Source organism: Narcine bancroftii, chromosome 11 (assembly GCF_036971445.1).
Source record: "Narcine bancroftii isolate sNarBan1 chromosome 11, sNarBan1.hap1, whole genome shotgun sequence".
Lineage (NCBI taxonomy): Eukaryota > Metazoa > Chordata > Chondrichthyes > Torpediniformes > Narcinidae > Narcine > Narcine bancroftii.
Window position 1 is genome coordinate 17,394,052 of NC_091479.1, and position 251,735 is coordinate 17,645,786.

At 44.0% G+C, this 251,735-nt stretch overlaps 2 protein-coding genes and 1 non-coding gene across 4 annotated transcripts in view; 2 read left to right on the plus strand and 1 right to left on the minus strand.

Annotated features, from left to right (window-relative positions):
* Nucleotides 1–77,729, minus strand: part of alpk3a (alpha-kinase 3a) — a 115,546-nt gene extending 37,817 nt beyond the window's left edge. The window contains exons 1-5 of the mRNA XM_069902250.1: nucleotides 77,561–77,729; nucleotides 51,528–51,608; nucleotides 33,845–34,044; nucleotides 16,999–17,120; nucleotides 221–338 (exon numbers count right to left, since the gene is read on the minus strand). Coding sequence (XP_069758351.1) covers nucleotides 221–338; nucleotides 16,999–17,120; nucleotides 33,845–33,984 — 380 coding nt within the window. The 5' untranslated portion in view covers nucleotides 33,985–34,044; nucleotides 51,528–51,608; nucleotides 77,561–77,729. The remainder of the gene's footprint in view (nucleotides 1–220; nucleotides 339–16,998; nucleotides 17,121–33,844; nucleotides 34,045–51,527; nucleotides 51,609–77,560) is intronic.
* A 10,540-nt stretch (nucleotides 77,730–88,269) lies between these two features.
* malt3 (MALT paracaspase 3) lies at nucleotides 88,270–223,722 on the plus strand. Of its 2 annotated transcripts, XM_069902737.1 has the most exons (17): nucleotides 88,270–88,462; nucleotides 102,559–102,646; nucleotides 105,131–105,277; nucleotides 113,138–113,259; nucleotides 142,412–142,547; nucleotides 150,389–150,567; nucleotides 153,079–153,178; nucleotides 157,460–157,507; nucleotides 160,181–160,207; nucleotides 168,443–168,646; nucleotides 173,995–174,172; nucleotides 175,952–176,026; nucleotides 180,189–180,316; nucleotides 203,973–204,122; nucleotides 205,699–205,853; nucleotides 207,277–207,402; nucleotides 218,635–223,722. In XM_069902737.1, the coding sequence occupies exons 3-17, from the start codon at nucleotides 105,220–105,222 to the stop codon at nucleotides 218,968–218,970; spliced, it is 2,022 nt and encodes a 673-aa protein (XP_069758838.1). In that variant the 5' UTR covers nucleotides 88,270–88,462; nucleotides 102,559–102,646; nucleotides 105,131–105,219; the 3' UTR covers nucleotides 218,971–223,722. The 2 variants fall into 2 exon arrangements, with proteins under 2 accessions (XP_069758838.1, XP_069758839.1); XM_069902738.1 differs by lacking the exons at nucleotides 142,412–142,547; nucleotides 150,389–150,567.
* trnav-gac (transfer RNA valine (anticodon GAC)) lies at nucleotides 178,176–178,249 on the plus strand. Its single transcript has one exon. It is a non-coding gene; the product is annotated as a tRNA-Val (tRNA).
* Nucleotides 223,723–251,735: the final 28,013 nt, after the last annotated feature.

Below are 251,735 nucleotides of genomic sequence, written 5' to 3' on the forward strand. Positions count from 1 at the left end.
TCTGCATGTGCCACCAGCACTTGCTGTTGTTTTCATTGCTGCTGGGTGGGGAGGTGACCCCACGAGTGACACCCACCCTAGTGATGCCAGTGGAGGGAGGATAGAACAGAAGGATGGGTTAGAGTGGAAGGAAGTGGTAGAGAATAGCTCTGCCAACAATGGCCTTCTACAATACTATTCCTTTCCCACTTGAAGGAATGCGGTGCCCTCTCCGACTTACTTGTACAGCTGAAGCGCGTGCTTCTTCCCGTACTGGAATATTTGATATTTGGGGAGACCGCAGTATCGGTCCATTTCCTTGTCATCCTTGTACCATGTGATTTCTGGTGCCGGGTGGCCTAGGAATAGAATACATTCAGGTCAGCTAGAGTAACATTGACATTCAAAGGCATGATTTGCCCCAGTGGAAGGCAGTTTGGAATCAGACATTTTGGCGAAGAGAGACGACTTTTGTTGCCCTTTGGACATTTTTGGGCACCCACCGTTTGGCGCTGGCCATTCTGGCCTGGTGCACTGCTCCACTCACTGCCTGCTGGCCGAGGGTCCCGCCTTACTGCCTGAACCCCTGGCATTTCAGAAACTTTCCCCCCTCCCCAGGAAATCGCTCCCCTGGCAAACAGGGGCTTTTCGCAACTTAGAGCAATGTATTTAAATTATTAAAAACAGTCAGGAAACAAGGGCCTTTGGTCAGTCTGCATCTGTAGGGGAGGAAAACAATATTTTGGGATACAATATCTTGTATTATTATACAATTAATCACTTATGTTTTTAAATGTTTTAATATCTTAAATTCAATTAATTACACATTTCATTATATGTAAATAAATATATCGTTATAATTTACCAAAAGCCCTTGTTTTTGATTGACTGTTTTTAAATATTTTAAAACTGGGGCACCAGTTTCCTGGGAGGAGGGAGTTTCTGCGACACCAAGGGTTCAGGCAGTGCTACGGGATGGGGTCAGCCATCAGACGATGAGTGGGGCGAGCGGGCCGAAATGTCTAGTGCCAAACTGTGGCCGCAAAAAGCATCTGGTGCCAAATCGTGGGCGCCAAAAATGTCCTAGGCCCAATGTGATTAGTCAAAAAGCACAAACGCATCAGAAGTGAATGCACCCATCGTCGTTGTTAACGGGAAGGGTCCACGTTAGGGCGAAGCAGAAGTATTTACCGTGGGGCAATTCACCTCCCGACTCGCACGTCTTCAGAATGGGGGAGGAGAGAAACCAGAACACCCTGAGGAAACCCAGTCAAAGGGGGAGAACACGCAAACTCCACACAGACAAGGCCAGGGATCAGGATTGAACCATGGCCACTGGGGATGCAAGTCAGCGACTTCACCAGCTGCAACGCTGAGCTAACGTTTCCATTATAGGCATGAAACGCAGAAGTCTACAGAACTGTGATCACAGTCAAAAACACACAGTGAATGCTGGAGGACCTCAGTCGGTCTCTCAGAGTCCACAGGAGGTAAAGATGTTTCGGGCCTGAGCCCTTCTACAAGGTATAGGTCGAGTACCCCTTATCCAAAGATCCAAAAACCATCAATATGGTGGGTAAAAGGGGAAAGAAATTCAACACCTGACTTGCCCGTGTGGGGCTCTAACGTTCTATTTGGCGCCGGTTTGATAATAAGTTTAAAAAAAAAAAAAATCTTTGCTTCTGGCCGGGAAGGTGCCAAACGGAGCTGAGTCCACGTCTTCAGCATCGGCTGCAGCCGGAGCCAGTGAGGGTGAGTCCATTCTCAACGTCGGGTACGGTGCTCTCCGCATCGAAGAAGTCGCCTCGGGCTCCCGGGGCAGGAGCAGAGACCGTAGTTAGGGACTGGCGGAGACGGTTGGGAGATATTGGGGACGTGTGGCGGGGATCAAGGTTTTTTTTTGGGTACTTATTAAACATTGCTTCATGTCATTGCTTGTTGCCTCTACAAGTGTTCTGTTGATGCTACACAGCTGTTTTGGGGTTTCTTCAGTTTTGTTCCAAAAACCCAAAAACTAAACAACGTCTGGTCCCAAGCATTTCGCATACGGGGAACTGTACCTGTACAAAGCAGGGGTTAAAGACTGGGGGGAGAGAGAGAGAGAGAGAGAGAGGAGGCAAGAATGGGGGTGGTGGGGGGAGTCCAGACCAACAAACAAAAGGTGTTAATCGGATATGATAAGAGAAAAGGTGAGAATTGATTTTGGCTCCATGAAAGGGGAGAGAGAGAACCAGAGGAAAGGAGATGGGGGATAAAGAAGGGGGAGGGGTTTAAACAGATACTGGAGAAGACAATGTTAATGCCATCCAGTTGGAGGGTGCCCAGATAGAAGATGGGGTGCTGTTCCTCCAATTTCTGGGCAGTCTCAGTCTGGCAGTGACATATGTCAGCAGGGTAAAGGGACGAGGAATTGAAGTGGGTGGCCACTGGGAGATCCACGCTTTATTTGTGGCCTGAGCCCTTCATAGGAGAAGTTGTCTAACAAGATGGTAGACCTCAAAAGTCCTCAGAAGGGCTCTGCGGCTGAAGGTAGCGAGCGGGCTCTTGGCAACTGATGGCAACGCAAAGGACTCACACAAGGCTGGAGACTGGCAGAAGGGGTACCAGGTATCAGAGCCAGGATGTGAGAGGGTGCCCAGGGAGGGAGGGAGGGAGGAGTTCCCAGGAGGGTGTTGGGCGCTGAAGGCTTCCTGATCGCGTCAGAGGTTTGGATCTGGAGTTCGATGGATCGAACAGGAGTCTGTGGGGCTGCAGAGCCTGTGGGAGCGCTGGGAGAATCCACGGACACTCAGTGACTTTGAGAAGTCTCTTTTTTGCTTCTCTCTCTCTCTCTGATTGCAAGGGGCACCAGGCAGTTTCTGCTGGTGGCGAATCTGTGTCTGCCTTACGGCAGATTAAATTCAATTTTAATATTACATCCATTTTATACCTGCCAATAATCTTGAACACGGAAGCATTCGGACAAAAGAGTAGATTTTCTTTTTTTAAAACATCGCACGTCAAGGAACTTGGAACCTCTAAAGTTCTGAACGCTTCCAGCAAGTTCAGAGGAGGTGCTCCACTCACCACCATTCAAGACCCCAAACACTTGTGAGTCTGTGGGAGTCTACTACTGCAGCCGGTGCTCCTGTTGCGGCCTTCCCTACATCGGAGACTTGGACGCAGACTGGGAGACTGCTTTGTTCAGCATCGTCCTTCTGTCCACGTCAGCGGCAGGGACCTCCCAGCGGCCAACCATTTCAATTCTGCGCCCCACTCCTGCGCTGGCATGTCTGCCCGTGGCCTCGTATGCTTTCAAACCAAGGCCATCTGTAAATTGGAGGAGCAACGCCCTCATTTCCCATCTGGGCCCTCTCCGACCGGACAACATCAACATCGATTTCTCCGGTATCCGCTCGTCCGCACCCCCCCTCCCCATCCCTCCATCTTCTTTCCTCCAGCTCTCCACCCCCTTCCCTCTCCCATTCACAGAGCCCCTCCCCCTGTTTGCTGGGGTGCCCTCCCTCCCTCTTGCTTCTGGAACTGTGCCCCCCCAAACCATTATTCAGATGCCTGCCTAACATTTTGCTCACATCTTAACGAAGGGCTCAAAAAGTTGGGGTTTTCTCGGGGGGGGGCCTCCAGTTTCCTCCCACCCTTCAAACTGTATGGGGGGGGGGGGGGGTTGTAGGGCAATTGGGTGTAATTGGGCAGCAGGAACTCATACATTTAAAATTTAAATTTCAAAAACTTGGCAGCACGGTAACAGGTGCACAAACCGGGCAACCCAAATACGCCAATTAACCCCAGCACATTTTTGAAGGGCGCCCAGAGGAAACCGACGCAGTCATGGGGAGACTGTACAAACTCAGCACCGGATTCAAACACTAACCGTGTCGCCCACCCCCACCCCCGCTGACCGTGCCTCTCAAACCCTAATGTCTTCCACGCGTAGATCCGGCTCGCCCTGATCTGGGCTCCTGGGGGGACAATAAAGTTTAGCAACAACCAGAATCAAAGCACTTCAGCGCACAAAATGTTCATGGAATCATCTCTCACGTGCCTCCACGTGTTCCTTCCTTCTGCAAGTCATGAGCTGGTGACAAAAATAACATTGAATCGATGTGTAACATCATTTGTTATTACTGTGCAAAGTGTAAACTGAGTCTGGAGAATGAGTCCCACAGCTGCTGTGCAGGCAGGGCTGTCCATTTGATCGGCACCCATTTCCTTTACATTTTCGTTATTGTTCTCTAACTTTTAGGGAGAGAGTCAGTACCCCCTGACGTCCCTGACGTCTAATTGCCCCCCACCCCCATTCCACGTTTAAAGCATCGCCATCTGTGGAATTATGTCTCTGCTTCGAACGCAATTACTGCAGACACAAATTGCACTGCAGATTATACTATCTAAAACTGTACAACTATTTTGTTTGTGAGCTCATACAGGATTTGGGCATTGAGAGTCTTCTGCAAAAATCTGCTAGCAATGAGACTGCAGTTACTCTCATGCTCCGTCTAACCTGACAGCATTAACATTATTGACTTCTCCGGTTTCCGTTTGCTTCCCCCTGCACCCCCGATCAATTCTCACCTCTCCTACCCACATCCACCCACGGCCGCTTGCCCGTCGGCCCGGGCTCCTCCCCCGGCCTTTTGATTCAGGCGCCTGCCTACTTTCTGCTCGTCCCTCAAAAACAGGCCGGGCTCGAAATGTTGGCGATACATCTTGGCCTCCGGTGGACATCGAGTGACCTGCCCAAGTTCCCCCCAGCTTTTTTGTGCATTGCCTACAACCACAGCGACTGCAGACTTTCTTGTTCCGCTTAGTTTTGTCAGCCCTGCCTCCATTTGTGCCCTAAGACATATCTGCATAGGGTGAAATGCACTTACAGACCACAGAAAAACACCCATGGGCTGTAACGCCCGTTCCAAACATCCCCAGCCACTAACATCAGCACAGAAGTCGGGAATCAATGGAGGTTAGATGGGCCCAAATCCGATCTCCACCTCACCAGAAATCTGGGGCACTCCCCAAATTCTCAGGAGTCTTCCTCCTGAAACACTGACTCAGTTTTTCTCTCTCCACAGACGCTGCCCGTCCAGCTGAGAATTTTTCTGATATAATCTTTTTTTAAATTTAGGCACACAGCACAGTAGCAGGCCCTTAACGGCCCATGACCGCCCAATTGGCCTTAAACCTCCGTGTATTTTGAACGGTGTAAGGAAACTAGAGCGCCCAGAGAAAAAACACGGGGGAAAACATACAAACGCCTTACAGACAGCGCTGGATTTGAACCACCATCACTGGTGCTGTAACAGCATTGCCCCAACCCCTGCCACCCTTCATTTCAAGCATCTACACTGTTTTGATTTTTACACAGTGGTCTTATCTGATGAGGACATATTGGTCACTGACCTTCAACGGCAAGTATTTTAGCATTTTTTTCCCAATGTATATTTTTTAATTAATTAACAGAGGCTCTTACAAGACGCCCTGGTCTGGTAAACCAGGGGTTCCTTGTTGGGGCCTCATTTCTGTGAGGTCCGCTGGACTAAGTGGCCACTCTGTCTTCCTTACGGTAGAGAATTTCACGCCTGCTACATTCTAAATGTAGTATTACGTTACAATCATGGAACCTTTTTTTTCATGACATAGAAGTTCTTACGGCAAACCCAGGCTGGGAGATCGCTTCACGGAATGCCTTTGCTCTGCCTGCATCACCCAGTGAACAACCATTTCGATTCCGCGCCAAACTCCCGCGCTGGCCTGTCTGTCCAAGGCCTCATGTACTCTCAAAACAAGGCCTCCTGTAAATCGGAGGAGCAACATTCAATTTTCTGTCTGGGCACTGACCAATCTGATGGTATTAATGTCAACTTCTGCTAGCCCAGTCCCTGTTCTTCCCTCCCTTCCCCTCTGTCTTCTTTCCTTCAGCCCTCTGCCCCCTTCCCACTCCCTTCACAGGACCATTTCCCCACCTCCCCCACTGCCTGATGATGTGCCCCCCTTCCCTTATCCACCCATTACCTCCTGCCTGTGGGACTGTGCTCTCTCCCCCTGTCCCCCACCATTTTGTTCAGGTGCCTGCCTACATTTTGCTCATACCTTTATGAAGGGCTCAAGGTTGAAACTGGTTATTTATCTTTATATTTACTATTTAAAATACACAGGTTTGACCTGCTGAGTCTCTCCAGCGTTATCTTTTTATTTAATTTCATTCCTCCATTTATTTCCCTGTAACCTCTTTCTATGATCTACCCATCACTGTTCCCTCCGATTCCCCCCTATGAATCACCGAGACCCTGGGGCAGATTTACAGCAAGCTGACAACCGATGTGGGAGGAAACCAGAGCCCCCTGGAGAAACCAGTCCAGCCATGGGAAGGACGCACAAGGCCCACGGGAGCCTGCGCGTTTGAATCCCCAGTTGCAGGGTCGCCGCACCCTGAATCGCCATTCTTCCCAGCACAGGCTGGGACCAGGGACCGGAGGATCCAGCCCATGGAGATGCGTGGCCGGAAAAAAAGGTGTTTCACTGTCAGTCCAGCCTGCAACCGAAGTGTATCAGCTGTCAGCCAGTGACAGACCTTCTCTGTCTAAGATAGAAGGTTTCCATGACAGTAGCATTGGTCAACGTCCTTCCCACTCATTACACCATTGGGTGTGAAGGGCTTTGGGACATGCTAAGACTGAAAAAGGAATATGCCATTTCCCAAACATTGTTCAATGTCTTTATTCAAAGCAATATTACTACAACAGGTCGTCTACATACCTTCAGCCCCAGCACCTGCAGACTTCCCTGTTTAACTCCTTGTCACCTGTGTATATGGGAGTTTGCAATGTTCACCAACTGGCTGCAATAGTGTGCATTGACCTGGCTATCCGTGTGAAAGCACATTATTGAATTGTTTATTGTCACATGCACCAAGATACATTTTAAAAAATCTGATCCATGAAGTCATCCCATCTTTTTTTCAATATTTTATTGATCATTTTTCCAAACTCAAGACAGTTCCAATAATTCACACAGAATTACTTTGATCACTTTGATCAAGTATATTTACATTTTTTCTGCTGAGTCTGGTTTTATCTCTCCCCCCCCCTGACCCCCACCCCCAACAGAAAACAAATGACCATTTAAACTTACATGAAAAGGCAAAAACACTTATTTAACATAGAAAAAGACGCCATTAACTGAAGACAAGTAACAAATTAAAAAGGAAGAAGAAAACAAACACATGAACCACAGGATCTGTCGGAGCTCAACGCCCCATCCTCCAGGTCTCATTCCTTCATCTCAACTTAGCCTGATTGGAGTGGACCCCCCCCCCCTCACCCCTATCTCAGGAGAAGAAGGACAGGGGGCCACACTATATCTTTGCACCTATGTAACAGAGGTAGGGTTGCCAGATTTTAAGTTTCACATTTTTTCCTTCATTTGTAGGTAACTTTCCCCACACGGCTCTGCATTTCCAAATTCCAGCGCGCATCGCCCAGATGAGAGTCCGACTTCCAGGTAACTCCTCTGCACTTCCTGGCCACCCACCAGAGCAATCAGCGCACAATGGATTTGAAATTTGGACAGCTTCGTCATCAGCCCAACAGGAGTAACTCTGGTTCCTGTGGGAACTCTTTACCTGTGATTTTCTCTAGGGCTTGGTCTAGCTCTACCCAGAAAAGGTCTCACCTGGGCTGTTGGTTCATGGGAATCAGGATTTGAGGGCAAGAAGGGCGCTGAAGGACATGGTCCTAATGTGAGTAATGTGTAGATGGGCATGGATATGGTGGGACAACAGCTCTGTGCTGCCACAACCCCTGGGGCCATTGCTGTTCATTGCCTATAATCAGTGAGGAAGTTAATGTAGGAAATTGCATGTGTTGAGTGCACAAGGGTTCCCGTCTCTATGCCGCACCTGAAACATTGATCCAAAGTTTCTGCAGCGAGAGGTATAGCGGGTGAAAAAAGTTATACTGCACCAGTCTATGTCGTGAGTGAATTATTGTGGTCAAGTAATATAAAGGAGTCATCCTATCCTCGAGTACAAACTCCGCAGGGTCCTACTGCCTGGTCCTGATGCCGACGGCTTCATACAGGCTTTAAATAGCCTGTTAAGCCTTTGGACTCCATGTTCCGGTTTTCAAGGATTACCAACAAGTGCATCTACTCTGTGTCCCCGTTTTCCGGGACTGATTTTATACCCAACCACCAGCTGGCTCACACTGGTTTTCGTATTGTAGTTTACCCATGGACCCAGTCCATAATATGTATTGTTAAAAATGGCCGGAGTCCAAAAGGCTTAAAGGAGCCGATGGTGTGTTTTTTTTAAATCCTGCAACTTCTGAGGTCTGTACCCAAGATGGTGGCGACTGTGCTGGGCAGCGAACCACAAGGGTTGCAGTCTACGGTGGGGGGGGGGGGGTGGGCAGCAGACCGGCTTGGGGCACCAGAAATGGTAAGAAGATCTGTTGAGAGGAAGAAGTAGAGGAAATCACCCTACAGGACTCTGACCATGGCAGGCCAACAGCAAGGGAATCAACGGGCTGAGGGACCCACACAGGCCGCGAGAAACCTGCAGTCGAAGGACTTACATAGGCTGTGGGCTGTTGGTTCATGGGAATCAGGATTTGAGGGCAAGAAGGGTGCTGAAGGACATGGTCCTAATATGAGTATTCAGTGCAGATGGGCATGGATATGGTGGGACAACAGCTCTGTGCTGCCACAACCCCTGGGACCATTGCTGTTCGTTGCCTATAATCAATGAGGAAGTTAATGTAGGAAATTGCATCAGCAAGTTTGCCGATGGCAGGAAGATAAGCGGTACTGTGGACAGCGAGGAAGGCTTGCAAAGGGATCTGGACCAACTGTAAAAATGGGCCAGAATATAGCAGATGGAATTTAATGCAGACAAGAGTGAGGTGATGCACTTTGGAAGGACTAACCAAGGTAGGACACACACAGTAAATGGTTGGGCATTGAGGAACAAAGGGATCTGGGAATACAGGTACATAATTCCCTGAAAGTGGCGTCACGGGTAGACAGGGTTGTAAAGAGAGCTTTTGGCATCTTAGCCTTCAAATTATTGAGTTCAGGGATGTTATGGTGAGGTTGAACGTTTGAACTATGAATGTTTCTGCAAAAACACTAATGTTCATGACATATTCATGACAAGAAATTCTGATTCTGAAGTTGTTTCAGACATTGGTGAGGCCAAATTTGGAGAATCGTGCGCAGTTCTGGTCGCCAAGCTACAGGAAGGATATCAGTAAGATTGAAAGGGGGCCGAGAAGATTTACTAGGATGTTGCCGGGTCTTCAGGAGTTGAGTTACAGGGAAAGATTTAACAGGTTCAGACTTTATTCCTTGGAGCGGAGAAGAATGAGGGGAAATTTGATAGATGTTTACAAAATTATGAGGGGAATAGGCGAAGTAAATGTGAGTTGGGTCTTTCCACTTAGATTACGAGAGATAAATACGAGAGGGCATGGCTTTAGGGTGAAAGAGGAAAAGTTCAGGGGGAACATTTTCTCTCAGAGGGTGGTGGGAGTTTGGAACAAGCTGCCATCTGATGTGGTAAATGCAGGCTCACTCAAGTTTTAAGAATAAATTGAATAGATACATGGATGGGAGAGGTCTGGAGGGTTATGGAATGGGTGCAGGTGAGTGGGACTAGTGGAATGATGTTTTCAGCACAGACTAGAAGGGCCAAAAGGCTTGTTTTCTATGGTTCTATGCACTGTGTTGGAGGCAGTGAGAACTGTTTCCTTCAGTCTGGGCCTTGAGGCCATCTAGGACCATAGGCAGCCACTCGGGCCAACTCTCAGCAGGGATACCCGGGCCAACCATCAGCGGGGTCACCAGAGTGTGGTGAGAGGTCTATAATCACAGAAGTGCATCCCAACATGCCACCATAACGTGGATCACCCAGTGGCCATCCCTGCCCCACTCCCTTGCTGACACGTCTATGATCTCGTGCACTCCCAGACTGAGACCCCCCACAAATTGGAGGAAAAACACCTCGTCTTCTCCTGCGCACCCTCAACCTTTCAATGCTTTGACACAAATCCACACTTGGGGAAAACTGAGGTGACTGGGCACCCTCCAACTTCTCCAGCTCCCATTCTTCGTTCCCCCTGTCTCTTCTCCACCTCTGCACCTTGCTCTCCCCCCTTTTCCCTCGGTCTCCTTTCACAGAGCCAATACCAATTCTCACCTTTCCTCTTGTCATATCCAATTAACTCCTTTGGCCTTTGGTCTTTCTCATTCTTCCCCCTTTCTCCCTCCAGTCTTTATTCAGACCCCTTCCGCCTTTTTTTTTTTGCTTATACCTTGAAGGTGGGCTCAGACCCCAAATATCAGTAATATATCTTTACATCCTATGGACGTTGCGAGACCGGCTGAGTTCCTCCAGCAGCTGCATCCGTTTTTAATCCCCCCTCTCCCCCTTCCCTCATCTCGATGCAGCCCTTGCACAGTGGTTGCCTCGGAGATCACTTGTTACGTGCCATCTCACTTCCCAGCGGTCGAGGTATAGCATGGTAACAGGCCCTTCCAGACCGCCTAATGATGCATTAATGCAATCTCAACAAGCAGGAGCCAACATTGCCTCATGATTGAGGGCTAAGCTGCCCTCAACTCTTAGTTTACTGATTTTGTCGCACCAATTTATTTTATTAGTATCACTGAAAGCACTAGGCCAAAGCCCTGACTCACTTCCCCACTGAGGCATGTATTCCTGTGCAATTCAATGGCTCGACGACAAACTCTGAGGTTACTTTGCAGTACAGGGAGTCGCCGGGTTACGAGCATCCGACTTACGGACAACTCGTATCTCCGAACAAATTGTGCGTATGAACATAATGTCACCTCACGAATGCCTCCTACCAGTATGCAAGGCATCGATGGAGCCGAGAGTTTTAAGAACCGTTTCCTTAATTTTTTTTTAAAGCAGTACTAAGACGAACAGTTGACTGACACTAAATAAAGTATGTACTTTTTCCAACTTACCTGCAGATTCACTTAAGGGGAGACATAGGAACAGATTTCATACAGTTAAATCAGAAATTAACCAGAAAAATTTAATCAAAATTCAGAATGGGTTGGGCCTTTCTCCTGCATAGAAACAACCTGAAATCATCTCACACATAAGCGAGAAATAGGGGCAGGCTCCCCACCTTTTTTTTGAGGTATTTGTGTGTCTGAATCTTTCTTGAAGTTCCATTTTAACCTGAGCACCCACTCCAGGCCTAAACTGATGCATTATTTACATTTTAAATTTAGGCATACAGCACGGTCCATCCGGCCAACCAATTGCCCTACAACCACACCCCCCCCGATACATTTTAAAGGGTAGGGGGAGAACCGGAACACCCGGAGACACAGGGAGAATGTACAAACTCCTTTCAGGCAGCGCCGGACTCACACCCCGGTTGCTGGCACCGTAACAGCGTGCCGCTAAACAGTAAAACACTGGTGATTCTCCTGCCCCTCCCAATTTGCATCTGTTGACAATTCACCACCGATGCCAAGTGGCAGATTAACAATTAGGCTGAGTAGGCAAGCCTTGGGGCCCGGAAAGGGGGAGTGGGGGACCCCCGAGAGCAAAACAAAAATGGTTTCATTGAGTGTACACGCGAGTATTTTGGATGCTATCTCAGCATTTTTGCATTTTATTTTCCATACCTGGAATATTACAAATACTATTCTATTTTCTAAATTAGCCTCCAAACATATAAACATTTAGAAGTAATGCTTTAAGAACTTTGTACTGCAGCCACGAGATTGTGTTTACCGTGACAATGTTATTACATCACGAGTTGGCTTAACACGCATGTGCCCTGGTTAAAGACAGGGAGCGAAGCCAGTTGGAACACAAACACCAGTATTGTGAAATCTATAAACAGAAACGTTACTTTAGTGAGTCCATGTTTTGCCCCTCCCTTACAAATGGCGAGAAAATCAGAAGTTGGCTGTGCTATTCTCCAAGCACGAGTAAGGGATTCTGTTTTAACCGCAAACCATTTTCAAGTGAAGACTAGACTTCATTACTCGACAATACCAGTCAGAACATGACCACGTGAAGGCACTTCTGGAAAGGGTTGTTGCTACAATTAAATCTCTTGCTTATACATGTAGAACATTCTACATAGTCCAACGATACAAGTTATTTATTTTATTTAGTGGGGCAAGGTCAGGGGAGCCTTACTAAAGTGCAGCCAAGGGGGCGGGTGGTAGTTAATCTGCCACTGAATGTCAGGTTTAGGTGCATATAGGAGGAGTTGGGACGACAGGAAACTCCGTGTGGGCCAGTTTGACCCTATCCCCACTGACCTACCCTCACCGCTTCCCTTCGACCGAACTGCCCCCACAAGCCATCAACCTATAACCAGACCCAGGACAACTGCCCAGTGGGGTAGTTACTCAATATCTCTTACATGCTGCACTTCGCATCGTGGACCGCCCAGCACACTGGATGGTTGGAATGGCTTTAATGTTAACAACATAAATATGTATCATGTGACAGAAAGCAGTAAATCTGGACACTAACAGGTCTCAGAGGAGAAATAATAAATCCAGAAGTTTATTGCAATAACCCTGCATAAATTACTCAATAAACATTGACGTTTGGTTTCCCTTTTCTTCTCAAAAAGATGGCCAATTTCAGTTCCAAAACATCAGAGCCTCGACTTCCTTAGAACTTTGCGGAGGTTTGGTATGACATCAGTAACCCTAGCAATTTTCAACAGAGGTGTGGTGGACATTGTGCTGATCGGCCACATCACAGACTGTTCTGGGGACACCAATACCCCTGAACGTAAACCCCTCCAAAAGGTAGTAGATGCATCCCAGTACATCACAGGTAAAGCCCCCCCCCACCCCCACCACCGAGAACATCGACTGCCGTCGGAGGGCAGCAGTAATCCTCGAGGGCCCTCACCACCCAGCGCACGCTCTTTTCTTGCTGCTCCCGTCAGGAAAGAGGTGTCAGCGCCACAAGACTCGCCCCGCCAGGTTCAGGAACAGCTGCTCCCCCCCTCCACCGCCAGACTCCTCGACCACAAACTCAATCAGGGACTTGTTGAAGGACTCTTAGTTGTGCACTTTAATCTTTTTTTCTCTCTGCGTGGCACAATCAGTTTGTTTACATTTCTTTACATGTGTATGTTAAGTCCGTTTTTTTTTTGCACAACAAATAAGTGGTCATTCTGCCTCACCTGCAGGAAAACGAATCTCAGGATTGTATGTGATGTCATGTATACACTCTGCCAATAAATCTGAAGTCTTTTACAATAATGCAACTAATTCAGTAATCTGAAATCTGACTCCAGACTTCAGCAACAAGCAATAAGAGTGGGCTGAAGGGTGGCAGATGGAGTTTAATGTAGATAAATGTAGACTGGGTCTTTATCCATTGGAGCGTAGAAGGTTGAAGGGGGATTTGATGGAGCTATCTAAAATTGAGGGGGATAGACAGAGTAGATGTGAATAGGCACTTCCCCCTGAGGGTAGGGTAGATTGGAACAAGGGGTCATAAGTTAAGGGTTAGGAGGCAAAACTTTAGAAGTAACATGAGAGGAAGCTTCTTCACTCAAGAGAGAGTTGGCCGAGTGGAATGACCTTCCGGAAGAAGTGGTGGCAGCCGGGTCAGTTTTGTCACTTAAGAGGAGGTTGGATGAGTGCATGGATGGGAGGGGGTTGGAGGGTTATGGACAGGGAGCAGGTAGGTGGGACTAGCGGAGTTCATTTAAATCAGTGCGGAGTAGAAGGGCCAAGATGGCTTATTTCCGTACTATAATTGTTTTATAATTATACTGAAGAGGAATTACAATACGAAGAGCTTGATTTCCCACAGTTCAACAGTCCATTTCCAGTACTAAAAACACCTCTCCAAGGTAGTCCAGAGAGACGATTGGTCGGGGATCTGTGTCAGAGCATAGGGCTGGGTGGACATGGCCTCAACATGGAAGCCAGGTCACAGGTATGGAAAAAGAAGTTCTCTTGCCAGATGATGAGTTGAGGTTTCAAGTTTTTAAAATGTCAAGGTTATGGTTATGTCTACCTGGGGACAGTGAGGAAGGTTCATTTTGTGAGCTGTCCAGCAAATCAAATTTAACATGGACACAGCAGTGAATCAGAATCAAACCTTACTCTCTTGTGTTTTATAGCAGCAGCTCTCAATGAAAACATTTCTCTAAACCACAGTACAAAATTAATAAAAATAGCGCAAGAAAAAGTTGAAATAAGGGCTATGGTTCGTTGATCGTTCAGGAATCGGATGGCGGAGGGGAAGAAGCCGTCCTTCTGCGGCTGCGTGCTCGTCTTCAGGCTCCTGGACCTGTTCCCCATGGTAGCGAAGTGAAGAGGGTCTGGCCTGGGTGGAGGGGGCCCTTGAGGATAGAGGCTGCTTTCTTATGACACCGCCTCTTGTAGACGTCCCCGATGGAGTGGAGTCTGGTGCCCGTGATGTCGCAGGCCGAGTTCACAACCCTCTGGAGTTTATTCTTGACCCGAGCTTTGGCATCTCAGTACTAGTCAGTGATGCAACCAATCAGAATGCTGTCCATGGTACCCCCCACCCCCAGAAGTCTTCAAGAGTCTTCAAGTGACGTACCGAATCTCCTCAAACTCCTTCAGAAAGCAGCTTCTATCCTCAAGGACCCCCATCACCCAGGCCATGTGTTAGCTGGGAGTAGTAGGGTAACCAGAGATGGCAGAATCCGACAGTCATAAACTCGCTCAGCGGAGGGGGGGTGGTGTGCTGGCGGTGGCCTGCCTGCCAAACAGATGCAAACCTCCTCTGTCCCTCTAACGTAGCAGCCAAAAGCGGTGTTTTTATTGCGTGGTGAGATGCTAGGGTGCTAGATGCTAGCAAAGAAGGCGGGGTCGTGTCTGACAGCGAGCAATGGCAGCGAGGATATGGGGAAACAGCACCTTGCAAGGGGAAGGGGCCATGCCTGCAAATGCCCCTCCTTGGTGCCGACCCTTCCACAGTACTTTGGAAATACCTGCAACAATAGAGCCCATGGGATGTCTTTTGAACTAGCTCATTTTGTGTTTGTAAGAACGAAAACAGAAGCTGAGAATACTCCTCCAAAAAAAATCCTAAACTAGCTGTAAATTGCAATTCAGTATCAATGAAATGTATGGAAAGAAAGCAGAGTATTGATTTTCAGTCGGAACGCTGATCGACCAAAGGAACTGCTCACACTGACCACCCAAGACTCTCATATTCACGAAACAATATTTATTTCTTTTTTTTTCCCCAGATGATATACTTGTCCTCCATGTGTATTATTTGTCTGTGTGTTTTGTCTGGTTGTGTGTCGGCATGTTTTGCACCAAGGACCGGAGAACGCTGTTTCATTGGGTTGTACTTGTGCCATCAGATGTCAATAAAGTTGACTTGAGAAGTTCTGTGAAGTTCCTGTCTGCTCGTTGAAACCAAATTATTTATTGGTCTACCTCTGAAGATGCAGTCAATCGGGATCTGAGCGTTACTGACTTTTCAGGCCTGAACCCTTCTTCAAGGGATAAGGAAAGAACAGGTGTTGTCAGAATAAAGACTGACCAGGGAGGTGTCCAGACCAACCAAAAGGTGATGAATGGGTATGATAAGAGGCGAGGTGAGAATTATTTTGTCTCTGTGAAAGGAGAGAGAGAGAGAAAGAGAGAAAAGAGAGAGAGTGAGAGAGAGAGAGAGAGAGAGAGAGAGAGAGAGAGAGAGAGAGAGAGAGAGAGAGAGAGCATGTGCTGAGAAAAAGGAGGAGGGTTTAAAATAAAACTGGAGAAGTCGATGTTAGTGCCATCTAGTTGGAAGGTGCCCAGATGGTTGTTCCTCCAGTTTGCGAGTGGTCTCAGTCTGGCAGCGCATGAGGCCATGGACAGACTACTCCTATTATCACAATCGCTCCACAGCAGATGCATTATTGCTGGCTTTCCACACAGCTCTGGATCACCTTGAAAATTCATACAGCTGCTCTTCGACTACAGCTCGGCCTTCAACACATTTATTCCCTCAGAAGCTACAAACTCTAGGCCTCTGTACCCACCTCTGCAACTGGATCCTTGACCTTCTCATTGGAAGACCACAGTCAGTACAATTTGGAAACAATGTCTCCTTATCACTGATCACCAACACAGGCGCACCCCAAGGATGCGTGCTTACCCCACTGCTTTACTCATTATACTCCCATGACTGTGGGGCCAGACACAACTCCAACACCATCTACAAGTTTGTCAATGACACCACAGTTGTCGGCAGAATCACAAACGGAAATGAGGAAGCATACAGGAGGGAGAAAGATCAGCCCGTTGAATGGTGTAAGGACAACAACCTTGCGCTCAATGTCAGCAAAACCAAGGAGATGATTGTGGACTTCAGGAGGAAGTCAGGGGAACACGACCCAGTCCTCATCGAGGGCTCAGTAGTGGAGAGGGTCAAGAACTTCAAATTCCTGGGTGTCACATCTCTGAGAATCTGTCCTGGAAACTCCACATTGATGCAATCACGAAGAAGGCTCGCCAGCAGCCATTCTTTGTGAGGTACCTGAGGAGGCCATCTTGGCCCCTCTACTCCGTACTGATTTAAATGAACTCCGCTAGTCCCACCTACCTGCTCCCTGTCCATAACCCTCCAACCCCCTCCCATCCACGCACTCATCCAACTCACCGGAGACTCTCGGAAACATCTACAGGTGGACATTCTGGCTGGTTCCATCACTGCCTGGCACCAACTCTAAGGACAAGAATAAACTCCACAGGTTTGCTAACTCAGCCTGCGACATCACAGGCACCAGACTTCACTCCATCGAGGAGTCCAAACTAGTCTCTTTCTCCTATTGTTAGAGGCACCAGGCAACGCTAATGGCAACTCTTTGCCTAACGTGTACAAACGTTAAAGTGCATCACGTATATTACATTTTTATATTTTATTACATGACAATAAACCTTAAAACTAGAAACTTATTGCAGCTTCAACATCTTCGAGCAAAAAAAAAAACAGCGAATTCGTCCATAAAATAAATCATTGTCCTGTCGTACCTGTCACGATGCAGGTAAACTTGACATCGGAATTTTCAGACACTGAATGGGATTTCAGCGTGGCCTCGAAACCTGGCTGCGTCTCCTCGGTTATCTGTGCGATAATGGTACAAAACGTTTGTCTAAAAGAGAAAAGAATTGCAGTACTCAAGTTATTTGCGACAAATAGCAGGGGACAGATACCAGAGCCCCGTTCCGCACAGCACATTCACTTTGGCACTGCCGATGCAACCGAGCTTGACCTCCCCCCCACCAAGCGCATCAGAATTCATTTTGCCCTCGCTCATTTCAAATTGTTCTGCAAAAGGCCCACGGTGCTGCAAGATCTAGCCATAAAAAAAGTTGACGTTTGCAAAGATGGACTTCCCTTTGTGGATGGATTCTAGAGCACATGACCTGAGAGTAAAGAATGGCAATTCAGTCAAACCCCTGGTGTCTGGTACATATGGGCATTGGTAGATGCTGGATAAGTGTATTTTCCAGTTGTTTAATACACCTGCATCAAGAATGCTAGTTTAAAAGATGTACTTACGTGAATATATAAAGCATCTTACTTTATTTTCAGCCACGTTGATTGAAAACGTTTAACCGTCACTGCATCTGCAGGTTCCTCCCCCTCCATGGATCCACCCGAAAGATGAACAATAATTAACCCCCCCCCCCCTAGTCCACAGATAAAGCCTCTGACTGGGGTAACTCTTACTAAGCAGGGATAAGGAGACACTTTAAGAGAGTCGCCTCAGCATCTACCAGCTCTTCATCCGAGGTGACGCTATAGCTGTTTCACACAACTTTATTGCTACAACCAAGACCCTCCACTGGCTAAATATTTGCTCCCATCTCACCAGAAGTTTGTGTTACTTCAGAGAATATTTACTTTTACAATTTTAAACTTATGTTTTTTTAAACCTGTTTTTTTTAAATTCTTGTTTATTTTAATATTTTTTATGTCTTTCCTCGATTTTTTTTTTGCCAGTTGCTCAAATTCCAGACGCCAGGGGTTTTACTAGCGTTTACAAGAAGTTAGACAACTGCCAACAGCTCCTGGCTTTAGCCCTGTGCCTTCAACCCGAGAGCTTAGCGATTAAACGTGCTAAATTCAATAAAAATTAATTTAACGTTTTTCCAACATCCTACGTGATGCAGCAAATCTGAAATCATCTTTGTGTTCAGCTTGAAGCTGTCTTTCATAATCCCCATTTTTTTTCCTTTTAAACAAAAATTGTTATCAGGTGTTATCTGTGTTTTTTTTTAAGTGATGAATAATGATTTCAGAATTACTGGACAGCAGTAAAACCCTATTGGACCCAGTAAGGGAGGAAATCTGCCATCATCTCCCAGACTGGCCTGTACACGACTCCAGGCCTACCAACGGACTCTTAAATAACCTAGCAGTCCGTTCGGTTCCACGCCAACTCCTCCTTGAACAAAAAAACTGCAGAAGACACCTCAGCACTGGCTCTGAAGGACATTGCTATCTCATCGAGTCTTCAACAGGTGGTAAATGAACCAGCTCAAGGATAAACCCAGTAAATTTATCCCAGATGCATCTGCCACAGTCGGATTACTCTTACCAACCCAAATGAGCTAGACCCACCTGTTGATCCAGTGATCCCCTGCAATGGCAAAATCCCATCCCCATGAGATCAAGTCAAGTTTGTTGTCATCTGATTGCACAAGTACAACCTGACCAACAGCGTTCTCCACAAACATAATGCAGATATAACACACATGCAGGACAGGTATTCAAATATACAGATATTGTTTCATGAATCTGAGAGTCTCGGATGGTCAGTGTGAGCAGTTCCCTGGGTCGTTCAACATTCTCACTGCCCCGTGGGAAGAAGCCTGGCAGTGCTGGCACTGATATCCCTGCATCTCTTTCCTGACGGAAGCGGCTGTAAAATGCTGTGTGTGGGGTGGAAAGGGTCCCCCTTCAGACAACTTTGATGGGGGGGTGGGGGTGGGAATTTACCAGGACGCTGCCTGCATTGAAAAAAATGTCTTAAGAGGCAAGGTTAGCAGAACTGGGGCTTTTCTCTTTGGAACCAAGGAGGATAAGAGTAGAATTAACAGAGGTCTACAAGATTATGAAAGACATAGCCAGCATCTTTACCCCAGGGCGGGAGTAGCAAACACCTGAGGAAGTCTGGACAAAGTGAAGGGAGGAAATTTTGGGGAGACATTAGGGTAACTTGTGTTTTTTTAAATATATAACGAGTTGTGGGTGCCTGGAATACCTCACCAGGGTTGGTGGAAGCTGGGACAATCTAAGAGACACAAAGACATGCACGTGTAAAGGTCGGGGTCATGAGGCAAGGAAGGTTTAGTTTTTTTTAAAAGATATATAAGGGTCAACGCATCATCGTAGGCCAAAGGGCCTGTATGTGCTGCAGTGGTTTATGTTCTGTTAGGTCTGCTTTGTTCATGAATGAGTGAGACAAACACCAGGCTGAGTCGAAATCAGGGTTCTTTGTTCTTTATTACCGGATTGTAACACTTGCGACTAACCATGTTAGTCGGAGAATGCATTCTGCCGTTATCAGCAAAATGGTGATTTTTTATACCCTTGGAATACCCTTAGAACATCATCATATCATTACTTGTCCAATGACTAAAACTGTTGCTATCCTTTCCCTGCTAGCTTCCTGCCTCTCAATCCATCAATGTCTCTCTTATCTTGTAAGTACAAGGATGCATTCACATCTTGTTACAGCCCTGCACATTCCCATCTCATGATGTTTTACCTAACAGGAGTACAAGGACACCTCCCCTTCTTGTTACAGCCCTGTACAGGGTAACTCCTTACACATTCCCATCTCATGATGTTTTACCTTACAGTTCTAATACTTATAACCATGTCACATGGGACAGGACAGGACTGGCAACTTTGAGCCAGTCCTCCACGAAGCTCTGTGGACCAGCCACAGCGGAGTATCAACCCCCACAATCTGCAAGCCGCCAGTTCCCTCACTCAACCATTCATCTCCGACTCGATGTGGGAAAACAGCGGAACACGGGCCAGACCCAAAAAGACCCAAGGTGGGATTGTTACCCATGACAGCAGCATTTCACTCTGCTTAACTCCTCAGGAAGTAAAGCAGACCATGCCTCTACCCGCAGCAGGTCCCACAAAACCCTCAGACCATCTCCAACAAGATCATCGAACCCTCCATGCAAAGCATTACCATTGCAAGCGCCCCCCCCCCCCCCCCCATCAACAACCGGACGGCTACTCCCAACCAGAAACTCTATCAGACCAGCCACACAAACCCTGGGGCTACGTACCTGGCAGGGAGCAACTCATCTGCTGACACTCAAAAGCCTATCCACCATTCAAGTCTGACTCCAGAGTCAATGGCATCGTGAAGAAAGCACGTCAGCGCCTCGACTTCCTTAGGAGTTTGCGGAGGTTTGGTATGACTCCAGAAACCCTGACAAATTTCTACAGAGGTGTGGTGGAATCATGGTCTGGTACGGGAACACCAATACACCTGAGCGTAAAGTTCTCCAAAAGGTAGTGGACACAGCCCAGGGCATCACAGGCAAAACCCTCCCCACTATTGAGTACCTCTATGGGGAATGCTGCCATCGGAGAGCACCAGCAATCATCAAATACCCACACCACCCAGCGCACGCTCTGTTCTCGCTGCTGCCATCAGGAAAGAGGTGTCGGTGCCACAAGACTCGTGCCACCAGGTTCAGGAACAGCTGCTCCCCTCCACCATCAGACTCCTCGACAGCAAACTCAATCAATAGCCCCTTCTCCACTGGCATCCCAGTTAATTGGCTGTGCAGTGTCCCGGGTTAGGAAGCCCTTTGTGCCATTTCCACTGGGCCACCTTAACTGGGACACTAATTGTTTTGACACTGAACCCCGCTCATCCCCAGGAATCGGCGTGTTCTACCTTCCACTGGTTTTTATTAGCATCCCAGCATCAGCTGGGGATTTGAGAAGGGATAGAAGGAGTTAACCCCTGCTTGAAATGATGTCATTTACACCAGCATTTGGACAGTGTTCCTTTTCCACTGGCATCCTGTCCCAGTAAATTCCCAGTTAATTCCTGGGACAGGGTGCCAGTGGAAAAGGGGCTAGAGACTCATTTAAGAACTCTTACTTGGCAACTTTATTGAATTTCTTTTTGTTCTCTCTGTATTGCACAGGTCACATTCATTATCTGATTACAGTTCTTTGTTTACATGTTTTCGCCGTGTACAGTTTATTTTTTTTCCACTACCAATTAGTGGTAATTCTGTCGCACCCACAGGAATCTGAGGGTTTTATGTGATGCCGTACATGTATTCTGACAATAAATCTGAAAGAATTGATTCATGGGTTTTCTTTCCAAGATACAGGGCCCTCCACAATGTTTGGGACAAAGACATTTTTGTCCTTTATTTGCTCCACAGCTTTTCATTTATAAACATACAATTCACATGTGATTCAAGGTTATTTGTGTACATTTTGGTTCGACTATTTAGAAATTACAGCACTTTTTATACATAGCTCTCCCATTTCAGGGCACCATAATGTGTGGGACATTTGGCTTCACAGGTCTTTGTGCATACTCAGGTACATTTAATTGCTTCCTTGGTGCAGGTATAAGGGAGCTGGGCTTGCTTCGAAGATTTTGATCACCTTTGGAGTCTGTAGTTGCCATTTTTCAACACGAGGACCAGAGTTGTGACTGAAATTTAAAGAAGCCATTACAAGGTTGAAAAACAAGAATAAAGCTGTAGAAGACGTCACCCAAACCTTAGGATTTCTAAAATCAACTCTTTGGAAGATCATTAAGAAGAAAGAGCGAACTGGTGAGCTTCGGAATTGCATATGGACTGGTCGGCTCATGACAGAATTCTCAAACTAATGACGAAAAATCCCCAAATGCCTGTCCGACAGATCAGAAACACTCTTCAGGAGGCAGGTGTGGATGTGTCAGTGACGACTGTCTGCAGAAGACTTCATGAACAGAAATACAGAGGCTACACTGCAAGATGCAAACCACTCGTTCGCCACAGAAACAGGACGGCCAGGTTACAGTTTGCCAAGAGGCATTTCAAAGAGCCTGCAGTATTCTGCAAAAGGTCTTGTGGACAGATGAGACCAAAATTAACCTGCATCAGAGTGATGGCAAGAGCAAAGTGTGGAGGCATAAAGGAACTGTCCAAGATCCAAAGCAAACCACTTCATCTGTGAAACATGGCAGAGGAGGTGATATGACCTGGGTACGTGTGGCTGCCACAGGAACTGGTCCACTTATCTTCATTGATGATGTAACTGCAGATGATGGGAATGAATTCTGAAGTGTAGAGAAACATCTGCTCAAGGTCAAGCAAACGCCTCCAAAGTTATTGGACGGTGCTTCATCCTACAGCAAGACAATGATCCCAAACAGATCGCTAAAGCAGCAAAGGGGTTTCTCAAAGCTAAAAGAGTGGAAAATCCTTGTATGGCCAAGTCAATCGCCCGATCGAAATCCAATTGAGCATGCCTTCCACATGATGAAGAGAAACCTTTAGGGGACAAACCCCCAAAACAAGATGGCTGCAGTCGAGGCCGGGCAGAGCATCACCAGAGAAGATACTCAGCACCTGATGATGTCTGTGAATCACAGACTTCAAGTCGTCATGGCAGGCAAGGGATAGGCAACAAAGTACTGAATGTGACTGCTTTAATCTACAGACCATTGCTATGTCCAAAATATTATGGTGCCCTGAAATGAGGGGACTATGTACAAAAAGTGCTGTATTTATACACGGTCAAAACAAAATGAACACAAATAACCTTGAATAAAATCTGGAATGTGCACTCTAATCGCGTGTGAATTGTTTGATTACAAATTTAAAACTGTGGAGCACAGGGGCAAATAAAGGACAAAAGTGTCTTTGTCCCAAACATTGTGGAACGCCCCATGTTCTCATGAGGGAGTCCTGGGCAGCTGCTACATTTTTCGGACCGAGCTAAATTCAGCCTTTATAGCTGTACCTTCGAGCAAGGATTAGTTGCTTCACACTCTGCAGTTATACACGGACACCCCTGCCATTTCCTGGCCAGGACAAGGAGCCAATTGCCACTGATACTGAGACGAGTCCATTCATCAACTTTCCTAATCAACTTGATTAGCCAGTCAGTAATTGTACACAACTTCTCAATGAACTAAATCTGCCAAATAGTCTCTCACCAAAATTACATCCCTGGGGGCACCAGATCGAATAAATCATGTCTTTAATCTTCATGCACACATCTTCCCTCTGGCACTGAAATAATGGGGATCTCCCAGGGCCAACTCATTTCAATTCTCCGCCCCATTCCCTCGCTGGCATGCCTGTCCATGCACTGCCAGACAGAGACCAGCTGCAAATTGGAGGCACAACGCCTCATCTTCCATCTGGAGGGGAACAACATAGACTTCGCCAGTTTCCATTAACCCTTGTCCCTGTGACCTATCCCCCGGCACTCTCTCTCGCTCTTCCCTTTTCACCGAGCCAAAATCAATTCTCACCTCTCCTCTTATCGGATCCAATTAACGCCTTATGGATTTTCATCTGGAACCTCCCTCCCCCACCCCCACCTTTCTCTCTTCTGACACTTTCCAGCCTTTTGCTTACATCTTAAAAGGCTCAGTACCAAAACGTTGGTAATATATCTTTACCTCCTACTGTCACTGCAAGACCGGATAAGTTCCTCCAGCATTTCTGTGTGTTTTCACTCCAATATTGTCTACTCCTGCTTGACCAGTGTTTCGTTACTACAGGTACACAATCCTTTATCCAGAACCCTTGGGGGAGTGTGTTCCGAATTTCGGATTTTTCCGGATTTCAGAACAAAAGCCAACTCCCAGATTTAAGCCCACCCAAATTGTGCTGCCGTATCCATCCCCTTCCAGTCGCGCTGGTGCCTCTCGACCACCCCGCCCAAGTCACGTTTCCATCTCTCTCTCTCCCCTCCCCCCGCCCGAGTCGTGCTGCCATTTCCCCCACTCCCACCCCCCCCCCCACCCTGAGTTGCATTTCTGTCTCTCTCCCTCTGCTGTACCAGCACCAGGAAAAAAATTCCGGTTTTTGGAGCTTTCCGGATTTTAGATGTCCGGATAAAGGATAAAGGTACTGGGCACCCCTCGACATTGAGCTGCTTTCCATTCCAATAAATCTCCATTTCCCATTCTGCTCTAGTTTACTTACTGCTTCCCATGTCCTGCAAGCTTGTACCTCATGGTCTGATCCAAGCCCATCACCCTTACTGGGCCTTCAGTCAGTACCTTTGGCAACAGTCGCAGTCATTTCAAGTGTCATTCCAGTATGAACACTACAAGATTTTGCGGTTGGAGGAGTTGTGGATGGAGCTTACAAGAGGATATCGGCAGGATGCAGAGATGGGCGGGAAAGTGGCCGATGGATTTCAATCTGGAAAAGTGTGAGATGATGCATTTTGAAAGGACAAACTAGAAGGCTGAGTACAGGGTTAATGGTCAGTTACTTAATAGGGGGCTAGGGGTTCAAATCCATACATATATAGTCACCGCATGGGTTGATAGGATGGTTAAGAAGGCCCATGGATTGCTGGGCTTCATTAATCGGGGGATTGAGTTCAGGAGTAGAGAGATCATGTTGCAACCCTCTGCTGAGGCCACATTTGAAATATTGTGTTCAATTCTGGTCACCTCATGACAGGAAGGATGTGGAAGCCATGGAGAGGGTTCAGAGGAGATTTACCAGGGCGTTCCCTGGATTGGAAAACAAGTTTTATGAGGGCAAGGAGAGCAGAGATGAGACTTTATCGTGGTCTTCAAAGGACAGAAGTAGGCCATTCGGCCCAATGAGTCCGCTCCGCCACTCCACCAGGAGCTAAACCATTCTCACATCTAGTTCCAATTTCCGGTGTTTTCCACATATCCATTGATACCTAGCAATCTCCTCTTTAAACCCCCCCCCCCCCCCACACACACACACACAATGATCGGGCCTCCACAGCTGAACGTGGCAACAAATTCCTCAAATCTATGACCCTCTGGCTGAGGAAATTTCTCATTTTTGTTCTAAGTGGGTCCCCTCCAATTCTGAGATTGCGTCCTTAACCAGGGGTCGCGCGTTCGTTCCTCGTTGGGGCCTCATTTCTGTGAGGGGCGCTGGACAAAGTTGCGTCTCTCTTGTGTTCCTTATGATAGACAAATATGGTTTTTAGACTGCAATGTCGGGAAAAATTGCAGAAAAAAAATTAATATAATTACTGCCCATGTGGTCATTCACACTGGGCACCTTTTAAACTGCAAGTATCCGAGTGCAACAGTCCCGGGGTTTGGACATGCCATCGAATGGATGACTGTCAACGAATTTCTCTGGTATGATTTACACTCCGGGCTTCCTCCAAAAAGTAGTAGGGGTCCTGCAGGATAAATCACGGTGCAGGAATGGACTCAAAATTCCTGCACATCCCTCTTTAGATGGCCCGGGTACCGGCAAAATTCCTTGATTGTGTCGTTACATGCCTGCGGTCTAGAAACCCTAAAAGTTCAAGAATTTAATGCATGTTACATTCTAAATGTAGAATTAGATGACAATAATGGAACCTTTACTTTTACCTTGTCCTGGGCTCACCCACCAAGGGAAACCTCTTTTATTCACATCTACTCTGTCCAATCCTTTCAGCATTCGAAACGTTTCGATGAGATCCCCTCTCGTTCTTCTCTACTCCAATGAACAAGTCCAAGAGCCGATAAACACTCCTCATATGTTAGCCCTTGGATTCCAGGTATCATCCTCGTAAATCTTCTCTGAACTCTCTCCAACATTGTGTACATCCCTTCTAAGGGGCCAAAACTGCACACAGTTCTCCAAATGAGGACTCACCAGTGCCCCAACACCTCCTTACTCTCGTACACTATTTGTTTTGAAATGAATGCTAACCCAGCATTTGCTTTCTTTACTGACAATCCAACCTGGATACCTTTAGGGTACATAAGGACACCCCCCCCCCAAGTCCCTTTGCACTTCTGAATTCTGAACGTTCTTCCCCATCCAAGTAATAATCTGCCTGTTTATTTCCTCTTCCAAAAAGGGCATCTCATCTGCAATTTTGTTACCCTCTCTCCTAAACTGTCCAAGTCTCTCTGCAACCTTTCAGTTTCTTCCACACTCTCTGCTCCTCCACCTATCTTGGTCACAAAACCATTTAATCCATCATCTAAATCATCGGTGTACACTGTAAACAGAAGAGGCCCCAATACCAACCGCTGTGGAACATTGGACGGATCAAATAAGACTTAATGGAGGTCGACAAGATTATAAGGAGGCATAGATAGGGTGGACGGCCAGCACCCGTTTCCCAATGTAGGATCAAGAAACACCAGAGGACATCTGCACAAGGTTAAGGGGAGACATCATAGGCAAGTTTTCTTTTGTAGGTGCCTGGAATGCCTTGCCTGGGAATGGTGGTGGAGACCAAAACATTAGGGGCATTTAAAAGACTCTTGACAGGCACATGGATGAATGGAAAATTGAAGGTTATGGGGTAGGGAAGGTTTAGTACTAGGGATATATGGGTCGGCACAACATCGAGGGTTGAAGGCCTTGTAGTGTGCTGTAGTTCTATATCACCAAATCCAAGGAGCTGATTGTTGACTTCAGGAAGGGAAAACCAGAGGTTTACGATCCAGTGATCGTTGGGGGAATCAGAGGTGGAGCAAATACAAGTTCTTGGGAGTCACCATCTTGAAGGATCTTTCTTGGACCCCAACACACTAATGGCATCAGTGTCTTGATTTCCTCAGGAGTTTGCAGATGTTGGGTATGACATCAGAATCTGTGGTAAATTTCTACAGAGGTGTCATGGAAGGTGTGTCGACTGGCTGCATGGGGACACCAATACCCCTGAGCGTAAAACCCTGCATAAGGCAGTGGATGCAGCCCAGCACACGCTCTGTTCTCGCTGCTGCCATCAGGAAAGAGGTGTCGGTGCCACAAGACTCGCTCCACCAGCTCTCCAGAACCTGTAAGTGCATCATGCAATCTCTTTGATTGGCAGCAGTAGGTTTTCTTTGCAGGCAGTCCACGGGTTACGAATGAGATCCGCTCCAAAGTCTGTCTTTAAGTCGAATTTGGAGGCAAGTTGGAACTTGCAGTTCATGCAGCTTTTAAACACTGAAATCGAGCCTTTCTTGCACTAAGGTACAGGCTAACGGGCACATTACACATTGATTTTGATCGTACATTGCAATGCTAGCGTGATCTGACTTAAAATGGCAGACAGAGTTCTCCTTCCTCAAGCCGACGAACCATTGAAGCCGTGCATAGTCCGTTCGTAGGTATGAACTGTCCGTAAATCAGACGTTCACAACCTGGGGACTGCCTGAATATATTAACGTAGAAACTAGAACTTTACAGCACAGTACAGATCCTACCAACTCAGTGGGCACTCCCTCTAGAGCATCCTCCCTTTCTGCACCCCGACGAGTAATGCAGCCCCTTCCCCACTCTTACCCCCTCCCCACCCCCCATCCTATCCCTTTTAGATCATCTAAATCCTGGTACGTGCATCAGCCTATCCTGCCCTTCCTCCAGCCAAGTCTCTTCAACCGCCCCAACATCATCTCCTTTATTCCCAACGCTCCTTGCATTGAAATAGACGCACTTCAAACCCTTCAACTGACGACATTTCTGCTCCCTCCCCACAAACCCACAACTCCTTTCTACCACCTGCCCTATTCTCTGCCCTCACATTCGGATCCCCATCTCCCTGCCAAACTCTCCCCAACCGTTCCAGCAAACCTGCCAGGATATTGATCCCCCTCCAGTTTTGTTTTCCCCAGATGCAGCCCGTCCTTTTTTCTTACAGGTCAGACCTTCCCCAGAACAGATCCCAATGATCTATAAATCTGAATCCTTGCTCCTACACCAGCTTTTATCTGCCCCAACTTCCTATTCCTACCCTCAATGGCAGGTGGCGCAGACAGCAATCTCGCTTTGAGGTCCTGCTTTTCAGCTTCCTTCCTAACTCCTGATATTCCCTCTTCTGGACTGCCTGCAACCCTACTCCTATCTATGCCACCAATTCCGTGTGGGTTAACCGGCTAAATTGCCGGGTTTATTCCCAGTAATCGTGCGGCATGAAACATCCCAACCCGGCAGGGCGAGTTCGATTCAACTGGGCTCTGATACCTGATGGCGGCTTCAGTGTTTCATCAGCTCAAGGAAGGAGAACACTGTCCGCCATTTTAAGTCGGATCACATGTACAATCAAAATCACCATAATAGACCTGTTAGCCTGTACTTTAGTGCAAGGAAAGTTCCATTTCAGTGATCTAAAAGCTGCACTTGGTGGGGGCGAGTGTCAGAGCCTGGCCGAGTTAACTCACCAATAGCCTCCGACGGTGTGAAAGCACAACCTGCTCTCGCATTGTCACCCCTTTTAAAATGCCAGGTTGCCGATTAACTAGGTGCAGAGGGAAAGGCTCACGGTTGCAGCATGCCTAGTAAAGTTTACTCGCTTCTTGGCAGTGTGAAAGGGGAACCGGCTGTAAATGTAAAACTCACTCCCCCACCCCAAGGCTGGAGTTACTACCACTCGTGCCAAAAGCTTCCCTGACCTGCAGTTAAAGAACTTCCACTTTCCCACCAACTTGGAAAGTTCGCCCAGTTAATATTACTATTCAAAATTACTCTCCAGCTTTACTCTTTTGAGGGAGCAGGGCACATGAAACAGCTACACATCAGTACAGAGTTGCTCACCACATATTGTATCACATGGAAGACATGAACCAAACAGCTTGGGCCCACTTGCAGGGGTACTCCATGGGGAGAGAGCACTAAGTCAGGTCACTGGAGGTCAAAACAAAAGGGTGATGGGATCGCGTGCAAATCAATTTCGTATTACACATTATCAAGGCTGTAGAATGTCTATTTGTCGGGAAATTATCGAAGGGAGAATCAGAAAACCAAGACCGATAGTCCCAACAATTTTTGAAAACCTCCGGATCCATTTAAAGCTTGTAAAGATCCAAAATTTTAATTGGTATTCTGGAACAAATACATTTGCAAAAAAAAAAACATGCAAATAGATTTTTAGAAAGATTTACTAAAATGCAATTTAAGAAATATCGTAAAAGTGTAAAGAATCAGAAAATATAAAAATCTTTGAGTAAAGATTCCATTCCTGTCACGTAAAGCTACATTTGGAATGTAACATGTGTGAAATTCTTTAACTTTGTCTACCGCACGGTAGACCAAGAGTCACCACTTTGTCCTGCGCCCACACAGATACGAGGCCCCAGCAAGGAACAAACTTGCAACCCCTGGTTTACAAGGCCAGTGCTTTAACCACTGAGCTATCGGAGTCTCTATCGTGTAACGAGCGGCAAACGATTCAAAATTAACTTTGAAAGATTTCCACACACGCACAATGTTATTAGAAACATAAATGTTTTCAGAAGGATCATTACAGTGCAGAACATAGGCCCTTCAGCCCTTCTACTCTTATTCTGCCTTGTCCCACTGACCTGCAGCCAGCCCATAGCCCTCCATATCTCTCCCATGTTAAAATTGAGCCTGCATTCACCACTTCAGCTGGCAGCTCGTCCCACCACCCTCTGTGTGAAGAAGTTTCGCCTCAACCTTTCCCCCTTAACCTCCAGTCCGTACCTCAACGTAACCTCAGCGGGAAAAGTCCATCTTCTCTATCCACGCCCCTCAGAATTTTGTCGTTCACGATTTTTTTTTAAATTGACTGTGCCTAAGAACGATGCAGCCCACTGATGCGGAAACAAAACGTTGAGTGGCCTGCTTCAGCATATTATTATCCAGGAATTTGTTGTAAGTTAAAAAGGAACATAGAAGGATATAAATGGATGTGGATTACAGACAGGAAAAGAAAATCAGCGCAAGGCACATCTAAAGAGGTAGCTCCGATAAAAGGGCACTGACGGTCATCCTATATTGATACTACAAAGGTACTGTTTCCTTTTAAAGGTCCCACTGTCTCCTTATAGCTAATTAAACTCATTTCTGTGTTTACTATTAATGTATGCAGATTTTTTGGAATATTTTAATAGATTTTTAAAATTAAAACAAACCATACAATTTTTTTGTAAACATTTATGTCACACGGAGCCTGTATTTATCCCTCCTCCCACCTTCGTGCCACTGAAAGTACAGCCAATTAAATAACATCGCGACAATTAAATTAAAAGTTTAAGAAAACTCCAAACCCGTCGCCTGCCTCGAGTCCCCCTTCTTTGATCACATTCATTCCCCTGCCAGGGACAGGTTGCTGCAGCACCTCCCGTTTCGAAGAGGGGGAGGGGAACTAATCAATCTGTGTGCCAACATACCTCAGGTTAAGGTTGCCACACTCTTAACAAATGTCCGGCGCTTCTTCCTTAGGCCGTACATGAATTTCTCCAGGGCAACGCAACTCTGCGTTTCCGCATTCCGTCGCGTGGCATTTAGTCGGGAGTCGGACTTCCATGAAACCGCGATACACTTCCTGACTACCCCCAAGGCGACCTTCACAAACTGAATTTGGTATTTAGACAGTCATGTCCCCAATGTCTGACAGAAGGTACACTTTTAGGTCCTGTGGAAAATCCACCTTCGTAATTTTATTTATTTTTTTATTTTTTAAAAGTGTCCCCCAGGTCTTCCCAAAAAGATCTCACCTTTGTACACGGCCACGTGGAGTGGACAAAAGTTCCCATCCTCCGCACCACACCTAAAGCACATTTCCAAAATTTCTGGCTTTGATTTGCACAATTTTTGTGGTGTGAGGTACAACTTGTGCAAGAAATTGTATTGCACCATCCTGTACGTGTCATTGATGACTCCAGTCACACTGTCCAGATACAGGTCCTGCCCATTGATTGGTGTGCCCAAGTCTAACTCCCATCTCCCCCTCGGGCTGTGTAAACCCAGCAGATTATAGTAGGGTATGTCCATTTCAGATAACCATATAGAATCTGTACTATCACAAGGTGTCAGATGATTCTATCACCAATGTGTATATGTACAGATGGTCGTGTAGGATGCCTGTGATTGGCTGAGAGTGTAGCACCACCTACTGGCAGGTCTTAAAGGATGGCTCCTCGCCAGACCAGGTCATTCTGGACTGGTCGACCTACTTGTGATATGCTCCAGTCTTCTAGTTAATAAAAGCCTTGGTTTGGATCAACAAGTCTTTGGTTCTTTCGACGCCCATTACACACCTTACATCAATATTAGTCGTACAATGTTTGAGCATGTGAAACAGTTTGCCAATTTTATAATAAAATTGAAAAACTATGAGATTCCTGAATTCAGTGAAATAAATACACAGGTTTGCCAAGAATAATATAGTTCGCTGCTAACATTGAGATTAAGACACAAAGAAAGGGGAGAGGTATTCTATCGCAATCCCTCCCCACAACGAAGTGGAGATAACAGGAAGAAGTGAAAGTGTAAAGAAAACAGAAGTTCAAATGCTATGAAGTTGCATCTCAATTTGATACAAAATAGTTCAGCTTATTTTGCCTGCAGTAAAAGTAATTGCCCTGGCCTCTGTGGACCTCCTTTTCGAACATAAAACAAAGAACACCAGAGCACAATACAGGCCCTTCGGCCCTCAATGTTGTGCTGACCCGTATATTCCTTTAAAAAAATCCTCCCTGCCCCATAACCCTCTATTTTTTTTCTTTCATCCATGTGCCTGTCCAAGAGACTCTTAAATGCCCCTAATGTTCCAGCCTTCACCACCATTCCTGGCAAGGCATTCCAGGCCCCCACCTCTCTCTGTGTTAAACAAAACCTAGCCTCCCTTCACTTTGTCCAAAAGTTCTCTGGTGTTTGCTGTTCTTACTCTGGGAGAAAAAGGTGCTGGCTGTCTACCTTATTTATGCCACTCAGAATTTTGTAGACCTCTATTAACTCTCTTGTCAACCTTACCTGCCTTGGGAAACTTCTATCAAGTCTCCTCTCATCCTTTGGCACTCCAAAGAGCTCCGCTAACCTTGCTTCATGATCCAGGCAACCTCTTTGCAAATCTCCTCTGCCCCCTCTCCATAGCTTCCACATCCTTCCTATAATGAAGTGACCAGAACTGAACACAATACTCCGTGTGGTTTCACCTGACAAACAACCTTGTGGGATGTAAGGATTTGAACCCCAAGGTTCAACCACCCTCTTAAGGTATTGGAACGTAGACAGCTGAGAGGGGACGATAGAGATATTTAAAATTATGAAAGGAATAGATAGACTAGACATAAATAGATTCTTTCCCCTGAGGGCAGGGGAGGTTGGAACAAGTGAGGATGAGTTAAGGGTAAGGGAACAAAACTTTAGGAGAAATATTAGAGGATGCTTTTTCTCTCAGCGAGTGGTGGCAGAATGGAATGACCTTCCAAACGAGATGGTTGTGGCAGGGCCCCTTCTGTCATTTAAGAGAAGGTTGGATGTGTACATGGAGGTGAGGGGGTTGGAGGGTCATGGGTGGAGAGCGGGAGGGGGGAGCTAGTGGAGTTGTTCAAGTGAACTGGTGCGGATTCGAAGGGCCGACGTGGCCTGTTTCTGCGCTGTAAACGATTACATGGTTATAACCCCCTACTCAGCCTTTTGCTTTGTGCTTTTGAAATGCATCACCTCACACTTATCTGCATTAAGTCAGGGTGGAAACAGGCTCTTTGGCCCAACTTGCCCACATCGACCCAAGTGTCCTACCTGTATTAGTTCCTCCTGCCTGTGTTTGGTCCACATCCTGCTAAACCCATCCTATCCGATTTCCCCCCACCTTACACATTGCAATAGTATCTGCCTCAACCACCTCCCCCGGCAGGCTGTTCCGTGGGGAAAAAAAGTTACGCCTCTCACCCCCTCACCTTAAACTCATGTACCCTGGTTACTGATCCCTCTACTTGGAGCAAAAGACTCTCTGCTTTCTCAAATGTTGCAATGATACCTGCCTCAACCACCTCTGGCAGCCCATTCCGTACAACCACCTCCCTCTGGGTAAAGTTGCCCCTCGGGCTCCTTTAAACCTCACCTTAAGCCCATGACTACCATTTTCCCTTTCCCCTACTCTGGGCAAAGACTCTGTGCGTTCACCCAATCTAACCCTCTCATGATTTTTGCGCACTTCTCTGAGATCACCCCGCATCCCCCTGCACTTCCAAGGAATAAAGCCCCAGCCTGCTCAACCTCCCCATGCAGGACTGTGCAACCCCTCCCCCCCACCCTATTGTCCTGGTAACACCCTCCTAAATCTTCTCTGCACCCTCTCCTGCTGCTTGCCATCATCTCTGTAGCAGGGTGACCAAAGCTGAATACCAATGGGACCTCACCAAGTTCTTCAGCAACTGCATCATGCACTGGCATCACTGGATGCAGACCACGCCGGGTGACACCAAATGACTGCGCACAAAAACAAGCAAGCACTGTTGTTTTTGTTGCTACCGGTGTTTATATAGTCAAACTTTTCTGGTGTTTTAGCTACAATATCGTGGTCATTAGTATTTAAACATCCAATTAGGCTGTGGGTGTCATTTTGATTCTACTAGTTGTTTATCGCACTACTCCATTCAGGAATTACGATTTAAAAGTAAGATTAGCTCACAGAACATCACTAAGGATTCTGCTTGGGAGGAGGTCCATGGAGGATCTGAGTTACTGCCCTAGGTGACGCACTGGCCACAGGACCTCCCAAGTTCTGTAACCCATCCAAAAATAAAAGTTTGACACAGCAAGTATGCCAAACAAAGACCCTGTGTTATTCAGCAAAAAAAAAAAACCCCAAATATTAATGATTTCCCCTGTGTGGATGAGGGCTGGAATAACCCTACACCTGTTCCCCCCCCCACCCCCGCCGGATGCCAGCGCTCCCGTCTCTCACCTGTTTTCAGGACGCACGTTAAGGAAATAATTGCGGCTGGATTCTCCCCGGACCGGGGGATCGTCGTCCCACGAAGCGGTGTCGAGGGATGGGTAACGACCGTTCGCTGAATACGACCGGATAATCCGCTTGGAACTCATCCTGTCTTTCCTCCCCCCCTTTACAATATCGTGGATTGGAGACTCCTGCAAGTTTAAACCCTGCAATGTGAACATTTGTAACAGTTTCAAAGTTAATGCCAGCAAAAACTTTCCTAACAAAAACTTATTTCATGCCACACTTTAAAAAATAGCATTTATTACATTGTAATTGCAACAAATGAAAAGTAGCATTATTGACATTGTAATGGCAACAAATAATTGCATCAAATGAAAATTAGCATTATTGACATTGTAATGGCAACAAATAATTGCATCAAATAAAAATTAGCATTATTGACATTGTAATGGCAACAAATAATTGCATCAAATGAAAATTAGCATTATTGACATTGTAATGGCAACAAGTAATGGCATCAAATGAAAATTAGCATTATTGACATTGTAATGGCAACAAATAATGGCATCAAATGAAAATTAGCATTATTGACATTGTAATGGCAACAAATAATGGCATCAAATGAAAATGAGCATTATTGACATTGTAATGGCAACAAATAATGGCATCAAATGAAAATTAGCATTATTGACATTGTAATGGCAACAAATAATGGCATCAAATGAAAATTAGCATTATTGACATTGTAATGGCAACAAATAATGGCATCAAATGAAAATTAGCATTATTGACATTGTAATGGCAACAAATAATGGCATCAAATGAAAATTAGCATTATTGACATTGTAATGGCAACAAATAAATGCAATGAAAATTAGTATTATTGACATTGTAATGACAACAAATAATTGCAATGAAAATTAGCATTATTGACATTGTAATGACAACAAATAATTGCAATGAAAATTAGTATTATCGACATTGTAATGACAACAAATAATTGCAATGAAAATTAGTATTATCGACATTGTAATGACAACAAATAATTGCAATGAAAATTAGTATTATTGACATTGTAATGACAACAAATAATTGCAATGAAAAGTAGCATTATTGACATTGTAATGACAACAAATAATTGCATCAAATGAAAATTAGCATTATTGACATTGTAAAGTCAACAAATAATTGCATCAAATGATAATTAGCATTATTGACATTGTAATGGCAACATATAATTGCAATGAAAATTAGCATTACTGACATTGTAATGGCAACAAATAATTGCATCAAATGAAAATTAGCATTATTGACATTGTAATGGCAACAAATAATTGCAATGAAAATTAGCATTATTGACATTGTAATGACAACAAATAATTGTATCAAATGAAAATTAGCATTATTGACATTGTAATGGCAACAAATAATTGCATCAAATGAAAATTAGCATTATTGACATTGTAATAGCAACAAATAATTGCATCAAATGATAATTAGCGTTATTGACATTGTAATGGCAACAAATAATTGCATCAAATGAAAATTAGCATTATTGACATTGTAATGGCAACAAATAATTGCATCAAATGAAAATTAGCATTATTGACATCGTAATGGCAACAAATAATTGCAATGAAAATTAGCAGTATTGACATTGTAATGGCAACAAATAATTGCATCAAATGAAAATGAGCATTATTGACATTGTAATGGCAAGAAATAATTGCAATTGTAAGTGATACTGGATAAGGGATACTAGAAGGTGAGGAGTCAAGCAAGTGCTAATTAAGGATGAAGTATTATGTGTTAAATCAGGGTGAAGGAATGCTGGAATGGGAGGAAGGGTTAGGAAGGGTTATAAAAGTATAATAAACTAAGGATCTTCAAAACAGGATAGCAAGTAAATAGCTTTAGCAAGTCTTGGGGATTGATTAATGAGAAAAGAACAAAGACATGATATTTCCTGGCTAACAAGTTTGCAGGAAGGCACATAAACTGAAAAGAAGTTAGAATCCACGTGGGCAGAATTACCTAATGCTAAACCAATCCAGGAGGCAGAAGAATGTTAGGGGGAAGGTATCTCTGTACTGAAATGAAATGTATAAAAGTTGGGTCTGCCTCAGTATCTGTGTGTATTCCCAGGGTAAGGGGCATCCCCCAACTTTGCATTATTGTCATAGTATAATAAAGGTTCTTTGTTCTCAATTTTTGTCTCGAGCAAATTCTGTGAAGGTACGTCTGTTTCTCACAATTGGGGGCTCGTCCGGGATCCCACTCCCTCCACTGACAGAGCACCTGACTACAGGGGTAGGTGCACCCCGGCTGATTCAGCTGGACTCCTGGAAGACGGGTAGCTGGTCAGTGGACGAAGCGAGTGATATCCGAGAAGAGGCATTGAGAACAAACGACGGGAGGACATTGAGGAAGCGCGCTGGGAATAGCTACTGGACTCTGGTAAGAGGAATTTTATTTTCTTGCCAATATGGGAGGAGGAAGTAGCAAGGGAAAAAGTCCTGAAGTAAGAAAGGGGGATAAGATACCGAAACATAGTCCGTTAGGATTAATGTTGTCCAATTGGGGTGCGGGGATAACCCGTGAGAAGGATAAGCAGACCATGGTCAGGAATTGCTCTCAGGAATGGGTTAAGAATCCGATAAAGGGGAGTTCGGTATATTGGCCAAAGTTCGGATCCGACGAGGACTGGATGTGTCAGGCATTGAACATCTGGCTCTACCAAAATCAAGGGGATAATACCGAGAGTAGAGAATATGCCGCCTGTTGGCTTAGTGGATCGTCTGATCAGATGATTTTGAAAGAGAAGGAATTTAAAAATAAGAAGGATAAGGAATCTTCAGCTCCCGAAATAAAAGGATGGGATGTGTTACATTCCCTTCCTCCACCTTATGTTTCCCCTGTGCCGGCTCCCATCCCTTCCCCCTCTCCTACACTTTACCCTTCTTTACCTTCCCCTTCTCCTCCCCAGTTAAAGAAAGAAGGAGAAAGCAGGAGTGGTATGAGGACTCGCTCACAGAGTGCAAGATTACCGCCTCAGTTGACACGAGAGGGAGGAGACTTTGATTGTGAGGGTCATTCAGAACAGTGTGGGGCCCTTCGGGAGGAAGGGGCAGGACTCTTTGATTTGTCTCCCAGAGGGCAGGAACCTAAACATCATAGAGGAGGAGATAAGACAGTAACTAACTGGATGAGACCTTTACGGGAGGTTCCCTTGGGAGGGGATGCAGGGGGTCTAGGATTTGTGAATGTGCCTTTGACTAGTACTGAGGTACACAATTTTAAAAAGGAAAAGACCCTCAGGGATGTGCAGAACAATTAGATCAATTTCTGGGGCCTAATATATATACCTGGGATGAATTAATGTCGATCTTTAAGACCCTATTTACTTTGGATGAGCGCGGAATGATCCGTCGGGCAGGGATCAGAGTCTGGGATAGGGAACACCAAGGGGGGACCAGGGGCGATACCTGGAGAAACTAAATTTCCCCTAGTAAACCCAAATTGGGATAAAACTACTAATGATGGTCGCATGCGAATGGATGAGTTCAGGGCTAATCTAATAAGAGGAATAAAGGAGTCTGTTCCAAAAGGGCAGAACTTTAAGAAGGCATTTGAGGTTCCCCAAGGTCCCGAGGAGACCCCCCTCGGCATTTCTGACTAGATTACGTGCGGCCATACAGCAATATGCGGGGCTGGATATAGAATCCCCAGCAGGTGAACAGTTGGTATTGACAGGTTTTGTTACCAATTCAGCCCCAGATATCAGGAAGAAATTACAAAAGATAGAGGATTGGCATGAACAGGGAATATCACAGCTTTTGCAAATTGCACAAAAGGCATACGTCCAGAGGTCGGAGGAAAAACAGAAAGGAAAGGCTAAGATTTTGATGCAGGCAGTAAAGGAAGTTGTGGATGGAAAGCAAGAAAATGTTAGGAGCCGTGTGTCAGCTCCTGGATGTTGGGAGGAGCGCCGGGAGTGGGGAAATAGAGACCAGGGCAGAGGTAGAGGTAGAAGAGAATTCCGGGGACGGCGACCGATCCCGGGACCCCATGGACACCCTGGCAGGAATTGGGAGACAGGAGCATTAGTTTGCTACTATTGTAAAAAGGAGGGACACTTTAAGAGGGAATGCCCGATGCGGGCCAGGGAGACGCGATCTTATGTATTGATGGAGGCAGATCATGAATAGGGAGGTCATGGTTCTCAGTCAATACACACTGTGGGGCTGCACAGAGAACCATTGGTAAATTTAAGCGTAGGACCCCACGGTGACAATATGACTTTCCTAGTAGACTCCGGGGCAGCCCGGTCTAGTTTTTTACGACTGCCCGAGGGTGTTACTACAAAAGGGACGGTGATGATTTCGGGGGTGGGGGAAGAGATTTTGCGGTCCCTAAATTAAAGAATGTAAAGATACAAATGGGAAGAAAAATTGTAACCGAGGATATTTTATTAATTCCCCAAGCTGGGGTTTGTTTGATGGGACGGGATTTACAGGACCAATTGGCTATCGGTACCAGACCACAGGGATCAGGTATCGGGGTACAATTTTATGTGCTGACGGAGAAGGATCAGAAAATAATAAATCCTAGAGTATGGGCGAAAAAAGGAAATAGAGGAGGGTTAGATGTTCCTCCCCTGCAAGTTACTCTAAAGGACCCCGACCAGGTAGTTCGACGAAAACAGTAACCGATTCCTATGGCTGGCCGAAAGGGGCTGCAGCCAGTAATTGACCAACTAGTGAAAGAAGGTATACTCGAACCCTGTATGTCACCTTTTAATACTCCAATTTTGCCTGTCCAAAAACCAGATGGCACATACCGATTAGTACAAGATTTGAGAGAGTTAAACAAAATTATTCTTACCCGTTACCCGGTTGTACCTGACCCTTATACGTTGATGGGTAAGATTGATCCCCATAGTAAGTGGTTCAGTGTAATTGATCTCAAAGATGCCTTCTGGACCTGCCCTTTGGCAATTGATAGTAGGGACATGTTTGCATTTGAGTGGGAAAATCCTTTTACAGGACAAAAAAATCAATACCGGTGGACAGTTCTTCCCCAGGGTTTTACTGAATCACTAAATTTGTTTGGCCAAGTTTTGGAACAAGTATTAGATGAGGCCCCTTGGAGAGAAGGTTGTCAATTTCTACAATATGTTGATGATTTATTAATCACGGGGGAAATGTATGATTCAGTTAAACAATACACGGTTGATTTGTTGAATTTTCTAGGGAAGAAAGGTCTTAGAGTGAGTGAATCGAAGTTGCAATTTGTTCAATCCTTAGATGCTCTTATGTTACCTGAGGAGATAGCTGTAGTTCATGTACGAGGCCATCAAATTATTGACAGTCCTGAAGCCCAGGGGAACACACGGGCAGATGAAGTTGCTAAACAGGCTGCACTCGCAGAAATAATAAACATGCAACTGTTACTCCCTACCCCACATGAGATTCAAAAGACTCCCATCTTTTCACAGGAAGAGGAGGTTTATATGAAAGAACAGGGAATGCGTCAAACTGCAGATGGGTTATGGTGGACGGCAGAGGGACGCCAAGTCCTGAATAAGGCCTTGGCTCGTCAAATTATTGATCAGCTCCACCAGCAGACACACTGGGGAACGCAGGCACTGGTTGATGCCTTTGTACGGTCCTTTAATTGTTCTGGGATATACACCATAGTCAAACAAAGTACTCGGGGATGTCCAATTTGTCAGCGAGTAAATAAGAAAGTAATGCGCCAGGCAATGCCTGGGGGTCGCGATATAGCCGTACGCCCGTTTCAACGAATACAGATAGACTTCACAGAATTACCTAAGATAGGGGTTTATAAATATCTCCTGGTGATGGTGGATCATTTTACTCGATGGGTTGAGGCTTTCCCGACACCTAATGATCATGCTAGCACCGTTATTCGGATATTACTAGAGGTTATTATTCCACGTTACGGCATTGTTCAAACCATTGACTCAGATCGAGGTACACATTTTACCTCTCAGGTACTCCAGAGGGTGTGTAAAATCTTGGGAATAGATTGGCAGTTACACACCCCATGGCACCCCCAGAGTTCAGGTCGTGTCGAGCGGATGAATCAGACCCTGAAAAATCAACTCACTCGACTTTATGAGGAAACTGGCCTCTCCTGGATTAAATGCTTACCTTTAGCTTTAATCAGGATTCGCACAGCTCCTCGTAAGGATCTTGCTGTCTCACCATACGAGATGATGTTCGGTCTTCCCTACATGGGCTTCCACACCGATTCCCCTACCCCTGAGGCTAACGACCAATATATATCTAAATATTTACAGGGGCTTTCCACTTCTGAATGACTTAAAACAGAAGGGATTATTAGCTCAAACCCCACCCTTAGACTATCCCATTCATTCCATTAAAGCTGGTGATTGGGTATATATACAAGCGTGGCATGACCATAAACTGGAACCTATATGGAACGGCCCTTATTGTGTACTTTTGATTACAGACACTGCAGTACGAACAAAAGAAAAGGGATGGACTCACGTGCGACGTGTTAAGCGCGCTAATCCACAGATTAAAGACGTTGACAATATCACCTCTACCTGGCATGCAGTCTCACATCCTTCTGGTCTGAAAGTCACGCTCCGCCGAAAAAAGTTGTTATAATGTTATTTTTAATATTTGCGGAATTGTTTTCCTGCTGGTCCCCAATTTTTGGGAAACTACCTAACTGTACACTATGTATTAAGCCCTCCTGGAATAGGGGCAGCAGAGGTGATAGTTACTTTGAAGAATGGACAAGTTTACCTTTAGAATGCAGACAGGGCATAGGTAGGAAGTGCATTCACAGTGGGGTACCTTATTTAGTATGGTTTAATCTAGGATCCCAACATGGACCAGGGAAGCAAAACTGTCCTAGGGGAGTGGCTTGGGTCTGTATCCCGGCCTCTACAGGTATTAGAAAGACAAGTGCTAAAAATATGGTACAGAGAAGATGGTGGGAGAATTACAAGCAAGACATTAGTCAGGGCTATAAATGGAGTAGGAATAAAGGGGATATATATGCTAATGCTTGCAGACAGGCTGCTACTCACCGGTTAGGTGACAATAAGTGGGTAGATTTGAGTCAACAAACAGCTGACTTGCTGGAGTTGAAGAATTGTTGGATTTGTGGAGGCCCAACTAGAGATGGTACCTGGCCCTGGCAAGGTGAGCCTTTGGATATATGGCAACTTCTACGCTTTAATGGTACAACGAATAAAATTGAACGCCCCTCCCAAGCTTGGCATCTTGCAAATCACCCTTTGGGTGACGAATGTATCCGGAAGGATGAAGGCCGTCACTATAAGTGGGATTCAAGTTGTAAACGACTTAAGCTGCTCAAGAATACTACAACTGTTTGGCATCCCGCAACCCCTACCTGGTATTTCTCTATGAAAAGAGATTCGGATTGTGTGCTTTATGAGAGTATTAATGACACCACTGACATATGGAACTGTTCAGGTAACAATCCTTACCGGGGCATACCCTCACTTCGGCAGATTTGGAACCAGACTATCCCACATGGATATGCACCAGAGGGTTTATATTGGATTTGTGGGAATATGGCTTATACTTTTTTAGAACCTGATTGGAGCGGCACTTGTTGTATTGGAATCATTCAACCTCAATTTGTCTTACTGCCTTTGCAGGCCGACCACCACCTTTCCACCAAGCTATATATGCGCCTAATCCCACAATCTCCTCAGGATACTCGTCCAAAGAAAGAACTTAAAATTGGAAATTGGGGTGAAGACTGACCCCCTGAATGTATTATTTCATAATACGGCCCTGCTACTTGAGCTCAGGATGGATCATGGGGATATCGAACCCCCATTTATATACTAAATCGTTTGATCAGACTCCAGGCAGTTTTGGAAATGATCACAGCGACGGCCTTAGATTTATTGGCTGATGAGCAGCAACAGATACGTGCTACAGTTTATCAAAATCGACTGGCCCTCGATTATTTGTTGGCTGCTGAAGGCGGTGTCTGTGGAAAATTGAACCTTACCAATTTTGTTTGAAAATTGATGACAATGGCCAGGCAGTAAAAAATATTTCTACAGGAATTCGAAAACTTTCCCATCTCCTGGTCCAGACTTGGCATCCTTCGTCTGGTATGTGGTGGACTAAACTTTTTACCGGCGACTGGAGTTGGATACACACAGCCCTTATAGCAGCTGGGTTTTTTGTTTTAGCCCTCATAATAATTCCCTGCCCTAATGCCTTGTGTGCAGTGTTTAATTCAACGGGCCCTTCGGCAGGTCACCACAACCCAAATGATGTATACTTCCCAAACTCCGTCTGATGATGCTGAGGCCGCAGTTCATTTACTCACTCGCTGGGAAAAGGATCAAGCTTAACAGAACACTACCGAATGGGGATTTACTAAGCATAGCTAAAGAAAAAGGGTGGATTGTAAGGGATACTGGATAAAGGATACTGGAAAGTGAGGAGTCAAGCAAGTGGTAATTAAGGATGAAGTATTATGGGTTAACTTAAGGTGAAGGGATGCTGGAATGTTAGGAGTCAAGCAAGTGCTCATTAGAAATGAAGTATTATGGGTTAAATCAGGGTGAAGGGATGCTGGAATGGGAGGAAGGGTTAGGAAGGGTTATAAAAGTATAATAAAATAAGGATCTTCAAAACAGGATAGCAAGTAAATAGCTTTAGCAAGTCTTGGAGATTGATTAATGAGAAAAGAACAAAGACATGATATTTCCTGGCTAACAAGTTTGCAGGAAGGCACATAAACTGAAAAGAAGTTAGAATCCACGTGGGCGGAATTACCTAATGCTAAACCAATCCAGGAGGCAGAAGAATGTTAGGGGGAAGGTATCTCTGTACTGAAATGAAATGTATAAAAGTTGGGTCAGCCTCAGTATCTGTGTGTATTCCCAGGGTAAGGGGAAGCAACTTTGGTATTGTTGTCATAGTATAATAAAGTTCTTTGTTCTCAATTTTTGTCTGGAGCAAATTCTGTGAAGGTATGTCTGTTTCTCACACAATGAAAATGAGCATTATTGACATTGTAATGGCAACAAATAATTGCAATGAGAATGAGCATTATTGACATTGTAATGGCAACAAATAATTGCAATGAGAATGAGCATTATTGACATTGTAATGGCAACAAATAATTGCAATGAGAATGAGCATTATTGACATTGTAATGGCAACAAATAATTGCAATGAGAATGAGCATTATTGACATTGTAATGGCAACAAATAATTGCAATGAAAATGAGCATTATTGACATTGTAATGGCAACAAATAATTGCAATGAGAATGAGCATTATTGACATTGTAATGGCAACAAATAATTGCAATGAGAATGAGCATTATTGACATTGTAATGGCAACAAATAATTGCAATGAGAATGAGCATTATTGACATTGTAATGGCAACAAATAATTGCAATGAGAATGAGCATTATTGACATTGTAATGGCAACAAATAATTGCAATGAGAATGAGCATTATTGACATTGTAATGGCAACAAATAATTGCAATGAGAATGAGCATTATTGACATTGTAATGGCAACAAATAATTGCAATGAGAATGAGCATTATTGACATTGTAATGGCAACAAATAATTGCAATGAGAATGAGCATTATTGACATTGTAATGGCAACAAATAATTGCAATGAGAATGAGCATTATTGACATTGTAATGGCAACAAATAATTGCAATGAGAATGAGCATTATTGACATTGTAATGGCAACAAATAATTGCAATGAAAATGAGCATTATTGACATTGTAATGGCAACAAATAATTGCAATGAGAATGAGCATTATTGACATTGTAATGGCAACAAATAATTGCAATGAGAATGAGCATTATTGACATTGTAATGGCAACAAATAATTGCAATGAGAATGAGCATTATTGACATTGTAATGGCAACAAATAATTGCAATGAAAATGAGCATTATTGACATTGTAATGGCAACAAATAATTGCAATGAGAATGAGCATTATTGACATTGTAATGGCAACAAATAATTGCAATGAAAATGAGCATTATTGACATTGTAATGGCAACAAATAATTGCAATGAGAATGAGCATTATTGACATTGTAATGGCAACAAATAATTGCAATGAGAATGAGCATTATTGACATTGTAATGGCAACAAATAATTGCAATGAAAATGAGCATTATTGACATTGTAATGGCAACAAATAATTGCAATGAGAATGAGCATTATTGACATTGTAATGGCAACAAATAATTGCAATGAGAATGAGCATTATTGACATTGTAATGGCAACAAATAATTGCAATGAGAATGAGCATTATTGACATTGTAATGGCAACAAATAATTGCAATGAGAATGAGCATTATTGACATTGTAATGGCAACAAATAATTGCAATGAGAATGAGCATTATTGACATTGTAATGGCAACAAATAATTGCAATGAGAATGAGCATTATTGACATTGTAATGGCAACAAATAATTGCAATGAAAATGAGCATTATTGACATTGTAATGGCAACAAATAATTGCAATGAGAATGAGCATTATTGACATTGTAATGGCAACAAATAATTGCAATGAAAATGAGCATTATTGACATTGTAATGGCAACAAATAATTGCAATGAGAATGAGCATTATTGACATTGTAATGGCAACAAATAATTGCAATGAAAATGAGCATTATTGACATTGTAATGGCAACAAATAATTGCAATGAGAATGAGCATTATTGACATTGTAATGGCAACAAATAATTGCAATGAAAATGAGCATTATTGACATTGTAATGGCAACAAATAATTGCAATGAGAATGAGCATTATTGACATTGTAATGGCAACAAATAATTGCAATGAGAATGAGCATTATTGACATTGTAATGGCAACAAATAATTGCAATGAGAATGAGCATTATTGACATTGTAATGGCAACAAATAATTGCAATGAAAATGAGCATTATTGACATTGTAATGGCAACAAATAATTGCAATGAGAATGAGCATTATTGACATTGTAATGGCAACAAATAATTGCAATGAGAATGAGCATTATTGACATTGTAATGGCAACAAATAATTGCAATGAGAATGAGCATTATTGACATTGTAATGGCAACAAATAATTGCAATGAAAATGAGCATTATTGACATTGTAATGGCAACAAATAATTGCAATGAGAATGAGCATTATTGACATTGTAATGGCAACAAATAATTGCAATGAGAATGAGCATTATTGACATTGTAATGGCAACAAATAATTGCAATGAGAATGAGCATTATTGACATTGTAATGGCAACAAATAATTGCAATGAGAATGAGCATTATTGACATTGTAATGGCAACAAATAATTGCAATGAGAATGAGCATTATTGACATTGTAATGGCAACAAATAATTGCAATGAGAATGAGCATTATTGACATTGTAATGGCAACAAATAATTGCAATGAGAATGAGCATTATTGACATTGTAATGGCAACAAATAATTGCAATGAGAATGAGCATTATTGACATTGTAATGGCAACAAATAATTGCAATGAGAATGAGCATTATTGACATTGTAATGGCAACAAATAATTGCAATGAAAATGAGCATTATTGACATTGTAATGGCAACAAATAATTGCAATGAGAATGAGCATTATTGACATTGTAATGGCAACAAATAATTGCAATGAGAATGAGCATTATTGACATTGTAATGGCAACAAATAATTGCAATGAGAATGAGCATTATTGACATTGTAATGGCAACAAATAATTGCAATGAGAATGAGCATTATTGACATTGTAATGGCAACAAATAATTGCAATGAGAATGAGCATTATTGACATTGTAATGGCAACAAATAAAGTCAATCCTTTCAATGAGAATTAAACTTTAACCCTAGAACGGTGCTCATGTTGGAGTTTAAAAATAGACCAGAACCCTTTAAGGGGGATTGCATTGCAACAAATTAATTCTGCAGACACACGACTTACCGGCAGCCAAACGGTCTTTTAACGTGGACCCGACGCCAAAGTGCGAGAAGCAACGAGTGCGATACAATGGAAGCTACTTTGCGGTCACTCTTTCGCCCTCCCGGGAGATTCGTGTCCGAGTCCCTTCTCCCAGTGGCGGCGCCTGTCAATCAACCCCCCCCCCCCCCCCTCCCTCAACCCCTTCCCTTATCTATTTCAGGAACTGTGCAGTGTGCAAATGCAAGCGGCACTTTCCAGAAGATTTTATTCTGGTGTCAAAACAAATTGCACACGTGTAATCAGATGGAGGGGGGGGGAGGGTCCTGAAAAAGGATTTGGGGGTCCGGTTTGGGATGTGCAACTTTGCTTTGCCCTTGTGGGGTCTGTCCCACAAGATCCAGCCGGTCGAGTCTGGCCAGGGTCTGTCCGCATGAACTTCAGCCTGGAGCCGTCAATTAGCAGGGACGGGGCTGGAAGCGAACAATGCCAGTTCCCCTCAACGGGAACCCCCACCCCTGCAACTCGCTGGGGGAAAGGATTTCAGATTTATGATCAGAATACAGACAAGACATTGCAAACAGCCCTGAGAATCTTTTCTCCTGGGGGCCAGGCAGAATTACCACTTATTGGTGGTCTTTGAAAAATCTGTACTCAATGGACACATGAAAACATTTAATCAAACTGACTGCAACACAGAGAGGGGTCTGATGGTGGAGGGGGAGCAGCTGAACCTGGTGGTGCCACCTACACATCCTTTCCGGGTGGCAGCAGTGGGCACAAAGTCCGGCCGGGGGGCTGTGGATCCTGTGTTCCCCGCGGGTGTCCTCAGTGGTGGGGAGGGTCTTTGCCTGCGATGTCCTGGCCTTTTTGGAGGGATTGAGGCCCGGGGGTAGTTGGTGTCCCCGTACCAGGCCGTGATGCAGCCGGTCAGCGCACTTTCCGCCACACCTTCTGTGGAAACTTGCCGGGTTTTTCCGATGTCGCACCAAACCTCCTGAGGACGTCGGGGTGCTGACGTGCCTTCTTCACGATGCCATTGACTCTGGGGTCAGAGTTGGATGGTAGAGTGAGCAAGCTGCTGGCTTACAGATCGTGGCGGTCGACACAACACACTTTGTAATGTATCGTCTCCTCTTGTAGTTGAGGGGTATTGGTTTCTTCTGTACTTCTCTCCCACCAACCACATAAAACAAAATTATGATTTCAGTCCCTTTAAATGTCCTGTGCGCCCCCCCCCCCCACCGATGAGAATGGCTGCGCTGGAGGTATTAGCATCAACCTCTCCAGTTTCTGCTAGCCCACTCCCCATTCTCCCTCTCTTCCCCATCCTTCTATGTTCTTCCCTCCAGCTCTCCTCCCCCTCCCCTTTCCATTCACAGGGCCATCCCTCCTCTCCCCCCCCCCATTTGCTGCTGTCCCCTCCCTCACTCATCCACCTATTGCCTCCTGCCTGCGGGACTGTGCTCCTCCCCCCCCCGACACCATTTCATTCGGGCACCTGCTGACATTTTTCCCATATCTTGATGAAGAGCTTGAAGCCCAAAATGTTGGTAATCTCTCTTGATCTTGCTATATCAAGTACACTGAGTTTCTCCAGCGTCATGTGTTTTTACTTCCTTCATGGTATCTGCAGACTTTCGTGTCTTCCTCTTCTCTAGAGGAACATCGAGTAGCACCATTGGGAGAAAAAGAACGACCAACATTTCAGGTCAGAACCCTTCATCACGACAGCTCCGCTTCCTGTAAATCCACTCCTTCCCCTACATCCACAGTGCATTACAGAATTCAGATAAACTGAGCATAATACTCAATGGTTAAACAGGAGGATCTACAGACGCTGTGATTGTCGCGCAATGCACAAAAGTGCCAGAGACCCTCAGCAGATCGCTGTATAATACTCAACAGGTCGGGCAGCAGCTCAGGAGGGAGAACCCGAGGAAAGATTTCTTTGGAATTAGGGAAGCTGAAGCCCCCTTTCACGTTTGCCAGTGATCCCAGGAATCGAACGCCAATTGGCCTTTAAAGTGGTAAGTGCGAAAGCAAAATCTGCTCAATGTCGGATGACGTCATCTCTCGCCGGGGTTCGTCAGGATCAACACCTAGTACAATCACAGGTGTCTGCAAACGCCAGCGTTGAGATCAGGCAGCAACATCACAGGCCCTTCCTATTAAAGGTAGAACAGAGCAAATGCCCGGGGATCGACCCTTGCAAGTATGAAAGCGTTCAGTTTTAGGAGTGGTCTAGTGTGAAAGGCCAAACCTTCCATTCCTATCCCAGGGACACTGAACGGCCGATTTACTGGGATGCAAGGGTGAAAGGGGCTTAGTCTAGTTCAGAAAATTTTTGGAAAAGGAAAGGTATTCAATCTGTATTTAATAATCTATATAATCTTCATATTGTATTAGACCCTGATATATTTTTATTAGGGAATATGCAACCGTTGATTGATTTAGAATTAGATAATTACCAGATCTCTTATTTACTTAGCGCTGGCAGTGGCCAAGAAATGTATAGCAATTACTTGGAAGAATAGAAATGTATTGTCTTTAGATAGGTGGTATTCAGAAATGAAGTTTTGTTTGGTTATGGAAAGAATATCTTTTTCTATACAAGATAAGATGTCTTTTTACAAGTTAAAGTGGACCCCATTTATTGATAATATACAATTTAAATAAGTTTGAATTCATCATTTTTTTTCTTTTTAAAAAAACTTTTTTTATTATATATTTTTTCTATATGGTTTCTTGTTTTTCTTTCTTTTTTTCATTTTTTTTATTAGTTGTTTTTTTTTGTTTAAGTTCTTTTTGTTTTTGTTTTTTCATATATATTCTTATATAATAAAAATTTTTTGGATTAATAATTAATACTTAATATTTTTTTTGTTTTTTTATATATATCGATCTTTTTTTTAAGATATATTTTTTTTTATTATACTAATAGTATTAATTCTTCACTCTTTATCGTGGGGGTGGGGAGGGGGGGTTTAGGGGTTAAAAATAGTTTTTTTTTAGTCTTAGTTTTTAGTTGTTAGGGGGAGATGCCGAGATTGGTACTGTATTAACTATGTTACTTTGTACTTGTATTACTTTATTTTGTTTTTTTTTCTGTACGTGAATTACTTACTTTCTTCATATGTTAAAATTAATAAATAAAGTTTCGAAAAAAAAAAGAAAATTTTTGGAAAAATTATTTTCAAATTTTCTCAGTCATTTTTAGAGTTAAACTGGAACCGTGCCCTTTTTATTGCTCTCTTTGGTTTTTCTTCAGAAGAAGAAACATCATTGTCTTCATCTCAGAAGCCAATTTTAGCTTTTACCTCATTGATGGCCAGACAGACAACCTTGATGAAATGGAAAGGCAGCGCTCCACCTACTCATACCCAATAATTACAGAAGGACACGTCTTTCCTAAGTTTAGAAAAAAATCAGACATAATGTTAACGAAGTGAAGGTGAATTTGTAAAAGATGTGGGGGCCCATTCATGGGCTAGTACCGTAATTTAACGAATTACTGGGTTTGATTGCTTCTGACATTCTGCTTTCCGAATGTCGTCCTTCTTTTCCTATGTATATTAGATATGAACGTTAACCTTGTTTAGAAGGAGGAGTTTAAATAATAGGAGGGGGTCCATTTTGTGTTTTTTTTAAATATTGATAGAAGAAGTTTGATTGGGAAGGGTGCACACAATTGGTTCCCCCCCCCCCCCCATTGACGTTATCTCCCAGGATCGTTGTCTGAAGAAGGCATGCAAAATCACTGAGGACCCCCCTTCCACACCCTGCACGCAGCATTTTTCAGCTGCTCCCATCAGGGAAGAGATAGAGGGGTATCAGAGCCAGCGCCAGCAGGCTGAGGAACAGCTTCTTCCCACGGATGCTGAACGACCGAAGGAACTGCTCACACTAACCATCGGAGACTCTCATCTTCATGAAGCAAAATCTATTTATTTCTTTATTTTCAGATCTGTATACTTGTCCTACAGGCGTATTGTTTCTCTGTATGCTTGTAATGTCTGGTTGTGCGTCTGCATGTCTCGCACCGAGGACCAGAGGACGCTGTTTCGTTGGGTTGTACTTGTACAGATAATAAACGTGAACTTAAACAGACAGCAGATCAAGTTACTGTCCAGTGTAGACACTGACTGCTACTTCAGAGAGGTGTGAAGGATTGAATTTAAGAGCAGGGAGGTTATGCTACAACTGTACAAGTTGCTGGTGAGCCCGGATCTGGAGGCCTGAGTGCGGTTCTGGTTTCCTGACTTGAGGAAGGCTGGAGGCAGTGCAGAGGAGTTTCATCAGGTTAATTCCCGACATGAGGGGGTTTAGAGATTGTGTCTTCTGGCACTCTACTCGCTGGAACTTAGAAGAATGACAGGGGATCTTATAGAAACATATATAATTAAGAAAGGCAGGGATAAGATAGAGGGAGGTAAGTTGTTCCCATGAGAGAGACCAGAACTCGGGGACACAGCCTCAAGGTTCAGGATAGTAGATTCAGGACAGAGATGAGGAGGAACCGCTTTTTCCAGAGGGAAGTGAATCTATGGAATTCACTGCCCATGGAAGCAGTGGAGGCGAACTCAGTAAATAAATTGAAGACAAGGTTGGATAGATTTTTACATAGTAGAGGAATTAAGGGACATGGGCAGGTAGGTGGAGACGAGCCGATCGTCAGATTGAATGGCGGAGCAGGCTCGATGGGCCAGACAGCCGACTCCCGCTCCTCTTTCTTACACATGCTCTTATGTGAATACACGGCAAGAAGCTGTGACCACTTCTGAAGGGCAGTAGAGGCGCACACTGACATGTGGGCTGTGAAGTGAACATACTGATTTCAAGGTGGAGCAGTAACTTCCCCAGCCACTTATGCATACAGGCACACACACCAACTCCTTTTGCTGAGTTGCATCAATCCCTCAATCAGGAAGGATAGAGGCTCTCCAGTCAGTCACCCAGTCTGTGGACAATATCTCGATCTCCTGCTCACTCCCACTGTCAATTCTGTCGATGGATGAGCAACAGCACCCAGTGTGAATTGGCCTGGGGCCAGGGAATAGCAAGGCCGCTGTCCGACTGATCCCACGCCCTCCTCACCTTAAGGGGAATCTGGATTGGAGAAACTGGAGCATCCAACCAGAACTGGGCAGGGAAGGTGAAACTGAAAATGGGAGCATGGGTGCACCGATTCCTTGCTATCACAGGTGCAAAAAAAAATACTCGTGGTATTAATATGTAGGAGCAGAATTCAACTATTCGGCCCATGGTGATGCACTGTAGACACAAAACTCGAGAAAGGCTATACAACAGGCTTTATTCAGTTAAAAGTCTCTGTTACAGTGGTAGCCGTACTGGTGGCTCCTGAGTGACTGGCTCGGGAGGGACCGGCTCAGGATTATATCCTGGCCGGTTGATTGACAGCTGGCCGGGTGGAGTTAGGTCTATTCAGGTCGACTGATTGACAGCCGGCCAGGTGTGGTCTGTCCTCCGGTGCTCTTCCTGCAGGTACTCAGTTGGCAAACTTCCCACAGATTCATCGGCCACTGCTTGTACGTGATGTAGTGTGGCCCCATTCCCAACTCTGTGCTAATACACGGAGGCATCTTTCATTTCAACTAGTCTTCCAAAATGGATTGTATCTGCAGAGATGTGATGTGCAGGGGAAAAGGGGGAAAATATATCTGATACTTACCCTAATGGCCACCTCTGTTTTAAACTATATGTAGATACTGGGTATGTAAACACCATTGGACTGTGTCCATGTCACCATTCCCTGTGTGCAGAAAAACAGATTTGACTGGAAGTTCATCAAAGAGTCGTTCCCTGAGCAGGTTATCAAAGAATGCAACTTCTCTGGAACTATCAAACAAGACCTCATCTGGTTGACGGTCCTTCATGAAAAGTCAAAGCCTCTTTCCCATGGCACACTGTCCTGGAAGTGGCTGTGGTGCGGGCGAGAGGGCCACCTGCCTCCATCTGGACTGTGTTTTGGTCGAGAAAGTCTGAGAAGGGATGGTCAAGTTCAACCAAAGCAACTACATGACCCCCTGCTCCGCAAGACATTCCCTGGACCCATGTGGAGGCACATTGGTGTCGGAAGTTCACTTTCTGTATATATTGCATGCAATAATCAAATTTTAGGGTACAATTTAGGGGTTGACCATTACATCATACTACCTTTGACCACAATAAGTACCTGCATCAATCGGGGCATTAGGCAGCTGGCTGGGCCATGAGCGGCAAGACCGAGTTTGGGGCATTGGGAGCTTGGATGGGCGTGCAGCCAGGTAAGGCAAGAGTCCGCGGTGGGCGCATCAGGAGCTCGGATGGGTATGCGGTGGGGGCCTAGGTGAGAGTCAGCGATCGGGGTGTCGGGAGCTCGGATGGGTGGCTGACTTTTACACGGTATCGACTATTACACGGATATGTCTGGTACTCTGTGAGAGACACGCTTTGGTCTGCCCCAGACCTGCTGGAAACATATCCTTAGGGCTCCAACCCAAGAAGCCAACAATTCCATTTCCCCCACAGCTGCTGCCCAACTTACTGATTCCCGGCAGCAGCCAGGTTTATTTGTCTGTTCGTAAGTGAGTGCCGCCGACTGGCACATTCCAGACTGCTGGAGTACCTACTGAGATGTGATGATACGCTGTGGTACATCACTCGGCCAACATGTGGCCTAGAGACACGGCACCCGGCCTAATGACATCCAACCACCAGGTGGGCCCAGAGGGCCCAAGGTATAAAGCCGAGGTCCCAACATGTGCTCTCTCTCTCTCTCCCGGGACCACTGTGAGCACAGCTAGCAGCCAACCAGATCTTTATGTGAGTGGAATAAAGCTGTGTTGCCCCAAACAGTATTGTGTTTGTGTTTTCCTTTGGTGCAGCCTGCCACATGAGGGACACTCAGTTCAGCTGGTTCAATCCTGACACCCGGTGCTGTCAAGGGTCCTGCCACTACTGGGCACTAAGTGGCTGGGCCCTGTGAAAGATTCACTCAAATTTGTCCCCATTGGAGTATATGAGAATAAGAAATCGATATTCTGTTGACATGCAGTAAAAGTCCAAAAATCCAGATGCCAGAAATCCAGATCACTCGAGAATCCGGACTTCTCGAAAACTCGGCTTTTGAATGCGTGTGTTTAAGCACCACGGATGACCACATGGAAATGTAAGAAACATATTGATTTGGTACTTTGTATTTTGTATGAAAAAATGTTTCGTGAGTAAACTATTAAAATGTACCTGTTTATTTGCCTTAAAAGTACTGTCCGAGAATCTGGAAAATCCAAAAATCCCTGAGCAGTCTGGATTTTAGGACTTTTCCTGTTTTGCAAAGAGTGTAAGGAAACTGTATGGTCAATGAAGCCCATGGAGAGGAATTGCCAGGAGTGGTGGGAAAGGCTGGTACAATAGGGGCTCTTCAATAAGCTCATGGATGTAAGGAAAATAGAGGGTTATGGATGTGAGGGAGGGAAGGGCTGGATTGTTGTGGAGTCAGTTTCCATAGGTTGTGAGTTGAAGTCAAGTTTATCGTCATCTGATGGCACAAGTACAACCCGGCTAAACAGCGTTCTCCGGTCCTCGGTGCAAAACACGTCGACACACACCCAGATATAACGCACATACAGACAAACAATAAATAAATAGAAATAAATAAACAAGCATTGTTTCATGAATATGAGGGTCTCAGAGGGTCAGTGTGAGCAGTTGCTTTGGTTGTTCAGGGTCCTCACTGCCCATGGAGAGAAGCTGTTCCTCAGCCTGGTGGTTCTGGCTCCGATACTCCCGTATCAGATTGGAGTAGCTGGAAGATGCTGTGGGCGGGGTGGTAAGGGTCCCTTAATGCTTTTGCACCCCCTCTTCAGACAGTGATCCTGGTAGATCACGTCGGTGGGGGAGAAGGGAGACCCCAGTGATCGTCTCTGCTACTCTTATGGTCCTGTGGATTGGCCTCCGATCATTGTGTTGCAGCCGGCCAGGACGCTCTTGATTGAATTGCTGTAGAAGGTTGACATGATGGTGGTCGGTGGCCTTGCCCACTTCAGTCTTCTCTGGAAGTGCAGTCGCTGTTGCGCCCTCCTGTCAAGTGAGGAGATGGTGAGGGTCCACGTTAGGCCAGTGATATTCTGTGTTCTACATTTTGGGGAGAGACTATATGACGGAGATGGAGGAATTTCAAGAAAGGAATGGAATACTGACAGGGGGCAGGGTCTGAAGTTAGCTGTGGAAAATGGCAGATTGTAGAAGCATCTGAGGAAGGTTTATCTCCCAAGATGGAGACAGAGAGCTTGAGAAAGGAGAGGGTTGCTAGAGATGGACCAAGCGAAATTTAGGGTCAGGGTGGAAGTTGACAGCAAAGTGGATCAGGTTGACAAACTCAATCATGGGGATTTATATATATGTGACGGAGATGAAGCGATTATGAGGAAGGAATGCTATCCTTACAGAAATACTCAGATGGCGATTGCCACAAGAGGGAGGCACAGGGGCATGGCTGGTCGAACTGGTGCCTCACAGGTTCAGTGACACTGGTTCAATCCTGACACCCGGTGCTGCCTGTGTGGAGTTTGTGCTTCTCCTGGATGCTTGGTTTTCTCCCAATCCCGAAAAATAATTGGTAAGTGGCGGGGTGGGTGCAACGCTGTTACGGCTCCGGTGGTCGGGGTTCAAAGTCGGCGCTCTCTGTAAGGAGTGCGTACATTCCTCCGGGTGTTCCAGTTTCCTCCCACCCTTCAAAATGCACTGGGGGTGTTGTAGTTCAATTGGGTGTAACTGGGTGGTACGAGCTTGTGGGCCAGAAGGACCTGTTGTGCTGTATGTCTAAATATAAACTAAATTGCTCCTGGGATGTGAGAGAGTTGTAAAACCTTGGAGTTAACGGGAATGTGGGGAAATGAAATGGAATGGCGTAAATGGGTGGGAGGCTGCTTCCGTGCTGCAGACTCCATGTCTCAATTACCCCTTTTACCCATTTAATTGGCATGTGAACAACCCGTGTTTAAAGCCAGGTTGGATCAGGTCATAAACCAAGAAAAACCAGGCCAGTGCGACCTTTTACACAGGGACCCGGCATCCCAGTGCCGCATTACAGCATCGGCGTCCCAGGGAGATGGGTATGCCTTTTACACAGGGGCCTATGCGAAACACATCAGTTCTGATACTACCTACCTTGGAGGGTAAGTACCGGGATGAAAATGACCCCCCACCCCCCCCATCCCAGTGTCATCGTGATCACACAGGTAAGTGAAGCAGTTAAAAGGCGGATCATTACTGACTTTCAAGGGCAGTATAAAAGGGCCTTGCCTGCAGCTCCAATCCAATGAAGCTGTTATAGATACTGTACAATGGGTACAATGCTGGGACCCTCAGCCCAGAAACTCCCTGGTCTGAAGCTGTGCTGAGGAGATATTGATGTCACATCAGGGAAGGTGTCTCTTCCTAAGAGCCTCTGAACCAAGGTTGTCTCTGCCTGCTCAGGTGGATATTGGATACATCTTCGCACTACCTAAAGATGGACATAAATGTCCTGGCCAGAAATACTCACTCAGCCCACAACAGATCACACTGGACCACAAAGATTTTGTTTCCTGAACACTTTTGAGTGTACTTTATGGATTTTGGGCAGCTGATCACGAAAATCACCTGAAAATTTTCCTATCATGTACTGCTTTTTAGATCTAACCTATTCCTGTCAGATTTTAAGTCTACTTCAAGCATACAAAACCACAAAGTTCAACGTGTCATTGAAAATTCATTTTCTGCATTCGCACTTGGACTCCTTCCCTGCTGACCTTGGAACTCTTCAATTCTGTGCCCCACTCCAAGCTGTCAAGTCTGTCCATGGCCTTGTGCACTATTCCACCAAGACCACCCTTAAATTGGAGGAGCAACCCCCCACTCCCCACCCGGACGACTTCTCCCGTTTCCACCAGCCTACTCCCTGTTCCCCCTCCCTTCCTCATCCTTTCCTCCAACTCTCCACCCCCTTCCCTCTCCACTCCCAGAGCCATTCCCCCCTCCCCCCTGCTTGCTGGTGTGCCCTCCCTCCCTTATCCCTGCCTTTGGGGCCATGCGGCTCCTGCTTCCCCTCCCACCTGCTTGAAGGGCTCAAGCCCAAAACGTTGGTTATGACTCTTTTTCTTTGCTACGTTTGACCTGCTGAGTATCTCCAGAATTGTGTTTTTACTTCAACCATGGTGTCTACAGACTTTTGTGTTTTACTTCAGTCAGCGACGAACATGGTGAAAGACATGGTGACCATGGAAAAGTGGTATCAGGGCAGCTGGAATCCATTGTTGGACACTGACATGAGGGGCATCAGATGCTGAGTTCAAATGAAAATCAGCAGTCAGTTGAACAAACGCAATGTGCCAGCGTCATTGTGCGATTAAACATGTTAAATTCAATAAAAGTTAATCTAATGTTTCTCCAAATTCCTACATGATACAGCAAATCTGAAATTATCTATGTTTTCAGCTTGAGTTGTCTATCATAATCCCCAAATTTTTTCAGGAAGCCAACCTTTTGGATCGAAACTGGCTAGTGTACACTTGACAATTAATGTCTTTGGCAACAAACCATCCTGAGGATCCGATAAAGTGACAGAAAATACAATACAGTTCTGTCTTTTGGAATGAGCCACTGATCGCCATGGGCAGTCTGCAGAAGAGTGTTTAATCAGAATAGTTTAGCCCTGTCACTGGGAGTACAAAGCAATGATTTACAGAGCTCTCCTGAACTCTGCATTCAATCTGTGCCATCGGTGCTCTGTGATTAGTAAGGGATTATTAAGGTGGGATGTGGGTGGGAAGGGAAGGTTAAGAATCACTGCTCCAGACCCAATTGTTACTGAAATATTTTGCTTGAGAAAAATTGTAATTGGTCCATTTACTTTGGAGCGATGAAACCATTCACATAATGAGTCAATGAGGGATGATTAAAACAGTGGTTTACAAACTTTTTCTTTCCACCCTTCCACCCTTACTAATCACAGAACACCAATGGCTTAGGGATTACTTAAAGTGGGATGTGAGTGGGATGAAAATGGTTGAGAACAACTGCCTTAGGTCATGATGCCCTCTGAGTGTGGGAGGGATGGGCTCATTTTTCACTATGTCTGAATAATCGTTTGGCAGAGTGAAAGATCCATCTGTTACGAAAGCTGCCCAAATATTAACCAGGTGCAGTCAATAAAATCATGACTTTACAGTGAGTGAATTGTTTGTGTGAGCACATTCCAGCCCCTCTGATTTCTCCCGGAAACAGAGACCTCACACAGCACGGAAAGCCGTGAATGAAGCCATCAGCCATCCTGCTCTGGATCACAAGATTAGCAAGAGCCAGTAAGGCGCTGCATTAGGAAGTGCAGCTGTTCAATCCTGGCTTCTTTGGTTGCCTGGGTGGGGTTTGAACCCTTTTCCTTCCATCTCCTGTAAAATGGTTTAGGTGGGGGCCAGGAGTGAGAGAATTAAGGGCGTAGTCATCGGCAAGCGAAGAGACAAGGTTCATGGTTATGAGCAGAGGTAAGGCACAATGCAGGATTGCCCTGAAACTGATGGGCCAAATGGCCTCCTGCTAGATAAGGAATGGTTAGTGTAGCAGAACACTATTACAGCACCAGCGACCCTGCTTCGAATGTAGTGCTATCTGTAAGCACTTTGTACGTTCTCCCTGCACATGGAATTTCCCAGGGTGCTCCAGTTTCCTCCCACCGTCCAAACCTACAGGGTTTGTAGGTTAATTGGGTATAATTGAACGATTTATTGTCAGAGTACACACATGACATCACATACAACCCTGAGATTAGTTTTCTTGCGGGCGAGGCAGAACTGCCACTTATTGGTTGTGCAAAATAAAACTGTACTCGATGTACACATGTAAACAAATAAAGAAATGTAAACAATCTGACTGTGCGATATACAGAGGAAAAAAATCAGTGAAATGCACAAGTAAACGTCCTAATGAGTCCCTGATTGAGTTTGTCGTGGAGGAGTCTGATGGTGGAGGAGGAGCAGCTGTTCTTGAACCTGCTGGTGCGAGTCTTGTGGCCCCTACATCTCTTTCCTGATGGCAGCAGCAGGAACAGAGCATGTGCTGGGTGGTGTGGATCCTTCACACACTGCGCACATATTAATACAACATTCCCATCTTTGAATGGAGCTAGGACAAAAATATCGGACTTTTTTATATTAGAAGACTAAACTTGGCAGCAATGCTCCCTGTGTGGAAAAATCTTAGGCTGTGAAGGGCTCAGAGGGGGGCTCAGTGAGTGAAGCGGGTTGTTGGCGACCTGCAGTCGGAGGACTCGCGCCAGGCTGCTGGGAACCAGGTATTGGAACGGGGATTCGACAGGGTGCTGAGGGCAAGAAGGGCTCTCGAAGGGCCACGGGCCTTGAAGGCTTCCTGATCGTGTCGGAGGTTCGGATCTGGAGCTCAGGGGACCAATGTTTCGAACAGGAATCTGTGCGGCTGGAGAGGCTGCGGGAGACGAATCCACGGAGGTTCAGTGACTCTGAAGGGACTCTCTTTTGCATCTCTTTCTCTTAGGGGCAGCAGGCAATGTGCATGGCGAATGGCAAACAAACGTTGAACTGCATCCTGTATATTACCAAATAGTCTCTGCACTGTACAAAATATGAAATAGAAATGTATGTTTTCTCATGACTTCATGGGCACCTGAGGGGGATTTCAAAATCTTTTGATTGTTGATATCCCAGTTAATCTGATAGAACCTTTCACAGATTGACTTTGGACATGACCTGGAACATACTGTACTGTGCAGCCATGTAACTAAGAAACATTATGCTATTTATAACTATAGAGTTCTTAGTAATTAGGAAATTTGGCATTGATACATCTTCAAAAAATATCAATAGATTGTGTTTAAAACTTGAATTGAATGCCTTAAATTAGTTATTAAAATGAATACCTACTTCATCTGAGTCAGAGCCGGCACCAACAGGTTGAGGAACAGTTTCTTCCCACGGGCAGTGAGAATGCTGAACGATCAAAGGAACTGCTCACACTGACCCTCCGAGACTCTCATACTCATGAAACAAAATCTATTTCTTTATTTATTTGTATGCATGAATACTTGTCCTGCACGTGTATGGTTTGCCCGTGTGTTACGTCTGGTAGTGAGTCTGCGTGTTTTTGCACCGAGGACCGGAGAACGCTGTTGTAACTGCAATCAGATGGCAATAAACTTGATCGAAAGCAACGCAGCTGGGTTGGGCGCGCCAATTTTTAACTTTTGTATTTTTTTCTACTTATTTACTTTCCACGGTTGCTTGAATTCCAGTTAATGAGGAATTTTCCGAATTTTGGTACTTAGGTAAATGGCAAAAATCTCTCCATTATATTTTCCCGATTTTCTCTGTTTTCCATGTGTTTGTTCTATTGAAAACAATTTCTTCATTAGGGCTTCTGAGATGCTTTCATTGTGGCTTCCACCACGTGCTCTCAAGCAAACCTGTTCTACTTCACCCACTACCACTCTCATCTCATTCCTCCCCATTCAGAGCAAGGATTGTGCCCCCTTGTCTTCACCCTCCATCCCACCAGCGACCCACATTCTAATTCCTCCTTCACCAAACTGCTACCATCTTCCTTTCTTTTGGTATTCCATAGGAACCCCACACTGAGGTTCAATATTTCACCTCCACCTAAACCAGTGGTTCTCAACCTTTCCCTTTCCTTTCACATCCCACTTTGAGTAATCCCTCTGTCATCGGTACTCTGTGATTAGTAAGGGATTGCTTAAGGTGGAAAGAAATAAGCTTGAAAACCATTGTTTTAATCATCCCTCATTGACTCGTTATGTGCACGGTTTCAGAACTCCAAAGGAGTTGCCAATGGCAATTTTTCTCAAGCAAAATATTTCAGTAACAATTGGGTCTAGAGCAGTGGTTCTCAACCTTCCCTTCCCACCAACATCCCACCTTAAACAATCCCTTACTAATCACATAGCACCGATGGTATCTTTGGCTTGGCTTCGTGGACGAAGATTTATGGAGGGGGTAAAAAGGTATAGGGATTAGTTAAAGTGGGATGTGAGTGGAAAGAAAAAGATTGACAACCACTGACCTAAACCCATTCCCTCACTAAAAACAGTAGAAGTAACGTCTTCCTTTTTACTTCGTCCCTTCCCACCATCCACGACCCACACTGTCCTTCTATTGCTTGGTCTTTTCCCTTTTATTGTAAATTTAGACATACAGCATGGTAGCAGTCCCTTTTGGTCCATGAGCCCCCCCATTTCCTCTTTCAGTCCACGAGCCCCCCATTTCCTAATTACATCCAATTGACCGACAACCCCAGTACTTTTTTGAACATTTTATTTTTTAACATATTTACACTTTCTTTTCGTATAATTCACTTCTCAGATACAAACACTATGTCTGCCTAATTCCCCAAAACTTTGAAAATTAAACAACTAAAGCAATTAAAGTGATAGAAAATGGTAAAGAGAAAAAGAAAAACCCCAGTTTTGAAATTCCTTTATTATTCCATATATTTTTTAAGTGATCTTTTGAAAAAATTAATAAAGGATGAATTAATGGCATTTTTAATGAAAGAGGAGTTCTATCAACTTCTAACTTAACTTTATTCCAAATATTAAGCAAATGTTTTGATATCGGAGCATCTCTATCTATTGTTATAGATATTGGCTCCCATTTATAAATAAACCCCTCTGGTATAATTTCTCCTATCTTATTTAATTCAATGTCCACCCAAGATGGTTTAATTTTAACAAGCATGGAGACAAGAAATCTTAATTGTGCTGGCTTATAATAATTTTTAAAGTTAGGAAGTTGGAGTCCCCCTTGTTCATATTTCCATGTTAACCTTTCAAAAGACTTCCTTACCATTTTCCCTTTCCAGAGAAATTTCCTAACTTGTTTATTTTCTACTGTTTGTCATTAAGATCCTATATATGTTGATTAAATAAAATATCCAAAAAAAAAGAAAAATCCCACCTCTCCTTCCACTCCTTGAGGTGTTTCGCTGCTGTTGTCTTTATGTATGTTGTTAGCTTTTTAGAACTGTGGGTTGTTAGAGCTGTACACTAAAGTGCTTTAGACAAGGTTTGGCAAAAGTATCATACTTATTTCTTAAATTATATGTTATTTTCTCCATGGGCCTGCAGTTGTGTATCTCAATGGCCCATCAAGTGATGAGCAGGGGGGAGTCGGACAGTACTAATCTACTGACAGGGCAGTATCTACAAACTTAATTTGGAATTTTGTTCATATTCTGCCCATGCCCTCGAGGTTTCCCAATAAATACAGCTCTGGATCCAGCAGGAAGTCTGTTCCCATAAGCCGAGTTAATATATTAGATAATTCCAACCAAAAGGATCTCGTCTTCGCACAGGTCCACGTGGCGTGTATAAAGGTGCCCATTTCTAACCTAAATGAAGCATATTTTTGATATCTCTGATTTTCCTTGATGTAATTTTTTTGTGAGGTGGGTTATAATTCATGTAAGAAATTATATTGTACCAATCTTGTTGAATGGTGGGAGGAAACCAGAGCCCTCAAGGAAAACCCACACCAACACAAACTCCTTACGGACAGTGCTGGATTCGAAACCCGGTTGCTGGAACCGGTGGTAACAGTGTTGCGCTAACCATCGCACTAACCCTTATGCAGCTTCAGGGATGACTGGTCTTCCCCAAGCTGTCGAAGAAAAGATCTGGGTTATTGAAAGGAGCTATTTTCGTGCAATTAGTTTGCATTCATGTGAAGCCATCCCAATGCTCGAACTCAGAACAGATGAAGCAATTCCTTCAGGAAAAAAGTATTTCTCTGATGCTACTCCGATCCGCAATTTGAGACAGGGCAGAGATCTATTGCTGTCTGGAATGATCCACGTTCAATGAATATCTCAGCAGCTGACTGCATTAAAATAGCTCCAATCAATCACTGAGATGTTTTTGACAGAAAGGGTTTTTGCTCTATCAACGTACCAAGAGAAAGCTTCTTCCTGGACAAGGACCGACGTCCAGGAGGCATTGAAGACTCCTTCACCCTTAGCGAGACTGCCCAGCGGCCAAATGCTTCAGAAAGCACTCTCTGTCACTAATGGTACAGCCTGTGGCCTTTGGAAGAAGTAATCTGAATGCATTGTTGACATTCATTTCCTGAGGAATAGCATACAAGAGCAGGGATGTGACGTTGAGACTCTATAAAGTACTGGAGGGACCTCTCTTGAAGGACTCTGTACAGTTTTGGGCACCTTATTTGAGAAAAGATGTGCTGGCATTGGAGAGAGTTCAGAGATTTACTTGAGTGATGCCAGGAATTGGTTGAGGAACGTTTGTCAGCTCTAGGACTGCACTCGTTGAAGTACAGAAGGATGAGGGGGTACCTCACAGAGACATTGTGAATGCTGAAAGGCCTGGACAGAGTAGATGTGGCCAGGATGTTTCCCATGGTTGGGGAGTCTAGGACAAGAGGGCACAACCGCAGGATAAAACAGAGTTGCAGAAAAACATCTTTAGTTAGAGGGCTGTGAATCTGTGGAACTTGTTGCCACGGGCGGCTGTGGAAGCGAGGTCGTTGGGGGTATTTAAGGCAGAGGTTGACAGTGCAGTGTGGATTGTGGAGGGCCGTGTTGCCCCTCCATCTGGAACCTAGTCTGATGTCGCATCTCCTGCCAGTCAACATTGGACTCTGCCCACCCATTAGTGCACAACTCACGGGTGGCCCCTTGAATCACCGAGTGATTACCTGAGCCAGACTCCCCAGCACTTTAAAAGCTCACCACGTGCAGCAGCTCATTTTCCCTGCTCCTTGGTCCTGACTACGAGCGCTGCTCTACGCCAGGTCGCGAACTGTGGATATTGTTGGAAGAGTCGTGGGTAAGGTGTTCACTACACTGAGAGGTGGGACCAGAGTATTGTGTGGGAATACTTAGCAATGAGCCATACCCTGATGGAACAGAGAACTGGGAGTACGTGTTGAAGCCCCTGTCTAGTTAGATTTTGCTAGTTACTGAATGTTACTGCACGAGTATAATAGAGAGAGAGAATAGGCAGCCACTGGTATTGGAGATCGTTGTATCCGATGTGAATGTTTACATAGTTTTATTTCCGAGGATGTTTTTGTATTTTTCCCTTTATGATTTCCCTGTGTGCGCAGTAAAGATCATCCTTTCTCTGTTCAGCCTGCATCTGGATTCATTTCTCTTTGAACCCATCCAACCTGACTTGATCACATGTAACAATTAGTCAGGGTGTCAAGGTTTACGGGGAGAAAGCCGGGGAGTGCGGCTGAGTGGGAGGATGGATCAGCTCATGATTAGAATGGTGGAGCAGACCCGATGGGCCAATGGGCCTACTCATGTATCTTGCAATGCCAGAGGAGGCCAGTCGTCTCTGCAGCTGCTTGAAGAAGATTCACAGTTTCTCAGCCGCGAGTCCCGCTCAACAGGCAGAAAAAGCAAGAGCTCTTGGTTTCACTGACGCTATTCCACGACACCCACTGCAAGGAGCTGCAATTCTTGGCAGCACAAGAAGCCTCCGACATTTAGTAGCATCAGGCACCCACATTGAGTCAATTACTCAGAAGACTGTTGCAGAGAAACCAATAGGCTTTTATTCGCTTAAGGACACAAGCACATCCATACTGTTCAGCTGTGCTACACTGAGTTGCTGGAGACTGTGGAACAGTCACCTTTACACAGGAGCCTGTGAGGAGGGGCCACAGGTATAACCAGCCCAATATGTGCTTGACCAGACAATTATATAAAACAATGATTTACCACACTCATGATGCAGATTGTCGTCGTTGAGGCTCTCCCTCAAGGTTGAGGACGATGGTCTTTGTTCCTACAGACTCTCCAGTGGCTTATGCTTCCAATCTTCAAAAGTGGCTCAACGAGCAAAGTCGCCTGGGCGCATGTTTGTTTAATGTGTGCTTGATGTGGCGCTCCAAGGAGCACACGGTACATCACCAACTAGTTCCAGAGGCGGGGAGACCACAAAGATGGGAGCTGAGGGATCTGTCGCAGCCTTCACAGCCGTTGAGTTCAGGGTCACTTCGTCCACCTGTTCCACTGCTGAGTTCTTGGTTGGATTGTTCTTTATCAGGGATCTCGACCATACCACCAAGGGCGGCCCTACCAGGAGCAGAGCTCTCAGGATCTCAGGACCGCACAAGCTTCTCCATCTCGACAAGGTGACCATCTACGGAGAAGATTGTAAGCAAAAAAATATCTGACCTAGATATGCAATTGTCACTTTTTAACCTGGAAATGTTCCCCAGCACAATAAGAAATTATACCTGGTGCATTATTTGGGCATGAATTCTACTGCAAAGGATATTTTACAATCAGAATGAATTTTTTTTATTTTGAATTGGTCAGTAAGAAGTGTGAAAAATGGTGTAAAAAATATAATTTTTCTTAGGTAGAGTGAGTTGCTATATCACCATATAACAGTTCATGCCATGGAAACTAGCTATCTCGGCCCTTCAAGTCCAAGCCGGTTCACTCAAATAACTCCGCTAGATTCCCCCTGCCTATTCTCCGCCCATAAGCCTCCAACCCCTCTTATCCATGTATATATCCGGCCTCCTCTTAAATGAAAGAATTGACTCTGCCTCAACTATTTCCACCAGAAGATTATTCCATTCACCCTCAACTTGTGTCCTCTTGTTTCAACATCCCCTGCTCCCCTGGGGAAGAGTCTACTTGCATTTAGTCTATCTATTCCCTTTATAATTTTAAACACCTCTATCAAATCCCCTCTCAACCGTCTACATTCCAAAGAATAAAGTCCTAACCTCTTCAATCTTTCTCTGTACTCTAGGTATTTTAAGCCAGGCAACATCCTTGTAAATCTTCTCCACCTTATCTATGTCCTTCCTATAATTTGGAGATCAGAACTGAACACAATACTCCAAACTTGGTCTCACCAATGCCTTAAACAGTCGCAACATCACTTCCCAGCTCCTACACTCTATGCTATGATTTATGAAGGCTAACGTACCAAATGCCTTCTTAACCACCCTGTCAACATGCGAATCCCCCTTCAAGGAACGCTGCACCATAATTCCAAGATCTCTTTGTACTTGTGCATTCCCAATGTCATCCCCCTTACTACATATGTCCTATTTCGATTATTTTTACCGAAATGAAGCTCCTCACACTTCTCTACTTTAAATTCCATCTGCCATCTTTCAGCCCAACTCTCCAGACAAACCAAATCCCTCTGTAATCCCTGAAAACCTTCCTCGCTATCCACCACTCCCTCTATTTTCATATCGTCTGCGTATTTACTTACCCAGTTAACCACCCCCTCATCCAAATCATTAATATAAATGATGAACAACAGGGGACCTACCACCGATCCTTGAGACACGCCGCTCGTCACAGGCTTCCATCCTGATGCACAGTTGTCCACCATGACCCTCTGCTGTCTCTCCTCCAGCCACCTCTGAACCCATCTTACTATTTCTCTATTAATCCCTAGTGACTGAATCTTCCTTTCATGTGGAACCTTATCAAAAGCTTTGCTAAAATCCAGTTAGACTGTTTTGATATAACTGTCTGCACCCTTGCTGTCTAAATCCATTTTACCCCGTATTCTTCCTGTAACCTCTTTTCCATTTGGCATTCTTCTTCACCCTGGATTTAAGACATAGAAGCAGGCCATTCAGCCCTTGAGTCTCTCTGACCATTCAATCATGAGCTGATCCATTCTCCCACTCAGCCCCACTGCCCGCCCTTCTCGCCATAACCTTTGATGGGCCGGATAGTCAAGAACCAAATAGCCTCTGTCTTGAATGCACCCAATAACCTGTCTGTGGCCAACAAATTCCATCGCTTTACCACCCTCTGACTTCTCATGAGTTTCCAAATTACCAATATTCAAGTAAACAGGGCTGTTTGACTGCAGCGAGCACTACACCCACGCTATTAATTTTATTCATTCTCGTCTAGGATACTGAATGATAGCTTCATGGGCTGGAGAAGGAGGCTATTCAGCCAATTACATCTATGCTAGCTCTCACATTACCCCACATTTCCCATGGAACCTACTCTCTCTCTCTTTCAACCACCTACCCTGGGGTAATTTACAGTGGCCAATTAATTTTCCCGTCAGTAGGTTTTCAAGTTGTACGAGGAAACTCGAGCACCCAGGGGAAATCCCTGCAGTTCCAGAGAGAAGGTGGAAATTCCTCGCAGGCAGTGGAGGAGGTCAGGATTGAAGCCCGGCCCCTTCAAGCTGTGAGATGTTCAGTGTTGAAATATCTGCCTCATTTCCCTCTCTCGACGGCTGCCTTCCCCAGCCTGTATTGTTCCACTCAGACCTTGAAGAAGGGCTCAGGCCCGAAACGTCAGTAACATATCTTCACCTCTTTTGGACACTGTGAGACTGAGGCACTGAGGCATCTCTGTACTTGAATCAGAGCTGTTGATAAAAGTGTTTCCTGAGCCCTCGCTCACCCCCTCTCTCTCTCTCTCTCTCTCTCTCTCTCTCTCTCTCTTTCTCTCTCGGTGCTTGTGACTCTCTCTCTCTCTCTCTCTCTCTCTCTCTCTCTCTCTCTCTCTCTCTCTCTCTCTCTCGGTGCTTGTGACTCTCTCTCTCTCTCTCTCTCTCTCTCTTTCTCTCTCGGTGCTTGTGACTCTCTCTCTCTCTCTCTCTCTCTCTTTCTCTCTCGGTGCTTGTGACTCTCTCTCTCTCTCTCTCTCTTTCTCTCTCGGTGCTTGTGACTCTCTCTCTCTCTCTCTTTCTCTCTCTTTCTCTCTCGGTGCTTGTGATAAAGTAGACAGGACAGAGTTTACATTTTCTTGGGGCCACAGTAAGGGACTCTATTTTTCTTCCTTTCTCCTATTGTCAGGGATGCTGGCCAATGCTCATGGCGACTGTCTATTCACCTTACAGCGGGAAAATGTTGAAGTACATCGTGTATTTGATGTATTGTTTTGTGACAATAAGAAGAACTTTCAACAATTGCCAATACCAGAGGGCCTCGGTTTAAGGTGAGGGGAGGAACGTTTAGGGGAGATGACAGGGGTAAGAAGGATGGGTCCCTTGAATGCATTGCCGGGGCTGGTGGTGGTGGCTGGTACAATGGCGACATTTAACAGCCTCTTAGACAGGCAAGAAAAATCCAGGGCTGTGGATATGAGGTAGGGAAGGGTTAGATTGTTGAGTAGGTTTATCGAGGTTGGGACAACATTGTGGGCTGAAGGGCCTGTACTGTGTCTACGTTTTCTCCTTGATGGCTACCTTATTGTGAAGTTCCTCTTTGTCACTAAATTTCCCAAGTTGCAAAGATCTGACACAGACAGCGTGCTATAAATAACGTCGGGCATTTTTAGTGCGGTTTCATCATTTGACCTCTCCCCCCAATTTCACAAGCCTAGTTTAATGACATTTTTGAATGAGCTGTGGTTTGATGGGCGACACTTTTTCATGGAGTCAGCAGGATGTTGTTCAAGTTCCTTTATTTTCCATCATTCAGTTTAAAGTCCAGTGTCAAGGCTGAGATGATGAATTAAGGCTGTGTGTCCCTTTCGGTCAATCATTATGTCAACTTTTCAATGCGAGTGTCCCAGCCATCCAACACCTGCTTCTACCTCCTACCCACGATCCACGTCCAAGCAGACCAATTGTTTCAACCTGCTCTTGCTCAATTGAGCCAATTTCTTCCTATCTTGTCTCAGTCCTGTCTTCCCGGATCCAGTCCCTTGCCTGTAACAATTCTAATGCTCTTCACCACCCTGACAATTCTCCGATCCTACTGGCTCGTCTCAGGCGGGTTCCATCCCTTTACACCTCCAATCAGCTGAAGGACGTGTTGCATCCTCGATCGGAGGCCCAACTAGTTCCTCCTCCACAACATGTTCATTCAATCGGCAGAACTTTGTCCTTCAGCTCAGGAGTTTTCTCCTTCAATGCCACATCCTCCAGATTAAAGTTGTAGCCATGAGAACTTCCATGGGTTGTAACTACACCTGTTATTTTGTTGGATCAGTTCCAATAACTTATAATGATCACTGGATTTCCTTCCCACAGATGCTGCCTGACTGGTTGAGTTTTCCAGTAATTTTTTGGGAGTATCGTGTTCAGTTCCGGTCGCCTCAATACAGGAAGGATGTGGAAGCGGGAAGCGGTGGAGAGGAGATTTACCAGGATGTTGCCTGGATTGGAGAACGTGCCTTATGAAGCAAGAGCTGGGGCTTCGGAACAAAGAAGGAGGTGACTTAATGAATGTCTCCAATGTTCTGAGAGGCCTAGAGAGGATGGACAGCCAACACCTTTTTCCTGGCATGAGAGTGGCCAACACCAGAGGACAGCTGTACAAGGTGAATGGGGGGGGGGGGGAGGATTTAGGGGAGACATCAGGGGTAAGGTTTTTACACACAGAGTGGTGGGTGCCTGCAATGCATTGCCAAGGATGGTGATGAAGGCTGGTACAGCAGGGACATTCAAAATACATGGATGTTAAAAAAAAATGGAGGGATATGGGTGTGATGTAGGGAAGAGTTTACTGTGGAGTAGGTTTTCAGCACAACGTTGGGGGCCGAAGGGCCTATAATGTTCTGTTTTTACTTTATCTCTGGTGGACTGGCTAGAAACTGGTATTGGAACCGAGATGCGAGAGGGTGGCGAGGCTTCCTGATCGTGTCGGAGGTTCGGATCTGGCGCTCGTGCTGCTGATGGTTTGAGCGGGGCTCTGCGGGGGCTGCGGCAGCGCTGGGAGCGAATCCGCGGACACTCGGGGGGCTCTCCTTTGCTTCTCTTTCTCTGACTGTAGGAGGCGCTTCAGGCAATTTCTGCCAATGGCGAATCTGTCCGCCTTATTGTAGGCAAAAGCCATGTCATGTAATATTGCACTGTCTTTATTACATGACAATAAAGGAATCTTGAATACTTCTTAACCACTAGTAGATTGGTCAAGGGGTCCTTTCTCACCATTTAAAACAGCATAAAACTCTTGACAACCAGATTCTGGAGCATCATAGACAATTTTCATTGCACATGACGGTACAGGCCTTTCAAATGCAGAGGCATGGGTATGGCCCACACCAAGGGTGGAAGCAGTGGGGTGTAGAGAGAACGAGGGCTGGGTTGTGAGAACTTGGCCTGGGTTGGGGCGGTGAGTCCCGGACTTCCTGGCCCGGTTGCAGGGAACTGATTAGGAGTGGATGCCGGTGCTGCCCTGTTTGCACTGGTCAGGTTGAACCCTGCACCTCGTGCGGCTGTGTGGCCCGGCAAGATTTTCTTTTATTTACCCACCATAAATTAGCGTAACGAAGGGGTTTGCTTCAGGACCAACTGGAACAACCAGGCTTCCTTCTGCAGAGGATATCAGCAATTCCCATGGGCATTTATGGACATCCGACTGCTTCTGGCAGTTTTACTGATTTTTGATTTTGTTTAGACATGCTGGATAGTACAGGAACAGGCCCTTTTGGCCCACAAGTCCGTGCTGCCCCATTACACCCAGTTGACCTACAACGCCCAGTACGTTTTGAATGTTGGGAGGAAACCCACGCAGTCACAGGAGAACATACAAATTCATTACAGTGTCAGATTCGAACCTGGAGCTTTTGAACCAACTGAATTTAAATTCCCGAGCACAGCACTGAGGTTTCTACTCTGTTTCTCAGTATGACTAATTCTGTACCTTAAATATCATTCAAATTAGGCTACCAAAATAGGTTAATTATTAACAAGATTAACATTCAAACTTTTATTGACGCCTACTGAGAGCTGATGGTGTAACATCGTCTACTTTTAGAATTCTGACTGACAAAGTGATTTCAGTTTTGATACCCATGCTACTCAAAGGCCTATTGTTTGGTTATTAAACAGCTGCGTCCTAACAGAGTCTCGTCTGGATTACTCAGTTGGCTGGAATGTTTAGGTGACGGTCTGGGACCCATTGACACAGTCTGAACAAATCACACAGGTGCCCTTCTCCAAGACCCTTGCATAATCACACAAGTGTCTCCAGTGAAGTGTGAGACCAATGTTGGTCTTAATCCTGTCAGTTTTCCGGCATAGTGGATTCGGTTCTAAAACATAATAGCATGGTACAGGCCCTATATATATACTTACCCAAAAGAAGTACTAAACCCTTCCTATCTCATAACCCTCTCTTTTTCAATCATCCATGCGCCTGTTTAAAAGTCTCTTAAATGCCCCATTGTCCCAGACGCCACCACCATCCCCTGTTAAGTCATTCCAGGCTCCTACAACTCTGTGTTAAAAAAAAATACCCCTGATGTCTCCCCTAAACTTTCCTCCTTTAATTTTGTAGAGATGTTCCCTGGTGTTTGATAGTCCTGCCCTGGGAAAAAGGCGCTGACCGTCCACCCTATCTATTCCTCTCAGAATCTTGTGGACCTCTAATAAGTCTCCTCTCATCATTCTACTCCAAAGAGAAAAGTCCCAGCTCTGCTAACCTTGCCTTGTTTCCCAATCAAGGCGGCATCCTAGTCAATCTCCTCTGCCCCCTCTCCATAGCTTCCACTTCCTTCCTGTAATGAGGTGACCTGAGCTGAACACAATACCCTAAGTGTAGTCTCAACTGAGATTTGTAGAGTTGCAACGACCTCTCTCCTCTTGAACTCAATCCCTCTATTAATGAAGCCCAACATTCCATAGGCCTTCTTAACTATCCTATCAACCTGTGTGGCAATCTTGAGGGATGCATGGTTTTGACCCCAAGGTCCATCTGTTCTTCCACCACTCTTTAAGAATCAGAACATTAACCCTGTACTCAGCTTTTTGCTTTGTCCTTCCAAAATGCATCACCTCACACTTACCTGGATTGAACTCCATCTGCCATTTTTCCACCCAACTCTGCATGCTATCTATACCTATGACAAACTTCAGCACCATCCACAACTCCTCCAATCTTTGTATCATCCGCAAACTTACTGACCAATCCTTTCGCTTCTTCATCGAGAACATTTACAAATATCACAACGAGCAGGGGTCCCAGAACAGATCCCTGTGGAACTCCACTAGTCACCGACCTCCGGACAGAAGACTTTCCATCCACTACTACTCTCTGCTTTCTACATACAAGCCAATTTTTAATCCATACACCATGACTTTCTGAACAAGTCTCTCATGAGGGAACTTTTCAAATGGCCTTACTAAAATCCATGTAGACCACATCTACCACCCTACCCTCATCAATTTGTTTTGTTACCTCCACAAAAAACTCAATGTGACCTTCCCTACACAAATCCATGTTGACTATCCTTGAGTAAACTGGACTTCTCCAAATGCTCACAGATCCTATCCTTAGGAATCCTCTCAAATAGTTTACACACCACTGGCGTAAGACTCACTGGTCTATAATTCTCAGGATTATCCTTTTTTTTAAACTAGGAAACCACATTTACCATTCATCAATCCTCCGCACCTCCCCTGTCGCCAAGGAGGACTCAAAGATTATAGCCACTGCCCCAGCTACCTCTTCCTTCCCTTCCCATCGTGTCCAGCCCAGGGATTTATCAATCTTAACGTCATGAACAAGTCACGAAATTCAGTGTTTCGTTGCAGCATTGTAGTGCAAACATTCCTATTATAACCATCTTACAATAAATATTAAAATAACAGTGCTTGAAAAGTGAGGCAGTGTCTTTAGTTCATTGATCATTCAGGAGTCTGATCGCAGCGGGGAAGAAGTCGTCCTTGTACCACCTGTTCTATTCCGACCTCACCATGATCAAGATCTTTTTCTCTTGTGAATACTGACGCAAAGTATTCACTTAGGACCTTCCCAACCTCCTCCGCCTCCAGGTACATGTTGCTTCCTTCACCCTTAAGTGATCCTTCTGTTCTTCACAATTGCATAGAGTGCCTTGAGGTTCTCCTTAATTCTTTTTGCCAAGGCCTTTGGAGCTTTCCTCAAGCTCCTTCCTGACTACCACATACTTCTCATGAGCCCTTCCTGTTTCCCACTTTCTAAATCTATGCTTCCTTCTTCCTCTTCACAAGCAGCCTCATCTGTTTTGTTCCCTTTTCCTTGTCCCAGTGGGACAAACCTATCCTGATCCCAGCACATGGTCCCAAAACTTCCTCCACATTAGTTCCGTGCTTTCACCTTTGAACATCTGTTTCCAATTCACTCTCGTTAGTTCCCACCTCATCCCATCATAAATTAGCCCTTCCCCAATAGAACACTTTTCCATTTTGTCTGCTTTTGTCCTTATCCATGGCTATACTACAGCTCAGAGAGTTGTGGTCACTCTCACCGAAATGCTCCCCCACCGAGAGGTCCACCACCTGACCAGGTTCAATACCCAGAATTAGATCCAGTGTGCCCTCTCCTCTCGTCGGCTGTGTCGGGAATCCTACTTTTTTTAAAATTTATTTTTCACACTATGAACCATATTAACCAAAATACACACAAACATTTCCCTCTTGAATATACACAGTGTCATTTTCTCCCCTTTTCCCCCCTCCCTTCCCTCCCTCCTTCCCACCCCACCTCCAAACCCTCTCAACATATATGATACATTAAACCCATTAAACAATGTCATCACACAATGAAAAACAACAGGAAAATTATGTCATCTACTTTTACACACTGGGTCAGTTCATTTCGTCTTCTTCTCCTTCTGTCATTTTAGGTGGTGGAAGTCCACGGTAGGACTTCTCTGTTGTGTTCCATGTACGGTTCCAAAATTTGTTCAAATACTGTGATGTTATTTCTTAAATTATATGTTATTTTACCGAACTTTAAGAATTATTATAGAGCAGCACATTTAAGATACCTATCAGATTTTTATCAAACAAGGGAAAAACCAGATTGGACCAGGATAGAGCTAGATAAAATAGGAGAGAAGGTACCAGCACATATACTCTATAAGTGGGATGAAAAAGTGGTGCAATATAGAAGTTCACCAGTACTGGATCATCTGCTCAACATTTGGAAGAAGATTCACATGGAAAGGAATAAAACAAATGATCAACTACCAAAATTATTATTGACGCAAAATCAACTAATCCCTTTCACAATAGATAACCTTTCCTTTAGAGAATGGGAGAGAAAAGGAATGAAAAGAATAGAAAATTGTTTTTTGGGAAATAATTTATTATCATTTGAACAAATGAAGGACAAATATGGAATAACTCACGGTACAATGTTTGCATATCACCAACTGAAAACCTAGTTGAAGGACAAATTGGGAAGTAGACTGAGGTTACCAGAGGAAGCAGCTTTGAATATGTGATTACAGACACAATGATAATTAAAAGATTTATAACAAACATGTACATCAAACTACAAGAGAAAGAGAACAAGGAAACAAGCTGTAAACCCAAACAAACATGGGAACAAGATCTAAACATAAAGATAAAGAATGAAACATGGGAGAAGCTATGCTCCGGAACTATGAGAAATACAATAAACACGAGGTTACGCATGATACAATATAACTGGATACACAGGCTACACATCACACCTCAAAAGTTAAATAAATGGGACCCAACAGTGTCAGACAGATGTTTTCGCTGTAAGAAGGAAACGGGAACAACAGGACATGCAATTTGGGCATGTGAGAAAGTGGAAAAGTTTTGGGAAGATCTAAATCAGGTATTAAATAAAATCACAAAAAGCAACTTACCAAAAAATCCAGAGATCTTTCTTCTAAGTAATATAAGAAGTAAGGAATTAGGCCTCAAACTGGATGAAGCGCAAAAAAGATTTATTATGATAGCCTTAGCTAAAATGGTTTTCATGAATTAGATTTGTGTTTTAGATGTGGTAACACCGCTGGAACTTTTTTTCACACGGTTTGGTCATGTCTTTTTGGAAGAAAGTACAATTGTTTCTGGAATTCCTGTATAAGATTAAGATACTTTTACATCCGACAGTATTTTTATTGGGTAGTTTGCAACCTTTGAAAGGTCTGGGATTAGATAAATTTCAACTTGCTTTTGTATATTTAGCATTATCTGTAGTAAAAAAAATGTATTGTTAGTACGTGGAAAGATACGAATATGATTGATGTTAATAGATGGCATAATGAGATGAAATATTGTTTAATAATGGAAAAATCACATATGTTTCACGTGATAATTATAGTTTTCTTATTAATAAGTGGTTGTTATATTCAGAATATTTACATTTCGATTTACATTGATTAGATCTTAATATGTATATTTATTTTTTCTTTTTTTTTCTTTCTTTATGGCTCTCCTTAGGAGAGTTGGCTGAAAAGGGGGGGGTGTCCTTTTTTTTCTTCTCTTTTTTATTTTATATAAATAAAATATATCGTTCATGTTTAGTTTATTGTTATATATGTTACTTATCTGTATTTTGAATGAATAAATAAAGTTTTTTTAAAAAAATGATAGCCTTAGCTGTAGCAAAAAAATGTATAATGTCAACTTGGAAATCAGAAGAGAGCCTGAGAGTACAGCAATGGTACTTGGAAATGAATAAATGTATTCCGTCGGGAATCCTTCTTGAGTACACCTGACAAATTCAGCCCCATCTATCCTTCTTGCAGTCAGGAAGTGCCCGTCAGTATTAGGGAAGTTGAAGTCTCCCATAATAACAACCCTGTAACTTCTGCACCATTCCAAAACCTGCACACCTGTTTCTCTGTGTCCCAAGGGTGATTTGGGGGCCCTATAGACTACTCCCAGCACAGTGGTAGCTCCCTTCCTATTTCTGACTTCTGTCCACACCAACTCAATGGACACTTCCTTGTTATGTATTTTATATTTTTAAAAACACAATTACAATTAGACTCGTGAGGCACGACCTTCCCTTCACAAAGCCATGAGTAGACTGAACTTCTCCAAATGCTCACAGATCTTATCCTTAGGAATCCTCTCCAATAGTTTGCACACCTCCAGTAAACACTTCCTCTTAATAAAAATTTGGACAGGTACGTGAATGGGATAGGGACTGCAGCAACCTCCTTTGAAGAAGACCGCAGAGCCCACCTCACTGACAAAAGGCAAAGGAGGAAAAACCCAACACCTAACCCCGACCCACCAATGTTCCCTTGCAACCACTGCAACCGTGTCTGCCTGTCCCGCATCGGACTTGTCAGCCAGAAACGAGCCTGCAGCTGACGTGGACTTTTACCCCCTCCATAAATCTTCGTCCGCGAAGCCAAGCCAAAGAAAAGAAGTAGTTCAGCACAGACTAGAAGGGGGCAAAGGGCCTGCTTCTTTGCAGTCGTGTTCTATGGTTCTTTTGTTGACCCACCTTTTGCTCTTCGTGGACCTTCAAGAATGATGCAAGGTTCCTCAGATTCGCGCCTTCCACGGTTTATGCGGTAGTCGGCAAGAATTGAGATGACACTCGTGGCATTTGAAGGCCATCAGAATGTGGCATTAGATACAAGAACTTGACAGAAACAAACCAATTTGACCAGTAGGTTCACGGCAATGCCTGAAATCCTCACAATCTCCTTTTTAAATTTCCATTACATTTAATAATGGTTGCTTCAAAAATTGGAAGGCAAAAAGCATTTGTTTGGGTGAAGAAGAGCGTGTTTACATTTGATGATGGGAAATCACTGCACTATTAGGATGGTCACATCAGCTGAGACAATAGACATGAAATTAGCACGGTAACAGGCTCTTTTGGCCTTCCAGTCTGTGCCGCCCAATGACACCTAATTGACCGACAACCCCCGGTATGTTCTGATCGGTCTGACCAGAGCACCTGGAGGAAACCCACACAGACCGGAGAGGACAGACAAACTCTTTACAGACAGTGCCAGATTTGAACACAGGTCGCTGGCGCCGTAATAGCGTTACACTAACCGTAGGTTAACAATGGCTGAATAACAGCAACGGTGTGAAGATGGAGGAGGAAGGAGATTTCTGCCGTTGGAGGAAGAAATAGAATTTAAGATGAGAGAATTTTAAAATTTGGGTGTCGACAAAACTAGAGACAGATGAGTTAGAAATAAAAACACGAAGTGTGGTAAACATTCAGGAGGCCAGGCAGTGTGCGTGGAAAGAGAAACAGAGTTCATCTTTCACGTTGAGACTCTTAGTACAGGGAATGGAGTTCACGTCACTAGTGACCTATCGTGGACACACAACATCTCCTCACTTGTCAGGAAGGCACAACAGCGACTGCACTCCCTGAGAAGACTGAAGCAGGCAAGGCTACGCCAACCTTCTTCAGGCTACATCACAGTGCAATTTGGTTGCTGCAGGGAAATGGATCGGAGGTCAATCCGCAGGACCGTAAGAGCGGCAGAGGTCGTGATCTACCGGGATCGTTGTCTGAAGAGGCCGTGCAATATTATTCAGGACCCCCTTCCACCCCGCATACACCATCTTGCGGCTGCTCTCATCGGGGAAGAGAGCCAGGAGGATCAGAGCCAGCACCACCAGGCTGAGGAACAGCTTCTTCCCACGGGCAGCGAGGACGCTGAATGACCAAAGGAACAGCTCACACTAACCATCTGAGACTCCCATATTCATGAACGAATATTTATTTGTATATATGAATACTATGTATAATTTGTCTGTATGCATATTATGTCTGCGTGTTTTGCACCAAGGACTGGAGAACGCAGTTTCGTCGGGTTGTACAATCAGATGACAATAAACTTGATTATGACTTTGACCTTTTAATGTTGTGAAACGTCTTGAGTCACTTCCAGTCCAAATTCTGAAGCAGAACTAAATATGAGCTTCAGGGCATCTTAAAGAATGGAAGTCGAAAGATTTGGGAAATAAAATCCAGATGCTGACCCTGGTGTTCACACTACTTGGGACACATAAACCTGGACTTATTGTGTACGTGGAGTTGACAAGTACCTATACCACTTGCTGCGGCCTCCCCTCCAACCCCCACATCATGTACAACCACATGATGCACTCCTAGTTAAAGTTGTAAGAATAGAGAAACTGCGAAGGATTTAGGAAAGGCTTCACAAACCCACACTTGTCAATAAAATCATTTCAATAAAAATGAAATCCTATGCTTTATCATTGGTTTTGGAATTCCAAAGCAAGTATTCCATGACGAACCAATGCAGTTGTACTCCAGATGCTGTCTGACCAATGCTCGACAGAACCGAGGGGAGGAAACAGAAAGCAATAGTGGAGGGGCTCAAGGAACAGAGATGGTTTGAAGAACGAGCTCAAGAAAGATTAACCAGTAAAATGGAAGCAATTGATATTTTGGATAGGAGAGGCCATTTCCACTGGCAGAAGGGTCGGCCATGTTAGTGTATGGACACATTAATCCTTTGGACCTCATGTCCGTTTTCAGGAACTAGCAATAAGCAATAATATATACTACATGTCCCCGATTTCCTGGACTGGTTCGTGCCCAACCACTAGCTAGTTCATACTGGTGTTCATACTGTATTTTACCCAGCAGTATCAGAGCCAGCGCCACCTGGCTGAGAACAGCTTCTTCCCACGGGCAGTGAGAACGCTGAACGACCAAAGGAACGGCTCGCACTGACCATCCGAGACTCTCAAATCGATGAAACAATATTTATTTGTATATTAATGTTGTCAGCACCTAATAACCAGTCTACACCTGGCTATTAGCCAGTCTGATCTTAGAAACTAAGCAGGCTCAGTACTTGGGAGGGGAGACCGCCTCGGAACACCAGGTGCTACTGTAGGTTTCTGAGAGGGGCGCTGGACAAAGTGGCGACTCTGTCTGCCTTTCAGTGGACAAAAAGTTAGAGAATTCCATGTATGTTACATTCTAAATCTAGTATTAGGTGACAATAAGGAACCTTTACCTTATGTGTTACATCTGGTTGTGTTTCTCCCAAGAACGCTACTTCGTCGGGTTGTACTCATGCAATAAACTTGAACTTGACTTTATTAGGACAAACCCTCAGACTGGATTATATGTTCAAACCTGTTGGGACTTGAGGCCACAATCTGTGATTCACAACAAGTGAACCACAGCTGACAGACTAATTTAACATTAAGAAATTCAACATAATACATCCTGGTGTAAAGTATAAAAGTCAAAGCTGTGGTTACGTGAGTCATGAAACACGAGGATGCGTATTTCCCAATACACTGCTATGACGGTTATGTTACACTATGTTATGTTCTGCCAATAGTCAAATACAAAAATGTAAGTAATCACAGCTCACGGTAATGGGCAGAATGGAGTCGAACTTTGGCTTGCCAACATTCCTGGAGGTTGTACTGAATTGCCTCAGTCTTCAGTAATGCAAACAGAATAAAACCTTTTTCTCTCATTGCTAATATTTTCCACAGAAACGAGTGCAGAAAAAAATCCATGTACTGTATACTTGTATAATTAGCAAATTTTTTGGACCACATTTTCAGGCCTAAAAAAAAAGGGTGTGTCAACTACTATACTACATTGAAAATTTCACAAGTATACACAATATTATGATATTGTCTTTTCCAGAAATTCCTCACAAAAGCATCTTGGAATTTAATCTTGGTTACTCAAGATTCAAGATTATTTTATTGTCATGCAATAAAACAGAACATGCAATATTACACAAAATTTCCTTTCGTCTACCATAAGGCAAACAAAGATTCGCCATCAGCAGAAATTGCCCAGCGCCCCTTACAGCCAGAGAATGAGAAGCCTGCCCCGCACCCCCCCCCCCCCCACAGAGTCACTGAGTGTCTGTGGCTTCCCCTCCAGCACTCCCACAGTCTCTGCATCCACGCAGCCTTCAGTCCAAACCATCGGCGGCCCCCCTCTAGCCGGTCCACAGCCTGGTGCGAGTCCCTCAACCACAGTCGCCTGCAGCCCGCGTGGGATCTTCAGCCCCCGAGGCCCTCGCTGTTCCACCGCCAAGGTCACAGATCTGTGGGTCGACCCCTACCCCAGGCCAATCCTGCAATAAAGTAGTAGGTGGGGAATTCTTCTAGCAGCCACAATTTGGAAAACGATCCCTGAAACGGTAAACATTTGCTGGAAGTATTTGAGTCAGCAATTAAAACAAAGCAATACAAATAAGCCTTTTGGAAACAGGTCCAGGAAGTGACATTGAAACTATTACTGGACCTCAAGGATGATTACATTTCCACATTTCTTCACTTGTTTGGGTTTTTTTTAACCCTTAATCCCTATTTTTGACTTTCTTTTCCATCAATGAATTAGAGAAAGTTTATTGTCATCTGATTGCACAATAAACTCAAATTGTTAGCTGGGCAACAGCGAGGCCTGGAGGCCTGTCAAGCACCCCGTCTCCCCAAAGCTGTGCATCAGACAGCTGGCCAGGAGACCCGGACCGCTGGCCACCCGTAAGTCGCCCCTGCCCCTGCCCGTCCCCGCCAGCCCAGTGATATCCTCACCATCGCCAGCCTGGCAAACCCGAACTAGATCAACACCGGGGAGTCGGCAGCATCCTGCAGCTGCACCGGGGGGGTTCTGGAAGACTTGGATCCCACCCGCTGCCTTGTGGGAAAAGCCTCTTTAGGAAAAGGCTAAGAGACGGTAAACTCTGAATTCAAACCACCTGCTGCCTTGCAGGTTTTGCCTCTTCAGGCAAAGGTTAGGAGAAGGCAATTGTGACTTCAAATCCCCGGGCTCGGCTCGCCCAGCCGTCAGTACCTGGAAAGGGCCTCAGCTATGGGCAAATAGCATCTGTCAGTCTGGCAGCGGGGGCTGGCAGCTGTGACAGAGCACGGGAAAGTTTCCCTAGCGGCCTGCAGCAGCAAACTCGGTGGGCGTAGGATCCACAAGGACAAAGGCCAACGAGCACTGTTTGGAACAGACCGCTGCGGGGCAATCCTGCGTCACTCTGGCTGTCTGCCTCACACACCGCCAGGCCCAGTGGTGTGGGACCCAGAGGGAGGCGTATGTCCTGGGCAAGCACTCGCCTCCAAGTCCTTGCCCTGGCACACGGTGCCTAAAGCTGAAAAGCTACAAGGCACCGTGTTCATCTTCACTTGCGAAAGGATGGACCATGGATGGATGGATGGGATGAATCGCATAAGTACAACCCAACAAAACAGCATTCTCTGGTCCTCAGTGCAAAGCACGCAGACACACAACCAGACAAAACACGCAGGTGATACATATTTTTAGTTGATTTTCTTTAGGCACGGTAACAGGCCCTTTCAGCCCATGTGTCCACACCGTCCAATTGACTGACAACCCCCGATATGTTTTGAAGGATTGGAGGAAACCGGAGCACCCAGGGGAAATCCACAGGGAGAACATACAAACTCCTTACAAACAACACAAAATTTGAACCCCGGTCCCGATCGCCGGTGCTGTAACATTGTTGCATTTACCGCTACGCCATCCGTGCTGCCCTATGCAGGGCAAATGTTCGCATATACATATAAATAAATAATGTTTCGTGAATATGAGAGTCTCGGAGAGTCAGTGTGAGCTGTTCCTTTGGTCGTTCAGCGCTCTCACTGCCCAAGGGAAGAAGCTGTTCCTCAGCTTGGTGGTGCAGGTACTGATACTCCTGAATCTCTTTCCCGACGGGAGCAGCTGAAAGATCCTATGCACAATGTGTCCTCAATAGATTTTTGAGCCCTCTTCAGACAACGATCCTGGTAGATCACTTCAATGGAGCTGAGAGGGAGATTCCAGTGATCCTCTCTGCCACTCTTATGGTCCTGTAGATTGACCTCAATCCATTTCTCTGCAGCAACCGTAACCAATTGTGATGCAGCCGGCCAGGACATGGTCAACAGAGCTCCAGTAGAAGGTTGACATAATGTTGACCAGTAGCCTGGCCCGCTTCAGTCTTCTCAGGAAGTCTCAGCAGTCGCTGTTGCGCCTTCCTGACAAGTGAGGAGATGATGGGTGTCCACGATAGGTCAGTAATTAAGTGAAGTCCAAGAACTTGGTGCTCTCCACTCTCTCTACTGCCGAATTGTTGATGTGCAGTGGAGGGTGGTCGTTCCTAGTCCTCCTGAAGTCCACTAACTTCTCCTTCATCTTGTCCACGTTGAGACTCAGGTTGTTCCTCTCGCACCATGTCACGAGTTTTTTCACCTCTTCTCATCGTTGTCAGTGATGAGGCCGATGACTGTTGGGTCACCTGCAAACTTGATGGCTCTGCTTGAGTCAGATCTGGCGATGGAGTCGTGGGCCAGTGAAGTAAGCTCTGAAGAAGATGTAAACAGGTGACACAGGTGTATGGGTAGCTGAATACATGGGTAAAATATCTGGCAAATAGAGTTTAACATACATAAATATGGAATTGGTGGGAAAAATAAAAAGAAGCATACATGTTTAAATGGTGAGGGATTGTAGAGGCAGAAATGCAATGGTGTCTGTCCTGGGCAGGATTCACAAAAGTTTAGAATGCAAGTACTTTTTATTAATTGTGAAGAGGAAGGAATCAAAACGTGAGAGACTGGTGAAACCATGCCAGTGTATTCATGTAGTACATATATAAGTATCCTTATCTTAAGATTTTTAAAACATTTTATAAATTAAAGCATACAGCACAGTAACGGGCCCTTTCAGCCCATGAGACCGTGCTGCCCGATTACACCCAGATCACCTACAACCACCACCCTCCGCCCCCCCCCCCCCAACAGGAGGAAACTGAAACACTCAGAGGAAACCCACACAAACACTGAGAGAACGTACAAACTCCTTATAGACAGCCCGAGGTTGGAAAGCCTGCCTGATCGCTGGCGCTGTAACAGTGTTGCGCTAACCGAAAGGATAATCATAAATATGGACCAATTGAGGGAAGGGGGGGGAGGAGGGAGGTGATACTAGACTGATGGAAACACAGAGAAATTCTGGAGGGACTCAGCAGGTCTTGCAGCGTCCATAAGAGGTCAAGATATATAACCAATATTTCAGACCTGAGCCCTTCTACAAGGTATCAGTAATAAGCAGGGATTCTGCTTCAAAGGCTGGGGAGAAGGTTTAATCTAATTCACTGCAAGGTCTCACTCAACGTGGTAAATATATATGAAAGTCTCATCACAAGACGCGACAGTCCTAAACAATCCAGGTGGTCAATGTACCAATCCCCAGCAGTGAAATGTATCTTATGCTGTTTGTAAACCTCTCGATCGCTGTAGCTTCACCTTCAACCGCAGGATTGTCCGTTAAATTGATTTTATTGTCTTGGGCACTGAGCTTTTGTGAAAGGATATGCTATTCAGGCTCCACATTGAACAGCAGATAATGCAAGAATAAAAAGAAAGTGTGACGATATGACAGGGTATCGTTTTCAAGAGAAAAGAACAGAGAAATGTGCAAGGTATGGGATGGCCAAACTAAGCAACAGTTTGCAGTTTGGAGTATATACAATGTGACAGAGTGTTTAGAGGTGGTTTGGGAGGAACTGTTGGAGCAGCTTGCACACATACATTTTAAAACACAGAATATTTGCAAGACTTTTACAGAGTGCATTTTGCAGAGTAGCAACGTACAGCTTGCCTGGGAGAGCATGTGATCTTTGCAGGCAGGGACAGAACAGTTTTGCTCTCAGAGAGGGAGGGAGTGAGAGAGAAGGAGTCACAGAGGAGTCCAGAGGAACAAGCTGGCAAACTTTGGAAGGCTGCCTGGTCAAGGAGAAGACTGGTGGTCTGAAAGGTGACCTGAAAGAAAGAGGATTATCTGGAGAACCTTGAAGGGAGCAAGTTTTGTCAGCAAGACTGATTGAGAAGGAATCAGTTGCGGATGTCCTGGAAAAGGAATCTCTCTCTGAAAACCAGCAAGAACCCTCCTGAGTGGTTACCATTTGCCTGTTAAGCACCAAAGACTGGTGAACTTTGTTAATGCACAGAACAAGAATTGCCTGCAACCCGTGAGATTGGACTGTGATCCAAAGAACTTATCTTATATACACATTGCGCACACCTGCGGTTAGTATTAGAGGAGGGGATTAAGTAGTTAGGTAGGTTAAGTAATAAGTTAAAGTTTAATTCTTGTTCAAAGTTTGTTTTCTTGTTCAAATATAATTAAAAACTACTTTTGTTTAAGCAATCCTGTGTTGTGGTGCATATCTATTACTGCTGGTTTTTGGGGTCCTCTGGGCTCTGTAACACTTGGACAATGTAAATTGATCTGGCATGGAGGTGAGGTGGTAGAATCTGGAAGGAGTTGATCTGAATTGTGGAGAGAAATTAGTACAAATGGATGCCGTGGTCACTGCGGACAAGAGCTGAAGCCACTGTTTCCACCCACGTAACTCTCAAGCACACGTTGGAAGGGAGAGTCTTGAAGCATCAGAATGCAAGACACAATTGAAAGATATAATGATACAAAGCGATTGACCGAAAACGCTGACACATTTGGGCTGCTCATTGAAAGAATGTGGGGCAGCAACAAGAAGATAGAAATGTGGCTTTCTTGCAAAGGGTGAATGGTGTAGATCACTGGAAACAAAATCAGAGATTAGAATATTCATGAAAGATGAATGAACTGAAAGTTACAGATTAGAGACATGAAGGCTTGGATAATCCACAATGAAAACTGAAAAGGACACAGGAAGACGTTCCTTAGCATAGAAAGAACTGCAACAAAAATCTTTGCAGCTTTAAGTTTAAACTTTTAATCTTGGGGGAAGAAATGCTGACAGTAGCCCATTTCTGTCAACTATTCTGAACATTTTCAAGAACTTCCTGATAATCCACTCAAACACACACTGACAAGTATTTATTTTGAATATGCAGGCGGTCCCCTACTTACAATGGCCCGACTTATGATTTTTCAAAGTTACGAGGGTTCCAATCCGTACTTTCGAATTCCGACCTGTTCCCGCGCTTTGCGGTTTGCTAGTCTCTCGCAATGCTGGGCAATGTTCGCAGCATCATGCGAGACTTATCGTACAGCATACGCCCTCACGATGTTGACTCAACCACACTCGCAGTCTCAATGTTTCAAACGTTCTTCATGCCCAGCGTGCTTTCAGCTGTGTAATAAAGGTATTCAAAATTTAATTATGAAAAATGGTAGATGCGGTATTTTTTTTCAACATGATTTTTTCGACTTACGAACCCCATTGTAGTAATAAGGATATAAGGTTAATAAAATTAATGCTCTGTAATATTCTACACTATTTTGGTTTCACAATGCTTTATAAAATGGTCCTGGTATTATCTAGGAGAAACATAAAACATAGAACACTATACAAGCCCTTCAGCCCACGATATTGTGCCAACCTATGTAACCCTACAATCAAATCCTTCCCTCCATCCCAGCCATCCATACTGTGACAGAGTATATAGATATGCTTTTGAGAGATAAATTGGGAATGGTTTGTTAGAGTAGGTCATACAAACACTTTAAAACAGATCTTATTTGAAATACTGGAGCTCTGCTAATGCTAGACATATCAGGGCCTCACACCTTTTGCAAGAGCTTTGAAGAGTGCTCAAGGGACTTCACTAATGGATTGTTGTTACCAAAGGCAACAGATGAAAGAGAAGAGGATCATGTGGTTTTGTAAGCAGAGAGAGTCAAACAGGCTTTCTTTTTGAGAGAGAGAGAGAGAGAGAGAGACACACACACACACACACACACACACACACACACACACACAGATCACTTCTACACTGTTACAGCCAGCAGACAGCAGCTGGGACTGGAATAGAACAAGCTGACAAGAAGCCCCAGTTTAGAAGACGGCCTAGTCAAAGCCCTTGTGGTTCATGCAAGAGGAGAGGACTGGCTGTCTAATGTTTCACTTGGAATAAGAGAAACAAAAAGGAACTCGAAGGGGCAAGTTTTGTCAGCAAGACACTGGAGTAGCTGGTGGATGTACATCAGTTGTGGATGTCCTAGAATAACAAATCTCTCTCTGAAAACTGACAAGAACCTCCCTGAGTGGTAACCTTTTGAGCACCAAAGCCTGATGAACTTTATAAATGTTAAATTCTGTGCACAGTATAAGAATAGCCTGAGAGTGAGATTGGACTGTGAACCAAAGAACTTTTCTGAACTTGCGCTTAGAATTAGAAGGGGGGTTAAATTAGGTTAAATAAGTTGATGATAAGTTAAAGTTTGATTTTATTTCCATGTTGAAAGATAATTAAAAGCAACTTTTGTTTAAGTAACCATTTGTCTTGATGAATATCTATTGCTGCTGGGTTTTGGGGTCCTCTGGGCTTGTAACAATACCCCTCCATTTTTCTTACATCCATGCTTTTTAAATGTCCCCATTGCACCAGCCTCCACCACCGCCCCAGAAATGCATTCCAGGCACCACCACTCTCTGTTTATCCCTGACATCTCCCCTAAGCTTTTCTCTGGTCACATTAAATCGAAGTGTTTGGTGTTGTCACTGGAGGAATAAGGTGCTGCCTGTCCACCCTGTCTAACATAAGAGCTGCATACCATAAACTTCAGATGTTTGACACCCATAGCAATGATGCGATCACAAGCCACACCCACTAACACTATCGTTAACAGCCCCTTTCAGGTTGCCAGAATACCTGAATGTAAAGACGCCCAAACTACCCGAATGCAGTTGTCGGGAGGTCATCTGAAAGTGGAGAACTCGTCCCCGAGGTGTACTTACTCAACCCACCTCATGGAGGTATATTCTCCGCTTCCGAGCGCTCACCCTAGGCACCTGAAAGTAGCAGCCTGAAGTGCCTAGCAGGGGCAAGCTGTTGAGAGTCAGCTGGAGACCCACTGACAGCCACCCTCCCCGCTGCCGACACCTTCTCTCCCCCGCTGCCAACACCTACCCTCCCCACTGCAGACACCTACCTTCCCCATTGGCGACAGCTATCCTTCCCACTAGCCGCACATTACATGTCGAAGAGCCGCAAGTGGCACGCAAGCCGCGGTTTGGCCACCCCTGTAACATATACCTCTGTTAACTCATCCTGCATCACTCGAAAGGGAAAGCCCCCTGCTCCGTCAAATTTGCTTCATTCGACGTGTTCTCCAATCCAGGCAACATCCAGGCAAGTGTCCTCAGCACCTGGACTCCTTCCTGTGAAGAAGCAACCAGAACTGATCAACCTGTGAATTTTGCCAGCCTTTTCTGTTCTATATTTTACCTTTCCAATGACTTCAGCTCTTTTGAATTCAGCATCTCTGATCTGGAATACCATTGATTCAAACAATACAGTTCTGGGAGCTGACAGCAAAGTGGAAGGCACTGAGACCAATGGAGGGAGTGTTGCCCTGACACTTTCTCTGAGACACCAAGCTGAACCCTCATCTGCCCTCCCGTCTCGCACAACTGCAAGGTTTCATTATACTGGAAGATCTCCCAAGTGTCCCGGATAATGGTCACACTCACACTCCAACATAGAAATGAACCAGCTGGCCCTTTGCCCAATGTTATTTCTGTGAAGAAGATGATCCCTGAGAATCGGAGGACCTTGACTCAACCCAGCACACCAAAGGCATCATGAAGTAAGCACGTCAGCGCTTGTACTTCCTCAAGAGTTTGCAGAAGTTTAGTGCGACATCAGAAACCCTGGCAAATTTCTACAGATGTGTGGTGGAAAATGTGCTGACTGGCTTTATCACGGCCTAGTATGGGGACATCAATACCCCTGAGTGGAAAGCCCTGCAGAAGGTAGTGGACACAGCCCAGAACTTTACAGGCAAAACCCTCTCCACTATTGAGTACATCTACAGGGAATGTAGCTATCGGAGAGCAGCAGCCATCATCAAAGAAACCCAGCACATGCTCTGATCTTGCTGTTGCCTTCAGGAAAAAGGTATCGGTGCCACAAGACTCGCACCACCAGGTTCAGGAACAGCTGCTGCCCCTCCACTATCAGACTCCTCAACACCAAACTCATTTAAAGACTCTTACTTGGCACATTATTTATAATTGAATATTTTTTTTGTATTTGCACTGTTTGTTTTCATTGCTCTCTTTTGAATGCACTCCTTTTTTCTGGAGTAGAGTAGAAATTCTGCCTGGTCCGCAAAAGACAAACGTCAGGGCTACATGACTTATTGTCAGAGTACAGAATGACATCACATACAACCCTGAGATCCTTTCTCCTGCGGGTGCGGCAGAACTACCACTAATTGGTAGTGCAAATAAAACTGACTCAAGGTACACAGATAAACAGATGAAGGGACAAACTGAGCAATACAGAAAGAAAGAAAAAAAAATCAATATATTGCAAAAGAGGCCTTAAATGTGCAGTAAAACTCAAAAGTCTGCAGACACTGGATTTTTAAAAAATTTTATTTATCATTTACATCAATACAGACATTATCTCAACATATATAACAACATAGTGCAAAATTATACAAAAAAATTATATATTTTCTCCCTTACCCCCCTCCCTTCTTCCCCCAAGAAAGAAAAACCCCTAAATCTATATTTTACTTTTGTCACCATAGTTATTTTATTTTTGAAATATTAATTGTTAATTGAGAGGAGTGGGAGATGTGGAGGACGCGGATGGACCGAAATCCATCCACAGTTCCCAAATCTTATAGAAATTCCCCATCTGATTCCTTAAACTGTAAGTAATCTTTTCTAATGGTATAACACAGGATTCTGTCGACACCAGTGGTTAAGTGGGAAAAAACACACACATAAATGCCGGAGAAACTCAGCAGGACAAACAGTGCCTTTATGTAGCAAAGGGGAAGAGACAGAACCAACATTTCGGGCTTGAGCCCTTCCTCAAGGTGTGGGGGAACACGAGAGATGTCCGAGCAGAAGGTATACGTGGTGATAGGTTTCCTCCACTGTATGATCTGGAGCTGGCCCGCCCACTGATGACTTATACCCCATGACTCCTCCGCCGTGGTCCTGGGCCATAAAGGCCAAGCCACCTCTCCTATACCTAGATCTGGGCCAGCAAGGTTCTTAAAGCCTATGGCTCCCTCAGTCTAGTATTGGTGGTTACTGGCAGTGCCCGACAGTATACAATTTTGCATTTCAGTATTCCATCTGTCTTTTGTTACAAAACTCTCTGTTTTCCACGCTATTTATTCCATTTTTGCAGACACAGTGGTTGAAGTAAAAAAAAAACACAACACAGGTCAAACAGTGAACTTCACAGGAGTGCATCGATCTCCCGATCAATGTTCTGGACTGGGGCCCTCCGTCCAGCCGCTCTCAGGCGCTCGGACGCAGGTCACGCGCCAGCAGGCGCGGCCGGGGAGGGGGGGTGGAGGGCAGCTGGGAGGTTCGGGTGGCCGCGGGGAAGACGCCTTTCGGTCACCCGAACGTGCCGGCTGAAGGAGCGCCGGCTGCCGCCCCACTACTGCCCGACGGCGGGCGGGGGGGTTCTCCGAGCCGGAGAATATACCTACAGGAGGAGGTGATCCTGGGGGCCAGGCTCCCCGCTTTCAGGGGGCCACCCGAGAGCCGCATCAGGGCAGAACAGGCGGCTTTCCAGAGGGGGTATTCTGGCCACCTGAACTTGTCCAAAATCAATGGCAGTGGAAGGCTGGGAAAGCCTATCCATCAGAGCTCTGCTTTCATTGGTTTGACTGAACCCACAGAGATGTATCTTTTCAAAACCCCCATATGAATGGAGCTCGATCAGCGCTGCGGGGCGGAGGCGTTAGGACCCGGAGAAGTTCGTGAAACTTTCCATTAAGTTTTCTTCTTTCTAAAACCACCCTGTGACTTGCCTTCCGGGGATTTTCCTGCGGTCTGAAGTCAGTTAGAACCCGCTGGTGCTGAGGGCAGGGAGCGCTCAGTGACGGGGCCGCTGTCCCTCCCCAAGCCCCGACCCCATGCCGGCTGTGGACACGGGGACCCGCGGCGGCTCAGGTGAGTGCCCTCCCTCCCCTTTGCTTGCGCGCAACGGAGAGGGGCTGACACGCTCGGGGGTCCCGGCTCTGACCGCGGAGAGAGGCTGGATGAATCTGCCGGGAAGGAGGATGCAATGAACCATTCGGCCCTTCTAGCCTGTCCATGCATGGACCTGTCCAACTTCTGATCCCACCTCACCACTGATTCCATGCTCCCTCCACTCCCACCCCCCCCTCATCCCCCCCATCCCCCCCCCCTCCTCCCAAACCCTTCACCCCAATTCATCAAATATTTCTTGGCTTCAAGCAAGACAGTTGCAGGAACATTTTTCAATCGGGTCAGTCATATGTGTCAAGATTCATGAAAGGTCCAGCCCAGCTTTTTTCTTTTCACTCACATCCCACCTTAAGCAATCCCTTCCTAATCACAGATCGGGGTTGCTTAAGGTGGGACGGGGGGGGGGGGGGGGGGGGTGGGGGGGGGGGGCGGTTGAGAATCGCTGCTCCAGATCCAATTGTTACTGAAATATTCGGCTGGGGACAAATGGTCATTGCCCCGTTTCCTTTGGAGTTCTGAGCCCCTGCACATAACGAGTCAACGAGGGCCGATTTTCAAACTTTTTCTTTCATGTACACCTAATCAGAGATTACCGAAGGTGGCAGGTGAGTGGAGAGAAAACTGCTGCTCTATGCGGGCATGGTGTTAAGGGGGGGGGGGGGGGGGGTTTAGGGAGAACTCCTTCACCCAGAGAGTGGTGGCAGCTTCCACCTGGATGTGGGCTCACTTTTCTTAAGAAAACAAAAATTTCACAGGTGCGTGAATGGGAGGGGTACGGACTGGGTGCGGGTCAGTGGGACGAGGCAAAATAATAGTTTGGGACAGGCTAGAAGGGCTGAAGGGCCTGCTTTCTGTGCTGCAGTGTATTGAATTTTATATTCAGTTTTTTTATTTCAAAAGTTGTAAAGCTGAAATAAAAATAAATTAGGATTTTTTTTTTTAAAAATGAGGCATTCAGCACAACGTCCAGCCCACCAGGCTGTGCTGCCCAACCCCTGTACGCTTTTAAATAGAATGGGAGCACCTGGAGGCAGACACGGGGAGAACGTACGAACTCCTTAGACAGCTGCAGGATTCGATCTTAGGTCATTGGCGCTGTGCTAACTATGCCGTCCTAAGGTGCATTTTTTTCTTGGTACCTTGATGAAGGGGCTCAAGCCCGAACTGTTGGTTCTGTATCTTTGCTTTATAAATTACGCTATTTCACTGTTGAGTTTCTCCACCACATTTTTTAAAAATCTCAATTACAAAGAAGTGCTTGTGATTGCAGGTAATTAAAGTGGGGCGGGGGAATGAGATTTGTATGAAAGATGGACTGAATAATTTAATGAGGAAAGCCTGGGCTGTAAAAGGGATTGAGGCACCAGTGAACCAAACCCTGGAAGAAAGTCATAACACGACAGTCTTGTTGTAGGGTTTCAGCCTGAAACGTTGACCATTCTGGGTTTTTTTTTCACCTCTGCCGCTACTTGGAGCCCCTCAAGCCAGTTGTTTTCTTTCCCTCCTCCTGAGACCCTCCAGCATCCGCAGTCTTGTGAGAACGTCCTGTGTTATCGTGTAGCAGGCTGTGACGAAACAGGAACTTCTGGGATAGTGGCCTCTAACAGAGTGGTGAACAATTTCCAGTTCATTTTCATCTGACTGGGCTTATACAACCAGACGAGCCAGCATTCCTCTGGACTACAGTACACGCACGCACGCACGCACGCACGCACGCACGCACGCACGCACGCACGCACACACGCATGCACGCACACGCACACATGCACACACGCACGATAACCACATACATTCAAAATTTAATCTATTATAATAGTAATAAAACAGTTGTCATCACAAGAAATTTTTTTTTGATGCTCCCTCCTCCCAGTCATCGAGTGTCCATAGATTTGCTTCCACGGGCCCCACAGACACTCAGAGTCCAGTCCAAATCATTTGCAACCCGAGCTCCAGATCCCATCCTCTGGCACGGCCAGGAACCCTGCGGCACCCTTGCATCCCGGTTCCGATACCTGGTACCCCCTCCAGCCAGTTCGAGCAAATCTCCAACAGCCCCCAGCTTCCGCGGGTTCCTCGCCTCAAGGAATACACTGCTCTCTCACTGGCCCGCCGCCATGGTCCTCTCCTGCGCTTCTCCTTCTCAGGTGGGGGGGTGGGGTCTTCCCGTCCTCTGGTGCCCTGGTCCAGTCCCTCTCCTTTTCCTGGAGCCTGCAGACCCTCGTTATTGCTGCTGACTTAACAGGCGCCGCCATCTTGGACGCGGACCCCCGCGGTCGGGTGGGGGGGATTAAACTGAAACCACCAATGGATTCGAACACCGCGCGGAGTCGACGGCAGTCGGCTGGGTGGCTGCACCCCACGGAAGCACTGCAGCCTCACTCCCGCAGCGCTGCCATCTTTTGTAGTTTAAAATAAATAGATATAAATGTTTTGGGATGATTTACTCGGCTACAGGAAGCTGTTCATCAATCCCACAGCCTGCGGGAAGAGGCTATTCCCCCGCCTGCTAGTCCTGATTCGTTCCTGATGGTAGTTTGCCAAAGATCCTGTGCGCTGGTTGGAAAAGGCCCTCAATCATTTTTTTCAACCAAGATTGGTGAGCCCCAGGCACGTGACCACACGAGGGGCAATTGTGCAAGATTTTCGGTGTCAGTGCTGCTTAGTCGCTCAGCAAAAGGGGGTGTGAGGTGCTCTTTCCGTCCGATAGCCAACAGGTCACTCTTGGGCAAGGTGTAGCACCTGTTTAGCCCTCCCCCCCCCCCAATCAGTGAAGCCATTGGATGGTTTTCAAAAGGCAGCTTTTACAAATTGGAATTTATGATTGTAAAACGAAAAAACGCTGGGCAGATCAACTGCAACTGAAGAAGGGAACGGGAAACCACTTCAGGATCGTGAACCCAACATCGACGGCGGTCTCAGCTCAAAGACGGAGCCTTTGCCGAAGGAGAACAGGGGAGGCAACAACTACAATTCGGAGGGTCAGAGACCGTGAGGGAAGGAGTGACGCGATGGCCCAGGCCGAACGGCAGGGCAACTGAATGATGATGTATAAGATCATTCTTCTAGCTGTTCAACATTCAGAGAAGATTGGGAAAGAATGGTTGGCAATATTATTTAAATATGTTTTTACAGGATTACAAAGGTGGAGAATAGCTTAGAGTCACAGACAACTTGTTTGGAGCTTTTTAACTGTTCAGAATCTTAGTGGGTTTTGAGAGAGTAAGTAAGGAGAAACTGTAGTCACTGATTAACTGAGGTGAAATTATTGGATAGAATTGCAGCAAATTATTAATGACATGAATACAACTTCAAAAGGAAATGAGTAAATATTTAGTTAAATAAAGGGTTGTGGAGAAACAAAGGCTTTCAAAGAAACAGCATGAAAGCAAAGGGTTAAATGTTTATTGACTCAATGAATTACTAGGACACAAGTTGAAGCCAGAGCAGGAAAGGTGTTATCCTCGGGTATGTCCAGTACGGAGGGAAGGCGAGACTTTGCTTAGGCCCGAAATCTTTGCCTCCGATAGACACTGGGAAAAAAAAGATTGGCTGAGTTCCTGCAGCATTTTGATTACTTTATTGCAATCTCAGTTTCACTCTGAGATTCCTGGTATTCTAGAATCAGTTGTATGGAGTACTTGGTACTGGTCCATGAAATCCTTCCCAAAATTTAACCGAATACTTCTGAGCTGATTAAAGTGAGTGGACAAATGTTTAGGACATTGGTTTAAATAGAGTGGAGGACAGTTTAGGGGAGGTAGGTTTTTAAATCTGAGAGTGGTGGATGCCTGGAATGCATTGCCAGGGGTGGTGGTAGAGGCTGGTACAATAGGAACATTCAAAAGGTTCTTCAATGGAGAGTCGTGGATGTGACATAGGGAAGGATTAAATTGTTGTAGAGTCAATTTATATCAGAGCGCAACAGTGTGGGTCAAAGGGCCTGTGATGTTCTATGTTCAGTCCACTGTCTGCACTCTCCACCCATAGTTTCATCTAGGCCAGGCCAGGCCCTGCCTCTCCTCTTCCTCTCGCCTCACTCCCCTCTCCACTCTCAGCCCTGATGCAAGCTCTCGACCTAGTGCGCGACATCTTTCGGCTGCTCCCATCGGGAAAGGGGTACAGGAGTATCAGAGCCGGCACCACCAGGCTGAGAAATAGCTTCTTCCTACAGGCGGCGAGAAAACTGAATGATTGAAGGAACAGGTCACACTGACCTGCCAAGACTCCCGTAATTGTTTGAATGAACCAGTGGTTTACAAACTTCTTTCTACTCACGCCACCTATACCATTGGTGCTCTGTGATTGCTTAAGGTGGGATGTGAGTGGAAAGAAGAAGTTTGAAAACCACTATTTTAATCGTCCCTCATTGACTCGTTATGTGCACGGTTCCAGAACTCTAAAGGAAATGGGCCATCAACAATTTTTCTCAAGCAAAATATTTCAGTAACAATCGGGTCTAGAGCAGTGATTCTCAACCTTCCCTTCCCACTCACATCCCACCTTAATAATCCCTATGCCATTGCTTCTCTTTGATTAGTAAGGGATTACTTTGTGGTGGTATGTGTGTGGAAAGAAAAAGTTTGAAGACCCCTGGATATTTGTCCTCCATATGTACTGTTGGTCTGTATGTGTGCGTTGTCTGGTTTTGTGTTTCCATGCTTTGGGCAGTTTCATCTGGTTGTACCTGACAATGTGTCCACTCTCTCTCTCTGCCTCCAGGAATACTGCTTGATCTTTAGCAGTATGTGTTTGGTGGTTGATTATACTCTCTTTAATCTCCCTGGCCTTTCTGGTAACCTGGACGATATTTACCTCTCAGCCAGGTTTGCAGTGGTATTATTTTTAACAATCATTGGTTTGCAAGTTATCTGCCATGTCTCCGAAATTGAAACAGTGGTTAATTTGGCCATAAATTGCTCTGGGACTTCTAGTTCAGGCATTGTGTGTTATTTTGTTTACATGTGTTTGTCTTGAACACCTTTTCACAATGTTGAAGACTTGTAGAAATAAAGATCGTGTTGAGGGCAAATGCTTGTTGGCTGTATTTCAGAAGGGATCAAATTCTAAGTTGCCTGTTGGATAGAACTTGTGTGGTGATTCAAATATCAAAGGATTTGCACTGACTCCCTGTAAAAGAGGATGATTAATGAAAGCTGTTATATCAGAATCTGAATTAGAATTTATTGTCCTGAACCTGTCACGAAATTTGTTGTTTTGCGGCAGCGTCAAAGTGGAAACGCCTTGCAAAATAAATTAAAATAGAGCAAGAAAAAGACAAAGTGAGGCAGTGTCTGGTGTTCATTGTTCATTCAGGAATCTGATGGCGGAGGGGAAGGAACTGTCCTTGTGCCGCTGGGTGCTCGTCTTCAGGCTCCTGTACCTCCTTCCCGATGGTAGCAGTGAAGAGGGCGCGGCCTGGGTGGTGGGGGCCCTTGAGGATAGGGGCTGCATATAAGGGACAGTGCAGCTCATGTAGTGGTTAGCGCTGCGCCTGTACAGCGTCAGCTATCGGGACCGGATCAGGATTCTAATCCCACGCTCTCTGTAAGGAGTTTGCACGTTCTCCCTGCGTCTCCATGGTTTTCTCCAGGGGCTCTGGTTTTCTCCCACCCTTCAAAACGTACCGGGGGGATTTGGGGTGTAAATTGGGCAGAATAGACTCGTGGGGTGAAATGGCCCTGTTACAGAGCTGTCTAGATTTTTTTAAATTAAATGTAAAAAGTTTTAAATTTGAAACAAATCTGCTCTACATAACTGTGGATTTAAATCTGGTGGGTTTGCTTGTGTGTAGGACCACAGCACAGCAAATGGCCATTTGGCCCTTCTAGTCTGTGCCAACCCTGGTCCCACTGGCCCTCCAGGGCCTCTCGCATCCACATACCTATCCAATTTACACAATCGAGCCCGCATTCACCACATCAGATGGCAGCTCATTCCGCACTCCATGAGTGAAGAACTTCCCCCTAATGTTCCCCCTCAACCTTTCGTAAAAACATCTGGATAACAAGTCATTTACGCGGTGCCTGTGAAAATTATATATCTTTATAATGGACACTGCCTTCTGATTTAAGCATGGTTTTTCCTTCAAATGTAAATTGGCATCTTAATTGGTTGGGATGATTCCGTAGCTGGTTACTGTGGTAGAGACTGCAGGTAAGGGCATTTTGGGAAGTGTGTAGTTTGGGTAATGTGGAATTTGCGCACTTGCTGAGTGGTTCATCTGCAAGGGTGAAATAATGTATGTGCAATGCTCTACATTTCATGACATTTAAACAGTAAGATCACACAGGGAAAATAACTCCTACCAATGGAACTCTGCCAGTCCTTTGAAAGGATTTCATAATGAATCCCTCTCCACCTCTCCTGTGCTCTTTGATGGGTAGCAAGGCTGGTTTTTCTTCCCCCTAATATAAACAGGATGTACGTTTATCTGTGGCCGGGACTTCTTTGTGAGGCATTAATTTGCTGACATTTAAGTAAAAATATTTAAATGGGAAGAACCACAAGGAGCAGACGGTTTAACCCAGTGGTTCTCAACCTTTTTCTGTCCACTCCTAGCCCGCTTTAAGTAATCCCTATGCCATTGGTGCCCTGTGTTGCTTAAGGTTTGTAAATCACTGTTTTAATCATCCCTCATGGACTCGTTATGTGCAGGGTTTCATAGCTCCAAAGGAAATGGGCCAATGACAATTTTTCTCAAGCCAAATGTTTCAGTAACAATTGGGTCTGGAGCAGCGATTCTCAACCTTCCCTTCCCAATCCCATCCCACCTTAAGCCATCCCTTCCTAATCACAGAGCATCAATGGCATAGGGATTACTTAAAGTGGGGTGTGAGTGGACAGAAAAAGGTTGAGAACCACTGTTTTAACCCTCTGGACTCTGCCCATTTTTTAACCTTTCATCATATATACTCCAGCCTGGGTCCATGAGTATGAACCAGTCCGGGAAATCGGGGACATGTAGAATATATGCTTATTGCTAGTTCCTGAAAACTGACATGGAGTCCAAAGAATTAATGTGTCCATACACTAATGTGGCCAACCCTTCTGCCAGTGAAAATGGCCTCTCCTATCCAACTCCTCCAAAATATCGATTGCTTCCATTTTACTGGTTAATCTTTCTCGAGCTCGTTCTGCAAACCATCTCTGTTCCTTGAGCCCCTCCACTATTGCTTTCTGTTTCCTCCCCTCGGTTCTGTTGAGCATTGGTCAGACAACATCTGGAGTACAACTGTATTGGTTCGTCGTGGAATACTTGCTTTTGAATTCCAAAACCAATGATTAAAGCATAGGATTAAATTTTTTAATTAAATGGTTTTATTGACATCCAAGTGTGGGTTTGTGAAGCCTTTACTAAATCCTTAGCAGTTTCTCTATTCTTACAACTTTGTCACAACTTTAATTAGGAGTGCGTCATGTGGTTGTACATGATGTGGGGGTTAGAGGGGAGGCCGCAGCAAATGGTATAGGTACTTGTCAACTCCACATACGTGGTATTTTTGATGGTATCCCCAGACAATCTCTCCGTTGGACAGTACTGGACAGGCCTGAGCTGGCTTAGCTTCCAAAATCAACCTGCTGAAGAGGACTGATTTGCCAATCCATCTCTCCATATTCTTCCCTCCTCCGCACCCCCTCGCCCCATCTCTCCATCCTCTTAGACTCGATGCTGCAACCACAATAAATGCACTATATGTTCTGACACATACGTACACCCACCTCCAGCCAGGCCTGTACTCAGTGGCTTCACTATGTGCAGTAACACCCTCCTCCCCCATATATAGTTGTAAAAAATATAGAATTATATGTGATAAATATAGTTGTAAATTCCTTAAATGTAATATTTCTTAGATTACAGGAATACTAGCAACAGAATTGTTTTGTAAAATCTTTCTACGTTGAATTACATTATTAGTAACTGAGCAGAAACCTTTTTTTGATTTTTTTAAATTTCTCAAAAAAGTTATTGATATCGGTTCACAAATACCACGATATTGTAGCCAAAATACCAGAAAATTTGAGAAAATCAGTGACTATAAAAACACTGGCAGCAACGAAAACAACAGCGTCGGCTGATGGCGTGCGCAGACGAAACCACGTGATCTGAATGATCGTTGTCATTGGGGAATAACGAGAGCTCTGACCGGACCGTGTTAGAAGGTTCAAAAAGTAAATGAGCATCAAGTTTCAGCCTTGTAGGGCTATTGATACATGTAAGCTGGGTTGACTAAAAATGTTTTTGATGTTAGAAACTAACGACAGGGATATTTTAATTTTTAAAAAATAGTAAACTTCTGCTGAAACATTGCACAAAAATGTTATAGACAGTCATTTTGGCTCACCCAGTGAGGTCCGCACCATTTAGTGACACCAGTGCCTGTACTTGCTGGAGTCTGGAATGATGAGGTGGGATCTCATTGAAACCTACCTAATATTGACAGGGATAGTGTTACGAGCCCAGAGGACCCTAAAACCCACCAGCAATAGAAATTCACCAAGACAAATGGTTACTTAAACAAAAGTTGCTTTAAGTTATCTTTAAACATGAAAACAGAATCAAATTTTAACTTATTGCTATTAACTTAACCCCTTCTAATTCTAAGCGCACGTGTATGTAATGTGTGTGTGTAAGTTCAGAAAATTTCTTTGATTCACAGTCCAATCTCACTTCTCACTCCTCCAAGTTCATCAGTATCAGGTCATTCTTGTACTGTGCACAGAATTTAACATTTATGTATTTCACCAGGCTTTGGTGCTTGAAAGGTAAATGGTTACCGCTCATGAAGATTCTTATCAGTTTTCAGAGAGAGAGATTTGTTGATCGTTGGACACAAACTGATTCTTTCTGATCAGCCTCTTCAGTGTCTTGCGGAAGAAACTTTCCCCATCAGGGTTCTCCATATGATAACCTCTTTCTTTCAGCTCACCACAGAGTTCTTTTTTGTTTCTCTTATTTCAAGCGAAGCATTATACAGCCAGTCATCTCCTCTTGTATGGACCACAAGGGCTTTGACCAGCTGAACTAAGAACTCACAACCCATCTTCAAAATGAGGGTTTTCCGCAAGCTTGCCAGCTTGTCCTATTCCAGTCCCAGCTGCTGCTACTGAACTGTAGAACTGAATTCTCTCTTCTCTCTCTCTCTCTCTCTCTCTCTCTCTCTCTCTCTCTCTCTCTCTCTTTCTCTCTCTTCTGAGTCCATTCATCTGTTGCTTTCCAAAACAATAACCCATTACTCCACACCATGTCCAATTAACACCTACTTGTGAAGTCCTTCATCAAAGCAGTTTCCATTGTCTTTGCAAAGACCCTGGGAGTCTGGACTGTCTGGCTGGAGCAGAGCTCTGCCATTTTAAATGAGATCTGTGTAGTGTTTGTTTGTGACCTACACTTTTAAAAAAAAACACAATTTATCTCCTTTAAAACATATCTATATACAATATAAAATATAACATAATCTGTCTCAATAGATAGTAGTAGAGAGTCTAGGGCCAGAGGGCACAGTCTCAGAATAAAGATGCCCCTTTAGAACAGAGATGAGGTGCAATTTCTTTAGCCAGGGATAATGTATCCAATACAACAGATGGCTGAGGAAGCCCAGAGCTTTCGAACATACATTAACTGTTTCTGGCGCCCACTCTTAACCCTTTTGTTCCTGGGATCATTCTCACAGCCCTCTCCAGTACAGGAACATCCTTCCCTTGATATTGGGCCCAAAACTACTCATACAGAGATTTACCAGGATGTTGCCTGGATTGGAAAACCAATCCTTATGAGACAAGATTAGCAGAGCTGAGACCTTTCTCTTCCGAGCATAGCAGGATGCGAGGAGATTTGATAGAGGTCTACGCAATTGAGGGGCATAGACAGGGTGGACCGCCAGCACCTGTTTTCCAGTGCAGGATCAGCCAACACGAGGGGACGTGCGAACAAAATGAAGGGAGGGTGGTTTATGGGAGACATTGGGGTAAGGTTTTTGTATGCAGAGTTGTGGGTGCCTGGAATTCCTTGGTGGGGGTGGTGGTTGGAGGCTGAAACCTTTAAGAGACTCTTAGGCACAAAATAGAGGGTTAGGGAGCATTTTGTACTTTTTTTAAGGAACGGATATATGGGTCGGCACAACATTGAGGGCCATAGGGCCTGTATTCTGATGTAGTGTTCCATGTTCCATGCCTTATAAAGCCTCACCATTACATCTTTGCCTTTACATTCTGTTCCTCTCAAAATTAATGCTAACATTGCATTTGCCTTCCTTATTATTGACTTAACCTGCAAGGTAACCTGTAGGGAATCCTGCACTGGGACTCCCAAGACACTTTGGATCTGCTCTCTGAATTCTTTCCCCATTTAGAAGATGGTCTGTCTTTATTCCTTCCACGGCACACTTCCCAGTGCTGTATTTCATCTGCCACTTTTGACGTGCCTCAACCTATCCAAGTCCTTCTGCAAACTCCTTTCTTCCTCAACACCACTAGCTATCTTTGTATCATCCAGAAACTTGGCCACAAAGCCTTTAAATCTTCATCAGAAACCAAGAACATTGTGTTCCCCTTCATAAATCAATGTTTATTTTGACTAATCCCATTTATATTTACTAAAGGCACTGATTTACGCCTTTACTTTAACAAAGGACTCCAGTGTTTTCCCTTCCACTATCGACTTCCGCTAACTGGTTGTAGTTCATGATTTTACCAACGACCTTTATTTAAATGCAGTATATGCCTGTATATAAGGATGATCTACAAAACAAAATTTCACCTTAAAGTCAGGTTTGTCCTGTGTGCCGGGTTGAAAATTCGAACCTTGACGGGGAAGTCTCAACATCTTCCTACCGGCTCCGACGCAATCTCACGCCACGCCCCGGTTGTTATCAGCAAGGTCTCAGCAGTCCCCCCCCCCACCACCATGAGGATCCGTCCACCCGGTTCGACTGCCGTCGGCCCTGTACAGGCTTTAAACGTCCTGTTGCAGGAGCCGACAGTGGTTCATCTTAAAATATGCAAATAAAATTAAGACTTTTACGTTGGTAAATTGTTATTCAAATATTGTGATTTGCTTCTAACAACAACCACTGGTCAGTGGTAAATGCCGTATTTTTTTTATTAGGGGGGTGTTGCCCAAAACCTGTATTTTAGTTGGAAATTTTGGGGTCGTCCTATACAGCACTGGGTTTCACGCCATCTTCCAATCTGCCCAATTGTCTGCTCGCTCACCTATAGAATTTCATGAAGTGGCAAGCAGTGCTCCTCCAGTTAAATGCCTGCCCCTTTCATTGCTGTGGAATGCAGTTGTTAGGTTCTGGAGATTTATGATGCCTTTAATTCATTTCCCCCTCCATAAATCTTCGTCCGCGAAGCCAAGCCAAAGAAGAAAAGAAGAATTCATTTCCTACTTTTTCTTTCAAGCAGTGCCGATCCCCTTTTACTTTAGACAGGTGGTTCCTCACCTTTTCTGTTAAGTTATCTTCCGAGAAGATGAACCAAAGGATTTGCTTAATTAAATTGCGGGACTTTGGCTACAAGGGGCCTACTAACTTTCTTTCCTCTACTCGTGGAGGCTTTTGCAGCTGTTTTATGCTACACACGTTTACTCTCGCTTTTTTTTTGTCTTCAGTCATTCTTTTGATTTTCTTTGCAAAATTTCAAACTGATGATTATCTGATTATATTTTCTGCAACTTTGCATGATTTTTTTGAATATTTTAATTTTTCCAAGTGTCCTACAGAATATTATTACATACATCATATACATGGTATTTTAAAAATTACAAATCCCCTCACCTCCAACCAACTGCTAACATTAAAAAAGAAGGGGTGTTTGCCATATTTCATATTTCTTTCTCAGATTATGTGATCTTTTCCGGGGGGCACAACTTTGCGTTTCCATATTCCAGCGAGTCGGACTTCCATGTAACCGTGATACATCTCCTGGCTACCACGAGTTCAGTCCTCACGAACTGGATTTGATACTTGGATAGTTTAATCCTGATAACCATTTATCACTCAATAAATACCGTTCTGGTTCCAATGGAAAATCCACTTCTATAATTTTTGTCAACATTTCTGCCAAGTCATACCGAAAGGATCTTATTTTTACGCAGAGCCCGGTTGAATGTATAAAAGGAATATCAAATTATTGTCTGGAAAGACCAAGAACCCCATTCTAAAACACATAATTTGGATATGGTAACAAATTAATAAATGTATCGGTCTAAAAGTGGGGGTTATCTTCAAAAACCCCCTTGTATCAAAATGAGTTAATACCAATGACATTAGGAAATAAAATCCTTGGTACTTGGCACCGTAAAGGGATCAAGTGTATCGAGGATTGTTATGAACAAGGACAATTTATAATTTTTCAACAGCTAAAAAATAGCTATGATTTGCCAAATAGAATTTTCTTCTGCTATATTCAATTAAGAACTTACTATAATTTTGCTTTGGATCCAATATATTAACTTTTGTAACTTTTGAGGCATAATGTACCAGTAGAGATGTACTGCATGAAGGTGAGATGTTTTAATACTCCCCTGGAATCCTTTCCCATTCATTATGTACAAGAAAATTATTGTACAGAGTGGGATGTATGTGCACACTGCAAACCGGGGAAGGGGGCTGAGGACGGAGCAGAAAATGGGGATTGGTGGTTCTTAGGCTGGGTGTCGGCATTGTGGAAAGGGTTTTTGGAGTCATCCCTTGTGCAGGAAGTCCTGGCCAGTGAGCCAGTCAGAAAGCAGGGAATACAAGGGTGTCTTTTTTTCTGGTTGGCAATCAGTGGTGAGTGGGGTGCCACAACTGTTGCGGTGGCCCGCAACTGTTCAAAATACTTGTAAACGATCTGGAAGAGGGGACAGACTGGAGTGTATCACTGAGTCACCTACTATCACACAGTTGTGAGGCCCAACAGTGAATGGAAATTCAGACAGACTGACCTTCAAAATTGCTGGATAACGAAAAGCAAACTTATAGCCCTTTCGCCATAAGACATCTTTAGCGGAATTAAATTCCCTTCATCTTCTAATCGGCATTAAAAAAACACACTATTGTTTTGAATCATCAGCGGAGATTGACTCTGCCGCGCTTTCTGTACCGCCATTCGTAAAATCATTTCTCCATCTTGATACTTCAAACAACGAATCAAGACCGCCCTTGGTGTTTGTCCAGGAAGTGGTTTTTTCCTCAACGCTCTATGGGCCCGATCAAGTTCCAAACCTTCAGGAGAAAACTCTTTACCCAATACCTCTGAGATAAAAATTTTTATTGGGTCAGAACCTTCAACGTCCCCTGAAAGACCAACGATTTTCACATTATTTCTCCGGCTTTGATTTTCCAAAGAATCAATCTTCTTCAATAAATCCCTTCTTTGAATCCCCTAATCTACAAAAGAACCTTCCACTTTTTCCATTTTTTTCTTTATTGCGCTCCACTTGATTTTGACATTCAGAAAAAGCTGTTTCAATTTTAAAAAAATTATCTTGTACAATATCAACAGATTTTATACATCTGTTAATATCACTTTTAACTACAGTCATTTCTTGTTTCATAGTTGATATTCATTTTTGTTTTCACCTCCATAAAACCTTGGGTCATTTGAGTTGACATTTGTTTTGACATATTATCCATTTGAAAAGCAATCCCTTCCAAAACAGTGAACACTGAGTCCAATCCAGATTCCATAACCACTTATTGAGGTCTACCATCTATAAGTACAGGCTTCTCCTCCTGGGCAAATTCCAATAAGGTAAGTTCCTCTTCACCTTCAGTCACCATAGGTCCTCTGACTGTGCGGCTGCGGGTCTGGACACCCGATGCCAGCACCCTGGCCTCGTCGGGCGCCGATGCTCGGGCTCCCCCACTTTTTCCAAAAAGTCCTGGACCCGGGATGCTCCGCACATGCCCGGCAGAACCACCGGATGCGCAGGGGCGTCCTCCGATGCTACACTGTGCATCCCCGGGCCACCCAGCAATGTCGCGGGCTCACAAGCCCGTTTGTCGGTTGGGCTGCCCACGTGCATGGCTTCACGAACTCACCGAAATGCCGGCGCTATCTTGTCACTGCAGGATCGGCACCGAAGTCAAACTTGAACGGGCAGGAATCCTCTGGGGTTTGGAGACTCCCAACAATGACTCCATGGATTCGGCTGTGCAGGTAGGCCTCAGTTCGTCTATTCTTTTATATGATAATTTCTTCTGAAGTTGAGTTTTAGATTTCTTCACATTAGTAGCCATAATGAATCACTGTTATTCAAAGAACTATAAATACTATTTTTAACCACTTTTATACTTTTTAAAAGTTGGGTATTTAATAATCCAGCTGGGGAAAGGTGGAACACACGTCTTTCTTCTATGCCATCTTGCCACGCCCCCCTCAAAATGGACGATTGAGTGACTTTATTTCTCCTCTCTTATGAAATTGCCCTTTTACACCTGTGATCCTGATATTGCAAATATTGTCACGTTACCCACAATGCCTGAGCTGACTGTGATTTTTTTTTAATTGAACTCCTCCCATCTCCTCTTCACTACCTCCATCCCGCCATCCCCTGCAGCTCTCTGAAGGCTTCCTCAATGCTGCTATGGGTATCTGCTTCCACCACCTCTCCTGGGAGCCTGTTCCAGGCACTGATCAACCTCTAGGTTTGTATATGGGAAAACTTGCATCACAATTCTCCTTTAAACTCTCCCCCCCCCCCCCCCCCCCCACCTCCAGAGTTGGCATTTGTCTCTTTAACAATAGTTCTTAGGCTTTTTATAAACATTGAAATGAATGTTGAGCTTTCCAGGGGGTTTGATGACCAAGTTCTCACATGCTGAATAATTTCCTCCAATGGATTGCCCTGGTACACTTTTCTGGTTACCTTCTCTGCACAAGTCCATCGGCCGACCCATGCAACCAAGTGGGCTGTTGCAATGAAAATGAGGATGAAATCAAGTCCATCTATTCAAACTCCCATTAACCCATTGGCAAGTTCTGTTTGTGATACAAATTGAAATCTTATTGAACACTAGGAGAAAATTCCGGGTACAGGAAAGCCCCCCCCCCCCCCCACCCTGCCCCAGTATCCGGCACCTACGGAGATTGTTGATGCCGGCTATGCAAATTTTCTGGTTGCCTGAGACCCACTCTTGCAATCCCTAATTAGTACACCTGCAGTAAGAATAGTGAATGGGTCTTCACTTTACACCACTTTGGCTTTTGAAATGGGGGACCAGGGGTGGGGGAGGGGGGACCGGGGGGGGGTGGAGGAGGGAGAAAGGGCCAGGGCGAGGAGGGAGGAAGGGCCAGGGAGGGAGGAAGGAAGGGCCAAGGGGGGCCAGGGGGGAGGAAGTGCCAGGAGGGAGGAAAGAAGGGCCGGGGGGCCAGGAGGGAGGGACCGGGGAGGAGGAGGGAGGAAGGGCCGGGGGGAGGGAGGAAGGGCCAGGAGGGACCAGGGGGGTAGTGTCAGGAGGGAGGGAGGAGGGACTGTGGGGGAGGAGGAGGGAGGGAGAAAGGGACCGGGGAGGAGGAAGGAGGAAAGGCCAGGAGGGACTGGGGGGAGGAGGAGGAGGAGGAGGAAGGGACCCCTGGGGGGGAGGAGGGAGGAAGGGCCAAGGTTTTCCCAGATCACACAAAGTGTGAGGGTTGTTCTTCATGGGGCAGGGGGTGGGGGGAAATTATTGAGGAATGGGATTGCTCATTGAGCATGTGAATGCAAATTATCTGGCCAGCTCTTTGAACTTGAGGATGTTTTTTTTTTAAACTTGGACATAGTCCTTTCAGCCCACAAGCCTGTTCCACCCAATTGACCTACTCCTGTGGGAGGAAACTGGAGCACCCGGAGGAATCCCGTGCAGACCCGGGGAGAAAGTACAAACTTCTTACAGACAGCGCCAAAATCGAACCAAAATCGCTCGCGCTGGAACAGCATCGCGCTAACCGTGCCATCCGGGTAGTCTGTCAACGTGAGGAACGCACGCTGCCAGTCCCCAGTCACAACCACCAACCACAAGAGCATTTATTAATTTACTAAAATGACAGAATAAATATCAGTTAAATAAATATTCACAGTTGGTGCCAGGAAAAAGTGTTGTTTCGGTAAATGCAGACTGATCTTTTGGTGGTCGTGTATTTATAGGCCAGTATTGTGGACAGGATGGGCCGAAGGGCCTGTTTTCTATCACTTGACTGAAGAGGACCCTGTGTGCCTGATGTGGCAATGACCCTTTTTAGCACTGATTTCATTGAGCTCTTCTTCTTCAGCGTGCATTCTGAGTGGTGCTTGTATCTTGGGTGTAAATGACCCCAAGGAAAGGATGCTGATCGACCCTCCCAAGAGCGTTTCAGGTGGGAGAAAGAAGTCATCCATTTCACGACGTCAGACCGTCTCCGTGCAGTACCTGTTTGAAGAGTAGTGACTTGTCACGGAAAACACGACAGAAAATGCACTGGAAGTCTGGGGACTTTTCCAAGTTTTGGGGCCTGACCCGACGCGTTGATCCAAAATAGCAAGTGCGGTTATGTTTATGGGCTTTTACTTCCTCCTGTCCTGCTGGATCCGGAGGCAGCCTGAGCTGTTTGTATGATTAATCTGCATCATGTCTTCAAGCCCCACAGGATGACAGAGTGTTTCTTTTTTTTGTTGTTGTGTGGCAGTGACTCCTTGGTCAGTGACTGAACAAAAAAGATGTGCGGGCATCCGTTTCCATGAAAAGCGGCAGCGAGAGGGCGTGGGCATAAGGAGGATGAACTGGGAGGAACAGTTTAAAGCAGCCTTAAACCTACAACCGAGAGAAAAGCCAGGTAAGGGAGCATTCAATTGAAACATAAGCATCAAATATTAAACAAAGATGAATGCATTTATTTTGCCAGAATGTTTCTTGGTCTCAGTGGTTTCAGCCAAACTAGTACAGTTACTGTTGCCAAGATGAATCAAAACGTTAAATTTAATTGAAAAGTTATGAAGGAAAAAATGAATCACTGACCAGAAATCTTACTGAAGCTACAAGTCCAACTGTTTTAAACAGGATAGATACTTGGCTTTTTTCTTTAAAAATTTCAAGATTCAATTTGTTCTCACAGAAATAAAACAGTGAAATTGTGTTTTGCCTGATGCAAGATTTGCTGGCAGGAATTCTCTAAGCGCCACTTACAGTCAGAGAGAGAAGCCAAAGCGAGTTCCACCCAGAGTCACCTCCAGCTCTTCCACAGCCACACAGAGTCCAGTCCCGACTGCCGGCAACCTGAACCTCTGCTGAGGTCAGGAGCCCTGCAGTGAGCTCGGCCTCCTCCTCGTGTACACAGTTTAGATACCTGGTGCCCCCTCCTGCCAGTTCGGGCCAGCCTCCAGTAGTCCGCAAATCTCCGCAGGTTCTTCGCCTCAAGTCGCCAGCAGCCTGCCACTGGCAGTGGAAGAGTTGAGGGGGGGGGCGTGGAGAGAGTGGGGGTGGGGGTGGGTATGGAGCCGAGGGCAAGGGAATGCTCCTCTTGTAGGATGTCGATTGTTAGGGAAGTTGGTAGCTTCAAATGAGAGAAGGTCATCCAGCTGATTCTCCCGACAAGCCGAGTTGAGGCTTTAGAGCAGGAGTTGGATAAACTCTGAGCATTCGGGAGTCACAGGGACACTATTAGACCTAGGAAATAGGAAGAGGATAGATGGGTTACAGCTAAGAGCGGGAGAGGGAACAGACTGGTAGAGCAGGGTCCCTGGTGGGCGTCCGCCAGAAAAACGAGTATACCGTTTAGAATACTGTTGAGGGGGATGACCTACCAGGTACAAGCCATTGCAATCAGGTCTCTGGCATGGTGACTGGTCCTATGGCTAAGAAGGGAAGGGGAAAATGAGGCAAGCTCTAGTGATAGGGGATTCCATAGTTAGGAAGACAGATAAGAGGTTCTGTGGAGGATCGTGAATGGCGGATGGTATATTGCCTCCCTGGTGCCAGGGTCCGAGATATCTTAGATTGAGTTCACGACATCCTTAGGTGAGAGGGTGATCAGCCAGATGTTGTAGTCCATGTAGGGACCAATGACTTAGGTAGGAAGGATGAGGAGGTCCTGCAAGGAGAGTTCAGGGAGTTGGGCGCTAGGTTGAAGAAGAGGACCTTCAGGGTTGAGATCACGGAATTGCTTCCTGTGCCATGTGCTGGAGAGGTTAGAAATAGGAGGATAAGGCAGCTTAACATGTGGCTGAGGACTGGTGTAGGAGGGAGGGCTTCAGATTTCTAGATCACTGGGCTCTGTTCCAGGGAAGGTGGGATCTGTAAAGACAGGTTGGATTGCATCTGAACTGGAAGAGAATTACAGGTAAGTTGTTAGTCTTGTTGCAGAGAGTTTAATCGAGATTTACAGGGGGAGGGGAATCAGAATGTTAGTGCAGTTAGTGAGGGGGGGGGGGTGAAGGATAAAGGTCGTGTGAGGACTGCATGTATAGACAGAAATTAAAAGTTTTTAAATGATAGAATTTTTTTCAGGTGTATTTATTTTAATCCAAGGAGTATTGTAAGAAAGGCTGACGAGCGCAGGGCATGGATTACAACACTATTGCTATTAGTGAGACTTGGTTGCAGGAGGGGCAGGACTGGCAGCTCAATGATCCAGGGTTCCGTTGCTTCGGGCATGATATAGAGGGGGAGGGATGAAAGAGGGAGGAGTAGCATTGCTAGTCAGGGAAAATGTCTCTTCTGTGTGAAGCCGGACAGCCAAGAGGACTCATCTATAGAGGCCATGTGGGTGGAGTTGAGGAACAGGAAAGGCGTGACCACACTGATAAAGTTGTATTATTGACCGCCCAATAGTTAGAGAGAATTGGAGGAGCAAATCTGTAGAGAGAGAGCGAGAGATAGCAAACTGATGTAAGAAGCAGAAACTTGTGATAGAAGGAGATTTTAACTTTCCAAATGTTGACTGGGACTCCTATACTGTGAAAGGGCTGGATGGCTTGGAGTTTGTGAAATGTGTTCAGGAAAGTTTTCTAAATCAATGTCTAGAGGTACCAACAAGAGAGGTGGCAGTACTTAATCTCCTATCAGGGAACCAGACAGGTCAGGTGACAGATGTATGTGCAGGTGAACATTTTGGGTCCAGTGACCATAATTTCATTAGCTTCAAGTTAATGATGGAAAAGGGTAAGTCTGGTCTTCATGTTGGGATTCTAAATTGGAGGAAGGTAAAATTTGTGGAAATGAGAAAAGATCTAGGAAGAGTAGATTGGGATATGTTGTTTTCTGGCAAGGGTGTTGTCGAGCTCGTCGAAAGAACCAAAGACTTGTTGATCCAAACCAAGGCTTTTATTAGCAAAAGACAGGAGCTCTTCATAGGTGGCCGACCAGTCCAGAATGATCCGACCTGGCTAGGGACACAACCCTTTAAGGCCCAGACAGTAGGCGTGGCTAAGCTCTCAGCCAATCGCTGTAAGCACAGTCATTACATACTCTAGATACTGTGACTATATACATTGGTGATAGGCCTGTACTATCACAGGTGTGTTGTGAGTAGAAGGCCTTCAAAGGTGACATTTTGAGAGTGCAGAGTTTGAATGTTCCTGTTAGGATTAAAGGCAAAGTTACCAGGTCTAGGAAACCTGGGTTTTCAAGGGATATTGGCAATCTGGTTAAGAAGAAGAGGGTAATGAGCTGCTTGAAGGGTACAGAAAATGCAAGAAAATACTCAAGGAAAAGGCAAAAAGAAGACACGAGGTTGCTCTGGCAAATAATGTGAAGGGTTTCTACAAGTATATTAACAGTAAAAGGATAGTAAGGGACAAAATTAGTGGAGCATCCTATAATGGGGGAGATCTTGAATAGTTTTTTTGCATCAGTATTTACTCAGGAAACTGGCAGAGTGCACAAGGAAGGAAGAGAAAGAAACGTAAGAGTCATGAAACAGATGGAGATTGAGGAGGAGGAGGTGGTTGTGGCCTGAGAGCAAATAAAGGTAGATAAATCCCCTGGGCTGGATATGATATTCCTTCAGACCTTGAGGGAGAATAGTGTAGAAATTGCAGGGGCCCTGGCAGAAATGGGTGAAGTGTCAGAGGATTGGAGGGTAGTTCATATTGTCCCATTGTTTAAAAAAGGCTCCAAAAATAAACCAGGTAATTATAGGCCAGTGAGCCTGACATCCTGTAGAGCTCGTCGAAAGAATCAAAGACTTGTTGATCCAAACCAAGGCTTTTATTAGCAAAAGACAGGAGCTCTTCACAGGTGGCCGACCAGTCCGGAATGATCCGACCTGGCTAGGGACACAACCCTTTAAGGCCCAGACAATAGCCGTGGCTTAGCTCTCAGCCAATCGCTGTAAGCACAGTCTAGATACCATAACTATATACACTATGTACATTGGTGATAGATCTGTACTATCACACATCCGCAGCAGATAAATTATTTGAAGGAGTTCTGAGAGTAAAGATATATAGGTGTTTGGACTTCCATGGGCTGATTAAGAATTGTCAGCATGGCTTTGTGTATGGTAGATCATGTTTAACAAATCTTGTAAAGTTTTTTTGAAAAGGTTACCAAGAAGGTAGATGAAGGAAAGGCTGTGGATGTTGTCTATATGGACTTTAATAAAGCCTTTGACGAGGCCCCACATGGGAGGTTAGTTCAGAAATTTCAGACACTGGGTATTCAAGGAGAGGTTGTAAACTGGATTAGAAATTGGCTGTGTAGGAGAAGACGGAGGGTGGTAGTGGATGGTTACTTCTCAGACTGGAGGCCCGTGATTAGTGGTGTGTCTCAGGGATCTGTGTTTGGACCATTGTTGTTTGTTGTCTATAATAATGATCTGGATGATAATGTGGTAAATTGGATCAGCAAGTTTGTTGATGACACAAAGATAAGGCAGCGTTGTGGGCAGCGAGGAAAGTTTTCAAAGGTTGCAGAGGGATCTGGACCAACTGGGAGAATGGGCTAAAAAATGACAGAGTTTAATGTGGACAAGTGTGAGGTTATGCATTTTGGAAGGGCAAACCAAAGTAGGACATACACAGTAAAATGGTAGGGCATTGAGGTGTGTGGAGGAGCAGAGAGATCTGGGAATACAGATACATTATTCCCAGAAGGTGACATCACATGTGGACAGGGTTGTAAAGAAAGCTTTTGGTATCTTAGCCTTTAGAAATCAAAGTATTGAGTATAGGAGTTGGAATGTTATGTTGAAGTTGTTTAAGACATTGGTGAGGCCAAATCTGGAATATCATGTGCAGTTCTGGTCACTGAACTACAGGAATATCAATAAGATTGAAAGAGTGCGGAGAAGATTTACTAAGATGTTGCTGGAGTTGAGTTACAGGGAAAGATTAAACAGGTTGGAACTTTATTCCTTGGACCAAAGAAGAATGAGGGGAGATTTGAAAGAAGTTTACAAGATTAAGAGGTACAGATAGAGTGGATGTGAGTAGGCTTTTACCACTTAGATTGGCGGAGATAAATACAAGAGGTCATAATTTTAAGCTGAAGGGGGAAAGGTTTAGGGGGAACATTAGGGGGAAGGTCTTTACTCAAAGTGGTGGGAGTGTGGAATGAGCTGCCATCTGATGTGAATGCGGGCTCGATCGTGTGTTTTAGGAATAAGTTGGTTAGATACGTGGATGGGAGAGGACTGGAGGTTTATGGAATGGGAGCAGGTTAGTGGGACGAGGGAGTTGATGGTCAGCCCAGACTAGAGGGGCCGAATGGCCTGTTTTCTGTGCTGTAGCACACTGTCTATGGTGATTGCAGGCTCTATTTAAACATTTAAGGGTTATGGACTGGGTACAGGTCAGTTGGACGAGACAGAAAACTAGTCTGGCAAAGACCAGAAGGACCAAAGGGCCATAATGTTTTATAGTGCTATGAGCTGATCCATTTTCCCACTCAGCCCCACTGCCTGGCTTTCTCCCCGCCTTAAATACACCCAATGACCCGGCCTCCACAACCGCCTGTGGCAACAGATTCCACAGATTCACCACCCGCTGGCTGAAGAAATTTCTATGCATTTCTGTCCAAGTGGACGCCCTTCAATGCCTCTTGCCCTCGACTCTCCCACCGTGGGAAACTATCTTTCTACATCTACTCCGTCCCTGCCTTTCTGGTGAGTAAAATAGCTGCAAAGTATAATTTCCTGATTCGCCCATGAATGTCTTTAATAAAAAGGGACTGGAATTGGAAATGTGATTTCAAACGAATTGTTTTAAATAAGTTGGATGAAGACCTATTGGCTTGTTTCATTTCCCAATTCAAAAAAATTCTCGAGACAAACCTATCTTTTATAAATTTAGACCTGCAACACGGTAACAGTCCCTTTTGGCCTGTGAGTCCGAGCCACCAAATTAACCTACAACCCCCAGTACATTTTGAACGGTGGGAGCAAACAGGTGCACCCGGAGAAAATGCACGCAGGCACAGGGAGAACGTACAAACTCCTTATAGACATGCATGGGATTCAAACCCAGATCGTCGGTACTGCAACAGCATTGTGCTAACCGTGCCGCCATTGATCTAATGGCAAATGACTTGGCCGCCAGGAAACTGGGTGCTTATGGCACTCTTTAATGGAATAGGATGGAGATTCCTCCTGCTTACCCACCCCCACCCATAATAGATGTAGACACACCCCGACAAAATAAACGGATGACATGTTTTTTTTTTAATCTGTGATAAAAGCAGTCCTGTTCACACTGGAGCTGATTTGAAATGGATCGGCAATGATACCACCTCCCTTGACGGTTAATTCCCATACTGATTTACTGGCAGGTGAACTGTTAATTACTGGGTTCGTGCCAGTGTGAAAAGGGCTTAAGATTTAGTTCCTGTTGCAATGTACACCTGGGTTTGAGCTTAAATTTTTTTTTCAATTTTTAATTTAGACATACAGGAGCGTAACAGGCCAATTCAGTCCTACAAGTCTGTGCCACCCAATTTACACCCCAATAACCTACACCCTGGTACGATTTTGAAGGGTGGGAGGAATCCCACACAGACACGGGGAGAACATACAAACTCCTTACAGACTTGAACCCAGGTCTGGTCCCAATTGCTGGCGCTGTAAAGGGGTTGTGCTAACAGATAACGCCAACTCCTTTTGTTAAATGTGAAAGGTTCTGAGACTGTAAGGATGGGATAAATAGGAAGTGGGCTCTATTATTGGAGGTATTAATCCTTTAGGAGTTCCCTGGAGACTGGACCGCTCCCTCCATGACTCCCTTGCCCACTCCTCCCACCCCATTAATTGTCCCCTTGGTACCTACCCCTGTGACCACAGGAGATGCTCCACTTGCACCCACACACACCTCACTTCACCATAATTCGGGCGGCCCAAACAATCCTTCCAAGTGAAGCAACATTTCATTTGTAAATCTGCAGGGATCATCCAGTGCTCCCGCTGTGGCCTCCTCTACATTTGTTGACCCCCTCGGCTCTGTCCACCACAATGATGTAGATCTCCCAGTGGTCGCCCATTTCAATTCTCCATCCCATTCCCTTGCTGGAGTTTCTGTCCATGGTCCCATGCACTGCCAGACTGGGGAAACAGCACTCCAACTTCCGTCTGGGCACCCCTCCAACCAGATGGCATTAACATTGACTTCTCCGGATCCTGTTAAAACCCACCCCCTCACCCCAATCTTCTTCCCTGTGTCTGTTTTCCCCCAGTTCTCTCTCTCTCTCTCTTTCTTTCTCTCTTCCCTTTTCCCACTGTCTCCTTTCACAGAGTTAAAATCAATATTCACCTCTCCACTTAGCATATCCAATGAATGCAGCCAGAACAAATGTTAGAGAGGAGCATTAGCGTGTTAGAAGGTGGCACAGTACAAAGCTCAAAAACTTGCTCAGTGGGGGTGTGGGATTGCTGTTACCAGCATCTGCCTCCAGTGATGCTTAGCATACACTAGTGACGCGGCCTAGGGCGTGGGGAGAGTCACTAGCATGCATCAAGCTAGATACTAGTGGCGGGAGCAGGTCTGACGGCAAGCGATATCTGCGACCGTATGTTGAGGGGGAACAGCACCTCACTTTGAGGGGGGGAGTAATGCTCGCGGATGCCCCTCTTGGCATCGACCCTGAACTAACATCTTTTATTAGTCTGGACTTTATTCTGACGTCTTGAGGAAGGGCTCGGACCCAAAATGTCGGTCATATATATCTTTATCTCCTATGGACGCTGAGAGACTGGCTGAGATCCTCCGGTATTTACTGTGTGTTTTTACCAAGAATGGATGTGTTTGGCAAGGATAAAGTGTCGGAGTATTTTTTTTTCTTCGAAGGTTTGTTTTACAGCATTTGAATCCATGTTTTTTTTATTGGAAGTTAGGGTAAAGAACGAAAATCCAACAGGTCTGGGAGGCCATTTGTGAAATTTCAAAGGTGTTTGTACCTGCAGCCCTCAATTCCAGTGGCTCTTCCAGCCTCCTCTTTATTACCTCTTCATTTCTACCGTTTTCTGTCTTCTAGCCCATCCTTGCCAGTTATTTACTCCAATTCCGCATCCTCTAATATTTGCTCAATGGCCTCCTGTGTGGCACCTTGTAGGAGATCTTCTGAAATCTTCAAAGCTTACAATGTCCAGTCTTTCGCTCCTTCCTACGTCTCTCATCAGGCTTGTTTTCTCCATCGGGTTTGAAGCTTGTTCATCTGATGTTGTTGCAAAATGACCGATTTTTTTTTTTTTAAATGCCTCGCTCCGCAGGAATTGTCATCACAAGACAGCCCGAGTGCGCCTCTGTCCCAGTTGGCTACCAAATCACTCTTTATTGTTCTGCCATTGGACCCACACCATTACAGTACCAGTGGTTCGAAGGCAAGAAGGAGGTAAGCAATGTTATTACACCGTGAGTGCTTTCAAATCCATGAGCCTGTTACCGTAATTAGCTCAATTATTTATTGAGGGATCAGAATCAGAAATTATTGCCGTGAACAGGTCACGAAATTCGTTGTTTTGCGGCAGTGTCACAGTGCAAACGTTCTTATAAACCACCTTATAAAAAAAAGTCAGTGTCTTTGGGTCATTGTTCATTCAGGAATCTGATGGCGGAGGGGAAGAAGCCGTCCTTGTGCCGCTGGGTACTCGTCTTTAGGCTCCTGTACCTTTTTCCAGATGGTAACAGAGTGAAGAGGGCTTGCCGAGGGTGTCCTTGAGGATAGAGGCTGCTTTCTGAAGCCATTGCCTCTTGCAGATGTTTGAGTGAATGAAATCACCTCTTCCATTGCTTTAACCTTGAAATGAGCTCCCAGCAATTTGTGTTCAAGTTTTTTATCATCCAGTTGTACTTTACAACTGGATGAAACAATGTTCTTTGGTCCTCAGTGTAAAAAAAATCCCAGAGATCGGGACTGGAATTCGAATGCTGTCTGTAAGGAATTGGTACTTTCTCCTCGTATCTGCATTGGGTTTTCCCCAGGGACTCTGGTTTCCTCTCACCGACCAAAATCTGCTGGGGTGGGGGGTGGGGTGGTTGTAGGTCAATTGGGCAGCATGGCCTCATGGGCCAAAAGGGCTGTAGGTCTAAATTTAGGGAAAAAAAGAGAGTAGACGAGTTCTTCTTCATCTCAAAATTACAAAACGATCATCCAACCCTCCAGTTTAAATTTGAAATGCAGGTGTTTACAAGCGATTTACGGTATATGCAGTACATTTATTAAAAAAAATATTGTTAAATAATAGTAGAATCTCAGAAGGTGAGTGTGAGCAGATCAGTGTCCTCCCTGCCTGGGAAAAAGCTGTTCCTCAGCCTGGCAGGGCTGGCTCTGATACTCCCGCATCTCTTTCCAGCTGCAACATGATGTGTGGTAGAGGTGTTTACCGATTTTGCGAGCCCTCCTCGGACAACAATTCAAAAGGTTGCAGGACGTTATCCTTGTGCTGACATGTTGAAGAGGCAGTTTCTTTACATAGTGGTCATTCCATCGTAAATCCTAAATTTGATCCAATCTGGATGTCTTTGAAGATCCTCGTAATACTTCAGAGTTTCATACTCAATTTTTGTGCCTTGTAATCAAGAATGCTTCAAGATTTTTTAAATTATTGAAGGAGTTTCAAGGAGTGATATGGACAGTACGGTTGGCGTGGCGGTTAGTGCAACGCTGTTACAGTGTCAGTGACTGGAACCGGGGCTTGAATCCCACACTGTCTGTAAGGAGTTTGTATGATCTCCCCTTGCCTGCTTGGGTTTCCTCCCACATTGAACCGTGTAGGTGTACTTGTGCAGCACGGGCTAGTGGGCCTAAAGGGCCTGTTGCATGTCTTTAAAAATTGTGAGCTTACATCAGCACTCTTTGCTCCACCCAAACTCTCCATTCAGATGTCTAAAGGGCTAAAATTGAATGAGCTCATGGATATGGGAGGAGTCCCTTTCCTCCTTCCCCTTCCCATCACAGTACAAATCTTGGCAAGACCCAGCACTGCCTGAATCGTCTAGTTAAGGGAGTGGTCTGAAAAATCAGTACAGTTGGGATTTGGGTTCTGAAATGCCAGCACTTGCGAGTAGGATCTTGGCCATACTGTTACCAAATCTATAAGCAGAACCTGTGACACAAAGTTAGTTTTACAGGAAGGCGAGTCTTGTCAAAAGTAACCACCCTTCTTTACATTTGAGAATAGATGGAACTCACAACAGCCACATAAAAACCACAAGCTGCACCTGTGCAAGGCACAAAAATTTAGACATGAGCCCTAATTTAGATAGCATAGTATCAGGCCATTTCAGCCCATGAGCCCAATTTCCAACGAATTAACCTACAACCCCTGGTAGAGTGGGTGGAAACCAGAGCCCACGGGGAGAACGTACAAACTCCTTACAAACAGCTCTGGATTCGAACCCCAATCCTGATCACAATGCAAAGGCATTGTGCCATGGGTGAATAAAATCCTGATTATGTGATTATGGGAGGACAAAGGGGTAAAGAATTGAGACAGAACCTAGGCAGGTTCAGGCAAAACCACTAGGGGCCTTGAGATGTGTCATGTTGGAATTGGATAAGTGCACAGTTCGGGTAGGGATCTATTCGCTTATCCAAATTTTTAGAGGGACAAAAATAGGCAGGCATTTACTAAGGTTACTAGACGAAGATGGTGGATGGAATTATGACTTGAATAAGCCATAACCTCCTTTATTGATGTGTCAAACCCAAAAGGCTAGATAGGTGTAAATGCACAACACTGGAGAAGCTTAGCAGGTGAAACCGTGCACTTTATGTAGCAAAGATAAAGATACATCACCAACGTTTTGATCCTGAGACCTTCATCAAGGTGATGGGTGTACAGCAACTGGCCCTGTTACCAAACCACTTGATTTTTACTGCCAGAGTTCCCTGCATGGGTATCTCCAGGTTGGCCACTGTTTATTACCGGAGGTACCGGACAGGAGATGATAGGCACGGGAAGAATGTAATTTTATTACTGGTTGAGTTAGTCTTGAGGGTTTCTAAGCAAAGTGGAGATGCAACATAGGATAATAATGATGTGAATATATTCTTATTGGCAGAGTTGGTGTAGTGGTTAGTGCAACACCTTTCCAGAACCAGCGAATGGGACTGGGGTTCGAATCCCGCGCGGTCTGTAAGGAGTTTGTACGTTCTCCCCATGTTTGCATGGATTTTCCCCTGGGGCTCCCACCATTCCAAACATACCGGGGATTGATTGCGCAGACTTGGGGGCTGAATTTTTACTGTCTAAAGTAAAAATTAATACATCAAAACATGTGTTATTTGATCAATCAGGAGCAAACAAATTTGGCAATAAGAGTGTATTCCATTTAGTGAGGCATTGGACAGTTGAGATGGGGTGGGTGAGGCCTTGGTTTCTATAATCAGTAGGAGTGATGTAATAGATTCTGGCTCCTGGCGTTCTACTGATACAGAGGAGGGTTTTACGGATTGAGAGACCCAGAAGGGTAAATAGTTGTGCACCACCTTGAGATCATCACTTTTCCCTTCTCCAAATTCCCACTCCTCAACAAGGCAAGATTCTGTTTCATCTCCAAATGCTTCAAGATCTCCAGTCATCAGGCAGGGGTGCCACTTTTAATATGGTCGCTCGGTCGGCAGGTTGAAATCCATGACAATTTGGAGTTAATTTAACCAAGCTACTGAGAACTGCACATTATATTTAAATACATTTTAAATTTAAACTTGCAGGCCCTTCTGGCCCCATGAGCCTGTACTGCCCAAATGCCCTAATCAACTTCCAACCCCCGTACGTATTGAATGGTGGGAGGAAACTGGAGGGCCTGGAGGAAATCCACGCAGACACTGGGAGAACGTACAAACGTACAAACTCTTTATCGACTGTGCTGGATTCAAACCCAGATTACTGGTGCTGCAAAAGCATCACGCTAACCTCTACGCCAGTAGTGCCACTCGTGTACCACTTTAAGTATTCCCTCTGCCACTGGTGCTCTGTAAGGGATTGCTTAAGGTGGAAAGAAAAAAGTTTGAAACTACTGTTTTAATCGTACCTCATTGACTCGTTATGTGCACGGTTTCAGATCTCCAAAGGAAATGGGGCCAACGATAATTTTTCTCAAGTAAAATATTTCAGTAATAATTGGGTCTAGAGCAGTGATTCTCAGCCTTCCCTACCCACCCACATCCCACCTTAAGCAATCCCTTACTAATCACAGAGCACCAATGGCCTAGGGAATACTTAGTGGGATGTGAGTGGAAAGAAAAAGATCGAGAACCTCTGCTCTACGCTAACCGTATCGCCCTTCATTATTCCTCCCAATATCTCAACTTGCTGATGCTCTTATCACTGGTGTGGGTTAGCAAGTGTCGTGGTATGAAGATGTCAATCTAACCAACTTGGATGAGCTTTCTGCTGCCAGAAGATATTAGATTCAACTTTACTGCCAAGTAAAATACAAAACCAATGAAATACAATTAGTTACAAAAATCGTGCTGTATACAAATAACTATGTGCAAATAAAAACGAGCGCATTCGGCAAGCAAACAATTATAAAAGTACTGACAGTACAACAAATGCAGCACCACTCAGTGCTGGGATTTAAGGTTCAGCAAGGTCACATCCTGGAGGGGGGGGGGGAACTCTTCATGAGCCTGATGGTTTGAGAGCGAAGGCTCCTGCAGTGCCTACTGGATGGAAGAGGAGTAAAAAGTCCATAGTTAAGGGTGTGATACATCCTTGATGATGCTCTTCGCCCAGCCCAGACAGCGTTCCTGATAGATGTTCTCAATGGTGGGCAGTTGAATGCCGAATGTCCGCTGGGCAGTTTTCACCACCGCACTGAGATGCCATTGATAAGTATTCTCTCAACAGTACAGCGGTTAAAAACCCACCAATTTCCTGGGCCAGAGGTGAACTTTCTCCATACTCCACAGGACATAAAGGTGCTATTGCACCTTTTTGGTCAGAATGGAGGAGTTCAGAGACCAGGCGAAATCATCGGAAATATATTCACCAAGGAATTTGAAGCTTCGTAAACGTTCCACCACAACTCCATTGATGTAAATAGGGATATGAGTGTGGTTTCCAGCATGCCTGAAGTCCACAAAGATCTCCTTGGTCTTCTGTGTTAAGGGCAAAGTTGTCAGCACACCACGCAACCAGGTGCTGGACCTCGTCCCTGTAGGCCGTCTCGTCATCCCCTCTGATCAGGCCAACTACTGTGGTGTCATCTGCAAACTTGATAATGGAATTAGAACCATTTACAGGAATTCAGTCAAAGGTGAAAAGGAAATTCAGGAGGGCTCAGTAGACAGCGCTGGAACATGCTGGTGTTCAAGGTAAAAATGGAAGAAAAGAGATTGGGATCAGATAAAAGTGGTCATTGGGTCCATTTCCTTGGGCGTTCTGAAACCGTGCGCACAACAGGTAAAAATTCGAACTTTTTCTTTCCACTCACATCCCACCTGAAGTAATCCCTCATTAATCACAGTGCACTTATGGCATAGGGAATACTTAATTGAGCATTGGATCAGAGGTCCATCCACAGGACCATAAGCGTGGCAGAAAGGATAACTGGAGTCTCCCTCCCTCCATTGACGTGATCCATGGGGATTGTCATCTGAAGAGGGCATACAAATTATTGAGGACACGGCATCTTCCAGCTTCTCCCGTCGCGGGAGAGATCCAGGAGTATCAGAGGCGGCACCACCAGGCTGAGGAACAGTCTCTTCCCATGAGCAGATGACTGATGAACTACTTATACAGTCCCTCAGAATCTACTGTAATTTAACAATATTCATTTATTTTTATATATGTACTGCATATAAATCACTTGTAGATAGGTGTGCTGAGTTTGCACGTTTTTACACTGAAGAATGCCATTTTGTCCAGTTTTACTTTGTACGATAACAATAAACGAGCTTTTCTCACGACAGTCCTGTCGCTGAGGGACTCTTTATTGCACTTCCTCTACCTTGGCAAAGGAGATGAATGCTGCAAATTAAAACCTTGGATGTAGCCTTGCCAAAGGCCTGTACAATTGCTGCAAACTTCCAAAGCCTCTTGCAGTGAAGGCCAGGTTACCACTTGCTGACTGCGCCTGTCTGTTTGTGTGGGGTACCCACAATCCTTTGTACGTCAACATTCCCACTTTCGATATTTCCTATGCGAGCCGTCAAGTTTATTGCCATCCAATTGCACAAGTGCAACCCGGCGAAACAACGTTCTCCAGTCCTCTGTGCAAAGCACAGCCAGACGTAACACACATATGGACAAACAATACATACACAGGACAAGCATTCATGTACAGAAATAAATATTGTCTCATGAATATGGAAGTCTCTGATGGTCAGTGTGAGCGGTTCTTTTGGTCGGTCTCACTGCCCGTGGGAAGAAGCTGCTCCTCAGCCTGGTGGTACAGGCTCTGATACTGGATACACAGGAGTATCAAAAGTAGATGCATTAACATTTATCCATTGTTGCACTGGATCGGGTATTTTTTTTCCCCCCAGTCAGTCAACTTGTCACATTGAGGCAACCTCCTCAACTCCCCTCGCCCCACATCTTACCGAATGGTGAGGCAGGCTCAAGGCCGCATTGCCTGCTCTTGTGTGGTGCTAACACCTTGATTTGTTTTGCAATGTTGCATTAAGTTTAAAGAGTTCCTTAGTCATGACTATACCTGCTGACACCTACAGAAAGTGGGTCCAGGACTGACTGCAGAGGAAGTCCAGGCTGAAGTCATCCTGGCTGCACCATATTTGGCCACCGTGAGGAGGCCAGATGCCAGGTTCCTCGTGCTTCATCTCCCTTTTGGTTAGAAATAATTTACTGAGCAGATTTTATTTTGTCACACCACCAAACAATGACTGTACTTGTGATTACAAATGTTGATTCCAGATCAACTAATCGGAGAAAATGTCACGAAATACTTGTTCCAACATTCCTAAAATAGTTTTGCCAAGATTGCATGATAACTGGTCTTGGCTTTTTTTTAAACTGTTACTCACCACACCAGAAGTTTTATTAGAAAATGTATAAGAGGAACTGGCTTCCTTATTGAAGGAGCATTTTAAATCTTCAGTCTCTCCCGAGCTTGCCTCAAAGGTCCCCTTCCTTAATGAGTTAACAGTCATTCTGGGAGCATGGGTGTGCGTGCATTGTTACTACCGGGATCTTTCGAGTGGAAAGTTCAATTTGAAGCTCTCTTCAGTTCATCAGATGTGCCACGTGTAGCAACTTCCTTCCTGTTCCTTATATAGTCATTTGGAGGCTAAGTTGGGGGTTTGTCCGCGAAACCTTTTCAATCATTTCCAGTGCAAGTTCAGTTGTATTTAATTCCTTTATTGTTAGCACGCAAAACTTGTCATCTTCTTTTCTGATATTCTATGTCGTAGATTTTTTTGAATATTTTATTTCTAGTTTTTTCACGCAAACCAACAATAATCAATATCAACAGTTTCGTTATCAATGATCTCCACGTTAATTTTGTATTTGTTAATTTCTTACATTCCTCTCATGGAGTTTGAGTGTTTTTTTTTTAATTTCTTCCCCCCCCGTAATACCAAACTAATTATACTTACACACAATGACCAAGATGCCCACAACAAAGGTATTTGGGGATTTAGAGGGTTTGCCATGTCATGGCGGTCAGCACATGGGCTGCCTTCCTTTGTCCGTAGATTTCCCTGGCTGGAACAGGAAGGATGGAGTCACTCACCAATGGAGGGGCGAATTAGGAGAGCAAGGCACAGCAGTTCACACTACAACTGTACCCCTATGTAGTTCAAGTAGGGTTGCCAGACCTTCAAGAAAGCACCATATTGGTTCCTTAGGTTGTAGGTCTTTTTCTGCACACGGTCCTGGATTTCTGTGTTCCAAAGTTCAACACTCAAGTATTGAGCAGTTCTTGGCCACTGCCAACGTGATCATGAGAAATTGGATTTGAAATTTGAACAGCTTCGATGTGAGTCTTGCATCCATTGTGTTTCCCAACAGGAGCAGCTCTGAGTCCTGTGGGAATTCTTTGCCTATAAATTTTTTTCCCCCAGGGCTTGGCCCAATTCCCCCCCCAAAAGGGTCTCACCTTGGCAACGTGTCCAAGTTGCGTGCACAGAAGTCCCTCTCACAGTGCCACATTTAAAACATTGGTCTGATAGTTCGGGTTAAGATCTGTTCCATTTTTGTGGCATCGGGTACAGCTGGTGTAGAAAATTGATGACTGTAGTCATGCTGATGTGACACAAATCGGACCAGCACCGTTCATCAATCGTTATTCCAAACTCCTACTCCCATGTCTGGCCCTGGTTTAGGGCCTTCCGTTTGGAGCAAGAAATAAATTGCCAAAATGAACTTCTGTGTGTTTCCCAAAGGGTCTCAATGTCACTGCATGCTGGTAGGACCATAGTTGGACCTGATTTGTTCTGTAGGGAAGATAATTATCTGAAGGTAGCAGTGAAATGTCTTCTTTGATAAATTATACTTATTCCTAAATTGCTCAAACTATAGGTGCTTTCAGGTGGCCAGAATACCTGAATGTAAAATAACCGAATGCAGCTGTCGGGAGGCCACCTGAAAGTGGAGAGCCCAGCCCCGAGGAGCACTTACCTAACCCTCCTCGGGGAGGTATATTCTCCAGCTTGGAGCGCTCCCCCGAGGCACCTGAAAGTAACAAGGGGCTAGCAGCTTTCAGGTGGCTAGCAGCGGGCAGGCAGTTGACAGTCAGCTGGCGACCTGCTGACAACCACCGTCCCCCCAGGTGACAGCCACCCTCCCCGCTGCCTGACAGTCCCCCGACGCGGGACTATGGGTCTGGGGCGGCCGGTGCGGGACTTTGGGCTTGATGTCCCGCGTTGGCAACTCCAGCTCTGTAGTCCTGCGCCAGCCACAATTTGGTGTCAGTTTATAGAGAATGAGGAAGGCTTGTTACTTGCAGTTAATCTTCAATATTGAGTTTTGCATTCTGGAGAGAGTTCTACATGAGCATCTCTCAACCTTTGCGTCCTTAAACCTGATAAACCAAAACCCGCAGAAATTCTGTCATAAATTATCAGTGATCAAGAGGAAAGGTTACATCAATAGAGAGCAACGTGCAGAGATATTGTCCTAGTGAAAACAAACCATGGTTTTGTAGTCGACAATTAAAGTTTATTTCTTTTCCATTGTTTTCATGTAGTGCTGCTACAAGATAGTCCTTAAACAAGCCGTGACTACGGCCGCAGTCCACAGGAGCCGGCATTTGCTCGGACGCAGCTCTCCTTCAGCCGGCATGTTCAGGTGACAGAAAGGCGTCTTCTCCATGGCCACCTGAACGTCCCAGCTGAACTCACCCGGCCGCGTCTGCCAGCGCATTATCTGCGTCCAAGCACCTGAAAGCGGCTTATGTTAGCCGCCCCTGCTTGTTACAGTCCTCTATGTCATTACAATGCCAGGTGTCAATAATATTGATCTATTTGGAGACAGGGGTGTTTTTGAAGACAGCCCCACTTTGGTTCCTAGATATTGGTTAATATTATTCCAAATGAGAATTATTTCTTTTAATATTGGGCTGTTTTTCTTACCTGATACCAATTTAGCCTCCCATTTATAAATAAAGTCCTCTGCTACCTGCTCGCCTACTACATGAAGGTCAATTTGTGCCCAGGTTGGTACACCTCCCCCCTCAAAGAGGGAGGCGATGTATCCCGACTGGGCTGCCAAACAGTAAGTCTGGTATTCGCAATCTGCCCAGACTATAATCCCAGGTCAATTTTTCCATAGAGACCCTGGCTATCAAACAGTAAGTCTGGTATTCGCAATCTGCCCAGACTATAATCCCAGGTCAATTTTTCCATAGAGACCCTGGCTATCTTTCCATTCCTTACTCCTGAAAGTAAGTTCTTGAAGAATCCCCAGGTCAGCAGCACAAGCATTGTCTGGAAGAGTTACTGGAGTCTTGGCAACACATCCATCTTAATACAGTTAACCCTGCCCACTAATGTTATGAGCAGGGATATCCATCTATTTGTGGGGGTGGGGGGAGGGAATTTAGTTTGTATAAATTACTCAAGTTGTTATCTATTCTAACTCCTAGATATTTGATCCGATTTTGCGCCCACTTCAGTTGAATCCCCCTTCGTAAGTTACATGATTTCACATTTATCCCAATGGATCCTGTACCCAGAGATCCCTCCATAGTCCTCCAGAGTGGAGTGCAGCCTGGGCAATGAGTTTGCTGGGTCTGTCAGATATTATCAGTACATCATTGGGAAACAAATTAATTTTATGCTCTTCCTGGCCTGTTCTGAAGCCTGTAATATCTGGATTCTGGCGGATGGCCTCGGCTAATGGCTCAAAGGCTAGTACAAACAGAGCTGGAGGTAGTGGGTACTCCTGTTTACTTGATCTTGTCAGTGGGGAGGCTGGGGAAATTTGTCCATTGGTCACAACTTTAGCCTTGGGTGCATGGTGAAGTGCCCTTATCCAATTTATAGAAGTTGGCCCAAGACCCAATTTTCCTAGCACTTTAAATAAAAAGTCCCACTCTAACCTGTCAAATGCCTTCTCTGCATCCAAGGCTACGGTTAAGCCCCTCTCATCTCTATTTTGCACCAGATGTATGACACTCAACAGTCTACCAATGTTGTCCGCCACCTATCTCTTTTGCATGAAGCCCGCTTGGTCCTTATTTCTTAGCTTTGGCAAAAAGAAGATTGTATCAGCGGATCCTAGTTCTTTAAATATCGTAATAATGATTGCTGTTGAGAAAGAGTCTGGAAGGGTTTGGGTCTCCATTGCCTGGTTCAGCACCTCCATGCAAAGAGGCATCAGTAAATCTTTGAACTCTTTATAGAACTCTGTCCTCCCCTGGAGATTTGTTAGTTTGCAGTAAACTCCGTGCTTTACCTATCTCTTTTTCTGTAAAGGGAAGGTCTAACCCTTCTTTTTCCTCTGGGTCTAAACTTGGCAGTTCTAATTTAGACAGGAACTTGAAAGTTTTGTCAGATCCTCCCACAAGTTCTGATTTATATAAACTTTCGTCAAGTTCCTTGAAGGTCTCATTATTCTCTTCTCGTTTGTATGAGAGCCTGCCACTCCCACTGTGTATTGCATTAAATATGTAATGGATTCTTCACAACCAGAGTTGGCGCCAGAATGAATGTAAAGGGGTGGGGGTTCATTGGAATGTTAGAGATGGGCATATTCCAGGCAGAGAGTGTGGTTGACTAAAAATGTGCTGGCGAGGGGGCACGGAAGGGGGAGCTATGTGGGACCTATCTGTGCCGACAGATGCGGCCAAGGTGGTGATTCGCTTGTATGCATCTATCTAGATGCTAGTGATGGGGCAGGCTGACAGTGCGATGGCCGCGATGGTGGGGGGGAATAGCATCTCATTAGGGGGAGTCCATACCTGCGAATGCACCCTCCCCGTCACCAATCCTGTTCACAGCAAAACATTCCTATAAAAATTAACGAGGCCTAAACGATGTCCAAATGATACTTTAATGATTCTGAAAGCAATGGTGAGATGGTCAACAGAAATCGTCGCCCCCTAACTTATGCTCCTTCTGGTTCCCAACTGCTGGCACGGGCTGTAGGACCTCCTTTTAAGCGTGCGCATGCTCCTTGGCGCAGTGTCCTGGCTCCAACTGCTGCGCTGCCGAGCACACGTGCGTCACCCTGGTGCATACATACTGGCCAACACGCCAGCCCCCAGCTGACGCCGCCAGCGCTAGGCCAACTGCTCACGCGCCGCCACGCTCTAGCTCAGTAAATGGCGCCGGCCCTAGCGCATGCACCATATGGCAAGAGGCCTGCGGACCCCAGTGGATTCTGCCGACACCCGACGGGTAAGAACCGAAGCTCCAGGTTAATCGGGTGTAATTGGGCAGCACAGATTGATGGGCCAGAAGGGTTTGTTACCGTGCAGCATGTCTAAATTTAAATATTTCCTGAACTATGTCTCTCGTGACTGGGGTTTTGACAAGTTCTTCCGTGCCATTTGATGCCAGCCTACCAGTGACCTACAGGTTGGCCTTGAAGACCAATGCAAACATTAGTTTCAGCCCTGCCATTTCTTTGTTTCCTCAGTCTTGTTCACTGGATGCCCCACACTTAGCCTCTCTCTCTTCATGTATGTATAGAAACCATTACTGTTCACTTGGTTATTATATACAAATTTACTCTCAAAATTAATCATTTTCTTTTAACACCTTTTTAGTTGCTAAAAAAGCTCCAGTGCTCTGGTCTACTGTGTGACCCCTCACTACTTTGTATGCACGACTTAGGCTGTTCAACATGATCCTTTCTCTTCCTTTATTTGAAAACAGATTGTGCCACTTTCTCTTTGTGTTCCAGTTGGGAAAAGCTTCTGCTGAGTGTTAGGAACTGTACTGTGTAAAGTCGAAACAAAAGTTGTTGAAAAATGTACTGGGGGTTGGGGGGCAATAGAAAGGGTGTTCAATCCAGAAAACCAGGTACCATTTAAATGCCTGAGTATACTGGATGATCAGGGTTGTGCTGTATGTACTGCCTGTCAAAATCCAAAATAGCCAGTTCCTGGATTAGTTCTGTAGTGTGCTGCTCTGAGAAGCAATCCTCAAGTCAAGTTTATCGTCATGCGATTGCATAAGTACAACCCGACGAAACTGCGTTCTCTGGTCCTTGGTGCAAAAAACGCAGACGCACAACCAGATATAATGCACTTACAGACAAACAATGTAACAATGTATTCATATAGATATATAGATATATATATATATTGTTTCATGGATATGAGAGTCTCAGATGGTCAGTGTGAGCAGTTCCTTTAGTCGTTCAGCGTTCTCACTGCCCGTGGGAAGAAGCTGTTCCTCAGCCTGGTGGTACTGGCGAATTTCATGACTTTTTTGTGACAATAAATTCTGATTCTGGTCAGTGGATGGGATTTGAGCCATGGAGGGCTGGATGATCTTTTTGTAATTCTGATATTGTCCAAGGGGGACTCACATTTTAATTTTTTTTAAATTTCAACATCCAGCACGATAACTGTCCCTTTCAGTCTAATTTGCGTCCAATTGACCAACAAACTCTGGGGCTTTATAAATGGTGGAAGGAAACTGGAGCCCCCGGGGAAAACCACGCAGAGATGGGGGGAACGTACAAACCCCTTACAGACGGCACAGGATTCGAACCCCGGGCCTGAATGCTGGGCTCTGTAACTGCGTTGCACTAACTATTACCCCAACCGTGTCTCCTTCAAAGTAGTCGTCTGGGAGATTTAATTTATGTCTAACAGAAGATTAGATTGAGGCTTTGTGTCCAGCACCCAGATTTTTTTTAAATCGGGTATTTGAAGTGCCTTTTGGACTTCAGTGCTTTTCAGGTACAGCTGGGCCTGGGCAGGTGGGGGCAAAATAAACAATTCAGACATAAAACAGCATGCTGTTGTTTTTCTTTCTGCATGTACATAACAATTTGAGGAACTTGCTCAAGTATAAATTTTGAATGTCTCTAACTGTGCAGATCGACAGTTGCTGTATTTATCTGAAGTACATGAACCAATTATTTGTGGTGGTGAAAACTCTGTGAATCGTCGGGAAGGGAACGTGATAAATTAAACCAGCAATGCTCATATTTTTATTATTTACCCTTTGTCATTCGCATCTCAGTAGAAATGCAGCTGTTTGTCATGTTATGTGCGCCTTATAGATCCATCCCAGTCAGAAAGATAACGTCAGAATTTATTGTCACGAACAAGTCATGAAATTCGGTGTTTCGTGGCAGCGACTCAGTGCAAATGTTTCTTATTAAAACCATTAAAAAAGTAAAAATTATGTACATGAGAAGTAAGGCCGTGTCTTTGGTTCATTAGTCAGGAAGCTGATGGCAGTGGGGAAGATGCTGTCCTTGTGCCGTTAAGTGCTCGTCTTTAGGCTCCTGTACCTTTTCCATGACGGTAGCAGAGTGAAGACGGGCCAGGCTGGGTGGTGGGGGTCTTTGAGGATAGAGGTTGCTCTTTTAAGACACTGTCTCGTGTATATTTCCTCGATGGAGTGAAGTCTGGTGCCTGTGATGTCACAGGCCAAGTTAACAACCCTCTGGAGTTTATTCTTGTCCTGAAAGTTGACGCCTCCGTACCAGGCAGTGACGCACCCAGCCCAGAACGTAGGTTACAAGAGTCTTCAGTGACATATCGAATCACCTCAGACACCTCACAAACTCAAGCCGCTGGTGAGCCTTTGTGATTGCATCAACGTGGAGGCTCCAGGACGGATCCTCGGAGATGTTGATACCCAGGAATTTGAAGTTCTTGACCCTCTCCACTACTGAGCCCTCGATGAGGACTGAGTCGTGTTCCCCTGACTTCCTCCTGAAGTCCTCAATCATCTCGGTTTTGCTGACGTTGAGCGTCAGTTTGTTGTCGTTACATCATTCATCGAGCTGATCTATCTCCCTCCCGTTCACTTCCTCTTGGCCGTTTGTGATTCTCCCGACAACTGTGATGTCGTCAACAAACTCGAAGATGGCATTGGAATTGTGCCTGGCCACACAGTCATGGGTGTCTAACGAGTAGAGCAGTGGGCTCAGCACGCATCCTTGGGGTGCGCCTGTGTCGATGATCAGTGAAGAGGAGACGTTGTTTCCAAATTGTACTGACTGTGGTTGATGAGAAAGTCAAGGATCCAGTTGCAGAGGGAGGTACAGACGCCTAGAGTGTGTAGTCAGTAAGAGAGCATCAACAGTTGGATGTTTTTTTTTCCTCTGACCACAAGAGATTTATAAGTGAACTCCGTGGTATGAAAATAAAAGGAAGTAATCCTTATCTCAACCCTTCAAAATTCATAATCGTTTGATACAGATGTGAGAAACCCATTTCCCTTCCTTCTCCTTAGCCCTCTGCTCCCTCCCTCCCTTGATCTACTCTTCCATCTGCATCCTCTTGCCCAGGTTTCCCAAACTTTTACTTTCCACTCACATCCCACTTTAAGTATTCCCTAGGCCATCGGTCGGTGCTCTGTGATTCATAAGGGATTGCTTAAGGTGGGATGTGGGCAGAAAGAAAAAGTTTGGGAAACCCTGCTCTTACCTGTTGGCATGTGCTCTTACCTGTTGGCATGTGCTCTTACCTGTTGGCATGTGCTCTTACCTGTTGGCATGTGCTCTTACCTGTTGGCATGTGCTCTTACCTGTTGGCATGTGCTCTTACCTGTTGGCATGTGCTCTTACCTGTTGGCATGTGCTCTTACCTGTTGGCATGTGCTCTTACCTGTTGGCATGTGCTCTTACCTGTTGGCATGTGCTCTTACCTGTTGGCATGTGCTCTTACCTGTTGGCATGTGCTCTTACCTGTTGGCATGTGCTCTTACCTGTTGGCATGTGCTCTTACCTGTTGGCATGTGCTCTTACCTGTTGGCATGTGCTCTTACCTGTTGGCATGTGCTCTTACCTGTTGGCATGTGCTCTTACCTGATGGCATGTGCTCTTACCTGTTGGCATGTGCTCTTACCTGTTGGCATGTGCTCTTACCTGTTGGCATGTGCTCTTACCTGTTGGCATGTGCTCTTACCTGTTGGCATGTGCTCTTACCTGTTGGCATGTGCTCTTACCTGTTGGCATGTGCTCTTACCTGTTGGCATGTGCTCTTACCTGTTGGCATGTGCTCCCCCCTCCTCCCATCTCTTTGTATTTGGACTCTGAGGAAGGGCTCCTGTCTGAAACATTTGCTTCCTATAGATGCTATGTGGCTTGCTGAATTTCTCCAGCGGGTTTGTGCACTGCACTTTCTTGTTTACCCCTGTAACAATATTAATATTTGGGGAGAATTTATAAGATTTCGAGTAGGTCACATACATACACAGATTTTAAAACAGATCTTATTTGCAAGACTGAAGAATTCACATTGCAGGGTCTCTGGAGAATGGAAGCACCTTTCACCAGTAGATGTTAATTGAACTGACCTCATAAAATGCTTGACCATTGTCTTGTTGGAGTCATGCTGTCTATCAGTACCCTTTCTACAAAGTGCTCACAGAAAGGTCAATTCTGGATTGTTTACCTAAGATAACAACAGATAGGAGCAGAAGAACTCCTGTTGTTTTGCTCAGGAAGGTGGGGGTTTTGCAAGACTTGAGTCACATGCTCTCTTTGGAGTTTCAGTTGGAAAAGAGAGTTGAGTTAAAAGCTCAGTCAGTCAGTATGTGGGACACTGATAAGTAACTGAAAAGCAAGTTCCAGAGCAGTAGATGGCTGTCCGATGTTTCTCTTGAAATAGGGGAAGGAATGGAACTCTGTAGTAGCTTGAAGAAGGAGGTTATCATCTAGAAGACCCTGATGGGGCAAGTTTCATCAGCGAGACCTTGAGGTGACAAGTGGTGGTACCTCAGTTGTGGAAATCCTGGAGCAACAAATATCTCTCTCTGCAACCCCTACAAGAACCTTCCTGAGTGGTAAACATTTACCTTTCAAGCACCAAGCCTGATGAACTTTATACATGTTAAATTCTGTGCAAAGTATGGTGATTGCCTACAACCAGAGAACTTGGAAGAAGGAGAAGTGAGATTGAACTGTGAGCCAAAGAACTTTTCTTGAATTTATTCACACATTACATACACGTGGGCTTAGAATTAGAAGGGGGTTATTTGGTTAGTTAAGTATAGAGTTAAGTTAAAGTTTGATTCTATTTTCATGTTTGAAGTTGATTAAAAATAACTTTTGTTTTAAAAACCACTTGTCTTTGGGTTTGCTGCTGGGTTTTGGAGTCCTTTGGGCTCATAATACCCCTTTGTAACTTAATTTGAGCTTTTTATTATTGTACGGAACAGAGTGAAGAGGAGGGTAAAAAATCGGGGAGCCTGAGATTTCATGCTGAGATAGGGCTTCCCACCACGTTTTGGTGACAACCTGCTATTAAGGCCTGTCAGCTAGACCTGACTTTCCAGGATTAGGTCAACCCCATTACCAGCTCTGCTCAACCTCGTTTTTCATTGCGAGCCTCCGACAGATATTACACCCTCCCCTTCTTTACACAGGCAAGTGCATTGCAGTAATGTAATGGTGGCAACTTCTGGCATGTATTACATTGGTTCTGCCTGAATCCTGTCTTAAATCTACTTCCCTGAATCTTTAATTTTTATACCCTTGTGTCAGTGAAAACAATCTCCCTGTTTTGATCTGGTCTGTTCCCTTCATAATGTTGTACGTTACTATAAAGTCTCCTCTCAATCTTCTGAATACCACCAAGTATAATTCCAATTGACTCGATCTCTCCTCATAGGCCAACCCCCTCATCTCTGGAATCAACCTGGTGAACCTCCTCTGCCCCGCCTCCAAAGCCAGCATATTCTTCCTCAAGTCAAGAGACCAGAAATGCACGTAGCGCTCCAGATGTGGCCTCACCAGGACCTTGTACAGTTGCAGCTCGTTTCTCATCGATTCTTCCTCCTCAATAATGTTTCAGTTTTTAAAAAACAGCTAGATGCCTCATTTCATGACGACACTTCCAAACAAAGGACCATAAGATAAGCCATCTGGCCCATTGAGTCCGCTCCATTCTAATCGTGAGCCGATCCGTTCCCCCACTCAGCCTCGTTCCCCTACCTTTTCCCCATAATCTTTGATACCCTGACTATTGAGATTCCTATCAATATCTGCCTGAAATACACCCAACAACCCGGTCTCAACAGCCGCCCATGGCAGCAAATTCCACTCCCTAGCTAAAGAAATTATTCCACATTTCAGTTTTAAATGACGCCCTTCAATCCTGAAGTTGTGCCCCCTTGTCCTAGTCTCCACTTTCATAACATAACATAACAATTACAGCACGGAAACAGGCCATTAGGCCCTTCTAGTCCGCACCGAACCAAACACCCCTCTCTAGTCCCACCTCCCTGCACAATGCCCGTAACCTTCCATCTTCTTCTCATCCATATACCTGTCCAACCTTTTCTTAAATAATACAATTGACTCCGCCGCCACTATTTCTCCCAGAAGCTCATTCCACACGGCTACCACTCTCTGAGTAAAGAAGTTCCCCCTCTTGTTACCTCTAAACCTCTGCCCCTTAATTCTTAACTCATGTCCTCTTGTTTTAATCTTTCCTCCTCTTAACGGAAATAGTCTATCCACATCCACTCTGTCTATCCCTTTCATAATCTTAAATACTTCTATCAAATCCCCTCTCAACCTTCTACGCTCCAAAGAATAAAGACCTAATCTGTCCAATCTCTCCCTATACTCTAGATGCTTAAACCCAGGCAACATTCTGGTAAACCTTCTCTGCACTCTCTCCACTCTGTTTATATCCTTCCTATAATTAGGTGACCAGAACTGCACACAGAACTCCAAATTAGGCCGCACCAACGTCTTATACAGTCTCAACATCACCTCCCAACTCCTATATTCCATGCAATGATTGATAAAGGCCAGCATACTAAAAGCCTTCTTCACCACCCTATTCACGTGAGTTTCTACCTTCAGGGAACGATGTACCATCACTCCTAAATCTTTCTGCTCTTCTGTATTCATCAATGCTCTCCCATTTACCACGTATGTCCTGTTCTGATTCTTCTTACCAAAATGAAGCACCTCACACTTATCAGCATTAAATTCCATCTGCCATTTTTCAGCCCACTTTTCTAAGCAGCCCAAATCCCTCTGCAATCCATGGGAAACAACTTCATCTACTCCGTCCAGACCTTTCAACATTCAAAATACTTTCTATGAAGTCCCCCCCCCCCTCACTCTTTTGAACTCCAAGGAGTACAGTCCAAGAGATGCTCCGCGTATGCTAACCCTGTCATTCTTGTAAATCTTCTCTGAACCTTCTCCTCCGCCAGCACATCCTCTCTTCAACAAATAACCCAGAACTGGATCTCGGACTCCAAGCAAGGCCTCAATTTCACAATTCTACTATTATTTTCACCCAATCGACCACTATCTGTATATGTGTGACCCATAACTGGGTCCAGTCATATCTGGAAATGTATCTACTGACCTCTTTACCACACAGATTTGGATAGAACAACAGATTCATTATTCATTTAAATATCAATCCAACTATGATTCATCAGTGGAAATGATTCTCACATTTAAATAAACAGAAACCTACTGTCATTTATTCAAATGTGATAAAACATTGGCTCAGATCCTGATTTTTAAGATGCCTATAAGACTGGGTATGCAGCGACCCACTTGCAGCTCTTTGACATATAATGTGCCACTCACTGCATACCTCAGCCTCTGCTCCCAGCAGCCACGCCTCTCCCTATTCTCCCCTCTGTTGTTGGAGGGGCTCAGCCCCTCAATGCCCGGTAACGGGAGGACTCTGGACCGCGGTCCATCCCCACGGTGCCCTCGCATTGGCTGAGCCAAGCCTCAGCACGTACTCCTGCAGCCTGGAATGTGTCAGTCGGCAGCACTCCCTCACCCATATCTCGGTGTGCTGGAGGACCAACAGGTTTCAGGCAGACCACAGACCTTCTTTCACCAAGTTGATGATCTTCCACCACCTCTGGACGCCTGTCTCTGCATCCATCCCCAGGAACCACGACAAGGAGTCTTGCGTTCTTCTCCACTCACTCTTAGGAAATCTGCAATCAGTAAAGAGGTGGGCAGCTCTCCCCACTTCCAGCACTGTTGTCACTGGAACAACCTACAGGAAGTGCACAGGTGATAAATGATTTTGAGAGGGAACTTGTGAGTTAGGCCCTTGGCAGCTAAAGACATTCCAGTAGTGAAGTAAAGAAAATCACATTTAAATAAGGCATATTTTAAATTATGTTTTCTTCCAAATGATAACAACAAAGGAGCTGTTAAAAGTTCTTCTTTACTAGAAGAACATCTCATTAAAAATAAACCTATGACCTATTACGAACCTGTACCAAGAAGATTCTGACACATTCATTTTCACATGGGTCAGAAACAATCTAATACTTTAAACTCACTTTAGCAAACGAGATTTCCAAAAATAGGATCCCTACGAAAAAAAAGCTGCCAATTTTATCATATCATTTTTAAAATTTAAATTTCAACATACAGCACGGTAACAGGCCATGTCGGCCCACGAGCCCGTGCCACCCAATTGATCTACACCCCCGGTACGTTTTGAACGGTGGGAGGAGGCCAGAGGCCCCGGGGGAAAACCCACGCAGACACGGGGAGAAGGTACAAACTCCTTACAGACAGCGTGGGATTCGAACCCCGGTGCTGATCGCTGGCGCTGTAACAGCATTGCACTAACCGCTACGCCAACCGTGTCACCCCTGTATAGTAAGGAAGCAGATCAAAAGGTTAGAAAGTGCAACCTTTTCACTTAATGATCACACTCATGGCCAAGCAGACAAATTGTTTCATTGGTAACTTTTACATTTCTTTAATAGAATGTACAAACTCCTTACAGACAACGCTGGATACGAATTGGGTCATTGACGCTGTAATAGCTTTGAACTAACTGGTGTGAAAATTTACTAGGGAGTGAAACATGAAAGTTTACTGACACTGTGATTGTAGTAATAACACACAGAAATGCTGGGGAAGGCCAGGCTTTATTCCAGAGACCTGACAGCCATGGCTTGTCCCTGACAGTTTGTCCTCCAACATCACAAACATTTCTACGACTGATTCCACCTGCATTGAATTCGCCCGTCGTTATTGAATGAAGATCTACCGGGACCAATGCCTGAAGAGGGCGCACAAAATCAGTGAACCGGTGCGGGCTCGAAAGGCCAACATGGCCTGTTTCCGCTCCGTAAATGGTTATATGGTTATATGGGTCAACTTTCAAACAGGCACTTGTTGGTTGGACAATTCTCTGTTCCTGTGGACACAATTCTTCATATATTCCTGGGGTAAATTTGGCTTCACGCAAGCATTTGCAGGAACATTTTTCAGTACCGTCAATCATATGTGAGCCAAGATTCATGAAAGGTCCAGCCCAGTGGTTCTCAACCTTTTTCCTTCCACTCACATCCCACTTGAAGTAATCCCTATGCCATCAGTGCTCTGTGATTAGTAAGGGATTGCTTCAGGTGGGATGTGGATGGAAAGAAGAAGGTTGAAAACCACTGTTTTAATTGTACATAATTGACTCATTATGTGCTCAGTTTCAGAACCCCCAAAGGAAATGGACCAATGACAGATTTTCTCAAGCAAAATATTTCAGTGACATTTGGGTCTGGAGCGGTGATTCTCAACCTTCCCTTCCCACTCACATCACACCTTAAGCAACCCATTACTAATCACAGAGCACTGACAGCATCGGGATGAATCAAAGTGGGATGTGAGTGGAAAGGAAAAGGTTGAGAACCACTGGTCAGATAAATCAAAACTAAAATCTATTTTAGTGGGGGTGTGGGGGAGATATTGCTTTATGAGAAATTGACGTGTGTGTGGGTGGGTGTGTCTGTCTGTGAGTGTGACAGGGAGGGAACGTCAGGGATGTTTGAGCCTGAAAATGTGTCAGGGAAGAGGTCACCAAGCTTGGACTTTCCGAGTTTAGAGATGGAGGTGAAAACTTGAAAAGCCATGGAAGAGTTTAAATAATGGAGTGGGTGAAACTTTAGCAGATTCAGTACAGATGTTTCGAGTCTACTTTCTAACATTACAGATGTTCTTTCAAAACTTCCGTCCTTTAGAGTGGATTGCAAGAGCTATACCCCGATTTTTTTTTTTAATGCATTTATTGAGCAACAAAAACAACTTTGTACAGATTACACAGGGGTACGTTGAGCTCCTCTTTTTTTTAATCAGAAAAGCCAACACACGTGCATACAAACATTCGCACACACCCTCAGACACTTACCCAGACTTCCCACCTCTTGGCCACCTTGGCATATTAGGTATCATCGGTATATTTACCGGCTCACAGTTTCTCACTTGCAATTCAGAGAAGTGATGCATAAAGGGTCGCCATTTGTGGAAGCTGTTTCCTGTGAATCCTCTTTTTTTTTTAAATTTTTTATTTTTCACACCATAAATCACATTAGCCATGATATACACTATTTCTTTTTCACACATATACAGTGACTTTTTCTTCCCCCCCCCCCTTTCCTCCCAAACCACCCCCCCACCACCCCCTCTCATCCATTTTAGGTATACAATCTAGGTTGCATTAAGCCAGTCAGACAATGTTGTCATTCAACAAAAATACACCAGAAATTCTACTGAGTCCATTCTTTTCTTTCCTTCTCCTTCCATCAACTTAGGTAATGTTTGTCCCCGGTAGGTTTTCGCTATTGTATTTAATGTAAGGCTCCCATACTTGTTCGAATATTTCAATATTATTTCTTAACCTATATGTTATTTTTTTCTAATGGAATCCATTTATTCATTTAAATTTAGTAGTTTCTTCCTTTTAATTTGGTTATGTATTCCATTAATATTTAAAGTCATATAGTTCAGCGTAGCCCTTTTATATTTTGTTTATCTTCTCTTTCCGTTTTTCCATCATTACCTTTCCTCCTTTTCCATTTCTGTTTTCTTATTTTCAACTCTTTATAAGACAACATTCCTACAACATCCAACATTTTCCTTACTCTCCTATTTCTATCTTATTTATCCCCAATCTCCCCTTCACCTCCTGAGTTGTCCTTTATCCCTTGTCGGACAACCACATCTCCCCTCTCCATTTGGATTTGCGAATCCACTCGCAAGCGTCAACTGATTTTGCAGTGACCGCTATTTCCCCCCACCCCGCCCCCCCCAGAAAATATTTCACTTTTCATATGTCACAAAGGTCACTCTTTTAATTCCCTCCTTATTCTCTCTATTCCATTACCTTCCCTTATTAATTCTTGTCTATACTATCTATATTTTCCTCTAAGTACAGATACTTTCACGTATGCTCATTGTCTCTATTCACTCTTATACCTCTTTACCCGCATACATATCAATCGTGATCATTTTTACTCTCATTACCTGTCTTCATCCCTCAGTCTATTTTTGTCTTTACCCACATACATATCAATCGTGATCATTTTTACTCTCATTACCCGTCTTCCTCCCTCAGTCTATTTTTGTAATTGTTCTGCAAATTTTCGTGCTTCTTCTGGATCCGAGAATAGTCTGTTTTGTTGTCCTGGAATAAATATTTTCAATACCGCTGGATGCTTTAGTATAAATTTATACCCCTTCTTCCATAAAATCGCCTTTGCTGTATTGAACTCTTTTCTCTTCTTTAGGAGTTCAAAACTTATATCTGGATAAATGAAGATTTTTTGCCCTTTATACTCCAGTGGTTTGTTGCCCTCTCTTACTTTTTCCATTGTCTTCTCCAGTACCTTTTCTCTTGTAGTATATCTTAGGAATTTTACTACAATAGATCTTGGTTTTTGTTGTGGTTGTGGTTTAGAGGCCGATACTCTATGTGCCCTTTCTATTTCCATTTCTTGCTGTAGTTCTGGACATCCTAGGGTCTTAGGTATCCACTCTTTTATAAACTCCCTCATATTCTTGCCTTCTTCATCTTCCTTAAGGCCCACTATCTTTATGTTATTCCTTCTGTTATGGTTTTCCATTGTATCTATTTTTTGAGCTAGTAGTTCTTGTGTCTCTTTAGTTTTTTTATTAGATTCCTCCAATTTCTTTTTTAAGTCTTCTACCTCCATTTCTGCTGCTACTGCCCGCTCTTCCATCTTGTCCATTTTCTTTCCCATTTCTGTTAAGGTCATCTCTATTTTATTCATTTTCTCTTCTGTGTTGTTTATTCTTTTTTCTTAAATCCTTAAATTCCTGTGTTTGCCATTCTTTAAATGACTCCATGTATCCTTTAATAAGAGAAAGTATATCCTTTACCTTGCCTTTCTTTTCTTCTTCTATATCACTGTACTCTTCCTCTTCTTCTTCCTCTGGGTTGGCCATCTGTTGTTTCTTTGGTGCCCTTTCCTCCTCTTCTTTCTTGTTTCCATTGTCTTCTGTGGTCTCTTCTTGCTGCAGGTGTTCTGCAGCTGTCGTTGCCGGCTGTGGAGATCGACTCCCCAGCTGGTCCCCCCTCCCGTCGGTGTGTTTTTTTTCATTCGCATCGCGCATGCGCGATTCCTCGCGCATGCGCGGTTGCGCACTTTTACTCGGCTCAGCGAGCCATTTTTGTAGTCCATTATTTACCGACCTGAGGGAGCGGGTTTCTCTCTCCGCAGCGGGCCTCTTCGGACAGGTAAGGCCTTCACCTTTTTCCTCCTTTGTCTTCTCTTCCTCTCTTCTTACCGTTGCTTTCGATTTTTCTTTTTTTGTCGCCATCTTCTTTCCACCTTTATACTCACTTTTCTGTAACTTTTATTTCTGTGCCTTTGTGTTTTCCTTTGTTTTTCCCAACTTTTCTGGAGAGGGCTGGAGTTCACCGTCCGGCCACTACTCCATCACGTGACTCCTCCTGTGAATCCTCTTAACGTGTACTTGAACCCTGATTTTAATTGTCTCAGCTTATGAGGCATGTTTTAGAATTTATTTAATTCATAAAATTCATTCACTTTTTAAATTTATTCAACACGATTACAGGCCCGTCCATCCCACAAAGCCATATCCCCCCCCCCCCCAAAACACCAATCAAACTATAATCATTAAGTCAAATTTATTGTCACCGGATGAAACAGCGTCTCCAGTCCTCGGTGCAAAGCACAGACATAACAATAGATATGTAGAACAAGCATTCATATATCCATATTGTTTCATAAGTATGAGCGTCTCGGAGGGTAAGTGAGAGCAGATCTTTTGGCCGATCAGCATTCTCACTGCCCATGGGGAGAAGCTGTTCCTCAGCCTGGTGGTGCTGGCTCTGATCCTCCTGGATCTCTTCCCCGACGGGAGCAGGTGAAAGGTGCTGCATGCAGGGTGGAAGGGAGTCCTCACTGATTTTGCGCACCCCCTTCAAAAATGATCCCAGTAGATCACGTCAAGGGCAAGGGGAGGGAGACTCTCGTGATCCTCTCTGCAGCTTCCACTCGAAGGTTGGGAGAAAACCAGAGCCCCCAGAGGAAACCCATGCAGACACGGGGAGAACATACAAACTCCTTGCAGACAGCGTGGGATCCTAACCCGGGTCACTGGCGCTGTAATAACATTGTCACTCAAACAATGGTCCGACAATTGCACCATTTACTCAGGCGTGCATTACACAGCTTGGCTCGGACAAGCAAAGCAAGGGCCTAATGTTCTAAAGCTACACATTTTTCAAAATGCATCCAGCCAGATTCTTTCTTTAATTTTTGGATGCAAGCTTTTCCATTGAGAAAAAAAATTCTTAAACTGATGGAGTTCTTCTCATGAAGACATTCCCAAACCGAAATTGGGGAGGGTGTACCAAGATTCACCAGGATCTCTCTGGGAACGCTGCTGCCACTTGTCTCTGTAGATCCCTCCACTATTGCAGCGTCCACAGCGAGAAGCGACCCGAGTGCATGGCTGCCTCCTGCTGCTGGGAGAGGAGGCTGAGGTTTGCAGCAAGCTGCATATTATATATCAGAGTCGCATGTGGTTCTTGAGCCGAGGTTTGGCTAGGGCATCTTAAAATTCAGGGTCTGAGCCAATTTTTTTATCACTCACCTTAAAATAAATAAAAAGTGACTTCAAAGTGACAGTAGGTTTCTGTTTATTTAAATGTGAGAATCATTTCCCTAATGAATCATTCTGCATTTCAACAGGATTGATACTTAAATGAATAATGAATCTACTGTACTATCCAAATCTGTGTGGTAAAGAGGCCAATAGATATATTTCTGGATATGACTTGCAAAGTAAACACCTAATTATAGGTCATACATATACAGACTAGATTGTGGTAGATTGGGTGAAAATAAAAGTAGTGTGACAAATTATGTTGTGTTTGTATTGTCTATAGATATGTTTTTGGGAGATAAATTGAGGAATTTCTTTAGTGTAGGTCACATAAAAACACTTAAAAACAGATTTCCTGGGAGCCTTTTCAAAAGCTTTGGAGAGTGCCCAAGAGACTTCACTAATGGATTGTTGTTTTGAAAAGCAACAGTTGAAAGAGTTCAGAGGAGTAGTTTGGAGCTGCAGGCTATCTGGGAGGGTCATGTGGTTTTTGCAAGCAGTCTTTTCTCTGTGAGAGAGAGAGAGAGAGAGATCAGTTCTGCAATTTTACAGTCAGCAGCAGAAGCTGGGACTGGAACAAGACAAGCTGGCAAGCTTGTGGAAAAACCCCATTTGGAAGGCGGGTTGTGAGTGCTTAGTTCAGTCTGGTCAAAGCCCTTGTGGTTCATGCAAGGTGAGAGGACTGGCTGCCTAATGTTGCACTTGGAATAAGAGAAACAAATAGGAACTCTGTGGTGACCTGAAAGAAAAAGGTTATCATCTGGAGAACCCTGACGGGGCAAGTTTCTTCAGCAAGACACTGACATGGCTGATTAAAAGGGATCATTTTGTGTCCAGGAACAACAAATCTCTCTCTCTGAAAACTGACAAGAATCTTCCTGAGCGGTAACCATTTACCTTTCAAGCACCAAAGCCTGGTGATCTTTATAAATGTTAAATTCTGTGCACAGTATAAGAATTGCTTGTAACCGGTGAACTTGGAGGTATGAGAAGTGACATTGAACTGTGAATCAAAGAACTTTTCTGAACTTACACGCACATTATATTCACGTGCGCTTAGAATTAGAAGGGGGTTGTTAGGTTAGTTAAGTTAATAGTGATAAGTTAAAGTGTGATCCTGTTTTCATGTTTAAAGATAATTAAAAGCAACTTTTGTTTAAGTAACCATTTGTCTTGGTGAATATCTATTGCAGCTGGGTTTTGGGATCCTCTGGGCTCATAATAGTAGAATGTGATGTTGGGGCCTTGCTTGGAGTAAGAGGTACAGTTCTGGGTTCCTTGTTGAAGAAAGGATGTGCTGGCAGTGGAGAGGATTCAGAGAAGATTTACAAGAATGATTCCTGGAATGACAGGGTTAGCATACGCGGAACATCTCTTGGACAGAAGAGTGAGGGGGAACTTCATAGAAAGCATTTTGAATGTTGAAACGTCTGGACGGAGTAGATGTAGTTGTTTCCCATGGTAGGGGAGACTAGGACAAGTAGGCACAACTTCAGGATTGAAATGCGGAGGAATTTCTTTAGCTAGGGAGTGGTGAATGTCTGGAATTTACTGCCACAGGCGGCTGTGGAGGCCAGGTTGTTGGGTGTATTTAAGGCAGAGATTGATAGGTATCTCAATAGTCAGGGTACCAAAGGTTATGGGGAGAAGGTGTTGAGTTATAGGTAAAGATTAAACAGGTTAGGACTTTATTCCTTGGAGTGAAGAAGAATGAGGGGAGATTTGATAGAGGTTTACAAGGTTTTGAGAGGTATAGACAGGATTGATGTGAATAGGCTTTTCCCATTTAGATTGTGGGAGATAAATATGAGAGGTTATAGTTTTAAAATGAAAGGGGAAAAGTTTAGGGGGAAGTTCTTCACTCAGAGTGGTGGGAATGGGGAATGAGCTGCCATCTGATGAGGTGAATGGAGGCTCGTTCATTGGTTCATGGATAGGAGAGGTCTGGACGGTTATGGAACAGGAGCAGGTCAGTGGGACTAGGGAGATGATGGTTGGCACAGACTAGAGGGGCCAAATAGCTTGCTTTTCTGTGCTGTAGCATGCTATGGTACGAAGGCAGGGGAGTACGGCGGAGTGGGAGAATGGATCAGCTCATGATGGAATGGCGGAGCAGACTCAATGGGCCAAATGGCCTACTTCTGCACCTATATCTTATGGTCTTGTGTTTGGAAGTGTTGCTGCAGTGAACTTGATAATGTGCGCAACTAGAGAGAGTAGGCAACCATGTGCAGAGATGGAAATGTATGGATACGACGCTAAGGGCGCAAAGACTTGGAATGGTTTTCTTTTCATAAGTAATTTTTGTAAATAAAAGTCTATTTTTTGGGAATAGAAAAATAACCTGATCACTTCTTTCCACTCTCCATCCAGTCCCTTTCAAACTGAACTATTTAGTCAAGCTTTGGTTGGCTGCCCCAATATGTTCAACTCTAGTATTGTATTGCCTTTTGTAAGATAAACTCTGCCTAGAAGGCTAGTCACTTGAATGTATGTGTTTGACCGTGATATAGAACACAGGAACCATTGCACCCAACCTGTGAAACATGAAAATCCAGAAATCCAAAGGCCTGTCCAGAGGTCAGAACTGTATTGTGACTCAAAACATTTGGTGGGGACAGTTTTGCCTTGAGTAAATAATGATGGAATTTATTATGGATTGTGGACAATGCTGAAAAACACCAGCACTTATTGTTCAACCCCAATTGTCGCTTGATCGGTCCCTAGTTGACCCTGATCCGTGTGCTTTGCTCTGGCATTACCAAGGGTACAAAGTCACACGACCACCAGAATAAGCAAGGGTCGGCATTCCTCCTTTCTGAGGACGGGGAACTGTGTAAAGAACAGAAAGGATTGGGATTCACTAACTTGATCACAGCCGCTGAACTACTTATTACCAGCTAATAATGCTAGCTTTGCTTGCACCATCCACAATAATGGTCACAACTTATGTGTTCAATGGCTGCAGAGGAACTAACTGTTAACGAACTTTATTACAAGCATAATGGTCGCAAATGGCTGCAGAGGAATTGACTGCGCCGTCCTCATTACTACCCGCTAAGCTGATCAAGACTGATGCAGGACCCGACTGCAGCACGAGGTAGCCGTGAACCCCTAATCAATGGTGTCTGGCCGAAATATACAAGCGTACCTGGCAACTGACACACAAGAAGCAACCTCGGACCTTGCTTAGAACATTGCAGCGCAGTACAGGCCCTTCAATCTTGTGCTGACCTAAATTAATCTAAACCCTCCCTACCCATTACCCTCTGTTTACATCCATTTGCCTGTTTAAGTCTTTTAACACTCCCTATAGTACCAGCAACCCTGGCAATGCGTTCCAAGGACCGAGGCAAGCCATTTCTGGTGGGTCACTTACTTACAGATATTTAAGCTAAGCTTTATGAGTGAGACCCTGTATATGAATTGAGCAATGCAAGCCTGTGAATAAAGGGCATACGTAAGTTGGTCAGGTCTGAACCAAGAAGAGGACGGAGCTCCACAAGGATAGTAATGCAGTAGGTGGATTTTTACAATTATCCAGTTGTTTCACAGTCAGTAGCTCCGAACTGTCTTACTACTGCAGAATTTGAATTGCTTGAATTTAAATCGCCCAGGTGTCTTGTTACAAACTCAAAGTTAATAAAACTTAACACAATGCTACTCTATCCCGAGTTTAATGGACCTGTACACATTTTTTTTTAAAATCCTTTTAAGAGGAGTGACTTTTGTGGGAGACAAACGTGGCAGATTTTGGTCCAGAGAATGCACTCAAGAATGTGATTGAGATTGCTGGTGGTATCACTTTGCAAATGCATGTGTTGCAGTTCTTTTCCAAATGTAAAAGCCATCAGTTGACATGGACTCCTTGAACCTTTCCAGATGCGATCCATTTGTTTAACCTGTTGAAATCCCCATGTTATTTGGCTAAACTTTGGGTTGACTTGCCTGGATAGCAGGCAAGTGTTTCACTGTATCTCGGTGGCAATAAACAATTCGGTTCAGGCGTTGGTCTGTGAAGACCCTTCTCTGAGGTCCTCTCTCTGTTGGTTGCAGATCGCTGGAGCCACTCAGTCGGTGCTTCTCATTGACTTTGCGAAGAGCGGGATGTACGTGTGCCGAGTGAATGATCAACAGAACCGATGTGTATTCAGCAACTGGGCAAAGGTCAAAGTTCATTTTATCAAATCTGGTAAAAGCTCATTTTATAATTGGTTCACCTGGTGTGGTTTGTAATTGGGGAGTAGTTTGCCAAAGACCCAATTTACATAATGCTTACTTCTCCATTACAGTATCTAGGATGCTCTGAGCTCGGGCTAGGCTCAGGACATCTCGGGGAGCTTGTCATTTCAGCCCAGATTGTCTCTCCTCCTGGTATTTCCTTGCCTGTCTTTGTAAGCTGGTTAATTCTCACCTTGACATCCAATTCTCTCTTTATCTCTTGTTTGACGTGGTCTCAACTGCCAACAATTCAGATTTCAGATTTATTGACAGAGTACCGACATGATATCACATACCACCCTGAGATTCTTTTTCCTGCTGGCGAGGCAGAATTACCGTTTATTGGTAGAGCAAAAAAAAAATCTGTACACAACATTTACATATAAACAAATGTGCAATACAGAGAGGTTAAAATAAACCAGTAAACTGAAAAATACGAGTCCTTCAGTGAGTCCCTGATAGAGTGTCGTTGAGGAGTCTGATGGTGGAGGGGGAGCAGCTGTTCCTGAACCTGGTGGTGGGAGTCTTGTGGCACCGACACCTCTTTCCTGATGGTAGCAGCGAGAACAGAGCGTGTGGTTGGTGGTGTGGATCCTTAATGATCGCTGCTGCTCTCCGACGACAGTGTTCCCTGTAGATGTTCTCGATGATGTCCTGGGTTGTGTCCACTATTTTTTGCAGGTCTTTATGCTCAGGGATATTGGTCTGTGCATACCAGGCCTTGACATGCTTACTTCACGATGCCATTAGCGTGTTGGCTCCAGGAAAGATCCTTCAAGAGTGGTAGATCTGAGGGATCTGGGAATACAGGTATATAATTCCCTGAAAGTGGCGTCACAGGTAGATAGGGTTGTGGTGAGCGTTTGGCATATTGGCCTTCATAAATCAAAGTATTGAGTACAGGAGTTGGAATGTTATCATAAAGACATTGGTGAGGCCAAATTTGGAGTACTGTGTGCTGTTTTGGTCACCTGACTACAAGAAAGCTATCAATAAGATAGAAAGAGTGTAGAGAAGATTCATTAGGATGTTGCCCGAACTTGAGGAACTGAGTTACAAGGAAAGGTTAAACAGGTTAGGACTTTATTCTCTGGAGCGTAGAAGAATGAGGGGAGATTTAATAGAACTATTTAAAATTGGAGGTAGGCTTATTCCACTGAGGGTAGGTGAGATACAAACCAGAGGTCATGGGTTAAGGGTGAAAGGGGAAAAGTTTAGGGGAACTTCACAAGAGAGTGGTGGGAGTGTGGAACGAGCAGACAGCTGGGGTGATGAACTTTAGCATTTAAGAAGAATTTGGACAGGTCCGTGGATGGGAGAGGAATGGATGGCTCTGGACTGGGTGCAGGCCAGTGGGCCATTGGGACTAGGCAGCACATCCCGACTACGATCCCTGCTTCTGCCCGGGAGCCCGAGGTCCCCACTCATGCCGCTCTCCTTGATGACTTCTGACCGCTTGCGGCTGGGAGACAGCAGGACACAGTTTGTAAACCAAGTACAGAGGAGGGTAAAGAAGAAAAGGTAGGGAGTTACCTGAAACAAGGACAATCAGTGATCTAATTTCTCCCCATGAGCTGCCTGACTCGCCAATTTCCTCCAGTCGCTCACTGATAGCTCAAGATTCCAGCCTGCTTCTCTGGGCCGACATCCAGCCTTTCAGCGTCTGTCTTCCCTGCTGGTTCTTGTTTACCAAACTGGCACCAACAGAGCATCAGAGCCCCACATGGGCAAGTCAGGTGGTAATTTTTTTTTAAGCTTGTGACATCACGTCAGCGACGCCAATAAAGTTTGGTTATTGAAGTATTTCGGTTAACATAATTTTGGATAACGGGAAACGTACCTTCTCAGCCTTTTGATTCTGTCTCTTAAAGCCTAAAACTTGGTCTTCAGTTTGCAATTTTTCATGTCTTACAGGTAACTATTGTTGAATTGTGCATGTGCCCCCTTAAATAAATTTCCTGCTCTTCCTATGTCATCTTTTTATTATCCAAGCAGTCTATGATCTGTTTCCAACCAAAGTGCAGAACACTGCACTTCCAAGCTCATTACGCAACTTCATTGTTCTTTGTCAACTACTTTGATGTAGCTTTTCTCTCTAAGTGATGCCCAAAAAGTTGTGCGACCAGAGAATGATATTTTTATTTTGAAAATCGTGGAACTACAGAGTAAATGCATGGATATATGCCCTCAGTTTTTAACGAGCAAATATTCAATGTGCAATAATTCAAATAGAGAGAAAAGGAAATTCACCATCCTGAATTGTTAACTGTTCCTCTCTTTTTTTTTCATTCTTTCACGTTCTTTCTCATTTCCATGAACTCCACCTTCCCCCACTCAAATCCGGTCCAAGCTACTGAATATTTACTAGTATTTTACAGGTGGGATACAGATTTGGGTGGCACAGTTAGGGCGGTGGTTAGCACAAGGCTTATCCAGCGCCAGCCACTTGGGTTCAAATCCGGTGCTGACTGTAAAGAGTTTGTACATCCTCCCTTTGTCCATGTGGGTCTCCTCCCACCTTTCAAAACGTACAGGGTTATAGGCTAATTGGACGTCAGGGGTTCATGGGCCGGAAGGTACTGTTACCGTGCTGCATGTCTTGTTACAGAGGCCTCCAAAACCCAGCAGCAATAGATATGCACCATGACAAAGGTTGCTTTTAATTATCTTTGAATATGAAAATAGAATCAAACTTAGCTCTATTGACTCTCTTAGCCAACCCCTTCTAATGCTAAGCGTACGTGTGTGTAATGTGTGTGTAAGTTCAGCAAAGTTCTTTGGTTCACAGTCCAATCTCACTGGTTGCAGGCAATTCCTGTTCTGTGCACAGAAGTTAGCCTTAATAAAGTTCACGAGGCTTTGGTGCTTAGCAGTTAAATGGTTACCGCTCAGAAAGGTTCTTGTTGGTTTTCAGAGAGAGAAATTTTCTTGTTCCAGGACATCCACATCTAATTCCTTTTCAATCAGCCACTCTGGTGTCTTGCTGACGAAACTTGCCCCCTTCAGGGTTCTCTTTCTTTCAGGTCATCACAGGGTTCCTTTCTGTTTCTCCTATTCCAAGGGAAACATCAGACAGCCAGTCCTCTCCTTTGACAAGGCCGTCTTCCAAAACTTGCCAGTCTGTCCCTCTGGAACTGATGGCTCTCTCTCTCTCTCTCTCTCTCTCTCTCTCTCTTTCACTCCCTCCAACTCTGAGAGCAAAGCCTCTTTTTTCTGCTCTTTGCCTGCAAAGAGCACATGACCTTGCAGACAGTAAATGCTCTTTTCTAAACAAAACTGCCACTGCCTGTTGTTACATTTGTTGACTTTTTCAAATGAGTCTGAACCCTCTTGCAAAACCTCCTGCAAAGATTCTGTGTTTTAAAGTGTTTGTGTGTGACCTGCTCTAACAAACCTTTCCCAATGTATCTCCCAAACATCTCTCTATACTCTGTCACAAGACTAAATTTAAATTTAAATTCTTACAATGCTTCCTTTTTCTGTAGAGAGCGGGAAATTAGAGCATAAATGTTAGTGTTCCTACAGCGTAATATGCACATCAATTTCGAATCAAAGAAGTGAAACCAGGAAGAAGGCCTGCTGTTCATTTATGTTTGGGTCGCCAGCTCATCTGCCAGACAGCATCTATAGTTCTGCTTTGGCCATTGTCCATTCACGCTTCTTCTTAATTCAGTTATTTGCTCAAAAAAATTATACTATATATTAAACATCGTAAGGAAATAAAAAAATACTATTTTTAAAACCCATTTCGATTTCAGATTTATTGTCAACGTCATACATGACATCACATACAACCCTGAGGTTTTTTTTTCCTGTGGGCGAGACAGAATTACCATGTAGTGCAAAAAAAAACTGTACTCAAGTTCACATGTAAACAAATAAATAAACGTCAACAAAATGTGCAATACAGAGAGAAAACAAAATGTAAAAGTGCATTAATAAAAGTCCTTCAATGAGACCCTGATTGAGTTTGTCGTTTGATGGTAGCAGCTGTTCCTGCGAGCCTTGTGCCCCTTTACCTCTTTCCTGATGGCAGCAGCGAGAACAGAGCGTGCGCTGGGTGATGCGGGTCCCTGATGATCACTGTTGCTGCTTGCCTGCAGATGTTCTCAGTGGTGGGGAGGGTTTTGTCGGTGATGTTCTGGGCTGAGCCCACTACTTTTAGCAGAGCTTTTTCACTCCGGGATATTGGTGACTGAATATCAGGTCGTGATGCAGCCGGTCAGCACACTTTCCACCACACACAAGCTACTCTGTTCTAAAATTTAGTGAGTTGCAAACATGGGGTTATTTTTCAGATTCAGAATTTATTGTCATAAACATGTCATGAAATTCATCGCTTTGTGGTAGCGTTACAATGCGAATATTGCTATAAATTACATTTCAAAATAAATAAATAGTGCAAGAAAATAGGATAAAGTGAGGTAGTTCGTTGTCCATTCAAAATGTCTGATTTCACATCAAGTCAAGTTTATCGTCATCCAATTGCACAAGCACAACTCGACGAAACAGCGTTCTCCGGTCCTCGGTGCAAAACATGCAGACACACATCCAGACAAACAATGCACATGCAGGACAAGTACTTTATCGATACAAATAAATGAATAAATGTTGCTTTCTACAAATGAGAGTCTCCGATGGTTAGTGTGAGCAGATCCTTTGGTCGTTCACAATTCTCACTGCCTATGGGGAAACACTGTTCAGCCTGGTGGTGCATCTCTTCCCCAATTATATTTCAATCCCAATTTTTACTTTGGTTAATCAGATATAGAAGTTCTGTAAATATGTGGTTTATTTGCCATTTAATTCCTTCCAGCTTGCAAACAGGTGGAAGGCATGCGTTTCTCCATATTTCTCTCATTTAAATCCTGAGCCCAGTAGCAGTTTCACAACCACAAAATACCACACACATTCAGCTAAATTCTTATTGGTTAGCACTATTCAGTATTATCAACATGATTTGTGGAAAAGAAAGACATGTCTCGGTTGTTATCTGGGAGAATGTGGCTGTCCGGTCGTATATAATGATCTCACTCCGCAGGTCGGTTTAAAATGCTCGGGATTCTTGCGCACCCTCAGTTCTCCATGCTACCATCAGGAAACAAGTATACGTAAAGGTTCCATTATTGTCACATAATACTACATCTAGAATATAACATATATGAAATTCTTTAACTTTTGTCTACCGTAAGCCTGACAGAGTCATCATTTTTTTCATTGCCCCTCACAGAAACCTACAGCATTGACGGTCTCCCCTCCCAAGTACTGAACCAGCCTGAGCCTGCTTAGTTTCTAAGATAAGAGAATCCCAGGCAATTAGATGCCACAAGACTCCCACCACCAGGTTCAGGAACAGCTGCTCCCCCTCCACCATCAGACTCCCCAACAACAAACTCAATTAGGGACTCACTTAAGGACTCTTGCTTTTGCACTTTATAAGAATTTTTTCTCTCTGTATTGCACAGTTTGTTTACATTTCCTTATTTGTTTACATGTGTACGTTGAGTACAGTTTTTTTTTAATGCACTACCAATAATTGATAATTCTGTCTTGCCCGCAGGAAAAAGAATCTCAGGGTTGCATACGATGTCATGTATGTACTCAGACTTTTCACTAAATAGTGCTAAATTTGTGCAAACGACTGTCTGGGTCAACAATGAACTACTGCTTGCTGGTGTGCCCTCCCTCCTTTAACCACTTATCGTAGGAACCTTTCTCCATGCAGTTTGGCAATGTGAAAAAGTGGTAAAATTTTGGGAAGATATAAGTATTCCACTGGGATGCGTTATGAAGGTGCAAGTTTTGAAAGATCCCAAAATATTTTTATTAGGAGGTATTTTTGATTTGAAGTTGGATACTCATCAGAGAAGTTTTTAAGTGTAGCGATTGCAAAGAAATATGGAAATCAGACAATAATGTGGGGTTGAATAAATGGCAAACTGAACGACTACATTGCATACCATTAGAGAAAATAACGTATAATTTACAGAATCAACTGGAAAAATTTGATAAGGTTTGGAAACCTTGTATAGATTTTATTGCTATGGCTTCATCCACTGCATCTGCCACCCCTGCTCCAGCTCACCTTCAAGATTCAAGATCACTATATAAATTTAAATTTAATTAAGAGGCTATATGATTATCAGCCAGGCTTTCCTACTTTTTTGGGGAGGAGAAAATATGAAATTATGTTTCTTTTTGCATCATTTTTTAATGAAAGGATAAATACTGTACTTGTATTGATGCAAGTGAAAAATAAAATTTACAAAACAAACCCACTTATCTACCTTGATGAAGGATTCAAGCCCAAAACGTTGGTTACTTATCTTTATCTTTTCTTTGTTTGACCAGCTGAGTTTCACCAACGTTTTAAACAAATAGGTTATCACAGGAAGTTCTCAGAGCATTAAATATCTGCATGTTCCTCTGCCCAGTGAACAGTCTAGGATGGGCAATGTATTAACACCTACACAACGTGGTCATGTGCAAGCACATTGAACCCTACTGCTGAAAATAAAGGAGTTTGAGGGTCAACCCTGATTAATGAATCCCGAGAGAATTCAAAGTAACATGTTATGGAGAAGCCTGTTCAAATGTTCTGGAAAAACTGGAAAAGTATCTGCATAAATACGCAACCTATGAGCCTCGAGGCAGACTCCCTTGGGGTGAGACTAGCCACTTGCGGCAGTGCTTCACACTGTAACAGACTTCTCCTGCTTTGCAAAGCGATTAAAATATAATAGAAGAAATACTTTGAGCTTTTCGCTCTGTCCACATCAGAGACAGGAGTCTCCCAATGGCCAACTACTTCAATTCCGCGCCCAGTCCCATGACCTCCAACTCTTCCCTCAACATTCACAGAGCCAGGGCGAGGCAGAATTGGTAGTGCATTAAAAAAAACTGTACTCAATGTATACATGTAAACAAATAAAGAAATGTAAACAAACTGACTGTATGATACATCATTCAGGTGCCCTGCCGTTCGGCCTGGGCGATCATATGTCTCGCCATCTCTCACAATCTCTGACCCTCCGAATTGTAGTTGTTGCCTCTCCTGGCCTCCTTTGGCGAAGGCTCCATCTTTGAGCTGAGACTGCAGTTGATGTTGAGTTCATGATTATACAAGAGAAAAATACTGAAGTAGTTTCCTGTTGCCTTCTTCTGTTGCAGTGTCCGTAACCCTGGCCACTGATCAGCAGATTCAACCATAAATTCCAATTTGTAGAATCTACCTGTAAAAACCATCCGCCATCTGCAATCCATGGCTTCACATGACCCTGATTGGTTGGCTAAGCAGTTACTACACCTTGTCCAAGGGTGTCCTGTAGACTATCGGACGGAAGGAGCAGCTTACACTTCCTTTTACTGAGCAACTGTGCAGCACCGACTCCGACCTATGGAGAGGGGAAAAAAATCAATAAAGTGCACAAGTAATTCCTTAAACGAGTCCCTGATTGAGTGTGTTGTTGAAGAGTCTGATGGTGGAGGGGGAGCAGCTGTTCTCAAACCGGGTGCCACAAGTCTTGTGGCACCTACACCTCTTTCCTGATGGCAGCAGCGAGAACAAGGTGATGTAGGTCCTTGATGACTGCTGCTCTCTGACGGCAGCGCTCCCCGTAGATGGTGGGCAGGGTTTTGCTTGTGATGTCCCAGGTTGCGTCCGCTGCCTTTTGTAGGGCTTTACGCTCAGGGGTATTAATGTCACCATGGTAAGGTGATATTTTATAGTCTTGCTTCCCTGCAACTGCAATATTTTACTTCCCATTGTAACAACTTGGTTGTGCTTTGATATATCCTGTTGTACGTTTATAGCAGGGTTACCTCAAAAATGGCAGGGAGAGCTGGTGATTGGCCTGCAGCCTGAACACATGAGGGTAAAACCTGGCCAGTCTGCATCCTTGAAGTGTGTTGCATTTGGAATTCCTGCTCCCAAATACCAGTGGTACAAAAATGGCATGTTGTTACCTCATCAAACCAAAGAAGAATTGAGAGTAAGTTGCCGTTAAATTAATTTGTGTCTTCCGATGGCTGTCCAGGGTGCAAAAATAAATGTTTAATCTGAAGGAGTCTGAGAGCAGTAGTTTGCAACCATTGATTTGTTAGTCAGGGGCTGCTTCACTGATGGTCAGGTGTAAATATGATCGGCTGGCTCGTGCAGTGTAGAAAGTTATGCAGCTATCAGCAGTTGATACAATCTCCCATGGCAATCAGGTATCTTTTAGACATACCGCACGTTACAGGCCCTTTTGGCCCACAACCCCATTCCGCCCAATTAACCCATCTACCCATCTCTCCACCCCCCGGTACATTTTTTTTTGGAACAAGAGGAGGAATCCAGAGCCCCCCAGAGGAAGCCCACGCAGACACAGGGAGAATGTACGGAAGTGCTGGATTTGAACCTTAATCCCTGGTGCCTTTACAGCGTTGCGCTAACCCCGACGCTAGCCTGTTCCGCCCTCGCTGGGCTTCATTTTCTCACAGGCCACTGAAGTATGATGTGAAGGACGTGCCTGTAAGTGGCTCAGTGCTGCACAGCTGAAAGGCGAGTGGCTATTGGGCCACCTCGTGTTGGCTGTTGGCTGGTGGTTCTGAAGGACATCTGGATCTCTGACATGTGTGGCCATCCGAGCTGAGCTGCAGGATGAATGCTGGCATGATCCACTTTTCATTTGGGCCCTCAACTTTGCAACGTCCATGGTTGCCTTTAGTATGACCCCATTGATTAGGGTCAAGTTCACCTCCTTGAGCAAGTGAGTGGTTTTTTTTTGCTTTGTATTAATATTTTAGTTCATTGTTAGGATTTCAATGCAACCCTGATGAAAGGCTTAGGCCTGATTTTGTTTTAATTTACATTTTGTTTAAATGTAGACCTACTGCACAATAGCAGGCCCTTCTGGCCCACAAGCCCATGCCACCCAAATACCCCAATTAGCTTACAACCCCCATACCGTTTGAAGGGTGGGAGGATGGGAGGAAAACGGAGCATCCTGAGGAAACCCACACTGACTTGTGGAGAACGTACAAACTCCTTATAGACAGCGCCGGATTTGAACCCATTATGCAAGCGCCTTACGCTAACAGTGCCGCCCCCAACATTGACTACTTCTTGCTTTGCGTGAATGCTGCATGACTTAGTGAACTTTTGTGTACTCATTCTCCAGCACTTAATCGAGATCTACAAAATTCTGATAGGCATAGATAAGGTAGACAACCAGTGCTTTTTTCCCCACGGCAAGAGTTGCAAACACCAGAGGACGTCTGTTCAAAGTGAAGGGAGGAAGGTTTAGGGGAGATTTCTTTACACAGAGTTGTGGGTGCCTGGAATGGATTACCAAGGATGGTAGTGAGGGAACATGAGGGGCATTTAAGAGACTCTTGGACAGGCATATGAATGAAAGAAAAATAGAGGGTTACAAGGTCGGAAGGATTTAGTATTTTTTGGTTGGAATATATAGTGCCGTAATATTCTATGTTTCAAGACTGGAGATTTTTGTACTGAGGGTTAAGATTTGCACTAGACTGATTAAGCTGTAAGATCAACCAAGAATGGGTTTGAAGGGCCAAATGGCTGATTTGTTTTCCTATGTCTCTATGTTTATTATACCAGGTAATCCCTGAGTTGCAACCTATCCAACTTACGTCCATCTACACAAACGACCAAAATTATATTAAAAATATAAAGTTTACACAGTTTATGTAGTATTTGACAAACTATAACAGGGATACAGGGCATGTAGGAGCGTACTTACCTTGTTAGTCGATGTCCTAGGGTCCATGGGCTGAGTGTGTCCACATAGATTCCTGTGTGCATGCGGAGGGCTTCGCTTAGCGGAAGCACTGTGGGTTCGTGTATTGGAGTTCAGTTGGCGCATACGTGAGAGTTAGGGCACAAATTCATATCATTAGGATGGTTATCTCTCGCGCTTGCACCAACCAAACTCCAATGCACGAACTTACTGCGCGCGTGCCAACCGAAGACTCGTGCCTGCTCACAGGAATCAAGATGGCCGTGGCCTGCCCCAGGATGCCAACTAACAAGGTAACCATGTTCCAGAATGTGGAAAGATTCACTAAGCTTGATTGACAAATTCAGGAAGCTTTAGGTTGTTATCGTCAAATCTTCGAAGAAAAAAAGATTTGATTGAAAAGTTTGCTTTAAGACTTTGCTACTCCACACACGCGGGCAAAATTCTGACTTGCGTCCATTTTGAGATGCAACCAATCCTTCAGTCCCAGGTACGGTCGTAAGTCGGGGAGTACCTATATTCTGTACCAATTAATTCTTCTTTTAATAATTGCCATCTGGTTATTAGAAATGCAAAGATGTAACATTTCACCCAACACCCCCTCCCCCCCACCTCTTCTCCACACAGAGATAATACAAATACTCAAGATGGCCTGAAGCGTGGAGGCCAGACACTGAATCCTTCCAGTGGTCAGATAGTTGTTGTTCTGTGTCAGCTGTATCTGCAAATGTATGTTTTTATTCTTTCTGTGCCTAGATAGCTCCAGCTGAGATGAGACATCATGGGTCTTACTTATGTGCAGTCACCAATGACCGAGGGCAGGAGTGCTGGAGTTCTGCTGTTGACGTAAGCATAGGTAAATACCATCACACCACTGTCATTAATTAGTGATTTTGAGTAATTATGTACAATAAACAATACAGAAACAGTCCTTTCAGTCTGCACTACGTCAGTCCCTCCTGTGGCCATCCTTTCAGCATATCCTGTTCTGTTCTTTCTCACCTGTTCATTAAGTTTCTCCCAGTCCCATATCCTAGAATGCATCGTACCCTTTGGAACCCACTTCTTTTACAGTGTGCTACAGGATCTTTTAGAATCAGATCACAAAAATTCGATGTTTTGTGGCAGAATCACAGTGCAAACATTTATTTAAACCAAAAAGACAAAGTAAGGCAGTGGGGAAGAAGCTGCCCTTGTACCGCTGGGTGCTCGCCTACAGGCTGGTGTACCTCTTTCCCGATGGTAGCAGAGTGAAGAGGCCATGGCCTGGGTGGTGGGGGTCCTTGAGGATGGAGGCTGCTTTCAGACAAGCCTCTTATAGATGTTCTCAAGGCAGTGAGATCATCAAAGGCTAAGTTTTTTCTTGTCCTGAACATTGGCAACTCCTTACCCAGAATGCTCTCCACGGTGGACCTGTAGAAGTTTTCGAGAGTCTTCGGTGACATAACAAATCTCCTCATACAAAGTATAGGGGCTGGGGGGCCTTCTTAATGATTGCGTCAACATGGAGGCTCCAGGACAGATCTCGGAGATGCTGACTCCCAAGAAGTTCTTGATCCTCTGCTCTTCTGACCCTTCGATGGGGATTGGGTCGTGTTCCCCTGATTTCCTCCTGAAATCGACAACCATCTCCTTGGTTTTGCTGACGTTGAGCGCAAGGTTGTTATTGTGACGCCACTCAATGAGCTGATCTATCTCCCTCCTGTCCGCTTCCTCCATGCCCTTTGTGATTCTGGACAATGGGGAGAACAGAAACTGGAAACACTGGGCAACAGTGTTAAGACTGGAACAGCAAAAAGGCTTTGTGCCATCAGTTCAGGTTGCGTTCCATCCAAGTGTGAAAGGCTACACTATTACGCTGGAAAATAACTCCAGCTGATGATAGCAGATGAACAAAATGCTGTAAAAGTCCAGACACAGGCCTTTTTTTGTCCCACTCTGACCACCCGCAGATTGGAGGAACAACACCTGCTTTTCCGTCTGGGCACCCTCCAGCCGGATGTCACTAACATCGACTTTTCTAGTTCCTGCTTCCCCTTTCCCGTTCTCCTCCCTCCCTTCACCCAGCCATCCCTCCTCCCCTTGATCGCCGCTGTCCCCTCCCTTCCTTCTCCACCTATCACCTCCTGCCTTGTGACCACCCCTCTCCCTCTACTCTTGTTCGGACTCCCGCCGACATTTTTCTACACCTTGATGACGGGCTCAAGCCCAAAATGTCGGTTCTGTATTTTCACCTTTGCTAATATAAAGGACAATGCTCGATCTGGTAAGTTTCTCCAGCTCTGTGTTTTTATAATAACAGTTGCTTCAGCCCTATTGAGGCACAGTTTTGAAACAAGCATGGGAGAGTTCTCTCCATCCTTCAATCACCCATCTCTCAAATAAGGTTAGTTGGCTATTATAGACAGCAAAGAGCCCACTGCCTGCCTCATTTCCCACACTGCAGTCATGGTATATTTCCAAGAAATGTTCATCTAAAGGTTCACAGTCTCAGGAAACTATGTAAGACTTTTAGGATTGAAATAAGGAGATATCTTTTTCATTCAGAGGACAGTAAACTGAAGGATATAAATTTCTGGGCACAAAGGGAGAGTGCCAGAATATAATTTTGGGTCATATTTGTTCTGAAAGGTGGAGCAGATCAAAGCCTATTCCTGCTGTGCCTTACTGTAATCTTATGCATGATTTTCCAGCAAGGAAAGACCATCTCAATTGGAAATCCACTCATAGGGAACATGTGTTGGTTATTTCAGGGATAAGTTCATCCTAATTAGCATTTCCCTCAGTAATATTCGTACACGGGATGGTATCGATCATTGTGCGTAATAGATATTTCATGTTCAGGTTTATTATCATCTTACTGTACATTATAAATTTGCATATATACAGAGTATTTCCAGTCCAAGGTCCACATAAATAGTCACGTGAATATTTGGGATAATCGTCGCAGTTTACCAGATACTGTTCGTCAGTTTCTCAACCTGCGGGAAGAAGCTCTTCCCCAGCCTGGCAGTCCTGATTTTGATGCTCTCGCACCACCTTCTTGATGGTGGTGGGTCGAAAATATTGCTGTGCATTGGATGGAAAGGGGCTTCTCGGATTCCTTGAGTCCTTTTTAGACAGCGTTAGCAGAAAAATCATGTCTAGAGGAAAGAGAGAACCCGGTGATCCTCTCAGCCGTTTTGATGATCCTCCGCATAGACGTCCGCTCTGATGCTTTGCGGCTACCGTCCCACACAGCTGGACAGGACACTCTCAATTGTCCTCTGAAATGAAAGCCTCAATTTTTCTTTACCAGTCGCAAAATGGATCCATAAAGTGCAATCTATAGCAATAAATCAAGGCAAAAATGCAACTTTGAATTGCCAACCATACACGCATTAGGGTGCAGTGAGTGCACGTCGATGTTTTGCTCTCCGGTCACGCCCGCATCGCTGCCGCAGCCAATCCGACAGGTGCAGCAGAGAGCTCCACTCCTAGGAACTGTTCACAACAGACATATGAAGTATAGTCTCTGCCTGAATGACGAGCCCAGCTTCACACTAGCATGGAGCCGCGTGCAGCACAGCCATCAATCCACAGCAGTTCTACGTTATTTGACTTTTTGGCTGCCAAGGACAATATATTTTATGAGATGGTCTTTATTTCCCAGCAATTCACGTGGCAGCTACAAGCGTCTGCTGCTCTGGGGAATTAACAGGCAGCAATTTAATAAAGAAAATTCACAGAGCCAAAATCAATTTTCACGTCTCCTCTTATCCTATCCAATTAACACCTTTGGTTGGTTTGGACTCCTCCCCCTGCCAGTCTATTCTTTATTCTGTTCTTCCTTCCTGTTCTTTGCTTGTTCCTTGAGGAAGGGCTCAGGCCCGAACACCAGCTGTAGATTTTCGTGTTTCACTTGTTGTGGGGGAGGGGGGATCTTTCTCAGATTCCCTCTTATCCTCTTGCTACATTCCTTAAATCTATAATCTCTAGATTTAGACAGTTTCAATCTCCTTGTTTTTAATTTTAGGCTATAAACATTTATGCCTTCTCAGGATGTGGATGGCGCAAGCAAAGCTAGCATCAAAATCCATATTCATTTGTCCCGATGAAGGTAATAGAGAGTGACTCTGAACAGGTATAATGCAAGTGGGCCCTTCACCAGTCAACATGAGCAGAGATTCAGGCCGTTTGGCCCAACTTTGTCCGAGCTGCCCATTAAATACCCAACTTCAGTTTACCAACAGCTGAAATGTGCCGTTGAAGGACGTTTCAGAATGCTGAAATGACCACGAACATTGATGGGGACTTGTGTGTCTAAGTATGCTCGGCCAAGCTTTGTCTTATCGTGGCTTTGTATGCTTCATGTTGAAATTAAACCCATATTCATTTTCTTCTGTTACAAGATGTTTATACTTGCTGATAGCTAGTTCTATTTCAGCTGTGGGCATTTACAGTAAAAACCCCGGTATCCGGCACTGAAGGGGATCGGTAGATGCCGGATAAGTGTATTTTCAAGTTGCTTGAGACCTACTCTTACAAGGCCCATCTAATACAACTGTATTAAGAATAAACAGTTTAAAAGACAAAAATACTATCCTGTCCTTACACTGAACAATCTCCACTTGCATGAATATTTAAAGCATTTCACTTTATTTTCAGTCACATTCTTTCAAAACATTTAACCGTCATTGTATCTGCAGGTTCCTCCCCCTCCACAGAGCCGCCTGAAAGACGACCAATAACGTTATAGATAATTAACCTCCTCCCCCAAGTTTACAGATAAAGCCTCTGACCGGGGCGACTCTTGCTAAGAAGGGATGAGGAGTCACCCAAATGGCGAGCGGCATCAACCAGCTCTTCATCCTGGGCGACGCCAGTGCTACGAGCAAAGCCCGATCAAGGTGCTCCGCTGGCTGAGTATTTGCTCCCATCTTCACCAAAGATTAAGGGGTCACTTCAGAGCTTCAGTTTAAATTTGTAAATGTAAATATTCTCTGACCTATTATAGTATTTTATTCTTATTTATTTTAATCTTTTTCCTCAGATTTTTTTTTTGCTGGTTGCTTGAATTCCAGATACTAGAGGTTTTATTATATTTGAATTATTTCTAATGTCTTAATTAGAATGCTTATGTTATTTCTTCTTGCAGTTGAAAACGTCAGTGTTACAGTATCATTACCTACCCTGAGAGTCAAGGGTAAGTATCTTATTTGAACATATTTCAATAAAAGCTGACAAAGATCCAAGTCTAAAGTTAGTAAGTTGAATGCTTGGGATGTGAACCCAGCCTGGTCTATATGGTACAAAGTGACCTTGTCAGTTCCTTGCCTGTGTTTCTGAAGTGTGTTTGGTTAATCTTGCTGTCCTGCTGGAGAAGTTTCATTATCAGATGATACAGGCTGCTTCACAACTTCAGTGACCCTGCTTCAACCTTGACCTCCAGTATTCACCCTGTAATAGCATCCCAAAGATAATGCAGAGAGGGAGGTTACCAAATATGCACATGTAATTGTCTCGCGAGACCTCCTTGTTTGCTGTTTATTTTGAACGCATGGAATGTGAAAGGTTGACCATCCTTGCCATAGGTGCTATTATCCGTAGATACGTCCCTGGCTCCTCTAACCCATAAATCTGTCCAAGTGTCATTCGATTGTTTTTGTGGCCACTTCCATTGATTCCTCTGGCAGCTTGTTCCAGATACAGACCCTGTGTGTGGGGGAAAAAAATTAATGCCTCTCGGGTCCTCTCATCTTCAACCTATGGCCTCTAGTTCGAGATTCAGCTACTGTGGGAAAAGACTGTGAGTGGGCAATATCTTGCTATTTTGTAAACCTATAGAAGAAAACACCTCAACCTCTGTCACTCCAAGGAATAAAGACCCAGCCTATTCAACTTCACCTTAAGACGCAACCTCTCTCCAGTCCCAGCAACATCCTCCAGGATTCAAAAACTGTCGGTCTGAATTCTAATCACTGACCATCCAAACGGATAGATAATTCCAAATACCCAGAGTCATCTGCACAAAGAATTGTTTCCTTATCTAAATTGAGTTCTCTTCATACCGCCGACTAAAAAGTATCATTAAACTTGGTGCAGATGGGTAATGTTGGTCATCTATATCAATGATCTGGATGATAATGTGGTAAACTGGATCAGAAAGTTTGCAGTTGACACTAAGATTGGAGGTGTTGTGGTCAGTGAAGGCGGTTTCAAACCTGGCAGAGGGATCTAGACCAGCATCAAAATGGCAGATGGAATTTAATGCAGACAAGTGTGAGATGTGGCATTTGGGAAGGACAAACCAAGGTAGGACATATTAGGTTAATGGTAGGGCACTGAGGAGTTTGGTTAAACAGAGGGATCTGGGAATACAGATAAATAATTCCCTGAATACAGATAAATAATTCCCTGAAAGTGGCATCACAGGTAGATAAAGTTGTAAAGAGAGCATATTGGCCTTCATCAATCAAAGTATTGAGTATAGGAGTTGGGATGTTATGGTAAAGTTGTATAAGACACTGGTGAGACCAAATTTAGAGTACTGTGTTCAATTTTGGTCACCTAACTACGGGAAAGTAATCAATAATATAGAAAGAGTGCAGAGAAGATTTACCTGGATTTGAAGAACCGAGTTACAGGTTAGGATTTTTTATTCCCTGGAGCATAGAAGACTGAGAAGAGATTTGATGGAGGTATTTAAAGTTATGGGGGGGGGGGGGAATATAGACAGAGTAAATATAGGTAGACTTTTTCCACTGAGGGTAGGTGAGATGCAAACAAGAGGACATGGGTTATTGGTGGAAAGGGGAAAGAGAGAACATTAGGGGGAACTTCACACAGAGAGTAGTGAGAGTGTAGAATGAGCTACACCTAATATAGTGAATGCAGGCTCAATTTTCACATTTAAGAAACATTTGGACAGGTTCATGGATGGGAGAGGTATGAAGGGTGATGGACTGGGCAGAATAATAGTTCAGCATAGACGAGAAAGATTGAATAGCCTGTAATACTCTATGGTTCTATGAAGGTGTTGGGGATCTGAACCAACTGGGAAAAATGGAAGAGCTGAAAAGTGCTGCCACGCTAACTTGAAGATTACTCCTGATTCTGTTTGGTGTGCATTATGAGCCAGTAATCCCAGCTGTTTGCACTTCTTCTTTTATTACCAACCATCAAATTCCACTCCTCACCCATCCCATCGAGCCCACAGGCAGGGTAGCTTAGAGATCTATTGAATAAATGCAAGTGCCTGCTGGGCTGTGTTCTGTGGAGCCCCATAGTGGTGCAGCTGCCTTGAAAAATTACTCCTTAAACTTTATTTTCCACTCACGTACCACCTTAAGTAATCCAGGACAAGAATGCTCTTTGGTTCGTATGTGAGTGGGGGAAACGAATGGTTAAAAACCACTGCATTAAGGAGAATTTCTTCACTCAGAGTTGTGGGAGTGTGGATCGAGCTGCCGGCTGAATTGACTTTTTTTATAATTTAAATTTTAAATTATTAAAAAATGTAGACATATAGCCCGGTAACAAAGAGCCCGTGCCACCCAATTGGCCTACAACTCCCCAGTACGTTTCTAAATGGTGGGAGGAAACTGGAGTCCCCGGTGGGGAAATCCCACGCAGACATGGGGAGAATGCACAAACCCCTTACAGACAGCGTGGGATTAGAGCCCCAGACCCGATCGCTGGCACTGTAATGGCGTTGCGCTCACCACTACACCGACCATTCCACCCTGCATGAAGAAGGCCTGTTTATATCCTTAATCTGGCCATGGTGAACTTTTAGTCTTGAAAGGAAATAATTTAATCTTGTGTATTTATGTGGCAGGAAATAATATGTTCTCACGTGGTTTTATTTTCTTTCCAGCGACACATCAGAATGTCAGACTATGCGGTATGTCATTTTCTTTTATATTTGAACTTTGAGTGTAGTGGCCACTTAAATCTGTGTTAAAGGTTCTCATGTCGTCTCCACAACATGAGATTTTCCATCTCAAGGTCAGATTGGTCAGTGAATCTTACCTAAAAGTGTTTATTTTTTTAACTGCTGTTCTGTTGAGCCGATTGTGAAGTAGATTGTTCGATGATTCCAGGAAATGTACAAAACAACTGGAAGAAAAAAGCACTTACATTTTATTCATTCCTGAAAGCTGATGGAAAGCTCTTGTCCTGTGATGAGCCATAAGGCTGTTTGTAATCCAGAATGTTTAATTGTCGTCACAATGCCAGATTTTATGATCTTCTCAGAAATACCTTTCAAGTTTCCTTTGATTGTCACATAGCAATGCATTTAAAAAATGTACTTTTGTCAGCTGCAAGGCAAACAATGAGTTGCCACTGAGCTCGCCCCCTCCACCCCTTACCAAAAGGGTCCCTTCAGAAGCATTGGCTGTCCGTGGATTGGCCTCCAGCGCTCCCGCAGCCGCACAGATTCCTGTTCAATTCGTCGGCCACCTAATGAGGAAGCCTTCAGCGCCTGAGGCCTTTTGCCCTCAGCACCCTCTCGAATCCCGGCTCCGGTACCTGTTCCCCATGTGGGTGCCCATTCCCATCCACAAGTCGCCCGTGGCTCCTTCAGCTGTTGAGCCCTTTGTAGCCTTAGTAAAGATAAAGGATCCTCGGGGTCTTCTGCTTTTCTGCCGAATCTCAAGAAAACAGCACCACTGGGTTAAAAATACCCCACAAATCCAGTGGAGGGGTCCCACTGGTTTGCTGCCAGTGAGCAGCGTTGTTCATGTGTATAATGCCTCAGGTTGGTAAAGCCGCAGGGACCTCTTCCTCAATGCTCTTATCATCACAGTTGCCGTAGAAGTTAGCGCGATGCCTTTACGTTGCCAGAGATTAGGTCTGGACCAGGGTTTGAATCACATGGTGTCTGCAAGGAGTTTGTACATTCTCCCTGTGTCAGTGTGCATTTTTTTTTTTCCGGAGGCTCTGGTTTCTTCCCACCCTTCAAAAATGTAGGTTAACGGGGTATAAATTGAGTGGCACGGACTCGGGGGCCGAATTGGCCTGATACCGTGCTGTACGTCTGATTTTTTTTTTAATTGCAATTTCACTGAATTGCTATCGGTTTGAGAAGTGAAAGATGAGGGCCCGGTGACCATGGTCATTGGTTGGATCTCATTTCTGAGTCTGTAATCATTCCGATGTTCTTGGTTGAAACTCATTGTGAAACAGAGAAGGTGTTGAGCTTTCAAAGCTACCAGATTTTCAATTAGACTTTAAACAGAGTCCTCTTCTCACTTCCGGCTGGACTTGAAAGATCCCCTTTTGAGCCGAGTGCTGAAATAAAATTTTCTTGAAATTAAAAAAAAACTGGTCGGGATCTGGGAATACAGATTCATAATTCCCTGACAGTGGCGTCACAGGTAGACAAGACCTTTCAGCACGTTGGCCTTCATAAATCAAAGTGTTGAGAGCATAGGAGTTGGGAAGTTGTGTAAGTCATTGGTGGGACCAGATTTGGAGTATAGTTTGCAGTTTTGGTCACCTAACTACAGGAAAGATATCAATAAGATTGAAAAAGTGCAGAGAAGATTTACCTGGATGTTGCCTGGACTTGAAGAAGGCGAAACAGGTTAAGACTTTTAGAAGAGATTTGATAGAGGGGTGCAAAATTATGATGGGTATACATGGAGTAAAATATATCAATACAATATAAACTGTTTGATTAAAATGTGGGAACCTTGGAAGAAATGATATAAGTTAAGTGTAATGTATCATTTTGAATTCTAACATCTATCCATGTGTACAGTCCAACTCTGATTGGTCAAAATCCACATTTATCTGAATTTTTTTTTAAATTCCAGATAAATGAGGGTATCTGAAACAAATCAGAAATCCAAATTTTTTCGGAGCCAAACTGACCGGGGGCGTCGGGCTGCTGGCAGCAGCACGGACCTCTCGTCCCTGGGTGGAGCGAGGCCTCGGTGGGAAGGTGTCGGTGATTGGCACCAGCCAGCATTTTAGAGATTTAAACATTATTTTAGTGCTTTGAAAGCTTTCCCTTCCCTTGTTGTTGCCACTGGACTGTTTTTAAAAAAATGACCGGTTCTCTGAAAAACCATTTATCCGACATAGGTCTGGTTCCGACCATTTCGGATAATCAGAGTTGTACTGTACTCGTGTTTTTGGATGTGAAATTTCAATGTCAACAAAAATATTGAGAAGACAGGTATACATGGAGTAAATGCAGGCAGCCTTTTTCCAGTGAGATTAGGAGAGATAAAGACTAGAGGATGGGTTAAGCGGGAAAAAAATTAAAGAGAATATTACGCAGAGAGTGTAGAGTGAGCTGCCAGCTGAATTGCTAAATGCAGGCTCAATTTTGACATTTAGGAAAAGCTTGGACAGGCACGAGGATGGGAGGGTATGGAGGGCCATGGTTCGGGTGCAGGTCAGTGGGGATAGTAATTTCTGTTTTATGGTTGTATATACATCCTTCACCCAGATTCACAAACAAGATTATATTGTCTTCTCATGACTTACAAGGAGGTAATTCTGTCCATGGCAGTTCTCAGAACCCTCATCAACCCTCTTCCCCCACATATTTCACTGTACCCAACTCTCTCTCTCATATGCCCATTAATGCCCCCCTAATTCCAAGCAGGAATTTTCATCAGCTTAAGCAATCTAACAGCTAACACGCTCTTTGGGAGACGGGAAAAAGCCTTAGTACCTGGGAAAACCCACAGGGTGACAGAAAAAAAAACCTGCAAACTCCACACCAACAGCGGCCACGGTGAGGGTCGGACCAGGGTTGCGAAAGCTGAAGCAGCAGCGTTAGTTGGTGCACAGAGTCGCCACTCTGATCATGTAATTAAAGCGCACATTCCAAATTTTATTCAAGGTTATTTGTGTACGTTTTGTTTTGACCATGTAGAAATTACAGCACTTTTAATAGATAGTCCCCTCATTTCAGGACACCAACATGTATGGGACATGTGGCTTTGCAGGTATGTTTAATTGCTTCACTGGTGCAGGTATAAGAGAGTCGGGCTTGCTTCGAAGTTTTTGATCACCTCTGGAGTCTGTAGTTGCCATTTTTTAGCATGAGGGCCAGGGTTGTGCCATGAACGTCAAAGATGCCACCATGAGGTTGAAAAACAAGAATAGCACAGTAAGAGACATCGCCCAGACCTTAGGATGACCAAAATCAACAGTTTGGAACATCATTAAAAACAAGAATGTACTTACTGGTGAGCTCAGTAATCGCGAAGGGACTGGTAGGCCAAAACCTCCACTGTTGATGACAGAAGAATTCAGAATCAGAATTTAATATCATGAAGAAGTCATGAAATCTGGTGTTTTGTGGCAGCGTCACAGGGCAAACATTCATATTATAACCATCTTACAACATGACTTTTTTTAAAAGTGCACAAAGAGTAAGGCAGTGTCTTTGGTTCATTGATCGTTCAGGAAACTGCTGGCAGCGGGGAAGAAGCCGCCCTTGTGCAACTGAGTGCTCGTCTTTAGGCTCCTGTACCTTTTTTTTCCGATGGTAGCAGTGAAGAGGGCATGGCCTGGGTGGTGGAGGGGTCTTTGAGGATAGAGACTGTTTTTTTTAAGACACCGCCTCTTGTAGACGTCCTCAATGGAGTGGAGTCTGGTGCCTATGCAGGCCAAGGTAACAATCCTCTGGAGTTTATTCTTGACCTGAGGGTTGGCGCCTCAGTACCAGGCAGCGAAGCAGCCAACCAGAATGGTCTCCACAGTACACCTGTAGACATTTACGAGAGTTTTCGGTGACATATCGAATCTCCTCAGACAAGTCACAATGTGATTGCATCAACATGGAAGGCTCCAGGTCAGATCCTCGGAGATGTTGACACCCAGGAATTTGAAATTCTCATCATAATGAAGAAACATCCCCAAATGTATGTCCTACAGATCAGATGCAAGATGCAAACTATGGTTCAGGTGGTATTCTTTGGATCATGGGCAGTTTGTTTATACTTCCATATCTAGCTTTTGCCATCACTCTTGGCAAGAGCAAAGTGTGGAGGCATAGACAAACTGTTAATCTTGGACTCATCTGTCCACAAGACCTTTTTCAGAATTCTGCAGGCTCTTTTAAATACTTCTTGGCAAACTGTAATCTGGCCATCCTTTCTGTGGCAAACTAATGGTTTGCATCTTGCAATATAGCCTCTGTATTTCCGTTCACGAAGTCTTCTGAGGACAGCAGTCCATGGCACATCCACACCTGCCTCCTGAAGAGTGTTTCTGATCTGTCGGACATACATTTGGGGATTTTTCTTCATTATGATGAGAATTCTTCTGTCATCAACAGTGAAGGGCTTCCCTGGAATACCAGTCCCTTTACAGTTACTGAGCTCAACGGTACACACTTTCTTTTTAATGATGTTCCAAACTGTTGATTTTGGTCATCTTAACGTTTGGGTGACGTCTCTTACTGTTTTGTTCTTGTTTTAAGCCTCATAATGGCTTCTTTGACTTTCATTTAGCACAATTCTGGCTCTCATGTTGAAAAATGGCAACGACAGACTCCATAGGTTATCAAAAGCTTCAAAGCAAGCCTAGATCTCTTATACCTGCACCAATGAAGCAATTAAGCCTTCCTGAGTTCTCACAAACACCTGTGAAGCCAAATGTCCCAAACATTATGGTGCCCTGAGGGGGCTATGTATAATAGGTTCTGTAATTTCTACATGGTCAAAATGTACACAAATAACCTTGAATAAAATCTGGAATGTGTACTTTAATTACTGGTGGATTGTTTGGTTATAAATTTAAAATTGTGGAGCACAGGGACAAATAAAGGAAAAAACATGTCTTTGTCCCAAACATTGTGGAGAGTCTGATCAACCATTCAATTAAAAATCTTGTGTGCCTGTTAATCTTGTAACCATTTGCTAATCAAATATCTACTTTTGCTTTAAAAATATTCAGTGATTATGCTTCCATTGCCCTTTGTGAACGAGGCATGCTATGCTACAGATACCGGTTGTTAATAGGCATTATTGCAATCATGAATTAGCATATTTTCTCACACTGCATAAATTAAAGTTCGTTTTCACTTTGTTGATTAAAAGAAATGAGTCATGGCTAAAAGAGATAATCATTCATCAGTAGAAAGAATAAAAGACAAGCATTTTAACAGAGTGAAAGGTTGATAAGATGGATAAAGTACCAATGACGTACATCATGTCTGCTGCGATGCAAGAGCCTGGCCTTCTGTCACAACCTTTCACAACTAATGGCTTTTGGGAAACTTGTGGCAACATCAAAGCCACCGATTGCCAGAAAGAAAGAATGTAAATGTAGGCTTAGCAGGATACTGAGAGAAAAGGGAACCAAGTAGCAACTGCAAGTCATACGAAGAGCTCAGGGCCAAAACGTTGCTTCTGTACCTTTGCCATAAAGAACGCCGCAGGACCTGCTGAGTTTCTCCCGCGCTTTTGTGTACTTTATGTTTTCCCCGACAGGAATTTGCTCGTTCTGCTTATTCCTTGAAGAAGGGCTCAGGCCCGAAACGTCGGCAATACATCTTTACAAATTTCTGCTCCGCTGGCTGTGTAAAAGTGTCCTGATGGAATTTATTTGCTAAATTCCATCCCATAACTTTTCCACCAAGGTACATTTTTTATGGTGTGGCCGCAGTGTAAATTGACCGCAGGCACTCCTTGAGAAACTGGGGCTAATGAATAGGATGTTCACCCTCCGACAAACCCCGCAACACAGGAATGCAGTGTAAAAGTGCTTCCTGTATAAATGACCAGTCTGGAGGTAAAGTATGCAAATTTTTTTTTACTGAATTTTTTCCTTTATTGCTGAGTAAAAATCTTTCTTTTTGTTTCCCGAAGGACCGGTTGAGTTCCACCAGCATTTTAGCGTGCTTTTACTACAATCGCAGCATCTGCAGACTTTTGTGTTTCAATCAGTGGCAATAGATAAGGGTTCCAAGCATTTTTGTTTGAATTGCTGCTTCCAAGGTTGGAGCAGAAGATCATGCGCTAAACCTGCTGTTGGGACTTAAGTGCGAGAAGCACTTAGAAACTTCTTGGAAATTGGTATACTCATGCAAAATTCACGAGGCCTAATATTTTAGCAAAAGGTCCTTCCTGCATTGCAAGCCAAAGGGGTTGAAATGAGGTGCTGCAGATTATTCAAGGCACATACACTTTCATTGTTACCGATTGTCTTTAACGAATCCTTCGCTGTTGAAGTCCTTGAGCTCCTCCACGCCTCTATGTGTCTGAGTTTGAATCAAAATCAGAATTTATTGCCATGAACAAGTCCCGAAATTTGTTTTGTGGCAGCGTCACGTTACAAACATTCAAATAAACCACCTTACAAAAATAAATTAAAAATAGTACTGAAAAGTCAAAGTGAGGTGGTGTCTGTGGTTCGTTGATCATTCAGGAATCTTATGGCAGCGGGGAAGAAGCTGTCCTTGTGCCACTGGGTGCTCGTCTTTAGGCTCCTGTACCCTTTTCCCGATGGTGGCGGAGTGAAGAGGGCATGGCCTGGGTGGCGGGGGTCTTTAAGGTCTCCCAGATCTTCTCCCATCTCCACCTGCAATCGGTCCACAGTGCATTCCTTCTGCACTCTACACCCTGCTTGGTGAAAGTTCACACGATGCCAATCTCCACCTTAGACCTTCTCTCCCTCAGTGCGTAAATCCACAATATAGATGCTGTTCTCTATCCCTGAAATAAACGGTATGTCACAGCGTGGTGGAAGAACGGGGCTTGCCAGCTGACAAGAAAATGTTCCAGTTTCCTCTCATCTTCCAAAGATGGGCAGGGTTAGTAGTTCAGATGGTTACATTGGTGCGATTGGGCAGAATGGGCTCGCAGGCCGGAAAGACCTGTTACTTTGCTACATCTCTAAATTAAATAATAAAATGAAAGAGTTAAAACACAATGCTGGGGAAACTCCACAGGTCAAACACTATACCTTATGTAGTAAAAGATAATGATACATAACCATTGTTTTGGGCTTGACCCCTTCATCAAGGTTTGACAAGGAATTACAACCATTTCCCTTTATAATCGCTTGCAGAACATATAGGTGTTGTTGTTTTTGACTCGTTAAACAATGAAAAGAGCACTGAGATTTTCACTATTTATTCAAAGTCTTGAAACAGTAAACTATACTTAAAACAATTAATAAACGGACAAGAAACTATTAATATAGTCAAAAGTAAATGGTCAAAAAAATGATCTGAATGATCACATTCTTGATTCTAACAGCACACAACTAAAACTTTGATCATGTTTATACACGCAGAAAAGGACCCTGGCTACAGGCCATGATCCCAGAAACACTCAAAAGAATGTCAATTTTAGATATCATATAAATGAAATTTCATCAATGAAATTTGAAGATACACGGTGACCTTTAATGTCTTATTTTCATATAATCTCAATGTTTCTAATGTGATTTAGATGCACTCACTCTTCCAGATGAGATACAGTTTAACCTTTTTTTTATTTACGGTAGGAACCAAAAAAACTACAAAATATATGTAACCCTCAGGATAAGCTGCTCAGATGTTTTTTGTTAGCTGCTTTTATTTATTAGAGTAGGATAGGTGGGGTTTTTAAAATAAAATACTTTAGTTTCTTTTCATTTTTCACACACACACACACACACACACACACACACACACACACACACACACACACACACACACACAGAGTGAGATTGTATTTTCAGTTTCATTCCCTTTTCTTCATTGTTGTATTTCTTATAAAAACCAATAAAAAAGATTGAAAAAGAACGTCAACAATCTTCTGCAGACTGCTAGAATCTGGCAAAGTATGTTTGCAAGTTATTTGAACCCTTACACAAGGTATACCTTCATCAAAGGTTGAGAAAATGTGGGCAAGTGCAGGCATGGTGATGTATCTTTATATGTTGTCATGCTTTGATGAGGGGCTCAAGCCCGAAACATTGGTGATGTATCTTTATCTGTGCTCTATAAAAGACACAGTGTGACCTGCTGAGTTTCTCCAGTGTTGTGTTTTTACTTCAACCACGGTGTCTGCAGAATTTTGTGTTTTACCACCTTAAAATGAAAGAGCCCTGCTTTCTCCATCAGCCCGTGATTTGCTCTGCCTGGTACAGTTTGCAGAATGATCTTCTCCTTCTATTCCAGCATCTGACAAGGTGGCATTACTCATTGGGAATATGAATTACCTGAACCATCCCAAACTGGTAGCTACCATGATGGACGTTTTTGAACTCTCGAATTTGCTACAGCAGTTGAACTTTCGCGTGGTTTCCCTGTTGGACTTGACCAAGGAGGAGCTGAGAAGTGCAGTCAAGCAATTCCTTCAACTTCTAGACACTGGTGTCTATGGTGAGTGGTCACCAGGGGAACGGTCTGTTCAGTTGCTGTGATGATCCATGTTTTAAATGTTTTTGTCTCAAGCACAGAATGGTTGGAGTTTACCATAACTATTTTTTGCTGCTCGTTCCACTTCTGATCACATCTACGTCATATTCCTGTGCTGTATAGACCTGTTTTAATTGCTGGGTATCACAATACTTTGGGGAGAAGGTGCAAGGCCTTAAAACTCCACTCTTGCTTACGTTTAAGAGTTAGTATCTATTTCCCAATGGGAGCAGCTGAACGATGCTGTGTGCAGGGTGGAAGGGGTCCTCTTAAAACGCTGATCCCAGTAGATCTCATTGATAGTTGGGAGGGAAACTCCAGTGATCCTCTCTGCCACTGTTTATGGTTTGTGGATACATCTCATCCTTTCAATGTTACTGCCAATCATGCCTGTATTTTGTGCTCAAGGCTTTGAAGAGGGACTTGAACTCGGAAGTGAAAAGATTTTCAAACTAAGCTGATGGTCACAATAATTATATTGAGAAACAGTCATCAAATTCTTGAAGAAGCCTCATTGCTACTTCTCCAGCAAAAGATTGAAGATGAATCGATGGTTAATTCTTTTTATATACAGCACAGTCCACGAAAATACAGGCTAATATAGAGGGGCGAGAGCATATTTGGCAGCGAGATTGAAAGGATGGGATCATTGTTTAAAGAGGGTACACAAAATCATTGAGGAACCTGTGCCACCCAACTGACCTGCAACCCCCGGCACATTTTAATGGTGCAAGGAAACCAGAGCCCCCGTAGGAAACCCACGTAGACATGGGAAGAATGTCCTTGCAGACAGTGCCAGATATGAACATGGGTCGCTGGTGCTGTAACAGCATTGGGCTAACTGCTACACTAACCGTGCCACCTTTATTCTGTTCAGCCTTGATCCTAGCTGTAAGCAGGAACTAATCTACGATCTAAGAAACAGAAACACTGTAGTTTTGTAGCCTTTTCCATGACTTCAGTCTACCGTATTTTGTCCTTGTTCAGCCATACTTAAAGGCACAATCTGCTGGGTGAAAGGGTTGACGATAAGCAGCCGTTGACCACGCTTCTATGAGATGACCACATGCCTCTCTATGTATAGTAATGTACCCAATGGAAAATGAGAAAAACAGATGGAGGGGCTTAGATGGAGAGGTTGCGATGACTCTCCAAGAAGTCTGTGGACTGAGTCATAACTTAAAATTATAATAGTGTATTTATGTTAATCTATAGATTAGAAAAGGATGTTTGTCCATGGGCTTTCAATGGTAGGTTTGAGGTTGATTGTTGAGAAGAATTAATGTTAAGGAAAGAAATGTGTAATAGAACCTAGAAACTACAGCACAGTACAGGCCCTTCAGCCCTCGATGTTTTGCTGATCCATATATTCCTTAAAAGAAGTACTAAACCCTCTCTACCCTGTAACCCAATATTTTTCTTTCATCCATGTGCCTGTCTAAGAGTCTCTTAAATGCCCCTATTGTTCCAGCCTCCTCAAGGAATTCCAGGCACCCACCACTCTGTGTTAAAAAACTTACTCCTTTTACATCAATTATATTTAACTCCTCAAAAATGTTTTAAAAAAAGTAAAACTCAACATTATCAGTTTTAGATGTGATCAGGAAGTCGGTTCGTTTTTGCATTCTGCTTGGGTGTGTCCTAGAGTAAAACCTTTTTGGTTAAAAACTCCCACAGGATCCGATGTTATTTTTGTTGGGCAATATTAAAGAGGTTAGACCTAAACTAAGGTTAACTGTGCATCATATTGAATTTTTACAATTAGCTTTAGCTGTTTCTAGGAAGTGCTTAGCCATTACTTGGAAATCAAATATGGATTTAGGGATGGGGAGGTGGCGTGCTAAATTGTGTTCTTGTCTTCCATTTGAGAAAATAACATAATTTACATAATAAGTATCATTTTTTTAAAACAATATGGAGCCCATATTTACAATTTGTTGGTTTGAAAATTTGAAAGACTCTCTGAAAGCCCTTTCTGTTGGTAACCCATTATTATTTGAATTGAGACATTCTCCCAGCTCTTTTTATTTTCTTTCTTTTCTTTTATACTTTAGGGGAGGGTTGGTGGGTGGGGGGGGGGGCAGGAAGAGAAGGGGTGGGAGGGATGATCCCCACATTTGTACTTTTTTTAGTTTTATTGAACATGTATACATGGATGTGGTTTTTAAAATTCTTAAATTAAAAAAAAAACTTTCCCTGATCTCTCCCCCTAAACTTCTCTCCCTTCACTTTGTACATGAAGTGAACATGAGGGGGTGGGATGAGAGAATTGGACAAGGGCAGTATGGTTAGTGTAGCGGTTAGCTCAACGCTGTTACAGCGCCAACAACCTGGGTTTGAATCCAGTGCTGTCTATGAGTAGTTTGTATGTTCTCCATGGTTTCCCTCCGGGTGATCCATTTTCCTTCCACCCTTCAAATATAACATACGGGGAATATAGGTTAATTGTTGTATTTGGTGGGGGGGCTTGGGCTCGTGGGCCGGAAAGGCCTGTTACCGTTATTTATGTCTAAATGTATACATGTACAGTGGCAAACAAGAATGTTTGCAGATGCTGGGGTGTAGTACAGTACACAAAGGAGCTAGAGAAACTCAATGGGTCACACAGCATCCAAAAGAAGTGAAAGGGAGGTGACATTTCGGGCCCGACCCCTTCCTCAGGAGTGCTGAAAATCAGGCAGACATCTTTGCATCCCCTTTTTTTTTTAACTAAAAACTGACAAGTTGCTGTGTTGGGTACTAGGTATCCCAAAGCACTTCACACCCATTAAATTCCTTCCAAAGCATTGCTGATATTGTAAACAGAGATTGCGTCAGCTATTTTACACATAACATGATTCCACACCAGGACAACAGCAAGTACGAAACATCTACGAAGTTTCGTAGAATAATTCAGTGCTTTAAGGATGCCTCAGAAATGAACAAATATAGTTTCCAATGGTGTTAAGGTCTGATTAAGTTTCATTCATACATAGAATGTCGATGTTGTTGGCAGAAGCATCATTTGCTGCCCACTCCTTGAACTCTGTGGCTTACCAGATCATTTTGGAGGGAGGTAAAGATTCACCCGTATTAATGCTCTTAATGCAGATCAAGTTGTCAAGTGTACACTGGCCCACATGTTTCTTTCTTGTTGACTTCCCTCCACCACAGAACATGCACAGCCCTTGACCTTTCTCCCCACCATTTCATCCCTGCAAAGGGTGGTCACAATGGCACAAACACCCATTCTCCCATGGGCAGCGAGATTGCCCAACGACCAAAGGAACTGCTCACACTAACCATCTGAGGCTCTCATATTCGAGAAACAATATTTATGTATTTATTTGTATTGATGAAATGCTTGTCCTGTATGTGTATTGTTATATGTGAATCTGAGTGAGTGTTTTGCACCAAGGACTGGAGAACACTGTTTCATCGGGTTGTACTTGATGACAATAAGCTTGACGTGACAAACTATTCTTCAGCCAGCTTGGTCAGTTTTAACCATATAACCATTTACGGAGCGGAAACAGGCCATGTTGGCCTTTCGAGCCCGCACCGGTTCACTGATTTTGTGCGCCCTCTTCAAGCATTGGTCCCGGTAGATCTTCATTCAATAACGATGATATCCACAAATTTTTTTTCTTCCTCAGATATATTTTGGATAAAACTGGACAAAAGACAAGCAAAAAGAATAAAGTGGCCAAATTTATGGTTAAATCAATGCAGGAAATGAAACTTATGGATATATGGAGGAGGCAGCACCCAAAAGAGAAGGAATATTCATATTACTCAAGTAGGCATAAAACATACTCAAGGATTGATATGTTTTTGTTGTCGGCCCATATTCAAGGGAGAGTTAGATTCTCCTTCCTCCTGCTGTGATGGAGGCTGGGAAGGCCGGCTGCAATAAATCTGCCCCCCCACAATTGCAGCTTTGTGTAAAATAGGGGAGGCCAACTTATTAATTTTTAATTTAGACATACAGCACGGTAACAGGTCATTTCATCCCACAAGTCCATGCCGCTCAATTAACCTACACCCCCGGTACGTATTCATGGGTTCAAAGCCTGTTACCGTTATTTATGTCTAAATTAAAAATTAAAATAAAACCATGAATACGCCTGGGATGGTCTGATCTCGGAAGCTAAGCAGGCTCAGGCCTGGTCAGTACTTGGAGGGGAGACCGTACCACCAAGGAACACCAGGTGCTGTAGGTTTCTGTGTGGGGCCTGGACAAAGTGGCGACTCTCTGTCTGCCTTATAGCAGACAAAAGTCAAAGAATTTCATGCATGTTACATTCTAAATGTAGTGTCACATGACAGTCAGGGAAGCTGCTGTGGAGGCTATTTGACAGGAAGAGTTTTAAATGGACAGAGTCAGTATTGATAATTCTAGTTCAATTAAAATTAAATTCTGAGATACAGTACGGTAACAAGCCTGGGCTGTCCAATCACATCTAATTAACCTACAGCCCCCGTACGTTTTGAAGGGTGGGAGGAAACCAGAGCACCCAGAGGAGACCCACGCAGGCATGGGGAGAACGTACAAATGCCTTCACTAAGCTCTACGCTAACCGTGCCCCCTACTTGGCATATCAGTCAGGGGATCATTTGGCGTTGGGCAGCCATCGTTTCGAAAAAGGGCTAACTCCTCTAAATCGGAGTGTGCGGGGCACACAAAGTGAGATGAGGAGAGGGACTGTGTGCTCTCTCCACTTGCTGTCAGCGTTGACATCAGCTGAGTGACGAATACGAGAGGCACAGCAGCAGCCTGCATCAAGGCAATGGTCATGTACTATTTATGGCTTGCCACTCCTGTCACCTCCGTGTTTGGTAATGAGAGGGAGAGAAAGAAACAGACGCAGAGGGAGAGAAGAAGCACTACTAGAGAGATACAGAGGTCAGATGATACAATAAACATGAGGCCAAGGAGATAGTGCAAGAGAATCTCTGGCTTCTTCCAACTCCACATTATCCTTCTCCAAATCTCTGAGCTCTTTTGGAATACTGTTATTATTATTACCAAGGAACGGTGTTAAAATTATTACCAACTTCAATTAAGGCTGCTATTGAATTTGACAGGAAACTGTTGGTCATTTGTTTGAGTTGGCTGAAGGTTTTGAAATAATTTTTTTTTAAATTGGTGCAAGTCAGGGAGATGGTACAAAATATGCAGAATTTGTGGTCCTTAAGGGTTAAAACGAAAGTGATCCAGCAGTAAGACTGTGCAAATGGCTATTTTAAACAAGGCTTTCCTAGTGCATGTGATCTTTCTCCACGAAGACGTGGTCTGAGTGCATTTTTTGCTTCTGTTTTTAATTCAATAGCTCTTTTTTACTATGCTGGGCATGGCTACGAATGCGCAGGCCGGAATTACATGGTGCCTGTCAATGCTCCAAATCCATACAAGCCAGAGAACTGCATCAATGTCCAGAAAATCCTGTGCAGGATGCAAGAGAAGAACACAGCCCTCAATGTTCTCCTGCTGGATATGTGCAGGAAATGGTATGGCTGCAGTTCCACTTTTTCTCTCTCTGATAATTACCTGAAAAATTTGCATTCATTATAATGTAAAACTGAGCATGGTGTTAAACAGGGAAGTCTGCAGACGCCAGGATTGTAGCACACAATACACAGAAATGCTGGGAGAAAATAAGCAGGTCACACAGCATCTGTAGGAAGTAAAGGGTAAACAAAAAGCAGGCAGGCGCCTGAGTAAAAAAGGTTCGGGGAGAGCGGGGGGGGGGGTGGGGAGGAGGGGGAGGTGGAGAGGAAGGGGGGAGGAGAGGAGGATGGAAAGGGAGGAGGTGGGAGGGGGAAGAGGAGAGGAAATGGGAAGGGGAGAAGAAGAAGAGGAGGTGGGAGGGGAGAGGAGCGGGGAAGGGGGATTAGGAGAGATAGTGGGAAGGACAGGAGGTGGGAGGGGTTGAGGAGAGGAGGTGGGAGGGAAGGGGAGGTGGGAGAGGGTGGAGGAGAGGAGGTGGGAGGGGGAGGAGGAGGGAAAGGGAGGAAGAGGTGGGAAGGGGAGAAGGAGGTGGGAGGAGGAGAGGAGGTGAGAGGGGAAGGAGAGGTGGGAAGGGGAGAAGAAGAGGAGGTAGGAGGAGGAGAGGAGATGGGAGGGGAGGAGGAAAAGAGTAGAGGAGAAGGGGCAGGGGAGGAGCTCAGGCTAACAGGTAAGAGGTCACTGTTCCCTCGAAGCTGCATTTTGCAACCAGTGCACAAAGGAAATTAATACAGTAATTAATAATTATACTTATTGAAAATAATCTTTTAGCTAACTAGTTGGTTGGTTAAACAAGTAATTATTTCATTCTTGTATTATATTAACGTACACAAATAGTTTAATTAGCTACGAGAGATAAGCTGTGCCAAAATGATCTTGAAGCAATTTTAAGTTTACAATTGCACAAGCATTCAGTGCACACAGAATGATGTCACAGGAGAAAAATTTGCACAACATAAGAGTTTTGCACATACTGACAACTACAAATGAGAGGGAACATTGCAAGGGGTCATTGGTGGATATCGGTTGGAGGACAACAGAGTAAAAAGCTGAGAAGTGATGGGGGAATGGAGCGGGAAAGGGATGGAGAGCTGGACGAAAGCCTGCCTGCTTTTTGCCTGTACCTTGACGAAGGGCTCAGGTCCAAAGCATTGGTTCACAAGATCACAAGATGTAGAAGTGGAAGCTCCACCATTTTAATCATGAGCTGATCCATCCTGCTCAGCCCCTTTCCCTGGCCTTTTCCCTATAATCCTTGGTGCCCTGACTAATCAAGTACCTGTCAATCTCTGCCTTAAATACACCCAATGATCTCCCTTCCACAGCCGCCTGTGGCAACAAGTTCCTCAGACTCACGACCCTCTGACTAGAGAATTTTTTCCTCATCTCTGTTTTAAATTGATGCCCTTTTATCCTAAAGTTGTGCCCTCTTGTCCTAGACTCCCCAACCATGGGAAACATCCTTGCCACATCTCCTCTGTCCAGTCCTTTCAGCATTCAAAATATCCCCCCCCCCCCGTCCTTCTCTACTTTAATGAGTACAGACCAAGAGCCGAGAAACATTCCTCATATGCTGACCTTTTCATTCCTGGTATCATTCTAGTAAGTCTTCTCTGAACCCTCTCCAACACCAGCACATCCTTTCTCAAATAAGCCACCCAAAACTGTATACATTACTCCAAGTGAGGTCTCACTAGTCCTTTATAGAGTCTCAACATTCATCCCTGACTGTATTTTAAAGATTTCAGTTATCTCAATGAATCCCTGCATTTATTTTCCAGGTATAATCAGGACTGCCTTCCCTCAGATCTACAGCCACTTGCCCCCACTGGGAATATCGTTTATGGATATGCAACGTGAGTATTCTCTGAGGGTTTCCTTTGGGACGTGAACTCAATAGACAATAGACAATAGGAGCTGGAGTAGGCCATTTGGCCCGTCGGGCCAGCACCGCCATTTTAGATCATGGCTGATCATTACCATCAGTACCCCTTTCCAGCCTTATCCTCATCTCTTCTTTCCCTCTCTGACTCTTTTTCATTTTCCACGGGCATCCCAGTTCATTGGCAATGCAGTGCCCTGGGACCGGAAGCTCTTTGTGCCATTTCCATTCCACTGGGCCACCCTTAACTGGGACACTATTTGCTTTTCCACTGAACACAACTCATCCCCGAGGATCTACCTTCAACTGGAAGGGGGTGACTTTCTGCTATCCCTTTTCCACTGGTTTTATCGGTATGCCGGCATCAGCATACCGCTATGAGTAGCGGTAGAAGCGGTTAATCGCCGGTGTGAAACGACGGCATCTGATGCCGGCATTCCCAGTTAATTCCTGGGACAGGGTGTCAATGGAAAAGGGGCGTCCGACTCTCTGTTTGCTCTACCGTATATACTATTGAATAGGACGAGCTTGGATTTTCCACCTTATGTGCTGGTTTTGAGTAACACCCTTGGTATAAGATGACCCCCAAACTTGGCCCTATACCGCTGACCAGTGGATGCTGTTAAAAGCAAATCACAATATTTTAATAATAATTACAGAGTAAAATGTTTCCTGAGTGGTGAGGATCCTTGATAATTGCTGGTGCTCTCCAATGGCAACCATTTCATATCGATGTATTCAATGGTGGGGAGAAAATGCCTGCGATGTACTGAGCTGAGTTTGCAGGATTTTCCACTCAAAGGTATTGGTGCCCCCAGACCAAGCTGTGATTCAGCCAATCAGTACAGAGAGTGACATGGAATTGTAGAAAGCCACTGAAACTTTAGAGCCTGTTTAGAGCCTGGCATGTTCATGGTAATAAATTCTGATTCTGTGTTCCCTTGACGCTGACTTTTTTGACCAGATCTGTTGCTTCCACCATCATCCCCTCACCTGCCAGACTTCAAAGTTTTGAAATTCATTCCCTAAATCTGTCTGCCTCTCTTTCCTCCTTTTTAAAACCTGACCCACGTTTCTCCCAAGAAGGCCGGGCCTGGGAGAGAGGATAGATCAAGGCCTAACACAGTGTTACTACTGTAACCATCAGTCCCCCTCGTTCTCAACACTTGCATTGGGTATGTCAGTGGTTCTCAACCTTTCTTTTTCCACTCACATCCCACTTTAAGTATTCCCTATGCCATCAGTGCTCTGTGATTAGTAAGAGATTGCTTAAGGTGGAAAGAAAAAGTTTGAAAACCACTGTTGTAATCGTCCCTCATTGACTCGTTATGTGCACGGTTTCAGAACTCCAAAGGAAATGGGTCAATGACAATTTTTCTCAAGCCAAATATTTCAGTTAAAATCGGGTCTAGAGCAGCGACTGTCAACCTTCCCTTCCCACTCACATCCCACCTTAAGTAATCCCTAACTAATCACAGAGCACCGATGGCATAGGAATTTCTTAAAGTGGGATGTGAGTGGAAAGAAAAAGGTTGAGAACCACTGGGGTATCTGTTGTGTTTGGAAAGTATCAGGTTCGGTGGGTTCACAGAGAGATGAAGTTGGACACAGGTGTTACAATCACATGTAACTTTAATTAACACACAGGAGACAAACAGGGGAAAACATCAAACGATACTTGATTACTCAACTACTAAACAATTATATAGACATTCACGTCAGACCAGGTTGGAGTCCAATACCAGTGGCCGCCTGTCTCCTACACACTCCCACATGTGTACACATTTCATAAACAGGACTTTCAAACACACTCCCGATTCCCTGTACCACTCTTTAAGCATTGATATATCGCAGCACCTTGGCTCAATTAAGTGTAGTGCACACCTTACCCATGACTGATGTCCACAGTAGTGACCTGGCGTGGAGCGCTGTCTGAGACTTAGACAACGAGGCAGAGAGAGAGAGAGAAATGTGGTATGCGTCGATGTTTTATACTGTTCCGAGCTGGGCGTTTGACCAATGGTAACACTGAGACGTTTACATATGATGTTATTGCACTGCAGCGTTGCGCTTTGGAGTGGGGCTTGAACACAATATCTTGGGTGGATGGTTGGTTATGGAGTGGACAGTTAGCTCAGCTGGTCAGAGCATGGTGCTGACAACGCCAAGGTCGTGGGTTCAATCCCCACACTGTCCAAATGTGTTGTCAGGAAGCCTCCCCTTCAGAACGGAGGGATCTTGTGCTATGGAGTCGCTTGATTGACCTTTCTAGGTTCCTTTCGCCCTTGACCAGGGAGCGGAGCGCCAGCAATTGGGTTTGAATGATGTCTCTCAGGAGCTTGCACATTCTCCCCGTGTGTGTCTGTCTGTGTGTGTTTCCTCTGGGTGCTCCGGTTTCCTCCCACTGTTCAAATCATACAGGGATTGTAGGTCGATTGGGAATGGGTTCGTGGGCAGAAAGGGCTGTCTGTATATCGCAAGGCAAAAGAGCTGGTACTCATTAATAACTTGGACAAGGTTCCAAAGTAACACCTGTAGACAGGATTGGCCAATCGGAATTGCTGATTGTCAACAGTGACTAATGCACATCCAAGCAAACTTTCATCGAAAATTAAAAAAAAGTGTCAAATCAGTAATCAAATATACTCAAAACTCAAATGAACTGCAGATGCTGGCACCCTGAAATAAAGCCAGACCTTGGCAGGTCAAGCAGCATCTGTAGAAAGAAAAAAAAAACTACATTTCAGGTTTGAGTTACAGGGAAAAGGTTGGGCAGACTGGGGCTTTTTTCTCTGGAGCGTAGAAGATTGAGAGGGGACTTGATAGAGGTGTTTAAGATTTTAAAAGGGACAGACAGAGTAAATGTGGATAGGCTTTTTCAATTAAGAGTGGGGGAGATTCAAACGAGAGGGCATGGTTTAAGGGGGAAAATTATAAGGGGAACATGAGGGGAAATTTCTTTACGCAGAGGGTGGTGGGGATCTGGAATGAGCTTCCGACAGACGTGGTCGAGGCGGGATCGTTGGTTACATTTAAGGAAAGACTAGATCGTTACATGGATAGGAGGGGACTAGAGGGGTATGGACTGGGCGCTGGTCAGTGGGACTAGGAGGGTGGGGATTTGTTACGGCATGGACTAGTAGGGCCGAACTGGCCTGTTCTGTGCTGTAAGTGGTTATATGGTTCTTGACAAAGGGTCTTTCACTTAAAATGTTGGCAGCTTCTCTCTCTCCATGGATGCTGCCTTATCGGTGCTTCCAGTGATTCTAGTAGGTTAAATAAAATATGCTCACTCACTCTGCCTTTTGTTTTTTACGGTTTTGTCAACACAGCAAACGTTTCAGTCCCAATAACATTGATGTGCATTCTTTTCAAATGCCAAGGTCAGGAGTCCATCTATGAAGTCTGTCTGGCTGGTGCCTAATTATAACAATAGTTGGCCTCCAGTGGTTTGCGGCTAATATATTGGAGTAAAATCCCTGTTATCCAGAATTCAAGCAAAAAAAATAAGAGGAAATAAATAAGTTTTAAAAATTAAAATAAATAAAAAGGTAAATATAAGTTTAAAGTTATAAAAGCCACACGCAACCCCCTTGGTGAAGATGGGTGAAACAGTCAGCCAGTGGAATGCCTCGATCGTGCCCCGCTCACAGCAGCAGTTTGAATAAAGTTCTGTTTGAATAATGACGCCGCTCGCAGCTGGGGCGACTCTCCCAAAGTGTTTCTCTATCCTTGCCTTGTTTTCTTTTGTACTACAGTGGTAATTCTACCCACCCGCAATAAAAAGGATCTCAGGGTTGTATGTAATGTCATGAACGTACTCTAACAATAAATCCGACTACAATACTGATTCTTTTCAAATCACTTTACACTTCGCACTGTCTTTTGGCTTTTAAACCGTTTATTCTTCATGCTGATGTATGAGTTAAGCATTGAAAGAGTGAGTCTCAAGCAACTGTGCATCTACCAATCCCTGTGGGTGCTGGTTACTGGGGGTTTTTTTTAACTATATATTCCACAACGAGAAGTAGTCTTCGGGAGCTAAGAAGAGAGGAAAAAAAAGTGGAAGAAGGTACCAGAGCAAACTGAAAGCATTGGGAAAATGTTCATTCGTTTAACCTGAACTGTAATTTCAGATGCGAAGATGCAAAGGCATATGAGATACAGGATGGTGAATACAGCTCAGGAATCTTTATGAAGTATCTAAAGAAACATATTCTCAAGAAAGAGAAAGTCACCCAGATTTTAGAGAATGTTTCTGAAGGTAAGTCACGTCCTTTAAAGTAAATACTCTTTATTCATAATGTGCTGCTTATCTATGAGCTGCGGTTGTTGGAAGCCAACTGTTTCTATCCAACAGTATTTCCCCCAGAGGTTCTTCAGTATCTAGACCAACCTTTTAATTTAGACATACAGTATGGTAACAGGGAATTTCAGCTCACGAGTACATACCAGGGGGTGTAGGTTAATTGGGCCACATGGACTCAAGGGCCGAAATGGCCTGTTACCATGCTATGTGTCTAAATTAAAAGGATGGCCACCCCTGAACCAGACTAAAGCCAGACAAATCACCTGGTCCTGATGATATGCATCCAAGGGTTCTGAAGGAAATGGCAGAAGTTATAGTTGATGCATTGGTGGTCATAGACCAAAATTCCTTGGATTCTGGGCAGGTCCCGGCAGACTGGAAGACAGCAAATGTCACGCCACTTTTTAAAAAGGGATGTAGGCAGGTCCCAGCAGACTGGAAGACAGCAAATGTCACGCCACTTTTTAAGAAGGGATGTAGGCAGAAGACTGGAAATTATCGGCCAATTAGCTTGACGTCTGTAGTTGGAAAAATGCTTGAAGCCGTCATTTAAGATGAAATAGTGAAACTTTTGGAACGTAAGGGTTCAATCAGGCAGACGCAGCGTGGTTTTAGAAAGGGAAGATCTTGTTTGACAAACTTGTTAGGATTCTTTGAGGATATAATGGGTGCGGTGGATAGAGGGGAACAGGTTGATGTTGTATATTTGGATTTCCAGAAAGCGTTTGATAAGGTGCCGCACAAGAGACTTCTCAGTAAGTTACAGGAAAGTGGAGTCCGGGGAAGTCTATTGGCCTGGATTGAAAATTGGTTGTCCGACAGGAGGCAGAGAGTCGGGATATATGGGAGTTTTTCAGGTTGGCAGAGAGTGGTAAATGGGGTGCTGCAGGGGTCAGTGTTAGGCCCACAACTGTTCATCATTTACCTTGATGACTTGGAGGAGAGAACAAAATGTGGTGTAGCCAAGTTTGCGGATGACACCAAATTGAGTGGAAGAGCAAATTATAATGAGGATGTGGAGAGTCTGCAGAGGGATAGAGTTAAGCTGGATGAGTGGGCAAAGGTCTGGCAGATGGAGTACAATGTTAGTCAGTGTGAGGTTATCCACTTTGGCAAGAAAAATAAAAGAGCTGAATATTATTTAAAGGGTGAAAAACTACAGCATGCTGTTGTGCAGAGGGACTTGGGAGGGCTTGTGCATGAATCGCAAAAAGTTAGGTTGCAGGTGCAGCAGGTTATTAAGAAGGCAAATGGAATGTTGGCCTTCATCGCGAGAGGAATTGAATTCAGGAGTAGGGAGGTAATGTTGCAACTGTACAAGGTACTGGTGAGACCGCACCTGGAGTACTGTGTCCAGTTCTGGTCTCCATATTGGAGGAAGGATATACTGGCTTTGGAAACTAAAACGAGAGGACACAGTCTCAAGATTCGGGGGAGTAGATTTAGGACAGAGATGAGAAAAAAAGTTTTTCCCAGAGAGTAGTGAATGTTTGGAATTCTCTCACCAGGGAAGTGGTTGAGGCGGCCTCATTAAACATATTTAAAATTCGGTTAGATAAATTTTTACATGATAGAGGAATTAGGGGATATGGGGAGAAGGCAGGTAAGTGGAGTTAGGTCATAAATTAGATCAGCCATGATCATATTGAATGGCGGAGCAGGCTCGATGGGCCATTTTTGGCCTACTCCTGTTCCGACTTCCTATGTTCCCATTAAGGAGATCAAAGGTGGAGATCTTCACTGATGTTTCCATCGAATTTAGTTCTTTTCATAGTTCCTCTGAAAAATGTGCTGGGTCCCCACCCACATGCAGCAAGATCAAGGCCACACTCAGGCTGAAGCTGAAAAGTGGCAAAGTGATGTTGAAATCCAACAAGGGAAGGGGATTAAAGTTCTCCAGCAAAGGACAGCCTTGACACTGAAAGATTAAACTGCTGCCCCTGAATCCCAACTAGGCCACAAATCTTTTCAAAAGGTTTGCTTTCTGAAAAATAATTGCAGATTGTCATAGACAGTTTCAAGTTGAGCACAAAGGTAATTTCAGATTTGCTGTATCACGGAGGAAATTGGAGAAACATTAAATTAACTCTTATTGAATTTAGCATGTTTAATCACATAATGACGCTGACACATTGCGTCGGTTCAACTGACCTAAAAATGTTTTGCGGCTGATTTTCGTTTGTACTCAGCATCTGATGCCTCTCATGTCAGTTGGCCGGCACTGATGGATTAGTTACTCTGATACCGCTTTTCCAGTCACAATGTCCCGGTGAAACCTTTCACCGTGTTTGTCACTGACTGCACCGAGATCAGAAGTCCAAGAGCGAATGCATAAAATTAATTTTCAATGGTCAAGGGACCTACACCGGCTGCAGGCTGCTGGTGTGTGGCTCCTGGGAACCAAGTATCTTAACCAGGACTCGAGAAGGTGCTGAGGGCAAGAAGGGCCTTGGGCGCTGAAGGTTTGGAGGTTTGGACCTAGATCTCGGGTAGCCAGTGGATGACAGATGAGTCTGTACAGCTGCAGAGGTTACGGGAACACTGGAGATGAATCTGTCTCTGAATGGACTCTCTTTCTCTTATTGTTAGGGATGACTCTTTATTTGCCTTACATTGACAAATGTTGAAGTATATCATGAACGTTACATTTTTGTGATTTATTACGTGACATAAAAGGAACCTTGACTTTGAACCGACCACTTAAGTATTATATCTCTAAGAGAAGATGAACGCATTGGTATTCTGCAATGAATGGAAAGTCCATGGTCTTCTTTCCTGTTTTATGGGAGGTGAGGGCAGAGAGGACAGGCAAGTGGGGGTTTCAGAGAACAGTGCACAATAGAGAATCCGTTTTGTCATCCTGGGTGATCCTGGAATAGGCCACAGTTTTTTCTTTCTTCTTTGGCTTGGCTTCACGGATGAAGATTTATGGAGGGGTATGTCCACGTCTGCTGCAGGCTCGTTGGTAACTGACAAGTCCAATGCGGGACAGGCAGGCACGGTTGCAGTGGTTGCAAGGGAAAATTGGTTGGTTGGGGTTGGGTTTTTCCAAGGGTGGCCACAGTTTAGACAGAGGGCTTCATGAACCAGTAAAATTCCCTGGTGTCCAGCACCTAAGGGGACCACGAATGGCAGAAATGTATATCTTCTGGTTGCTTGAGACTCAACATTAAGTATAAACAGTTTAAAAAAAACAAAAGACAGTGCAAATTGTAATTTGAAAAAAATCATTATAGTCCTCAATTATGTAAAGTTCACTTTAATCAGGTAATTCCTGTAACATAACAAAATTTAAATTTGAACCCCGGTCACTGGCACTGTAACAGCGCTGCACTGACCACTACATTAACTGTGCCGCCATCATAATTAACCCTCCCTCCCTCTTCCCCCCCACCCCAGTTTACAGATAAAGCCTTACTAATATACTTAATACTAATCAAGACAAAGATTCTTACTGAAGGATAGGGAGACACTTTGGGAGATGCCATTTTATTCATCCACAACTTTATTTCAACAGCTGGTGTGGGCAGGGCACAGCTGGGGCGCTCCTCTGGTAGAATGTTTGCTCCCATCTTCACCACGGGGTTGCTTTCACAATTGTAAACTTTTTACATTTTTATTTTTTATTTAATTTTTTTAAATATGTATTTCCTCAATTTTGTTTTTGCCGGTTGCTTGAATTCTGGATACCGGGGATTTTACTGCACACACAAAGAGGAATTATTGGGGTGTGGTTTTTTTTTTAAAAAAAGGTTATGTCCCCTAGTTCTGGTCACCCCCAACAACGGAAACAACTTACCTCTTTTCTTTGGCTTTGCGGATGAAGATTTATGGAGGGGGTAAATGTCCACGTCAGCTGCAGGCTCGTTTGTGGCTGACAAGTCCGATGCAGGACAGGCAGACACGGTTGCAGGGGAAAATTGGTTGGTTGGGGTTGGGTTTTTCCTCCTTTGTCTCCACAACTTACCTACTCCTGTTATAAATAGACAACTTACTAATAAAAACAGAGCAGTAGTGAAACCCAGCCATGGCAGGAGGCAGTAAAGAACAGCCTTAGAATTTCAGCTGTCAACACAGTGACCGAGTTGCCAGGTGGCAAAACAGAGGACCTGAGAAAGTACCATCAGTGATGTCCATTGTTCGTGAGGTTTGTACAGGTTTTGCTTCGCCCTTCCCCTAGGATGCTGCTTCTTAACCCAAAGCATAAATGGGGAACTATCACAGGTGTGTCGTAAGATTATCACAGATAATTTTGACATGCTAATTGTTTGGACTAATAAAACTGACAAAGGATTAATGTGGGGAATGTTTTTCTTAGAACAGTACTCTATCCTTCTTCGGAACATCAGATTATGTACAAATAGATTTAAGGGTTCATTGGTATCTAGAATTCAAACCTGAAGACATTGACACTGCACATGCAATTGTTGATTTTCAGTGATTAAAACTCCTGGCTGATAGGTACATCAACTTATGAAAGGAAACTTGGACTGCTGTGCACAAGACATAATTTTGTGAAGGGTTTGGTATGTATCCATTCTGCAGTCAAAGGAACGCCATGGCATCCTGAGTATTCAATGAGAGTGAAACACCTTTTTGAGAAATTGGTGGACAGAATCATGTCATGAAACATGAAAATCTGTAGTAAATATACAAAAGTGCTGGAAGAACTCAGCAGGGTCCCACCGCGTTCATAGGAGGCAGACATATATAACCAGCATTTCGGGCTTGAGCACTTGGTCAAGGTGAACGGAGTAGCCTGAATCATGCGGTTTAAACCATGTCACTCTGAACCCCGATCCCCGGGGATGAGTGTGTTCAATGGAAAAGCAATTAGTGTCCCAGTTAAGGGTGGCCCAGGGGAAACGGCACAAAGGGCTGCTCATCCCAGGACGCTGCACAGCCAATTAACTGGAATGCCAGTGAAAAAGGGCCTCTTAAGTTGCTGTGACATCCTAACGTCAGTTTCAGATTTATTGTCAGAGTACATACATGATCCCACATTTAACCCTGAGGTTCTTTTTCCTGCGGGCCAAGCAGAATGACCATCTATTAGCTGTACAAAAAAAATGTACAAAACATACACGTACTCAAATAAAGAAATGTAAACAACTGTGCAATAGAGAGAGGGAAAAAAAGTGCATAAGAGTCCTTAAATGAGTCCCCGATTGAGTTTGTTGTTGAGTCTGATGGTGGAGGAAAAGCAGCTGTTCCTTAACCTGGCGGTGCGAGTCTTGTGGCACCGAGACCTCTTTCCTGATGGCAGCAGTGAGAACAGAGCAAGTGCTGGGTGGTGTGGATCCTTGATGATTGCTGCTGCCCTCCGACGGCAGCGTTCCCTGTAGATGCTCTCTATAGTAGGGAGGGTTTTCCCTGTGATGTCCTGGGCTGTGTCCACTACCTTGCAGAGGGCTTTACGCTCAGGGGTAATGGTGTCCCCATACCAGTCCGTGATGCAGCCGGTCAGCACACTTTCCACTAGACATCTGTAGAAATTTTCCAGGATTTCTGATGTCATACCAAACCTCCGCAAACTCCTGAGGAAGTAGAGGCACTGACGTGCTTTCTTCATGAACGCTATAAGCCACACTATTGTTTGGACAAATGATGGGCCAAATGGCAAGAGTGTAAAAGCAAAGCATTGCAAAAGCAAGCACATTTGAATAGTCCTCTAGGAAAATGTTTTAAACAAATATTTACATCACCGAGGATATTACACCAGCAAACTCCACATATAGGTCAACAATTAAGATCATTTTGACCAAGAAATTTGAACTCTGGTTAAATTTTCAAGTGAGATTTTTCATAATGTTACATAAATCAGCTAAAAAGCTGATTCGTTGCTGAACTCCTTTGTTTGCGGTTTTCAGTACAATGGTGGTATTAAAAAGGGATCTTTCATGCGATCACCATCAAGGGTCCCCCATACCTTATCTCTTGATTGAAAATCTGATTTTTTTTTAAACATCCTGTGATGAAGAAATAGGAGCAGTTGGCCATTTGGCCCATCGAGCCTGCACCACCATTCAATCGCTGATCTGATTATAGGCTTTTCTCCACCTACCTGTCTTTCCCCCATATCCCTTAATCCCTCTACTATGCAAAAATCTATCCAATCTTGTTTTAAGTATATTTACTGAGGTCACCTCTATTGCTTGAATGGGCAGCAAATTCCACAGATTCACCATCCTCTGGGAAAAGCAGTTCCTCCTTATCTCCATCCTAAATCTACTCCCCCGAATCTTGAGGCTATGTCCCCTAGTTCTGGTCACCCCCACCAACAGAAACAACTTACCTACTACTATCTTATCTATGCCCTTCATAATTTTATATGCTTCTATAAGATCCCCTCTCATTCTTCTAAATTCTAGCAAGTATAGTCCCAGATGACTCAATCTTTTCCTGTATGCTAACCTGGTCATCTCTGGAATCAACCTGCCCATTGGGGCAGTTGCTGGGGAGTCATCCAATTGAGAGTCTAAGCTACAACAGAGGACACTCAGTCCTCGTGATCCACTGATCTGTGGTTCTCAGACGCAGGAACTCATAGTTGGCCCCAGGCCCATTTCAAATGTTTTAAAATAACACTGAACAATGAAAATTTTGCTTCCTGAACACTTTGGGGTCTACTTTATGGATTTTAAGTTGCTGGCCATGAAAATCACTTTAAAGTATTCCTATCACATACCGTTTTTTAGATATACCGAATATGCCATATTATAGAATTTATAGAACGTCACTATAATTTCCACCTAAATTTTGGTTTTGAGCAATACCCTTTGTATAAGATGACCCCCAAATCTGGAACTTACCGTTGCCCAGTGGATGCTGTTAAAAGCAAATCACAATATTTTAATAACAAATGATCATTAAAGATTTACATTTTATTTGGATATTTTAAAATAAACCATTGACAGATCCTGAAATGGGCCGTTTAAAGCCTGTACAGAGAGTACTGAGAGCAGTCAGACTGGGCGGATGGACCCCGTGGAGGAGTGCTGAGACTTCGCTGATAACTAACGGTGCATGCGCAAGATTGCGTCAGAGCTGGCAGGAAGATGGCAGCTGCGTTAAGACTTGGTCAACAAGGTTTGGATTTTAGACCTGGTTGAAAGGACAACCCTGATTTTAAGGTGATTTTTTTTTTACGTTTCGAGGGTCGTCCAATATGATGGTAACCAATTTTTATGATTTTCTGTCATATTTTAAGTCTACTTCAAGCAAACAAAACCATAAAGTGCAATACGTCATTGAAAATTAATTTTCGAGGAGTCACGTGATGGAGTAGTGGCCAGTCGGGAAAACCAGCCCTCTCCAGTAATAGGAAAAAGCAAAGTATAACAAAAATAAAATACAAGAGAAGATAAAGATACAGAGAAGAGAAAAAAGATGGCTTCCAAGAAGGAGAAAGTAAGAACAACTGGAAAAAAAGTAGAAAAGTCACCAGAGAAGAAAGAAGAAGGCCTTACCTGCACGAAGGAACAAAGCGCTGTGGTGACAAGGAGTGCCCGACAGTCAAGGTCTGTGCCTGCCCTGCAGAGTTGCGACTCACCAGCCAGTGGACTACAAAAATGATTCTCGGAACCAAACAAAAGTGCGCAGTACACAATCAAAGGAGAAAGAGGACACTGGTGGGAGGGGGAAGAGGAGCGGGCTATCAAAGTGCAAACAGCTGAGGGATGCCCGACACCAGAGCTGGAGAACAGGGAAGACAGCAGAAGAGGGAGCGATGAAACAGATGTGGGAGATAGAGGGATGACCGACAAGACCAATGTCAGGAAGCACAACAGATGAGCAGCCCAAGAGGGGAGGACCAGCAACAAGAGGCCCAGCAAGAAGAGGCCCGACAAAGAGACACAAGCAGCTCATCAGAGAAAACAGAAAAGACAGACACAAAGAAGAGAAGAAGAAGACACAAACACAGGTACCGACACAGAAGAAGAGGAAGACCACCAAGATCTTCAGAGAAATAGAAGATAAAACTAATGGACAGAGAAAACGTAAAACTGATGAACAGAACATAGATAAAGTCTTTTTTGAAGAACAAATGAGATCACTAAAAGAATGGTTGTTATTAGAATTTAGTGCAATTAAAAGGAAAATGAAAAGAACAGAAGATAAAATGCAAAGGTTAGAACTGGTCATGACAGAAATTGGGAAAAGAGTAGAGAATGTGGAAGAGCGGGAAAGGGCTATAGAAATGGAAGTGAATGACTTAAGAGAAAAATTGGAAGAAAGTGACAAAAAAATTAAACATAAGAATTGTTATCTCAGAAAATTGATATGTTGGAAAATTATAGTAGGCGAAACAACAAAAAATAGTGGGCCTGAAGGAGGGTGAAGAAGGCACAGACCTGAAGGAATTTATAAAGGGATGGATCCCGCAGGTCCTGGGAACGACAGAAATGCAGGAAGAAATGGAAATAGAAAGGGCACACAGAGCACGAGCTCCCAAACCACAGGCACATCAAAAACCAAGATCCATCTTAGTAAAAATTTTGAGATACACAACAAGAGAAAATATACTGGAATGGGCAAGGAATAAAGTTAGAGAAGGTAATAAACCATTGGAATACAAGGGTCAAAAAATATTTTTTTTTTACCCAGACAAGTTTTGAACTCTTAAAGAGGAAGAAGGAGTTTAATACAACGAAATCAATTTTATGGAAAAAAGGTTACAAATTCATGTTAAGACATCCAGCCATGCTTAAAATATTTATACCCGGGGAGCAAAATAGACTGTTCTCAGATCCAGAGAAAGCGCAAGAATTCGCAGATCGTTTGCAAGACAGGAGAAGAGATGTAAAAAGAATGAAGAACAGTGATAAAGTATATATATATTTATATATATTATATATTATATATAAAATATAAATATAAATATAATATAAATATAATATAAATATAATATAAATATAATATAAATATAATATAAATATAATATAAATATAATATAAATATAATATAAATATAATATAAATATAATATAAATAAAATATAAATAAAATATAAATAAAATATAATATATAATATATATGATATATATGATATAATATATATGATATAAAAAAATGTATATGTAAAGAACTAAAGAGGGAAAAGAGAAGGGAAGGAAGGGAGTAAAGGGAGAAAAAAGAGAGCTTTGTTATAGGTGTTAAAAAAAGTGTTTTCTGGAGAAGGCTGGGGAGAGGGGGAATAACCGTCACTGCAAAATCAGTTGACGCTGCGAACAAGATCGCAATCCAATTGAAAATGGGAGTTGTGGTTGCCCGTCAAGGGATAAGGGGCAACTCAGAGAGGGAGGAACTTTTGGGGTTAAGGTATTAGTGGATTTGGGAACTGCGGGGGTACTTTATGTCTTAAATGTGTTGTCGTATATTGAGTGTAATAAGAGAAAACTAAGAAATGAAAATGGGGAAAAGGGGATGAAGGTGGCAAAGAGGTGGAAAAGAGGTGTATGCAAGATATAAGAGGCCATGTTGAACTATATGTCTATAAACATTAATGGAATACATAACCAAATTAAAAGGAAGAGGCTACTAAATTTATTGAAGGAAAAAATAGATATAGCATTTGTGCAGGAAACACATCTAACTGAAGCAGAACAAACTAAAGAGAGACTGGGTAGGACACGTAAAGGCAGCATCCTATAATTCAAAAGCTAGAGGTGTAGCCATACTAGTTAACAAAAATGTACCAATCAAAATAGAGGAGGAAATAATGGATCCAGCAGGGAGATATGCAATGATAAAGTGTCAGATATACTCAGAATTTTGGAATTTGCTCAATATATACGCACCTAACGAGGAGTTTCAAAAGTTTATGCAGGATATTTTTTGACGATTGCAGATGCACAAGGAAATATATTGATAGGAGGGAATTTTAACCTTAATTTGGATCCAATGTTGGATAAAACTGGACAAAAGACAAGTAAAAAGAATAAAGTAGCCAAATTTATGGTTAAATCAATGCAGGAAATGAAACTTATGGATATATGGAGGAGGCAGTGCCCAAGAGAGAAGGAATATTCATATTATTCGAGTAGGCACGAAACTTACTCAAGGATTGATATGTTTTTGTTGTCAGCCCATATTCAAGGGAGAGTTAGGAAAACTGAGTATAAAGCTAGACTACTATCAGATCATTCACCCCTGTTATTAGCAATAGAACTGGAGGACATCCCACCAAGAACATATAGATGGAGGTTAAACTCCATGCTACTTAAAAGACAAGAATTTAGGGAGTTTACTTAATTCCAAATTAAAACATATTTTGAAATAAATACAGAATCAGTGAAAGACAAATTTATATTATGGGACACAATGAAAGCCTTCATTAGAGGGCAGATAATAAGTTATGTGACTAAGATGAAAAAGGATTACAATCAGGAAATAGAGTAGTTGGAAAGGGAAATAGCATGTATAGAAAAGAAATTAGTAAAAAGGGATGATATAATGAAAAGGAGAGAATTGGCGGACAAAAAAAAATATGAAACATTACAAACGCACAAGGAGGAGAAAAACAATGAAAATAAAGCAAAACTATTATGAACTAGGAGAAAAAACAAAATATTAGCCTGGCAACTTAAAACAGAACAAACTAAAAGAACGATACTGACATCAAGGACAAAGGACAAACAAATTACATATAATCCAATGGAGATTAATGAGAACTTTAAGGAATTTTATGACCAATTGTATCAAACTAAGAACGAGGGGAAAGATGATAAAATAGAGGAATTTTTAGCTAAAATTGAACTGCCGAAATTGCAAGAAGAGGAACAAAACAAATTAATAAAACCATTTGAAATAGAGGAAGTACAGGATATATTAAAAACGCTGCCGAACAATAAAACACCAGGAGAGGATGGATTTAAATAAAACTTTATAAAACATTTAAAGAGTTATTAATTCCTCCTCTCCTGGAAGTAATGAACCAGATAGAAGAAACACAAAACTTGCCAGATTCATGTAAGACAGCAATAATTACAGTAATACCAAAGACGGGGAAGGACCCATTAACACCAGCATCATATAGACCAATATCTCTACTTAACTCAGACTATAAGATAATAGCGAAATTATTAGCTAACAGATTGGCCGATTGTGTACCTAAAATAGTAAAACAAGACTGGATTTATTAAGACAGACAGCGGACAATGCCTGTAAGTTTATTAATCTAATCCATGCAGTTCAAGAAAATAAGAAACCAACAGTGGCTGTTACTCCAGATGCAGAAAAAGCCTTTGACAGAGTAGAGTGGAACTACTTATTTAAAGTATTACAGAAGTTCAATCTACCAGAAAAAATATATAAATTGGATTAAAGCATTATATAATGGACCGTTGGCGAAGGTGGTAGCAATAAATGGATATGTATCGAGTCACTTTAAATTAAGTAGGTCAACTAGACAGGGATGTCCACTATCCCCCTCACTGTTCGCCTTAGCAATAGAACCTTTGGCAGAATTGATAAGAATAGAAAATAAAATAAAAGGGATAAAAAAAGGAGTATAAAATCAGCTTATTTGCAGATGACATCATAGTATACCTAACAGAACCAGAGGTATCAGTAAAAGAATTACATAAGAAATTGAAGGAATATGGAGAAATATCGGGGTACAACATCAATGCAAATAAAAGTGAAGTGATGCCAATGAGTAACGCAGATTATACAAAGTTTAAAAAAGAATCACCATTTAAATGGCTAGTACAAACAATCCAATACCTTGGGATCAGGTTAGATAATAACTTCAGCCACTTGTACAAACTAAATTATCAGCCACTAATAAAGAAATTGCAGGAAGACTTAGAACATTGGAAAGAATTACCACTAATGTTGATAGGGAGGGTGAACTGCATTAAAATGAATGTCTTCCCAGGATACAATGCTTATTTCAAACATTACCAATTACTTTAACAGAAAAATTCTTTAATGAACTAAAGGAAATAATAAGGAAATTCTTGTGGACAGGGAGGAAACCGAGGGTAGCATTGTATAAATTAGCAGAGAGGAAATAATCAAGGTGCTTTGCAGTTACCAAATTTTAAAAATTATACAGCCGCACAATTAAAGTATTTATCAGATTTTTACCAGACAAGGGAAAAACCAGACTGGACTAAGAGAGAACTAGATAAAATAGGGGAGAAGGTACCGGAACATATACTTCATAAGTGGGATGAAAAGCTGGTGCAATATAAGAACTCACCAGTTCTGCATCATTTACTTAATATATGGAAGAAGATCCACTTAGAAAGGAAAAAACAAATGATCTTATACCAAAATTACCATTGACGCAAAATCCACTAATCCCTTTTACAATAGACAACCTTTCCTTTAGAGAATGGGAGAGAAAAGGAATCAAAAGAATAGAAAACTGTTTTTTGGGAAATAATTTATTAATATTTGAACAGTTGAAGTACAAATATGGAATAACTCATGGTACAATGTTTGCATATCATCAAATGAAAGCTTATTTAAAGGATAAATTGGGAAACAGCTTGAGATTTCCTGAAAGAAGCAGCTTTGAATATGTGATTACAGACACAATGATAATTAAAAGATTTATAACCAACATGTACATTAAGCTGCAAGAGAAGGAAAATGAAATAAACTATAAACCTAAGCAGAAGTGGGAAAAGGATCTAAACAAAGATAAAAATGAAGTTTGGGAAAAGTTATGTTCTGGAACTATGAAGATTACAATAAACACAAGGTTACGCATGATACAGTATAATTGGTTACACAGGTTATATATATCTCACTCCTCAAAAATTAAAAAAATGGGATTCAACATTATCGGATAGATGTTTTCGCTGTAAGAAGGAAATGGGAACAACATTACATGCAACTTGAGCATGTACGAAAGTGAATAAGTTTTGGGAAGAACTAAATCAGATACTAAATAAAATTACAAAAAATAACATACCAAAAAAACCAGAGATATTTCTTTTAAGTAACATAAGTAGTAGAGAATTAGGCCTCAAATTGGATAAAGTCCAAAAAAATTCATTATGATAGCCTTAGTGATAGAAAAAAATGTATAATATCAACTTGGAAAATGAAAGAGAGCCTGAGAATGCAGCAATGGTACATGGAAATGAATAAATATATTCCATTGGAAAAAATAACATATAATTTAAAAAATAAAGTCACAGTATTCGAACAAATTTGGGAACCGTACATGGAACATATCAGAGAGGGCTTGCCTACAACCTCCATCCCCTCGAATGAGAATGAAAATTATAAGACGACAAAACAACTAGATTCAGTTTGTAATAAATAGATGATGCATTTTTCTTGTTCATTTTCCTTTGTGTGAAGATATTGTTTTATGGTTTTATTATATTGTATGTGTTGAATATGGGTTTTGGAGGGGGGTGGGTATATGGGGGAAAAAAAGCGAGAAAAGGCCACTGTGTAAATTTAATGAGAAACCTTTTTACATATTTTGGTTGATATGGTTCATAGTGTGAAAAATAAAAAAATATTTTTTTAAAAATTCATTTTCTGCATTTAAACTTGGACTTCCTCCCTACTAATCTTGGTGCAGTCAGTGACGAACATGGTGAAAGGTTTCACCAGGACATTGGGACCATGGAAAAGTGGTATCAGGGCAATTGGACACTGTTATTGGACACTGACATGAGAGGCATCAGATGCTGAGTACAAACGAAAATCAGCGGCAAAACATTTTTAGGTCAGTTTAACTGGCGCAATGTGTCAGCGTCGTTATGCGATTAAACTTGCTAAATTCAATAAGAGTTAATCTAATGTTTCTCCAACTTTCTCTGTGATACAGCAAATCTGACATTACCTTTGTGTTCAGCTAGAAGTTGTCTGTCATAATCCAATTTTGTTTTAGGAAGCAAACCTTTTAAAAAAATTGTCCTGTGCAATCTATCGATGTACATTGATCACTTTCCAGATCTTTGTGTGAATCACAGAAGTCTGCAGATGCTGTGATTGCAGTAAAAACACAGAAATGCTGGAGGATCTCCACCAGTCTCACTGCGTCCACACGAGGTAAAGCCAAATAGCCAACGTTTTGGGCCTGAGCCCTTCTTCAGCTGAGTTCCTCCAGCATTCTTGAGCTTTCAGATAATTTGTCAAGTAATTTCCTGCTCTACATTGTTGTAAGAGAGTGTAGCTGTAGCTTTCGGTTTCAAAACCATCACTGCTTGTAATTTTCAATACATTCATTAACATTTTTTTTGGTATTAAATATTTTGATGTGTTTATACTTTTGGAACACTGAGACACATTTATGTTTGGGTGATGTATTGGGGACCTCAGTAGTAGAAACCAATGTTTCTATACGGGTAATAAGAATTTAATGTATTGGTAAAGGTGAAACTATATTAGACTCATGAATAGAGAATTAATCTGGGTCTATCATGGCTGAGCACATTACAGGTGGAGATGAGGACACTACCTTCATAGTTATCAATCTTCTTTCATAGCGTTTGAACGAGAATTGCCACCTCTTTCGTCTTGAATTACGTTATACAATTCTCGATCATAGATGTCACTTTTTTCTTGGGGTATCTAAAGCACATTTGAGCCTATTGGAGTGAAGTGTAGTAAAGGATCTCTAGCAACTGTTTATCAAGTAAGGTGTATTGGCATCTGACTGCACAAATACAACACAACGAAACAGTGTTCTCCAGTCCTCAGTGCAAAACACAGACACATAACTAGACATAACACACAATACATAGGTGGGACAAGTATTCATATATACAAATAAATAAATGTTGTTTCATGAATATGAGAGTCTCGGACAGTTACCATCAGCTGTTCCTTGGGTTGTTCATCATTCTCACTGCCCGTGGGAAGAAGCTGTTCCTCAGCCATTTGTGTTTAATACACTGCTAGCTCCCATAGACACCAATCAAGTAACTGGTAAATTATATGTTGTTGTTTGGGAGTATCACTATTAACCAGAATTGATGGTCGTTTCTTGCTTAGGATTTATTTTTACATCTCTTTTACGGGATACTTCAAGTATGAGGTGATGCACTTTGGAAGGACTAACCAGAAGGCCGAGTACAGGATTAATGGTGGAGTACTTAAGAGTGTGGATGAACTGAGGGACTTTGGGGTGCAAATCCACGCATCCTTCAAGGTCGCCGCACAGTTTGATAGAATAGTTAAGGCCTATGGGATGCCGGGCTTCATTAATAGGGGGATTGAATTCAAGAGTAGAGAGGGCATGTTGCAACTCTACAAATTGTTGGTAAGTCCGGACTTAGAGAATTGTGTTCTGTTCTGGTCACCCCATTATCGGAAGGATGTGGAAGCTACGGAGAGGGTGCAGAGGAGATTTACCAGGATGTTGCCTGGATTGGGAAACAAGTCTTATGAGGCAAGGAGAGCTTGGACTTTTCTCTTTGGAGCTAGAAAGAGGTCTTCACGATTACGAGAGGCATTGATAGAGTTTCTGTTTCCCAGGACAGATCAACAACACCAGGGGACATACGTACAAAGTTAATGGAGGGAAGTTTAGGGGAGACACCAGGGGTAAGTTTTATTTACAGAGTTGTGGGTGTCTGGAATGTCTTGCTGGGGATGGTGGTGGAGGCCAAAACATTGGGGGCATTTAAGAGGTTTAGACAGACTCACGGATGAAAGAAAAATAGAGGCTTCTGGGATAGGGTGGGTTTAATACTTTTTTTAAAGTAAGGGATACATGGGTCAGCAAAACATCGAGGGCCAAAGGCCCTGTACTTGCTGTATTGTTCCATGTTCTCCACTTAACATTTATTCTGATAATCGTAAGATTATCTCTCAAATCTCTGGAGTGGATCTTGAATTCACAACTTCCAAAAAATCTTCAGGCCATTGATAAAGAGTACAGAGTCAGTGTTGCGGAGAGATAAATGTAAGCCGCTTCTTCATTGATGCATGGTATTGTTGATTAACAACAACCCTTTCAGCCTCCTGGATAATTTTACCATTTTAAAAGGTCTGTCTGGTAATTGACTCCTCTTTGTGGCTGGATCTACGTAAGCAATTACCTGCATAAGCAATGACCTAATTTGCCTGAAATATACACTGCTTTCAGATGATGAAACTTGAGCCACCTGGCCTCTCGCCCATTGACAGCTCCCTCTGCAATGGACAAGCCGCTTGATGCAAGTCAGAAATATGGAAAAGTACTTGCAGCCTTTTAACTGCTGATCAAGATCAAAGGCTCTGAGGGTTTAAACAGATTTAGCTGCGCTGATTAATAAGCTCTTGCTCTCGGGGGTGGGGGGGTGTGGCACTGCCAGGGATTATAAATCAAGACAAGTTTATCGTCATCTGATTGACCAAGTACAACCCAACGAAACTGCGTTCTCCAGTCCTTGGTGCAAAACACGCAGACACACAACCAAACATAACACACAAACAGACAAACAATATGCAAGCAGGACGAGTATTCATATATAGAAATAAATAAATATCGTTTCGGCAATATGAGAGTCTTGGATGGTTAGTGCGAGCTGTTCCTTTGGTCGTTCAGCATCCTCACTTCCCGAGGGAAGAAGCTGTTCCTCAGCCTGGTGGTACTGGCTCTGATCCTCCTGGATCTCTTCCCTGAAAGGAGCAGTCGAAAGACGCTGTGTGCAGGACAGAAGGGGCCGCGCTAACCCTTTTTCCACTGGCACCCTGTCCCAGGAATCAACTGGGAATTCACTGGGACAGGATCTAATGAAAAAGGAATACTGTCCGAATGCTGGTGTCAAATTACATCATTTCACTCCGGCGTACTGATAAGACCAGTGGAAAAAGAACAGCAGAAAGTCACCCGTTTCCAGTTGAAGGTTGAACACCCTGATCCCAGGGGATGAGTGTGTTCAGTGCAAAAGCAATTAGTGTCTCAGTTAAGGGTGGCCCAGTGAAAATGGCACAAAGGGCTTCCTATCCCGGGACACGGCCAGTGGAAAAGGGGCTAATGATTTTTCACGCCTTCTTCAGACAACGATCCCAGTAGATCATGTTAATAGAGGGAGGGAGACCCCAGTGATCTTCTCTGCCACTCTTATAATCCTGTGGATTGACGTCCGATCCATTTCTCCGTACCCCACTGTGATGTAGCCGGCCGGCATGTTCTCAGTCGAGTTCCTGTAGAAGGTTGCCACGATGGTGGTCGGTAGCCTTGCCCGCTTCAGTCTTCTTAGGAAATGCAGTCGATGCTGCACCAAGTGAGGAGCTGTTGAGTGTCCACAGACCATAATATGCAAGAAATAATGTGCAGTTATTGCATGCGATCCAGCAGATGGCTTACACTGTGCAATAAACGTTTTTGAGTTCTCCTGCACTGAAAAGTGAATTTCTCATCATCTCTTTCAAAGCAAGAAGGGTATCCAGTTGGGCAGATTAAAAGCATTGGTTATCACTACCAAGTAAGCAGAATGAGAACAGAGCTGGCCGTTTGGCACAAGCAAAATCAGTTGTTGCAGGATCACTCTCCTTTAAACCAAGATTTTGTTACTGATTAACCTCAGTCCTGAAAAATGATTGTAATTTTACACCAGCTAAGTTTCCTTTTTTTTTGAAACTGTTTTTGAGATCTTTAATAGTTGGATTAATCCATTGATTCTATAACAGTTTAAATCACTGATTTAAACCCCCCCCCACCCCCAGCAAATATCGGGCGACTGCCAATATTTTTCCACACTTTGAGGATGGGATCAAGCCCGAAATGTCAGTTATGTAAAAGGTAAAGGTTCCATGATTGTCACTTAATACTACATTTAGAATGAATCACATATGAAATTCTTTAACTTTTATCGCCACTTTGTCCAGCGCCCTTTACAGCACCTGGCTTTCCCAGGCGGTCTCCCCTCCAAGAATTCACAAGGCCTGAGCCTGCTTAGCTTCCGAGATCAGACAATCCCAGGCGTATTCAGGTGCTGTTATTGTTACTTACATAAAGTACACTGCTTGACCAGCTGCGTTTCTCCAGCGTTGTGTTTCTACCCAAGCCTGGAGACATGCGACTTCAATTGCAAACATTTTTGCCAGGATTTTGCAATGGGTGAAGCATGACTATCTGACTATTTTGGGGTCGTTTCACATCACTTAGAAAATTTGACTTGGATCTTCCTGTCTCATGTCACCATTGCAACCACAGCTCAATTTCCCCCATCAAAGTCACACAGAATGATATCATTCCTCATTTCAGGGAATTTGGACCAAGTTGTTCCAATTATTATCAACAGCTGGGATAGATGGAGTGCATGCAAGTAACTGAAGTAATTTGTGTCCCCCTCCATTCTTACTTACCTCCTGGAAGAGTGAATTGGGGAGGGTCATGTGACCTCACCACCTGGAACCAGTTGGGAGAGTGGATTGGGGAGGGTCATGTGACCTCGCCACCTGGAACCAGTTGGGAGAGTGGATTGGGGAGGGTCATGTGACCTCACCACCTGGAACCAGTTGGGAGAGTGGATTGGGGAGGGTCATGTGACCTCGCCACCTGGAACCAGTTGGGAGGGTGGATTGGGGAGGGTCATGTGACCTCACCACCTGGAACCAGTTGGGAGAGTGGATTGGGGAGGGTCATGTGACCTCACCACCTGGAACCAGTTGGGAGGGTGGATTGGGGAGGGTCATGTGACCTCGCCACCTGGAACCAGTTGGGAGGGTGGATTGGGGAGGGTCATGTGACCTCGCCACCTGGAACCAGTTGGGAGTGGATTGGGGAGGGTCATGTGACCTTTCCCACTGCTCCGGATCTAAAATAAAAATTCAACACTGGAGACATTCAGCAGGTCAAATAGTCTACTTTAAATAGTTAATGCCATCCAGTTGGAGAGTGCCCAGACAGAAAAGTAGGTGTCACTGTTCCAATTTGAGGGTGGTCTTGGTTTAACAAGATGCAAGGCCATTGATCTCTGTCATTGATGCGGACAGAGCCAAAGAGCTCAGTGAAGCGATCTCCCAGTCTGCATCCAGCATCTCTGATGTACAGAAGGCCACATGGATGGCATCAACTTGTCTGGTTTCTGCTAGCCTACTCCCCATTCTCCTTCTCTTCCCCATTCTGCTTTCTTGGATGTATGTGGCAAACTAAAGATCGAAGAGCATTTCCACTCCTTGGACCCCCCCGGTGCACAAACCACCTAGCACTACGCCCCCTTCCAGCTGTGCACCAGGAGGTCCCCTTCAAAGTGGATCTTCCACCTGATGAACTGTCTCTCTCACTTTCCATCTGATGTTTTGGGCCTCGCTGAGTAGGGTGAATGTATGGAAGGCAGCTGGTCCAGATGGCATGTGTTTAGAACAGTTGGCCATGGTCTTCACAGCCACTTTTCTGACCAACTCTGCATCCATTTCAGTTTCCTGCAGTGATGTTTGGGATGTCTTCACCTCCAAATAGGTGTGAAAGTTCCCTTGGAGGGATTATTTAGAACTATTGTATTTTCCGAGTTTAAATTCTCCTGAGGCCACAAGGTTATCGATTCCCCCATCCTGAATTCTGACTTGTCATTTCCAGTTGTTGGGCCAACATCACTTTTTAGATTGAGTTGGGCCTAAACTTTACTGCACACTCATGGATGAATAGGGAACAAGGAAGCAGACGAAGCATGAAGGAGGAGGTGCGGCCGATTAGAGTCTGCCGATGAGGGAGTCAAGGATCCAGTGGCAGAGGAACAGACTGAGTCCCACATCCAACAGCAGTGGTTTTCAAACCTTTCCTTTCCAGTCACATACCGTATGTATTCCCTGTGCCATAGGTGCTCTGGGATTAGTAAGGGATTGCTTAAGGGGGTATCTGAATGAAAAAGGTTGAGTATCACTGCTCTAGGCCCAATTGTTACTGAGATATTTTGCTTGAGAAAAATTGTCACTGGCCCATTTCCTTTGGAGTTCTGGAACCCTGCACATAACAAGTCCACGAGGGACGATCTATATGATCTGACAGACAAATACTAAAATAGGTGAAAGCACCTGTCCTGGTGGTACCTGTCCAAGTGCATGTTCTTTTGCTTTCATCTATTTTAGTATTTGTCTGTCAGATCATAGACTAAAGCATTCTGTGTGATTCAACTAATATTCTGAAAGAGTTGGAAGCTGTTTAATCGATAAACAAGCTAGATACAAATCTTAGTAGTTGAATTGCAATGTACAAACAAAGCTTGCATTTGCTCAGAGGTCGAGTTCCAAGCCATCAGTGATGCACGAACTGACGTGTATGAGAGAGAATGATCTTTTCATTCAACATCTGCAAAATAAAAAGCCCATGTGTTTTCTTCTTTTTCCCCACTCTGGTTGTAAATTGTATGCCCAGTTCTGACCTGGTGGGCATATCCACCTACTCTGCATCTGGTAACACCGATATTCTTTCGTCAGTCTTCTCAATCATTGACTGGATCATCCCCATGACCATCCCAGCCCCATCTGACCTCTCTGCAGCTTTACAAGCTCCCACACATTCCTTCCCACTTCTGCTGAATTGTATTGGGTTTATTGCTACTTGTGATCAAATCTGGGTCAGTGGGTTCACAGAGGAATGAGTCCAGACACAGGTTAAACAAATAAAGGATTATCTTTATTTCATAGACGGGGAAACAGCAATGGGAAAGACACAAAACAACACTTGGTACATTAAACAATGTTAGTGCAGGTATGCCCTGCTTTTCAAAACAATAGAGCATTCCTACAGAAACATTTGTAAGCCAAAATGGCGTAAAAACAAAGCGATTACCATTGGGAAAATTTTTGACTGTTCCCAGACCCTAAAAATAACCTACCAAATCACCCAAAAAACATAAAACCTAGATAACACTAACATATGGTAAAAGCAGGAATTATATGATAAATTCACACCCTATATAAAGTAGAAATAACATATGTTTCACTTACCAGAATCGAGAAGTCAGCAAATTTTGTCAGAACTACTGGCCACCCTGTGACTGCCCCGCTGGCCACGCATGCTGACAACCCCAGCAGCCGCCCGGTGATGGCCCTGACGGCTGCCCTGTGATCCGTGCGCTGACAGCTCCACCAGCTGCTTTTTTTTTGTAAAAGTGAAAATCCTTTTCTAAAAGCAAATTTGCGTAAAGCAAGTATTCATAAAGCGGGGTATTCTTGTAGTCACATCGGATTCAACAACCTATGATACCAGTGGCTCCTTACACTTCTTTGGCTTGGCTTCGCGGACGAAGATTTATGGAGGGGGTAAAAAGTCCACGTCAGCTGCAGGCTCGTTTGTGGCTGACAAGTCCGATGCGGGACAGGCAGACACGATTGCAGCGGTTGCAAGGGAAAATTGGTTGGTTGGGGTTGGGTGTTGGGTTTTTCCTCCTTTGCCTTTTGTCAGTGAGGTGGGCTCTGCGGTCTTCTTCAAAGGAGATTGCTGCCCGCCAAACTGTGAGGCGCCAAGATGCACGGTTTGAGGCGTTATCAGCCCACTGGCGGAGGTCAATGTGGCAGGCACCAAGAGATTTCTTTAGGCAGTCCTTGTACCTTTTCTTTGGTGCACCTCTGTCACGGTGGCCAGTGGAGAGCTCGCCATATAACACGATCTTGGGAAGGCGATGGTCCTCCATTCTGGAGACGTGACCCATCCAGCGCAGCTGGATCTTCAGCAGCGTGGACTCGGTGCTGTCGACCTCTGCCATCTCGAGTACTTCGACGTTAGGGGTGTAAGCGCTCCAATGGATGTTGAGGATGGAGCGGAGACAACGCTGGTGGAAGCGTTCTAGGAGCCGTAGGTGGTGCCGGTAGAGGACCCATGATTCGGAGCCGAACAGGAGTGTGGGTATGACAACGGCTCTGTATACGCTTATCTTTGTGAGGTTTTTCAGTTGGTTGTTTTTCCAGACTCTTTTGTGTAGTCTTCCAAAGGCGCTATTTGCCTTGGCGAGTCTGTTGTCTATCTCATTGTCGATCCTTGCATCTGATGAAATGGTGCAGCCGAGATAGGTAAACTGGTTGACCGTTTTGAGTTTTGTGTGCCCGATGGAGATGTGGGGGGGCTGGTAGTCATGGTGGGGAGCTGGCTGATGGAGGACCTCAGTTTTCTTCAGGCTGACTTCCAGGCCAAACATTTTGGCAGTTTCCGCAAAGCAGGACGTCAAGCGCTGAAGAGCTGGCTCTGAATGGGCAACTAAAGCGGCATCATCTGCAAAGAGTAGTTCACGGACAAGTTTCTCTTGTGTCTTGGTGTGAGCTTGCAGGTGCCTCAGATTGAAGAGACTGCCATCCGTGCGGTACCGGATGTAAACAGCGTCTTCATTGTTGGGGTCTTTCATGGCTTGGTTCAGCATCATGCTGAAGAAGATTGAAAAGAGGGTTGGTGCGAGAACACGGCCTTGCTTCACGCCATTGTTAATGGAGAAGGGTTCAGAGAGCTCATTGCTGTATCTGACCCGACCTTGTTGGTTTTCGTGCAGTTGGATAATCATGTTGAGGAACTTTGGGGGACATCCGATGCGCTCTAGTATTTGCCAAAGCCCTTTCCTGCTCACGGTGTCAAAGGCTTTGGTGAGGCTCCTTACACACACACACAGTAAACACATTCCTGGTTCCCTGTTGTACCACCAGGATATGGCTCAATGCTAAGTATTCCCACACAATACTACGGTTCCACTCTCAGTGTAGTGCACACCTTACCAACGAGTCTGCCTGCGACGTCCACAGTTCGTGACCTGGCGTAGAGAAGCGTTCATAGTCAGGACCAAGGAGCAGAGAGGATAAGCTGTGGCACATGGTGGGCTTTTAAAGTGCAGTAAGCTGGGGAGTCCGGCCCAGGTAATCACTAGGTGATTAAAGGGGCCATTGGTCAGGTGTGCACTAATGGGTAGGCAGTGTCCAACCTTGATTGGCAGGTGATGTGATTTCTCACTAGGTTCCAGACGGAGAGGTCACGTGACCCTCCACAATCTACTCTCCCAACTGGTTCCAGGTGGAGAAGTCACATGACCCTCTACAATCCACTCTATGTCTATTGACTGTCGTTCTCTTCCTACATATGTCGCCTGACCTGTGAGGTATTTCCAGCAATTTTTTTAATTTTAGATTTTAAGATAAGTTTTTTTTAAACTCCAACAATTCCTTCTTAACTGGAGGAAAGAGCAGTACTGACTCCTCAAGACGGCCCTGTATAATCAAGTGGCTCATTGATGCAACGTGTATAGATCTTCCCAATCTAGAATTGTGTACAGTCTTTTAATGCTGACATTAAAATTATATTTGTTTGAAATCTAGCATAAAATGAATTTGGAGTTCAGAAACAAATGGATAAATAAGAAACAAATATTATTCAGTGAAAACAGCATGATAAGGTTTACTGATGGATGAAAGTAATTAAAAGCATGCCTGGAAACACCAATGCAGAGAGAAATAATGTTAATCTGATAAAAGTCATCAAGCTACTAACTCTGTGTTTGTCTCTCTGGAGGTGATATTGGATCTTCTGGGAAATTCCAAGACTACTTGCTCCTTCCTACTTCTGGTTTACAGTTTCTCCAATATTTTGCTATTTAAGAAACTTTAAACAAATCATCTTTTGTACGGACAAAAGTAGTTATAGTCCATGACTGATCGCTATCTAGGTCCTGTCAGTGCTCGTGGCCAGTTGCCTCACTTGAACCAAAGACTTTTTTTTAATACCACAGACATGGGGAAGGACCGGCTAATCACTGGCAAGCAGGTGATGGAGATTCGACATTCCCTGAAGGAGCGCCGCGCTCTGACCGATGAGATTTGTGTGACTGGACACACTGCCCAACTCCAAGTGAGGAATGAACATTGGGGACAAGCCAACGGTAAGGTGCCCAGCTTCACCAACTGAGTTGCAGGAAACCTGAGCTTGCCAACTTCCACCCCGACCTCAAATTCACTTGGTCCACCTCTAGCAACACCTTCTCCTTCCTCGATCTTTCTGCCTCCATCTGTAATGGAGAGGCTGCGGCCACCACAGGGTGGTGCTGCTGGGCTCCTATTCGGAGGACACATCACATAGCAATCAAGGTCGAGACTCACCCCAAGCCATCAAGGTGATCCTTGCAATTGGCCCATCTAAATTACCAGGTGCTGCAGTCCAGCCAGCCTTCCTGAACTCAGCCCTGACCTTCATCCAATTAGTCCAGATGAATCACCTCGGCTGACCCCTGCTGAGCCGCTCCCTGCACTTGGCTTCAAACCTTTGGCCACAGCTTCCAACGGGGCCCAGCCCGCCCCGGGTGATTGCCCCCCCTATAAAGGGCCATATGCCCCTTTGTTCTGCCTCTTTTGACCCCTCGTGGCACCTAAGTATCACCTTGAGCACTGGGTTAGGGTGAGTCCTGTTGATTGTATGTGTACTTAAGTAATTTCCCCAGATCTTGTCGGTTTCTCCCTCGTTATTCGAAGTGTATATGTACCCCCTGCACATTGTATGTGTGTATAGGTTAATTTAGCATTTTGACCCTGTTGCCCCGTTTGCATCCCCAAAATAAACTTGTGCTTTGTACCTCAATCTTGGTCTGGCTCTTAACCTGTGGGACCACACAAACCCCTATAACACCATCTCAGAAGACAAACTCTCAACAGACATCGTTTATAAACCCCCCCAACTCCCACACCTACCTCAACTAGACCTCTCCCACCCTGTCCCCTGCAAGGATTCCATTCCCTTCTCTCAATCCCTCCATCTCCATCGCATCTGCACCCAGAACGAGGACTTCCATGGCAGATCATCAGAGATGTCCTCCTCCTTCAAACAACGTGCCCTTCCCTCTACCACCATCAACCCGGAACTCTCCCACAGGAGATGCTCCACTTGCACCCCACAACTCCTCCCTCAGCACCATTCAGGCCCTCAAATAGTCCTTCCAAGTGAAGCAACATTTCACTTGTGAACCTGCAGGGGTCGTCTACAGCATTCGGTGCTCTCCTCTGGACACAGACTGGGAGATCTCTTTGTTGAGCACCTCGGTTCTGTCCGCATCCCTAACTTGCATTTCTTTTCCACTAGTGCTCTGCCTTCAGTTCTGTTGGTCAAAAGTACTGAAATGACCTTTACTGAACTCCTCCATCTTTTAGCCTGTAAGGACTTTGTATATTCTCCCCGTGTCTGCGTCGGTTTCCTCTGGGTGCTCCGGTTTCCTCCCACCCTTCAAAATGTACTGGGGTTGTAGGTCAATTGAGTGTGATTGGGCAGCACGGCTCAAGGGGCGGGAGGGCCTGTCAAAAAAAAAATGAATGTAAAATTTGTATTTGCTTTGCGGTAAGTTAGTTGTTTGGCAGCATTCCTGTGAATCACCTTGCAGTTCGAAGAGGACTGTTCATTAAATTCTACTTATTTCAAACAGTTATTCACCCATTCAATGGCTTGATGGTTCTCCTAATGTGTTTTGGCAGAGCTGCCTGGAAAGCGGGCCGTTTGCTTTCCCTGTGGAGTGGAAGTGGAGCTCAGCTGCAGTGCCGTTTTCTCAAATGTGATGACAGTTTATGTCAGCATCAAGGCGAAACCTTCCCAGGTGTCAGAGTGTAAAGTGTCCCTTCAGAAAGCAAAGGTGAGTGACCGCAATCCAAATACTCGCTTCAGGCCCAAGTTTCTGATCTGTGGCCAAAACAGACTAGCAAGAGTTGAACAAGGCAATTCTCAAAGTATTATCTGGAGTGTGAGAGGCCGTTTATGGTTTATGTACAGATTTGGACCTCAAGATCCCTCTGTCCTCCACACTCTTTAAGAATCAAACCATCATAAAAATACCTAATAAAATTCATCAGGTGATTTTCCAGTCGGCATTTCCAACATAGCCGATTTAATTTCTAAATCAGTAAAAGGAGCCTCCAGCTCCAATATATCTTATTCTCCAAGTACCAGTAATTTCAACACTGATAAAAAGGAGTCAATTGAACCGCTCTCCTGTTTTTCCTCAGAAGTATATAATTTCTTATAAAATGAATAAAACTCATCATTAATCTCACAAGGTTTGTAAGTAATAGTCGAATTCCATCTGACTGCATTAATGACCCTTGATACCTGTTCTTTCTTTAACTGCCATGCAAGTACCTTATGCGCTTTCTCACCGAAGAAGTGGATTGTTCTCGTTTAGTGAGTCATTGGGTGATCCTGACACCAAGAGGTTAGAGGCACACATTATATATACCAGTATGCAAATATTAATTGCCAACAATAGTGGACAAAGATTCACATAAAGGTCACAGTGCCCCTTTATATTGCAGTATATTGCAGAGCGAGCTGTGAAATTATGCATCTTATCATTCACAAATTGCCAAGTCAATAACCAACAGAATGGAAGCTGGTTTCACTCAAGCATTGGACATCTCTGAAGCCATGATCAAAAGAATACCCCTGGACATTGATCGTAAACAAGAGGAAAATCTCATGTCTCCTCTGAGCAATGCTGTTTTTGCCACCTTTCAGATGTAACTGGAAAGGAATACGTTGTCAGATGGCTTTCATGTATCTAGTTGTTACATAGAAGATAAGGGCAGGAGTCGGCCATTTGGCCCTTCAAGCCTACACACCTCCATTCAATATGATCATGGCTGATTAGTACCCGGTTTCTGCCTTCTCCCCATATCCCTTGATCCCCTTAGCCACAAGGGCCAAATCTAACCTCCTCTTAAATATTGACAAGGATCTGTCTTGCAGCCTCATTGACACCACGTGTTTCATTCCTCCTTCAACTGGTGTGGGATATATGGAAGGATCTGGGAACCTTGTTCTCAACAAGAGAACCCTTTAGACTGTCAAGAGAGATGGGTCAAGCTAAAGTCTTTCACTCCGGCAAAACGCTTCTGGTTGGATCCATCGTTCAAGGACATTACTGTTTTATCTGTTGTAATGAAGCATAGAAAATGGAAGTTGGGATGGGGAACAAATTAATCAACTTCCAATACTACTTTTTTCTGCCCATTTCTGGCCTTTATTTGAAAACTATAGCTTTTTTACTTCTTTTGTCTCAGGAGTTTGCAGACAATATTTCTGACTTCGATGGAGATGCGTCCCATTTAGATTCCCTGTTTTCTTCCCTCAAAAGCATCCAGCCGTCAGACGTAACACTGAAGCTGTGTGGCCTGCAGAAACTGAAGGTAATGAGGAAAAGTTGCTTGTGATAATTTTGGCATCTTTTGCGACCTCTTGAGTAAACGAGTTTGTCCTGTTAAGAGAAATTAGGCCTGCATTCTCAAGCGTTGAGAATGGGCTTGACAGGAGAGTCCTGAGTGGATGTTTCTCCTGGTTGGGGTATCTAAATTCAGGGCTTCCAGGCTCAAAACAAGGGGTAAAACATAATGCTGGAGAAACTCAGCAGGTCAGTGTACTTTATATAGCAAAGAGAAAGATTAATACTATATACATACTCGTGTAATCATTGATACTGTCGTGTTTTTGTATAACCTGTTTAAAAATTTACCCCTATTTTTGGCACTGACCACCCGTCTATTCGAGCCCCCAACAGTGGACCTCACCCCGGCCACCCGCCCACTGGAGCTCCTGATGCCCCAGCCGTGGACTTACCACCCAGTCCCGGACATCCGAGCTCCCGAAGCTTTGAACAACCCAGGTACTTAGTTAAAAGCTTGACCCATATAAAAGTTAATCCCATTTCTTAGCCCGAAAAGTGGTTCCAAATAATTACTTGAGGTTTCGGCCCTGAGCTTTTCATCAAGGTAATGCTACATCTGCAATTTTCCCCACCCGTAATCCCTGCTGCCCTTAAACTTTATGACCATGTACTCACCCAGACTCACTTCCACAGCCTCGAAAAGACACCGTTCGACCTGCTGAGTTCCTCCAGTATTTGGTTTTGACTTCAACCACCGTGTCTGCAGATTCTCGAGTTTTACTTCAAAATAAGGGTTAGCCATTCGGAACTGGAGTAAAAGGGCTTTTCTCCATTCACCATAAAAACACACTGAAATGATGGAGAAACTCCGCCGGTCTTTGAACGTTCAGAGGAGACAAAGATGCATGGGTTTTGCTATAATCACAGGGTCTGCAGACTTTCGTGTTTCACTCATGTCTCCACTCAACTGAATTCATCTTCCCCAGAGTTAGTTGAAAGGTGAGGACGAGGGGAACCCTATCTCTGTTTGGAAGGGGCGTGTGAGATGTGGAGCAATTGCGGGAGATGGCTTTTATTGACCACAGTGGAGGGGAAGCTGTATTCTCTGTAAAAGGAGGATGCACGAGAATGGAAAGGTTCATCTCGAGTCCAGGTGCAGAAGAGGTGGAGAAAGGGATGGTATCGGAGGCGGGGTGGGAGGAGATGCATTCGAGGAAGCTGTGAGAATCAATGGATGTCGATGTCAATAGATAGCTTGTCTCCTGAGGTGGAGACAGAGAAATCGAGAAAAGGGAGAGAAATGTCAGAAATTGTCCAAGTAGATTTGAGAGCAGGGTGGGAGTTAGTAGCAAAATGTATAAAATTGACAAGTTCCGCACAAGTGCAGGAAGTATTCGCACTCCAACTTGTCCATCCTTGGCCTTCTCTGCCAGACTGAGGCCCAACATAATCCAAACACCCCACATTCTTCCTGGGCCAAAGCCCAATGGCAGGAACATTGAATTTTCCTCTCTCTTTAATTTTTTTAAATTCAAATTAAACTTTAATTTTAAATGTAGATACACAGCCCGATAACAGGCCTTTTTTGGCTCACAGGCCTATGCCGCCCACTTGACCTACAGCCCCGGTACATTTTGAACGGTGGAAGAAACCGGAGCCCCCGGAGAAAACACATGCAGATAGGGAGAGAGCATACAAACTCCTTACAGAGAGTGCCAGATTCAAATCTCCATCCTGAACGTTGGCGCTCTAACAGCATTGGGCAGCACAGTTAACATAGTGGTTAGCGCCACGTGGTTACAGCTTCATCGACTAGGATCAGGGTTCGAATCTCGCACTGTCTGCAAGTTTGTATACTCTTCCCATGTCTGCGTGGGTTTCCTTTGGGTAATCTGGTTTCCTTCCACGCCTTCGAAGCGTACCGGGGTTGTAGGTGAATTAGGACAGCACGGGGTCATGGGCCGGAAGGACCTTTTACCATGCTGTATATCTAAAAAAAAATTTAATTTAAAATTTAACCACGACAAGTGCATTAGGGGGCTACATTAACCATGCCCCTCTATACTGTTCCTCCAAGCTATTCCATTCTCTTCTCTTGGCCCCTATTTCTGACTCCATTCCAACATGCCCCCATCCATCCTTTTCTCTCTCCCCCTTCAATTTCTGTTCTTTTGCACCCACGCTTCCCCTGCAGAAACCCCCCCCTCCCTCCCACCCACAGCCCCTTTGGTTCCATTTGGTCTAATCTCTCCTTCACCTCTCCCCTAATATCTTCTCTATTTATCAAATTCTACCACTGGGAGTAATTTGGCTCCACTTATTCCCGCCACCCCGCCATTTCTTATCCGTCACTCATCTTCCTCCTTCATTTCTCTTGCCTCTCTCTCCATTTGTCCATCACCTGTTAATGACCTGCCTTGTTCTCCTCATCCGTCCATCATCCTTCACCCACTCCCCTCCCTAGTTTGTCGCACTGCACGCCCAGGCAGACTTTGCCTAGGGCCAGTCGCTGCTGGTACCACCACGGAGGTAGCCTTCGAGTGCGAAAGCGCACGTGTGTGGGCCAACAATGGGGGCGGGGGCAGCGCTGCTGGTCACCTGCAGGGAAGGAGTGAGTCAGAGGGTGGGGGTGTGTGCCAAGGGAGGTAAAGGACAGGCTGGAAAAGAGAAGGTTCTGGTGAAAAACGGAGAATAAAGGCCACACTGTTTAGTCAAAATGAATAATGTGATGAAGGGTTCAGATCCAAAAAACTGATTTCCTTTCTCCCTCTGAAACTGCTTGAGTTCCTTCAGGAGATTCTTTTTTAAATTGTCAATCTCTGTTTTGAGATTTACAATTGATTGCTTCTTTTAACAACTATTTGAGAAGAGGGAATTTTAGATTTCCATCCCCTTCCTGAAGAAAATTTTCATTGACATTTCCCCAAAACCTTTATAAATTTAGACATACAGCACGGTAACAGGCCCTTCTGGCCGTGCCACCCAATTGACCTACAACACCCCCAGTACATTTTGAAGGGTGGGAGGAAACCGGAGTCCCCGGAGGAAACACACCCAGACACGAGGAGAGTGTGCAAACTCCTTGGACAGTGTGGGATTCGAGCCCCGGTCCTGATTAACAGCGTTAGGCCAGCCACTACGCCAACCTTACCTCCCACTTCTTGTGCATTCTCCCATCCCAAAGTCTCTCCCTCAAGAGACCTCATCAAATTCTCCAGTCGTCTCAAAATCCTGAATGAGATCACGCCTTTACCTGCGTTCCAGGACCATGTTTGTCTTCATCGTTCAAGCCTTTTGGCTCCAGGAAACATTCTGGTGAATCAAATGTTACATTCCCTTCTCAGCTGAAGTGTTCTTTATGCAGAGTTGTGGTGGCGAAGAATAAATGAAGTACAGTAAAACCCCTGGTATCCGGCACCTATGGGGATTGTTAGATGCCAGATAAGCATATTTACCAGTTGTTTAAGACCTGCTCTTATCTTTCTTTTCTTTGGCTTGGCTTCGCGGAAGAAGATTTATGGAGGGGGTAAATGTCCACGTCAGCTGCAGGCTCGTTTGTGGCTGACAAGTCCGATGTGGGACAGGCAGACACGGTTGCAGCGGTTGCAGGGGAAAATTGGTTGGTTGGGGTTGGGTGTTGGGTTTTTCCTCCTTTGCCTTTTGTCAGTGAGGTGGGCTCTGAGGTCTTCTTCCAAGGAGGTTGCTGCCCGCCGAACTGTGAGGCGCCAAGATGCACGGTTTGAGGCGAGATCAGCCCACTGGCGGTGGTCAATGTGGCAGGCACCAAGAGATTTCTTTAGGCAGTCCTTGTACTTTTTCTTTGGTGCACCTCTGTCACGATGCCTAACTAATACAGATACATAAGAAGTTTAAATAATAAGACAAAAATATCATTCTACACTGAACAAATTTCACTTATTTTCAGTCACATTCTTTGAAAACATTTAACTGCCGCTCCATCTGCAGGTCCCCCCCCCCCCTCCACGGAGCCGCCCAAAAGACAACCAATAACATTATAGATAATTAACACCCCCCTCCCCCAAGTTTACAGATAAAGCCTCTGACAGGGGCAGTTCTTACTAAGCAGGGATAAGGAAACACTTTAAGAGAGTTACCCCAGCATCAACCAGCTCTTCATGGATCGAGGAGTCACGTGATGGAGTAGTGGCCGGACGGTGAACTCCAGCCCTCTCCAGAAAAGTCGGGAAAAACAAGAGAAAATACAAAGGCACAGAAATACAAGTTTAAGAAAAGTGAATATAAAGGTGGAAAGAAGATGGAGACAAAAGGAGAAAAATCAAAATCAACGGAAAGAAGAGAGGAAGAGAAGACAACGGAGGAAAAAGGTGAAGGCCTTACCTGTCCGAAGAGGCCCGCTGTGGAGAGAAGACCCCACTACCTCAGGTCGGTAGAAAGAGAACTACAACAATGGCTCACAGAGCCGAGTAAAAGTGCGCAACCGCGCATGCGCGACTCCTCGCGCATGCGCGATGCGCATACAAAAAAACACACCGACGGGAGGGGGGACCAGCTGGGGAGTCGATCTCCACAGCCGGCAACGACAGCTGCAGAACACCTGCAGCAAGAAGAGACCACAGAAGACAATAGAAACAAGAAAGAAGAGGAGGAAAGGGCAGCAAAGAAACAACAGATGGTCAACCTAGAGGAAGAAGAAGAGGAAGAGGAAGAGTACAGGGAAATAGAAGAAGAAAAGATAGGCAAGGTAAAGGAGGTACTTGCTCTTGTTAGAGGATACATGGAGTCATTTAAAGAATGGCAAACACAGGAATTCAATGATTTAAGAAGAAGAATAAACAACACAGAAAAGAAAATAAATAAAATGGATATGACCTTAACAGAAATGGGGAAAAAAATGGACAAGATGGAAGAACGGGCAATAGCAGCAGAAATGGAGGTAGAAGACTTAAAAAAGAAAATGGAGGAATCTAATAAAAAAACTAAAGAGACACAAGAATTACTAGCCCAAAAAATAGATATAATGGAAAATTATAACAGAAGAAATAACATAAAGATAGTGGGCCTTAAGGAAGATGTAGAAGGCAAGAATATGAGGGAGTTTATAAAAGAATGGATCCCTAAGGCCCTAGGATGTCCAGAACTACAGCAAGAAATGGAAATAGAAAGGGCACATAGAGCATTGGCCCCTAAACCACAACCACAACAAAAACCAAGATCTATTGTAGTAAAATTCCTAAGATATACTACAAGAGAAAAGGTGCTGGAGAAGACAATGGAAAAAGTAAGAGAGGGCAACAAACCACTGGAGTATAAAGGGCAAAAAATCTTCATTTATCCAGATATAAGCTTTGAACTCCTAAAGAAGAGAAAAGAGTTCAATGCAGCAAAAGCGATTTTATGGAAGAAAGGATATAAATTTACACTGAAGCATCCTGCGGTATTGAAAATATTTATTCCAGGACAACAAAACAGACTATTCTCGGATCCAGAAGAAGCACGAAAATTTGCAGAACAATTACAAAAATAGACTGAGGGATGAAGACGGGTAATGAGAGCAAAAATTATCACGATTGATATGTATGTGGGTAAAGACAAAAATAGACTGAGGGATGAAGACGGGTAAGGAGGGTAAAAATGACCACGATTGATATGTATGCGGGTAAAGAGGTATAAGAGTGAATAGAGACAACGGGCATATGTGAAAGTATCTGTAATTAGAGGAAAACATAGAAAGTATAGACAAGAATTAATAAGGGAAGGTAATGGAATAGAGAGAATAAGGAGGGAACTAAAAGAGTGACCTTTGTGACATATAAAAAATGAAATCTTTTCTGGGGGGGGCGGGGTGGGGGAAAAAGAGCGGTCACTGCAAAATCAGTTGACGCTTGCGAGTGGATTCGCAAATCCAAATGGAGAGGGGAGATGTGGTTGTCCGACAAGGGATAAAGGGCAACTCAGGAGGGGAAGGGGAGATTGGGGATAAAGAAGATAGAAATAGGAGAATAAGGAAAATGTTGGATGTTGTAGGAATGTTGTCTGGTAAAGAGTTGAAAATAAGAAAACAGAAATGGAAAAGGAGGAAAGGTAATGATGGAAAAACGGAAAGAGAAGATAAACAAAATATAAAATGGCTACGCTGAACTATATGACTCTAAATATTAATGGAATACATAACCAAATTAAAAGGAAGAAACTACTAAATTTACTGAAAAAGGAAAAAATAGATATAGCATTTGTCCAAGAAACACATTTAACTGAATTGGAGCACAAGAAATTAAAGAGAGATTGGGTAGGACATGTAACAGCAGCATCGTATAATTCAAAAGCAAGAGGAGTGGCTATATTAATTAGCAAAAATGTGCCATTTAAAATAGAAGAGGAAATAATAGATCCAGCAGGGAGATATGTTATGATAAAATGTCAGATATATTCAGAGCTTTGGAATCTACTTAATATATATTCACCTAACGAAGAAGATCAAAAGTTTATGCAAGATATCTTTTTGAAGGTAGCTAATACGCAAGGGAACATACTAATAGGAGGGGATTTCAATCTGAATTTGGATCCAAATATGGATAAAACGGGGAAAAAAATTAACAGGAAGAACAAAGTAACCAAATTTATAATTAAATCAATGCAAGAAATGAAACTTGTGGACATATGGAGGAAACAAAACCCAAAAGAAAAGGAATACTCATACTACTCGACTAGACATAAAACATACTCAAGGATAGACCTATTCCTGTTATCAGCCCACATACAAGGGAGAGTTAGGAAAACGGAATATAAAGCTAGACTATTATCGGACCACTCACCCCTGTTATTGGCAATAGAGCTAGAAGACATCCCTCCAAGAATGTATAGATGGAGATTAAACCCCATGCTACTTAAAAGACAGGATTTTAGAGAATTTATTGAAAAACAATTAAAAATGTACTTTGAAGTAAATACGGAATCAGTGGAAGATAAGTTTATACTATGGGACGCAATGAAAGCATTCATTAGAGGGCAAATAATAAGTTATGCAACCAAGATGAAGAAGGACTATAATCAGGAAACAGAGCAGTTGGAAAGGGAAATAATAAACATAGAAAAAAAATTAGCAATAAAGGAAGATACAACCAAAAGAAGAGAATTGGCGGATAAAAAAATAAAATATGAAACATTACAAACATATAAGGTGGAGAAGAATATAATGAAGACAAAACAGAAATATTATGAACTAGGGGAAAAAACACACAAAATCCTAGCATGGCAGCTTAAGACAGAGCAAACTAAGAAAATGGTATTGGCAACAAGGAAAAAAGACAAACAAATTACATATAATCCAAAAGAAATTAAGGAAAACTTCAGAGAATTCTATGAACAATTATACCGAACCGAAAACGAAGGGAAAGAAGGGAAAATAGATGAATTTTTGACTAAAATTGAACTACCAAAACTACAAATAGAGGAACAAAATAAATTAACAGAACCATTTGGAACAGTAGAAATACAAGAGATAATAAAAAATTTACCAAATAATAAGACACCAGGAGAGGATGGACTCCCAATAGAATTCTACAAAACATTTAAAGACCTAATAATACCGCCCCTCCTGGATGTAATCAACCAGATTGATGAGACACAAAACTTACCAGATTCATGTAAAACAGCAATAATTACAGTGATACTAAAACAAGGGAAAGATCCACTCTCACCAGCGTCATATAGACCAATATCTTTGCTAAACACAGATTATAAGATAATAGCTAAACTATTAGCGAACAGATTAGCAGAACAGGTACCGAAAATGGTAAATTTAGACCAAACTGGATTTATCAAAAAAAGACGCACAACAGACAATATTTGTAAATTTATTAACTTAATTCATGCAGTAGAAGGAAATAAAGCACCGGCAGTAGCAGTTGCTTTAGACGCAGAGAAGGCCTTCGACAGAGTAGAATGGAATTACTTGTTCAAAGTATTGCAAAAATTCAGTTTACCGGAGAAGTATATTAATTGGATTAAAGCATTATATAAGGGACCGTTAGCGAAAGTGACAGTAAATGGACATGTATCAAAGCAATTTAACTTAAGCAGGTCAACGCGGCAGGGATGCCCACTATCACCATTATTGTTTGCGCTAGCTATAGAACCACTAGCAGAATCGATAAGAAGAGATAATAATATAAAAGGAATAAAAATAAAAGACAGGGAATATAAAATCAGTCTGTTTGCGGATGATGTGATAGTGTACTTAACAGAACCAGAACTATCAATAAAAGAACTATATAAGAAATTGAAGGAATATGGAGAAGTGTCGGGATACAAGATAAACGTAAATAAAAGTGAAGCAATGCCTATGAATAACGCGGATTTCTCAAAATTTAAGGAGGAATCCCCATTCAGATGGCAAACGCAGGCAATAAGATACCTAGGTGTGCAAATAAACAAAAATCTAGGCCAATTATATAAACTCAATTACAATCCACTAATGAAAAAATTACAGGACGATTTAGAGCATTGGAAAGAGCTACCACTAACACTGATAGGAAGGATAAACTGTATTAAAATGAACATTTTTCCAAGGATACTATACTTATTTCAGGCATTGCCAATACAACTGACAGAAAAATTCTTCAAAGAGTTAAAGAAAATAATAAGGAGATTTTTATGGAGAGGGGGGAAACCGAGGATAGCACTAGACAAATTAACAGAATGGTATAAACAAGGAGGCTTACAATTGCCAAACTTCAAAAATTATTATAGAGCCGCACAATTAAGGTACCTATCAGATTTTTATCAAACAAGGGAAAAACCAGACTGGACGAGACTAGAATTAGATAAAATAGGGGAAAAGATACCTGAACACATATTATATAAATGGGACGAAAAATTGGTACAACATAGAACTTCTCCAGTATTACACCATCTCCTCAATATATGGAAGAAGATTCATGTAGAAAGAAATAAAATAAATTACCAAATACCAAAACTAATATTGACGCAAAATAAGCTACTCCCTTTTACAATAGACAACCTTGCCTTTAGAAAATGGGAAAAAAAAGGGATTAAAAGAATAGAAAATTGTTTTTCAGGAAGTAGATTCTTATCCTTTGAACAAATGAGAGACAAGTACAATATAACGGGAGATACAGCGCTGGCATATTACCAACTGAGATCCTACTTGAAAGATAAATTAGGAAGCAACTTGAGTTTACCAGAGGGAAGTAACCTTGAATATGTGATTACAGATACAATGTTAATCAAAAGATTTATAAAAAATATGTATATTAAACTGCAAGAAAAGGAAAATGAGGAAACAAATGGTAAAACTAAACAAAAATGGGAACAAGATTTAAATATAAAGATAAAAAAGGAAACATGGGAGAAGTTATGCTCTGGAACGATGAGAAATACAATAAATACGAGGCTGCGTATGATACAATATAATTGGTTACACAGACTATACATTACACCGCAAAAGTTAAATAAATGGGACCCAACAGTATCTGATAGATGTTTTCGATGTAAAAAAGAAAGGGGAACAACAATTCATGCAATCTGGACATGTGAGAGAGTAGAAAAATTTTGGGATGATCTCAATCAGATATTAAATAAAATAACAGAAAACAATATACCAAAGAATCCAGAGATCTTTCTCCTAAGTAACATAAAAAATAAAGAATTTGGAATTGACTTGGAGGATGCACAAAAAAGATTTGTTAAGATAGCCCTAGCTGTAGCAAAAAAATGTATTATGTCAACCTGGAAATTGGAAGATAATTTGAAAATACAACAATGGTATATAGAAATGAATAAATGTATTCCATTAGAAAAAATAACATATAGTTTAAGAAATAATATTGAAATATTCGAACAAGTATGGGAGCCTTACATTAAATACAATAGCGAAAACCTACCGGGAACAAACATTACCTAAGTTGATGGAAGGAGAAGAGAAGAAAAAAATGGACTCAGTAGAATTTCTGGTGTATTTTTGTTGAATGACAACATTGTCTAACTGAATTAATGCAACCTAGATTGTATAACTAAAATGGATGAGAGGGGGGAGGGATGGGGGGGTGGCTTGGGAGGAGGGAGGGGGGAGGGAGAAAAAGTCACTGTAAATGTGTGGAAAAGAAAAAGTGTATATCATGGCTATTGTGATTTATGGTGTGAAAAATAAAAAATTTTAAAAAAAACCAAAAAAAAAAACCAGCTCTTCATGCTGGGCGACGCCATTGCTGTTTCACTCAACAGCTGGTACAAGCATAGCACAACCAAGGCTCACCACTGAATATTTCCTCCCATGTTCACCAAAGGTTTACGTGTTACTTCAGAAAACATTTACATTTACAATTTTAAATGTACTTTTTACCTATTTTATTCTTATTAATTTTAATTTTTAAAATGTATTTTCCTCAATTTTGAGATTGAGGTTGCCATTTGTTTGAATTCCAGATACCAGGGGTTTTACTGTACTTTCTACCTAAATAAAGCTTCATGCAAATTAAGTGAAACTGCTTGAAATTTCAAGAAGTAAAACACGAAACTCGGCAGACCCAGTGGTTCAAGTAAAAACACGACGCTGGAGAAACTCAGCAGGTCAAACCGCGTACTTTATGTAGCAAAGATAAAGCCACATAACCAAAGTTTAGGGCCCTAACCCTAACCCAAAATGTAGACAGGCACCCGAACAAAATCCTGGGGTAGGGGTGAGGAGCAGGGGGAGGAACACAGTCCCACAGGCAGGAGGTGTGCTTTATGTAGCAAAGGTGCGTAATTAGCGTTTTGGGCTTAACCCCTTCATCGAGGTATGACAAAATGTACCTTTATATAAGGTATTGTTTGACCTACTGAGTGTCTCCAGACCCTCAAAGAATGCCAGGGTCGGTGCCATGGGGGGCACTCGCAGGCCATTTCCTCTGTCCAAATGAGTTATTGTGCCCCCCCCCCCTCCCCACCCACCTGCAGCACCAGCGTCACCAAGGGGTTGCGGATTGCAGCGGGTGATGCCCTCAGAGGGGTGTCACCAAAATGAATTACGTGGTTTAAGAGCATGCGTTTGTCTGAAATGCAGGAGTGGGGGGGGGGGGGGGGGGGGGAATGTGACGGTGGGGCAAACGGAGGAGGTCCATGGCAGGTAAGGCACCCGCTGATTGGGTTCTAGAACAGCAGTTTGTGCTCTCCTCCTCGGTCACCCTAATGCCCCCTGATTCAATCTCTTCTGATGCCGACTGTGATTAATGCCTTTCTCAGGGAGGGAGTTTTCTGAGAACTCTTTTTCTTGCAGCAACCCCTGGCGATAAGGGTGACTATTCAGTACCAATGCTTCAAGAAAAAGCTAAAGCAGGAGGAAACACTGGATGTCAACCTGGGGCTCCCCCTGGTGGCACGGCTGGAGCTGTACAGAACAATGCCAACCACGGAAGCCGCAAGAGATGTCACCAGTAGCAGTAAAGGGCGTGATGCGGCATCCCCCGGCACCGTCACCGCAGATGCAAGCTGTGCCTGCAGGACAGGAATTCGGAGACCTCCAAATCAGCAAGGAGTCAACGATTCAGCGCACCATCAAAGATTGAATGAACCAGAGGAAAATGATGAAGGCGAAATAGCAAAGTGGAGTTGATAGCACAATCTCCTTACACTGAACTAATGGAGCAGATCGTAGGCATATAATGAATATTAAATATATAGGTAGTTATGCACATGTATTAAACTTTGGTCAGACACTTGCTCTACTGCACGTTGGGTTGCCGGCCAACCCCTTGTCGGTTCCAGGGATCTGCAGTTGCTGCTCGAAGGATTCAATGCAAACTTTTAAGGCAGTGAAATTTAATTTAGTTGCCAGCTATTTGCAATTGGTTCTAGTCATATTAACTAGATTGATGTTCACGTCAGCCCATTCACTACGGACCATAAGATTAGGCCATTCAGCCCATCAAGTCTGCTCTTTAATTCAAATCATGGCTGATGTATTCTCCCTGACAACCCCATTCTCCTGCCTTCTCATCATAACCTTCGATATCCTTACTAATCAACCTCCTTTTAAATCTTTCCAACGATTTGACCTCCGCTACTGTCCGTGGCAATGAATTCCACAGATTCACCACTGATTGCAGAAATTTCTGCTCTTCCAAAGGGACGTCCTTTTATTCTGAGGCTAGGCCCTCTGGTCCTAGACACTCGCATGGCTGGACACCACTCCACATGCACACTCTCTACCCCTTTCAATATTTGGCATGATTCGACGAGATACCCCTATCATCCTTCTAAACTCCAGCAAATGCAGGCCCAGAGCCATCAAATGCTCATTATATTGTTAACCCTCTCATCCCTGGAATCAATCTCATAAACCTCTTCAGGACCCTCTCCAACAGCAGCATGTATTTCATGGGAAAGGGGGACCACAACTGCTCCAAATGTTGCCTGATCTTGTCAAGTCTCAACATTGCATCCTCTTCCTTTATAAGTTTATTTTTTCTACATCAATTTAGACCTTCAGCACGGTAACAAGCCTTCTCGGCCCATGAGACCGTGCCGCCCAACTTACACCCAATTGACCTACAACCACTGGTGTTTTGAACGTCGGGAGGAAAACGGAGCCCCTGGGGAAGCCCCACACAGACGGGGGAGAATGAACAAACTCCTTACAGACAGAGCGGGATTCAAACCCCAGTCCCGATCGCTGGCGCTCTAACAGAGTTGAGCTAATCAGTACGCCACCTCTATATTCTAGTCCACTTGAAATGAATGCTCACATTGTAGTGTTATCTCAATGGACCTCCTCTGATGGCAACAAAATCCAGACCAACTCCATCAAAATCTTCTAGAATAAAAAAATCTCTCTCGCACGATTTACCAATTCACCTTCTTGAATACTGCCAGTTGAATCTTGCTGTTGCACTTCTAGACACTAGGATATTGCCTCATTTTATTAAGATAATGGCATCTAGCCAGGCTGCAATGCTGGAGAATCAATTTCTCACTATCTCTTCTACTAATTCTGATCTGTTATGGTTGCATGCTTAGCTCACTCTCCTCTTTCCCAGTCTGCCTAACAGGTGAATGGCTGAGACGTGAAGACACACCAATTCCCCATAGGCACTCCCGAGTGCATAAAGCTTTGTACCAAGAGTTCCAAAATTGAAAATAGTGAGCAAGTTGATCAGTGGCTGGACATTGATATCACGTAAATTGTTCGACTGCACTTGATCCGTTGCGGTGCCATTTATGTTCGCTGACGTAGAAAGCTGTTCCTCGTTCAAGAGAGGAGGGAGCTAAACTGCCCTCGTGAGCCTCGATATCAGTTCATTGGCAAAGAGAAATAGTCTGAGCTTGATGTAGTAACATAAAATGAAAGTAAAGTTTCAGATGTCACATGAGGAATCCTGCTAATGGGGAGAATTATGATTTTCGTGCAAGGGAAGAATTGCTGCAAAATCAAAATGATTTCTCAACATTTAATGGCATATCCCATTATACTAGATTTCTGGCTTTATGCCAAGTTATAAAATTGGTGAGAATAATATCAAACAATTTAATATTATATGTAATATCAGATTTAAAATTAAGTCCTAAAATGTCGATTGGTTCCAGGGATTGATCTACCGGCAGCTACGAAGATTTTATTGGTTAAACGCTAATACATTCTTGAGTGTTTATGGAAACGCTCTTTAGATTTTAATGAGAATGTCTTTATTTTTATTTTATTTTCTGATAATGGCTAAAGTTCTCAAATCTTGACCTCTAGAAAGGTTGGATAACCATGTTTGATTATTGATTCTTTTCTACTTTGTATGTAATTGGAACTGTTTGTCTCGGAGTATGCGACAACGCAAAGAAAAATGGGACAAAGCATTACTGAAAACATTCTTTTGCTTTTTGTCATATGGTTGATGGAGGTGGATCAGAGAGTCATAAGGAAAGCACTTGATTTCTGTGCACGAGGATGAAAGAATTGACCGTACATTAAATTGAGACATTCAGCATGGTAACAGGCCCTTCGGGCCCCGAGCCAGTGCTGCCCAAGCATACCAATTGACCCACAACCCCTGTTCATTTTCGGAGGGTGGGACATTCGGAGGAAGCGCATGCATATACGGAGAGAACATGCAAACTCCATTCCGACAGCACCAGATTCGAACCAAGATCGCTTGTGCTGTAATAACATTGTGCTCCACCAGTGGTTTTCAAACTTTTTCTTTCCACTCACATACCATGCCAGAGGTGCTCTGTGATTAGTAAGAGATTACTTTGGGTGATATGTGAGTGGAAAGAAAAAAGTTTGAAAACCACTGTGCTAAATGCAATATTAAATTCCACATTGTAATCCATTCTTGAGTAAGTCATCCACCTTCTATCACCTATTTTATACTAAAGATTGGCTAAAGTCTGACCCCGGTCAATTGAGAAGAGTTAGACTGACTATTAGAAGGTGAATGAGATAAATCAATGGGTGGTGGTTATCTGGAACAGACTGCCTGGGTGGTTGGTCATGGCAGATACTCTCACAACATTTAAGAAGTACTAGGATGAGTACCTAAATCATTTGTGCATGGAAGGGGTTGAACTGTGGGGGCTGTGTAGCTGATGATGGGCATGGACGTTGTAGGCCACAGGCCTCTTTGCTCTGTGACTCTATGACAAACACAAACCACTTGGTGGAAAGTTAATGTGATTACATTAGACATGTTAATGAAAGCAATGTGGAATGCAGGCCAAACGTTGTTCTATTGGTTTCCCGCCAGAAGAGTTAGTCAAGGGTGATTCCCATGATTTCAACCAACAGTTTCATTGCTATTCTGATCTATAACAATTGTGAATGACCTTATTTCATCTTATTAACTCATTGGTGCCCACTCTTGAGTCCAAATAATGTCATAAAGTCAAATGACAATGTTTTTTTTAAATAACTCCATGAATTGCAAAGAACCCTCCTTAAAGTGATCCTCCCTGTTTGTAATCCCCTGTTTAACTCTTGGGCTTCTCCTACTTCCTTCACACCATCAATAGTGGCCATTACCTTGAGCTGCCCAGGCCTGAATTTTCTCCCCAAGTTTCTCCTCCTTTCAATATGCTCAAAAACCTACCTCTGTGACCAAGCCAATGGATATCTAATACTAACTTTTTACAGCTTGGTGTTTTCTGTCTAGTGTCGCAGCGATATTTTGCTTCTTTGGAAATGGAATTTAACTACAAGTGGTTACATGAATTCAGAAATGTTGTTATGGTTTTCAGTTAAAAACACATATACTGTGAAATAAAAACTATCTCGAGGAGTCAGCTGAGAGTTTGATGCACACTCGGCTCTCGGTCAGTGGGTTTTGGATTCAAGTTTGACAAGCGCAAAATCTAGGCTGATGCTCCAGTCTGGGTGGAAGCATTGTCTTCAAAATATTGAATGGAATTTACATTTTTGAAGATTGGAATAATTATCTCCCGGCCAACATTAATCCTTTAAACTGTATCACTAAAGAACCAAATCTAACCATACATGGAAGATTAGTAACTTCAAATTGGCTGCTCTATTTCCAATATTACAACAATGGCCACACTCAGAAATACTTCAGAGGTGCCTTACTGTTTTAGAGTCCAGTGGTCCTCAACCTTCTCTCCACTCACATACCACCTTAGGTAATCCCTTATCTATGCCTCTCAGAATCTTCTAGACCTCTATCAAGTGTCCTCTCATTCTTCTTCACTCCAAAGAGAAAAGTCCCAGCTCTGCTAACCTTGCCTCATAAGACATATTTTCCAATTCAGGTAACATCTTGGTAAATCTCCTCTGCACCCTGCCCAAGGTCTCCACATCCTTCCGATAATGAGGTGACCAGAACTGAACACAATCGTTTTAAGTGTGGTCTCACCAGAGATTTGTAGATTTGCAAGTCATCTTTCACGCCTAGATCGTCTGCAGAATGGCTTCCGTTACCCACTCTGCAATGGAGCCAGCTTCTCCTACGCCAATGGTACTTTGTGATTTGTAACGGGATTACTTAAGGTGGTATGCACGTGTTGGTGGGGGGGGGGGTGGGAGGTTGAGAGCCAATGGTTTTGATTGATCAGTCAAAAGTGGGGACTTAGATAGGGTGGCACAGGGCTTGGAATGGTCCGCCAGGAGCTAATGTCCGATGGAGAAGGAGGTGCTTTGGAAGAACTATATTGCACAAACACAATATGGAAGAATACCAGAAAAAAACTAACTCATTTAGTCAATGTCTTGTGTTTGATATTAAAGTTTACATTGATAGGTATATATGTAACATGTTTTACATGAAGTTGTATTACTTTAAGTGTAGAGTTATTTAATTACCTGAAGGGTAGAGTTGGGGATATTTTAAATTTTGTTATAGTAACATTAAAAGGCACCATTTGGAAAGCTGGTTTACGTTTTATAATTATTCTGTGAAGTAGATTCTTCTGAACAAATTCAATTCAATCTACGCCCAACACATTGGGGAAGGCTGATTAGGAGCTGTGCCCAATTGGGGTGCTTTCCTGTTCAACCGTTTACATTGGATTGAAGTGGCCTGCGCCTCTCAAGGAAATAAGGCCAGTGGCAATGACAGTTGCCCCTCATCTTTACACCAGAGAATATAGTACATTACAGCACTGTAAAGGCCCTTCGGCCCATGATATTTGCCATCCTGTATATTCCCACCAAAAAATACTAAACCCTTCCTGCCTCTGTTTTTCTTTTATCCATGTGCCTATCTGTCTTAAATGCCCCTCATGTTCCAGCCTCCACCACCAACCCTGGCAAGGCATTACAGGCACTCACAACTCTCTGGGTAAAAATGTACCCCCGATGTCTCCCCTAAACTTTCCTCCCTTCACTTTGTACACATGTCCTCTGACGTTTGGAAAAAAAGGCCTCTCAGAATCTTGTGGACCTCTTATCAAATGTCCTCTCAACCTTCTTTCCAAAGCGAGAAGCCCCAGCTCTGCCAACCTTGCCTCATAAGACTTATTTTCCAATCCAGTTAAATCTCCTCTGCACCCTCTTCCACATCCTTCTGATAATGAAGTGACCAGAATGGAGCATGATACTTTTAAGTGTGGTCTCACCAAAGATTTGAAAGTCATCTTTCATGCCTAGATCGTCTGCAGAATAGCCTCCCATTACCCAGTCTGCAGATGAAGTAGCTTCTCCCAGTAGACCTTTAGAAGACTTGTTTTGTCAACTGCAGCTGCTTCATGATGAGTTTTCTCAGTTTAGTCGGGCACTCTTTTCTTTGGCTTGGCTTCGCGGACAAAGATTTATGGAGGGGGTAAAAGTCCACGTCAGCTGCTGGCTCGTTTGTGGCTGACAAGTCCGCCGCAGGACAGGCAGACACGGTTGCAGCGGCTGCAGGGGAAAATTGGTGGGTTGGGGTTGGGTGTTGGGTTTTTCCCAGATAGGACAGATAGGAGCAGAGTAAAACCCCTGTTGACTGGAATTCAAGCAACTGACCAAAAATAAAATGTGGATTAAAAAATCCATGCCACACGCAGTCTCAAGCAACCAGAAAATTCACCTATACCAATCCCTATAGGTGCCAGATACCAGGGGTTTTACTTTATATGAATAATTTAACATCTGAATTAGCAGTCCTCAGATTATGATGCAAGGTTTGCATCTTGTTCAACTCCCACCAGTCTTTGTACGATACAACCCTAATTGCAACATGGTTTGTTCATTACCAATCTATCTCCCGCCAAGAATCTGCAGCAGATTCGGGCAAAGGGCTAAGAAATTCCCATTGGTGGACAGTGCTGAGAATCCTGGGACAAAAGATCCTGTTCCACTCATTTAACACATTAGATTACTCAGATAACGTATCCCAAAATCTTATTTTGATTGGGTAAAAGTAAAAAGTAAAGCGTTCCATTTGTCACATAATATGGCATTTAGAATGTAATGTACAGGAAATTCTCTAAGTTTGTCTACCGTGAGGAAGACAGTCGCCACTTTGACCAGCGCCCCTCACAGAAACGAGGCCCCGGCAAGGAACCCCTGGTTTACAAGACCAGTGCTCTACCACCAAGCGATGGAGCCCCTTTGAAGACAGCAACTCATTTTTATACTGGGCTTATTTATGGAGATGGGAAATGGCTCTTGTTATTCCTGTCCAGATGTAGTTCCTTGGTATATTGTAAAAACCACACAGAAATGCTGGAGGAATCAGCCGGTCTCGCAGCGTCCGAGGTAAAGATAGGTTTCAGGCCTGGGACCTTCCTCAAGGAATAAGCAAAGAACGGGGTGTCAGAATAAAGACTGAAGACTGGCAGGAGGAGGGGTCCAGATCGATGTGTTAATTGGATAAGAGGAGAGGTAAGAATTGGTTTTAGATCTGTGAAAGGAGGAAGAGGGGAGAGAGAGAGAGAGCTAGGGGAAAGGAGACAGGAGGATGAAGATCGGGATGGGGGTTTAATAGAAGTTGATGTTAATACCTTCCAGATGGAGTGAGCCCAGATGGAAAATGAAGTCTTGCTCCTCCAACATGCATGTGATCTCAGTCTGGCCGTGCTTGAGAACATGGACAGACATGTCAGCAAGGGAATGGGATGGGGAACTTAAATGGGTGTCCACTGGGAGATCCACACTATTGTGGTAGACAGAGCCAAGGCTTATTGTTTACTGTGGATATCGCACCAAAGACCAATCAGGAATGCTCAGGTTTTGGGTGATCAGAGATGGCAATTGGTTCATGATCATAATGGAAGGAAATAACGGTGAAAGGAGAAATGGAATCACTGGCCCCTTTTACGCAGCCACTTTAAGGCGGGAATATAACACTTTTATTGCCCCAGTGGCTTCTGTGTAAAAGGTACGAACATGGAATGGGGGTGGGGGGAGGGTCATTGTAGTCCTATCTTTAAGCTGGCAAGCGGAGATAGTCACTGCTCCAAATCGATGTCTGTAAAAAGGGTGAGCTGGCATGCCGGGACCAGGACAGGAAAGGATGTGTATGTTTTACATCAATGCCGACGGTGTGTTACAAGTCACACCTCTTTTGCTTCTGGAATGCTGTTAAAATTACACACTGGAGCAGCATTATGCCGGCATTGTTTGGTTCACTGTAAACAAGCAAAGCCGGCTTAATGACAGGTCTTCTTTACGGCAGTACTGCAGGATCTCTGTGTAAAAAGAGGATGCAATGGGCACATCAACTGAGTGAAGAGTAAACATAAAAACATAGAAAATAGGTGTAGGAGTAGGCCATTTGGCCCTTCAAGCCTACACCGCCATTCATTTTGATCATGGCTGATCATCCACTCAGTATCCTGTTCCAGCTCTCTCTCCAAACCCCCTGATTCCCCCTAGTCACAAGTACTAAATCTAATTCTCTCTTAAATATAGCTATGGAACCGGCCTCAATCACTTTCTGTGGCAGAGAATTCCATAAATTCACCACCCTCTGAGTGAAAAAATTATTCCTCATCTCAGTCCAAAAGGACTTCCCTTTTATCTTCAAACTGTGACCCCCTGGTTCTAGACTTGCTCAACATTGGGAACAATCTTCCTGCATCTAGCCTGTCAAATCCCTTAAGAATTTTGAAAGTTTCTATTAAATCTCCTCTTAATCGTCTAAACTCCAGTCGTTCTAGCCTTTCTTCATATGCAAGTCCCGCCATCCCTGGTATCAATCTGGTCAACCTTTTCTGCACTCTCTCCATGGCAATGATGTCCTTCCTCAGATAAGGAGACCAAAACTGAACACAATAGTCCAGGTGAGGTCTCACCAAGGCCCTATACAACTGCATCAATACCTCTCTGCTCCTGTACTCGAATCCTCTTGATACGAACGCCAACATACCATTCGCCTTTTTTACTGCTTGCTGCACCTGCCTGCCCACTTTTAATGACTGATGCACAGTGACACCCAGGTCTCTTTGCATCTCCCCTTTTCCTAATTGGATACCATTAAGATAGTACTCAGGCCTCCCATTCTTTCCTCCAAAGTGGATAACCACACAGTTATCCACATTATATTGCATCTGCCATGCATTTGCCCACTCACCCAACCTGTCCAAGTCACCCTGCGCACTCTTAACAGCCTCTACACAGCTTACAATGCCACCCAGCTTTGTGTCATCTGCAAACTTGGAAATTCTGTTCTCTATTTCCTCATCTAAATCATTAATATATATCGTAAATAACTGGGGTCCCAGCACTGAGCCTTGTGGTACCCCACTAGTAACTGACTGCCATTCCGAAAAGTGCCCGTTTATTCCTACTCTTTGCTTCCTATCTGTCAACCAATTCTCTATCCACCTCAATACCATATCCCCTATACTGTGTGCCTTAAGTTTGTATAGTAATCTCTTGTGTGGGAAACTTATCAAAAGCCTTCTGAAAATCCAGGTAAACCACATCTACTGGTTCTCCCCTATCCACTCTACTAGTTACATCCTCAAAAAATTCAATAAGATTAGTCAGACACGATTTTCCCTTCATAAAACCATGCTGCTCTGACCAATGAATTCACCACTTTCCAGATGTGCCGCAATCACATCTTTAATAACTGACTCCAACATTTTCCCCACTACCGATGTCAAGCTAACCGGTCTATAATTCCCTGATTTCTCTTTCCCTCCCTTTTTAAAAAGTGGAGTTACATTAGCCACCCTCCAGTCCTCAGGAACTACTCCAGAATCTAAAGAGTTTTGAAAAATTATCAACAATGCATCCACTATCTCATGGGCTACTTCCTTTAGAACTCTGGGATGCAGACCATCTGTCCCTGGGGACTTGTCTGCCTTTAATCCCTTCAATTTATCCAACACAACCTCATAACTTGCACTTATTTTCCCCAGTCCTTCCGTCACATTAGCCCCATGGTCCCCTATTATTTCCTGAAGATTATTCATATTTTCCCTAGTGAAGACCGAGCTAAAGTAGTTATTTAATTGGTCTGCCATGTCCTTGTTCCCCACGACCAATTCACCTATTTCTGACTGCAAGGGACCCACATTTGTCTTTACTAGTCTCTTTCTCTTTACATATCTATAAAAACTTTTGCAGTCATTTTTTATCTTCCCTGCCAAGTTTCTCTCATAATCTCTTTTGCCTTTCCTGATTAATCCCTTTGTCTTCCTCTGTAGAACTCTGAATTTCTCCCAATCCTCTGGTATTCTGTCTTTCCTGGCTAGTCTATACACTTCCTCTTTACACTTGATACTCTCCCTGATTTCCCTTGTTATCCAAGGATGTACTACCCCTTCTTGAATTATTCTTTTTCCAAACGCTGTATTTCATCCAGGTGATCCTTAAATGCTTGCCATTGCCTTTCTACAGTTAAACCTTTAAGTAACATTTGCCAATCTAACTTAATCAATCCACATCTCATACCCTCAAAGACACCCTTCTTTAAGTTCAGAACCTGAGTTACAGAATTAACCCTGTCACTCTCCATTCTAATGTAAAATTCCACCATATTGTGGTCACTCTTGCCCAAAGGGCTTCGCACAACAAGATTGTTAACTAACCCTTCCTCATTACTCAGAACCCCGTCTAGAATGGCCTGTTCCCTCGTTGGTTCTTCAACATTCTGGGTTAGAAAATTATCCCGTATACCTTCTAAGAAATCGTCCTCATCAGTACCCTTACCAATTCGATTCATCCAGTCTATATGGAGGGAAGGGAAGGGTGCTCTCTGCCCAACAGCTTCTATCTCTATATCATCGCCCGATTTGACAAAAGTTGACCAGCAACTGTTGAAATTTAATTTGGAATTTGTTAAGCAATTGTTCAACATTCTGGTATCTTTATGGTAATTCTATTCAAAGTCGTGATCAAAGGAGAAAATGGCGACGCTGCTGGAGCAGCTCTGCCGCTGGTGTGTACCCGTGGGGAGCGAGTCACAGCGCTCCCACGGGATCCAACTGCCCAGTCAAACTACTGTCAGCTTTAAAGGTCCTGTAAATGGAGGCAACAGTGGTTTTATTTAAAAATTTTCCAACCGTGAGGTCGCCGTCCAAGATGGCGCCGCCTGTGACCAGCAACAGCCACGAGGGGAAGCAGAGGACTGGAAGCAGGCACCAGAAAATGTGGAGTCCACCCTCAAAACCGAGAAGGGGAAGCAGTGGGGATGACCCATGGGACGGTGACCATGGCGGTGGGCAGTGAGAGGCTCTGAGGCTAAAGAACACGCAGGCTGTTGGCGAATTGAGACCAAGGATCCCACACATGCGGCGGACTGCTGGCAACTGCGGTGGAGGGATTCACACTCGGCTGCGGAAGACTGGCTCAAGACTGGCTAAAGGGGTGCCGGTTATCAGAACTGGGTGCCGAGGGCGCAGAAGGGTCCTTGATCGCGCCGGAGGTTCAGATCTGGCGCTCGGGCTGCTGATGGTCCGGATGGGGCTCTGTGTGGCTGCAGGGACTGTGGCAGCACTGGAGGTGAATCCAAGGACACTCGGGGACTCTCTTTTGCTTCTCTTTCTCTGACTGTAGGAGGCGCTTCAGACAATTTCTGTCAATGGAAAATCTGTCTGCCTCACGACAGACCAAAGCAAATTTTTGTGCAATTAGACGACAATACATTGAATCTTAAATCTGTCACCTTGAAAGACATTCAGGTGATTTGTGACACCGCATGTTATACACCGTTCTCAGAAGGATGCATTCTTCATTATTGCTGCATCAAAAGCCTGGTTCGCCTCACCTAACAGCACAACACAGACTACCGCATCAGTGATTATGTTTGAACACTGACCTTGCCAGCAGTGCCAAACACTGTGCATGAACCTTTAAACCAATCTGGGTGGGGGGGAGCAGAGTTGGTCACACGGTGTGTGAGCAAGTGACCAATTGTGCTCAAGACTCCTCAAGATAGATCGTAGTTTCAGTAAGTTTCAGGCAACTTAAGACAAAGGCAGGATAACAGAAATTAGGGGGACTGTAGCTGCAAGAGTATTTTCATTTTACTTCAAGAATAAATCCGTATTAATACTTCTTTAAACTTACCCCCAAACCACACTCTATTTTGACTTAAATTTAGAATTCAGCACGGTCACAGCCTGTGCGGCCCAAGTACAACCCCCCCGGTACTTTTTGGAAGGTGGGAGGAACCCCACACAGACTCAGGGTGAACTCCTTAGAGTCAGCACCGGATTGAAACCCAAATCGCTGCCGCTGTAATATAAACGTTATATTAAATTCCCCATTTTAGCCCATTGTTGAGCAGGTCATCCACCTTCTATTACCTGTTTTATACTAAAGATTGGCTAAAGTCTGATAGCGGTCAATTGAGAAGTGTTAGACTGACTATTAGGACCCGAATGAGATATCTCAATGGGTGGTGGCAATCTGGAACACACTGCGTGGGTGATTAGTCCTGGCAGATACTCTCACATTTTAAAAAAAACTAAAATGAGTTCCTAAATCATCCACGCATAGAAGGGATGGACCAGTGTTCCCTCTCATTTTTAGTTGACAGTGTGCACAAAAATTTTATATTGCACACACTTTTTTCCTGTGTCGAAATGACGTGCGCACTGAAGGCTTGTGCAAATTGCTTCAAGTTAATTTTGGCACAGCCTCTCTCTCATGGCTAATAAAACTGTATTGGCATGTTTTAATGTAATGCAAGTATGATTGTATTTTATGAAGTAATGTATTTAGTTAAGATTTTATTCTATACTTTCACTAAGTATAAATTACTTCATAATCTTAGGTAGCTCACCTTTTGTAATCCTTTGTGTGCTGGCTGTAAGACGTGCGTGTGCCCGCACATGCGCACAGCTTAGAGGGAACAGTGGGGTTGACCATGGGCTGGTAAAAATGGATATGTAGATGATGATTGGCATGGACGTCGTAGGCCACAGGCCTCTTTGGCAAGCACAACAGGTGAGCTTAAACTAAACCACTTGATGGAAAGTTTAATGTGATGACATTAGACGTGTTAATGAAAGCAATGTGGAATGCAGGCCAAATGTTGTTCTATTGGTTTCTCGCCATAAGAGTTAGTCAAGGGTGATTCCCATGATTTCAACCAACAGTTTCACTGCTTTTCTGATCTATAACAATTGTGAATTAGCTTATTTCATCTTATTAACTTGAGACTATGCTGTTAAAGATGCAGCTATGCTGGGTGGGCACCTTTCTAGGATGGAAGATTGTGCTATAAGGCCATGGTGACAGATGGGCTCTGCAAAAGAGGTACAAGGACTCTCTGAAGAAATCCATGGGTGCCTGTCACATTGACCATCGCCAGTGGACTGCTCTAGCCTCTGATCGCACGGCCTGGTGACACCATTCACCAGTCTGTCTGAGAATGCTCGCAGGGCTGGCCTTGAGGACAAAAGGAGATGGAGGAAGAACCATGACACAACAGCATCAAACCCAGAACAGAATTTCCCCTGCAGCCGGGCACATCTGTCCCGCATTGGCCTTGTCAACCATCAACATTCCACTTCACCTATCGTAGTAACAGGTTTGTGGCAGATGCCATCTCACTGGCTCTACATAAAGCCCTGGAAACCTGGACAGCAAAGATGCAGACTTCAGGATGCTCTTTATCAACTACAGTTCAGCATTTAACACCATCAAAATTGATCAGCAAACTCCAAGACCTGGGAGTTAACACTCCACTGTGTAATTAGATCATGGATTTCCTCATCTCCAAATCACAATCAGTGAAGAAGGGTAAGAACTTCTCCTCCACAATCTTTATCAGTACCAGAGCACCACTGGGCTGTGTTCTTAGCCCCCTGCTTTACTCACTTTATACCTACGACAATAACACCATCTACAAATTTGCTGACAATACCATGGTAGTGGGTGGTATAAAGGAAGGGGATAAGCCAGCATAAAGGATGGAGATTGAAAACTTGGCTGAATGGTGCACCAACAACAACAGTTCTATAAACCGAGAGTTCATCATCCTGGTGCTGAGCTTTGATGAGCGCCATATCGCACCTGGAGAGAGGGCACGTATTGCTTGAATGCAGGAGCGGGCAGGGCATCAGCCATCACATTACTCCTACCAGAGATATATTTAATCCTGGTTGAAAACTCAGATACGTAAGATAGGTGGCATTGCTGGCGGGCTGACCAAGCTTCTGATGCCTTCACGAAGGCAAATGTTAGCGGTTAGAGGTCAGTAAAAACCGAGAAGTCCCTGCCTTCCAAAAAATAGGGGAAGTGTCTGACCACTATGTACAGCGCCAGAACTTCCCTATCGAATGTGCTGTAATTCATTTCTGGAGGGCAAAGCTGCCTACTAAAAAAAACACTAGAGGCTTCCATTGTTTATTGGTGTACATTTCCAAGACCCCACCTGCTGCATCGTCGGATGCGTCTATCGTCAAGGCGGTCAGTGCATCCATTTGTGGATGGACCAGCAATGTTGGCTTCACTAGGGTGTCTTCAATCTGCTGGAATGTTACCGTCCTCTTCTTTGTCCACTCTGGACAGGAGGTCGAAGAGGGGTTTCATAATATGAACTGCAGAGGGTAGAAAGCGGTGACAGAAATTGACCATCCCCACAAAATCCTGGAGTCCTTTGACGGTATTGGGCCTCGGGAATTTGAGGATGGCTTCCACCTTGTTAGCCAATGGAACGACACCCTGGCTGCTGATCTGATGTCCAAAGAACTCGATCGAGGACTGCCCGAATTAGCCCGAACTCCTGTGGGCGGCGGCAGAATAAACACAGATGCTACAAGTGCTCTTTGTGGGAGTGGCTGGTGAAAAGTATGTTGTCCAAGAAAATGAAGAGGAACTCCATGCCTGCCCCACTGCGTCCATCAGATGCTGGAATGTTTGTGCAGCATTTTTGAGCCCAAAAGGCATTCTCAAAAATTCAAAGACGTCAAACGGTGTTATGAAGGCCTTGGGCACATCTTCTGGGTTTACAGGTATTTGGTGGCACCCATGCACCATCAATTTTAGAAAATATTCTGGCCCCATGAAGATTAGCTGTAAAGTCCTGTTTATGGGGCAACAGGGTAGCAGTCTGCAGTGGTAACGTCATTGAGATGCCTGTAATCCCCACAAGGTCTCTAGCCTCCCATGGCTTTGGGCACTATATGTAGCAGGGAAATCCATGGGCTATCAGTCCTGCATATGATTCTAAGTTCCTCCATTTTGTTAACTCTTGTTTTGCAAGCCACAACTTGTCAGGCGGCAGGATCGAGCTTATAGAGGAATCCTTGGGTGAGGATGTGGTGTGCGATGTTTGGGTGTGGCAGTGGAGAACTGGGGAGTGACAATGTCTGGAAACTCCACAAGAAATATGGCGAATTTGTTTGTGGACTACTCCACAGTGTCTAGGTATGGGCCAGGTAGTTTGGCTTTTCCAAGATGGAGAATCTGGAAGGTTGAGGTGTTCAGAGCGGGCTCTGAGGAAGTCGGCACCCAGCCAGGTCGGGACACAGCAGCAAGAATGAACTTCCATGTGAACTTATTGTCACCAAATTTCAAGGGTATAATCCATGTGCCGTACGTACAAATCAAACTGTTATTCACTGCAGTGAGTGCTGGACCATCGCTCCTGGTACGGGTGTCAAAACCCAAAGGAGGAAGGACACTAACCTCCGCACCCATGTCAACTAGAAATTTGCACTGGGAGAGTTCATCCCAGATGTAGAGTAGGCTGTTATGGTGGCCAGCCGCCATAGCTATTAGTGACAACTGGCCATGGCGTTTTCCCGGAAAAGTACAAGAGGGTCAGCAGCGGCGAGTTCCAGAACCCTAGCGTTGATGGTAAAAGCACCAGGTGTTTGTCAGAGAGTCATACTTGTCCAGGAGAATGTTGGTACTCGCGGAGCCTGGGCCTTTGGGTGTGACGCAGCACTAATTTTTGTGGGCCTTGCTGTTTCGCGCATCACAGAACGCCTGCACGGGCGGCCACAGTTCGAGGATTATCAAAGTCCTCGTCAGCCAACATGAGGCAGATGTCTTCTGGTGTGTGCTCTATGGCCATCTGCCAGTCCCAACATGCCGTTCATTAACTCCAAAGGGGCGTGGTCCCCCAGGCCATCAATATGGAGGAGCCGTGCAGTTTGCTCGCGAGAGCCCATCAATCCGGAGAAGGAGGGCTTTAGGGCTTCATACTTGCTGAGAGCTGGTGGGTCCTGAAGGAAATCCACTACTCGACCAGCCGGGTCCTGGTCGAGGGCGCTTACTGCATGATAATACTTAGTAGCGTCCACTTCTATCTCAGGGTGAGTAGTCCAAAAGACAGGCAGTTTGAGCGAAACCGCTGCGTTGTCCACGTTGGGCCTAAAATCCATTTGACTCATCGGGGTCACTAATGTAGCAACTGTGTCGCAGGGGTGAAAGGAAGAACGAGGAAATGGTCAGACGTAGTCGAGCTGAAGTTCAGTAAAAGTCATTGACGCAAACAGTCACTCGCACCTTTGTAAAAACCCCGCACGTTCCAAATGTCGTCCTTGCATTGTGACGTCATGACATCACTCGGAACCTCCCGAGCCGGTTCGGTTAAGCCTCCGGTGAGCCGCTACAACCTATTATTTTATTCTTATTCATTTTAATTTTTTTTTATTTATTCTTGATTTTTTTTTTGTTGTTGGTTGCTTGAATTTCAGATCCCAGGGGTGAATTAATTGGCTATAGATCACTTTAGGATATCCTGAGATGAAAGATGCTACATAAGGAGCACTGACTGCACAAATAGAGACTGTGAAGTAAATATCCCACTTAGAAGGAACTTTAGAATGTTAATGATGTCAGCATATTAAACGCAATAGATTATTTTTGAAAATGCTTCAAACTAGAAATGCCAGCGTATTCTGAAGAACTGCTAATGGCTTTGTGGGAAAGGTCACATTTTGATATTCCTGATTTGCTTCTGATTAAAGTTTAGGACCAAATGACAATGCTTTACTTTTATTCATTTCAAAGTATGTTTTATCAGGATCAGGCCTTACTCCTACCAATGAAGAAAGCTCATGTACTGCCTGTGAGAGCAAACCGACAAGCCTGTTCCCAACTTGTACTGAAAAGGTTAGCTGATAGTACAAATGGATGCAAATTTATCTTTGACAATGACATTTTTTTTTAAAATTATGCTCTAAACTTTGAGACGATTAGCATTTGAAGCCGAGCGGAAAATAATGTTCATTAACCTACTGTTTTCCAGCATGAGGTATCAGTTAGTATTCTGTGCCAGGGCTATTGCTTTTAAGCTGGAAGGTTGTGGATTCAAGAACTATAATGAGCCTTGCAGATGTAGTTTGGGCTCTGAGGGTATCTTAGACAAAACAATAAACTAGAACCAGAATGTATTATTATGAACATGTCACGAAATTCATTGTTTTGTGGCAGCATCACAGAGCAGGCATTTATATACACCGCCTTAAACCTATCCCCTCTTGTTTTATACCCCTTTTACACAGCAATCCCACTTAATTGGCATGTGAAGCCAGCTCAGGTCATTCACACTGAACCAAGGAAAGCCAGTGCGCAACACATTGGCTCTACTACTACCTACCTTAGTGGGTAATACAAGGGATGAAAATGAACCCCCCAATCTCGTGTTCGTTGCTTTTACACACGTAAGCAAAGTGGTTAAAAGGCAGTCATTTCCCGTATTTTAATTGCTGTGTAAAAGGGGTATTAGAATCTCATTCTCAGTGAATGAAGACTGACCATTCACCTGATCCATGCTCTTAATGATTTTATATGCCTCCATAAAGTCATAGTCCTATACTCCTGGAAAAAAAATCCCAGTCTATCTTGTCTCTCCTTATAATTCAAAACCTCCATTCCCAGATACATCCTTCGAATCCTTTCTACACCCTTTCCAACTTAACGAAAACCTTTCCGTCGGTAGGTGACCAAAACTGCACACAGAACCCAAGTGCGGTCTCACCAACATCTTGTATAGTTGGAAAATAATGTCCCTACTCTTGAACTCTCGCCTTCTTCACCTCCCTGCTGACCTGTGACGCCACTTTCAGGGAACTGTGTAGCTGTACCACTAATACATCCAGGCTTGGATGATTTCAAAACTTTCCAAGTCTCTATCACTGTCCATACACGGATAGGAAACGTAATGGCTCTCATAATCCAAAATATTTCAAGTACAGGTATGTGCCGTTTAACATCCACGATATGTTCTGTGAAATTGGGCATTATGAGATATGGATTGTGTGACCACCATATTTCTGTATTTTATATACTTTGCAAAGCTAAATGGGATACTGAACTTACGCTAAATTAAACTGCTTAATTTTTTTCACATTTTAGATTTTTAGGTAAACCCTTTCTTAACCTATATCACTGCAGTGAAGTCGAATTCACTGTCTATGTATAGATTAGACGGTCAACCCCTCCTCTTGGCTCCAGCCCCATCGGTCCAGAAATAAACCCTGTTTTCCCGCCTTACCTCCGATTTACCTGAAGACTATTGTAGATACCGGCCGTTAGTTGTCAGCTAATAAAAGTGCATTTGTGCTCCACACAATACTCCAAGTACTGTCGATCACGTTACAATTTTGAAGACAGGATGGAAGCCCTATTGAAGCTCAGCATGCTCCAGGTTGATCCTCTGACCCCTGAGGTCCCGGAAGAATTTGCCTACTGGTTGGAGTGCTTCCAGTCCTACATAGCGGCCACCCAAGAAGTCTTCTATCCGACAGCCTCTGGAGATCGGCCCTCCTCTCTTGAGTCGGACCCAAGGAATACATGGTCATCAGGGACTGCATGATGTACTAGACTGCTGTCAAAAGCCTGAAGGCCCACCATGAGGCCCCAGAACAATGTCCTGGTGAGACACCGACTCTCACAATGTCGGCAAAGACTGGGTGAAGCGCTGGACGGCTACGTCCTGGAAGTATGGACGCTGACGAGAAAGTCCCACTACAAAGTGGTCTGAGCCCGGGTGAGGAAAGAAGTGCAAGTCCGGGATACACTTGTGGCTGGAGTGAGATTGAGGTATGTGAGGCAGTGACTATTAGAATTGGGGAAGAAGGACCTTGCCAGAACCTTTGAACTGGCAAAATCCCTCGAATAGGCCCAACTGGACCACCTCGTGGTGCCTTCTTGGAAAGCCAGGACTGCAGACCACAGCTGTCCCAGGTACCGACTACCATGGCCACACGCAACCGGGAGTGATACTTCTGCCAAATACCCCTGGGCCAGATGCCCCATGAGACTCTGTGTATTTGGGATGTGATAAGAGGGGACACTGGGCAAAAGTCTGTTAGACAAAGAGGAACCCAAGGGAGGCTACTACATGCACAGACCCCAAACAGTCGTACACCCCATGGCCAAGCCCAGAGGAGCAGGCCCCACCTCTCCCTGCTGCTTGCTGCTGCCATATTGCTGTACCTTGTGGCGGAAACCGCTACCGGGAGAGACGCAACGGTAGAAATAGTGGCCATTTTGCAGCTCCTCATGGTCGATGTCACCTTTCCGGCCTTCAGATCAAGATGACATCGGCAGGGGGAGCGATGCAGCCTCTGGAGCACTGGCATCAGTCATCCTCGACGAAGCGAAACCCCACCAGCTGGGCAACTTGACGATGAAGGTGAGAGTAAACGGACATCTGATGGATTGTTTAATAGACACTGGCTCAACAGAGAGCTTTATAAACTCTACGACTGCTCAGTGGTACAACTTAAAGGTTTACCCTACGGACTACCATATATATCTAGAGTCACAATCGTATTCGGTGACTATTCAGGGTATTGTCCTGTGCACTTAACTGTAAAAGGAGGGGAATCTTGCAAGTTCCAACAAACAGTATGTATTGAAAGGTTTGTGTGTGTGTGTGTGGTGATACACCACTAGTCGACTGCAGGGGGCAACCTGTGTACCTGCAGAAGAGCACTGGAGGACAATGCAACACCTGGTCAGTTGTCAATCAGCCGACCTGAATGGACCAAGCCCCACCCAGTCAGCTGCCAATCACCCTCCAGGATATAAGCTAGATCCGGCCCCTTGAGGTCAGTCTCAGAGCTTGCACACCATGCGCCCAGACCAGCCTTCGACATCGCCATTGCCACCCCGCTAAAACGCCACGTCTGCCGACTACAATAATGTCATTTCTGGTCCATGGAGTGATGTCACTTCCGCCACCCGCGGTGATGGCTGACAGCGTGATGTCACTTCCCCTGGCGCAACCAGTGCAACCGGGGAGGAAGGCCAGCCATGCTGCCACCACACACCTCCACGCAGTGTCACCATCTTATGCCAGGCAGGCGCAGGGGCCACAGCCGTCCGGGCCTTCCCAGGCCTACAACAAGCACAGCACCGATGATGGTGATGACGTGGTCAACACGGGCGCTGACCAGGCCACCCTACTGACACACCCCATGCCTCCGGACGCCACCAGTCACAACCCAATGCACTCCACGGCTCCAGATGCCGCCGATCACCACCCACCGCACCCCATGCCTATGGAGAGCACCACCGGCCAACATTCACCTCTCGTGACGCACCCCATGCCTAGAGGATGCCGCCATCCGCAACTCACCTCCGCCATTGGGGAATAATGACTCGGACCCCGAGATAGTCCTAGCAGCCACCAATATCACAGTATCACAAATGTTCTTTCTCTTTTCAATATTTTCATTGGTTTCATCAAGTAAATTTTCCATAGGTACATGATAATAAAGTAAATCACATGTAATAATAAAAATGTCTTGAGAACTGCGTTACATTGAGAAGTTAAGAAAAAAAGACTATACTAATTATCCCTTCAGTCACTACTGGCTAAACAAACAGTCCACTCTCTGATAACAAAAAGGACGGTAACCAAAGGGGTAAAATAAAGCAAAAGTAAACTAATCTTACAAATTTTGAAAATAACTAAGAAGAGAAGCCCATAAAGGAACAAAGTTAAGATTCATTTCAGTCATGGAACATATAATTTTTTTCCAAAGTCAGACATGCCATCATATCGGACACCCATTGAGGATGAGTGAGAGGGATGGCATCTTTCCACCTCATTAATATGGCCCTTCTAGCGATAAGGGAGGCGGGGGAAACTACATGGGATGGTGAAACAGTCAATATCAAACCCATTGGCCCACTTATTCCAAAAAGAACAATTAGAGTCAAAGTAATGTTAATGTTAAGAACTAAAGACAAGGTACAAAATACACCTTTCCCTGCCCTGACGGCACCCGCTGGCTACCCCCGACCTGATAGCCTCTGCTGGCCGCCTCCGACCTGACGGCCCCTGCCGGCTCCCCCTGACCTAACAACCTCTGCCCTGACAGCTCCCATCACACCACCCCCCCCCCTCCCACTACCCGACCCGACGGCTCCCGCCAGCCGCCCCTGTCCTGATGGGGTCATGGAGGAAAAGGGGTGAGTGGGTGGCTGAGAGAGGGGAGATGGGTCGCGGGCTGACAGCATCATCACGACGTCATCAGCCCAACCCTAGCCAGCCGTTTGCAGTGGCTGTACATTCATGTGAGGCGGCGGAGCGCCGCGCTCTGCCGATCATCCTACTGCAAGAGGGTTTGCAATCGGCACCTTGGAGCCAGCCATGGTGCATTCATAGAGGTAAGTCTCTCGATGTAAGGGCAAAGAATCTCTGTCTTTACAGTCTGGCTTTTTCGCTGCACGAAAGGGCCTTTTGAATTTTGCCATCCCCTCAAATAAAACAGACACCCAGAGCTTTGTGAGCCTCCAAAGTTATTGACAGCATCACATACCCCACCTTACCAAGCTCTTTGAAACACCCAATAGGGTCACAATAGAAAGCCATATTCCTATGGGGACCAACAGGCTGCTTTTGACACAGCAAAGCAAACTGTTGAACAAGCACTCCCACTTGCCTCCCTTCAGACAGTGTTCCTTTGAAATTACAGAGCTCAGCCAGTGACGTGGTCGCCGAATGGAACCTCTGGCAGGAGATCCAAGGGTGCAGAGTCTTGCTAGGCTTCTGGACAAAATCTCTGCCTGGTGGAGCTGCTCGCTACAACCCATTCGATACAGGGCACCGGCCAACACTTTCCTCAGGGTCGCTTATGATTTTATTAGCACCCTTACAGTGACACTGAACCGACTACTGACCAACAGGACAGTTTGTCATGTAATATGCAAAAAAAAAAGTCTAAGCAAGAGAACATTCTAGGCTATCAAGCTTTTGCAATGGATTTTTTTAAATGGCACCCTTAGCTGTGGTATTTACTATGCATAATGTCTCTAAGCACACACAGAGAAACTGAACATACAATTTATAGATACATGATTGCAGTCTGTGGATGGAAAACTACAGTTTGTAAGTTGACCATCATTGATCAGACGGTGGTAGGAAACATTGTATATATTTTGTTTCAGAATGACAGCATCATCCCAGAGCTCCCATTTAACAGAAAAACACCTCATGGGCTGGGGGCTGTGGGAGCCTTTATTTAAAAACACTAAATTGGCTAACTTTCTGTCCTGATTCCTCCTGCCTATCATTATATGGATCCAACGCAGGCATTTGGGGTACCTGTTGATAGAGAATGTGAGCAGGAATGGCATCCTGGTGGCAAACATCAGCCCAGAAAAACAGGTGCCCCAGGTATACCCCCTGATGTATATCTGCCCCCTGCCTCAACACGGGATAGTATGACGACAGGCTCTATGTATAGGGAACACCCGAGCGTGAGGCCAAGGCGTGGGATGCATAAGCCAAGAGAGGGCTCCGGCACTTGATGGATGACCTTGCATGGCCTGCTTGCAGATGTTGTTGGTGAAGGTGCTCATATTTGCCAGCCAAGCCAGAGAAACCAGGCATAGGAGTCGGTGACCAAACAAATTCATTTTTCTACCCTCCCCTCTGACACTGGGGATGACTCAGCAGCTCCCACTACACCCTGCTCCATCAGTAACACAATGACCCTGTTTGGTTGGGAGTGGAGGTGCTGGTGAGGTGACATCATTGAATTTCACTATGTGCCTTGTCCAGCATTCGGAAGGCATATATATATGTATATGTATATATAAATATAGACCCACTTGATTAGTTTTTTTAAATGTCTTTTTGTTTTTATTTATTAAATATACATAGTTATTGATTGTCTCATGATTGGTGAGTGGGGTGATCTCCGAGGAGTGGATTGTATTGGGAAGGGTTGTGGCTATCATGTGACAGCGCTGCCCCCTACCAAGTCAGAGGACACACCACCCATTAGTGCACACCTTTCCATTGTTCCATGTAAATTACCTAGTCTGGACTCTCCTGCCTGCCTGTACTTGACCTTGGGCAATGGCTGTTGTAATTGGCACCGAGCCATTTGTTTCTGCTAATGACCTGGGCTGGACCCTCCAAGTGCCATGTGCTCTTTGTTCTCCCCCTTTGCCAGGTTGGGACCACCCTGCTTCACTTCAGGCCTCTAAACGTGGAAGGGTGCTAGAGTAAGATGTGCACTGTTAAAAGGGTTGGGAGCATTTAATTAGTGTCCCTTGTAGCATAGAGCCGTGCCTGCACTGAGTCAAGGGGTGGTGGGGTGTCGTAGTGATTTTTCCTTGATCATTATGTATACCAGTTCAGTGTGTGTGTGTGTGTGTGTGTGTGTGTGTGTGTGTGTGTGTGTGTGTGTGTGTGTGTGTGTGTGTGTGTGTGTGTGTGCTACATCTGTTACCATTTGCCTTCTGTAAATAAAATCCTTCCCCATCATAACTGTGTGTCCAGAGTCCTTGCCTTTGAGACCTACCAAACCTGTTTCCTCACTTACAATACACCTACCTTGGGCAATCATTTTACTCACAAATGAAAAGGGGAACTGGCATATCTATCAGGTCAAATTTATTGTCATCAGATTGCACAAGTACAACCCGATGAAACAGCATTCTCCAGTCCTCGGTGAAAAACATGCCGGCACACAACCAGACATAACACATATACAGACAATACATATGCAGAATAAGTATTTCAATTATACAAGTAAATAAATAAATATTGTTTTGTACATGATATTGTTTTGGATGGTTAGTGGGAGCAGTTCCTTTATTCATTCAGCATTCTCACTGCCCATGGGAAGAAGCTGTTCCTCAGCCTGGTGGTGCTGGCTCAGATCCTCCTGTATCTCCTTCCCGCTGAAGGGTGCTGTGTGTAGGGTAGAAGGGGTCCTCCATGATTTTGCACGCCCTCTTTAGACAATGATCCCAGTAGATTACGTTGATGGGGAGGGGAGGGAGTCCAGTGATCTTCTCTTCCTCTCTTATGATCCTGTCCATTGACCTTCAATCTATTTCTCCCCAGCAACCATACCATACTGTGATGCAGCCAGTGGGAAAGACACAGGTAGAAAACCAGTCAGGACAAGGGATGTGTTTCTGCCATGTGGATGTGTTGATTGTCTCCTTGATGTAAAATAGAAAGTAGAGCAGCTTAGCTATTTAACTGATACAATTACCATGGTTATTGGTTTGACTTCCAACTGTCACTTCAGGCTGTGTCCTGCCACGTTTCATTAGTAAATGTTGAAAGTTGCCTTAATTACCCTTAATCTATCGGAAGCACGACTAACTTATTAATAGCAGTTGTTTTCTTCTTTGCCCAACGTACATTTTGAAGCATTGTCTACCTCTGTCTGCAAGCTCATGACCTTTGCAAAAACACAATCTCACCCTATCTCAAAGCTGCCCTAGTTCCACTTTGTCCTTAACAGATCATTATTTTCCTTTCTTTCAGACATCAAAGCCCTTGAATTCCAATTTACCTATCTCTTTGAGTACTTGATGAATAGTATATCATTATTGTCTAACCTAAAACTCAATAGCGCAAACATTGTATTTTCCAATTTCAGGCCAACCTTTCTTGACTTTCCAGCTCTGCAATTACTTGTGTTTGGAGTGAAACACAAAAGTTTGCAGATGCTGTGATTATAGATGATGGCAGATGAGTGGGCTGCTGGACCTGCTCCCCATGGGTCCGCACCAGAGGCAGCGCTGCCATCTTGAATTCTGAGGAACAGTTTTTGATTCACTCATACTCTGGCCCCTTCCTTGTTTCAATATAGTTCCGCTAACATTTTGCTACAATGCTCCGACTTTCATATGGTCCACTTCTGATTCTTCCCTCCCCCTTCTGGGTCTCACTGTCTCCATTTCATGGGCTTGGTTAGCAACAAACATACATTACAACCCCAGAGATTCCAATAGTTATCTTGAATCACTGTGAACCTTTATAATGAAAAGTCACTAGGTACAGTGCATCAACAATACCAAATTCAAACAGCACAAAACAAACAGTGGCATAAAATAGGTTTGAGATAGACAACAAAAGAAAATGTTATAATCTAAACAAGCAAAATCACAAGATGGAAGAAAGTTGGATTATAGTGTCATTCATTTCAGATGTGATGCCAGCATTTATTGCCTATCCCTGTCCTTGAGAGGTCAGTGGTGTACCTCTTCTTGAACCATGCCAATCACACCAAAAATGCTGTTGAGTGGGAATTAAAGCATTTATCCACAGTAAAGATTAAAGAATCTCAGCACACAAGAAAACTAGCAGGAATAGGTCATGTCACCTCAAGCATGTCCCACTATCACCTCAAGCGTGCCCCACTATTCAAAATGTTTATGAATGATTTTCCCTTAGCCATAACTGTCCTAAGTTCCTAGCCCCATGTAGCCCTAAATTCTTTGATCTTTCAAAAATTTAATCAACCTCCACTTGAAATGTTTCCAGTAGGAAGCCATGATGGATCATCCAATTTGGAATTTTAGGCTCAACTTGGCTGTGAAAGCTTCATCCATTTTGTTTAGTACTCATATGATGGTCTTCTCCTCCTGTTACTTCTTTAATGATCCACTACCATTAGAACCATAGAATATTACAACACAGAAACAGGTACTTCAGGTCTTTTAGTCTGTGCCAAACTATTATTCTGTATAGTCCCACTGACCTGCACCCAGACCATAGCCTTCCATGCCCTTCCCATCCATGCACCTGTCCAAATTTTTCTTAAATGTTAAAATTGAGCCTGCATTTACCAATGCAGCTGGCAGCTCGTTCCACATTCCCATTACTTTGTGTGAAGAAGTTCCACCAAATGTCCCCCCTAAACTTTTCCCCTTAACTCATGTCTATCACCTCCCCTTAGTGTAAAAAGCCTACCTACATTTACTCTGTCTAACCCCCTCATCATTTTAAATCCCTCTATCAAATCTCCCTTCATTCTTCTACGCTCCAGGAAATAAAGTCCTAACCTGTTTAAACTTTCCCAGTAACTCCGTTACTGAAGTCCAGGCAACATCCAAGTAAATTTTCTCTGCACTCTTTCAATATATTTCCTGTAGTTAGGTGACCAAAACGGCACACAATATCCCAAAATTGGCCTCATCAATGCCTGATATGGTCAACTTTACCACAACATCCCAACTCCTATACTTAATACTTTGATTTGTGAAGGACAATATGCCAAAAGCATACAACCCTATCTACCTCTGATGCCATTCTTAACTAATTGCTGGGCTCCGCTCTGACCTGTTGGTATGCTACACAGTGCTGTCCATTACAAGCTTATTTTTCATGTGGTCTTGTTTTCCATCATACCCAAACGGGTACCCCATTATTAGAAACCTCTGAAGCTGGACCACTGCATGATAACGGTGCATCTCATCACCTCGGGGAGCGTCTAGTTTCAGAAAACAGGTCAAAGGATAACTAAAACACACTGATGGAGAAACTCAACAGGTCAAACAGTGTATTTTATTTAGCAAAGATAAAAATACATAACCAACGTTTCAGGCTTGAGCCCTTCATCAAGGTATGAACAAAATGTAGGCAGGCACCCGATCAAAATGATGGGGAGGATCAGGGTCCCCTCTAGCAGGAGATAATAGGTGGATAAGGGAGGGAGGACACACCAGCAAACAGGGGAGGGGGGTGGATGGTTCTGTGAATGGAGAGGGAAAGGCTGGAGAGTTGGAGGAAAGAAGACAGAGGGATGGGGGAGAACGGGGAGTAGGTCAGCAGAAAGCAGAGAAGTCGATGCTAATGCCATCTGGTTGGAGAGGGCCCAGGCGGAAAAGTGCTCCTCCTAAACACAACACTGGAGAAAGTCGGCAAGTCAAACAATATATAGCAAAGATTAAGATACATGACCAATATTTCATGCTTGAGGCCTTCATCAAAGTATAAATAAATTGTAGGGAGCCGCCCAAACAAAACAGTTGGGGGGGGGGGAGGTGAGGAGCACAGTCCCATGAGACTTTTGTGTTTTACTAGGTGAAAGCATAATATGGCCAATACAGTAAAAGGGTGATAGCACATTTTAAAACCAACCTGCAACCTCAGAATGTTCAGCTCTGAACAAAATTACTGGCCAATTCTATTCATTTCAGCTGAAAGCAAACTGGTCAAAGGTTCAGGCTTTTGGTCTGTGGCCGTGTAAGTAATGACACTTCACTCCAGTTTCTATTTAAATAAGGGCTTGTGCTCAACATTTTCTTTCAGAGAGTTCTGAACCTTCACCATCTTCTGGCAAAAACTCAGTTCTAGGGTCTGTAATGATGACCTCCTCATCAAACAGAAAAAGCACCTTCCTTTTACCCTGCTAGGACTTTCAATTAAATCTTCCTCTCAGTTTTTTTTTTGATTCCAAGAAAACAACCGCAGACAAGCCCATCTTGCTTCTTAACTAACATTACCCACCCATATAACATTCTTGTTCATGTACTCTGCACCCTCTCGAGTACAATACATCCTTCCTGCATTGTGGTAAGAAGAACAATGCGCACACAGCAGTCTGGCTACAATCTAATTAGTAATTTTCAATTCGAACATGGCCTTCAAAAGCTCTAGTCAACAATAATCATTTGATCTGCCTCCTCTGCTGCTTTCAGGAGCCCCTTTTCCATTGGCACCGTCCCAGAAATTAACTGGGAATTTACCAGGACAGTCTTTGAATGCCGGCGTCAAATGACATCATTTCACGCTGGGGATTAACTGCCTCTACCCCTACTCTTCGGCTTTTGCTGACACCGGCGTTCTGATAAAACCAGTGGAAAAAAGGACAGCAGAAAAGCACCTGTTCCCAGTTGAAGGTAGAACACTCCGATCCCGGGGATGAGTGCGTTCAGCGGAAAGGCAATTAGTGTCCCAGTTAAGGGTGGCCCAGTGGAAACGGCACAAAGGGCTTCCTATCCCGGGACAATTACCTGGGATGCCAGAGGAAAAGGGGCTAGAGTTATGCCCCTAAGCACCCCTTGGCTGTCCCTTCCTCCTCAACTCCCCACCTTTTTATTCAGATGCCTGGCTATTTTTACTTACACCGAACAAAGGGCCCAGCCCCAAAACGTTGGTTACCTTTTCTTTCCCAATGGATGCTGCGTGACCGGATGAGTTTCTCCAGCATGTTTCTGAATTTCATTCACCGCAGCATCTGCAGACTTCCTTGTTCAACCGGATTCAGGATTCATACTTCACTTCATCTCTCACTTGCACATGTCCTTCCATCTCTTACCTGGATCCACTTTAAAGTCATTCACCCTATTCTACACAGGTCGTGAATCTCACAAAGGAGACTTTGTAAAAACACTGAAAAGTTAAAGCAAGCCAATCTGTAAACAAATAAGTAACAGTGGACAACAAAAAATGTTGCTTCCTAAAGACTTTTGAGTTTATTTTATGGATTATGGGTTGCTAATTGAAAAATTACCTGAAATATTCCTAATCACATAGCATTTTTCAGATACAACCTATTTTATCGGTGATTTCCTGGCATATTTTACATCTATTTCAAACATACAAAATCGTGAAGTGCAACGTGTCATAGAAAATTCATTTTCCGCACTCGCACTTGGACTCCTTCCCCGCTGATCTTGGTGCGGTCGGTGACGGACACGGTGAAAGGTTTCACCAGGACGTTGCGATCGTGGGAAAAGCGATATCGGGGCAACTGGAATCCATCAATGCTGGACACTGACACGAGAGCCATCTGATGCTGAGTACAAACGAAAATTATCGGGAAAACATTTTTAGCTCAGTTGAACTAATTGAATTGCATCATTATGCAATTAAATATGCCAAATTCAATAAAAGTTAATTTAATGTTTCTCCAACTTCCTACATGATACAGGAATTCTGAAATTATCTTTGTGTTCAGCTTGAAGTTGTCGATCATAATCAACATTTTTTTTCAGGAAACAAACCTTTTGAAATATTTGTTATCCAGCGTAATCTTGGGCTGAGATGGGTGACAATAAAGCTCATCTTCTTTTCTGACCTTCGTTCACTTCCAGCATTTTCCGCTATTCATTTTATTGCCTCTGTTTTGACACTGGGGGTCCTAGTCCTTTGGGTACCAAGCAGCAATGACATTACAGGCTCTGACAGGTGATTACAGTTAGCACTTATGTCTTATGTTTGCCATTGGCTAATTTGGCTTTAAATAGGATCACTGCATCAAATGGAGTGTCTGACTCAGAGACAGAATCTTATTGAGTTTGTAGTGTGAGGGTGACCTCATGAGTTCAGTTCTCAAGCAATTACTGATCTCATCAGTTTCAGACAAAACAGATAGCCACAGATTAATTTAGCTGGGCAGAAAGGGAAGGAAAGGGGAAAAGGAAAAGACAGGAAGGTGAAGGGGGATGCAATTCATTTTTTCTGAACTGTCATTGTGAATCAATTCAACTGGTAAATAAAATATCGTCATCTCAATGTCATTCATAATCACAGAGCTTTATCACTTGGTAACTTGGTGCACTCGTCCATCAGGTGACACAGGGACAAAAAGTCAAGAACTAATGCAATAACCTACAAACTCAAGGAAGAAAGATGGAAAGGAAATAAGGCATAAAATGGGGTCAAAGTCACTAATGTCAAATGGAAATTATTTTCTTGCAGATATTTCATAATCAATGGCGGCGACAAATATCAAACCCATACCCAGCATATGTAGTCATGTCCTGTTAGAGTTGGTCAGGTAGTCGATTTCTAAATAATGTAGTGAGGTGACCTGAGCCCAGGATCTTCTATTTTGATTATCAAAGCAAAATTGAACCTGACACAGAGAAACACAAAAACTGTAAATGCTGCAATCTTGAGCAAACAATAAAGAGCTGAAGAAACTCAGAGAGTTAGGCAGGACCCATGGTTGGAAATGGTCAGTCAACGTTTCAGGTTGAGACCCTTTATCGATTAGGGGTCCTGACCCAAAACATTGACTGAGCATTGTTTGCTGGTCCCAAATATAGCCAGCAAACAATGCTCAGTCAATGTTTTGGGTCAGGGCCCCTCAACTTACACATTCTTCCTTCCATTTATTCAATCATGGCAGAAATACCATACAAACTAAGGAATCCTCCTGCAAGAGTGAGTCAAGACGAAGGAGATGTTTGTGGACTTCAGGAGGACCAAGAATGAACAGTCACATCAATTACTCTGCAGTGGAGAGAGCGGAGAGCACCAAGTTCCTTGGAGTTCACTTAACTAGCGACCTATCGTGGACACCCAACATCTTCTCAGTTGTCAGGAAGGTGCAACAGTGATTGCGCTTCCTGAGAAGGCTGAAGTGGACACGGCTACTGGCCACCATCCTGTCAACCTTCGACAGGAGCTCCATCGAGAGTGACCTGGCCGGCTGCATCATGGCGTGATACAGTTGCTGCCGTGAAATGAATCGGAGGTCAATCCACAAGACTATAAGTGTGGCAGAGAGGATCACAGGTGTCTCCCTTCCTCTCATCGACGTGATCTACTGGGATCGTTGTCTGAAGAAGTCATGCAAAATCATTGAGGATCCCTTCCACCCGCACACCACATCTTTCAGAAAAGAGATACAGGAGTATCAGAGCCAAGCTGAGGAACAGTCTCTTCCCACGGGCGGTGAGAACGCTGAACGACCAAAGGAACTGCTCACCCTAACCCTCCGAGACTCTCACATTCATGAAACAATATTTATTTATATATATGAATACTTGTCCTGCATATGAATTGTTTGTCTGTTTGTATGTGTGTCTGTGTGTTTTGCACCGAGGACCAGAGAACTTTGTTTCATCGGGATATACTTGTGCAATCAGTGACAATAAACTTGACTTGATAAGGGAAGTTTAATACAAAAGTAGTGTGGATTTGCTTCAGTGATGGAAGGTATTGGTGAGCCCATATTAGCGATTTGTGTATAGTCTTGTTCTTTGTAAATATGGAAGGATGTAAAGTCACTCAAAAGAAGTCACGTAAGGTTTAAAGGATTAATACCTGGGGATGGCAGGTTATCTTATTAGGAAAAGTTGAACACATTAGGATTGCATCCCCTGGAGTTTAGATAAGTGACATTGAAACAGTTAAGAACCCAACAGGGTAATGGAAAGAGGAAGTTTTGTTTGGAATTTAAAACTATGCGTCACATCTTAAATAATTCAAGACAACTTTAGAGCTTATTTTCTCATAAAGCAGTAGAAGCAGTGAACTAAAATATTTTAAGGCAGCAGTAGATAAATTCTGGTCAGCAAGGGATCATCGTTTATCAGAATACACAGATATGCTGAATTGAGAATACAGTCAAATCAGCCATGATATTATTGAATGAGAGGATAGGCTCAAAGGGGTGATTTCCTTACCTCAGCTCCTAATTTGTAAAATTGTAAAAGATATAGCTGGTTTAAGAATTCTTGGTTCCACTTGCCCCCTCCCTTCCCTCTCCATTACAGGAGCTCCTCATTTTACAATGGGGTTGAATTCCGGCAAACCCATTGTAAGTCGAAAAAGCACACCGCACCTACCATTTTTTTCACAACTAAATTTTGAATGCCTTTATTCCATGCTGAAACAACCATTAACATACAGAGCTGAAAGCACGCGGGGCATGAAGCATTGAACTAAAATTAATTGCTGGATGGTGAGGCGTTTAGTGGATATGATGGATTGTTTACAGTGCACTCGTTCACGTGATCACGACAGAGACTGCGAGCATGGTTGAGTCAGCATCGCGAGAGTGAATGCTGTACGATACTCTCGCGCAATGCTGCCATCACCCAGCATCGCGAGAGAGCAACGCATTGCATATCGCACGCGTGGGAACAGATCAGAATTCAAAATTGAAAGTACGGATTCAAGCCATTGTAACTTTGAAAAATCGTAAGTTGGACCATTGTAAGTAGAGAAACACTTGTAAATGATTGTGAGGTCTCCTTTCAGGCACCTAAGAACTTTTACTTGATGCGCAGGACCCCAAAGGAAAGTCACCTGTCGCAGCCCAGCACTCTCTGCCACAACCTGTGATATTACTCAGAGGGAAGTTTAGACGTAGGGACCTGCATGAAGTGAATCAGCAGGCCAATGGTTTGTTACAGGTAGAAATCAACTCTATTCAAAGGCAAATAAACTAATCATACATTGAACTCAGGGAGACAAGCACGTTACTATTTTAATAGCTTTCTGGAACAATGTAAAATAAGAAACCAACTCAAGTAACTTCACAGACTTCTGCGGAACTATTTACTTAGTAAAATCGTGTCTTTTTATAGTACCGGTCCAGATACAAAGAAAGGTCATGCATCAGTTCCAGAGGACAGGCAAGTCCAATGGGCAGGTGCATCGGGAAGTCTGGGCATTTAAAATCCTTCCAGGAACCTCATTTAAAATGTTAAGAAGCACAGCGAGTCCCACCTCCTAATTTCCAAGGCATCTAGTAGGGAACCCAGATGCATGGAAATGGTGACCAGCTCTTTATTTCATCATTTGCTGGTCTAAAAGTACCAGGGGTGTAGGTAAATTGGGTGTAAATTGGGCGGCACGAACTCAAGATTCAATTTATTGTCACAGTAATAAAACCGTGTCATATTCTTTTTGCCTGCTGCAAGGCAACAAATTCGCCACCGGTAGGAATCAGAGAGAGAGAAGCAAAAGAGAGTCCCTGCAGAGTTACCAAATGTCCGTAGATTCACGTCCAGTGCTTCCACAGCCACTCAAGAGTCCAGTCCAAACCACCGGTGATCTAAGCTCCAGACGCCCTCAGTACCTCCTTGCATTCTTGTTCCGATACCTGGCACCCACCCCCCCACCCCCCCCAGCCAGTTCGACCCAGTCTCCTCTAGTCCGCAGCTCGGCGCAAGTCCCTCAACAGCAATCTCCAGCAGCCCGCAGCTTCAGTGGGTTCCTTGGCCACTTGTTCTGGTCCACTTCTGTGATCACAGTCCCGTGTGTTGTCTCTTCTGCTTTTCCTTCTCAGGCTGAGGAGTGGTCTTCCCGTCCTCTAATGCCCTGCTCCAGTCCTCCACGTCCCAGGAGTCTGCAGCCCCTCATGGCCATTCCTGATTAATAGGCACCGCCATCTTGGGCCCAGACCCCAAGGTCACGGGATTTCAAATAAAACCACCGCCGGTTCCCTCAACGGGCTGGTCCAAGCCCATGTGGAGCTGACGGCAGTCAACTGGGTGGCTGGACCCCAAGGGAATACTGCATCTCCACTCCCTTGCTCCCCACAAGTCCAAACCAGTGGCTGCTACATTGAACTCAGGGAGACAAGCGCTGCCATCTT

Coding starts and splice junctions, on each gene's coding strand:
- malt3 (XM_069902737.1), top strand. CDS start 105,220: ATGAACTGGGAGGAACAGTTTAAAGCAGCCTTAAACCTACAACCGAGA. Junction 142,548..150,388: donor AGTTCATTTTATCAAATCTG/GTAAAAGCTCAT, acceptor GTACGTTTATAG/CAGGGTTACCTCAAAAATGG. Junction 207,403..218,634: donor GTGGCCTGCAGAAACTGAAG/GTAATGAGGAAA, acceptor TTTTTCTTGCAG/CAACCCCTGGCGATAAGGGT.